Source organism: Callithrix jacchus, chromosome 12 (genome assembly GCF_049354715.1).
Source record: "Callithrix jacchus isolate 240 chromosome 12, calJac240_pri, whole genome shotgun sequence".
Taxonomy (NCBI): domain Eukaryota; kingdom Metazoa; phylum Chordata; class Mammalia; order Primates; family Cebidae; genus Callithrix; species Callithrix jacchus.
In genome coordinates this window covers 17,579,551-17,830,000 of record NC_133513.1, presented here as the reverse complement: position 1 = coordinate 17,830,000, position 250,450 = coordinate 17,579,551, and the positions used below count along the sequence as shown (strand labels likewise).

The 250,450-nt window shown below is 50.0% G+C and overlaps 9 protein-coding genes, 1 long non-coding RNA gene, 1 other non-coding gene and 1 pseudogene across 12 annotated transcripts in view; 4 read left to right on the top strand and 8 right to left on the bottom strand.

Annotated features, from left to right (window-relative positions):
- LOC144578591 (uncharacterized) overlaps positions 1–1,978 on the top strand; it is a 60,028-nt gene extending 58,050 nt beyond the window's left edge. The window contains exon 7 of the transcript XR_013524674.1: positions 1–1,978. This exon is cut by the window's left edge and continues 9,821 nt beyond it. The gene's annotated coding sequence lies outside the window, so the exon portion shown is untranslated.
- A 9,757-nt stretch (positions 1,979–11,735) lies between these two features.
- On the top strand, positions 11,736–87,550 carry LOC144578794 (uncharacterized). Its single transcript, XM_078346845.1, has 4 exons — positions 11,736–11,740; positions 11,870–12,300; positions 72,738–73,094; positions 87,475–87,550. The coding sequence occupies exons 1-3, from the start codon at positions 11,736–11,738 to the stop codon at positions 72,947–72,949; spliced, it is 648 nt and encodes a 215-aa protein (XP_078202971.1). The 3' UTR covers positions 72,950–73,094; positions 87,475–87,550.
- Positions 16,828–18,635, bottom strand: SOCS1 (suppressor of cytokine signaling 1). Its single transcript, XM_035267025.3, has 2 exons — positions 18,510–18,635; positions 16,828–17,957 (listed from the first exon to the last, which is right to left on the bottom strand). Exon 2 carries the CDS (start codon positions 17,905–17,907, stop codon positions 17,272–17,274), a length of 636 nt encoding a protein of 211 aa, XP_035122916.1. The 5' UTR covers positions 17,908–17,957; positions 18,510–18,635; the 3' UTR covers positions 16,828–17,271.
- Positions 27,702–29,198, bottom strand: TNP2 (transition protein 2). Its single transcript, XM_009009209.6, has 2 exons — positions 28,717–29,198; positions 27,702–27,874 (listed from the first exon to the last, which is right to left on the bottom strand). The coding sequence occupies exons 1-2, from the start codon at positions 29,135–29,137 to the stop codon at positions 27,855–27,857; spliced, it is 441 nt and encodes a 146-aa protein (XP_009007457.3). The 5' UTR covers positions 29,138–29,198; the 3' UTR covers positions 27,702–27,854.
- On the bottom strand, positions 33,136–33,556 carry PRM3 (protamine 3). The gene is given in 2 exon segments (XM_035267026.3): positions 33,136–33,280; positions 33,283–33,556. Coding segments are annotated over 2 exon segments (306 nt in total). The 5' UTR covers positions 33,530–33,556; the 3' UTR covers positions 33,136–33,221.
- Positions 34,027–34,141, bottom strand: LOC118146583 (small nucleolar RNA SNORA48; annotated as a pseudogene).
- On the bottom strand, positions 35,845–36,617 carry PRM2 (protamine 2). The gene is given in 2 exon segments (NM_001257256.2): positions 35,845–36,075; positions 36,234–36,617. Coding segments are annotated over 2 exon segments (315 nt in total). The 5' UTR covers positions 36,508–36,617; the 3' UTR covers positions 35,845–36,034.
- Positions 41,065–44,265, bottom strand: LOC103796573 (uncharacterized). 2 transcript variants are annotated; one of them, XR_013524676.1, is made up of 3 exons: positions 44,205–44,265; positions 41,366–42,473; positions 41,065–41,273 (listed from the first exon to the last, which is right to left on the bottom strand). It is a non-coding gene; the product is annotated as an uncharacterized LOC103796573 (long non-coding RNA). The 2 variants fall into 2 exon arrangements; XR_624353.5 differs by lacking the exon at positions 44,205–44,265 and having other exon boundaries at positions 41,366–41,654.
- Positions 48,760–48,860, top strand: LOC118146610 (small nucleolar RNA U13). The gene has a single exon (XR_004732457.1). It is a non-coding gene; the product is annotated as a small nucleolar RNA U13 (small nucleolar RNA).
- Positions 87,551–100,235: 12,685 nt separating the features above from the next.
- On the top strand, positions 100,236–105,830 carry RMI2 (RecQ mediated genome instability 2; the record flags this gene model as incomplete). Its single annotated transcript, XM_035266277.2, is given in 3 exon segments — positions 100,236–100,548; positions 100,551–100,586; positions 105,682–105,830. Coding segments are annotated over 3 exon segments (498 nt in total), but the record flags the coding sequence as incomplete, so codon positions are not given.
- Positions 105,831–121,617: 15,787 nt separating this feature from the next.
- On the bottom strand, positions 121,618–207,631 carry LOC100391236 (uncharacterized). Its single transcript, XM_078346844.1, is given in 40 exon segments — positions 121,618–135,741; positions 137,444–137,585; positions 137,701–137,817; positions 138,021–138,253; positions 138,295–138,683; positions 141,296–141,393; positions 141,472–141,656; positions 143,013–143,217; positions 143,372–143,464; positions 143,688–143,948; positions 145,396–145,399; positions 146,697–146,929; positions 148,588–148,749; positions 149,740–149,868; positions 149,976–150,089; positions 151,541–151,681; positions 152,290–152,411; positions 154,987–155,067; positions 155,070–155,136; positions 156,694–156,831; positions 160,764–160,845; positions 162,346–162,458; positions 163,825–163,991; positions 166,823–167,030; positions 171,420–171,497; positions 172,723–172,887; positions 172,965–173,200; positions 174,319–174,627; positions 181,690–181,883; positions 186,469–186,686; positions 190,758–190,850; positions 192,028–192,144; positions 192,239–192,376; positions 198,304–198,390; positions 198,501–198,663; positions 199,705–199,844; positions 200,711–200,899; positions 202,750–202,961; positions 203,353–203,552; positions 204,126–207,631. Coding segments are annotated over 39 exon segments (5,898 nt in total). The 5' UTR covers positions 203,387–203,552; positions 204,126–207,631; the 3' UTR covers positions 121,618–135,700.
- Positions 203,559–224,502, bottom strand: LOC100896238 (uncharacterized). Its single transcript, XM_054242630.2, has 8 exons — positions 223,885–224,502; positions 218,256–218,348; positions 216,306–216,410; positions 216,016–216,144; positions 213,978–214,039; positions 213,290–213,456; positions 211,776–211,849; positions 203,559–210,031 (listed from the first exon to the last, which is right to left on the bottom strand). Exons 1-8 carry the CDS (start codon positions 223,912–223,914, stop codon positions 209,111–209,113), a joined length of 1,581 nt encoding a protein of 526 aa, XP_054098605.1. The 5' UTR covers positions 223,915–224,502; the 3' UTR covers positions 203,559–209,110.
- Positions 224,503–250,450: the final 25,948 nt, after the last annotated feature.

Here is a 250,450-nt window from a genome sequence, read left to right as displayed (position 1 = left end):
TGTGATCCCAGCACTTTGGGAGGCTGAGGCGGGTGGATCATGAGGTCAGGAGTTTGAGACCATCCTGGTCAACATGGTGAAACCCCATCTCTACTAAAAATACAAAAATGAGCCAGGCGTGGTGGCACGTGCCTGTAATCCCGGCTATTCAGGAGGCTGAGGCAGGAGAACTGCTTGAACCCAGGAGGCGGAGATTGCAGCAAGCCGAGATCTCGCCACTATGGTCCAGCCTGGTGACAGAGAAAGACTCCATCTCAAAGCAAACAAAACAGCTCACTGAAGGCTAATTTTAGCTGTGTGACCCTGACCAAGTTGTTCCACCTCTCTGGGCCGCAGTTTTCTCATCTGAGAAATGGAGATTGTAACAGTCTCACCCATCTGGGGTGGTAGACAGGAAAACTGAGACGGTATGCATGGGGCCCCCAGCAGTGCCTGGCATCCCATCGCTGTTTGAGTCAGAGCCATGGAGTGTCTCTGCACCAGATGGATCCTGTAAAGATGAACAGCAGCACGTCCCCAGGGGCAGCTGTTTGGCAGAGGTAGGAGGGAGGCAGGACTGGCCCTCAGGGACTGGAGTGCTGTGCCTCCATGCAGGCTCCCCAGGAGGCCAGCCTCCCTCCTCTCGGGACAGTCTCAAAGCCTTTAGTGTGTTTAGTTTCGTAGGAACTGACCAGCATTCCCTTCCCACTTGGCCCAGGGCTTTGGGGCTCCCAACCAGAGTGACTTCCCCAATCTGAGCCTCAGTTTTCCCATCCATGAAAAGGGAACAAAACCTCAGTGCGTGGTTAAGAGCACTTGAGGAAGTAAAGCATGTCCCAAGTCAACACTGGCTCCCCTCCCCATTCCGGCTGGGCCTGGGCTTCCTTACTGCCCAGTAGGATGACAGTTCCTCCCTAGCCAGTGAGTGACCTAGTAGGATGTTCATACAATAATGCTAAGTGGGAAAAAAGGGTGTTTCAATATGGGACATAGGAATGGTGTCTTTTCTTTTTCTTTTTCTTTTTTTTTTTTTTTTTGAGTCAGAGTTTCGCTCTCGTCACCCAGGCTGGAGTGCAATGGCGCGATCTCAGCTCACCGCAATCTCCGCCTCCTGGGTTCAGGCAATTCTCCTGCCTCAGCCTCCCGAGTAGCTGGGATTACAGGCACGCACCACCATGCCCAGCTAATTTTTTGTATCTTTAGTAGAGACGGGGTTTCACCATGTTGACCAGGATGGTCTCGATCTCTTGACCTCTTGTGATCCACCCGCCTCAGCCTTTCAGAGTGCTGGGATTACAGGCTTGAGCCACCGCGCCTGGCCGGGAATGGTGTCTTTTCTAAAGAGCAAATAAGCTGGGAGCAGTGGCTCACTCCTGTAATCTCCACACTTCGGGAGGCCATAGCAGGAAGATCACTTGAGGCCAGGAGTTTGAGACCAGCCTGGGGAACATAGTGAGTACTCTGTATCCTAAAAATTGTAAACAATTAGCCAGATGCAGTGGCTCATGCCTGTAGTCACAGCTACTCTGAGACTGAGGCGGGAGGATTGCTTGAACCCAAGGAATTTGAGACTGCAATGAACTGTGATGACACCACTGCATTTCAACCTGGGTGACAGAGCAAGACCCTGTCTGAAAGAGAAAGAAAAAACTTTATGGCCGTGTGTGGTGGCTCACGCCTGTAATCCCAGCACTTTGAGAGGCCGAGGCGGGTGAATCACCTGAGGTCAGGAGTTTGAGTCCAGCCTGGTCAACATGGGGAAACCCTGTCTCTACTAAAAATACAAAATTAGCTAGTTGTGGTGGCGGGCGCCTGTAGTCCCAGCTACTCGGGATGCTGAGGCAGGAGAATGAGGTGGAGCTTGTAGTGAGCCAAAATCGCACCACTGTACTACAGCCTGGGCAACAGAGACTCCATCTCAAAAAAAAAAAAAAAAAGAAAAAGAAAAAACTATATATATGTGTGTATCTGCAGAAATCAGGTTAGAAATATATATATACATATATACATGTGTATGTATAATTTAATACTAATGTTATGGGTAGATTCTTTAAACATTTTTTTGAAACAAATGTGGAAATTAAAAGTCGTGAGCTGGTGGGGGGTGTTGATGGGGGGAGGCCATGCATGTGGAGGCTGGGGGAACATGGGGACACTGTGGACTTTCCACTCCATTTTGATGTAACCCTAAAACTGCTCTAATAAATACTGAGTTATTAAAAGCAACCAATAGGCCAGGCACAGTGGCTGACTCCTGTAATCCCAGAACTTTGGGAGGTCATGGTGGGCACATCACTTGAAGTCCAAGTGAAGAGTTCAAGGCAAGCCTGGCCAACATGGTGAAACCCCGTCTCCACAAAAAAAATACAAAAATTAGCTGGATGTGGTGGTGCATGCCTGTAATCCCAGCTCCTTGGGAGGCTGAGGCCGGAAAATCGCTTGAACTTGGGAGGTGCAGGTTGCAGTGAGCCAAGATGGTGGTGCCACAGGACTCCAGCCTGTGCGACAGAGTAAGACTCCGTTTCAAAAAATAAATAAAGCGGCCAGGCACAGTGGGTCACGCCTATAATTCCAGCACTTTGGGAGGCCGAGGCAGGTGGATCACGAGGTCAAGAGATCGAGACCATCCTGGTCAAAAAGGTGAAACCCCGTCTCGACTAAAAATACAAAAATTAGCTGGGCATGGTGGTGCGCGCCTGTAGTCCCAGCTACTCGGGAGGCTGAGGCAGGAGAATTGCTTGAACCCAGAAGGCGGAGGTTGCGATGAGCTGAGATCGTGCCATTGCACTCCAGCCTGGGTAACAACAGCGAAACTCCGTCTCAAAAATAAATAAATAAATAAAGCAACCACGAATCAGGGGGTGTGAAAACTGGAAGCCCTGTGTTCCACTTGCTCTCCCTAAAGCTTTCCTTGACCACAGGCATCAGCAGGTGACGGGGGCCACTCTTGGCCCCAGCTCCTGGCAAAACTGGTCTTGGTTCTTTCACACTGGAAGATCATTTTGTCTCTTCTTAAGACACGTAGCCCCATTTCACTTCATTCCAGCCAAACCTCACCCCTGACCCCTGCTGTTATCCGGACTCCAATTACCCAGGACTCTGGGTTGTAAGTGACAGAAACATAGGCAGCATAAATGAAAAAGGAAATGTGGTGCATGGAACAAGGACATCAAGGTGGACTTCAGGCATGGCCGGATGCAAGTGCTCACACAGTGCATCAGGGCTCTGTCCCATGTCTTTCTCATTAACTCTCTTGATACAGTGGGCACATTGGCTAAATTAGGGCCTGTGGGCCCTGATTTAGAGGACTTTCTGTTAGTTTCCACTGAAAAGCAAAGTGTCTGATTGGTACAGCTTAGGTCATATGCATACCCTGAACCGGGGCATGAGGAACTCTGATTGGCCAAGCCTGGTCCACACCCATCTCTGGCTGGGGTGCTGTGATTGACAGCTCCTTCACGACCATACAGTATGGGGGCCTGACAGTTCCCTTAGAGCAAAGCTCTGGCTCACAATACACCACACGTGGTTTCTGCTTTCCAGCCCTCCACCTCCTTAGAATGTGGGACAGAGGCCATTGGCTCAGGTCTGTGTTCTTAGGGCTGGGACGCCTCATATGGTGGAAAGAGGAGGAGGGACTTTGTGCTCCAACAGACCTGGGTGTGAATTCAAGCTCTGTAGGTCACTTTGCCACCCTGAGCCTTGTTTTTGCTCCCGAACATGTCTCCCAACAGGATGGTGCCAGGGATTTAAATTAGTCTCTAAGGGTTCAGTGGGAACCTGGGCCCTGGTCTGGATTCGACAGCCATGATGGGGGTCAGGGCACTGCCTGAGTCTTGTGTTAGAGAGGTTTGGATCTCCACTCAGCTGTGCACACTTGGGCAAATAACACTTCTCCAGACCTCAGTTTCCTCCCTTGCAACAAATAGAGACACATACTGTCTTAGTCCATTTTCTTCCCTCCCTCCCTCCCTCCGTCCCTTCTTCCTTCCTTCCTTGCCTTCTTGCTTTCGAGATGGAGTCTCACTCTGTTGCCCAGGCTGGTGTGCAGTGGCTGACTGCAACCTCCACCTCTGGAGTTTAAGCAATTCTCCCGCCTCTGCCCGCTGAGTAGCTGGGATTACAGCGTCCGCCACCATGCCCGGCCAATTTTTGTATTTTTTTAGAGACGGGGTTTCACTGTGTTGACCAGCCTGGTCTCCAAATCCTGACCTCAGCTGATCTGCCCACCTTGGCCTCCCAAAGTGCTGGGATACAGGTGTGAGCCACCTCGCCTGGCCCTTAGTTCATTTTCTGTTGCATATCACAGATTACCTAAAACTGGATAATGTATACAGAAAGTTTATGGTGGCTGAGAAGCCCAAGTTCAAGGACTGCATTTGGTGAGGGCACTCTTGCTGGTGGGGACTCAGCACTGAGTCCTGAGGTGGCACAGGGCATCCCATGGGGATGAGGCTGAGTGTGTTTGCTCATGTCTCTCTCCCTCTTCTCTTAAAGCCACCAGGGCCACACCCATGACAACCCATTCATCTATTACTCATCCATTCATTAATCCATGGGTTTCTCCTCACCCAGTCACCTCTTAAAGGCTCCACCTCTCAACACTGGTACACTGGGGATTCAGTTTCAACATGAGTTTTGGAGGGCACAGACGTTCAGACCATAGCACATGCTGACCACAGGGGCAGTTATTCAGATCATGGGAGATGACACAGGCCTATTTCTAGAGGTCACGCCCCCAGGCCTTTGCTGCTGCCGTCCCCTCTGCCTGACAGGCCTTGCCCTCGGAGGCTTCTGGGGTAAACTCCTTCCCACCTGTGCTTGAAGACTCAGACAGCAACTCCTCCAGGGCGCCTCCCCTGACTTCCTATCTCCTATCATCCTCCCCACAATTCCTAGGTCTGATTAGCCATGCCCTGCTGACAACTGGATCGGGTGGTTTTGAAGTCTAAGTCCTTTTTCTTTTTGAGACAACATCTTTGCTCTGTCACCAGGCTGGAGTGCAGTGGCGCAATCTCGCCTTACTGCGACCTCTGCCTCAGGTTCAAGTGATTATCCTGCCTCAGCCTCCCGTATAGCTGGGAATACAGGCGTCCGCCACCACTCCTGGCTAATTTTTGTATTTTTAGTAGAGACAGGGTTTCACTATGTTGGTCAGTCTGGTCTCGACCTCCTGAGCTTAAGTGATTCACCCGCCTCGGCCTCCCAAAGAGTTGGGATTACAGGGGTGAGCCAGCACCTATGTCCTCTTTATCCTAACCATGAATGGCTGGGATTCCTCTGCCCGCTCTTTGCCTGGCATGCAGGAGGGATTGAGTCAATGTTTGCAGGATGAGCCTTTCTGGTGGTCACCCATCTCCAGCACAGGCCTGTGTCCTTGGCTCTGCTGGCAGCGTGACACCTTCCTGGAGGAGGGGGCCTTTGGGTGGAGAGGAAGTCCAGGCTGCCCCTGGAAGCACAGGCGGCTGATTTCTAAGAAACCAGATGACGGACAGGAAGGCTGGGGCAAAGGGTGATAGGGACGGCTTTTACTTTCAGTTTTCTGTGGGGCTGGAGCAAAGCAGGTGCCCCAGGTTCTCGGTGGGGAGGGGAGGATGGTGCAGTCACAGCCTCCCAGAGTGAAGTAATAGCCACCACTTCAGGACATAGACCAATCCTGGAGCCCAGAGAGGCCCCGCTTGGCCTCAGTGACACAGGCGTGAGGGGGGGTACAATGGGCGGCCGGTCACTGGGGGCTCCCAGGTGGGACACAGTGTCTGAAAGCCTGCCTCCTGGCCCCTGGCTCGTCCACTTATTCTTTATTTATGTATTTGTTTATTTACTGAGACAGGGTCTTGCTATGTCACCCGGGCTGGAGTGGAGTGGCACAATCACAGCTCACTGCAGCCTCGACCCCCAGGCTCAAACAATCTTCCTGCCTCAGCCTCCCAAGTAGCTGGGGCCACAGACACGCACCACCACACCTGGTTAATTTTTGTAGAAACAGGGACTCGCTGTGTTGCCCAGGCCGATCTTGAACTCAAGCCATCCTCCTGCCTTGGCCTCCCAAAGTGCTGGGATTATAGGTATGAGCCACCGCAACTGGCCTCACCCTTTATTTTACACATGCCTTAGATTATTCATTCCTTCACTCACTCATTCATCCATTTGCTCATGCATGCCTCCTTTCTGTTGTGCTTCAGTTCTCTCCCTGTTTTCTCTTTCCGTCCTTCTTTTTCTTCTCATTTCTCCCTGCCTGTCCCTCCATCTGTGTCTGTTGCTCCCTCTCTCTCCATCCTCTCTGGGTGGCTCCATCCCTTTCTCCCTCTGTCTCCCCAACTCTCTTTTCGTTTCTCTCCCCTTCTGTCCATCTCTGCCTCCTTTCCCCCGTTCGGCCTCTCTCTCTTCTTTGACTGCCTCCGTCACTTAAGACAATGTTTTTATTGTTGCATTTTGAGACAGGATCTCACTCGGTCACCCCAGGCTAGAGTGTGATCACAGCTCACTGCAGCCTTGACCTCCCAGGCTCAAGTGATCCTCCCCACTCAGCCTCCTGTGTAGCTGGGACTACAGGTGTGTACCACCAGGCCCAGCTAATTTTTGTATTTCTTGTAGAGATGGGATTTTGCCATGTTGCCCAAGCTGGTCTTGAACTTCTGGGCTCAAGTGATCCACCCGTCTTGGCCTCCTAAAGTGCTAGGATTACAGGTGTCAGCCACTGCACCTGAAAACAATGTTTTTACCATATCATTTTAACCAAATGTTCCCCCAAACGTTAAAGAAATCTAAATATCTACTTGTGTGTTGTCTCAGGAAATAATAACCATAACATCTAAGGTTTTATGAGATGCACTTTTCCCTAATGGACACTGAAATAAACAGAACCATTAAGAGGATGTTTGCAGCCAGGCTTGGTGGCTCACCCCTGTAATCCTGGCACTTTGGAGTCTGAGGCAGGTGGATTGCTTGAGCCAACAATCCAAATTGAGTTTGAGACCAGCCTAGGCAACATAGGGAGATCCTGTCTTAGAAAGAAAAGAAAGAGAGAAAGAGAGAGAAGGAAAGAAGGAAAGAAAAGAGAAAGAGAGAAAAAGAGAAAGAAAGAAAAAGGGGAAAGGAAAGGAAGGAAGGAGAAAGGGAGGGAAGGCAGGCAGGCATGCAGGCAGGAAAGACAGGAAGGCAGGAAGAAAGGAAAGAAGGAAGGAAGGAAGGCAGGAAGAAGATGTTCACCAGTTTTATACCTGACACATGATAGGCAGGGCACCATACCTGCACCTGGGGAGGGGCTGGGTTAGTGTCTCCACCCCCATAGCCTGGTTCCTCCTTCCCTCCATTGCATCCTTCTTCTATTTTTTTTTTTTTTTTTTTTTGAGATGGAGTCTCGCTCTGTAGCCCAGCCTGGAGTGCAGTGGTGTGATCTCTGTTCACTGCAACCTCCATCTCCCAGGTCCCAGGAGAAGACTGGGACTCCATCTCAAAAAAATAGGAAGGTGCACCCAGCTCCCCTCCCACCCCCCTTTTTTTGAGATGGAGTCTTGCTCTGACACCAGGCTGGAGTGCAGTGGCACAATCTGAACTCACTGCAACCTCCGCCTCCCAGATTCAAGCCATTCTCCTGCCTCAGCCTCCTGAGTAGCTGGGATTATAGGCACATGCCAACACGCCTGACTAATTTTTGTATTTTTTAGTAGAGATGGGGTTTCACCATGTTGGCTAGGCTGGTCTCAAACTACAGACCTAAAGTGATCCACCTGCCTCTGCTTCCCAAAGTGCTGGGATTAAGACGTGAGCCACCTTGCCCCACCCCATTGTACCCTTCTCTCCATTGCTCCCTCGTTACTTAGCCCATTATCTGCACTAGATGTGGGACTGGTATTCCATTTCTAGAGAAGCTTTTTTCCTAGAGAACTTTTTTTGTAACGGGCATGCTTCCAGGCAATTTACGGATGTTAATCAATTTACACCCCCTTAACAGTTCTGGGAGATAGTGACAATCCATACTTAAATGGGGAAACTGAGGCACAACGTGGTTTCATCAGTGATTAAGTAAACTTGCTTATGTTACAGAGGTTAAACTCTCTCACAGAGAGGTCCCTGTCCTCTTGGCACTCACAGTTTATAAGACAGAGCAAACCTCTTGGCAGTCCCTTATGTGGACTTTAACAGAGGCAGCGGGACTCAGCAGAAAGAGTCAAGGAGAGCTTCCTAGGGGAGGTGTTTGCTGAGTTGGGTTTTGAAGGCTGAATAGGAGTTTGCTAAGTGAAAAGGAAGCAAAGGAAACAGCAAAGACTTTCGCTGGGGAGCTGGGAAGGCCTAGGGAACCATGAGAAATTGGGGCAAACGGGAGCAGATGAGGAGTGTGACAGGAACAAGGTGTGGTTAGAAATGTACATTGGGGCCAGATGGTGGGGGTGCGGCCTCAAATTCCATGGGGAAGGGGTCATATTTGAATATCTAGCAGTTGGAAGCTGCTGGAATGCTGTGGAGTCACCTTGCTTGGTTCAAATACTGCTTTACTTTGACTAGCTGTGAAATCATGGACAAGAAACATAACCGCTCCTGGCCTCAGTTTCCCTGTCTGTAAAATTAGACAATAACAATACCTACCTAGAATGTGCTAGATAAGGGTGAGCTGACAGGAATCTTATTTGCAGTGAGAGCTTAGTGTATAACTGGGGGTGTAAGGTGATGGCATGTGCTGTTTGGGTAATCATACTGCAAATTCCCTCCTAATGCCTGCCTAGGGGGCCAGGGCCTACATCTCCGGTCCTCAGTTTCCCCAGTGGAAATCCAGTGAAGGGGAGCCTGCTTTAAGGCTTCAGTGTGCCTTCCTCCCCTGCCCCCATGCCCCTGCCCACCTGGCTGGGGGAACCCAGAGGCCCCTCCAGGCTGAACCTGTAGTTTTACTTTGACCCAATTTTTGGCAACTGTAGCTTTTCCTGTCAACAGGCTGGCTAGGAGAGGACTTGGCAAAGGTGAGACAAACAGCAGAATGGTGCCAGGGCTGGGCATGCCGGGGGTTCCATTTTCAACAGTCCAAGCTGGGGACAGAGGAAGGGTCCCCTTTGCTGGGAACAATATCATCCCTTTAGTTGACCATGTACACTGGGCTCCAGTTTATTGTCCTTTCTTTTTTTTTTTTTTTTTTTGAGACAGGGTCCCACTCTGCCACCCAGGCTTGAGTGCAGTGGTGTGATCTTGGCTCACCGCAACCTCCACCTTCCACATTCAAGTGATTTTCATGCCTCAGCCTCTGGAATAGCTGACACTACAGGTGAATGCCACCATCACCTGGCTAGTTTTCTGTTCTTTGGGGTTTTTTTTTGGTAGAGAGGGTTTCAACCATGTTGCCGCAGCTGGTCTCGAACTCCTGCACTCAAGCAGTCTGCCTGCCTACCAAAGTGCTGGGATTACAGGCATGAGCCACCTTGACGAGCTTATTATCACTTTCTTTTAATTCTTCACACCCTGGGGGCTCTGGGTGCGTATCCCATTTCACAGGTGAGGAAACTGAAATGAGTGAAGGGGCTGCTTGTCAATAACACACAGCTGGCAGTATTTCTCCGGGGGTGGGGCGAACGCCCTGGAGGGTCTCTAGGTGGTGATTTTAGGTAAAACATGGGGACATTTTTATAAAACACTGAGGCCCCTTCCTCCTCTGTGAAACCGCGATTTCATATTTTCATCCTCCTGTAGACTTTCTGCTTAAGTCAAAAAGTAAGTCTCATATTGGTGCTACTGTGTCATAAACACCTCTCTAATGCTTGCTAATACTCCACCTTCTCCCCATTTTTTTTTTTTTTTTTTTTTGAGACTGAGTTTGCTCTGTTGCCCAGACTGGAGTGCAATCTTGGCTCAATGCAACTCCACCTCCCGAGTTCAAACAATTCTCCTGCCTCAGCCTCCAGAATAGCTGGGATTACAGGTAGCTGCCATCATGCCCGGCTAATTTTGGTATTTTTGTAGAAATGCAGTTTCACCATGTTGGCCAGGCTGGTCTTGAACTCCTGACCTCAGGTGATCCACATGCCTCAGCCTCCCAAAGTGCTGGGATTGCAGAAGTGAACCACCACACCTGGACTGACACACTCTCTCTCTTTCTCTCTCTCTTTGAGACAGAGTCTCACTCTCTCACTCATGCTGGAGTACAGGGATGTGATCTCGGCTCACTGCAACCTCTGCCTCCGAGCTTCAAGTGATTCTCCTGTCTCAGCCTCCCTCGTAGTTGGAATTACAGGAGTAAGCCACCATGCCCAGCTGATTTTTGTATTTTTAGTAGAGGGTTTCACCATGTTGGCCAGGCTGGTCTCAATCTCCTGACCTCAGGTGATCTGCCTGCCTCGGCCTCCCAAAGGGCTGGGATTACAGGCATGAGCCACTGCACACAGCCTCCTTCTCTCTTTTTCTGTCTCTCAACCAAACATGGAGCCAACCTTTTGCTCAGCACACAGCAGTCTCTAGCTAGAATTTACACTGTTTGGATTTCCTTGCATTGCTTAAGGGTTGCCTCTTTGTTGTGGGAAATTCTACCTTCCATGTATGGTAATGAACCATTTCCCTTGAAATAAAAATTAAGGAAATCGTGTAACTTAATTTGTAGAAAATATTAATTGAATAGCAGAACAGCTGGGGACTTGGACATATCTGGCAAAAAAAAAACAAGCAAAGCTTCAGTGACTGATGGGTAAGAGCCTCGGTGTAGACAGGAGAACAAAGCCATGGCTATGAAATTAGGCTGCTCGGGGATAGAATCCACCCCGCACCAGGGCTCTGCTACCTACCTTCAGTGTGACCGAGCCCGTTATTTAACCCTGTGCCCCAGTTTCATCATCTGCACAATGAGGGTAATAATAGTTCTACCTGATTCATACAGTTCTTGTGAGGATTAATTGGGATACTATGCATGAATTACTTAGAACAATGCCTCGCGTCTAGGGAGCATTTGACATGGGTGAGCTGGCAGCCACCACTGTGCTGTTATTAGCAAGAAGCGGGCTGAGAATGGGACCAGGTGGGTCCAACTTCATGGCTATGCTGATTCAAATTCTCTGCACAGCTGGTGCGATGCAAAATAACAATTATAGTTCTGGCTGGGTGCGGTGGCTCATGTCTGTAATCTCAGCTCTTTGGAAGGACAAGCTGGGAGAACCACTGAGGCCAGGAGTTCAAGACCAGGCTGGGCAACATAGCAGTACCACAGTCTCAAGTAAAAAAAAAAAAATAGCCAGGTGTGGTGTCGCACACCTGTAGTCCCAGCTACTTGGGTGGCTGAGGCAGTAGGATCCCTTGAGCCCAGGATTTTGAGGCTGCAGTGAGCTGTGCTTGTACCATTGCACTCAGCCTGGATGACAGACTTGTGTTTTTCGAGACGGAGTCTTGCTCTGTTGCCCAGGCTGGAGTGCAGTGGTGTAATCTAGACTCACTGCAACCTGTGCCTCCCAGGTTCAAGTGATTCTCCTGCCTCAGCCTCCCTAATCGCTGGGACTACAGGTGCATGCCACCATACCCAGCTAATTTTTATATTTTTATTGGAGACGGGGTTTCACCATGTTGGCCAGGATGGTGTCCAACTCCTGGCCTCAAATGATCCGCCCACCTCGATCTCCCAGAGTGCTGGTGTTATAGGCGTGAGCCACCGTGCCGGGTCTATGAGACTGTGTTTCAAACAACAACAGCAAAACCAGCAGCAATGAACGAATCAAGCAGAGAAGGCTGATTCCAGTGACTGGCATACGTCACGTGCTAAGTGCTAGGCATCCTCTGATTGAACTTCACCCATGAGGTGGGTAGTTCTTAACCTTATTTCCAGGCAGGAGGAGAGTTTCAAGATCTAAGGGGTGGGGAGGGGTCGGCGTGGGCCGGAATGGGGTAGAAGCAGAGCACGTTTGTCTCTCAGGACTTGAGGGGGTAGGAGAGGGCCCGCTATTGTGGCCTTCACCTGGCCTGCCCTTGGTTCATGCCCTCCCCAGGCCTGGGGTCTTCCAAGAGCCCTGAGGTCCCGGCGGACAAGATGCACCACGAGGAATGGGAACCACGTGAAAGCTGTAAAGGCTGCGGAGCCAGCAGTGCTTCGGCGGAGCCGAGAGGAAGCCGAGGGGAGCCGAGTGTGGCCAAGCCATGCCGAGTGGGTTGGGGGCAGCGGCTGGTGGGGAGAACGGCGCAATGACGTCACTGGCGTGGCACGTGATGGCCGAGAGTGTGGGCGCCATGGGGCCTCAGCTCGACTACAGCTGGTTGGGCCTCATTTGTCTGCCTCCACCCAGACGCCGGCTGGCAGACAGCACTGCCGAAGGGAGACCAGGGAGCAGCACAGGCAAAGGCCCCGAGGCCGGAGGGAGCGCGGTGAGTGCCTTGCCCAGACCCCTGGGCCGTTTTCTTGGGACGTTGGCCTTCTGAGCGCCGCTGCGGGGACCCATGTAGGGCTGCCGCATGGGATGCCGGACCCGTCCTGGGTGTCGGGGTGAGGGGTGGAGGAGGGTATACTGGGCCCATAGAGCTTTGAACCTGTTTCCCCTGAGGGCCATCCGTCGGGTTCCAGAGCCAGGACCACAGTCGGGAGGAGCAATTTGAGGGCCCACCTGGGCACCGCTGTCTCTGGGTGAATTTGCTTTGGTGAAAACTGCGCCTCCCTCTGAGGGTCACTAGATGCCCCCTGCCCCCAAAGCAGGCCAAGCCTACTGTGTTATTCCTAGTAAGCTCCCAGCCCCAGGGAGGCTCTGGGTGATGGCAGTGGGAGGCCAGGTGAGAAGTACAAACTGGCATCCAGGTGGAACTGGCCACACACACCTCAGCCCAGCATCCCCCAGGCAGGTCCTGTGGCCTCCTCTTGTCGTTGGTCTGATTGGCTAAAGCCAAGGGACCTGGCCAAGAATGAACGCTCCCTTGTGACTCTGCAGGAGGCAGGGAGTCCAAGCCCGTCTCTCCAGGCCCCCTGCTCAGACCATCTGCACCCAGCAGCCAGGTCAGAGCAGGTCACCTCCACGTTCCTCATCATTCTGGAAATCCACACTTTCCACCAAAGTCTACAGGGCACCACGAGCCCTGACCCCCACCCATCCCTCCCACCTTTTCACTTTGCTGGCCTTCTTGAATGGTTTGGTAAACTCCTTCCTACTGAGCTCCTTTGCACTTGCCCTTCCCTCTGCCTTGAAGGCTCATCTCATCTCCTGGCTCTACCTGGCTGGCGCCTTCCTGTCATTCCAGGCACAATAATAATTTCAGCGTCACCTCAGAGAAGTCTCCTGACCTTTCTCTCTAAAAGAGCCCCATCCACTGCCCAATTATCCTGCGGAGTTTTCATCTGACCACTGTTGCTATGTACTCGGAATGCTCCTTTTCCTTTATTTCACGTTTATGTACTGTCCAAGGCCCCGAATGTAAACCCCGTGAGCAGGGACCAGACCCCCCTGTTTTATTCAATTCCTGTATCCTTTGGGCTTAGAATAATGCCTGGCTGGGCACAGTGGCTCCCACCTATAATCCCAGCATCTTGGGAGGCTAAGGTGGAAGGATTGCTTGAGCCCAGGAGCATGAGACTGGCCTAGGCAACACAGGCAGATCCCATCTTGGTAAGAATAAATTGGCCAGGCCTGGTGGTGCACACCTGTAGTCCTAGCTACTCAGGAAGCTGAGATGGGAGGATCGATTGAGCCCATGAAGTCAAGGCTGCAGTGAGCTGTGGTCACACCACTGCACTCCAGCCTGTGTAACAGAGACCTCGTCTCTCAAAAAAAAGGAGGAGGAGGAGAAATAGATAATGGCTGGAACACAGGAGGTGCTCAGTGTTTGCTGTATGAACCTCAGCTATCATTATTGGCAACTCATCATTCAGAGATGTATTTGGCACCTGCCATGTGCTTATGTAAGCACTTTCTTCCTATCATGTCATAGAATAGGCTCAGCTGGCCACTTCCTGGCATAATGACCGTACCTGCTCTTGATCCTGGGAGGATCAAGCAGGTGGAAGCGAGGCCTAGGAATGTGAATTTTCACCAGATTCCTCCCTTATCCCATCCCCTCTCTCACTACTTAAGAAACCCATCCTGGGCTGAGCAGTGATTCACACCTGTAATCCCAACACTCTGGGAGGCTGAGACAGGAGGATCACTTGAGCCCAGGAGTTCGAGACCAGCCTGGGCAGCATAGTGAGACCCTGTACCAAAACCAAGGAAACTAGATGGGTGTGGTGGCCCACCCCTGTAGTCCCAGCTACTCAGTCCCTGGGCTGAGGCGGGAGAGTCGCTTAAACCCAGGAGTTTGATTCTGCAGTGACCTGTGATCTTGCCACTGCTCCAGCCTAGGCAACAGAGCCAGACTCTCTCTCAAAAAAAAAAAGAAGAAACTTGTCTTGTTTACAGTGGGATGGACTTGGTCCAAGTCCTGGCCATCACTTTTGAGCTGTATGACCTTGAGTAGGTGGCTGCACTTGTCTGAGCCTCCATTTCCTCCTCTGGAACACGGGGGCCAGAGTGTGCAGGGGTGGCTTAGAGGCTGGTCACAGGCTATCCCTGCACCCACACACAGTCCTTGTCATTCCAGAGAGCACTTCTTTTCTCATGCTGCCTGCCTCATGCTGCCCTGGCTCATCCGCTCACCTTCACTGCACCTGGGCCCCAAAGTCAGTCCTTTGCACACACAAACCCTCCTCTCACTCTTCATTCTTGTAAATTGACGTCAGCACTGCTGAATCATGAAGCTGAGGCTTGAGAAAGGGAGAGAATCTGCATCACCTGGGAAGCCACATGGTGCTTGCGCACGCGTGGGCACAAACACACACACACACACAGCCTTTTCCCCCTGCAGTGGCGCCTGCACACACTTTTAGTCACACGGGACCTGGGATGCAGCTTCCAGGGTGTTGAGGTCACTGTACCTATGTTAGTATAGATTTATTTTAAATGACTCATAAAGGGAGGAAGGGGCCAGCTCTGGGAAGTGTGATCAGAGGGGCCTTTATTCTTAGCTGTTCTGCTTCAAGTTTTCTAAGGGGAATGGGTTTGGATACCCAGCACTGTGTAAGGAATATGTGATTTTTATACTTTTTAAAAAGGAGGGGAAAAAAACCCGTAACATATTGCAAGCTACCTGCTAGATGACCCCTCTTTAGAGGAGAACCTGTTTCTCATCTGTAAAATGGGGATGATTCACAGTACCTAAATCGGAAGGCTGGGTGTGAGTTGAATGCTTCACACAGGTGATGCGGGACCCAGGAGCAGTCTGTGCATAGTGAGTGCTATATAGAAATATGAGCAGCTGGTGCTATTATTGCAGTGGTTAGGTCCTCAGGTTACCTAGTGGTACCCAGCCTCTAAAAAATTCCTGAGTGGGTTTGCAGAATCTGGCTCCACGCCTTGTTGTGGCCCTGTTTTGCGTCTCTGAGCCTGTTCCCCAGCTGTAAAATGGGGCCAGCATAGCCAGTACGCGGTCACTGAGTGTCTGTGGGTATCACTAGTATTGCAACCCAATCCCCAAGCATTGCCGCCTTGGATTTCTGTTTCTCCAGACACTGCCCTGAGTAGGTAACAGACGGGAAAGAACAAGGACAGGACTTAATTAATCCAGGCAGAGAAGGAAGGGCAGGGGCGTGGCTAAAAAAAGAAACGAAAAGAAAAAGAGATTCTTTGGCAGCAGAGACAAGAGCCACCTCCCTCCCTCCCACTTCACCTTACTGAGGGGTGAAATTGCCAAAGCTCTCTGAAATCCTAAATCTCTTCTGGCCATCCTTAAAGGCCTGAAGCCTATTTAATCCCCAAGACAGGCCTGTGCTGCTCTGGCTCTCTGACCATCAAGTGAATTTTATGCTTTGCTTTCGAGTCTGAAAGGTATTATTAAGCGTTAGGGCACTATTACAAGTGTGTCCAAGGCTGCAGAGGGCCATTCTGGCTTCTAAAGATGGAGTGTGACATGGCCACCAGGCTGCTGAACCCTAAACCTGAAAATGACTCAATTCACCAAGCATTGAGTATTCCCTGCAAGTTGCAAACATGGTCCACATGTCAGGCTGGCCAAAGACACAGAAGGTGCCGGACACCCAGGTCCCAGGCACTTTCTGATGCTGTGGGTCAGCCCCACAAACGTCCTGGAGCCACCCTTCCCTTCCCTGGCTCCTGAAAACATCAGCCTCCTCCATGATGTGTGCAAAGTTGCCTTTAGAAAGGTGGGAGGCCCAGGGAGGCAAGGGGAATTGCCCTAACCGTGGCGGCACCTTCCCACCACCACAGACCACAGAGCCTCCTTCTGGCTCCAAGTGGTGTGTTCACCAAAAAGTACACAAGACACAACAGGGTGAGAAGGAAGCCAGAGCCAGCCCTGTATCCCCCATCCCATCCCAAATATGTCTCCCTTGATGCTGGTTCAGAATGTGCCACTCCTCCTTCCAGAAACTAAGCCCCCACCCCCGCCCTCTTCCTGGAAGCTGTTGTGGTCATAGAACCAAAAAAGTTTCCTCTCTGTTATCCATTTCAAGCAGCTGCTTAGTGAGCAGCCAAAAAAAAAAAAAAAGCCCAAGTGTTGTCGTCTTTGACACAGAAATGGCCATAGCAGATTTACTCAGGTTTCCCTTCTGTAGAATGGGGATCAGACCCCCTGCCTCACAGGGTGGTGCCTCTCTCTCGATAGGATTAAGTAAATATAAGCATGCAAAGCACAGAATTAGGGCTGGCACACACAAAGTGCTCAAATTCGAGCTGCTGCTTTACCAGACACATGCCAAAACTAGACCAACCGTTTCTCTCCCTGGAGAGCTGTGGGTGTAACTGTGAGGGATGCCCAGCCACAGAGCAGGCCCGTACCCCACCTATAGCCCAGCAGGTCAGCCTTAGGGCCCTCTGGTCCCTGGACCTGTTCAGAACCTAGTTAAACTTTTGGCCAAAGCACACGCTTTAGAAACTTTTTTTTAAAAAAAAACTTTCATAATAAAGTTTATTACATAAACTGGCTGTAAAAAATATAAAATAGGATTCTGCACAGCAGAAAAATAAAGCCAGAGACCCTCCCCCAACCCCTGGTTTGTGCAAAGATACTGGGTATATGTAAACATGAAGAGGTAGGAGGTGTGAGTTCAGGTCCTGGCCCCAGATACAGTTAAGTTAAGCTGCTACAACAACCAGGGGGACCCAGAGGGAGCACCAGGAGGGGGAGCACCCCCTCAAGAGGTGAGGAGGGGGGGTCTACGGCCTCACCTCCAGCCGAGAGCGGGAGGCGCCTCACCCCTACCCCCTCTCTCTTCAACCCAGGCGGGGGAGGGCACCCACGTGGTCCCAGGCAAATAATAACAGGGCACCCCAGTTAATGCTCCGTGCACGGCGCGGCAGGTCAAATCTGAAAGGGGAAGGAGCTCAGGTAGTCGCGAAGAACCGGGTTGAGGGGGATGCGCGCCAGGTTCTCGCGGCCCACGGTGGCCACGATACGCTGGCGGCACAGCTCCTGCAGCGGCCGTACGCGGCGCTGGCGCAGCGGGGCACCCAGCATGCGGCGCGGCGCCGCCACGTAGTGCTCCAGCAGTTCGAAGAGGCAGTCGAAGCTCTCCCGGCTGCCGTCCAGGTGGAAGCGGCCGGCCTGGAAGTGCACGCGGATACTCGTGGGACCCGAAGCCATCTTCACGCTGAGGGCGAAAAAGCAGTTCCGCTGGCGGCTGTCGCGCACCAAGAAGGTGCCCACGGGCTCCGCGCGCAGCCGCTCGTGCGCCCCGTGCACGCTCAGGGGACCCCAGTAGAAGCCGCAGGCGTCGAGGAGCGCGCTAGCGCGCGTGATGCGCCGGTAATCAGCGTGCGAACGGAACGTGCGGAAATGCGTGTCGCCGGGGACCGGGGCCGGGGCCGCGGGGCACGGCCGCTGGCGCGCGGGGGCCGCGGAAGAGGAGGAGGAAGAGGAGGAAGGCTCTGGCCGCCGTCGAGGCTCTGCTGCTGTGGAGACTGCATTGTCGGCTGCCACCTGGTTGTGTGCTACCATCCTACAGGAGGAGCCAGCCGGAGGGGTGGGCCATAGCGTCCGGGGGTGCGCTGCGGGGGAAGAGAAGGCGGTGAGCCGGGGCGCTGCGGAGCCGGGCAGGTGAGTGCCCGCGCGGCAACTCCGGAGGGCGGCCCTCCCGGCGGACCCGGCCCTAGGGGGCAAGCATGGAGCACCAAGTCCGCGCGGCTCCGTTCAACCTCAGTGGGCACAGCTAGAAAACGGGTTCTGCATTCCGCGGAGCTCTTCCCGGCGGGAGGGGGTTCGGTGGAGGCGGAGTCGGGCCTCCGGGCAGAACCGAGAGGGGGGCGTGGAGAGCAGCCGGCTCCGGCTACAGCCGTCAGGGCCACCGCTCGCCGCCCCGCGCTCGCCGCCTGCTGGCCAGGCCGGGATCGGCGCCCGGTCCGGGCGATTTCGGCTAGCGCCGAAGAAAGGCTGTGTTGCTGGAGACTCGCGGGCGGGGGGCGGCCTGGGTGGGGCCGCTGGGGGCCTGGGGCGTGGCGGCCGCGACCCCATCCTGCAGCCCCTGAGGCCCGCCGGACTCCCCGCTGCCCTGGACTCCCCTCCCTCCTCCCTCACGCCTCCACGCCCAGGGACCGGCTCACCTGGGGGCGGTGCGCGGGGCGCCGCGGGCGGGGCGGCGGGGGGCTCCGGGGGGCTCCGGGCCTGCTCTCGCGCATGCTCCGGGGTCTGGAGCCGTGCAGCTGCCACGGCCGCAGCTCGCTCTGCTCGGCGCCCGCCCCTGCGCTTGCCTTTTAAACCCGCGCGGAGGCGGGACCAGCGAAGGCGGGAGGCCCCGCCCCCTACCGGCCCCGCCCCCAGCTCCACTTTCGGTTTCTCTTCCGCGGTGGCGTCGGCGGGACCGCTCCGGCGCCTCTTCCACCTCTCTTCGGGATACTCCCGCAGGGCTCTCTGCCTGCCTGTTTGCACCTGTCCCAGCACCCGTCCCTCGAGGGGCTCTGGCTCCGCCCTGCACCTTCCGACCACTTCTCGGACGCGACTTGGCGACCCGGCTTTTGCCCGGCTACCTTGGGTTCCACTTTCTGCCTCCAGGTCCTCTTGGGACGCGCCCTGACACACCCTCCTCTGCCCCAGGTGTCTCCACACCCGCCGGGACAGAGCCCTGTACTCTCCTCCCCTGCAGCCAGATCCGCCCGGGGTTCCCCGGAAGGTGTCCCCAACCCTGAGCCTGACCTTACCCCTAGACCCCTTTTTAGCTCCAGCTCCACCTGCCGTCGACCCCCACAGTCGCCCGCTCTCCTGTTCCGAAGCCCCAGCTGGCCGCGGTCTCTGGTCTTGGCTCGTGCTTCCCGGGAAGCAGCGGTCTGACCACAGACTTCAGAGGAACCCCTGACGGCGCGGGCGCCTCCACCCCGGCCCAGTTCCTCGGAAACTGGGCGGGGCCGGGCAAGGTCCCTGGTGGCTTGACTACCCTCCCTGCGTTCCCACTACTCGACAGCGGAAGAAACTGAGGCTGGGGAGGGGCTGGTATTTGCAATGGCTTGCAGACTGGGAGCTCTGGACCTGGATTCTGTCCTCCCCGTCTTTATTTTGGGGAAAGGAGCAGCTGGGAGAGATCAAATTGGAGCCCAGTGGAAAAATGGTGCATCCTCAGAGTGATGATTCCCAAATCCTGCTTTCCTAGCCCTCCTCTCCCCAACCCCTACCTCGTAGATTTCCCCCTGCTGCTGCGTCAAGCATCTGCCCTTCAATGACTGCCTTCCCACTACACACACACATGCCCGGGGCTTGGGATGGTGAGCAGTGGGTGGTCAAGGCTGTAATTTGCACCCGTGTTTGTGATTTAGTGATTCCGGCTGCCATGCAAGGCCATGGATTATGTGCCTGGCTGCTCCGTGTATTTTTGAATGAAGGTATATGGGGAGCCACATAAAAGCTTGGCTAGGCTGAGGGCCTGGTGACTGGCCAAACGCTGGCACACACTGCCCTCTACAGACAGCTCTCAGGTGGCAGCCCAGACGGCTTCTCCCCTGGAAACCCTGGTGCCTGGTCCTTCTTCCCGCCTCCCTGGCCCTATGTTACCTCCTTCCCCGGACAGAGCCTAGGTCCTTATGCTTCCTCCTGAGCACAGGGGGTGGCTCAGAACCAGGCCGACTGAGCACCCCATCAGCGTCCTGAATCTGCGTGTGGCCAGGGCTGGTGGTGGTCGTTGTAGGTTGTGTGTGTGCAGGGGGTAGAGAGAAGATGCAGAGCCTTGCCTGCACGAGGGGTCAGGTGTGTGGTCATTTGAGAGATGTCCACTGGACATCTGCCAGGGGCAACACTCTGCAGTGGGTGATGGATAAAATACAAGGAGACCCAGTTTCAACTCTACACCTTTCTCTTCTTGTGACCTTGAGCATGTAATTAACCTTTCTGCCATGGTTTCTTCATCTGTGAAATGGGGGAGGATAATAATAGTACCTCTAGCAGGGTGCAGTAGTTCATGTCTATAATCTCAGTACTTGGGAGACCCAGACGGAAGGATCGCTTGAGCCCAGAAGTCTGAGACCAGCTTGGGAAACAAAGTAAGATCCAGTCTCTACAAAAAAAAAAAGTACAAAAATCATCCAGGCGTAGTGGCTTGCACCTGTAGTCCCAGGTGGCAGGAGGATGGCTTGAACCCAGGAGGTCAATCACTGCACTCCAGCCTGGGCAGCAGAGTAAGACCCTGTCTCACTCTCTCTCTCTTTCCCCCCCTCCCCCACACTGTATAGAAAAGTCTTCTGCCAGAGACCCTGTCTCAAAAAGAAAAAAAACCAACTGTACCTGCCTCCCAGGGTTGTGTGGGAATCAGATGATTATGGATCGGTGCGTAAAACAGCCATTAGGGTACACTAAGCACTCAGCAGGTGTGAGCTGTTGTTCATTCAAGGGTCCCTGTGGGTATGGCAGTGTGTTGGAGCCCACAAACACACAACTTCAACCCCTGTGTCCATTTTTTAATAGAGATGGAGTCTTGCTCTGTTGCTCAGGCTAGAGTGCAGTCATAGGACCATAGCTAACTATAGACTCAACCTCCTGGGCTCAAGAGATTCTCCCATCTCAGCCTCCAGAGTAGCTGAAACATCAGGCACGTGCCAACACACTAATTTTTTAAAATTTTTTGTAGAGATGGGGGTCTCACTATGCTGCCCAGGCAGGTCTCAAACTCCTGACCTCAAGCGACCCTCCTCCTCCCCACCCCTGGCCTCCCAAAGCCTTGCCTTGTATCCGTGTTAGAAGCCCTAGCTTGGGGACCACAGGCCAGGGAAAGCTGCAAGGGAGCAGGAAAGCGTCTCAGGGTACACTCAGCACACGTGGGTTCTCCTCACTGCCACCAATGACAGACAGCTTTGGTTTCATTTTCTGAAGTCCTGTGTTCAAAATGAAACCAAATCCAGATGCCAAAGGAGAAAAAGAAATCTCCTGATTGACAAGCATCCGCCTTGTGGGCTGTTCTCCCTGGATGGCTGGGTGCCAGGCTCACTGGAAGCCAGGCATTGAGAAACCCTGAGGGGCTCAGACTGCTTGGCAGGGTCGGACCAGGCTCTGACTCCAGACTTGCTGCATGACCTTGGGCAAGTGACCTGCCCTCTTGGGACCTCACTTGCCCCAATGGCAAAGCCAGCTCTGGACCTCTTGTACTTCACAAAGCAGCCAGACATACAGAGCCAAGGGCCAAATGCTAGGCATGGAGTCGGTGCTTGGCACAGTGACCTCTTGCCACAGGGCAGATGGACCAGCTGTCTGTCCACAGTTTGCTAAACCACAGCCAGATGTGTGGGAATGTTCTCCTCCCTACTTTGGCAGGTCCTCGTACCCGAGATGTGGGGTGCCCAGCCAGCATCTGGGGGAAGTCAAGATCCTAGTGACTTATGGCCCTCAGCTTTTCAGTTTCTCTTTCCAGCTTTGGTGGCACCTTGCTGGGAAAAGCAGCTCCTGACCGGTATGTGTAATCATGAAACTGCCCTCTGCTCTGAAATTCCTCAGCCCTCCTTTTCCTCTAACCCACGTGTCAGTGAGGTTCCCATGGGAGCCTGTGCCCCTGGGAGTCCCGAGCAGTAGGGCTCACAGTGTGGATTCCGCTGACTGCTGGTCTGAATTTAAATCAGTCATTTCATAAGCATGTGACCTGGGGCCAACTTCTTAGCCTCTCTGTGCCTCAGTTTTCACATTTGCAAGATGGGGTAATAACATATCTATTTCACTTCTTCGGTATTAATTGAGCAGGTGTTTATTTACTGAGTTCTTACTGTGTGCCAGGCACAGGAGACTCAGAGGTCTTCAAGCAGCGCCAGGGAGGCAGTGAATTCACACCATCATTGCAGATCATACATGTTGCTATGTGGGAAAGAAACAGAGAGAAAGGGGTGACTGGTTATTTGTTGAGTGAGATAAGTAGGTTAGGAAAGGCCTCTTGGACATGGTGACATTAGCACGGGGGTCTTTCTATAAGTGGGATGAAGACCCCAGCGGGAGAGAGCAGCCAGTGCAGAGGGCCTGTGGTGGGGGAGCTTGAAGATGGGAAAGGAGGGTTGGTGTAGTGAGCCAGGGGATGGTGTAGGAGTGAGGCATAGGTGTTGGCGGGGTCTGATCCAGCTGGCAGGGCGTTTTGCCCTGAGTGCCTGGGACAGCGTGAAGGCCCAGGAGGCACCATAGGACTGGGTGTGGAAAGAGCCCTCTAGCTCTTTAGCCATGCTGAGCTGTAGTAGTGGTGGCCTTGGGACAGTTTCCCATGGTCCTGTGATTTGGAAATTGTGTGTTTCGCTTGATGAGATGAGGAGAGCCCAACTCGGGGAGCTGGTGGAACTTGGCGAAGGTGTTTCAGGGAGCCCTCGGGCTTAACGGAACCTGGCCTGAAGTCCTCTGTCGGGAGAGGTTGCTTTGATGTATGTGGTAGATCCCTTCTGCTCCCACCACAGGAACGCTGTGTATCTCAGTGGCAGATAGAGGGGTGTGAGCTCGGGGCACCCAAGTCCAAGGAGAAAGTGTGAGAGGCCAGGGAGCTATGGCCTGAGCCAGTGGCTGGACTCCAAAGTGGCACCAGTCCTGGAGACTTGGTGGGACTCTTCCAGAAGGCGCAGGTGAAAGGGAGATGAAGTCAGCCGCTACTTGAAGTTGTCAGTAGTAACTGGCTTTCAGAAAGCAGTCACGATTTTTATGTTAACAGCTGTAAAATAGGAGGGGCAGGAAAGTAGAATTCTGGGAATGCTGGTGGAGGAGTCCAGACACACCTGCTTCAGTCCCAGCTCCCCTCCCCATCAGCTGTGTGGCTTCAGGCAAGTTGATTTAATCCAGTGGCCCAGAGAACTGTCACAAAGCCCAAGCCGGGAAGCGCAGTGCCCACTCCACAGTAAATCCCTTGGGCTCTTCTTCGCAGTCTGTTGACTTCCAGTTTTGCACAGTATTCTAACAAGCCTCACCAGTTTCCACCCAGCCTACCCCATCCATAAGTGACAAATTAGGTCTCAACAGCTGATGCAAGGACCAGTCGCAGTGACGTAGTGGGGAAAGAACTTGCAGAAGCTATGAAACTGCACACAAGAGCTAGCGCACAGCAGGCTGGGGACATTAGAGTCTGGCAGGAGGGTTCCTCATGTCCATAGCCCCTCACTGCAGTGATGCTGCATGGAAGTGGGCCCAGTTCTCTCTGAGGAGGCGTCTGGTCTCAGGGCACACAGATCAGTAGCAGTCTCCACACATGCCACAATGTGGGAAGCCCAGTGTCTGCTGCCCACTTGGCAGCGCCCTAAGCAGGCTTAGGGAGAAGTGATCCTCAGCTGAGTTGTAAAGCTCAGGAGTTCAAGACCAGCCTGGGCAGCCTGGCAAAACCCCATCTCTACAAAAATACAAAAAAAGTTATCTGGGCATGGTGGGCCCTGCTATTTGGGAGGCTGAAGTGGGAGGATCACATGAGCCTGGGAGGCAGAGATGGCAGTAAGCTGAGATCGCACCACTGCCCTCCCGCCTGGGCTACAGAAGGAGACCCTGTGTCCAAAAAAAAAAGGAGTGAGATCTCACCAAGGGAAGGGTGGGAAAACATATTCCGGAATGTTTCCCCATGCCTCTGCCATTTTCATGGTTTTTCCATTTGCCTGTTTGATGATTTGATAAGTGGTGGCTTCTCATTGTTGCTTTAGTGCCTGCTCCTTCCCTTTATTCAACAGCTATTTACTGCACTCCTAATATGTGCCAGGCACTGTGCTAAGTCTTGGAGATGCAGCAGTGACTAGCTGCAGTCTTCTTTACAAAGTGTGAGATGCACCTGAGACTCAAGAGAGTTTAAGGAATGGGCCTGGGGCACCCAGCAAGGGAATGGGGGAGCTGGGATTTGAAGCCGGATCTGTGTGGCTTTGAAATATTTTTCCTCTTAAATCATAGCTCACATCGGCATCTCCACCCAGGGTCTGCCCTCCCCTCTGACCGCTTCGTTCCCCTTGGTAATCCCTCAGGCCTGCAGGAGTGACAGCCCCCCAGGTAAACCCAGGCAGGCCAGGCCTCATTTTCCAAACCTCACCTCACCCCGAGTAGCCCACTGAGATGCAATCTCTGAGTATCAAGATAGATCATCTTCAGAACCCACATGCTCTCTTCCTGGCTGAATTTATTGCCTGTCTCTTTCCATTTCCTGAATTTGGGTCTCCAGCAGGCCTCCCCCGACCTACTGCCACCCACCCTAAGTGAAAGGATGACTCTATGGTTGGATTTTTTGCCTGCCATCGTACATCTGACTGTGTGAGGGTGGCATGCGCTGTGAGTGCTTGCTTGCATGTGTGTTTCCTGTGGGAAGGGTTGGGGGGGTAACCGAGAGCCTGCATGCATGTGTGGGGGGGGTGTGTGTGTATTTGGGGTCCATGTGTGAATGTGGGTCTCAGTGTCTGGGTTTGCACAGCTGTTTTTTTGTATATGTGGCCAGGAGTTTGAGGCTGTGATAAGCTGTGATCATATATGTGACTATCTGAATTTGTGCCACTTTCGTCTCAGTGCTGCTTTCAGGGAAATGTGGAGTTAAGGATAGCACCATAAGCCACACGCGTGACCCAGTCCATTGGCTTATAATAAAAGATCTGCCTTCAGTAATCATATCATAAAAGGAAACAGGTTAGGAAGTCAGGAGGTCCTTTGGTGAGTGGGGCTCAAAGTCCTCGACCTTACGTCTAACCTGCCTCCACTTCCTCTTTCAAAATGTGTTCCTAAACTTTTCTGCACTGATGTGTCAGTTACTATCATGGCTTAATGTGGCCTTAAATATTCAGTTGGGAACCCGGAAGTTTGGGCAAGACATGAATCTCTTATCTCAGACCTGCCTACCAGGAGTCCTTGACCAAGTTGTTTCACCTGTGAGTCCCATCTGTACAGTGGGAGCAATAATATTTCTTGTTGAAGAGTGTGGATTCTTTGGAAACGTTTATGTTAAAATATCTGACAGCTAATCGGTAATCAATAAACGTGATTGCCAAGCCTGCTTAAGTCCTTCCCCACACCCTCTCCCAATAGAAACAACCTGAACATTTTCATGCCGTGAGGGGAGGATAAAGGGGCCCAAGGAAAGGAGATTGACAGTGGCATAGAGCGGCATTGATGGGATGGGCCAGGCCTTCTGTTTGATGCTTGCAGGTGCATTGTCTCAGTGAACCCCCGCAGGGACAGGAGGCACCGTTAGCCTCCCATTTTACAGAAGAGACCAGGATGCAGAGGGGGACCTGAGTTGCTCAAGGCTACACGGCTGAGATCTGAAAGAGGAACTTCCATGGCACGCCACTGCCTAGGCTCAGCAAAGCTCAGTCCTGCAAGGCCTTCCCCAAGATATCTTGGTTCATTTCCCTCCACTGCAGACACCCCACCACCACTCATTTCTACTACTGCCCCACCTCCCTGCAGCCCAAATGCCAAATGCAACACAAAAGGAAACAAAGTGACCCTGTGTCTGGCGCTGTGCTGGGCAGGTTCCCACACAGCAGGCTGCTGGGTGCCCTGCCTCCCGCCATGTCGGCCTTTGACAGAGGAGGTGAGTGAGGCTCAGAGTGGTCTAGTCCTAGTGCCCCCAGCTAGGAGAGCAAGAATCAGGGCAAACTGGAGTCTGACCCTAAAACCAAGGCTAGTGGGTGTGCAGGTCAGAAGCCACTTTACACAGGATGCTGACCATTCACCAGTCATTTGGTCTGGCAGCCAGCATTCCTTCATGAAAATCTGCTTGGTTCAGGAGGCTGAGGCAGGAGAATTGCCTGAACCCAGGAGGCGGAGGTTGGAGTGAGCGGAGATCGTGCCATTGCACTGCATTCTGGGTAACGAGCGAAACTCCATCTCAAAAAAAAAAAAAAAAAAGAAAATCTGCCTGGTACTTTTTATGCTATATTAATAACAGAGGCTCACTGAGTGCCAGACACTGTGTCATGACATGTGGCACATTGACCTCTCCCAGAGCCACAGCAAGGGTGCCCATTTTGCAGATGAGGGCAGGACTCCATGTCTATTTGGAAGCCCCACATAAGTGGGTGCTCAGTAAATGTTTATGGAAGAGGAATGAGGATGGGAAATCTCTCTGCTAGACCAGGCTGCCATTCTGCCAATTGCTGTACCTGTCCCATCCCCTGCAGTCCAGTCTCCACACAGCAGCCAGTGCCATTTTGAAAACACACCAGGCTTGGAGCAGTGGTTTACGCCTGTAATCCTAACACTTTGGGAGGCTAAGGTGGGTGGATCACCTGAGGTCAGGCGTTTGAGACCAGCCTGATCAACATAGTGAAACCTCGCCTATACAAAATTAGGGGATTGGGGCAAAGAGGAGGGACAGCATTTGGACAAATGCCTAATGTATGCAGGGCATGTGCCATGGTGGCACATGTATACCTATGTAACCTGCATAGGTTACATAGTAACCTAGAACTTAAATATCTTAGAACTTAAAATGTAATAAAAAGCAGTGACAGAATGCCTGCACAATGCAAAAATTAGCTAGTTCACCCATTAATTTACCCATTCTATTCATTTATTCAACATTGTACCACAACCCCAGCCTTGGTGACAGAGTGAACACACCAGACTCTATCAACTCACACTTGAGAGCCTCCCCTGACTTCTCACACCAAGAATAATGTCCAAGCTACTTCTTGCTGAACTTGGTCCAACCCCAGCATGGTCTGGCCCATGAGCTGGGGGCACCTCGTGTCCTGGCACCTGCAGATTCTGTGTTCTTCTGGAACACAATTTCTAACCCAGGTTCATTCCCTCACTGGGATGACATCTGCATTCATAACAAGACTTGTCAGAAATGAGCTGTATCAAGGAAGGAAGCAGATGTCAAGTCTTGTGTGTTTGGACGGTACGCTCCATGAGGCCTTGTGTGTTCTCTAGTTCTGTTCCCAGAGCCCAGCACAGCCCCTGCATGGACTTTGGTCCTTTAGTAAAAGTTTAATGGCAGTGTTTTTGAAAATGTGCTATTGAAGTGGCAGCTTTGAGGACTGTTGAGGTTGGTACAACAAGTGAGGCTCAGATATGGATCACAGTCCAGCAAGTATGAAAGGTGAGCCAGGCTTCAAACTCAGGATGCTCTGGATGGCAGAATGCACATTCTGAACCCCTCTTCCTGTCTCCTGTCATGTTCTGTGGATCACATGAATAGATGTGGACATCTTGTATGTCCACATATGTACGCACCCTGTACGCACCCGTGTTTGAGCATATAGGGCAAAAGATGAGATATTCAGGCAGGTTGCCCATCCACTCTGCAGGCTTCTTGGCATCCCATCCCTGTTTATTTCTGTCCCAAGACATGTAACGCCTTTATTAGTGAGATCAAAATGACTACTCAGGGATAATCTTGCAGGGTACAAGCTTTAATTAGTGTTGCATAGAAATCACCATAGGAGCATGTTCCTGCAAGAAGATGGACTTCATCCTAGCATTCTGTGCCTGATGGCGTTTCTCATTTGGGTGAAACACGCAGGAACAAGCCAAGGAGTGCAGTCTCATGCGTTGGATTTCTGTCCTAAGAGATTAACAGTGAGAAAGGAAGCTTTAATAGCTGAGCGCTTCATGAAATCACCGACCTTTACGTCTTACGCTAATTTGTGATTGAATATGGGGTGGAGACAGAGTTTAGACCTATGTGAATCCATCCATCCATCCATTTATCCCTTCCATTTGTCATCCATCCATTCATTAGTTCACCCATTCTATTCATTTATTCAACATTTCTTTTCCATTCTATCCCATTAGTCTAGACATCTATTCTTCCATCTATCATTCAATTACTTCATTCAAATAAATGTATCAATTCATCATCCCTCCCTCTATCTAGAAATCTGAGCTACCATCCACCTACTTAGCCAACCATTATTTAACCAATCAAACCAACCCATCAAAACTAACTCTGTATTCAACCATTTCATCTACCAACCATATTCTTCCAATTAATCATCTACCTAACAAACCAATGGCTAGCCAGCCAGTGCATTAATCCATTTATTTATCCATCCATTCAATCACATCCAACCTTGCTGCCATTTAACCAATGCATTCTTCCAACTATATATTCTTTATTTATCCACCCACCCATCCACTCAACCTCTCAACCCCATTCATGCTTCCATCTAGCCAATCTGCTGACTGACCAACCTTCCATCCTTCCAATCAGCCCATCCCATTTATTCAAAGTCTGTCAGTGTTGATACATTCAACTGGCCAACTGCCATTGTTTCTCTTCTCCCTCTTCATCCTTGCCTATGGTTCCTCTGTGACCTGGCTACAGATCTCCCCTTACTGCCCCCCAGGGTCTGCCCCCTGTCATCCGTGGGCTCTGGGACCCTTCCCCACGTCCTTAAAGGGTACCTGAGCTCCGCTTCTTGGTTTTGTACACCTGCCGGATCCTCTTGGCCATTTTTCTCTTGTTCATCTTGCCTTCCAAGTTCTTTCTTCTCTTGGGGCAGCTGCTGTAAAGGATGGTGGGCCGCGTGGGAGAGTGGTGGGAGTTCATGGTCTTTTTGTGGTTCTTTGGTGGTGGATTGGGTCTGGGACTCTGGCTCTGGCGGCCAGAAGAGCTGTGGGTGCCGGGTGGGCTGTGGTGGGTGGTTGGGCTCCAGCTGGAGCTCCCACTCCGGCTGCAGTGCTGGCTGCAGTGCTGGCTGCAGTGCTGGCTGCAAGTCTGGCAGTGGCGGCTGCAGGTGCACGGGCTGCAGGCGGTGCTTTGGGGCCGAGAGTTTCTATGGTGTGGGGTGTGGGTGATGGGAAGGCTGTGAGTCTTGGTGTCCATAGGAGGCCACGATTGGAGGGGCAGGGCCTCCTCTTCCTCCTCTCCCAGCAGGCCTAGATTTACAGAGGCCCTGGCAGCCCCTGGTTATATAGTTGGGGCTGATTATGATGGCACAGGCCACAGGGATGTGACAGATGTAGCCCAGCCAAGACAAAGCCCCCTACCCCTTACCCTCACCTCCAGGGCGGGGCAGCACTTAGGGGTACCCTGGGGTAGTCCCAGTTGCTGGTTCAGGGAAGGAGCCCTTGGGTCAGATTGAGCTTTGTCTGCATCCCAGATCTGCTTTTTCCGCATGTCATCCCTGGGGATTGGCCTGAACAAGTCTCAGTTTCCTCATGTCTGCAGAATAGAGACAATAATTAGAAGAATTATTATAAAGGAGAGAATTTCTGTCAAGCAGTTAGCCCAGGCCCAGCCCGCAATAAGAGCTCAGTAAACATCACTGACCAGCATCATCAGGTCTTTTGCTTAACACCCTCAGCAGCTTGGGCGCCAGGGGTGCAGCCCTGACCCTAGTGATGGCAACTGAATGGTGGGCAGTTGGTAAGATAGATGATTAGTGCCCGGTTGATGGGGAGGTGATGAATTGATCAGATGACTTGGTGGATGGGTGAAAGATGAGTAACCACATGGACCAAGGGGTGGTTCTGGGGCCCTCCCGGCAAGCTCACCTCCCCAGCCAGATGGAAAGTCGGGAGATTCTGAGCCAGGTTCAAATCCCAGTTTACACTGATGTTCAACCTTGGGTAGGCCATTGTGGTTTCTGAGGCTTAGTTGCCTTATGTGACGAAGAGGTGTCTTTCCTTCTTTTATTGTATTCTTGTGAGCCTGAGATGCTTGTCAGGCTATAGGAGGCCCCTGGAAACCCGTCTTTCTCTTTCAGTTCCTGCCTCTTGATTCTCCTCCCCTCCCTGCTAACGAAGTCTGAATGATGCCTTCCCTGCTCAGACACCCCAGCAACTGGAGGAGAAAGCCCAGACTTACGTTTGAACACCAGGCCATTTGATCTCCTGCTCTTTGGGTGTTCATTCAGAGCCCTCCACCCCTCCCCACCTTGGCCGATGCCTTTGCGCTTGGCCCTTGGCCTGTGCTTCCCTACTGGTCCCTGCAGAGAACACCCTCTGTCTCTGTCTCCCCTCCCTCAGCAGGCCCCAGCCTAAGGCAACTTCTCCCTTCGCCCATGTGCAGCTTTGCCTCTTGCTATGAGGATTTGCGATCATCTGCTTTTATGGAAGTTTTTTTTCTTTTTGTTTTTTTCAAAACAGGGTCTAGCTGTGTTGCCCAGGCTAGAGTGCAGTGGCATGATTACAGCTGACTACAGCCTCCTAGATTCAAACGATCCTCCCACCTCAGCCTCCTGAGTAGCTATGACCATAGGTGCATGCCACCACACTTGTCGAATTTTTTTTTGTAGAGACAGGGTCTCACTTTGTTGCCCAGGTGTGTCTTGAACTCATGAGCTCAAGATATCCTCCTGCTTTGGCCTCCCAGAGTGATGGGACTACAGGCATGAGCCACCATGCCCAGCCTTTGCAGTTTATTTCTTAATAAAAGTGAAATTTCTCACAGTGAGAACTGCTTTCATTTACTGAATGCTTTCTACGTGGCTGGGCTCTGGGCCTCACCCTATCCAGGCAGCTTTGCCCTCAAGCCATAAAGTCACTCTTTGTAGTGGACTGAATGGTGGCCCCAAAAATCTAGGAGTCCACGTTGTGACTCCTAGAACCTCTCAATGTGATATTATTTGGAAAAGGGGGTCTTGCAGATGTATTTAATCTGAGAATCTGGAGATAAGCATGTTGGCTTAGCCAGTGGGCCCTAAATCCAAATCCAGATGTTCTTACGAGGGACAGAAGAGTTGTCACTCAGGGAGAAGAGGAAACTGTGTGAAGATGGAGACAAGCTTGGAGTTCTCTTTTTTTTGAGACAAAGTCTCACTCTGTTGCCTAGGCTGGAGTACAGTGGCACAATCTCGGCTCACTGCAACCTGTGCCTCCCGGGTTCAAGCGATTCTCCTGCCTCAGCTTCCTGAGTATCTGGGTTTACAGGTGCATGCCACCATGTCCAGCTAATTTTTGTTAGTAAAGATGGGGTATCACCGTGTTGGTCAGGCTGGTCTTGAACTCCTGACCTTGTGAGTTGCCCACCTCGGTCTCCCAAAGTGCTGAACTTAGAGGCGTGAGCCTCCTCACCTGGCTGACGAGCTTGGAGTTCTATAAACTAGAGAAGACAAGGAAGGATTCTCTGCTAAGGCCTCTGGAGGGAGGTCAGCCCAGCTGGTGCCTGGACTTCAGACTTCTGGCCTTCAGAACTGCAGAGAACACATTCCTATTGTTTTTAGCCACCAAGGTTGTGGCAGTTTGGTATGGCAGCCCCAGGAAACTAACATACCCTGTGAGGCAGCTACAATGATTACATTTAGCAAAGAGGGAACAGGCTCAGAGAGGTGGAGGAGCCAGCCCAGAGTACCCCAGCCGCTCAGGGGCAGAGCCAGTCATATTCAGGTCTGGCTGCCTCTGGAGGTCACTAAGGGATTCTTAGAGATTAGAGAGGCACCTTTGGCGGGGTTCCCAGGGCCTTGCTGTGGGTGGGCTCAGCAGGTCCAGTAGTGGGCTGTTTGGGTCTCTGGACCCCTCTTCCCATGACCTCCTGCTCCTCCACTGCCGACGCCCCGCTTCCCCTCCTTCGAGCAGAATGTGGAGATCTCAGCCTATCATCAACTGGCCTCTCCTCCACACACCTTTCCAGTCCTCCCAGGGAGGGCCAACCTCTTCCAGCAGCAGGTGTGCGGCACGTCACATACCTGCCCCCGCCCCCATGACTGTGAACTCTCTTCCAGGATGGTAGGGACTGTGTTTCATTAGTACCAGCATCCCTGGTGACTAGCACCATGCAGGGCATAAGACGGGCTCAGCTCATGTTTCCTAGGTGAATGAATGGGCTGGTGGACCTTGGGCCTTGGACAAAAGAACAAAGCTGGCCAAACGAGTCATTTGTGGGGCTGGGAGTGGTGGAGTATCGAGGCCTCCCCTTTCCTCCAGCCTACCCTTGGCCATTGCAAGGCTGAGCAGTGGCCTCACCTCGGGGTAGCCCAAGGCCCCTTCCTACCCTCACACACAGCCCCCAGCGAAACCAAGTCTTCCCTGAAAATTTCCCACCCCCCAGCCCCACTGCCACGGCACCAACTAGGATCCCCTTGGGGGCAGGTGGCTGGTGCCTGGAGGACTGTGAGGGAATGGGGTAGTGATCACATTTGTCACTTCTTTTGGATGGAAGGGGTGAGGGAGGAGCCAGGGCCGGGGTGGGCAGAAGACATGCTCCACTGAGCCCAGAGCCAGAGAACGGGGCCTGGGTTCTGTGTCTGCACCCAGTCACCTCCCTGGACCTCCTTTGCCTGCTGCTCTCATGGGGCACTGTCTCTGTCCGAAGGCTAGACCCCTTGAAGAAGGCAGGAGTGAGCTTCCAGGTGGGGGTGCAGATGGTCGCCAGCAGCATAGACTGGCAGCGGAAGAGTCCGAGGCTCACTATGACCCCAGCAATAATCCCTGTTCTAGCTCAGCACTGGTGGTGCCAGGTCTGGTCCCACCCAGTACTTGAGCTAATTCTCCTGATCAGCTGACCCATGAGTAGCTATTAGCTTCCCCCAAATGCTGGGAGGGGCAGGCTGAGGTCCAAAGACATGCAGTGACTTGCTCAAGGGCACACGGCTGGCAGAAAAGAAGTTTGAACCCAGGTCCGCCGAACTCCCAAGCCAATGTTCTTAAAAATCTGTCCGTGGTTGGGGAGCACAGTCCCCCCAACCTGTCCTAGAGATGGGAAGATTTGGCTGAGTTGATTCCCCTCCCAAAGACCCTGAACCTCTGGCTGGGGCTTGGGAACAAGGTCACCGAGCCTTGCTCTTCAGCCTTCCTCCATGTGCACCCACAGGCTCACACATTCACACACATGTGCACATGCGATACCAGGAGGGAGGGGGTGAGGGGACACCAGAGACAAGGAGGATTCCTCAGACTTTTTACTGACTCTTCTCTGAATACTTCGGTGGGAGCAGCAGTGGGTGTCCCTTCCCGGCTGTCATCATGGGTCAGGAGTGCATCTGCTTGGGCTCGGGGTTCTGCTTGTCCTTGGCACTGTCCTCATCCCTTCCTGCTGCTCCGGCTCCATCAGTAGCAGCTTGCCCTGGACCGGCAGCTCCTCTTCCTCCTTATCTTCTCCTTCCTCTTTCTCCTCCTCATCTTCTTCGCCCTCTGATGACAGACAGAAGTTATCCTGACTCATGCAGGTCACGAGCTTCTTCATGGTAGATTTGTGGCCACGGCCATAGCTCTTGCTGTGGCCGGTGCTATGGCCCAGGCTGTGGCCTGTGCTGAGCTTGGCACAGTGGGAACCCATGGTCCACGTTGCCTGTCTCTCTGGACTGGGAGGTGAGGTAGTTGGTGGAGGGGCTGTGAGTGGGGCAGGATGCTGACATCACAAAGGGGCTCCTGGAGCCCACGCCCACTTGGGAACCTGGTCTGAGCCAACAGGATTGAGACCTCAGCCACCAGCAGCTGCCAGCCCCTACAGGGCAGGTCTGCAAGGCAGAGTGTTGGGGACAGCACCGACACCACAGTCCTCATTTGCCCTGGAGAAAGTTTCCCTTGTAGCTGGGATGGCAGTTAGGGATTTAATTTCTAGAAGCGTGGGGGTGGGGAGCACACACAGACTCCTCCTCACATTCCAGAAAGAGTCAGCCAGAGAGAGCTATCTGTGTTGTTTCTTGACTGCTGACCATTTGGAATAAATCACCAAGCTGTGTGCTTCATAAAACTCAGGAACCCTTAGAACTCTTCCTTCTGGGGCCTGAAAGTGTGAAATCTTCTTGAAAAGCAACGGCTTCTAAGCTTTTTTTGTTTGTCTAAGGCGTTGGGCACAGGCCAGAAGCCAAGCTGGGATGAACAAGGGGCTGCTCTGTCCTTGATACGAGATGGACACCAGCAACCGGATGCCTCTCTGCCCAGGTCAGGGTGGAGTGACATCCTCTTAAGTTGTTTAGGGCCACAGGTCTCTTTGAAGACATCATGGAACTGCCCTGTAGCAAGGTTCCCCTGTCTGGGCAGCACCATTTCAGCATGCGCGGGGGTGGGGGGGTGGGGGTGGGGGTGGGGTGAGCACTTTTTTTTTTTTTTTTTGAGACAGAATCTCGCTTTGTTGCCAGGCCGGAGTGCAGTGGTGAGAGCTTGGCTCACTGCAACCTCTGCCTCCCGGGTTCAGGCGATTCTTCTGCCTCAGCCTCCCAAGTAGCTGGTACTACAGGCACTTGCCACCACACCCAACTAATTTTTATATTTTTAATAGAGACGGGGTTTTATCATGTGGGCCAGGATGGTCTCAATTTGTTGACCTCGTGATCTGCCCACCTCAGCCTCCCATAGTGCTGGGATTACAGGCATGAGCCTGTAATTACAACCACTCCCAACCTGTCATTTTTTTTTTTTTGAGTCAGAGTCTTACTCTATCACCAGGCTGGAGTGCAGTGGCGCGATCTTGGCTCACTGTAACCTCCACCTCCTGGGTTTAGGCGATTCTCCTGCCTCAGCCTCCCAGGTAGCTGGGATTACAGGCACATACCACCATGCCCAGCTAATTTTTGTATTTTTATTAGAGACAGGGTTTCACCATGTTGTCCAGGATGGTCTCGATCTCTTGACCTCGTCATCCACCCACCTCAGCGTCCCAAAGTGCTGGGATTACAGACGTAAGCCACCGTGCCCGGCTTACTTTTTTTTTTTTTAATACATTGAAATGGCAGTGGTATTTTTTAAATTTAAATTTTTTCAGGCTGGGCATGGTGGCTCATGCCTGTAATTCTAGCACTTTGGGAGGCGAGGCAGGCGGATCATCTGAGGTCAGGAGTTGGAGACCAGCCTGGCCAACATTGTGAAACGCTTTCTTTACTAAAAATACCAAAAATATATATATTTTTTAGCTCCTCCAGCTACTCAGGAGGTTAGGCAGGAGAATCACTTGAACCCAGGAAGTGGAGGTTGCAGTGAGCCGAGATGCACCACTGCACTCCAGCCTGGGTAACAAGAGCAAAATTCCATCTCAAAAAAAAAAAAAATTTTTGGAAAGTCATTAGATTGGTCATTTCTGAGCACCAGGAATCCAACACAGAGGTTGGATCTTGCCAATTTTCTTCCCCCAGTCCTGATCCTAGAATCTGTCATGTGAGATGGGTATTGAGATAGGTTTGTCCATCAGACAGGGATGCACCTGCAAACCAAGGAGAGCAGGCAGCAAGGATCAGATGAGCCTCCTGAGGCCTCACATAGCCAGCCCATTACTGGAGCATGCCAGACCTGCTTCCCACCTTGAAGCCATTGCCTGCACTGCTCCTCTGCCCCCACCGTTTACACTTCTACCACCCAACATGTGTTTTTAAACTATGGTCTTTTAAATATGACTGCAAGATGCCTTTAAGTCACAAAGATGTCACTTTTGATTGTGACTTGTTTCTTCACTGGAGGGGGATCAAGACAGAATAATGGAAAGATGCACATGGACAGGACAGCATCACCCCAGGCACAGTAACCCTCTCCTAGGCACCCTAAGAGCGTCAGAGCTCCCGCCCTACCCGCCCTCGAAGAAGGGCTGCAGAGAAGCCTCTATCCACCCTGGGTGAGAGGGAAGCCAGGTTTATGCAATTTGTGCGAAGGAGACCCCAATAGGCCAGCGAGTATCTTGTCTTTATTGGGCAGGTGACTTTGGCACATTTCACTCAGATCTTGTGAGCTTCTCAGCAGCAATTCAGGGCTTGAGCATTTGATGTAGGGGTGTTGCTATGGCCTCACTTGCTGGTTCTTGGGCAGGTGACTTTTTCTTAACTTCCAGCAGAGGGTGAGGGGCCCGGGAAGCTTAGTACCTTCTGCATCTTCTCCTCCTCCTGGATCTGCAGCCTTTTGGGAAAGAAAGATCTGGTTGAGGGGGGCACCTAGGGACTCTGGGTGGGGACAGGGGTCAGGGAGCTGAAGCCTCTGCCAGGTGGGGTGGGTCCCAGCCTCCCTCCTGTGCCTGGGGTGGTGAGGGGCATGCAGGGTGGGGGGCACGGGCAGACCTCTGCGAGGCCTTCTCCGGTATCGGCAGCTGCGTCTTCTGCGCCTTCTGCAGGAGCGACTCCGTCTTCTGTGAATCCGGTACCGCCTCCTGCGAGAGCAGCGCCTGCGCCTATAGCTAGAGTAGCCTTGGTGGGTCCTCCCGTAGACCTCGCCACCTTCTGCGCTTAGCCCCTGCTCTTCTTGGCCATTACGTCCTTGCTCCTGCCAGTTCACCAGCTGCCTGTACTCCTCGTGTGGGCGTTCGCTCGGGCTCCTCACGCGGTATCGGACCATGGTGTTGGGAGATCTGGTGGCTCCTGTGTTGAGGTTGCACTGAGCCCTGGGGTGGTGGAGGAGGGCTGAGGCCTGCCCACCTGCCCTTGGTGTTAGTGTTGGTCTGGTCTGTGAGGCTCCCTGGGAGCTTGTATTTAAAGGGGGCCCCCACTATGACTCCGCGGCCCCACCCTGTCCCCGCCCTTCCCAGCCTCCTCTGTGAGGGCAGCACAGGCTGGAGGTCACAGCTAGCAGGGCTCTGGCACCCAAGCTGCAGGGCTAGAAGGGCGAGAGACCCCTTGCCTTGCCTGTAAAGTATGTCACCTGTCTCTTGTAGAGGGTGCGACCATTCAGATGGCAGGTGTTTTATTGTCTAATCCAAGCCCTCATCGCCCCAAGCTGGTGGGAATGCACATTGTCACTTGGAAGTGTCCTCGCCTCTTCAGTGTTGTGGCGTGTTCCACCATGTGGAAGGGACTTCCGTGCTTGGTTCTGCACACAACTTACTGTTGAGATGGCGACAGCAGCAAACAGTTCCCTAGTAGCTCCTATGTGCCAAGCATTGATTCATTTATTTCCCATACATTCACTCATTTTGTCTCTCTCTCTTTTTTTTTTTTTTGAGACAGTATCTGTCACCCAGGCTGGAGTGCAGTGGCACAATCATGGCTCACTGCAGCCTCTACCCCCTGTGCTCAGATAATCCTCCCACCTCAGCCTCCTGGTAGCTGGGACTACCTGCACACAGGGAGATAGAGATAGGGTCTCACCATGTTGCCCTGGCTGGTCTCAAACTCCTGGCCTCAAGTGAGCCTCCCATGTTGGCCTCCCAGAGTGCTGGGATTAGAGGTGTGAGCCACCACCCCTGGGCATTCCTCACTAGAACAGTCCCCATTTTCTGTGGGGCAAACAGGCATGAAGAGGTTGAGTTGCTCGAGGCCACTCTGCTGAGAAGCACAGGCTGGGCTAGCCTGGCTTTAGTCATACCCTTGGCTCTCTGCCTATGCCCAGCGGAGGGGATGCTCCCTTCTCCTCCTCTCAAATATGCATCTTCTCTCCTCCCGCTCAGCCTTGCCAGGGCTTCTCATTGAATTAAGTCCAGGATCAGAATCACAGAACCACAAAACCAGCTTCCCTTTCATGGAGGGCAGGGAGAATGTGGGAATGTGGCAGACTGGCCAAATTAAGGATGTGAAGATGCAGATCACCCGGGTGATTTTGGTTGGCCCAGTGCATTCACAGGGGCCCTTAGAAGAGAGAAGAGGGAGGTGGGAGGCTCACGGGAAGAGAAATTGGAAGAAGCCATGCTGCTGTCTTTGAAGATGGAGGCAGAGGCTGTGAGCTATAGGGTCCAGCCCTATAGGGTTCTGTGAGCCCCTCCCTGTTGGTGCCGAGACAAGAAACTGTAGAGATAAAAGACACAGACACAGAGATAGAGAAAAGAGAGTGTGGGCTCAGGGGTCCACTGGCAACCAAAGCGTGGGGACCTGCAGTGGCCCCAAGTGCCAGGACACTCTGCCTTTTATTGAGTACAAAGCAGGGGGCAGGGAAGGTAGATTGAGGTAATGGTGGTCGGTGAGAGGGTGTCTTGAAGGTAGGGGGCCCAAGACTTTCAAGTGGCCGAGGGGAGGAGAAAAGCCAATGAGTCAGCGCTCTTCGCATATTTGCCAGAAATATCAAGGACACTAAGATTAGTAACTATTATTAACTCTTATCTTTTAAGAAAAAGAGAAACCAGATGCAGGAGCAGGGTGGGATAGTAGACATGGAGCATGACCACCGAAGCACAGCATCACATAGAGACAGTTAAGGCCCCGGGCGTCTGCGGGGCTACCTGACAGCCGTCAGGCCTTGCCACAAGAGCTTGGAAGAGTGGAGTTTTCTCCTAACTCCCCCAGGAAGAAGACGTCTCGGCCATTTTGGACTTCTCCTTCCCTAGCTGGCTAAATAGCAGGCGCTTTCCCAGCGCTGCCCTACGCAGATGTCACAGAGAGCTTAGAACAACGTGCCTTAGGATCACTTTGTTCACAATGTCACCTCAGTTTCATGCTTCATAACCTGATAGTCATTAGTAAAATTAAAGGTTATATTGAGTATATATCTTTATGATTATAAGTGAGTAACTATAATCAAGCTGGAGCTTGAATAAAGGAATAACTTTATACAAAGTGCCTAAATTTCTAATTATTTTAGAATTAGAAATCCTAATTCTAAATTAGGCACAAAAGTGCCTAAATTTCTAATTCTTTTCTAAATCAATATTTATATGGGAACAGGCTGAGGCTTCAGACCCTTGCCACAGCGCTTGCAGGGTTTCCTCCCTACAATGAGCTAAGGCAGGCAGCCTCTCGGGGATGGACAGGGAAATGGGTTATCCTCCCCTTGTGCATCCAGGAGGGACACAGCCCTGCTGATTCCTTGATTTTAGCCTCATGAGACCTGTTTCAGAATTCTGACTGCAGACCTGTAAGATAATATATTTGTGTTGTTTAAAGCTACAAAACCTGTGGCAATCTGTCACAACCTGTGGCAATCTGTCGTGGTGGCATTAGGAAACAAAGTCAGAGGGCTTAATCTTCAGATTCTTACAGGAGGTGACCGGTGATATTGCCATGCCTGCGGTGTTTCTGTGCTGCCTCTCTTTGGGGATAAGAAGGTCCGTTAGAGTGGCCCTCAAGCTCCCTGAGGGTGTGTGTTAAAAATATGAATGCTAGGACCTTACCCTACATCCTGCTAAGTCAAATCTCCACGGCCAGAGCTTGCTGATAAAAATAGGAAGAAGCTGGTGTGATGGCTCACACCTGTAATCCCAGCACTTTGAGAGGCTGAGGTGGGAGGATCACTTGAGCCCAGGAGTTTGAGACCAGCCTGGGCAACATAGTGAGGCCCCCATCTACAAAGAATAAAAAAATTAGCCTGGGTGTGGTGGCATGTCGGGGAGGATCGCTTGAGCCCAGGAGGTCGAGGCTGCAGTGAGCCACATTCACACCACTGCACTCCAGGGTCTGCCTGTCCAGCCAAACTGCTGTCATGACCTGACTGTGTTACAGAGGGCCACTGCTGAAGTGATCAGGGTCATGGTAGTGGCAGGGCTAGCACTGAACTCTGATGTGCTCACTTGGAAGCACAAGGTTGTTGATACCTGCCCCAGGCAGCCGCCTTGTGCCAAGGCAGGAGAATCACTTGAGCTCAGAAGTTTCAGACCAGCCCGGGAAACATAGTGACACCTCATATCTACAAAAAATTAGCCAGGCATGGTGGTGCGTGTCTGCGGTCCCAGCTACTCAAGAGGCCAGGAGGCTGAAGTAAGGGAATCACTTGAGCCCAGGAGATTGAGGCTGCAGTGAACTGGGTTGCATCACTGCACTCTAGCCTGGGTGACAGAGAGAGACCCTGTCTCAAAAAAAAAAAAAAAAAAAAAAAAATGTATGCAGAATGCTAGGCACAGCACACAGTTGGTGCCCCATAAGCAAAAGTCATACTGTGACATTTCTGAGGTGCTTAGTGCACCCTGTCACTTCAGGGAACTGGGTCTCAGAGCCTGTGATCCCTGCTGAAGTGCTCTGGGCATTGCTCTACCATCATGAAATGACTGTGAGCCAGGGTCTGTGTTAAGGAATCAGAGAGGGTGGGCTAGGCTGTGAGTGAGCCAAGTAGCCCACTGCCTGCTAGGATTTCTTGTGTCTGGGTGGCTGCCTCACTTCTCATCCTTCCCCACATCTCAGTGGGGTCTTAAACTCTCTTGCCTTGGAAGTTTTAGTATGGGTAGTGTATCATACACAGCTTGAGTGGGGACTAAGGTTCGATCAGACGGACACGTTAACCTTTGTTTCCTCAAGTGGACATAACGTTGTGAAACCTGCCCCAAACCAGTGGTTAACAAAATGTTTGGGTTTGCAGGATGGTAGATAAGAAATTTCCTTAATGGCACTTGATTAAAAAGTTCAGCTACCGTTCAGCTACCTGTATGTGTTATCACTGTAGCCACTGGGTATGAAAACTTCTGGCCGGGAATGAGGAAACACTTCTGTGTGACTGGCTTAATCTATTTAACTTGTAAACTAAGAGTTCATTTGTTGAAGAATGGAAATTTCCACTTTGGGCTAAAATAAACCCTGGGTGGGCAACTAGGGGAGAGGTCAGATAAGGGGAGCTGAGATCCAGCTAGATGTTTAACTGGAACCCCTGAAACCCCAGGGATGGAGGGAACCCAGATTTGTAGCATTTGCTAATTTCTGGAAATTTCCATGGTCCCTTTCAAGCTGCCAGGATGAAGTCACTGAGCAGAGTGGGGAAATGTACATAGTGAGTCCTCAAACTTGACTCGGTTGCCGCAACTCCACTGGGTAGGGATCTGTGAAGAGGGGGTTAAGTTTTGATTGTGACTTGGGCAGGTTTTGGTTGTGACTTGTTGGTACTACTAAGAGTTTGGAACAAAACCCAGTGTGACTACGGTTACTCTCTCATGCCCCCCCTACCCACATCCTTCTCTGTCGCATGCCCTCTCTCCCTCTGCTCATCCTGAGCCCTCCTCCCCACTGAGCCTCCCCTCTCAAGGACAAGGAGACAAGAGTGGGATGACTTTTCAACATTTATTGATTGACAGGCGGCATTGTTCCTTAGCAGGCTCCTGTTTTTCATTGCATGGTGGCATTTTCAAGATGTGGCAAGAGGGTCTTGAAGTCTGGTAAAATTCTCAGGCAGGAGTTTGGTGGACTTGCTATTTTGTGCAATTATGTGCAATTAGTATCTTCTACATGGCAGCTTGTACCTGCGGCGGCAGCACCCTGGTGAGACCATGAAAGGTGGTGAGAGGAAGCTTGGGCACCCGAGAGCCCCCAGCCCCAGCCCCAGCCCACCCTCAGCTGGGCTCACTTACTGCTGGCCCTCCGTCTCCGGCAGCTCCGCCTCCTTCGTCTGCGACCTCTTCGTCTTTGGCGGTAGCATCTGCTCCGGCTCTGGCTGCGGCAGCATCTGTACCTGGCCATGGTGCAGGATGGCTTGGCCTGGTCGCTCAGAGCAGGGCACTACCTTGGCTGAGCCAGCCAACCTGTGAGCAGGTGGAACTCCGTGGGCTGTGAGCCAGGGGTTGGCCCTGCGGCCTCTTATAGACGCCGGGGGGCCCTTGGGCATTGTGAGGGCAAAGGGGCTGCGACCTCACAGACCATGGCCAGGTGGCTGGCATCATGTCCATATATGGGCATGTGAGGGGTGGGCGGGGCCCTGGGTGAGGAGCCTGCCTATGTCACAGCCAGGGAGACACAAGATGACTCCTAAATGGGAGCAATCATCTATTCAATTAACAAAATATTACTGTCCATATTTTGGCCTATTGCATGCCAGATTTTGGTCTAGGCCCTCCAGCCTCAGCCCCCCAAATAGCTGGGACTATAGGTGCACACCACCACACCCAGCTAATTGTTTTTTAGTAGAGATGGGGTTTCACCCTGTTGGACAGGCTTGGTCTTGAACTGCTGACCTCAAATGATCTGCCCACCTCGGCCTCCCAGAGTGCTGGGATTACAGGCATGAGCCACTGTGCCTGGCTACTATTATTATTATTTTTTTGTAGGGATGGGATCTCTCTATGTTGCCCAGGCTGGTCGCAAACTCCTGGCCTCAAGCAAACCTCTTGGCTCTGACTCCCAAAGCACTAGATTACAGGTGTGAGCCACCACACCCTTCCCCTAATAGACTTTATCATCTAACTATAGAAGGCACGAATGAAATCGCCCCGAAGAATAATTGCAATAGTGGTAAATGCTGAGAAAGGGACACCTCAGGTTCCTGAGGACATGTGCTGGAGAGCCTGACCTCAGGGGGGGCCCTAAGGAGAGCCCCAAAGAGGTGCTGGTGAAGTGAGCCCTAAAGGGTGCCAGAGTAAGAGGAGGACGGAGCACCTGGGAAGAAGGAGCTGCTCCTCCAAATGTCCTGAGGCAGCACAGGGTGTGCGGTTCTGTTTCTGTGGAGGGCCTGGCATTGGGAGTCTGTGGAGACAGAAACTGATCAGGGTGACCAGGATGGGTAGAACAGGGAGCAGCTATGCCATGGGTGCAGGGCTTCCTTCTGGGCTGATGCTTTGGAACTTGGCAGAAGCAGTGGTTACACAACATTGTAACTGTACTAAATGCCACTGCATTACACACTTTATTTATGAGTGAATGAATTAATGACAGGGTCTCGCTGTGTTGCCCAGGCTAGAGTGCAGTGGTACAACCTTGGCTCACTGCAATGTCTGCCTTCTGCTTCAAGTGATTCTCATGCCTCAGCCTCCCGAGTAGCTGGGATTACAGGCATGTGCCACCATGCCCCGCTCATTTTTGTATTTTTAGTAGAGACGGGGTTTCACCATGTTGGTCAGGCTGGTCTCGAACTCTTGACCTCAAGAGGTCCTCAAGACTCGGCCTCCCAAAGTGCTGGGATTAAAGGCATGAGCCACCATGCCTGGCCTTGAATTACACACTTTAAATGATGAGCTTTATTTTATGTGACTTTCAGCTCAATTTCAGCTTTTTGCAAAAGCACACTGCCCGTTGGGGTAAAGCAGAGCTCGTAGAAAGGAGAAGGGGCTGGTGGATACCAGGTATGCTGTTAGTTCTCTCTGTCCCAAAGCAGGTGGAGCCCACCTCCTCCCCCAATAAGGTGGGGAAACCATGAATTTGAAGCTAAAGTCTACTCTATTACTAAGATGAATACACTAGCACATAGTAGGTTAGCAGTAATTTTTCAGTGATTGGCTTGGGTCTAGACTGATGTAAAATTGTTACTCCCAATCCTCTAATACTTGATACTTTTTATTTTAGTTGGAGTTTCACTCTTGTTGCCCAGGCTGGAGTGCAATGGCACCATCTTGGCTCATTGCAACCTCTGTCTCCCAGGTTCAAGTGATTCTTCTGCCTCAGCCTCCTGAGTAGCTGAAATTACAGGCATGTGCCACCTTACCTGGCTAATTTTCTATTTTTAGTAGAGACAATTTCATCATGTTGTCCAGGCTGATCTCCAGCTCCTGACCTCAAGCCATCTGTCCACCTCAGCCTCCCAAAGTGTTGGGATTAGACTTGAGCCGCCATACCCAGCCCAGGGTGGATGTCAATCTTTGACATCTCAGGTTTTTCCAAGACCTTGTGCGTTACCCTCTCGCTACGAAAGAGACAAAATTAGCTGGAATGGTGGCACTCTCCTATAATCCCAGCTGCTCAGGAGGCTGAGGCGGGAGACTTACTTGCTGGGATTATAGGTGTGAGCCACCTTGTCCAGCCACAGAGATTAGTTCTAAGTTCTAGGAAGAGGATGTCCTGCTAGGCGGTAGGGACATTTGGCCTCATCTGAGGTCTTGACGCCTTCGGTGGCCATCTGAAACTTTGGGTTTGTTTGTCACTGCAGCTGGCTGTCACTCTAATACAGTATTTATGATTTGTCTCCCCAAGTGGGATGAAAGTTTACTGAGAACAGGGACTTTCTTTTGTTCACTGTGACAATCCTAATATTGAGAATAGCCTGAACTAAAAGGAACTGAAATATTTGTTGAATGAATATGTGAATGGCAATGGATGCTTTGTATGATAAGATTCTTTTCTTGGCTTTTTCCAAATCTAAAATTGTATTATAATGATTTTTAAAATGACATTTAGCCTCTCCCTGCCAGCTTCCCTGCTTCTATTGAGTATGGTCCCTGGCACTGGTGATTAGAAATGATACCAGTCAACCAAGACTCTTACAGCTAAATACATGCTGAGTCTCAGAAGGGGATGTCCAGTGCTGTTCCCTGAGGTCCCAATTGGGCAGCCACATGGCTTGTCTCTCTCCCAACCTCCACATCTGTGATGTCACAGAGGCCTGCCACCACCCTGTTGAAGGAGAGACTCACCTAAGGAGGAAGGCAGGGGTGGGGATATGTGCCCCCTTCTGCCTCTGGGAGGGGTGAATGCAGGCAGTTCATTCCGAGAATAATGAGGATAATTTGGCAGTAAGATGACAGTGTTTCAAATGTGCCAGCGTGCCCACAATTCCGTAATCAGTGATTTATCCCAAGGAAAGTCTCCTGTGTGCTCATAGATGTGTGGGATGGAGGCTGTTCATTAAAGCATTGTTTGTAGGGGAACATTAGAAATAGCTTAAAGTTCATCTTCAGGAAATGGTAAATCAGTTATTTCATCCCTGTTGTGGAATAGCTTACAGGCATTCAGAACCCTGGAGAGTGATGTGGACTTTTATGGAAGGAAATCTATGCTGTATCGAAAGTGAGTGAGTTACTAAAATATAGGGTGTCATCCTATGTTTGCAAAAAGTTTAGAAATAAACGCTCACACAGAGGAAAATGTCTAGAATGTGATACATTGACCTGACAGTGGGAGGTAGAATAATGGAAGGCTTCACTTTCTACTTTATTTATTTCTGTATTTTGTGGGGGATTTTTCACTGGAAGGGTGAAGGCATGTCATTAAATGTTGAGTGAGTTATTTCCATGAACAGAAAGAAAAAAAAAATGCTTGTAATCCTAGCACTTTAGGAGACTGAGGTGGATGGATCGCTTGAGCCAAGGAGTTCAAGACTAGCTTGGGCAACATAGTGAAATCCCATCTCTGTAAACTTAGCTGGGTGTGGTGCTATGCACCTTTTAGTTCCAGCTATGCTGGTGGGAGGATCACCTGAGCCCAAGGATGTTGAGGCTGGAGTGAGTCAGCATCCCGCCACTGCATTCCAGCCTGGACAACAGAGTAAGACCCTGTCTCAAAAAAAAAGAAAGAAAAGAATAATGATACCCATTACCATTTCTAAGCACTTACTGTATGCCATGATTCTGTTTAATTCTGAGGCTATTTTTTTTTTCTTTAATAAGCTTTTTCTGGCCGGGTGCAGTGGCTTACACCTGTAATTCCAGCACTTTGGGAGGCTGAGGCGGGTGGATCACTTGAGGTCAGGAGTTCAAGACCAGCCCGGGATTATAGGCATGTGCCACCATGCCCAGCTAATTTTTGTATTTTTAGTAGAGATGGGAGTTTCACCATGCTGGCCAGGCTGGTCTTGAACTCCTGACTGAGGCAAGAGGATTGGTTGAATATGGGAGGCTGACACTGCAGTGAGCCATGATTGTGCAGCTGCACTCCAGGCTGGGTGACAGATCTAGACCCTGTCCCCACCACCAAAACAAACAAGCAAACAATAAACAAACAAACTTACCCAGATACCCTTCCAGTGATTCATTTATTTATTGAATGTCCTCTATGCTGGGCACTATTTTAAACACCATGAACAAAACAAAGATCCCTGCCCTTGTGGAGTTACATTCTAGTGCAGGAGATGAGCAAACAATAAGAATGATAGATGGGTAAATGATACTGTAGATTGAAAGGAAAACAGAAACACTAGGGCACAGTGAGAAGCATTGGGCATTGTGGAGGTGACTGGGATGAGTGGCAGTTTGGGGTGCTCAGGGCAGGCCTTGTTGAGAAGGTGACATTTAAGCAGATCCTGAAGGCAGTGAGGGAGTTACTCATGAGGACATCAGGGAAGAGTGCTCCAGACAAGGGGTACATCACCTGCAAAGGCCCTGGGGTGGGGATGTGTCCTTCTGCTGTGCCCAGGGAACAGTAAGGCCAGAGTGGCTGGAGCAGAGCAAGGTGGGGTTGGTAGGAGATAAAGTCACAGAGGTGGGGGAGGGGCATCACATTATAGGTGGCTTCATCAGCCTCCCTGAGGATTCTCCCTGAGGATTTGGAGAAATGCAGTGGGGACCACAAGAGTGACATTCTTTGTCTTAAGGACCCCGCTGCTCCTGTGCTGGGAAGAATGTAGGGGCAGCGGTAGAGGCACAGAGGCTGTGGAGGCTTACACCAGGGGGGTAGAGGAGGCTGGTGAGGAGTGGTCAGAATCTGGCTGTGTGTTAAAGATGGGGCCAGCAGGACTAGCAGCCTGGATGAGGGGAGTGATAAGGAATTAAGAGTGAAGGTTCCGTCCCAGATTTTGGCTCAAGCACCTAGAAGGATGGCATTGCCACCAACTCCATTGGGTGCAGAAGGCTTGGGAGGAGGGTCCAGAATTCAGACGTCTCAGTAGAGGTGTCCAATAAGTAGGCAGCTGAATATCGAAGTGTGACACTTAGCCTGGAAGTGATATATTTGGGCATTGTCACTGTTACAATCAGGAGACTGGCCAGTCTTTTAGTTTTTTGCTGCTGCCGTAACAAAGTACCCTGAACTTCATAACTTAAAGCAACAGGAGTTCATTAAGTATTTTCCCCCCTCAGTGGCACAATCACAGCTCATTGCAGCCTTTACTTCCTAGGTTCAAGTGATCCTCCCGCCTCAGCCTCATTGAATAGCTAGGATGGAAGCCTGGCTCCATGCCAGCTACATTTTTCTTATTTTTTTTGTAGAGATGGGTCTCCCAGTGTTGCCCAGGTTGGTCTCCAATTCCTAGGCTCACGTGATCCTCCCACCTCCCAAAGTGCTGGGATTACCAGCATGAGCTGCCACCCCGTTCTATTATCTTATAGTTCTGCAGTTCAGAATTCTAAAATGGTCTTAAGGGGCTAAAATCAAGGTACCAGCAGGACAGCATTCCTTTCCAGAGTCTCTGGGGGAGATTCTGTTCTGCACCTTTTGTTTTTTCCCTGTGTTTCTAGAGGCCTCCTGCATTCCCTGGCTCATAGCCCTTTCCCCATCTTCAAAGTCAGCATCTTCCAGCCTCTCTCTGACTCTGGCTCTCCTGCTTCTGTCTTTCCCTTATGAGGCCCCTTGTGATGATACTGGACCTACCCCGTTAATTCAGGATGATCTCCCCATCCTGAATGAATGAATGAGGGTCCTTCATTTAATCATTTCTGGATGGTCCCTTTTGCTATGTAAGCCAGATTATTGACAGGTTCTAGGGATTTGCACGTGAGCATCTTTGGGGTCATTATTCTACTACCACAAGCACCAAGGGGGTGATGGAGAGGAAGAGAGTGCCTAGGACCAAGCATTAAGAAGTCAGGAGCTGGCCAGGCGTGGTGGCTCATGTCTGTAATCCCAGCACTTTGGGAAGCTGATGTGGGTGGATCACTTAAGGTCAGGAGTTCAAGACCAGCCTGGCCTATGTGGTGAAACCCCGCCTCTACTAAAAATACAGAAATTAGCTGGGTGTGGTGGTATATAAATATAAATATATAATATAAAAATTAGCCGGGCGTGGTAGTGGGCACCTGTAGTCCCAGCTACTCTGGAGGCTGAGGCAGGAGAATTGCTTGAACCCCAGAGGCAGAAGTAGAAGTGAGCTGAAATCATGCCACTGCACTCCAGCCTGGATGACAGTTAGACTCCAAGAGTTGGAGTCTAGAGCTCAAGAGTTGGAGACCAGCCTGGCTAACACCACAAGACCCCACCTCTACAGAAAATACAAAAAAATTAGCCAGGTGTTACAACTGTAGTCCCAGGTACTCAGGAGGCTGAGTGAGCTGAGGTCGTGCCACTGTACTCCGTCCTGGGTGACAGAGCAAGACCCTGTATCCAAGGGAAAAAAAATGTCAGGAACTAAGGAGGAGCAGCTAGGGAGGTAGGAGGAACCAGGAGACCTGGGTCCAGGAAGACCAGTGGATAGAGGGCACACAGGAGAGGGTAAGCAGCAGCTGTGTCAGTCACGTCAGAGGTGGACTCAGATGTCACCTGTGGACGTGACAATGTGGCAGTAACTGGCGACCTTCAGAAGAACGGTTTGTACGTAGCAGTGGGGGCCAGGCAAGCCTTGTGAGAGTGGGATTTATTTATTTTATTTTTATTTATTGAGACGAAGTCTGGCTCTTTCACCCAGGCTGGAGTGCAGTGGTGTGATCTTGGCTCACTGCAACCTCTGCCTCCTGGGTTCAAGTGGTTTTCCTGCCTCAGCCTCCTGAGTAGCTGGGACTACAGGTGCCCACTACCACGCCTGGCTAATTTTTATATTTTTAGTAGAGAGAGGGTTTTATTATTAGTAGAGGCAGGTTGATCTCCATCTTCTGACCTCAGTGATCTGCCTGCCTTGGCCTCTCAAAGTGCTGGGATTACAGGCTCGAGCCACCACACCCAGCCTGGGGGTGGGATTCAGAAGGAACACAAGGAGACAAGTTGGAGAGAGCCAGAACTTGCTGCTCTTTCAAGGACTTTCACTGCCAAATAGAACAGAAAACAGGAATGTGGCTGGCCGCATAAGTGGGCTGGGAGAAGGTTTGGTTTAGTTGGGGTTTGGTTTCCAGGGGGACAGCAGAGCGGGCTTGTTCGCTGGTGGGAATGTGCAACAGCGAAGAATGACAGATGAGGCACTATTTTGGCTCCCAAGCACAACAGTGGGTGTTGGTGAGTGTGTGTGAGATGTGCCTGCCTCAAACCTTCTTACAAGGTTAGCATGTTACTCACCTGATGTGAAAAGAAGCAGAGAAACACATGAGACTGAGGAGGGAGTTGATTGATAGATAACCGGCTTACCCCACACTTCTGCATCTTACTTTTGTTCACTTAACCACATATCTCAGCAACATCTCCATGGCCAGTATTGCACCAAGCAGTTTCTGCTTGCATAAATCTACCCTCTCGATCTGGGCCATCCAGTGGAAAGATAATGCAAGCCAGTCCGGTGAGGTGGGTCATTCCTGCAATCCCAGTGCTGTGGGAGGCCAGGGCAGGAGGATTGCTTGAGGCCAGGAGTTTGAGACCAGCCTGAGCAACATAGTGAGGCCCCATCTTTACCCTCCTCCCCCACAAAAAAAGCCAGCTGTGGTGTCATGTTCCTGCAGCCCCAGCTACTTGGGAGGCTGAGGTGGGAGGATCACTCAAGCCTGAGAGGTCGAGGCTGCAGTGAGTTATAATTGCACCAGTACTCTCCAGCCTGTGCAATAGTGAGACTCTATCTCAAGAAATAGAGTAGAGAAAGAAAGAAATAAAATGCAAGTCACAAATTTGGGCTCTATGTCATTTCAGTTTTTCTGGTAACCACCTTTTAAAAAGGTTAAAAAAGAAAGGTACAGTGTTTGAATGTTTTATTTAACTCAGCCTATCCGAAGTATCAGCACTTCAAGTTGTCAATATAGAATGATTGAGATACTTTACATTCTTCTGTTCATTGCATTTATCCTTACAGTACATCCCAATTCAAATAGGCCACTTTTCAAGTCAGTTGCCACGTGTGGCTCAGGGCTCTGTGGTGGGCAGCACAGCCCAAAGGAACTCACATAGATGAGCAGACGCTACATGCGGGTCAGATGGTCACAGCGCTGCTGATATAACCACAAAGCTAGAGCCAGCCTCGCTCTCCCATGGCGTGGGGCTGACCTGTACATCATGGCTTTTTGTTTAAAAAAAAAAATTAAAGGAAACATTCATTTTAGTTAATTTATTTATTTAAATGAAAAAAAAATTTTTTTTTGTCTCCCTCTGTCGCCCAGCCTATAGTGCAATGGTGTGATCTCAGCTCACTGCAACCTCTGCCTCTCGGGCTCAAGCAGTCCTCTCACTGGGACTACAGGCATTCGACACCACACCCAGCTAATTTCGTTTATTTTTTTTGTAGCAATGGGGTTTTATCATGTTGCCCAGGCTGGTCTCGAACTCCTGGGCTCCAACGATCCACCCTCCTTGGCCTCCCAAAGTGTTAGGAGGACAAATATGAGCCCCTGTGCCCTGTCTGAATCATTTTTAAAGAGCATGTGTTGATTAAAAATTATTTTAATGAAGCTGCTCAGGTCTTTAAAGTATCTCACCTCCAATCCCTGGCTTAAAATAGAAAACAATTGCAGTGTATTGGAAGCCCTCATTTACCCCTTCCTCCCGTCATTCCCATCCTTCCCTCTCTCCCTGGACACTGGCGTTTACCGTTTCTAAGTTCATCTTTATGTGCGTAAGTGTCCCCAGACAATCACAGTACTGTTTTGAGGTGTTGAAAGCTTTGTGCCCCCAAATAGAACAGTTTTGGGGGGGTTGAAATCGTTGTCTGGCATCACACTGTTTGTCTTGCTGGCTGGGCACAGTGGCTCATGCCTATAATCCCGGCACTTTGGGAGGCCAAGGCAGGCAGATCATCTGAGGTCGGGAGTTCGAAACCAGGCTGGCCATCATGGAGAAACCCCATCTCTACTAAAAATACAAAATAAGCTGGGCATGGTGGTTCATGCCTATAATCCCAGCTGCTCAGGAATCTGAGGCAGGAGAATAACTTGAACCTGGTAGGCGGAGGTTGTGGTGAGCCGCTATCATGCCACTGCACTCCAGCCAGGGCAACAATAGTGAAATTCTGTCTCTAAATAAATAATCTGCTTTGTTGCTAAGGGGTACCTGGGTGAGATTTATCCTGTAGACACGTGGATGAAGAGAGAGGGCTTGAGCTTCTATTCACCTTGTTACATAGTAGTAAGTATGTAACATAGTAATCTTTATGCGCCTACGTTGTACCTCTCTTAATTGCTTCTTGTTTTTTGTGGGTTTTTTTTTTTTGGGGGGGGGGCAGAGTCTGACTGTCACCCAGGCTAGGGTGCGGCGGCATAATCTCGGCTCACTGCAGCCTCCACTTCTCAGGCTCAAGCGATTTTCCTGCCTCAGCCTCCCGAGTTGCACGTGGCCAATTTTTGTATTTTTAGTAGAGACAAGGTTTCACTGTGTAGGCCAGGCCGGTCTCAAATTCCTGCCGTCAAGTGATCCACCCACATCAGCTTCTCAAAGTGCTGGGATTATACGTGTGAGCCACTGTGCTTGGGCTTCATTCCGTTTTGATTGTCACTTGAGCTGTTTCCAATTTTCTGCCATTATAAATAGTGTTGCTGTGGCTAGAATTTCTCTGGAACATATTTAGTGGACTAGCAGTTCTCAAATTTTAGCATATACCAGAATCACTTAGAGGGCTGGTGAAGACAGAAGGTTCAATCTAGAATCCTACATTGCGTTTATGCTATTCCTTTTTTTTTCTCTTTTTCTATTAAAAATTAAAAAAAGAAAGAAACAGGTTCTCACCATGTTTCCCAGGCTGGTCTCAAACTCCTGTGCCCAAGTGATCCTCCTACCTCAGCCCCCCAGACTGCTGGGATTATAGGCGTGGGCCACCATGACCAGCCCTATTCCTTTTAAAATTATTAATAATGAGCAAACCTGGAAAAGACCCCACACATCCAGATGTGTTCAGGTGAGGAGCAGGGGAGAGGGCCATGAGAGAGGGTCAGCATTTTGACCCAGCCTTCCTTGGGCCCTATGAGGACCTGTGGGACCTCTGGGCCCCTCTCACTCCCAGCCAGGCTGGCTCCTCCCCATGCTCAGCTGGATGCAGTAGGTGACCTGTCTGTACTGCTGCCCCTGTGGGCGCTATAATTAAAGAGATAACTGGAGTTCGGCATCTCCATGACCTGGTAGAGTTCCTAGAAAGAGTCTCAGGCTTCCCCCCTGTGGAGGAGTCTGGGGCGGAGGTGAGAGGCCCCGAGGGGCTGCACTCAGAACTTGGGTCTTTCATTCATTTGGCAAATCTTTTTTGGAGACAGAGCTTTACTCTTGTTGCCCAGGCTGGAGTGCAGTGGCATAGTCTCTGCTCTCCACAACCTCCACCTCCTGTGTTCAAGTGGTGATTCTCCTGCCTCAGCCTCCTGAGTAGCTGGGATTACAGGCATGTGCCACCACACGCAGCTAATTTTGTATTTTTAGTAGAGGTAGGGTTTCTCCGTATAGGTCAGGCTGGTATCGAACTCTTGACCTCAGGTGATCTGCCTGGCTTGGCCTCCCAAAGTGCTGGGATTACAGGTGTGAGCCACCATACCCAGCCTGGCAAATCTTAAATGTCCCAAGTATCCACCAGCCCTTGTGCTGGTGCTGGGGGTACAGTAGAGAGCCTGACACTCCTACGGGGCTCCTCATCAAAGGGGAGGCCTACAGTAAACAAAGAATTACACAAATAAATATAGAAAATGAACTACCATTTGCGGAGTTGTGGGCCTTGGAGTAGGGTTTTGAGGAGTGAGTAGGAATTCACAAAGCTGCAGAGGAAGGGGGAGGACTACGTTATTCATAAAAATCTCATTGGAAATAAAAAACCCTTTGGGGGTTCCACTGTCTCTTGTCAGACTGCCAGGAAACTCCAGCAGGCCCACACAGCAAAGCAGTCTCTCAAGGCCAAATAACTTCAAAAAGTAAAATTAGAAAAGCCTCTCTGAAAAGTGTTTTTATGCCTCAAGTCTACATTTAATGTGGCCCGTGGGTGTGTTTTGTAGGTTCCCTCTGATGTGGAGTGGGGCCCCCCAGGCAGTTGTACCAGTCACACCTCTGAGCTCCTAAAACAGCTCTGGCAGCCAGGCAGGAAAACCATGGTCAGTTTCTTATAAAGTTAAACATTCACCTACGCTGAGACCCAGCAGTCCCACTCTCAGATATTTACCCAAAAGCAATGAAAGCATGTGCCCATCAAGATCTGTGCACGGATATTCATAGGAGCTCTGCTCCTAATAATCCCAAACTGGGAAGCGTCTCAAATATCCATCAACAATGAGAATGGATAAACAAATTGAGGTGCCTCCATACAATGGGACGCTGCTCCCATTAAACATTGCAAACCATTGCACATGCCACGTCATGCGTTGTGTTGTGTGAAACAAACCAGACGAGAAGGGACGCGTCCCAAGTGACTGATGGCTTTGTGTGCAGTTTAAGAATGGCAGATCTCACTGCTCTAGATGGCACAGCAGAGGTTACCACTGCTGGCGGGGTCAGGGGGCAGGGGCGGGGAGGGCACCTGTGGACTGGGAAGGGACCCTAGGGAATCTTCTGGAGGCTGAAGGTGCCCTTGATCCTCATTTGAGTGGTGACTATATAGGTATAAAATGTGATCAAGCTGGACACTTAAAGTCAACATCATTTATGTACCTTCACATATAAATATTATTCCTCCAGAAAATAAAAACAGCCCCAGTGGCTCCCCGCTTCCCCGAAGACTCCCCTGCACCCCACCCCCCCCACCTCTTTGCCTCGCACCAGTACTGTAAGGCACTTGCTTGACGGGAAAGAGAAACTCGGCCGCCAGCTGGGGTTCATTTGCACTTTCCTTGCCTGGTCTGCGGTCTGGTTGTGCAGCTGGCCGCTCCGACGGGGAGGCGGGGCCCAAAACCACAGGCTGGCTGCCTGGGCAGGGCAGAGGCACAGCCAGCTTCTTGCATGTGCCTTCCTGGGGAATGGCTGCAGAGCCTGAGACTGCCACGATGTGGACACAGCCCTGGCAATAAATGGCCGCCCAGACTCACTTCAGGCTGGGGCCTTGGTTTTCCCATCTGGAAAAGAGGGTGAAAAGCACCATCCTTCCAGTGTAGCAGTCGAGGCATTTCCAGCATGTGTTTGTGCTCAGTGTATTGACATAGAAGGCTCTCAAAAAGGATGCAGAAAATATGAATGGTTGTAAGCCCTGTTTTTCTAAAATTACAATAAAAAAATAAAAGCTAGACAAGGTCTGGGCGAGGTGGCTCATGCCTGTAATCCCAGCAGTTTGGGAGGCTGAGGTGGGCAGATCATGAGATCTGGAGTTTGAGACCAGCCTGACCAACACTGTGGAACCCAACCTCTACTAAAAATACAAAAATGAGCCAGGTGTGGTGGTGGGCACCTGTAATCCCAGCTACTCGGGAGGCTGAGGCAGGAGAATCGCTTGAAACTGGGAGGCAGAGGTTGCTGTGAGCCAAGATCACACCACTGCACTCTAGCCTGGGTGACAGTGAGACTCTGTCTCAAAAAAAAAAAAAAAAAAAAAGCCAGCTGAGGTGTTATGTGCCTGTAATCCAAGCTACTACTACTCATGAGGCTGAGGTAGGAGGATGGCTTGAGCCCAGTTCAAGTCCAGCCTGGACAGCATGATGAAACCCAACCTCTACACAAAATACAAAACGTAGCTGAGCGTACTTCCTAGCTACTGGGGAGGCTGAGGTAGGAGGATTGCTTGAGCCCAGGAATCTGAGGCTGCAGTAAGCCATGATCACACCACTGCACTCTAGCCTGGGTTACAAAAACTAAAATAGGCCAGGCACAGTGGTTCACACCTATAATCCCAGCACTTTGGGGGGCTGAGGTGGGAGGATCACTTGAGCTCAGGAGTTTGAGACTAGCCTGGGCAACACAGTGAGACCCCATCTCTACAAAAAATTAAAAAACAAATGAGCCAGATATGGTACCGTGTCCCTGTTGTCCCAGATACTCAGGAGCTTGAGGTGGAAGGATCACCAGAGCCCAGGAGTTCAAGGCTGCAGTGAGCTATGACTGCACCACTGTGCTCCAGCCTGAGTGACAGAAAGACCCTGTCTTAAAAAAAAAAAAAAAAAGAAAAAGAAAAATATTAAGTTTAAAAATAAATAAAACTAGAAGAGGAAACACAAACTATTTCCACATGTGTTCGTCTGAGAAGAGGGCAATGTGAAACACACACCAATTGTTTTACCATTGGTTTTCCCTGAAGGTTGGGTTACAGGAAGGGAGGGAATTAGCGTTTGAACACACCTCCCTTTGTCCTGGGTGTCCTGCTTCAGTGTGTGTGGATGGTAGCTTTGTGGTTAAAAAAAAAAAGAAATGAAAGCAAAAAGTACTTTGAGAACTCTATGTAGCTATCACATCCCCAGACCCTGTGGTGAGAACCTCCAGGGACACCTGTGAACATGCTGGTTCCCAGGCCCAGCCTCAGGGGTCTGCATGTTTAAGAAATGGATAAACTTGTCTAATGATTACGGCAACGGTGCCAGACACTGCCTGAATGTCTGCTCTCCAGGACAAGCCCTGGAGACGAGCATCATTATCCCCAGTTCAAAGATGAGGAAACTGATGGGCTGCAGTGCCTCATCTGTAATCCCAACACTTTGAGAGGCTGAGGTGGGCAGATCATCTGAGGTTAGGAGTTCAAGACCAGACTGGCCAGCATGGTGAAACCCTGTTTATACTAAAAATAAAAAGATTAGCAGTGTGTGGTGGTGTGCACCTGTAATCCCAGCTACTCAGGAGGCTGAGGCAGGAGAACTGCTTGAACTTGGGAGGTGGAGGTTGCAGTGAGCTGAGATCGCGCCACTTTACTCCAGCCTGGGCGATAGAGCTAGACTCTGTCTCAAATAAATAAATAACAAAAAAAACAATAAAGATGAGGAAACTGAGGCCAGCATGGCTTTGAGACTGGCATGAGGGCTCACAGGAAGTATCTGATTTAGTGCTCCTATCCTGGAAGACCCCATTTTACAGGTGGACCAATTGAGGCTGAGAAAGATAAGCGGACCTATCCAAGGTGAGGGCCAGTGAGGGGCACTCAGATCCGAGTTCCTTCATTTTTTCCAGGGGAACCTGGTGAAAGGAAGCTTTGGATTCATCCCCAGACCCTTCTCTTGTGCCCCAAAACCTGATTTCCCTGAGACCCACACCCTAGGAAGGCTGGGCCAGGGTGAGCCTAGACAGCTGTCCCCAGCCCCTGCCCACCCCAGGCCAGCAGGAAGTCATTTCTTGTTTTCTGCCCCTGCTGGGTGCTCTGCTCTGACGAGGAGGGCCCCAGGTAAACACTAAGGCTGCCTGGACATGCACTGCTGGCTCGTCCCTCCCCAGGACTCCCAGCCACAAATCCTGGCCCCTCCCTGCAACCCTTAAGCACAAACTCTAGTTTTGCATCAAACGAGTCTGCAGAGTGGGGGAAGGAAGCCGCCTGTGGAGTTGGGTGGAACCTGGGGAGGTGTGTATGTGTCTCTGAGCCTCAGTTTCCTCATCTGGACACAGGGCTGGTAAGATCAGCCTTGTAGATCTTGTGTAAGGATCAGAAACACCACCAGAGTAGGGCCTGGCACACATGCTAAGAGGCCAGAGGGTGGTGGTTCCAGCAGGGGGTCCGGAGCCCAGTGCTTGGTTCAAGTCCCAGCACAGGTCTTAACTTCCTTCTATTCATGCTGGTCACACTCAGAGGATATCTGCTGAGCACCTGTGGTGTACCAGGCACTGTGCCGGTGCTCTCTTGGCCTCAATTTCCCCGTCTGCCCAATGGCAACTCTCACGGCCCTTGACTAATAGGGCTTTGGGAGGATTAAATACCTTAGCAGTGCCTGTCACAGCAAGCAACTGAGTTTGCTGCTTCCGGGGCAGTGCCTCTCACGGGATGATGGTGGCTTGATGACAAGTAGGGCAGAGAGTGCAGGCTAGCCCAGGACTGCTTTCCAAATCAGGCCTTACTGCTCCGTTGGTGGCCTGGAGTTTGAAAGGCCTTACTCAGGCCGGCCAAGTGTTCTCAGTCCTCAGCATCTGTCCCTCTCCTGGTGGCCTGTCCAGCGATGCATGCTGGTTTCTGCAGACACCTTCTTCCATAAAAAAGAGAAAATGAAATTACATTTACGACCATGTTGGTCTAACGACAAATGTAATCCAGGATGGATTTGTTATCATCGTCATCATGATCCCATTTGTTCCCCTTTTGTCTTTTAAAATAACTTGAAATGAGAACATTTCTGTGGGCCCTTGAAGTGTCATAGTTCCAGGAGCTCCTGCTGGACCCAGAAGGGGTCCACCCTATTTGGGCTTTTTCAGATGGTAAATCCCCACCTTACCTCTTCTCAGAAGGCTGCCCTCAGCTGGGCATGGTGGCTCATGCCTGTAATCCTAGTGCTTTAAGAGGCTGAGATGGGCGGATCACTTGAGCCCAGGAGTTCAAGACCAGCCTGGGCAACATAGTGAGATCCTGTCTCTAATTTTAAAAACAGAAAAGCAAGCTAAGGTGATGTGTGGGTGTGTTTAAAAGATAACAAAAAAACAAGCAAAAGAAAACAAAAAGCCACCCTTGTTGTATTAGAAAGTTGGAAGTTTCCAGGGAGCAGTGTTGCTCATCTAGACCTCACTGCCCTGAAACCTACTCCTCCTAACCCCTTTCCTTCCTACTTTCCCATGTCAAGTAGGGGGCAGAGAACCCTGCCTGCTAAAGCTCTTTGACTGACTATGTGACTGTAGCTATGACCATGGAAATCATAGCCTCTAGCAGTGTGGAGTATTTCACATATTTCATATAAACCAGCCGGGCGCGGTGGCTCACACCTGTAATCCCAGCACTTTGGGAGGCCCAGGCGGGCGGATCACGAGGTCAAGAGATCGAGACCATCCTGGCCAACATGGTGAAAGCCTGTCACTACTAAAAATACAAAAAATTAGCTGGGTGTGGTGGCATGTGCCTGTAGTCCCAGCTACTCAGGAAGCTCAGGCAGGTGAATCGCTTGAACCCAGGTGACAGAGGTTGCAGTGAGCCGAGATTGTGCCATTGCACTCCAGCCTGGCAACAGAGCGAGCCTCCATCTCAAAAAAAAAACAACCCAAAAACCAAAAAACAAACAAACAAACATTTCACATAAACCATTGGTCTCCCTAGTAGACAGAAGCCCCGGGGAAGTCACAGAACATGTCCAATGTTAGGCAGCAGCTTTGATAGAATCAAGATCAGCCAGGGAGCCCTAAAAGTGGCTGTTCTTCTTCCCCACAATATCTTATAAAGTATCAGCAAGGCCCTTGGTGGTGGATGCGAACTCATTAATAAATTATATAAATTGTGTTCATTTCCTAAGGTTGTGCTAACAAATTCCCACAGACTGGGTGGCTTAAAACAATAGAAGTGTATTCTCTCATGGTTCTGGAGGCCGGAAGTTCAAAGTCAAGGTGTTGGCAGGCAGGGCTGGTTTCTCCCGGAGGCTCTAGGGGAGAATCTGTTCCATGCCTCTCCCTAGCTTCTGGGAGCTGCCAGCGACCCCTAGTGCTCCTGGGCATGGAGATGCATTAGTCGCTCCAGTCTCTGGCTTCCTCTTCACAAGGCCTCCTCTCTGTTGTCTCCTACCCTTCTAAGGGACACTTGTCATTGGATTTAGGGCCCACCCTAATCCAGAATGACCTCATCTCTAGATCCTTCACTTAATCATGTTTGCAGAGGTCCTATTTCCAAAGTCACCTTCATAAGCTTTGGGGGTTAAGACGTGGACTTATCTTTTTGGGGCCACTACACATGGGACACAGATTAGTGCTGAAAGGAATCTCAGGAAGCTGTCAAAAGCGACAATAAGGATATGAACACCGTAATATTTTAGGCGGGGCATGGTGGCTCACACCTGTAACCCCAGTGCTTTAGGAGGTCAAAGCAGGAGGATCACTGAGACCAACATGGGCAACATAGTGAGACCACATCTCTACAAAATTTTAAAAATTAGCCAGAGGTGGTGACACAAGCCTGTAATCCCAGCTACTTGGGAGGCTGAGTCAAGAGGATCATTTGAGGCCAGGAGTTTGAGACCAGGCTGGGCGACATAGCAAGACTTCATCTCTACAAAAAATAAATCCTAAAAATTAAATAGTAACATCTTGGCATGTGGCCCAGCACCTGGCATATGATTAGTACATATATAGAGGTATATATAGAGAGATTTATAGAAAATTATGTATGTATGTATGTATTTCCTATTATATATGTATGTGTATATATATCTATATATAAGTTTCTTATATGTATAAAGTTTGCAGTCTCAGAGAAGACGTTTGGACGTACTGGCCTTGCCCAGGTTCAGTGTCTCCCCAGACACTAGCGAGTCTCCCCCACCTCTCATGAGTTTGCTGAAACAACTTTAGTCTTGTTTTCTGTTTGGCACATGGCCGGTGTTCCTGCCGCTGCTTCAGGTCTGTGCAAGCCCCACTTGTGACACTTGATCTGCAAAAGGGGCCCTTGATTTTTCCAGCCTCGGGCCTTTCCTCCTGCCTCCCTTGGCCCAGGGTGCCCCCACCCTCCCTTTTCACCTGTGGAGATGCATTTTGTGAAATGAGCTTGCCTTCTGTCTGCCTTTGTTACAGGAGGCGGTCAGACATAAGCAGGGCAGGAGAGGGTGCTCCCGCCTACCGGGAGTGTCAGACCTCATCAGGTGATGATCAGATGATTATTAACTGTCTCTCCAAAATAATAATGGGTTGCAGCCAGCACCAGGGAAAGGCAGGCTCCCAATAGACAGAAAACACCAGAAATGTGATCAGCAGCTTCACCGTAAGATCTCAGGAGCTGGGCGAGTGGGCTCAAGCATGCATTCTAAGAGGCAAAATGGTGGAGTTTAACTGATCTGTGACATGCTTCTAGGAAGGCTGGAGTGCTAAGGGAAAATGCTTCAGTGAGCACGCGCACAACTTCAGTGAACACACTGCGCAGGCTCCTCTCCCAGATGCTGGCAGACCGCTGCGAGGGGGACAGCCCACTCCAAGGGAAGAATCAGGAGAAGTAATGCAACGCTGGAAACGTGCAAGCATAGACGACCCCAGTCACATGGCAAACTGTGCACCTGACTCTTTCAAGTCACCGGCTTGGCCCTCTTCCAAGTGTACTTTACTTCCTGTCATTCCTGCCCGAAAACTTTTTAACAAACATTCACTCCTGCTCTAGAACTTGCCTCCCTTTGCCTTATGCCCCCTTGGTGGAATTATTTCTTCAGAGGAGGCAGGAACTGAGGTTGCTGCAGACTCTATGGACTCACTGCTGCTAACACACTCTGGCACCCTGTGACTGGGATACGTTTCCTAGTGCTGCCAACACCCCAGCTCCAAAAGAACTGGGCCAAGTCTGTCCTCTTCACTTTGCTGGGTCCTTGTGCTGGAAAAGAAGCCCTCACCCACCCCCTCCACAAAACCATTTCCAATAGCCTTGAGACTTCTCACCCTGCCCCAACCCACCTTTCTGACTCCATCTGCCCCACCCCTCCTCATCCCTTACGTTTCAGTTCCCAGAATTGAAATCACGTTGCCGTTGCCTCTGTTGTTCTGCATCAGGGCATGGCTGACACTTTTGTAGCTTCCAGATCACAGCCAAGTGTCCTGGGCCTGCTATGCCTGGAAGGGACACATTTTGGGTGCCTCCTTACCCATACCATTGGATGATCCGGCAGCCGGGTGCTCTGTGTCGCCTCTCTGTGTGCTAGCTGCTTCTCTCCAGCAGATCACGGTATCCTTAAGAATAAGGACATTGCTTTGCTCACAGCTGCAGTCCTGACACCTAGCAAGTCATAAGTGACTAGAAAATACTGTGTTCAGACTGGGCACAGTGACTGATGCCTGTAGTCCCAACACTTTGGGAGGCCAAGGCAGGTGGATCACTTGAGGTCAGGAGTTTGAGGCCAGCCTGGCCAACATAGTGAAACCCCGTATCTATGAAAAATACACAGATTAGCTGGGTGTGGTGACATATGCCTGTAATCCCAGCTACTTGGGAAGCTAAGGCACGAGAATCTCTTGAACCCAGGAGGCAGACATTGCAGTGAGCCAAGATTGCACCACTGTACTCCAGTCTGGGCAACAGAGCCAGACCTTATCTCAAAATAATAATAATAATATTCTAGGTATGAATTATATCATTCTCTCTCTCTGAAACAAGAGCTTCCACTTATGGGTCATGAGTAGATTTCAATGATAGAGAATACCCTAAAGTTGTAGGCAAAATAGGGTTTCTGTGGAAGCATATTTCTGGGCAGAGTACACTGTGTCCATTTTAGGGGTCAGCATTCCCCAAAGACAGAACCGTCACTTTACTTAAGTGATGCCGCCTACCCCTACAGCCATCCTCATTTCATTCTACTTGTTATTAAACATACATCGGGCCTCCCGTGCCAGTTAAGGACACCAAACCATATGAGGGAAAGTCTCTGTTTTGGTCATTTGGGTCTCACAGTGCCAGGCATACAGTCAGTGCCTCATTTGTGCTGCCAGATGGAGGAAGAAGTTCAGATTCCACTTCAGCTATGGGACCCTGGGCTGAAATGGTGCCTGTAATATCTGGAATCCCAAGCAGAGAAAGCACTTGGAATCCCAAGTGAGTCTCAGCCCCAGCAGCCGATGGAACCTGGAGGCGTCCACAAACTGTGGTGCCCCACTTCAGGCTACTCGGATCAGTGTGTCTCGGCTGGGGCCCCAGCATCAGTATGTTTTAAAAGCTCCCAAGGTATGCGATGGAGTATTATTCAACAAAAAGAAAGAATGAGGTTCTGAGAATTGGTTTTAAATCATGGCACTGCATTCAAACTACAGGACGAGTGAACTTGAAGATCATGCTGTGTTGAAGAAGCCAGGCACAAAAGACCTCATATTATATGGTTCCATCTACAGGAACTGTCCAGAATAGGCAAATTCCTGGAGACAAAATTAGATTAAGCCTAGGCGGCAGAGCAAGACCCCATCTCTATAACAAATAAAAATATTTGGCCAGGCACAGTAGCTCACACCTGTTATATCTGGCAGTTTGGGAGGCTGAGGCAAGGAGATCACTATCACTTGAGGTCAGGAGTTTGAGACCAACCTGGTCAACATGGCGAAATGCTGTCTTTACTACAAATACAAAAATTAGCCAGGCATGGTGTCACATGCCTGTAATCCCAGCTATCCAGGAGGCTGAGGCAGGAGAATCGCTTGAACCCAGGAGGTGGACGCTGCAATGAGCTGAGATTGTGTGCCACTGCACTCCAGCCTGTGCGACAGAGTGAGACTGTCTCAAAAAATAAATTTTTTTTAAAGGAAAGAAAAAAAAAACCCTTTTATACACCCATGTTCATAGCAGCACTATTCACAATAGCCAAACATGGAAGCAACACAAATGCCCATCAACAGGTGAATGGGTGAACATGATGTGGTTTATCTTAGGTTGGTGCAAAAGTGATTGTGATCTTTACCATTAAAAGTAATGACAAAAACCACAATTACTCTTGTACCAATGTAATCCGAATGCTATGGTCTGAATGCTTGTGCCCTCCTGCAATGCGTATGGTGAGGTGTGAAGGTGTGTTAGGAGGTGGGGTAATTAGGTCATGAGGGCTGGGATTAGCACCCTCATAAAACAGTCCCCGGAGAATGTGTTCACGCCTTCCGCCATTAAAGATCCGACAAGAATCCTCCTTTATGGTCTGTGAACCAAAAAACAGGCCCCCAGCAGACACTAGATCTGCCAGCACCTTCATCTTGGGTGTCTCAGGCTCCAGAACTATAAGAAATAAATTTTTGGCTGGATGAAGGGGCTCACGCCTGTAATCCCAGCACTTTGGGAGGCGGAGATGGGCAGATCACCTGAAGGAAGGAGTTCAAGACCAGCCTGGCCAACATGATGAAACTCTGTCTCTACTAAAAATACGAACTGGCCAGTCATGGTGGTGGACGCCTGTAATCCCAGCTACTCAGGAAGCTGAGACAGGATCATCACTTGAACCCAGAGGCGGAGGTTGCAGTGAGCTGAGACTGCACCACTATACTCCAGCCTGGGTAACAGGATGAGACTCTGTCTTTAAAAAAACAACACTTTGAGAGGCCAAGGCAGGCAGATCACAAGGTCAGGAGTTCAGGACCAGCCTGGTCAACACAGTGAAACCCTGTCTCTACTAAAAATATAAAAATTAGCTGGGCATAGTGGCAGGTACCTGTAATCCCACCTACTTGGGAGGCTGAGGCAGGAGAATTGCTTGAACCTGGGAGGTGGAGGTTGCAGTGAACCAAGATCACGCTAATGCACTCTAGCCTGGGCAACAGAGCCAGACTCTGTGGCTCATGCCTATAATACCAGAAATTTGGGAGGCTGAGGCAGGTAGATCAGAAGGTCAGGAGATCAAGGCCATCCTGGCCAACATGGTGAAACCCCATCTCTACTAAAATACAGCTACTGTATTCCCAGCTACTCAAGAGGCTGAGGCAGGAGAATGACTTGAACCTGGAGGCGGTTGCAGTGAGCCGAGATCGTGCCACTGCCCTCCAGCCTAGCAACAGAGCAGGACTGTGTCTCAAAAAAAAAAAGAAAGAAAGAAAAGAAAGAAAAAGAAAAAAATTTTTCTGTTGTAGATAAGTTCCCTAGTTTATGCTAGTTTGTTATAGCAGCCTGGATGGACTAAGGTAACATACAGTGGAAGATAATTCAGCCCTAAAACGAAAGCGAACTTTGACATGTGACAGTATGGATATGCCTTAAGGACATTATGCACAGTGAAATAAGCCAGTCACAAAAGGACACAGACTGTTTGATTCCACTCATAGGAGGTACCCAGAGAAGTCAGACTCAGAGAAACAGAAAGTGGAATAGTGGTTGCTGGGGCAGGAGGGAAGGGAAATGGGAGTTGCTTAATAGATGGAGAGGTTCAGTTTTGTAAGATCAAAAGAGCTCTCGAGCTTCATGGCAGTTATGATTGCACAACAATGTGAAAATGTACTTAAAATCCCGAACTGTGCCCTTCAAACGGTTCAGATGGCAAGTCATATGTGTATTTTATTACAATTAAAACTTTTGTTAGGCTGAGTGTGGTGGCTCACACCTGTAATCTGGTCACATGATCCTTTGGCTGTTGCTTTGATGGCTGGAAAACTCTGTGGCGGGTGGCATCTTTTGCCTGAGCTTTGCTTGGGCCCATTGGGCTCATTCTGCCCACTCAGGCTGGCAGGCTGTGCTCAGCTCACACTACCAGCCTAGATCCCACAGGGCAAGGCAGGCATGACGCAGTGCGGGGTGTGAGTGAGTCAGGCATGCCAGCTGCTACACAGGGCAGGGCTCCAGGTGCCGGCTTAGGTGTCAGCTCTCTGTGAGGCTGTGACTAGACCAGGTGCACCACAGGCAGCGTCCACAGCTGCCACCGGAGATTGCAGTGGTGCCTGGAAGTTTGGAGACTCCAGGAACCACAGGGCCCCCAAGGGGGAGTTCCAGCCCTGACTTCGGCTCCCAGGTCTGGGTTCCCTGAAGGGCCACAGCTCTTCTCTCCTTCTCTTCACCCACAACATGGTGAGCAAGGGGTGTGTTTCAGCCCTGTTTGTGTTACAGTTCTTTCAGCCCTGCCATTCGTCAGGTCCCAAGTTCTTGTCCCACCCAAGAAGAATGAGGTACACAGACAAGTATGGTGTGAGCAAGGTGAACAGGAACTTTATTGAGTGACAGAATAACTGAGAGGAGGCTCTGGAGTGGGTAGCTCCTCTCTGCAGCTGGTTGACCTGACATCTGCTCGGCTTTGGCTAAGCCCAGTTCCTTTATGAGCCTCAGAGAGGAGGAAGTGCATGCCAAATGGTTCATCAGTGGCCAAGAGTGGGCCCAGAAAAGGCACCACAAGTTCCCACTCTGGTCTGTGGGACTGGCAGCCTGGCTCATAGCCTTCAGGCCCTCCCTGGCCTGAAAGTGGTTCGTCACTGGGGACCCACTCCCTTTCACCAAAGAAACTGTCTGCCTTCTACTATCATTCATGGTGTCCAGGCTGTAGGTGCCAAGGGGTGCCTGCAGGTCAGTTCCAAGCTGCCCTCAGCTCCCCCTCGGTTTCCCATCTATGCTTGTTGGCTGAGGCAGCAGCGGACTGGCGTGTTAGCACTGCCCTGGGTGTTCACATCTGGCCAGGCTGTGACCAGGTGCCAAGGGGTGCCTGCAGGTCAGTGCCAAGCTGCCCTCAGCTCCCCCTCAATTTCCCATCTATGCTTGTTGGTGCCCAAAGTCCAGAGGGGGCTGAGGCAGCAGGGGACTGGCGTGTTAGCACTGCCCTGGGTGTTCACATCTGGCCAGGCTCAGCCCCAACTTTGCTCCAAGATCAGGGTGGGCACTGACAGCAGGGAGAAGCCAGGCAGTGATAGCAGGTACTTCTAAGCCTATGAAGGCAGGGGAGCTTTCCTGGGCCCCCAAGAATGCAGGGATGCCTGGGTCAGCAGCTGCAATTTGGGTGACTACAGCCATGCTGGGGACAGGGAGTGCAGGGCTTCTGCCTGTTTTATGGGGTGGGGGGGCTGAGTCTGTAGCTGTGATTTGGGCGGCAGCAGCTGCACCTGGGAGGAAACAAGGCTCCTACCTGCTCCATGAAGGTCTGCAGGCATGACTTGGGCAGTTGTGGCTGTGCCTGGGAAGCTCCTACCCCACCAACTCAAAAGGGGTAGGGCTCCCATTTGTCCCTAGCTCCTGCCACCTCCAGAGAATGTGCAGCCCCAGCCATGCCTCCTTGCTGCAGCTGGCATGATAGCAGAGGCCACTCCAGATGGGCTACCTCTGCCATCAATCCCAGCACTTTGGGAGGCTGAGACAGGAGAATTGCTTGGGCCCAAGAGTTCAAGACCAGCCTGGGCAACATAGCAAGACCCCATCTCTACAAAAAATAAAAAATTAGGCATGGTGGCACACATCTGCTTGGGAGGCTGAGGTGGGAGGATCCCTTGAGCCCAGGAGTTTGAGGCTACAGTGAGCCACTGTACTCCAGCCTGGGCACCAGAGCCACACCCTGTCTCTAAAAAAATACAAAAAGTTTTTAAAATTATTGGCCAGACATGGTGGCTCACACCTCTAATCCGGCACTTTGGGAGGCTGAGACAGGCAGATCACTTGAGGTCAGGCGTTTGAGACCAGCCTGGCCGATATGGTGAAACCCTGTCTCTACTGAAAATACAAAAATTAGCCAGGCATGGTGGCAGGCACCTGTAATCCCAGCTACTTGGGAGGCTGAGGCAGGAGAATCACTGGAACCCAGGATGTAGAGGTTGCAGTGAGCCAAGTTCACACCACTGCACTCCAGCCTGGGTGACAGTGTGAGACCCTGTCTCAAAAAAAAATTTTTTTTTATAGTATGCAGTAAAGTGCACAAATCTTCAATGGAATTGTACATGAGTACACACTCACGTGGTGACCACCCAGACTGAGACAGAGAACAGTGCCATCTTCCTGCCATTCAGTCCCTCTCCTCCCTCCCCCCAGCTCCCCGGGGATCAGACTCTATCACCAGAGTCTGTTTCTGTGACCAGATGTTCTATAAACAGAATCATGTGATGTGTGCTCCTCTGTGCCTGGCTTCCTTCTCTGAACATGATGTCCATGTGCTTTGCTGTGTTGATGTGTGCAATTGTTTATTTGTTTTGTGAGACTGGGTTTTACTCTCTTGCCCAGGCTGGAGTACAGTGGTGTGATCAGAGCTCACTGTAGCCTTGACCTCCTGGGCTCAAGTGATCCTTGCACCTCTGCTGGGACTATAGGCACAGGCCACCACACATGGCTGATTTTTGTATCTTTTTGTTGAGATTGGGTTTCGCCAAGTTGCCCAGGTTGATCTTGAACTCCGGGGCTCAATTGATCCACCTGCCTTGGCCTAGGATTATAAGTTTGAGCCACTGAGCTCAGCCTGATGTGTGCAGTTGTATCCATTCCTTTTTACTGCTGTGTAATATTCCACCATCTGAATGGATCATAGGTTTATCTGACCTGATTTCAACAAACTCTGTTCTTCCCAGCTTGGAGCTGTCATGAATAGCACTGATATGTGTGTTCTTGAACTTGTCTTTTGGAGAACGTGCGACCACATTTCTCTGGGGCATATCCTTGGAAGTGGGATCGTGGGGTCATAGGCTGTGTATGTGCCCAGCCTCAGGAAATCTATGCTAAGCAGACTTCTAAAAGATTGCACCAACCCAAGTTCATGGCGGCAGTGAGTGGGGGTTCTGGTTGCTCCCCATCTTCACTCTTGGTTTTGTCATTTTCACCTTGCACCTTCTGGTGCATGTGTTGTGTGTGGGCGGCCCCTTGTTTCAAAGTGACCAAGGTTAGGGGTCACTGGTGAACCCAGGCCACAGGCGGTGGGATGCGTGTGGCATGGTCGTCCATGAAGAATCCCTGGTTGGAGGGCTTTGAAGACCAGCTCTTGTCCAGTAAAGGCTCCTATCGACTCTATAGAATACCTGGCGCTTGTTAGGAATGCAGACTCTTGGCTGGGCATGATTACAGGCCCATGCCTGTAATCTCAACACTTTGGGACGCTAAGGTGGGAGGATCGCTTGAGCCCAGAAGTTTGAGACCAGCCTGGGCAACATGGCAAAACTGAAACTGACTCAGTAGTAGTTCCATAAATAGGTTTTTGGGTAAACAAAGAAATTGACCCTTCCAGCTGTAAAGCTTGAAGCTTTTATTTGTTTACCTGAGTTCTTTATCAGGAAAGGACCTTCAAGCCTCTCAAAAAAAAGTATCAAAGAACTGAAAGTAACCAGATCAGGACGTCCAGACAATGAGATGTGGGGGCGGGGGGCCCTCATTCATCACGATTGTTTCCTTGCCCCCGCCCGTTCCTGTTTTCTTGGACGTCAGTGCCTTTCTTCCCTGCTATATAAACCCCTAGTTTTAGTTGGTCGGGGACATGGATTTGAGCCTGAGGTCCCATCTCGGCTGCAGCACCGTATTAAAGCCTTCGTCCTTGGCAATGCTCGGCATCTCAGTCATTGGCTTTCTGTGTGGCAAGCAGCAGGACCTAGACTGAACCCCTGGGGTCTTGGTAGAAAAACACATCTATACAAAAAAAATTATATATATATATATATATATATATATAACTAGCTGGGTGTGTGGTGGCGTGTGCCTGTAGTCCCAACTACTCTGGAGGCTGAGGTGGGAGGATGGATTGAGCCCAGGAGTTCGAGGCTGCACCACTGCACTCCAGCCTGGGCAATAGAGTGAGACCCTGGGTCCAAACAAACAAAATCCAGACTCTCCGGCCCACCTCCCACCCACAAATCAGCAGCTCAAGAGGGGCCCAGCATGGGGTACTTTCACAGACCCGCCTATGAGAGGACAGAGCTGTGCTGAGGACAAGGACTCTGCCTGTCCATAGCTCCCCTACCTTGGACTCCATGCTCATCCTGTCTGACCTCAGTTTTCTCGTTTGTAAAATGAGCATAATAATAGTACCCACTTCAGTAGGGTGTTTTGGGGATGAAAGGGACTCATGTTTATACTATGCTCGAAGCAGTCCTTGGCACATAGCTACCACTCAATAAATGCCTATAAAATTTAAAGTTAAGGCCCTGGCCGGTCACAATGGCTGACACCTGTAATCCAGCACTTTGGGAAGCTGCGGTGGGTGAATCACCTGAGGTCAGGAGTTCAAGACCAGCTTGACCAACACGGTGAAACGTGTCTCTACTAAAAATACAAAAATTAGCCAGGTGTGGTGGCACATGCCTGTAATCCCAGTTACTTGGGAGGTAAGGCAGGAGACTCGCTTGAACTCAGGAGGCAGAGGTTGCAGTGAGCTGAGATTCCACCATTGCACTCCAGCCTGGGCAACAGGAGCAACTCTCCATCTCAAAAAATAAATAAACTTAAGGCCCTGTATGGCCCAAGGGAGGTTGGCACTAGCGTGGCCTGATACAATGGTGCCATATAACTGTTAATTTCAGTTGGGACATGGGGAAACTTCTGCCACCTGCCAGGCTCTGGCCCAATGTAAAGCTCAAGTCTAGAGGGCTGGGGGTTGTGGGAGACAGGACTGTCACCCCAGGACTATCAGAGAGAGGGGGGAGCTCCTGGCTCTTACTTCTGCAGAAGCAGCTACACAGACAGGTCCCTCACTCCAAGGAGCCTCCTGCACTTGCCCAAAACTTTCTCTGGTTTTACTTCCAGTTTCTTAGAAAGGGCTGGCCTTCCCGACTCTGGGCCCCTCCCCTCCCCACCCAGGATCTGGGCACTGGTGGTGCCAGACATCTGTCCAAGGCTGGCAGATAAGAAATGTCCCTTGTCTCTGTCAAGGTCAAAATCATCCACACCCAGGTGGGGCGATCCTGCCTCTGGGAGGCGTCTTGCAGAAGCGCTGCCAGGAGTGTGAGGTGGCTCCACAAGCTGTGTGCGCAGCAGCGGGAGTGGCCAGGGTGCAGCGGGAGTGGCCAGGGTGCTGCAGGGCATCCCACACCATAACCCACGAGGCTGCCTCCGTGGGCTGATGGGGGATCAGTGCAGGGCGGTAAGGGCCAGGGCCAGGTCTGAGAGGAGAATGGGCTAACGTTCACGTGAGTGGGAAAGGCAGTGTATGTGTCCAGGTGTGTCAGGTTGTGTAGAGCGTATCTTGAAAAGGCACACAAGGGATGAATCAAAGAGGTTGCCTCGGGCAAGGGAAACCAGTTTTTTGTTGTGAAGTCTTTGGCTGCTTTGAATTTTTGTTTAAATCCTGTGCATGCAGGATTGTTTGTCCTCCCACCCCGACCTCCACCCCAATACAGAAGAAAAGAAAGACACTTCCTTTCTTAAACTAGTTTTCCGGAGGGCTGGACATCCGATGTTGCTCATTTTCCTGGAGATTTAGGTTACAATTAATTAGGGCTTTGGAGTTAGACTGTCTGGGTTCAAACCCTGGCTGCCCCGTTTTGTAGCTTCTTGGGCAAGTTGCTTAACTTTTGTGAGCTCTTACTTTCTCTCCTGTAAAATGGCACAGTATTACTGACATTATTATGGGTCTTTTTTTCTTTGGAGGCAGGATCTCCATCTCTTACCCCAGTTGGAGTGCAGTGGCATGGTGCGATCAAAGCTCGCTGAAGCCTCAACCTCCTGGGCTCAAGTGATCCTCCCACCTCAGCCTCCTGAATAGCTGAGACTACAGGCATGAACTATCATGCACAGCTAATTTCTTTCTTTCTTTTTTTTTTTTTTTTTTGAGACAGAGTCTTGCTATGTTGCCAGGTTGGAGTGCAGTGGTGTGATCTTGGCTTACTGCAACCTCTACCTCCTGGGTTCAAGCAATTTTCCTGCCTCAGCCTCTCAAGTAGCTGGGACTATACCCTGGCCAATTTTTGTATTTTTAGTAGAGACTGAGTTTCACCATGTTGGCCAGGATGGTCTCGATCTCTTGACCTTGTGATCTGCCAGCCTCGGACTCCCAAAGTGCTGGGATTACAGGTGTGAGCCACCGCGCCTGGCCAATTTTTTGTTGAGACAGGAGTCTTGCTTTGTTGGCCAGGCTGGTCTCCAACTCCTGGGCTCAAGTAGTCTTCCTAGCTGGGCCCCCTAAAATGCTGGGATTACTGGCATGAGCCACCCCCCTGCCACCCGCCTGATGTTAATATGTTGATATTAATGTGATACTAACAGTTCTTGCCTTCCAGGCTTTTGCGTGGCTTCAATGAGACAGTGCAGGGAGATGCCTGAGAAAGTGCCAGGCACCCCCACCACATGAGGGCAAGACTCAGTGTCTGCAGTACACTCCCACTGCTACAGGGGGCGGATTGGATGGAGAGCTCTGTGCCTATTTGCAGATGGGTAGGTTGAGGTACACAGTAGCAAAGTCCTGGGGTAAGAGGCCTGGTTGGGGCCACTGGTGCCCTGGATCTATTAGTGACCTGCTTTGGGAACTTGGGATGGTCCCTTCCCCTCATCCATGAATTGATGGGTTTGGAAAGGCTCTCCTGGGAATCGTGAAATGCGGGGTCTCCAAATGCTGGTGACAAGTGAGGTGGCAGTACCTCAGAGCCTTTTCTAGGCCCTGGGAACAGGCATTAGCCCTCAGGCTTAGGGGCTTCCATCTGTGTCCTCGGCCAGCACACCTGTTTTACCAAGCACGTAACTTCCATGAGGTCTTGTTCAGTAGAATCCAGATTCTGACCCAGAAGGTGCTCCCTGGAGAGGCCAGTGCTGTTGGGTTGAGGGCCACACTTTGAGTAGCCAAGGTCTGAATTTGATGTGGGTCATGGTATACACCTGTGTAAAAGCTATCAAGGCCAGACGCAGTGGCTCACGCCTGTAATCCCAGCACTTTGGGAAGCCAAGGTGGGAGAATCACCTGAGGTCAGAAGTTCGAGACCAGCCTGGCCAACATGGTGAAACCCCATCTCTACTAAAAATACAAAAACTAGGCTAGCATGGTGGCACATAGTCTGTAGTCCCAGCTCTTTGGGAGGCTGAGATGGGAGGACTGCTTAAGCCCAAGAGGTGGAGGCTGAAGTGAGTCGTGATCGTGCCACTGCACTCCAGCCTGGGTGACAGTAAGACCCTGGCTCTTAAAGAAAAAAACCTGCAAGCTGTGTATTTAGATGAGTGCACTTGGCTGGTGGAAGTTTGTAAGTTATCTCAGCCAGTGTCCTCACAGGCAGTTACAGATCCGGCGCCCCCGCCCCTCCCCTTTCTCACTACTGCACTTGACACAGCCTAAAAACCAAAAAGGGCCAGGTGCGGTGGCTCATGCCTGTAATCTCAGCACTTTGGGAGGCCGAGGTGAGTGGATCATTTGAGGTCAGGAGTTCAAGACCAGCCTGGCCAATACGGTGAAACCCCATCTCTACTAAAAAATTTTTAAAAATTAGCTGGGCATGGTGGCATGTGCCTGTAATCTCAGCTACTGGGGAGACTGAGGGGGGAAAATCGATTGAACCTGGGTGGGGGAGGCTGACTGAGCTGAGACCATGCCACTGCATTCCAGCCTGGGAGACAGAGCAAGACTCCACCTCAAAAATATAAAAAATAAAAACCCAAAAAGATGAGTGCACTCTTACTGTATACGTTATTAAAAATATTTCAAACACACACACACACACACACACACGCACACAATTCTGGGTTCTATGTTGACAGAAAGTTGCACATAAAATAACATAAACAAAAATCCAGCCCATGAAGGGTTGCAGATGAACTCAGAATGGTTAATGAACCATGAGCCAAGTGGGGGCTACTGGCCACCCATGGTGCCCCTCAGCCCTCCCCTCCCCTACCCCATCTCCTGTACACTCACCCCCCAACATCCCCTCCTATCCAGGTGCTAGGGTGGGATGCAGGCGCCTCACACAGCAGCAGCCCTGCCTTTCTCAGGAAACGCGTGTGGTCTCCAACTCTGGTCACCAGGAGACAAAGCCACCCGCTTTGTTCCTTGGCCCCCAGCAGGAGGAGGAAAGGGAGAATTTCCTTAGGAGAGATTCCAGCAAGAGGGATTACTGCTTCAAAGGGAACATACCATTTCAGTCGGCTGAGTACTGCGGCACCACCGTCCAGAAGGGGCCTGACACCCCTCTTGTTCCCAGCATGTGGACCCAGGCTGGGTCTGCGGTAAAGACCACTCTCTTCCTGTCTTCCATTCCCTCCCTTGCAGTTAGTGACCCCTGAGGTCTCCTCTGAGTGGCCTCTCTCCTTGGTCACCCACCCGCCCTGTCCCCTGTCCTGGTCCCCTTGGTGGGGATGGATAGCCCCTTCCTTTCCCCCCACCCACCCCACTGCCTCACTCTCATCATCTAGGTCCTCATTTAGGTCCTCTTCCCTGAAGGGCGGTGGAGCTGAGCGACCCAGCGTGTCTCCCTGGGTCCCAGGCTTGTGGCTGGAATCTTCACACTGCCCTGCTGTGATGTGGGCCACTGTGTCACCTCTCTGTGCCTTGGTTTCCTTGCCTCTGAAGACAGACCTCGTGGGGTTGTTTGTAAGAATGAATGCAAAAATGCAAGCTGAGTCCTTAGAATTCTCGGCAAGTAGCAAGTGCTCAATAAACTGCCTGGCTGTTTACTGGGGACACAGTCCTTTGCTCTCTGGATGTCTGAGTGTGCTCTGTCCCTTCTTCACAGGGCCATTGCTCAGCCGACGAGCCCGCCTTGCACGGGGCGCTACCCCTCCTGCTGGGTCCCAGATCCATTTGTCCGGGAGTGTGTGCACCATCCCTGTGACTCCCTCCACCTCACCGCCTGGGGACAAAGGAAGAGACCAGGACAGCAGCAGAAAGGAGTGCTGCTTATATGGCTCTTCCCAGAAGCGGGAACCTCCCAGGCCAGGAATGTGAAACCATTTTGCAGACGAAGAAGATGAAGCCAGAGAGGTTATGAAACAGACCCAAGTGGGCTCGCTCTTCAGTCTTGCCGTCCGGAGTCTGGAACGTGGGCCTGTGTCTGGAACTGCTGTGCCCAGGCAGCTTGCCTGGAAATCAGGTAGCATGGGTGAACCCCCAAATCCCCCTGTGGCAGACCATGAATTTGCTGTGGCTGCACACCTCTGTTTTGCTTCCAAGAAATGACACTTTGGCGGCTGGAGAGGGATGGAGTGGGGCGGGTGGGGTACAGCAAGACCAGCAAACAGAACTGTCATCTGATGTCTGCAGAAGGTGACAGAGCCAGCAAGTGGGATGAAGCACCCGTGTGCTTCGTGGCCATTACCGTGTCTAAATCTCTCTCTAACTGCCACACAGTGAGGAAGGGTTTCTGTTTCCATTTTACAGATAAGCAAACTGAGGCTCAGAGAAGTAAAGTCACTTGCCCAGGAGACTCACAGCTGGAAGGAGGCGGGGCTGGAATTCATAATTTTTTTTTTTTGAATGTTCAAAAGATACTTCTTATTTGCCCATTTTCAAAAAAATGTTCTCCCTTACTTTAGACAATTAGTAAAAGTTACAGGAGCCAACAGAAGGTGAAGGAGAGAGCTGTCATTCAAGGCCTTTCCGAAAGGGGCATCAATGTGAAGAATGGTAGAGACACATTATGGCATTCAAAACTTTAAAGAACTTCTTGCATTAAGAATAAGTCAGTATTTGTAATAAAATCTTGTTTTTGGCCAGGCACGGTGGCTCATGCCTGTAATCCCAGCACTTCGTGAGGCCAAGATGGGGAGATCACTTCAGGTCAGGAGTTCAAGACCAACATGGCTAACATGGCGAAACCCCGTTTCTACCAAAAATACAAAAATTAGCTGTGCATGGTGGAATGTGGCTGTAATCCCAGCTACTCAGGAGGCTGAGGCGGGAGAATCACTTGAACCTGGGAGGCAGAGGTTTCAGTGAGCCAAGATTGCATCACTATACTCCATCCTGGGTGACAGAGCAAGACTCCATCTAAAAAAAAACATTGTTTTAATCAATCATTTAGTTTTGTATTACTGTATTTTAGAGATGTATTTCTAGAGATACATGTTACAGATGTATCTCTAGAAAGATTCTTATAACGTCTTTATAATTATAACCAACTGAATTACAGAAAAATTCTTTTTATTAACCTTATTGTGATATAGACCATTCACAATGCAATTTTTTTTTTCAAACGAGGTCTCTGTCACTCAGGCTGGAGTGCAGTGGCATGATCATAACTCACTATAGCCTCAGCCTCCCTGATTCAAGCAATCCTCCCACCTCAGCTGCCTCCGTAGCTGAGACTACAGGCACCCACCACCACACCTGGATAATTTTTTACTTTTTGTAGAGTCGGGACTCACTGTGTTTCCCAGGCTGGTCTCAAACTCCTGGACTCAAGTGATCCCCTCACCTCAGCCTCTCAAAGTGCTGGGATTACAGGTGTGAGCCACTGTGCCTGGCCCCGGGCTAGAATTCAGACCCAAGCCCTCACCTCAAAGGCTGCAGAACTGAGCTCATGTTCCACTGTAGGGGGAGACAAGTGATGAACAAGTAAGATTAATATAGGCAGAATGATGTTTTGGAGGAAATTAAATGAGATGATATGACAGAGGATGATGGCAAAGGGGTGGAATCTAGACCAGCCAGATGGTGGGGGTGGGAGGGCTCTTGGCAAAAGCCATGTTTGAACTCAGATGGGGAGGAAGAAGAGGAGGAACCAGGCATGTGAATGTCAGAGGGAACAGTGTCCTGGGCACAGCGACAGCACATGCAGAGGTCCCGCAGTGAGACTGAGCCTGGTGTGCTAGAGGAACAGAAAGGCCTGCATGGCCAGAGCTTGTGACTGACGAGCAGGAAGGCGCAGGGACTGGAGAAGTAGGCAGGGGCTGGCAGGTCATGTGGGGGAGTTTGGGTTTATTCCGAGGGCAGCCGGAAACCACCAGGAAGGATTGAAGCAGGAGGTTAACCAGATTTCCAGGAGTCATAGCCTTACCCCTCCTCAGCCCTGGTCAGGTCACAGGGGTGCCTTGGATAATGGTTATGGGAGTGCCCTGAGGCCCCGAAGCCTGGAACTGTCCCGGGCCTTGAGGCTCCGCACACCTGGGATTGGATCCCAGCTCTGCCACTTAATGGCTTTGCCATCTCGGACCCACAGTGTCAGTTCTCTGAGCCTTAGTTTCCTCAGCTGCAAAAATGGGGCTGTCAGCCAGGCGAGGTGGCTCACACCTATAATCACAGTGCCTTGAGTAGCCAAGACGGGCAGATCACAAGGTCAGGAGATTGAGACCATCATGGCAAACATGGTAAAACCCTGTCTCTAGTAAAAATACAAAACATTAGCCAGGCATGGGGGCGCCCGCCTGTCATCCCAGCTACTTGGGAGGCTGAGTGAGGCAGGAGAATCTCTTGAGACTGGGAGGCAGAGGTTGCAGTGAGCTATCGCATCACTGCACTCCAGCCTGGGCAACAGAGTGAGACTGCATCTCCAAAGGAAAAAAAAAGGGAGGGGATGTCAGCCAGGGGCATTGGCTCCTGCCTGTCATTCCAGCGCTTTAGGAGACTGAGGCAGGAGGAATGCTTGAGCCCAGGAATTCAAGACCAGCCTGGGGAACATAGCCCCAACTCTACTCACTCTGTCTTCCCTCTCTCTCTCTTCGTGTGTGTGTGTGTGTGTGTGTGTGTGTGTATGTATATATATATATATATATATAATTTAGGTAGGAGTGGTGGCACATGCCTGTAGTCCCATCTACTCTGGAGGTTGAGGTGGGAGGATCGTCTGAGCCTGCAAGGTCGAGGCTGCATTGAGCTGTGGTAGCACCATCCTCCCTTTGCAGAGCAGGCCTGAATACCAAGCCCTTGGTACCGAGCTGATGACCATGAATGCTGCCCGGTATTTCTGCAATTGTCGCAGTTAGCATCCCTGCAGCACCTTCTCAGACCCAAGGCCGATCATGTCCTGGCTCCTTGGGAGTCCCCACTGCCCAGGGTGCATAGAGTTCACTATGTTTCTGGTCTCTAACTCCTGGACCCAGGGTGATCCTCCCGCCTCGGCCTCTCAAAGTGCTGGGATTACAGGCGTGAGCCACCGTGCCTCGCCCAGGGCTAGAATTCAGACCCAAGGGGAGGAGCCTGGGGATGGCCCGGCTCCCAGAGCTCCCCATTCCTGTTTCCCTGCCGGGGCCAGCTCAGCAAAATTTCCATGGACATCAAGCGTTCTTTCCTGTGGGGGCAGCACAAGGAGGGTCCAAAGAGCAAGCTCCTGTGCCTCCAGGGATGGGCGTGGGTCAGGGAGCCTCAGTTTATCAACTTGTGAAAGGGTCACAGTAAACTCAGACCTCTTCAGCACTGGTTCCCTGATTTGAGAATTTCAAAGATCAGCAGACTTAAAAATATAAATATGGAGGCAGGGGTTCCCAAACCCTGGGCCACAGACTGGTACTGGTTTGTGGCCTGTTAGGAACTGGGCTATACAGGCCACAAAGCAGGAGGTGAACAGCAGGTGAGTGAATGAAGGTTCATCTGTGTTACAGCCACTCCCCATCACTTACATTCCTGCCTGAGGTCTGCCTGCTGTCAGATTGGCATTAGAGTCTCATATGAATGCAAATCCCTATTGTGAGCTGCACGTGGGAGGCTTCTAAACTGCATGCTCCTTATGAGAATCTAATGCCTGATGATCTGTCACCTGAAGTCAGGAGTTCAAGACCAGCCTGGCCAACATGGCATAACTCCATCTCTTCTAAAAATTGAAAGGATTATTTGGGCATGGTGGTGGGTGCCTAGAATCCCAGCCACTTTGGAGGCTGAGGCAGGAGAATCACTTGAACCTGGGAGGCTGAGGCTGAGGCTGCAGTGAGCTAAGGGTCACAACACTACACTCCAGCCTGGGCAACAAGAATGAAACTCCATCTCAAAAAAAAGGAAAAGAAGAAGAAAATCATGTCAGGATGCCCTGCTGGACCCTCAGTAAGTGCTAACACTGCCTGAGGGCACTGGCCATCCCTGTCACTGTCTTCCATTACCCCAGATGGGACCATTTCATTGCAGGAAAACAAGCTCAGGGATCCCAGTGATTCTACATTATGGTAAGTTATAGAATTATTTCATTATAGATTACAACGTAATAATAACAGAAATAAAGTACACAATAAGTGTAATGTACTTGAATCATCCTGAAACCATCCCCTACCCACCAGCTCATGGAAAAATTGTCTTCCATGAAACTGGTCCCTGGGACGGGCATGGTAGCTCTTACTGGTAATCCTAGCACTTTGGGAGGCCAAGGCAGGTGGATCACCTGAGGGTAGGAGTTTGAGACCAGCCTGACCAACATGGTGAAACCCTGTCTCTACTAAAAATATAAAAAATTAGCTAGTCGTGGTGGTGGGCACCTGTAACCCCTGCTACTCAGCAGGCTGAGGCAGAGAATCACTTGAATCTGGGAGGTGGAGGTTGCAGTGAGCCAAGATCACACCACTGTACTCCAGCCTGGGCAACAGAGCGAGACTGCATCTCAAAAAAAAAAGGAAAGAAACTGGTCCCTGGTGCCTAAAAGGTTGGGGGCTGCTGTATGAAGGAATTCGTAGAATTAATTACCAATTTTAAAAATTTGCCAAGAACGGAGTTGTGAATAAACCAAATATTATCTGTGGTTTTCATCCCTTCCTGAAAGGAAAGATAATTCGCTGGTGCCGGTGTGTCAGCTCCTATCGTGAGATGGAAGCTGGTACCTGAAATGCCAGGTGCTGCTCTGGATGCTTAAGAACTCACTGCGGGATGCATGCCCAGGGACAGGAAGTGGCCACACAACTGTGAGGTGGCAGATCTGGGATTCAAGTCCCCAGGGGCCGCCTCCCCCATCTGTACTTTGTACCTCTAAAGCCAGTGGTCCTTAAGCATCAGCAGACACCAATGTCACCTGCAGCACCCACCTGGAGCTCCAGTAGCCAGGGTGTGCCTGAGAATGGGCATTCCTCACCGGTTCCCAGGTGGTGCCAGTGCCACTGGCCCCAGGCCACCCTTCAAGTACCGCTCCTCATGTGAGCTAAGCAGGGTGTGTCTGCCTGAATTCTAGCACCTTGGGAGGCTGAATTCTAGCACCTTGGGAGGCTGGGGGATCCCTTGAGGCTAGGAGTTGAAGACCAGCCTGGACAACACAGTGAGCCCCCATCTCTTTTAAAAAACCATACACACATGCAAACATATATGTATGCCTACACAAATACACACTTACATGCATATATGCATGCTTGCATATACACATACATGCATTCCACCACTCTCTGCTCTCCTGTGCCCCAGATGAGCTTCTGCTTTTTGAAAAACCTACTCGTTTTGGCTTCTCGTTTTGCTTCGAAGACATCGGGGATCAAACCCATTCTGGGACCCATCATATGGGACCCTCAACTGGGGCCAGGATACCAGGTCTGGGGCTGCCCCACTTCCAGGGCTGTGTTCCCATCTGACAAGTAGAACAATAGTGACCTCCACTGTCTCTCTGCAGGAGACCAAAGGTATGAGGAGGGGAACTCAGAGAGATGCTTGGTGAGGAATCTTCTAGAAGATGGACACTGCCCTCAGGCAGTGTTAGCACTTACTAAGGGTCCAGGGTGTCCAGATACTATTTCCTTCCTTTCTTTCTTTTCTTTCTTGTTTGGTTCTTGTTGCCCAGGCTGGAGTGCAGTGGTGCAACCTGCTACCACACACAGATAACCTTTTTTTTTTTTTTTTTTTTTTTTGAGACAGAATTTCACTCTTGCTGCCCAGGCTGGAGTGTAGTGGATTCAAGCAATTATTCTGCCTCAGCCTCCCAAGTAGCTAGGATTATGGGCATGCGCCACCATGCCCCCCTAATTTTGTATTTTTAGTAGAGACAGGGTTTCTCCACGTTGGTTAGGCTGGTCTTGAACTCCTGACCTCAGGTGATCTGCCCACCTATGCCTCCCAAAGTGCTGAGATTTACAGGCATGAAACATCACACCAACCCAGACACCATTTTCTGTACTGATCTATCAAATTTTTGCTGTGAGCTGTTTGGGCTCCAGGCAGCCACTATTATAATGTTTTACATCAACTCACTTAATTTCCCTTATGAGGTAAGGACTGTCATCCCATTTTACAGGTGAAGAGACAGGCACAGGGAGGCTGAGTTCCTTGCCTGAGGTCCCACAGCAAGGCCAGGATTCCAGGCCAGGTCAGGAGGCTCCCGGCTCTCTGTTGGCCCAGCCCTGGTCTTCTTAATGAGATCCCAGAATAAGGCTGGGATGAGGGGAGAGCTGTGCCTGGCACTACTGCTAGCTTTCCAGGTGTAATAGGTTAAAAGTGTCCCCCAAAACATAAATCCGCATTCTAACCCCCAGAACCTGTGACTGTGATCTTATTTAGAAAAACAGCTTTGAAGCTGTCATTAAGGATCTGAGGATCTGGAAACGAGAGCATTGGTGGACCCCACATCCAAGGTCAGGTGTCCCTGGAAGAGAGAGGCAGAGGGAGATTTGGGACACAGACACAGAGGGGAGGAGGCCTTGTGCAGATGGAGGCGGAGGCTGGAATCACACAATTCCAAGCCAAGGAATGCCTGGAGCCAGCAGAAGCTGGAAGAGACAAGGAAGGGGCCTCCCTTCAATCCTCTGGAGGAAGCAGAGCCCTGCTGAAGCCTTGGCTTCAGACTTCTGGCCTCCAGAACTGTAAGAAAATCAAGTTCTCTTGTTTTAAGCTACTGAGTTCTTAACTTGTTACTTGCGGCCTCAGGAAACTGACACCCTTGGTAAAATCTCTCTCCTCTCTGGGCCTCTGTGTCTTCACTTCTGTGCCCACCATGCAGCTCCTGGCTCCCCTGCTCACTAAGCCCTGACACCAGCTAGCCAGGGACCCCTCCAGTACGTGTGGGGAGTATAGTGGGCCAGGGGCCTCCCAGAACTGCACTGGGCAGGCCCAGCAGGCTTATGCCTGTAGCTGCCTCCTTCGACAGATGCACTGGGCTGGGATCAAGAGGGGTGGGCTCTGCTGCAGACCCCAGTGGCCTTGGACAAGGTACTGTTGCTCCCTGGGCCTGTTTCATCTGGGAGATGGGAGCCCTCTCACCTGCTGGGTTTGCTGGGAGACTATACAGGGTTCTTTAAATATGACAGGGCCTCAGTCTGTCGTGGACATGATTGTCATTGGCTTATTATCTATCTATCTATCTATCTATCTATCTATCTATCTATCTATCTATCTATCTCCCTCCCTCCCTCCCTCCCTCCCTCCCTATCTATCTACCTACCTGTATATCTGTTGAGATGGGGTCTTGCTGTGTTGCCCAGGCTGAAACACAGTGGTGCAATCATGGTTCACTGCAGTGTTGACTGCCCAGGCTCAAGCAGTTCTCCCACCCAGCCTCCCAAGTAGCTGGGACCACATGCCATCATGCCCAGCTAACTTTATTATTATTATTATTTGTATAGATAGGGTATTGGTATGTTTTGCAAGCTGGGCTCAACTCCTGGGCTCAAGCAGTATCCCCACTTCAGCTTCCCAGAATGCTACGATTACAGACGTGACATGCTGAGCCCAGTCTTTTTTAAATTTCAGATTATTTTATTATGATTTTTTGAGCCAGAGCCTCACTCTGTCACCCAGGCTGGAGTGCAATGGCACAATCTCGGCTCATTGCCACCTCTGCCTTGTGGGTTTGAGCAGTTCTCATGCCTCAGCTCCCCAAGTGACTGGGATTACAGGCACCCACCGCCATGCCCAGCTAATTTTTGTGTTTTTGATAGAGACAGGGTTTTCACCATGTTGGCCAGGCTGGTCTTAGACCCGTGACCTCAAGTCTTAGACCTGTGACCACTTTTGGCCCCCTAAAGTGCTAGGATTACAAGTGTAAGCCACCGTGCCTGGCCTATTTTAGCTTATTTTACTTTATTTTATTTAGAGAGTCAGAGTCTCACTATGTCGCCCAGGCTGATCTCCTGGGCTCAGGCAGTCCTTACTCCTTGGTCTCCCAAGATGCTGGGATTACAAGTGTGAGCCACCACGTGAGGCCCATTGTCATTCTTATAATGAGTTTTTCCTGAGCCCCTCCTCCATGCCTGGCTGGATGTGAAACCCCTCTCAAGGAAATAGGGTGAGTCTGATGCTGATAATGACCTTCATTTTAGTAATGAGGACACTGAGGTCCAGAGAGGTGAAGACTTATGGAGGCGCACAAGCTGGCCCAGGTCCCCTGACACTGTAGTGCCCTGTGACTGCTGGGAGCTTTCTGGTAAATGGGCAGGGGACAGCTGGTGATGTGGCATGTTGGGACAGAGGAAGAGCAGGCAGAAGGGTGTTCTGGGCCAAGGGTACACTTGCATGAAGTCCAGGAGTGTGGAGCTTGATGCCGGGTTAGGCTGGGGCAGCGAGGGGCCCGGAAAGGCCCACTGACTGCAGTCAGAGTGGGCTGAGCACGGTGTTCTCTGTGTTTCTGAGGCTGACCTCTGTGAACTCTGAGAGAGAGAGAGAAGGGATGCTTGTGTGTGCTCGCGTGATGTGCGCCCAACCGTGAGGCCTGGCAGCCTTGTGAGACGGGCCCGTGTACAAGCAGCTCCGTTGTGTGTGCAGGGCGGCCTGGAGACCATAGGCCTGGGATCTTGAGTGTGTGTGAGTGTGTGTTTCCACTGGTGGAAAATGGGTGCATCTCTTAGCAGGAGCTGGGAATGTGAGTGGGCCTGAGGTCCAGGGAGAGCAAGCCTATGGCTGCAAGTGGGCAGACCACATGAGAAGGGTCTAGGAGCCTTTGCGTCCATGTGCATGCATGTGTGTGCCCGCACCTCGTGGTGTATGCCCCAGTGGATGAGTGTATCCAAGCCTGTGTATGCAGTCATGCACACACATGCATGTGTGTGTACATGCATGTATCTGTGCCTATGTGTATGTGAGTGCATGTGCCTCTGTGTGTCTGCTTGTGTCTGTGTACAAGCCTGAGTGTGCGTGCATGTGAGTTTTGCTTTCACATTCAATGCTGGTCACAGACTCCAGTTCCTGTAAACCTCATGGTCTCATTTTCCAGCAGACATCACAGAGCAGTGGCGTTGGGCACAACAGCCTAGGCTAGGTCTGGCCTATGGCTTCCCCTTTTCAAGCCTCTGGCTGCAGAGTGTAGAGAGGATGTAGGTGAGGGCAGGACACCTGACCCCCAGCTGGCTGTAAGCCCCATCATTCCTGGCATGTATGACATGAAGCCGCCCATGGGAGTCTGATGGAAGTCACATTGCTGGGACTGGGTAGGGCAGAGCTGTCGTGGGAAACGTGGGTACACTTTCATTGTATTAAAAATGAAAATCAGACCACGCCTCTCCTCTGTCTCTCTTAAAACCCTCCAAGAGTCCCTGTTGCATTTAAAACAAAACACCAGTCTCTATCCCGCATCTCAGGTATCACCAGGGCCCCACTGGCTAGAAAGACTTGGGAAGGAACCGCTCATGGCATATCCACTGTGTGACTCTGGGCTCTGGGTCCCTTACTGTAAAAGCAGAGTAGGAAGTCCTTGGAGGGGGCAGGGATGATCGCGTGCTTGTGGCTGTTCCTTTGGCCACTGGGTAGATGCTGGGAGGCTCTGGAGACTTGGCCATGAAGGAGACAGTCCTCCCAGTGGGCCAGAACCTTTTCACTTTCCATACAGCCATATGAGATAGCAAAGAGTGCTTTTTGAAAATTTTGATTTTATAGTATTTTATTTTTTGAGACAGGGTCTTGCTCTGTTGCACAGGTGGGGTGCAGAGGCGCGGTCACCACGTACTGCAGCTTCTACCTCTCAGGCTCAAATGATCCTTCCCCCTCAGCCTCCACAGTAGCTGGGAACACAGGTGTGCACCATCACACCTGGCTAATTTTTAAATTTTGTCTACAAACAGGCTTTCCCTGTCTTGCCCAGGCTTGTCTCAAACTCCTGAACTCAAGTAATCCTCCCGTCTCAGCTTCCCAATCCTGGGATTACAGGCATGGGCTCCCGTGCCCAGCCCCCATGCCATTTCTGTGCCACTAGGAAATAACACTGGCTAGCCATGGGATGGCATTCTGTTGTTCCAGAGTGAAATGAATGAGTGCTACTTCTTTAACCCTGAAACTACCCCCACATGGTTGGTACTAAAATCTTCACTCTTACTTGGCAGATGAAGAGACTGAGTCCTGTTAAAGACCGTGCTTAGGGTCACGTGCTAGGAGGTGGTCGGCCGGAACCGACCAGGCAGGTGCTAGCTTGAGAGCCACTGTTCTATCAAGCCCTTCTCAGGCTTCCACTCAGGCCAAGGGAGGAGGAACGACCCTCGGGCAGGAGCAGTGTGAGCAAAGGTGTGGAGCTGGGACCGAGGAGGGCATGTCAGGAGAGAAGGAAGAGCTCTGTGCCGGGGGGAAGGGTGAGGTCAAAATGGAGAGGCAAAAGGAGAGAGGGGTGGGGAGGTCCTTGAATGCTGGCATGAACACTCCGGGCCTTCCGGGGGGTGGGCAGAACAGGGGAGGGGGGTCTAGCCAGCTCCTGGCTGATTGCTCTGGCTCAAACTATCTTTATATCAGGCAAGGGCACCTGCATGGATTCAGTTGCTCAAGCCCCAAACCCTGGCTCCATCCTTGACTTCTGTCTTTGTCTCCCCTCGTCGGGCCATAGGGAGTAGACTGAAACTGCAGCTGCAGCCTCCTGGCAGGTCTCTCCGCTCCTCTCCCCCACAGCCAGTCTCCACCCGGCAGCCAGGGGCGTCTACTGAAAATGAAAATCAGATCATGTCTCTCTCTCTCATATGGAATATCCCTCTGTTGCCAAGGCTGGAGTGCAGTGGCGCAATTTTGGCTAACTGCACCCTCCACTTCCCAGGTTTAAGTAATTCTCCTGCCCCAGCCTCCCAAGTAGATGGGATTACAGGCTGCCCACCACCACACCCGGCTAATTTTTATATTTTTAGTGGAGACGAGGTTTTGCTATGTTGGCCAGGCTACTCTCAAATTCCTGACCTCAAGTGATCCTCCCACTTTGGCCTCCTCAAGTGCTGGGATTACAGATGTGAGCCATGGCACCCAGCCTCTCTCTCTCTTTCTCTCTCTCCCTGCTCCAGAGAATGCCTGCTCCTGATGCATTTAGAACAAAATCCAAATTCCTTTAAGTGGCCTGTGAGTCTCTAGCTGATCTTGCCTCACCTACCTCTTGACCGCGTCACTGACTGTTCCCCAACCACTGGGGCCTTTCTGTTCCTCATACACACCAGGTCACTTCTGCTGCAAGGCCTTCATGTTCGCCATTCCCTCTGGTAGGAGTGCCCTTCCCCAGGACACCAGCCCCTTCATTCAGGTCTCAGCAGAGGGAGCCTGCCAAGATAAGCCCCTCTCCCCCTCCCTCCTAGTTTATTTCCTTCATCTGCATTTGCTCAGCACCCAAAACTGTCTCTTGCTCCCTCCCCGCCTTCACCAGATTATAAACTCCATAAAAGCAGGGTCTTTGTTGGTTTTGTTCACTGCCGCACCCCAGGCATTCAGTGAGCACTCCTTGAGTGCAGAAATTAGACTGTCTTCCCCTCTGTAAAATAGGATCACATCACACCTCCCGGCAGGGCGGTGGTGTGGCTTGTACACAGTTGGACTTCTTCCCTACTGGCCCAAGGAGTTACCTGGCCACCCCTCCTGGAGCCTAGCCTCCTCCAGCTCCCCCAAGCCCTCTGCCCTGGCAGCAGACACCTTAGCAGAGGGGCTGTCCTCCAGACCCTTTGCAGCCAGGCCTTGCTGCCCACAGATCCCTGAGGACATCTGAGGGGGTTGTCGCCCAGAACCCAGCCCCAGGCTCATGCAAATTCTGTCTTCCAGTCTAGCAGCTGTGGCCTCCTTCATTCGACCTTTTAAAAGAAATTCTTGGGCTGACTCACACTTCCTTTGTCCCCAGCTGGGTTCAATCAAGTGTCATTGTTTTGCAAGGCTGAGGTTCGAGTCCCTCAGAAGCAATCTCTAGTGCAGGGACGCTATATGCTTCAGTGAACCTCGAATGGGGGTTAGGCCCCCTAGAAAACCTCATCCCAGGACCACTGGGAAACTCCCCCTCACTGGTGGTCAGGGCATTCTGGGTTAGAGAAACTGCTTTGGGGCTTTGGCAGGTGTTCATTTTGTCCATCCCCTGCCTCCACACCTAACCCTGTCCCAAAGTCACTCAGAAAAGTGCCCCTGCTGCCCCGGGGGGTGCATTTCAATGTCTCGTGTCCCCTGCTTTCCTTCCTTCCCCATAAAATCGGGTATTCGGAGTCGGCACACTTCTCGGAAGGTTTGTTTATTTCTGTGCAAACACGTGGAGTGATGCGTGGTCTCGATTTTCTAGCACAGTTCCACTTTCACAGAATTGCGGTTATTTTGAAAAAAGGGGTACAACGATATACTGGCTTGAGTTCTTTGTTTATTCCCTGGAAGAGTTTTTGTGTAAATAAAGTCACACTGCTCAGAGGGAAAGAAATCCCTGAGGAATTCCCTGGAGAGAAAGGGATGGGTGATATTTAACCCATTTTCTCCCCTGTCTCCAGTAGAAAGAATTGGAGTTTTGGAGGTCAGTTTGATTTCTGGATACTTTTTTTGTGGGGGCTGGGAGGCGGGGAGGTTCGAAGTTTTTTTATTGACTTATTCTTTTAGAGACAGGGTGTTTTTTTTTTTTTTTGAGACGGAGTTTCGCTCTTGTTACCCAGGCTGGAGTGCAAGGGCGCGATCTCGGCTCACTGCAACCTCCGCCTCCTGGGTTCAGGCAATTCTCCTGCCTCAGCCTCCTAGGTAGCTGGGACTACAGGCGCGCCACCACCATGCCCAGCTAATTTTTTGTGTTTTTAGTAGAGATGGGGTTTCACCATGTTGATCAGGATGGTCTCAATCTCTTGACCTCGTGATCCACCCGCCTCGGCCTCCCAAAGTGCTGGGATTACAGGCTTGAGCCACCGCGCCCGGTCGAGACAGAGTCTTGTTTTGACATCCAAGCTGCGGTGCAATGGCTTGATCACGGCTCACTGCAGCCTCAACTTCCCAGGCTCAAGTGCTCCACCTCAGCCTCCTGAGTAGCTGGGACTACAGGCACACACTGCCATGCTTAGCTAATTTTTTAAATTTTTTGTAGAGATGGGGATTTCCCTGTGTTACCCAGGCTGGTTTTGAACTCCTGGGCTCAAGCATCCTCCTGTCTTGGCCTCCCAAAATGTTGGGATCATAGGTGTGAGCCACTGCACGGGATCTGGAACCATTTTTAGTAAATGGAAGTGAAATTCACGTAACAAAATAAACTAATTTGAAATGAACAATTCGGTGATGTTTAGTAAATTTACAGTGTTCTGCAACTGCCACCCCTCTTTAGTTGTAAAACATTTTCATCATCCCCCAAGGAAAGGAAACTCTGTATCTATTAAGCAGTCACTCTCCACTTCCTCTTCTCCGAGATAGTTAACTTAGGTACCCACGAGGCTTTCTTGGCTAAAGTCCCGGAAGAGGAAAAAAGTGTTTTCCAGCTGGGCCACCACTTGTGACAAGTTGTCATTTGCTTGGAGCTGGGATTCTGTTCTGGGTATGTATATGCCATTCTGTAACTTTTTTTTTTTTTTTTTGAGACAGGGTCTTGCTCTGTTGACCAGGCTGGAGTGCAGTGGCGCAGTCTCAGCTCATTGCAACCTCTGCCTCCGGGTTTAAGTGATTCTCCCACCTTAGCCTCCCAGCTGGGACTACATGCGCCTACCACCACGCCTGGCTAATTTTTGTATTTTTTGGTAGAGACAGGGTTTTGCCATGTTGGTCAGGCTGATCTCGAACTCCTGACCTCAGTGATCCACCTACCTCAGGCTCTCAAACTGCTGGGTTAACAGGCATGAGCCACCATGCCTGGCCCCATTCTATACATTTTAGCACAGCTGAGAGTATCTAACCACCACCAAAAGCAGTATACAAAATAATTTTATCCCCCAAAAAATTCCCTCTTCCTACCCTTTTATGGTTGTCCGTTCCCTGCTCCTGGCCCCTGCCAACTACTGGTCTGTTTTCTGTCCCTAGAGTTTTAGCTCTGCCCAAGTGTCAGATGAATGGATTCCTGTAGATGTGAACTTTTGAATCTGGCTTTTTTTGCCCAACACAAAGTATTTGGGATTCATTCAAGTTGCTGGTTGTATCAGTAGTCCACCCCTTTGCTTTGCTGAGTGGTAGTTTATGGTGTGGATGTACCATAGCTTATTAAATTCCTCTGTTAAATTGGGTTGTCTTCAATTTGGGGGATGGTAAATAGACTGCTCTAAACATTTATGTAGAGGTTTCTGTGTGAATGTAAGTCTTCTTTTCTTTTTGACACAGGGCTCATTATGTTGCCCAGGCTGGAGCGCAGTAGTGTGATCATAGCTCACTGCAGCCTGGACATTAGGGGTTAAGTGATCCTCCCACCTAGACCTCCCAAAGTGTTAGGACTACAGGTGTGAGATGCCATACCCAGCCTTGAATCTAAGTTTTTATTTCCCTAGGTTAGACCCCCCAGGAGTGGGAACGCTGGGTTGTATGTGAGCAGATGCGATTCTGCACTGTTGGACCTGGGTAAGTTAAACCTCTGTGGATCCCAATCTCCCACTTCTGTAAAATGGGTATAAGAAAAGTGCCAACTCCATTGGGTTATTGTGAGGACGAAATGAGATGCATAAGGCACAGAGTATGTGCTCAATAAATGTTGCCTTTTGCTTTTGGGTTGGATTTTGTTTCACCCGTATCTGTGGCCATGTTTTCACCTGCAGCAGGGGAGCTGTCAGCCAGTGCTGTGGCAGGAGGTGGGGTGTGAGGATTTCCTTGAACCCCCTTTCTGGGGCCAGAGTTTGGACTCTTGGGGAATTCATGATCAAGTCTGGTAGTAGACAGAGGTCCTCTCTGTAGAAAAAGGCATGAGTTAGGATGCTCCAGTCCCTTTATTCCACAGAAGGGGAAAGTGAGGCTCAGAAAGGGACAGAGCCTTGCCCAAGGCCACTGAGCCAGACAGTGGCAGAGAAACAGTTGGTCCCAGAGCTACTGACTTGCCAGCCCCATGTACCTCCACCTTGATTCCTGTGGCCAGTGTTTCTTGAATGACTGAATGAATGAGTGAGAATACATTCCTAACACATTAGGAACACAAGCTCTGCAGCCAGCCTGCCAGAGTTTCACATCAGGTTCTTCCTTGCACAAGCTGTGTGATTTTGAGCACATTCTTTGACCTCTCTGAATCTCAGTTTCTTCATCTGTAAAATGGGAACAATCATTATGTCTATTGTACAGGGTGATCAGGAGACTTAAATGAGGTAATGTATGCAAAGACTTACAACAGTACCAGGCACATAGTAAGTGCTGAATTAAAGCTAACTTTGGCCAGGGGCAGTAACTCAAATCTGTAACCCCAGTGCTTTGGGAGAACAATGAGGGAGGATCGCTTGAGCCCCAGAGTTTGCCCAGCCTGGGCAGCATAGTGATGACCCCATGTTTACAAATAATTTTAAAATGAGCCAGGTGTGGTGGTGTGTACCTGTAGTCCCTACTACTCAGGAGGCTGAGGCAGGAGGATTGCCTGAGCCCAGGAGGTTGAGGCTACAGTGAGCTATGGTCATGCAACTATACTCCAGCTTGGGCAACAGAGTGAGACTGTCTTAAAACAAGGCAACTTTTTAAATGAAATTCATGACAAGGACATGGTGGGGGGCCGCAAACAGGTGTATTTGCAGGGAGTCATGGTCCTGCCAGTGATGGAGCAGGTCTCCTTCTTGGTTTATTAAAAAGTTGAGGAAAATGTGGACAATTCATGTCCAGGGACCTGTGGCCAACAGAAAATAGCTCCTACCTTTACCTACTCAGAGCTGTACTAATACAGAAGCCATGGCCACATGGGCCGACTGTGCACTTGAATGGTGGCTTAATATGAGTTCAGATGAGCTGTCAGTGTCAGTTATGGATTTCAAAGATGTGGTACGAGCAAAGGTCCTGAGGCAGGAGGGTATCTGCATGTCTGGGGACCACAGAGCGGTGTGTGGGAGATGAAGGCAGCGATGTGATCTTGTAGCATCTGTTTCTGTGTCTGTCTCTCCACTTGACTGTTGCTTCCTTTGGGCAGGGGCTGCATCTGTCTTGTACGTCTCCATAGCCCCAAGGGCTGGCACAGCATCTGGCATATAGTAGGTGCCTGTTACATGTTTGTTGAATGAATGAATGCACGTTGGTGGTAACTAAATCCAGCTAAGTTCAACTGAGCACAAGGAGAGAGAGGACCAAAGGCCTGCTGTAGTGGACACTGGTGTGTGCTGGGGTCCCCCTTCTAGACAGAGGCACTCACGCCCCAGCTACTGGGAGAGCTGGTGGCTGATGGTTGGTGCCCAGCAGAGTCTCTCTGGGCATGGTCCCCTAGACCCCCCACCCCACGGGACAGCACACCTCCAATGACTGGTGAATGTGGAGTACAAAAGCCTGGCCCCTTTTCCCAGGCAGGACAGCTCTGCAGCACTAGTCCAGCTCCAGAACTTCCCCACAGATGAGTGACGGCTATGTTGCGACTGTGTCACAGCTCAGATCCTCTGCCTGTCCTGACCTCTCTCCCATGCAGGTGCTGCCTCCAAGAGTACTCCCAGTAAACCTCCTGCTCACTCATCCGTGGGCTTTCCTGGGAACCTGACCTGTTACTCCTCTCAAGCCATAACCCTATCATTCATTCATTCATTCAGTCAGTCAGTCAGTAAATAGGTATTGAACAGCTACGCCCCAGGCATCGTTTTGGGATCCAGCAGCAACCCCAAACAGACCAGGACTGTTTGTGTAGGGATATTGGCCATCGAGTTTCTAGATTCCACCAAGACTGAATCTCATCATCCACAGCCCCACCTTGACCATGCCACCTCTGGGAGGGCTGGCTGCCTCAGCTCCCTAGAGTGGCCCCTAGAAGGTGTGGACAGGTGTGGTGAGAGGAAGGGAGCTGACCCAGGAGCCCAGGTCTGTGGAGTGAGGCCCAGGCTTGAACTCAGCTTAGTGCTTTTTTGCACTTCCCTAGTGACTAATGATGTTGAGTATCTTTTCATGTGCTCATTGGCCATTTGTATACAGTGTTAGTTCATTTTCATTGCTCTAAAGGAATATTTGAGGCTGGGTAATTCATAAAGAAAAGAGGGACAGGGTGTGGTGGCTCACATCTATAATCTCAGCACTTTGGGAGGCTGAGGTGGGTGGATCACCTGAGGTCAGGAGTTCAAGACCAGCCTGACCAACATGGTGAAAACTCGTCTCTACTAAAAATACAAAAATCAGCCAGGTGTGGTAGTGTGTGCCTGTAATCCCCGCTACTGAGGAGCCTGAGGCAGTCGAGCCACTGCACTCCAGCCTGGGTTACAGAATGAGAATCCCTCTCAAAAAAATAAAAAAGAAAAATAAAAGAAAAGAGGGCTGGGTGCAGTAACTCATGCCTGTAATCCCAGCACTTTGGGAAACTGAGATGGGAATATTACTTGAGCTCAGGAGTTCGAGACCAGCCTGAGCAACATAGCAAGACCTTGTGTCTATTATAAATAAAAATAAAAAGTTAACTACCAAAAATTAGGTGGTGTGTAGTCCTAGCTACTTGGGCGGCTGAGGTAGGAGGATCGCTTGAGCCTGGGAGACTGAAGCTGCAGAGAGCTATGATCATGCCATTGCACTCTAGCCTGGCTTACAGAGTGAGATACTGTCTCAAAAAAATAAAATAAAAAAGAAAAGAGGTTTATTTGGCTCATAGTTCTGCAGGCTGTACAAGCATGGCACCAACATTTGTTTGGATTCTGGTGAGGCCTCAGGAAGCTTTTACTCTTGGTGGAAGGCAGAGGGGGAGCAGGCATGTCATGTGGTAAGAGAGAGAGGGAGGAGGTGCCAGGCTCTTTTAAACAACTAGACCTGAAAGGAACTCATAGAGTGAGAACTCACTGCTGGGAGGACAGCACCAATCCATTCATGAGAGATCCACCCCCGTAACCCAAACACCTCCCACTAGGCCCAACCTGTAATATTGGAATGATGCCACATTTCAACATTGGAAGAGAGATTTGGAAGGAACAAAACATCCAAACCATACCATATACCTTCTTTGGAGAAATGCCTGTTTAAGTCCTTTCTCAGTTTTAAATTTTGTTGTGTGGTGGTGAGTTTCAAGTCTTCTTTATCTACTCTGGATACTAGACCTTTATCGGATATATGACTTGCAAATATTTTTTCCCATTCTGTAAACTGTCTTTTCACCTTTTGGATAATGTCCTTTGATTCACAAAGTTTTTACTTTTTGTAAAGTCCAGTTTGTTTTTTCTTTTATTGCTTGTGCTTTTGCTGTCCTCTCTAAAGATCTGTTGCCAAACCCAAGGTTGTGAAAATGTACCCTTCTGTTTTAAGAGTTTTACTGTTTCAGCTCTTACATTTTGGCCTTTGATCCATTCTATATGGTAAGAGAGGGGAGGGGTCAGACTTTCTTTTCTTCCTTTTTTTTTTTTTTTTTTTTTGAGATGGAGTCCTGTTCTGTCACCCAGGCTGGAGTGCAGTGGCAGGATCTCGGCTCACTGCAACCTCCACCTCCCAGGTTTAAGCAATTCTCTGCCTCAGCCTCCCAAGTAGCTGGGATTACAGGTACCTGCAACCATGCCCAGCTAACTTTTTGTATTTTTTGTAGAGATGGGGTTTCACCATCTTGGCCAGGCTGGTCTTCAACTCCTGACCTCATGAGCTACCGTGCCTGGCCTCAAACTTTCTTCTTTTTCTTATAGTTCTGGCATTATTTATTAAATGATTCTTCTCCCATGGAATGATCTTACTGGCCCTTGTTGAAGAGCCACTGGGGGCCAGGTACAGTGGCCCATGCCTGTAATCCCACACTTTGGGAGGCCAAGGCAGGCAGATCAACCAGGGTCAGGTGTTCAAGACCCGACTGGCTAACATGGTGAAATCCTGTCTCTACTAAAAATGCAAAAATTAGCTGAGCGTGGTGGTACATGCCTATAGTCCCAGCTACTCAGGAGGCTGAACCTGGGAGACGGAGGTTGCAGTGAGCCGAGATCATACCACTGCACTCCATCCTGGGTCACAGAGTGAGACTTCATTAAAAAAAAAAAGAAGGAAGGAAGGGCCATTGGAAATAGATGTATGGGTTTATTTCTGGACACTCATTCTACCCTCTGGATCTCTATATGTCTGCTCTTATTCAGTACCACACAGGTTTGATTATTGTAGACTTAGTGCCTTTTTGAGCCTCAGGTCGTTTTTCTCCTATAAAGGGAGGGCAGAAGTAGATCTCTGGCAGGGGTTTGTGGAAATGGGCTGGACTAAGTCATAGCAGTTACTGTTATTATATTTAAGATGGAGGTTGTGCTTAAAGACTCCTCCAGAGAGCTGGACATGTTTGTTACTCAGATTAGGCTGTTAAAATACTGTAGACTAGGTAACTTACAAACAACAGAAATGTATTGCTCATAAGTTTTTTTTTTTGAGATGGGGTCTTGCTCTGTCGCCTACACTGGAGTGCAATGGTGCAGTCATGGCTCACGGCAGCCTCTGCCTCCTGGGTTGATGTGATCCTCCCACCTCAGCCTCCCAAAGTGCTGGGGTTACAGGTGTGAGCCACTGTGCCCAGGCTGTTCATAGTTCTGGAGGTGGGGAAGTCCAAGGTTGAGCCACTAGGAGATTCAGTGTCTGGTGAGGACTCAAATTCTGGCTCATTGTGCCCTCACAAGGTGGAAGGGGCAGAAGAGCTCTCTGGGAACCCTTTTATAGGGACACTAATCCCTTTCTTAAGGGAGGACTCCACCCTTGCTCATGAGACCTAACCACCTCCCAAAAGACCCACCTCCTAACACCTTCACATTGGGAATTTTCTTTTTGTTTCCTTTTTAAGTTTTTCTTTTTCCATTTTTTTCCATTTTATTTTTAGTTGACATGTAATAATTGTACATATGTAGGAGATACAGAGTGATATTTCAATACGTGCATACAACATGTAATGATCAAATCAGGATAATTAGCATATCCATTTCAAACATTTATCAATTCTTTGTGTTATAATCATTGAAAATCATCTCTTATAAAGTATTTTGTTTTTGTTTTTTTGTTTGTTTGTTTTTGAGACGGAGTTTCGCTCTTGTTACCCAGGCTGGAGTGCAGGGGTGTTATCTTGGCTCACCGCAACCTCCACCTCCTGGATTCAGGCAATTCTCCTGCCTCAGCCTCCTGAGTAGCTGGGATTACAGGCACGCGCCACTGTGCCCAGCTAATTTTTTTTGTATTTTTAGTAGAGATGGGGTTTCACCATGCTGACCAGGATGGTCTCGATCTCTTGACCTTGTGATCCACCCACCTCGGCCTCCCAAAGTGCTGGGATTACAGGCGTGAGCCACTGTGCCCGGCCTGTTTTTGTTTTCTTTGAGATGGGGTCTCACTCTCGTCACCCAGGCTGGGTGCAGTGGCACAATCTTGGCTCACTGAAACCTTCACCTCCTGAGCTCAAGCGATCCTCCCACCTCAGCCTCCGAAGTAGCTGGGACTGTAGGCATACACCACCATACCTAATATATATATACATTTTTTTTGTAGAGACAGGATTTCTCCATGGTGCCTAGGTTGATCTCAAACTCCTGAGGTTAGCCACCTGCCCACCTCAGCCTCCCAAGGTGCTGGATGACAGGCGTGAGCCACCACACCTGGCCTCTTCTAGTTTTTTGAGAATATACAATAAATTATAGTTAACCATATACAGTGGAATATATGAATTTGTGGGGAGAGGGCACAAACATTCTATTCACACCGTGGCAGTGTGCCGTGGGCTGCAGACATCACCATCGGTGCACAGGTCCCGGGAGTGTCAGTCATCAGGCAGTGAGGTGTGACTTCACCCTGTTCTACCCACGCTCCCCTGAGGCCAGCCTTGGGCCTGCATGAAGTGGAGAACAAAGGGCACCAGAGACCAAGAAGTATCAGCTTTCACAGTGACCTGGTGATATCCTGTGAGTGAGGGAAGAGGAAGTTTGCTTGTCACTGAGTGGAAGGGATCTGGGTCCCAGAATCATTCTAGGGTGCTACCCCCAGACATTCCAGTGCAGGAAGGCTGTGCTGTGGCCCTGGAACCTACAGCTGTCCCCAGATGATGCGTTACTGAAACAACTGTGTAGTGAACACCATGCACCCCCCATGCGGATTCCACAATCAACAGTTGACTCTAGTCACCTCTCAGCTCTAGCCACGTGTCCTTCCCTCTGTCCACCCATCCATCCACCTTATTTATTTTATTTCTTGTTGCATTTCAAAGTACGTTGCAGAAATTCCATCCACTGCCCCTTTGCATACTTTGGCAGGCATTTCATTAACCACAGTTCAAAATGTGTATCTGAGGCCAGGCACAGTGGCTCACACTTGTAATCCCAGCACTTTGGGAGGCTGAGGTGGGCGGATCATGAGGTCAGAAGTTCAAGACCAGCCTGGCCCACGAAGAGAAACCTCAACTCTATTAAAAATACAAAAATTAGCCAGGTGTGGTGGTGCATGCCTGTAATCCCAGCTACTTGGGAGGCTGAGGCAGGAGAATCGCTTGAACCCGGGAGGCAGAGATTGCAGTGAACCAAGATAACACCCCTGCACTCCAGCCTTGGCAACAGAGTGAGACTTCATCTGAAAAAACAACAACAACAAAACTAAAATGTGTGTCTGTGTATTTTCATAAAACCTGTATTACACACACACACACACACACACACACACACACACACACACACAGATTCCCCAGGGAAATTCCCTGGTGCCAATCCTGGATATGGAGTAAGACCTTATGTTAAAAACTACCGTCCTGATTACTGAGAGACACCTGAGAGGAAGACTTCGTAAGGGTTCCCAGGGTGGGGATTGGTCCCTGGCTCTACCTAGCTGTGTGGTCTGGGGCAGGTCACATCATCTGTCCAAGCCTCAATGTCCTCATCTCTAAACTGGGCTTAAGAAAAGTATCTACTTCTTAGGGTTGTCATGAGGAATAGCTGAGTCTCTGCACGTGACATGCCTGGCATGGTGCTTGGCACATAGTAAGGGCTCAGCTAATAACAGCCTTTGCTGTTATGAAGATGCCACTCTATGGATACCTTCCAGAACAACCGCTTTTCTTTTTCTTCTTTTTCTTTTTTTTGAGTTGGAGTCTCACACTGTCACCCGAGCTGGAGTGCAGTGGTTCAATCTCAGCTCACTGCAACCTCCACTTCCTGGGTTCAAGCAATTCTCTTGCCTCAGCCTCCCAAGTGGCTGGAATTACAGGGGTAAGCCACTATGCCTAGCTAATCTTGGTATTTTTAGTAGAGACAGGGTTTCACCATGTTAGCCAGGCTGGTCTCGAATTCCTGACCTCAGATGATCCGCCCACCTAAGCCTCCCAAAGTGCTGGGATAACAGGCGTGAGCCACTGTGCCCGGCCCAGAACAACCCATTTTTGTAGGGCAGTAGGGTTCATTGTTTCTGGAAGCTAGAAGCATTTTGGCCTGATCGGCCTGGGAACTGGTGAACAGGCAGGTTGAGAGTGAAGCCAGGGCCTACAATTCCTCTCATATTACCTGTGTCCTCACTGGTGCAGGTGGCAGGAAACCCCCTTCCAAGGATCTTTGATCTCACTGGGAAGCTGGGGTTCAGGGAGGTTGGCACACGGGATTGCTTCAGACCTTCGCATGAGGGTGATGGATTGTAGTGTGGGCGATGGGGGATGATCCTCCCTGGAAGGGAGGCTCACCCAACATGTGTCAACAGACCCCAATTGTCTGCTCATGACTGTAATTTAAGATGCCAATTTTGCAACTCCTGGAGCTGGTGAAACACTATAGCCCCTTGGGTATTTTGTAGGAGATTTAAGGAGCTGCAAATTAGTGAACACGCAGGCTGCCTTGGTGCCTGGAGCAGAGCTCACATTCTAGAGAGAGTTTGCAGATTGGCAGACCACAGGCCAGAGTCATTCCACAGATGACTTTCAGGGACACATGGTTTGTTTTTGTTCCTTTATGTTCGAATTGAATTCCTTGCCAGCATTTTTTTTTTAAACATGGAAATTATACATGGAAATGTTTTGAGCCAGGCACGGTGGCTCATACCTGTAATCCCAGCACTTTGGGAGGCCAAGGAGGGTGGATCATCTGAAGTCAGGAGTTCGAGACCAGCCTGGCCAACATGGTGGAAACCTCATTCCTACTAAAAATACGAAAAATTCTCTGGGCATGGTGGTGGGCGCCTGTAGTCCCAGCTACTTGGAAGCCTGAGGCAGGAGAATCATTTAAACCTGGGAGATGGAAGTTGCCCTGAGCCGAGATCATACCATGGCACTCCAGCCTGGGCGACAGAGTGAGACTCCATCTAAAACAAAAACAAACACAAAAAGAAAATGTCTTGAAAAATCAAATCTAGCAACAGTGGGCCCACAGTCCTGCATGACAATCATTTGCTGAGTGTGATGGACCCTTTTGCCAGAACGTCAGAAGGCCAGTTTGTCCCTGCTACACCAGGGTTACCTGTCTGTCTGCTGCTGACAACTTAGTTTGAGACCCCAGGCTTTACTGGTAAGACAGACACAGACTCAACTATTTATCAGTGAGTATTGCAGCTTAGGACAGTGGTTCTCCATAGAGGTGACTGAGCACCGTAGGGGACAGTGGCAGTGTCTGAAGACATATTTTGGTTGTTGCAACTTGAGGAGGGTGCCATGGCATCTAGTGGGTGGAGAGCAGGGATACTGCCCAACATCCTACAGTGCACACGACAGCCCCAACAAAGATTATCCAGCCCTAAATATCAGTAGAACTGAGGTTGGGAAACTGTGGATTAGGGGCACCAGCAAACTGGTCTGGAAGGAAGAGGTTAATTCCAGTGGCGGGGCTCAAGAAAGGCTCCCTGAATAGAAGAGGTCTCGCTGGTGAGCAGGCACTTGATGATGTTCCTGTTCCCTTCTCAGCCCAAGCGCCTGGTTACTTTATAGGTCAGGGTTGAGGTGTTGTATTAGTCTGTTCTCATGCTGTTATAAAGAACTTCCCAGGACTGGGTAATTTATAAAGGAAAGATGTTTAATTGACTCACAGTTTTGCAGGGCCAGGGAGGCCTCAGGAAACTTACAATCATGGCAGAAGGGGAAGCAAACATGTCCTTCTTTACTTGATGACTGTGCCAGGTTTCAACTGAGAGCAATTGAGGGGAAGGCACGTGAGTCAGAGAACAGCACAAGCAAAGGTCTGGAGGTACCTTCGATGGGTCGAGGTGGGCAAGAGCGTGAACAGTGAGATGGAGCCTGTGGTTTGAGATACATGAAGTTTGGGGTAAGATGGATTTGGGTTTAAGTTCTGACCCTACAACTCAGTAGCCATATGCCTTCAGGCTTATTATTGGCCTGAACCTCAGTTTCATCACCTGTAAAATGGGGATAAGAAATGAGGGCCAGACACATCTATCTCCAGAGTTCCATTCTACTCTGCGTCCCAGCCATTCTTAACTACTGGCAGTTTGCTACATGCTTCTTGCTTCCTCTCCCCTGTCTGGGCTCTGCATGTGCAGTTCCCTCTGCCAGGAATGCTCACATTTCAGATGTGTGGATTACACCATCAAGGTGTTATAAACGCAGTGCTGATATGCTCAGACTTGTGTTTTGAAAAGATCACTCTGCCAGCAACGTGGTGTTGGGCTTGTGGGGGGCAGGGAATCTGGAGGCCAAGGGAATGATAGGGAATTCTCAGGCCCACACAAGAAGCCTGAGAGCTTCTGCCTTCACCCTCTCTCCCTTCCCCATCACTTCTCTGGCCTTAAGGTGCCTTGGGGGAAGGTCAGTGAGGACCCAACAGACATGAACAGGTTGGATTCTCTCTTGATTAATGTTCCTGCTCCCTTCTCAGCCCAGGCGCCTGGTTACTTTATAGGTCAGGATTGAGGTGTTGTATTAGTCTGTTCTGACGCTGTTATAAAGAACTTCCCAAGACTGGGTAATTTATAAAGGAAAGAGGTTTAATTGACTCACAGTTCTGCAGGGCTGGGGAGGCCTCAGGAAACTTAGAATCATGGCAGAAGGGGAAGCAAACATGTCCTTTACATGGCAGCAGGAAGGAGAAGTGCTGAGCAAAGGGGCAAAAGCCCCCTATAAAACCATCAAATCTTGTGAAAACTCACTATCACAAGAACAGCATGGGGGTATCAGCCCCCATGATTCAATTACCTCCCACAGGGTCCTTCCCACGATATGTGGGGATTATGGGTAGTACAATTCAAGATGAGATTTGGGTGGGGACACAGCCAAACCATATTAGATGTAGAGGCAAAACCTCATAGAGGCTACTGAGAGTCTGTGGTCAATCGACGTAGCTTCCTTAGCCTCAGTTTCCTCACCTTTGTAGAACAGAGTTTTTTCATGGTCTGTGGGGTATATGGGATACTTCCTACAAAGTTCTTACAACAGGACCTGGCTCAATTTTATAAAAAATCAAACTCTTGACTGGGTGCAGTGGCTCACACTTATAATCTCAGCACTTTGGAGGCCAAGGTGGGTGGATCATGAGGTCAGGAGTTCGAGACCAGCCTGGCCAATATGGCTACTAAAAAGTACAAAAATTAGCTGGGTGTGGTGGCGTGTGCCTATAGGCCCAGCTACTCAGGAGGCTGAGGCAGGAGAATCGCTTGAACCCGGGAGGCAGAGGTTGCAGTGAGCTGAGATTGTGCCACTGCACTCCAGCTTTCCAGCCTGGGCAACAGAGTGAGACTCCGTCTCAAAAAAAAAAAAAATCAAGTTCTTGCTGAACACTCGCTGAATGCCTGGTACTGCAGAAGGCCCTAGGAATCCAAAGTCTCTCTCTCTTTTTTTTTTTTTTTTTTTTTTTTTTAAGTAGGGACAGGTTTTCTCCATGTTGGTCAGGCTGGTCTTGAGCTCCCAACCTCAGGTGATCCTCCCACCTCGGCCTCCCAAAGTGCTAGGATTACAGGCATGAGCCATCGTGCCCTGCCCCCAAAGTCTCTCTTAAGAACTGACCTTGACTTTTTTGATTGCCTGATATAGGATTTGTGGACTCTGCTGACTGGGGACATCCAATTTTTAGGGAGAAATTTCTGGGAATTTTGTTTGAAAGATGTGCACAAAGATTTAGCTTTTAAGTAGGACCACAGTGGTTATATTTACAGAGTAAAAGATTGGAAATAGCCTTAATGTCCAACTATAGGATATTGGTTTAATATGTGATGAGACAAATCCTGTATTATGCAGTCATTCAAGAGGAAGCAGGTGGATATTTGCTGTTATGGAAAGATGCTCATTATTAAGTGAAAACTATATACAAAACAATCTTTGTATATCAGTAATAGGCCAGGTGTGGTGGCTCACACCTGTAATCCCAGCACTTTGGGAAGTCAAGAAGGGAGGATTGCTTGAGCCCAGGAGTTCAACATGGGCAACATGGCAAAACCTTGTCTCTACAAAAATACAAAAATTAGCTGGGTGTGGTGTTGCACACCTGTAGTTCCAGATACTCAGGAGGCTGAGGTGGGAGAATCACCTAAGCCCAGGAGGTGGACACTGTAGTGAGCCATTACTGTGCCACTGCACTCTATCCTGGGCAACAGAAAGAGACCCTGTCTCAAAAAAATACACATGCGCGCGCGCACACACACACACACACACACACACACTTACTTTAAAACCTGAAGGCTAATAACACCCCCAAATTAACAGTGGCTATCTATAAGCGGTTTTGACAATTATTTTCTTGCACATTTTTTCCTTTTCTAATTTTTTTTTACAATAAACATGTATTTCTTTCGTGAAAAATAGCAATATATTTTGTTAACCTTAAAAGTATTTGATGCTATTAAAATATAAATGAAATAACAAAGAAAGGGTAAGTTTTCCAGCTGTTCCCTTCTCCCTCTCCAGCCTTATCTCCTGACTGGATTCCTGACCAGTCCCAATAAACACAGGCTCTCATTCTTTAAAGTATTCACTAACCTCAAAACAAGGCAGTATAAAGATGAATAAACACACTTTGCAGGTGATCTGTATGCACGCCAAATTTTGAGATGCGTTGAAAGAGGACGTTCTTTACCTCTCTGTCTTCCCTTATTTATTCTCATTTAATCCTTTCCTTCATTCATTCCTAACTTGCAGTCGTTTCTTTAGTGTCATCTACAACTTGAGGGCGTTTATTTACTTTTTTCTACGCATGCGAACTGGCTGAGAGAGAGGTCCGCTCCGCCAGGCAGTCCAGCCTTCTGACGTCTACCATTGGCCGGGTCTGCCAGCGCGCCCCTGATTGGTGGCTGCGGGCCGGGGCTCCGCTACTTCTCAAAGTTGGCGGGAAAGCGGCGTCGCGGCGGAATAGCGGCGGCTGCGGACTCCTTCTTGGGCGGTCCCATGGCAGTGCGGCTGCCGAGGTCGCCGCCACTCAACGTGCTGGCAGAGCAGTTGCGGCACGACGCGGAGGGCATCCTGGGAGCGTGGCGGCTCTTGCGGGCGGCGGTGGCGGGCCGCGAGCCGCTGGAGCTGGCGGCCGTGGGGATGCAGGCCACGGTGGTGATGGCGGACCGCGGCAAGGCGCTGCTGCGGGACCCGAGGTGCCGCGCGGGCGGCCCTCTCTCGTCCCAGGTAATGCCCGGGCCTCACTGGGGGCCCTCTTCCCTGCTGTCCGCCAAGGAGTTGCCGAGGCGAGATTCTTCAAACCCGGTCTTGACACTAGAAAGGGGGCGGGGCGCGGCGGCGCTGGCCTACCTCCGGGCCTCTGCCCCTGCGGTTCCCACCTGGGAACCCTTGCTCTGGTCCCTCCTCCGTCAGGTTGATCTGATGATAAGTATCACCTGCAGTCCCTTTAACAAATCCGGATTCCTGGGACTCTTCCACCTGGTAGTGGGAATCTTATGGGGAGGGACCCGGGCACCTGCGTTTGTCACAAGCCCCCTCCCCCAATTGATTTCCTTTTTCGTCATCAAGTTTTGGGAAATACTATCCTTAACGTCTCAAATGTACCTTTCTCAGGGAAGTCCTCCCTAACCCCTAGGAACGGCAGACCTTCCTGTACTGCTCCTTCGTTGAACTGTCCTGGGCAGTAGCTCACTTACGTTTGCCTCCTCTTTTTTGATTTTTATTTTGGAGGGAGTCTCACTTTGTCGCCCAGGCTGGGGTGCAGCGGCACAACCTCGGCTCAGTGTAGCCTCCACCACCCGGATTCAAGCGATTCTCGTGCCTCAACCTTCCGAGTAGCTGGCATTACAAGCTTGTGTCACCACACCCAGCTAATTTTTTTTTTTTTAATCAGAGGCTGGGTTTTGCCATGTTTGTCAGGCTAGTCTGACATGTTTGTCAGGCTAGTCTCCTGGCCTCAAGTGATCTGCCCGCCTTGGCCTCCCAAAATTCTGGGATAACAGGCGTGAGCCACCGCACCCTGCCTGCTTCCTCTATTAAGCCACTGATGCCAAACTTGAGCCTGTATGTCTCTGCTGGAGGGCTTGCTAACGCTGGGATGGCTGGGGCTCCACCCTCAGGGTTCCTGAGTCACGAGGTCCAGGTGAGGCTGGAAATTGCGTTTCTAACCAGCTCGCAGGTGAGGCTGATGCTGCTGGCCTACGTTGGACTTTTTAAAATGTTTTATTTATTTGAGATAGGTGTGTTGCCCAGGCTGGCCTTGAGCTCAAGCAATCCTACTGCTCAGCCTCCTTGGGTAGCTGGGACTACAGGCCTGCACCACCATGCCTGGTGTTTGGGGGCCATACTTTGAGAACCACTGGGCCAGACCAAGCTTCTGGAAGGCCACAGCTGTGTGGTCCTGACAACTATATCCTCAGCATCTGGCCCAGTGCCTGACACATAAGTGCTCAAAGAACCAACTGTCTTGAATGTCAGGCAGTGGACATCCATCTCACTTGTTCACTGAGATATCAGTGGAGCAGGTGTTACACGTCAGCCCCCCATGTGCAGCGCTGGGCTGCAGCCAAGACCCACATAAAGCCTGCCGGGAGATAGGCAGTGAACATGTGTCCCAGAGGATCACTGATCCCAGGGGAGCCATGAGGATGTACAAGGTGCTGAGTGGCCCTCGGAGGCTTCTAGAGGATGTGAGGTCTAAGCTGAGGAGGTCTGAGGATATGTGGGCCTTCCCTCCCCTCGGCTCCCTACCCTGGGAGATCAGGCCAAGATCACTTCATTATTAAGGGCCCCTCCTGCTCAGTCTTGGAGTCTTAATTAGAGGCAGATAGGTCTGTGGTCTGGCCCGAGCTGCTTTAGATTCAGAGACAGGCTTAGGTGAATTCCTGGTTCCACCCCTTCCCAGCTGAGCTGCCTGGAGCACTTTTGTTAACTTTTCTGGATTTGTACTCTTTTGTAAAAAGGAGCTAATCATTCCTGTCTGTTGTGTAGATTCAGTAAGTAAACAACTGCCTTAACAGGAGGCTTGGCTCATAGAGAGGGTGCAAAAACACTTCTGCCCCCTCTCCCCACCTTGCCCTTCAGCCTTCCCTCTGTCTGCTTGCCCTCAGCCCTAGCGCTGGTCTAGGACGGGGTCAGCAAACTACAGGCCTCTTCTTTTCACATGTCCTGCAAACTAAAAATGCTTTTTAATCTTTTATTTATTCTTATTATTTTTATTTTTGAGACAGAGCCTCGCTCTGTGTCTCAGGCTGGAGTGCAGTGGCACAATTACAGCTCACTGCAACCTTCACCTTCCAGGTTCAGGTGATTCTTGTGCCTCAGCCTCCTGAGTAGCTGGGATTACAGGCGTGCACCACCACACTTGGCTAATTTTTGTAGTTCTAGTGGACATGGGGTTTCATCATGTTGGCCAGACTGGTTGGTGTCAAGTTCCTGGCCTCAACTGATCCACCCACCTTGGCCTCCCAAAGTGCTGGGATTACAGGCATGAGCCACTGTGCCTGGTGAGTTTTTACATTTTTAAATGGTTGAAAAAAAAAATGACATGTGAAAAGTATATGTAATTTGAGTGTCAGTGTCCATAGTAAAGTTTTTTTTTTTTGGAGACAGCTTTGCTCTTGTTGTCCAGGCTGGAATGCAATGGTGCTTGGCTCACCGCAACCTCCACCTCCTGGGTTCAAGCGATTCTCCTGCTTCAGCCTCCCAAGTAGCTGGGATTGCAGGCATGCACCACCACACCCGGCTGGTTTTTTGTATTTTTAGTAGAGACGGGGTTTCTCCATGTTTATCAGGCTGGTGTTGAACTCCTGCCTCAGGTGATCTGCCTACCTCGGCCTCCCAAAGTACTGAGATTACAGGTGTGAGACACCGCACCCCACCATAAGTAAAGTTTTATTGGAATACATTGGTAATTTACAGAATGCCTCAGCCAGTGTCCCACTACAGTTAGAGTTGAGTATCTGGGAAAAAGACCCTATGGTGGGAAAAAAGCTTGAAATATTTACTCTCTGGCCCTTTACAGAAAATGTTTGCCAACCCTTTCCCTTAGCCTTTGCCCAGCACGTAACCCATGCTGCTCGGTGTGTTGGCTTGCAGGCAGGCTGGGGCAGTCTCCTGTCTGGTCTCAGTCCTGGCATAAGCCCGGCATCTAGTAAACATTTCATTGTTTGAACCAGTGGGCATTGGTGAACTTGTCTGACATACTCACTGACCTGAATACCAGCTGGCAGGGCTATATCATTTTCCTCTTGTTAATTAATACCAAGTCCAGCTTGACAAAATTGAGTCACTGCCTTCAGGCAAGGAGGCAGGGAGGTAAGCAGGCCACTAAAACACAAAGTAACGTTGCAGGGAAGAGCCAGGTGGCGCAAACCTGGACAGCTGATCCAGGTTTGAGGGCTCAGGGAAGGCTTCCTGGAAGAGGCAGCCCTGAAAGTTGCACTGGAGTTGCCTGTAAGGACCAACCCTCCGGGGTTGCCTGGGACTGATTGGGTCCTGGGTCGTGGGACTTTCAGTGTTAAAACGAGGACAATTGGGCACCCTCTGTCTGGGTGCAGTGGCAGGAGACTATGCAGCTGCATGGAACAGCCTGTGCAAAGGCTTGGAGGGGATAGAGCCTCATGCATTTGGGGAGCCTGGCTGGGGCAGCGGTGGAAGGAAGGAGGGCTCTATCCTGATGAGCCTCAGTGGCTGTCTGGAAGGACCTGCCGGCTTCAGCGTGGCCTTGAGCTCTGCTCACTGCACTGCTGCTCTCGTGCTGTTCCTCCACTGCCTCTTCCTCTGGAACATCCAGGAGTTTGTTTCCATAAACCGAAGGTGCTGAAAATGCTGAGCTGATTGAGAAGCTCTCCCTGTCCTCAAGCTGCTCTTTGGAGGAGAAGCAGAGAAACCACACTTACCTAGATCGTGCTGTGATGAACTGAGTTCTGGAGGCAGGAGGTGGATTTGAGAATGTTGACTGCAGCTGTGAGGTGGGGGTGGTTTTGAAGTGGAGGAAGCTGGCAGAACATGGGCTGGGAACCATTGGAGTGGTCATGGCAACTGGGCGTGGGGATGCGGAAAGGAGAGGGAGGGACAGATTGGAGAGCTGCTTTGGAGTGGGAGAGGGCGTGGGTAGAACCCACAGGGCCAGTTTGTCTCATCGCGTGCCTTTGAGCTCATCCGGCTGGCGCTGTGTGCCTTCCTAGTAGAGTTCCTGTTCCCCTCTCCTGGTCGGAATGTCCTTGGGCTTGTTCTTCTCTTCCTGGGCCTTCAGTTCTACTTCTATGGGTTCCAGCACTAACAGCACTTTAAGCCCATTTAGAAGGGACAGTAAGTGCATTTTCAGAATTAGCCTCTCACTGAGAGACCCAAGTGGATTGTGGGGAGGAGCTCTGAGAAACCTGATCACATCCTGCCTGAGGTTGAATGGGGGGATCAGGGGTCAGCTTGCCTGGCTTCCTGCTCAAAGCCCCAGGCCCCACATGCAGTGCAATGGAAGTAGCCTCATAGGGGCAGTCAGTGGGGCTGGCACCAGGCCTGTCCTTCCTGCAGTGTTTGGAGTTTTCTTTTACACAGTTGGGTTTTGTGTGGTTTAGATTGGCCAAGTTTTGCTTTGAAGGAGAGTCACTTCCCCAAGGGAATGGGAAGTGAGTATCACAGTTAATATGTCATTAGTTCATCCGGGTGGCAGCCTGCCCTTGTGTGGATTTGCTTGTATGTGCTGGAGGTGGCAGGGATAGGTCCCAGCAGTTGCAACAGTAGGGTAGGGGCTGCCTGCCCAGCCTTTCTGGCAACACGGAGGGAAAATTGGATTTGCTTGGTAACTCTCAGAGGGTGTCTGCAGAAAGGGGATGTGTCCTGTGCACAGAGACTAGTCACATACTCCATAGCTTTGAACAAGGAACGGGATTAGAGGAAAGCTGAGGTTTTCTGCCCCTAATTATAACTCATACTCTGATGGGAGTGTCTCCTCCATTCCTTGGGCATGATTACAGTTTATGTGACAGTTTTGTTTGGCCTAGTAAAATCAGAAACCAAAGAAGATGGCCAGGGACAGTGACTCAAACCTGTAATCCCAGCACTCTGGGAGATCGAGGTGGGTGGGTTGCCTGAGGACAGGAGTTCCAGACCAGCCTGGCCAACATGGTGAAACCTTGTCTCAACTAAGAATACAAAAATTAGCCAGGCATGGTTGCAGACACCTGTAATCTCAGCTACTCAGGCGGCTGTTGCAAGGAGCCGGGATCACACCACTGCACTCCAGCCTAGGCGACAGAGTGAGACTGTCTCAAAAGAAAAAAAAAAAAGAACATTACTGTGGGTTTCCTTCTTTTTCTAGGAAAGTACGTGATGGTGATGGGAGTGGTGCAGCCCTGCAGCCCCCAGCCACGCCTGCAGGCTGTGAAGATGACACACCTTTCTGATAATCCCATCTGTGAAAGTATGTGGGAACTGGAAGTGGAAGATTTACACAGGTATGTTCCTTAGATGATATTGGAACTGTCATTAAAAACAACCAAAATCCTGAAACGATTTAAAGCTTATAGTGATGTGGATTTCGTGGATATTTTTCCAAAGTTTCTCAGAGAGCCTTGCTTTGGTTGACTGAGGAGTCCGGATGTAGGAATGTTTAAATCCTGGGATACTTCAGTGACAGCCTCTGCTGCCCCTTGCTTTGCCTGTGTTTGCTGATGAAAAGCAGATGATTTTTTCTTCCTGGTATGTGTGTGTGAATTCTCTCTCTGTGTCTTACGTTGCATTTTCCAAATTTTATGCATGGTGATACTTTTTCCATTACTGCTGCATTCCTGTTTTACAATGCAAAATGTATCTCAGGCATTGCCCTTGGTGATTGAAGTGTGGTTATGGGCAGGAAGACAGACTGTGTAAAAAAGGAATGACATCATGGCTCCTCATCTTCTTCATCAGCAACTACCATAACCAGTTTGAAAGTCAAATGGCATTTCCTAACAGCAGGCTCAGTGGCCCCCGAAAGGCAACAACAGCTCCCTTTCTATTTCAGACACCACTCAAACGTTGAGACACCGCTCTATTCATTTCCCTTGGCTAGAGAAGGTGATACCTTCTTCCATCACTCAGACTTTGAGATGTTTTCAGAATTAATTGTTGAAATGAAAAACATCAAGATTAAGGATGCCTTTTAGGCCTTAGCTAAACTTCCGCTTCATAACTTTGGACGAGACACAGCGAGCCTCCTGGTTTAGAGTTCTTTTGTCTTTTTGTATGGAATGACTTGGCTGTGATTTGAATGTTGGGTTTCTTTCGTCTGCTTAGTACCCGTGCCTGATTTTTTGAGATCGTACATATCAAGGGAGTTAGATTATGTTCTGACATGGTTATAGACTTTTGCCTGGATTATTGATATTCTACCTCTAATAAATTGTTTAATATGCTGTATAGGTTTTTCTTTTTTAAATAGACTTAAGAAAACAGTTCTAAGTTTTCAGAAAAATGGAGCAGAAACTATAGCGTTACCACATACTCCACACTCACACACCACTCTCCCAGTTTTTCCACCTGTGAATGACCGTCTTTTATTAGGATAATACATTTAATAAACCAACATTACATTTTTTAAAGTCTAATTTACATTAGGCTTCATTCTTCCTCTTATACATTCAGTGGATTTTGCCAAAGGCATAATAACATGTATCCACCATTACAGTATCATCCAGAGGAGTTTCACTCCCCTAAAAATCCTCTGGGTTCCCCTTGTTAACCCCTCCCCCCTACCCTGATAATCACTAATCTTTCTTTTTCAGTTTTGTGTTTTCCAGAATATATAGCTGGATCATACAGTGTGTAATTTTTTTGGACTGGTTTCTTTAATTTGCTGTGCATGTAAGAGTCCTCCATGTCGTTTTTTTTTTTTTTTTTTTTTTTTTTTTTTTTGAGACAATCTTAATCTTACCCAGGCTGGAGTGCAAGGGCACAATCACAGCTCACTGCAGCCTCCACCTCTCAGGCTTAGGTGATCCTTCCATCCCAGCCTCCCGTATAGCTAAGACTACAGGTGTGCATCACCATGCCTGGTGAATTTTTTGTAGAGACAGGATTTTGCCATGTTGCCCAGGCTGGTCTCAAAGTCCTGAGCTCAAGAAGTTCTCCCACCTCAGCCTCCCAAAGTGCTGGGATTACAGGTGTGAGCCACTGTCTCTGAACTCCTCCAGGTCTTTTTGCAGCTTATTAGCTCTTTCTTTTACTTTTTCTCTTTTTTTAAATAAATGCCCATGTTTATTATAAGATAGAAACCTTAGAATTCCTTAGGGACTTTATTTCTTTTTTTGAGACAGACCCTGTCACCCAGGCTGGAGTACAATGGTGCAATAACTGCTCACTGCAACCTTCGCCTCCCGGGTTCAAGTGATTCTCCTGTCTCACCCTCCTGAGTAGCTTGGATTATAGCTGTGTGCCACCATGCCCGGCTAATTTATGTATGTATGTATGTATGTATTTGAGGTGTTTTGTTTTTGTTTTTGTTTTAAGATGGGGCCTTGCCCGGTCACCAAAGTCACCCAGGCTGGAGTACAGTGGCACAATCCTGGCTCACTGCAGCCACCTCCCAAGCTCAAGCAGTCCTCCCACCTCAGCCTCCCGAGGAGCTGGGACTACAGGCAGGAACTCCCAGGCTTGAATTTCTGGGCTCAAGTGGTCTTCCTGCCTTGGCCTCCCAAAGTGCTGGGATTACAAGCATGAGTCACCACACCCGGCCAGCTCATTTCTTTTTATCACTGAATAATGTTGCATTGTATGGATGTACCATCGTTTTATCTAATCCACCTATTGAAGGACATCTTACTTGATTCCACTCTGGTAACTATGAATGAGCTGGTAACATTCATGGCCAGGTTTTGTGTGGGCGTTAAGTTTCCAGCTCATTGGAGTAAATGCCTAGGAGTGCAATTGCTGGGCCATATGGTAAACCTATGGTTAGCTTTGCAGAAACTGCCAGACTGCTTTTACATTCTCACCAACAATGAAGGGGAGTTCCTGTTCCACATCCTCGTCAGCATTGAGTGTTGCCAGTGTCTTCTTGGCTGTGCTGTGGTTTTTGTTTGTTTGTTTTTGAGACGGAGTCTTGCTGCCTTGCCAGGCTGGAGTGCAGTGGTGGTGATCTTGGCTCAATGCAACTTCTACCTCTTGGGATCAAGCGATTCTCTTGCCTCAACCTCCCGAGTAGCTGGGACTACAGGCACATGCCACCATGCCCAGCGAATTTTTTTTTTTTTTTTTGAGACTGAGTCTTGCTCTGTCACCAGGCTGTGCAGTGGCGCAATCTCGGCTCACTGCAACCTACGCATTCTAGGTTCAAGCGATTCTTCCGCCTCAGCCTCCCAGGTAGCTAGGACACCACAGGCGTGTGCCACCATGCCCGGCTAATTTTTTTTTTGTATTTTTAGTAGAGACGGGGTTTTACCATGTTGGCCAGGATGGTCTCAATCTCTTGACCTCATGATCCAACTGCGTCAACCTCCCAGAGTGCTGGAATTATAGGTGTGAGTCACTGTGCCTGGCCTATGCTGTGCTTTTAAACTCTTTTCTTTTTAAAGCAGAGCAGATTGAAGTGTGCCTTGTTTTCATTGCCCACATGAAGCTTGTTTTGAACTGTTTTATGTTCACAGTTTGGGATTTTTGAGGCAATATTGCTGAGCTGTCCTGTCAATTTGAGCCCTTTGTCTGCCACTAACCTTGCCATGTGACTATGAGCAAGGTACCTAGCCTTTCTGTTCTTCAGTGTCTTTATCTGTAAAATGCAGATTATGCCCAGCTCATAGCACTAGTGTGAGGAATAAATGAAGATATGTGTAGATCACTTTTACATGGTATGTGACACTTGGAAGGCACCAAATCATTATTGCTGGGAGAGTCAGTATATTCTTGCTTGCCTACACACATACACACACCCACACACACAGAGAGAGAGAGAGAAATTGCAGAGATAGTACCAAGAGTTCCCATGTACCTGTACACAGCTTCCCCTATTATTAACATCTTACATTAGTACGGTGCATTTGTTAAAATTAATGAACAAATAACAAATACTGAGATGCTCTTATTAACCCAAGTCTGTACTTCATTCAGATTTGTTGGGGTTATTCCTAATGTCCTTTCCTATTCCAGTGTCCCATGTGGGACACCGAATTCCACTTCATCATCATGTCTCCTTCTAAGCACTCTCCCTGGCTGGGTCACTCGATGTTGGGAGGTCAAGGAGGACTGATCACTGGAGGCCAGGAGTTGGGGACCAGCCTGGGCAAAATAGTGAGACCCCCGTTTCTACTAAAAATAGAAAAAAATTTGCCAGGCATGGTGGCACGCACCTGTAATCCCAGCTACTCTGGAGGCTGAGGCATGAGAATTTCTTGAACCCAGGAGGTGGAGATTTCAGTGAGCTGAGATTGCACCACTGTACCCCAGCCTGGATGATGAAGGCAGATTCTGTCTCAATTTAAAAAAAAATGCAAACCTTATTCACAAAATTATTATAGTGCACCTGGTAGTAGCCCCTGAGCTAGATGTGTAATAGACTCCCAAGATCTTAACCTGAAGTCTAACCTGCTGTGGCGAAACCTGCTTGTATGCCAGAAAGTAGACCCAAGCTGCCGAAAACCGCCTGTACCGTATCCTGCCCTGTTTATCCTCCCCCAACTTCTGGTAAATAATGTCCATTAAAAAATGCTGGTTGGGCTGACATGGTGGCCTGAGCGATAACACATCTCAGGAATGTGGGGGGGTGGGTGTGGGGTAGGAAAAGGAGGCCACTGTGTTTTTTCTGACAGTCCCCTCGAAACTGCTGGTGGCTCAGTGCTGGAAGGGTGTCGCCCCAGCATGTTAGCTGAGCTGTGTGGTTTCTCTGAATGTTAATAACTTTCACTGCTTCGGCTTGTGTTTCCTCCTTGACATCACCAAATGAAAACATGTCAGAGGTTTTGGGTTTCTGGTGCCAAATCCAAGCTGGTTTATCAGCAAACGCCCCCCGCCAGACAATGGAGTCTGTGTGCTGAGGCAGAGCCTCTTTCCCTTTGACACTGGCTCTTTTCTAAGAACTGAAAATAAGCTGCAGAGGCTGTGACTTCACTTTTCTTGGAACTGCTTTACATTACCCCAAAAAATGCAGAAAACCCTCATTTAGCAGTTTTTGGATTGCTGAGTTCTCTACTTCTTTCTGTTGCGTATTCTTGTAATGCTCACGTTTGACTGAAAAATTCTTCTGCATCAGGCGAAGCGGGAGGGGGAAGGAATGACCGCGTGAAGGAACTGTGTGCTTTGTCACTTGGCCTGTTTGTGGTTTAATGGTTGATGAGAAAAAGCACCTGGAAGAGACACTGTGTGTAGAATGCCTTCAAATTCCAAGGGTCACAACCCTGCGATCTGTTGACCAGCAGTTGGCTAGGGCTGGTGTAGCTGAACATCAGGCTATAGCCCAAACTTACAGAGCAGCTGCAAGGACAAGAGGAAAAATGCGTTTTCAGCCACAATGACCGACATTTACTAGATACTTTGGAGCTTGTGCAAAAGGACATCTTCAAGGGTTAAGGGAGATAGTGATGTCAGCCAAACCTGGGGTCTGGTCCTGGTCCTGCCGGTTCCTGTCTGATTTTGGCCTTGAAAGTCAGTCTGTGAAGTGGAGACCATTCTTCCTTCGAAGGGTGGTACCGGTGGGTTCTTATGAACTGAATTAGGTTTCCCTTCCTGAGAGTGGGTGTCTGTAGACAGGCACATACACTGTTCTGAAATCATCTGTTGCTATCTCTGTCTCTGTTGGAGGTACTTCCAGTGATGTGTGACTATGTCTTAATTATCTCAGTATCTCTGCCCAGCATGGGATCTTACGTAACATACATGGGCAGTCAGTCAATGTTAGGACTGGCTGGGTTTTAGGCTGGAAGACTGGAAATATACAAGCAAAGGCACAGTGTCTTGAATTTACACTTGGCCTGCAGCAGTTTTGAAATGAAAGGAGCCCCCTGCTTAGGAGGGCCTTTTGAATTGGGCCCTCTGTATAGTTTATAGTGGGTTTGAGGGTGATGGCTAGACTGTTGGGGAGTGCTCTTTAAGTACAGAGGGAAGACTTGGTAAAGACATAAAAGCATGGAGGAAAAGGAGGGAGACAGCCAAGTCCAAAAAATGATTCATGTGATTGGGCAGAATCTGAAAAGAGAGGCCTTCGAGATTGACTAAATGTCTCTTGATAAAGAATGCAAATTCAGCTGGGTTCAGTGGCTCATGCCTGTAACCCCAGCACTTTGGGAGGCTGAGGTGGTCAGATCACCTGGGGTCAGTTCAAGACCAGCCTGGCTAACATGGTGAAACCCTGTCTCTACTAAAAATGCAAAAATTAGCCAGATGTGGGTTTAGGGCACCTGTAATCTCAGTTACTTGGGAAGCTGATGCAGGAGAATCGCTTGAACCCAGAAGACAGAGGTTGCAATGAGCTGAGACTGTGCCACTGCACTTCAGCCTGTGTCACTTCACTCCAGCCTGTGTGACAGAGCAAGGCTCTGCCTCAAAAAAACAAAACAAACAAAAAGAAAGGAAGTTCAACTAAGAATTAAGTGCCAGGGACTATGCTAGAAGCTGTCTCATGAGTTGTTTCATTTTACTGTCCCAGTACCCCTGGGAGGTCCGTTTCCCCGTCCCCTTTCACAGCTGTGAAAACTGCAGCCAAGGAGATGAAGTCCTTTGTCCAGGGGCTGTGTTCAGCCACAGAGCCAGGTTATGAACCAGTAGGTGCCCCTCATCATTAAGGAAACTGTTGTTGCGGGTGGTCAGGAGCAGGCCCTTCCCTATGGCAGTTCATCCCCACGGCAGCTGTGGGAGCTGATGGTCTCTGCACGGGCACTGGCACCCCCTGCTGGTCTGTGCTTGGGAAATGGGATGACAACCAGTTACCAGAAAACAAAGGCACAGAATGAAGCAAAGGAACGAAATGGGGCTATGAGAAGGTGAAGATCCCTGTCTACCCAGGAGTTCTGCCCATTATGGCCAGGCCGCGGTGGGGGTGGGGTTATGCTTGATTTGGCAACCAGATGGGTTCTGAGGGGCTTGCAGTGGGCTCAGCCCCACTGTTCATTCGTTGGATGACCTTGGGTGGGTTATTTCACTGCCCTTACTTCTGGCATCCATAGAAATGGGATGACATGGGGTCAGAGAGGTTAAATAATTCACCCACATGGCTGTTAGCTGGAATCCAGTGCTTAAAAGTTGACTTTAGTGGCTCACGCCTGTAATCCCAGCACTTTGGGAGGCTGAGGTGGGCAGATCAGCTGAGGTCAGGAGTTTGAGACCAGCTGGCTAACATGGTGAAACCCTGTTTCTACTAAAAATGCAAAAAAATTATCCAGGCATGGTGGCACTTGGTACTTGAGAGGCCAAAACAGGAGAATCGCCTGAACCCGGGAGGCAGAGGTTGCCGTGAGCCAAGACTGCACCATTGCACTACAGCTTGGGCAACAAGAGCAAAACTCCATCTCAAAAACAAAAAGAAACCACAAAAGTTCACTTTATTGGCCTTTCTGTGGCCAAACACCTGCTGGGTTCCAGGCTCTGGGGATACACGAGGTGAATGAGACTCATGGTTGCTCCCTGTGCAGCCTGGTGACTTCTTGGACCTCCCGTTCCTCCCTATCGTTCCTGTTTAAGCCCGAGAAAGTCCTGTGCTTTTAAGAACGTCTGTGGTTAGATCAGGCTCACCTGGGTATCCAGGCCAATCTCCCCGTCTCAAACCCCTTACTAATCCCACCTCAAAGTCCCTTTTGCTACATAAGGTGACATATTCAGAGGTTCTCGGGATTAGGGCATGGACATCATTGTGTGGGAGGGACAGTCTGCCTACCTAGTCAGCCCTCTAGACCCCGAAGATGTGTGTTCATCCCAAATACAAAATACATCCACCCTGTCCCAAGGCCTCATCCCATCATAACATCAACTCAGGAGTCCAAAATCTGCTCTAAATCTCGTCACCTAAAACATCTCAATCTGGCATGGGGGAGGCTCTGGGGATGACCTATCCTGAGCAGTTCCTCTCCCTCTGGGAACCTGGAACTCACTAAACCAGTTACCTGGCCCTAAAGTGTAGTGAGCGGCCACCCGGAGGGGTACCATCTAGTTCTGTCCCTGATCCAAGGGACCTGATATGTGATATGGGCAAGAAAAATAAGGAAGAAACAATGAGGCTGTACACTCAGAAATACCAGACCACAAAGCCTCCTTTCCTCCTGGTCACACAGGACATGGAAAGGAGTTTCTCCAAAGGGTCTGTTGGCACCTAATTCCATGTACTGTGAGCTTGGGAGAAGGCCGAGACAGACACTTTCCTTCCGTGGGTACTGCTCATTTTAGAAAGTGAGTCAGGCCAGGCGTGGTGGCTCACACCTGTCATCCCAGCACTTTGGATGGTCAAGGCAGGCAGATCTCCTGAAGCCAGGAGTTCATGACCAGCTTGCCCAACATGGCAAAACCCTGTCTCTACTAAAAATACAAAAATTAGCCAGGCATGGTGGTCCCAGCTACTCAGGAGGCTGAAGCAGGAGAATCGCTTGAACCCAGGAAGCCTAGGTTGTAGTGAGCTGAGATCGTGACCCTGCACTCCAGCTTGGGCCACAGAGTGAGACTCTGTCTCATGAAAAAAGAAAGAGTCGGAGTCAGGGCCTGCCCTGGGGTCTTCCATCGGACAGCCGTGCATTAGTCGCAGGTGAAAATGTTCCCAGAGCACAGCTAAGCCTGGTTGTCCTACATGTAGGACTCTGGCACGTAGCTAATTATTAGCTCCACCTGGGCTGTTGTTATTTGGTCCCTATGCATATCTTCAATTAGGATCCGTGTGCTGGGGGCTCAAGAAAGTCTAAGCTTTTAGAAAGCTCTCAGGTGAGTCTTGTCATCAACCAGGTTTGGCAGGCACGGAGCTACAGCTTTCTGGCCCAGAGACACCTGGGGCACAGGAGGGGTCAGAGCTGTCCCTGACGCTGGTTGTGAACTGGCGAAGGCTCCCTCGAGTGGGGACCGTGCAGCCCAGGGGACCAGGACCAGGGGTCCCTGAATGCCCTAGGCTTCTGAGGAAGAGAAGAAAGGAAGGCTGGAAAAAGCCCATGTGGAGGAATAGAGTTGCTCTATGGACGTCCAGGGCCATACTTAATACTGGGCCATTGCAAGGTAGTGCTATCAAGTTCCCTTTTTAAAAAGCCCTGTGACTGGGTGCAGTGGCTCACACCTGTAATCTCAGCACTTTGGGAGGACAAAGTGGGTGGATCACCTGAGGTCCGGTGTTCAAGACCAGCCTGGCCAACATGGCAAAACCCCATCTCTACTAAAAATACAAAAATTAGCCAGATGTGGTGGTGTGAGCCTATTATCCCAGCTACTCAGGAGGTTGAGGCAGGAGAGTCGCTTGAACCCAGGAGGCAGAGGTTGCAATGAGCTGAGATCACTCCATTGCACTCCAGCCTGGGTGTCAGAGTGAGATTCCATCTCAAAAAAAAAAAAAAAAGTGAGCCCTTTTACAGAAAACTATTAAGTAAACAGTAGTACAGTGGTACCTGAGTGACTGAGGTGTGGGTACTTGCTTTTCCTTGATGTTTTAGAGTAGAGCTGCGCTGTTAATGTGATTGTCAGCAGCCTCATGGATCTATGGAGTACTTGGAATGTGCTGGTGTGACAGGCAGGGTTGTCAAACTCAGTAAATAAAAGTTGAGGATGCCTCCTCCATCAGTGTGGGCTGTGCACAGTGACTGCCTTCCAGAATGGAAGGGGGATAAAAGAGTAATTTTACAGTGGCAAAACTTGACAGACTGCCCCAGCCAGCCAGCCAAGGTTAACGTCAAGTGATACAGCATGTTAATAGCACACCTGGGTAAGACACCTGAGGCCCTATGGGGCCAGGACTTAGAAGCTTCAAATTCCACAGACACTCCTCACTGCCCTCACGTGGCTCCTGCAGAGAGTAGTGACAGTGCCCTAAGGGGCCTTTAGGAGCCTGATGGGACCACAGGAGGTCTCTTGGAGCCCTCTTGGAGGGCTTGGCATTTTCCATAGGTGTGACAGCCGGGGTTTGTGCTTGAGACCTCTGGTCAGAGCTGGTAATGTTACACAATGAATTGCCACAAACTTAGGAGCTTAAAAAACAAATGTATTGACTGGGCGCAGTGGCTCATGCCTATAATCCTAGCACTTTGGAAGACCAAGGCAGGCGCATCACCTGAGGTCAGGAATTCGAGACCAGCCTGACCAACGTGGAGAAATCCCATCTCTACTAAAAATACAAAAAATTAGCCAGGTGTGGTGTTGCATGCCTGTAATCCCAGCTACCTGGGAGGCTGAGGAAGGAGAATTGCTTGAACCTAGGAGGCAGAGGTTGCAGTGAGCCGATATCACACCACTGCCCTTCAGCCTGGGTGACAAAGTAAGACTCCATCACAGAAAAAGAACAGCCTTGTTAAATTCCTTCTGTGTGTGGATGCATTTGCTGTTAATATTTATTCCTGCTATTATGAGTCACCTGCTCCCAGGGCTGCCCTGCCCATTGCGAGACCTCTTCTGTCTTCCTAAGTGTGAGATAGTGTTTTCCCTGTCTTTACCACATTCTCCACCTCTCTGGCTGGTGTCGTGGCCCTTTAAGGAGAGTGAGCACATTGGCTCTGGGATGTTGGTCTCCCCAGTTTGGCAGCAGGCCCCCATTTGGCATGAGAAATAAATGTCGGTGGGAAAAAAAAATTTTTTTTTTATATAGAGTCTCGCTCTGTTGCCAGGCTGGAGTGCAATGACACAATCCCAGCTCACTGCAACCTCCGCCTTCCAGGTTCAAGCTATTCTTCTGCCTCAGCTTCCCGAGTAGCTGGGACTACAGGCATGTGCCACCACACCCAGCTAATTTTTGCATTTTTTTAGTAGAGATGGGGGTTTCACCATGTTAGCCAGGATGGTATTGATCTCTCGACCTTGTGATCTGCCAGGCTCAGCCTCCCAAAGTGTTGGCATTACAGGCGTGAGCCACTGCACCCGGCCAGGTAAAGTCTGTTTAAAGATGCACATATGTAGTAAAATGCATATCCCAACACAAACGTCATTGCACCTGTTGATGTGTCTTAAGCCTGAGGTAGGGAAGTTTGGTAGGTGGAAGTTACTTTCCATCTCCTTTCTCAGCATGGCACATGGAAGAGAAGATTTTGGCTTCAGCATTTCATTGTGAGCATCCTGCTTATTCCATGGTCATGGGCCTTTAGTACCAAATTTACGTGACAACCTTGTGAAATTATTTATGCAGAAAGAAAGAATGAGGAATCTTGGGTAATGGGAAAGCAACTGACCAGTTTTGCAAAAACTCCAACATGGGTGGTTTATAGCTAATTGGAAAAACATGTCTTATCTCAGTTGACTTAATCCTTTTTGCAGTGCTGGGATCTTAAGTGTTCCCAGAAGGTTTAAAGAACATAATCAGCTCCCAAGGTGGTCAGCACAGTGACAAAAAAGGACAAAGGATTCTGCTTGCATCTGAGGGTCCTTCAGTCATGGCCAGCTCTCTCTAGGGGAGCAAAGACCCTGTCTGTCCTTGGCCTGCCTGGCTATGGCAGGGGCATGGGTTGTTCTGGCTGGAAACTTAGTCTTGGAAACAAGGTTTCAGAGGCAGAGTTGGAGACCCAAACAGGAGAAGGAGATGGGCAATGTTGATGCTCTCAGAGCAGAGGGTCCCGAACTGTTTGATTATAAGTGCAGTGTTGGGTCCTTACATACTTTTATAAAGTTATTTTCAGAGACACGGAAGTCAGTGAACCCACTTTCTCTTCCTCGTTGGAGTTCCCTGGAAAAGAGTGTTCCCAGGGACAGATGATCTGATGGGGCCATGGCTCCACCAGTGTCCTTAAGAGGGAAAGCTCTGTCAGCAGAGAGAACCTCAACCCCAGCTGATCACATAGGCTACACTAGGCCGGGATCTGCGGACACCAACAGCCTTCCCTAAGGCTCCCAAGTCAGAGAGGCCTGGTTGGTTCCAGTCCTGGCTTTGCTATCCAGTCTCAGTCCCTGGTTTCGTCTCTTGGGGGGCTGATACAATATTATTTGTGAAATGGAGCAAATGGCATTGCTCCTACCCCCACCAGGGTGGCATCAGGATGAAATTCAACATGGGAAGTGCCCTCCCCTCACCCCCATGGACCAAGAGGTGATGCTATTAGTTATATGGGTTTGTGGTTTCCCCCTACTGTTTCCACTTCCTTCCTGAAACCCTGCAAGAGGCTTCGCGGGAAAGGAAGGGTCTTTCAGATGCCTGAGTGCAGCTGAGAATGGCTGTTCCCAGTTAGCCAGGCTGGTTGGAGTCCAGGGTGAGTTGGCTGGATTGTGGGTTTGAACCGCAAGAGCCACTGAGGCACAGCTGGCCCACTGCCAAGTGCTGCCAACCATCCTGCAAATGCCACCATTGCTCATGCCAGGGAGACGTTCCAGCATTGACCAAAAGGGTTTCTGGGTCTTGTCCTGTGCAGGACAGGCCACTGTAGAGTGATCTATTGTCATACTATAAGGACAGATCTGGTTCCTTTGCCTCCCAGGGACCCCGAATACAGAATGCCCATGACAGGACCCCAGCCCATGGACACAGCTCCTCTTTTTAGTATTAATTATTCACTTAAGTGAAATGCACCTGCTCATGAAGAGGGGGACAGCCAGTGATTAAAACAGTTGAGGGCAGGTCACCAGGCTGTTTCAGGCTCCATTAGGAAATGGCTCTGAGAGGGTTACTTTAGAGCAAGGGAAATGTCTCGCTGTTGGAGGGGCTCTGTGCCTGGCCAGCCGCTTACTTTAAACCCTGGCCTGCTCCAGCCACCCAGGAATCTTCATTAAGTGGCTCTGAAGTAGGAACTGCTACTGAATTTGCAGGGATCAGCACAAAATGAAAATCAATAATTTTCAGTAATTAAGATTCAAGTGCACCGGGCGCAGTGGCTCATGCCGATAATCCCAGCACTTTGGGAAGCCAAGGCAGGTGGATCACGAGGTCAGGAGTTTGAGACCAGCCTGGTCAACATGGTGAAACCCAGTATCTACTAAAAATACAAAACTTAGCTGGGCATGGTGGTGGGCGCCTGTAATCTCAGCTACTCAAGAGGCAGAGGCAGGAAAATCGCTGGAACCCGGGAGGTGGAAGTTACAGTGAGCCAAGATCCAACCATTGCACTCCAGTCTGGGCAACAGTGTGAGACTGTGTCCCCCCCGCCCAAAAAAAAAAAAAAAAAGAAGATTCAAGCAGCAGAGCATTCAAGCAAGTGTTAGGGACCCTTCTGAGTACAGGGCCCTGCCTTTGTAGTTTGTACACTGGCCCAGGTTTAGAGACAGTGCAAGGCAGGCAGCTGGCCTGTACCATGTGGGTGAACTGAGTCACCCTGCCCTTGCGGGGGCTGATGGGGACCTTTTCTAGACTGTTGGCCTGGGCAGGGCTGATGACATGAGCAGGGCTTGCCCTGGTCTGGGCCAAATATGGTACACTGGGACAAGTTGAAGGGAGGGGGATTGGAGCGGGGTGCTCCAGCGAGCATCATCTCTGTACAACAGGAAGTCCCTGAGCTTGGACATATGACTTAATCATCTGTCACAAGGTTCAGAGCAAAACCCAGAAGGCCAGGCAATGATACATTGAAACTTACTACCCAAGTTAGCATTTTCCAGTATCTTTAAAAAATGTTTTATAGATATGAGGTCTCGCTGTGTGGGCCAGGATGGTCTCAAACTCTTGATCTCAAGTGATCCTCCTGCCTTGGTCTCCCAAGGTGTTGGGATTACACTTATGAGCCACTGCACCCGACCTCCAACACTGGTTTAAAATTTTTAATGTATCTGTGATTTTTGGATTATACCTGTTTTGTTACTTCCATTAGAGAAAATTAACCTGGCCAGGCGAGGTGGCTCACGCCTGTAATCCCAGCACTTTGGGAGGTTGAGGTGGGCAGATCACATGGTGTTTCTCCTGTGAGAGTTTGAGACCAGTTTGGACAACATGGTGAAACCCTGCCTGTACTAAAAACACAAAAATTAGCCAGGCATGGTGATGGGTGCCTATAATCCCAGCTACTCAGGAGGCTGAGGCAGAAGAATCTCTTGAACCTATGAGATGGAGATTGCAGTGAGCTGAGATCGCGCCGCTGCACCACTCCTGTCTGGGCCGCAGAACAAGACTCTGTCTCCCAAAAAAAAATAACCACAAAACTTCAAAAGCAGATTTTTGTCACTGCCAGGTGACCTTACTAATCACTAACCATGGACGTACAAGGACAAATGAAATCAGATCTAAAGAATTTGTGGCTTGTTTTCTTTGCCTTTGACCTTCAGCCCCATGCATTCCTGCAAATGCTTTGCCCATGGCAAACCTTTGAAGACCTTAACTTTTCTGTTTTAAGTGAGATTTCCAAGTGAATTTATGTTGTCTGGAAAGACGATCCCTTTACTGGAGAGCAATTGGTATTTGAAGAGAATGAGATCAGGTTACTAAGGACACCCTTGTTTGCAATCTTTCGTTTATATAAATTATTGGTGAATAAGAGAAATAAGTTTATTCTTTTTTCCAGATGGTAAACCGGAAGGGAAGCGTGTTATGGGGTAAAGTGAGTCATGGGGTGTGGGAGGCTCAGATGGAACAGGGCTCTGGGACGCCTCTCTTTGTTGGCTTAGGACCTCTAATTTACCTACCAGGCCTCAAATTAAAAGACAGACAAAGGCTTCTAATCTGGTTGGGTGGGAACAGATAAAAGTTCCTCTGGGTGGATGGATAGGGCAGGGAAGAAGGAAGTTTGCAGAAACTGAAAGAGGACTTTTTTGGGGGAGAGAGGAAGAAATCTCTTGTTTAATTACAAACCCAAAATATCATTTGCAGTGCCTTCCTTCTCCTATCAATCGTTTAAGAAGTTGACATGTAATTCACATACCACAAAATGCAGCAATTTAAAGTGTACCGTTCTCTGGTATTTGTTTGTTTGTTTTTGAGACTATGTCTCACTCTGTCACCCAGACTGGAGTATATGGGGATATGGTGTAATCTCGGTTCACTGCAACCTGTGCCTCCCATGTTGAAGCCATTCTCCCACCTCCAGTGCTCAAATAGCTGGGGTTAAAGGCACCCGCCATCGTGCCTGGCTAATTTTTGTATTTTTAGTAGAGACAGAGTTTCACCATGTTGGCCAGGCTGGTCTTGAACTCCTGACCTCAGGTGATCTCGGTCTCCCAAAGTGCTGGGATTGCAGGCCTGAGCCACTGCACCAAGCTCATATTCTCAGTTTTTAATTGTTCCATCAAAGTAGGAAGCCCACATACTACTTATCTGTTTATCTAATGTTAATGAGCTTTCTTATAACTAATGTTTACATAGATATCTTTTTTCATCCTGTTTTCATCTTAGTGAGTTTTTGTAATTAAAGGGTGCGTCTACTACACATTAGATAGGTGGGTCATGTTTTTGTTTGTTTCTTAAAATTCAATCTCACTATCTCACTTTTACTTGGATTGTTTAGTTTACTTAGGGTTCAATGGAATTTCTAATGTATGCCATTTGTGTTCTTCTTTTTTTCCTTTTTCAGACAGTCTTGCTCTGTCACCCAGGCTGGAGTGCAGCGGCGTGATCTCAGCTCACTGCAATCTCCACCTCCCAGATTCAGGCGATTCTCCTGCCCTGGCCTCTGGGGCAGCTGAGATTACAGGTGTGTGCCTGGCTAATTTTTTTTTGTATTTTTAGTAGTGAGCCAGTGTGCCTGGCCTATTCTCTTTTTTGTCCCTCCTTTCCTGCCTTCTTTCAGATGAATGGAGTGATTCTTCACGTATCCTTTCATCTCTAGTGGCTTTTTGGCTGTATCTTTTTGCTCTATGTTTTTAGCTATATGTGCTTTGTTTAGCAATTGTTCTAGGGATTACAACACACACCCTGACTTTTCACAGTCCACCTGCAGAGCTTATGACACCACTTGGGCAATAGGCAGTGAAAAGGAATGAAGCAGACATGGGCCACGTGTGGGTGAGCCTGACACTTTATGCCAAGTCCAAGCAGCCAGTCACCAAGGGCCACATACCGTATCATCCCATTTATATGAAATGTCCAGATGGGAAAATCCAGAGAGACGGGGAGCAGATTACTGGTTACCTAGTGCTGGGGGTGGAAGGAAGAATTTCGAGGGGTGATGACTAAGGATACCAGGATTCCTTGTTGGGGAAATGAAGATGTCCTAAAATCAATTGTGGTGATGGATGCACCGTTCTTTGATTATACAAAGAGTCACTGATGTTGACACTTTATTTATTTATTTGTTTGGAGACAGTCTCATTCAGTTGCCCAAGCTGGAGTGCAGTGGCATTATCTTGACTCACTGCAACCTACACCTCCCGGGCTCAAGTAATTCTTCTGCCTCAGCCACCTGTGTAGCTGGGATCACAGGCATGTACCACCGCACCTAATTTTTTTTTTGTTTTTTGAGACAGAGTCGGGCTCTGTCACTGAGGCTTGAGTGCAGTGGTGTGATCTCAGCTCACTGCAACCTCTGCCTTCCAGTTTCAAACGATTCTCCCGCCTCAGCCTCCCGTGTAGCTGGGATTACAGGTGCCCGATACCACATTGGGCTACTTTTTTGTGTTTTTAGAAGAGACGGGGTTTCACCATGTTGGCCAAGTTTGGTCTCGAACTCCTGACTTCAGGTGATCTACCCGCCTTGGCCTCCCAAAATGCTGGGATTACAGGCCTGAGCCACTGCGTCCAACTCCATAAAGTACATTTATATTTGAATTTTAAGAAATTGCCAAACTGCCTTGGAGTGACCGTGCTGTCTTATGTTCCCCCAGCGTGTGTGAAGGCTCCACTTCCACACACCCCCCACTTGATATTGGTAGTGACATCTTTTTGTTTGTTTTTTGAGATGGAGTCTCACTCTGTCACTTAGGCTGGGGCGCAGTGGCGCAATCTCGGCTTACTGCAATCTCTGCCTGCTGCATTAAGCAATTCTCCTGCCTCAGCCTCTTGAGTAGCTAGTACAGTACTCCAGATGCAGATCACCATGCCCGGCTAATTTTTTTGTATAGTAGAGACAAGGTTTCACTATGCTGCTCAGGTTGGTCTTGAACTCCTGACCTTGTGATCCACCCACCTTTGACTTCCAAAGTGCTGGGATTACAGGTATGGCCCACCACATCTGGCCGTGACATCTTTTTAATGTTGAACCTTTCTCGATAACACGCGCAGCGTGGCTTTCTTTGCATTCAAAGTATTTCATTGAACGATTTCTTCATATGGATTGTGTGTGTATATTTTCACGTTTATCTCTGAGAGTTTTGTTTTTCTGGGGTGTGCTGTTGCAAATGGGATGTTTTCTTCTTTTTTCTGCTTGTTTGTACATAGGAAAACTGTCTGAGGCCAGGCTTGGTGGCTCAGGCCTGTAATCCTAGCACTTTGGGAGACTGAGGCAGAAGGATTGTTTGAGCCCAGGAATTTGACACCAGCCTGGGCAGCATACTAAGCCCCTATTTCTTTTTTTTTTTTTTTTTTTTTTTGGAGACAGGATCTTGCTCTGTTGCCCAGGCTGGTGTGCAGTAGTGCAGTTCCGGCTCACTTCAACCTCCACCCCCCAGGTTCAAGCAATTCTCATGCTTCAGCCTCCTGAGTACCTGGTATGACAGGTGTATTTCACAACACCTGGCTAATTTTGTATTATTAGTAAATTCAGTGTTTTGCCATGTTGGCCAGGTTGGTATGGAACTCCTGGCCTCAAGCAATCTGCCTGCCTTGGTCTCCCAAAGTGCTGGGATTACAGGCATGAGCTGTGCTTGGCCCCATCTCTGTAGTTTAAAAATTAAGAGAAAGGAAGACTGTTTAGTAAGTTCCTTTTGTACTTAACTCCCGAGCAGAATCTGTCTGCCTCATGTTTTGGAGTAAATAGAACTATTTCACCTTCTGCCTTTTTCTTTAATGTCTCACTTTGCTTCTTGCCTAGTTGCATCAGCTAGGGCCTCCAAAATAATAGTGGCAACAGAGGGCATTCTTTTGTTCCAAAGGTTGATGGAAGCTTCTATTGCTTCCATCCCTTACAAATGATGCTGGGCTTTGGCTTGATGGGTGTGTGTCTGGGTATAATTTCCTTTCTTGTGTGTAATTTAAGGAAGTATCCCTCTTTCTAATTTGATAAAGTTCCTTTTATAAATTTTGTAGTAAATTTTGTCAAATGCCTTTTGAACATCTATGGTGATTATGATTTTCAACATTAATATAAATGAAATGAAAAGATGTTTTAATTTCGAGCCATCCTTTTCACACTGTACAAGTCTCACTTGATTTAGGTAAGTTTTTTTTAAGCCCCAGTGGGGTTTACTTGCTAATATTTTATTTTGGATTTTCATACATTGATTTTTATGTAAATGTCTTATCTTGTTTTGTTTTAGAGATAGGGCCTTGCTCTGATGCCCAGGCTGGAGTGCAGTGATGTGATCACAGTTTATTGTAATTTTAAACTCCTGGGCTCAAGTGATCCTCCCGCCTCAGCCTCCTGGGTAGCTGACACTACAGGCATGTGCCACCATGCCCGGCTAATTTTTAAATTTTTTGTAGAGACAGAGCTTTGCTCTGTTGTCTAGGCCGCAATTCAGTGTACATTGTAGATGTGAACATTTATTGGTCTTTCTGCTGGAATCATTCCCTTTCCCATCTGTTTGTCTTTAAATTCTGGGCATGCACACACACTCTACCCACACCTCCTAACTGCAAAATATTAATGTTGTCCAGCCTGCCTTGCGAAGGGAGAATTGTTTTTCCCTCTTTGTATCTCTGCTGGTGTCCAGTCCACTGCTGTGTTTTTGGTAAATACCTGACCCACAGAGTGTGGGAGGCAGGAAGGGAAGGCTTCTGCATTTCCTTTGTGGACCCGACATCATGGATCCATTAAGCATATTAGGAAACCAGCAGGTCAGGTGGCTGTACACTCTAGTTGCAGCTGACTCTGAATTGCTCGGGGCCCCCTGTATGCCAGTGATTTTCTTTTCTTTGTGATTTGTCTCTTCACTCATATGCCTAGGCTGAGTTCCCCAAAACAGTGGCTAGCACAGCACCTATAACGGTTGTGGGTGCATTCCTGATCTTGTGTGACCTGATTTACAGGGTATTTTGAACAGGAGCTACCTGTTATGGCTTGGGATATGGCTAAAGTTTACTTGACATTCTTGCATCAAGTAACTGGTAGAATATGTGGCATAAGGCTATTATTGCAAAAGCAGATGTGGTGGGGGGTGATTGAGCTTGGGCAGCCTTGGGAGGCAGACAGGCCCGCATCAGCACCGTCCTGGGCATTTGTAGGTTATATGACCTTGGGGGAATCCCCTCAACTCTCTTAGTCTTTGTTTCTTCCCTCATTAAGGAAGTCATCCATTTCTCATTGGACTATTGTAAGGCTTAAGATCAAACATCTTTCAAGGCACTTGGAGCAGTGCCTGGGCTCCAGGGTCTTTAGGCTGTAACTATAGCAAACATTCAGATCCCAGCCACCCTCCCTTCTCTTCCCTCCAGTGTGGGAATGTGGAGGACCAACCTTCTCGTTCCCATTTACCCTGGAGTTCTTCTAAACTTCATCTAGCACCTGCTGTGCACTAGGGATTCATGGGTGGGAGGCCAGGGACAGCCAAGTCTGGCATCTGGCCTTCAGCTTGCCTCAGTCCCTGTGGCTGACACCTGGCCCTTTGCTCTGGAATCTGGACCCTACAATCTCCTACCAAAGGCTCAGCCCAAAGAGGGCTCAAGGGCACCCCCTATCGTTGAGAAGATTCCATAGCTGCCCTTGTCTCCCCATCTCCTGGGTGGGTGATCAGCCCCAGCAATCCAGAGTCACACTCTTGGATTCTGCTAGCTTTATTCTTCAGTTGAAAACTCAAAGGAAAAGGTTATGTTCCAAGGGAAAGTAAAAAAAAAAACTTTGAATGCTCTAGCCTGGGGGCCCGAGTTCACAGATGTCCCTACCAAAACAGAGGCCCTCCAAAGCATTCAGTCCCCGTGTGTCTACCCCAAAGACAGCAGCTCTCTATCGGGCTTCTGAAGAGCTATCAGTTCACCTCAAAGAACCTCCTGCCTCAGGAGACCCCTAGATCAGGCAGGGAAAGCCAGGACCAGGCAACTGAGAACCTGACTTTGTGTCCCTTCTGCACAGTCAGTGTTCTGAAGCAGTGGCTTCCCACATGGCTGTTGAATAAGTGAATAAATACCTTCGGCATGAACAGGAGCCGGGTGGAGCTCTGTCTGCAGGGCTGGGACTCTCTGGCCTTGCTGTCTCTTGGTTTACAGTGGAGGTGTGAAGGAAGGGGGAGAATTACCCAGACCAGTGGGAGAGTTTCATGTCCTCAGAAATATTTTGAGCACAATGGAAAACAGCTCTTCTTCCGTGCATTTGAAGCACATGTGGTTCTGAGTTTCCCGGCATTCCATGCTGGTTATTCTGTCCCAGCCAGGAATCTTGCCCTGGTCAAGGAGCTGGAATTAGAGTAGAAGGTGAAGGAGTTTGAAGTCTTTGGCAGCCTAGTGCTGGCTTAGATGACATCTTAAACTGTAAAGAAGAGAAGCGAAGTAAGGCCAGGCTATGGGCCCCAGAGGAGAGGGGCCCCTGCTGTTTCCTGAGATAAATTATGTTGGGGCCCCTATTACAGCTCCTGGCCCTCCTTATCAAAAGGACAACTCTCCATCCACTCCCACCCATCTTCCTATCCTCTTTCTGTAAGAGCAGCAGGCACGGGTCGATGAGTCACCTGCCAGGCCTTTGCAGGCAGTGGTATTAGGCCCAGCCTGCTGAGTTCCTAGGAAATGGAACAAGCGTCTATGGAGTGCTCACTCCATGTCATGCTCTGCCACCAGCACCCTGGAGGCAGAAGACCACGACATACTTCCCAGCTAAGGGGAGGGTGGAACCTTAGCACATGATGCATTGAGAGCTCGGGATGCACCCAACCCACAGTACAGGCTAAAGGGAACTCTCACTGTGTGGGTGGGATCTTCAGTACAGCTTGCAGTGGAGGCTGCTCTACTGTTTCCCCATCAAATGTGGTGGTCAAGGGCACAGAATGGACACTCAGAGATCCCAGGGTAAGGAAGCGCTCTTCTATCCCTCATCTGCTAGGAGAACTGTTTAAAAGATGGACTTTAATTTTTTTGAGATGGAGTCTTGCTCTGTCACCCAGGCTGGAGTGCAGTGGGTCTCTGCAACCTCTGGCTCCTGGGATCAAGCAATTCTGCCTCAGCCTCCTGAGCAGCTGAGATTAGATGCCTGCCACCACACCCAGCTAATTTTTGTATTTTTAATAGAGACAGGGTATGGTCAGGCTGGTCTCCAACTCTTAACCTCAAGTGATCCACTCACCTCAGCCTCCCAAAGTGCTGGGATTACAGGTGTGAGCCACCGCACCCTGCTTTTTATTTTTTTGAGATGGAGTCTTGCTCTGTTGCCCAGGCTGGAGTGCAGTGGCACAGTATCAGCTCACCGCAACCTCTGCCTGCTGGGTTCAAGTGATTCCCCTGCCTCAGCCTCCTGAGTAGCTGGGACTCTAGGCATGAGCCACCATGCCTGGCCAGGGAGTGCCCTTCTATCCCTCATCTGCTAAGAGCACTGTCTAAAAACTGGGCTTTAGTTGGCCTTTTCTGCCATCTCTTTCTACTACATTCTGGTTCTTTTTCAGTATGTCATTTTCATTAATTAGCAAATTAGCTGATTGGCTAAATTAATTACTAAAGTACAAATTTAGTAATTAGTAATTTTAATAATTTCTGGTTCCCTGCTGAAATCTGTAATATCTGCCTAATAAGCCTGCTATCTGAGTCCTGTGTGTCTGTGTCTATTATTGTCTGTCTGTGCTAGTTTTTACACTTAAAATTTTACCTCCCTAAGAGTGTTCTCTATAACTACTGTGTTCATAATCATATCATCATGCCCAGCATGGAGGTGCTCAATAAGTATACATTTCCAACGTCAAAAATTTTAAATGTGGTAAAACACAAAAATGTACCATAACCATTTTAAAGTACACACTTCAGTGTAAGTACATTCATATTTTTGTGCAGCCAAACTCTGGAACTCACTGAATCCTGCCAAACTGAAACTGTCCCCATTAAATAAGCCATGGCTGCTCTCTGCCAGCTCCTGGCCACCACCGCTCTACTTTCCGTCTGTGTGAATCTGATTACTCTAGGTCCTTCACATAAGTGGAATCATACAGTATTTCTTTTTTTGTGACTGGCTTATTTCACTTTGCATCATGTCCTCAAGGTTCATCCGTGTGCTAGCATGTGTCAGAATTTCCTTCCTTTTTAAGGCTGAATAATGTTTGACTATATGGAGAGAGCACATTTGTTTACTGTCAGTGGGCACTTGGGTTGCTGCTATCTTTCGGCCGATAGAAATAATGCTGTGCCGAGACCAGCTCAGCCGTGCAGACCCCAACTCACGCGGCGCTGAAGGAATTAAACACACACAGAGATAGAGAGCAAAAGGTGGGTTCAGAGTGGAGCACCAGGGGTCTCAGCATTTTCAGCTGAGAGTCCAGAGCAGACTCTGACCTATGTATTTATTCTTGACTTTCCAGTGCAAGTTTGACAAGTGGATGCTCTGTGTTCTTTCATTGGTTAAAGGTAAACTAACCAGGCAGCTAGTGTGTGTTTACTATAGGTTAAAGTCAAACTAGAAAGCGCTCTTTACGAGGGACCAAAGGAAAGGGTCAGGTATCCTGTGTTCAAAGAACTAATTCATCTGGCGTGAGGCATATTTACATTGGTGACTGTTGTATAATGTTTGGAGCAGTTTTCTGCTTTGGGGGCAGTTTTCCGCTTGGAGGGGCTATGTTTCCCTTGCCGCCGCTCTCAATAGGATTTCTCAGCAAACAATATGATTTCTCACACATGTCAAAATTTGCTCTCAACAACGCTGGTATGAACATCAGTGTATACATGCTTGAGGCCCTTTGAATCGTAGCGGGTACTACAATCCAGAAGTGGAAATGCTGGATTATATGGTAATTCTTTGTTTTGAGACACAGTCTTGCTCTGTCACCCAGGCTGGAATGCAGTGGTGCAATCTTGGCTCACTGCAACCTCTGCCTCCTGGGTTCAAGCAATTCTTATCCCTCAGCCTCCGGAGTAGCTGGGATTACAGAACTGCACTGCTACACCTGGCTCGTTTTTGTGTTTTTAGTAGAGATGGAGTTTTAGCATGTTGGCCAGGCTGGTATCGAACTCCTGGCCTCAAGTGATTCACCTGCCCCGGCCTCACAGAGTGCTGGGATTATAAGTGTCAGCCACTGCGCCTGGCCTATTTTTAACTTTTTGAATTGCTATACTGTTTTCCATAGCTGCAGCTCCATCTTAAACTCCCGGTAAGAGCACACAAGGGTTCCAACTGCTCAGCGTCCTCACTAACACTTGTTATTTTCTGTATTGATTACAGCCATCCTAATGAGTCTGAGGTGGCCTCTCCATATAGGTCTTCTTTTTTCTTTTTTTGAGGAGGAGTCTCGCTCTGTCACCCAGGCTAGAGTTCAGTGGTGTAATCTTGGCTCACTGAAACCTACGCTTCCCAGGTTCAAGTAATTCTTCTGTCTTAGCCTCCCGAGCATCTGGGACTTCAGGCACATGCCACCACACACAGCTAATTTTTCTATTTTTAGTAGAGATGCAATGTTACCATGTCGGCCAGGCTGGTCTCAAACTCCTGACCTCAAGTGATCTGCCCACCTTGGCCTTTCAGAGTGCTGGGATTACAGGCATGAGCCGCCATGCCCAGCCTCTCCCATGGTTTTGGTTTGTTTCCCTAATAATTAGTGATGGTGAGCATCTATTTATGTGCCAATTGGCCATTTGCATCTCTTATTTGGTGGACTTTCTATTCACGTCCTTTGCACATTTTTGAACTGCGTTAGTTGTGTTTTGTTGTTGGATTGTGAGATTGCTTTAATCTATTCTAGATGGGAACTCTTGCACATGTAATTTGCACATCTGTCCTGTCATTCTGTAGGTTGCCTTTTCACTCTGTTAATAGTATCCTTCGATGCAATCCAATTTGTCTACTTTTCCTTTTGTTGTTTGGGCCTTTGGTGACATATCTAAGAAATCATTGGCAAAGGAAGCTCTCCTTCTATGTTTTAAGAGTTGTCAGCTGGGAACCGTGGCTCACGCCTATAATCCCAGCACGTTGGGAGGCCGAAGCAGGTGAATCATGAGGTCAGGAGTTCAAGACCAGCCTGACCAAGATGCCCTGTCTCTACTAAAAATACGAAAATTAGCTAGGTGTGGTGGTGAGCGCCTCTAATCCCAGCTACTTGGCAGGCTGAGCCAGAGGTTGCAGTGAGCCAAGATCACGCCACTGCACTCCAGCCTGGACAGCAGAGCAAGACTCCATCTCAAAAAAACAAGAATTGTGTAGTTTTAGATCTTACACTTGGGTCTTTCATTCATTATTGAGGTTTTCTTTTCTTTTTTTTTTTAACATGATATAAGGCAAGGCTTTAGCTTCATTCTTTTGCCTGTGGATAGGTAATTTTCCCACACCATTTGTTGAAAGACTGTCCCTTCCCTGACTGAATAGTCTTGGCATCCTTATGAACTCAGTTGATGGTATGTGTAAGAGTTTCCTTCTGCACCCTGTTTCCATTCTACTGGTATCTGTATTCTTTACTGCCGTACCACACTTTTGACCACTGTAGTTTTTTTTTTTTTTTTTGAGACAGAGTCTTGCTCTGTCACCAGACTGGAGTGCAGTGGTGCAATCTCGGCTCACTGCCACCTCTGTCTCCTGGATTCAAGCAATTCTTCCGCCTCAGCCTCCCAAGCCTCCTGAATAGCTGGGACCACAGGCATGTGCCACCACACCTGGCTAATTTTGGTATTTTTAGTAGAGATGAGGTTTCATCATGTTGACCAGGATGGTCTCAATCTCTTGACCTCGTGATCTGCCCACCTCAGCTTCCCAAAGTGCTGGGATTACAGGCGTGAGCCACCATGCCCAGCCCACTGTAGCTTTTAATAATACATTTTGAAATTGAGAAGTAAGACTTCCAACTTCGTTATTTTTTTCAGGATTGCTTTGACCATTTGGGATCTCTTGAAATTGTATATAAACTTTATACAATTTATAAGGATGGATTTTTCTATAATTGAAGAAAAAATGTCACTGAGATTTTGAGAGCAATTAAACTAAACCTGTAGATCACTTTCAGTTGTATTGACATTTTAACGAAACTAAGCTGTATAATCCATAACTATGAGATGCCTTTAGATTTGTTACAGAACGGGTCTCTGGAACTCAAAATCCTGCCAGAGTCTTTGCCTCCTGGTTGAGTTTATTCCTGTTTTATTCTTTTGATGCTATTGTAAACTTTTTTTTTTTTTTTTTTTTTTTTTAAGGATAGTGTCTCACTATGTCACCCACGCTGGGGTACAGTGGCTATTCACAGGCATAATTATTATAAAAACTGACAGCACTGACCTCCCAGGCTCAAGCAATTCTCCTGCCTCAGCCTCCCAAGTAGCTGGGACTGTAGGCATCCACAACCAAGCCAGCAGGAACGGTTTTCTTCATTTCCTTCTTGGATTGTTGACTGTTAGTCTGTAGAAATGCAACTGACATCTGTATGTTGATTTCGTAATCCTGAAACTTGGACAAATTATTAGTTCTAACAGTTTATTTTGTGCAGTCTTCAGGATTTTCTACAAAGACGACCACATCGTTTGTTAACAGAAAATTTTACTTCTTCCTTTCCAATTTGGATGCATTTTCTTTTTCCATTCTTTCTTATTAGCTCTGGTTAGGATTTCCAGTATTAATGAAAGCAGGCATCACTATTTTATTCCTCATCTTGGAAAACTTTGTCTCTCATCATTGAGAATGATACTAGCTAGAGGTTGTTCATATGACCTTTAGTACATTGAGGTTGTTTCGATTTTTAGTCAGTATGTTTTTAATCATGAAAGGATATTAAACTTCATTAAATGCTTTTTCTGTACTAGTTGAAACAAATTGTCATGTGTTTTTTTCCTTCATTCTGTTAATGTGTTATCTTATATTGATGTTTATATAGTAACCACCTTTGCATTCCAGGGATAAATCTTACTTGATCATGTTGTATAATTCATCTGTGACACTGTGGAATTCTCATTCGTATTTTCTTGAGCACTTTTGCATCTGTATTGTGGGATAGTGGTGTGTTTTCTTCTGCTGCTTTGTCTGCCTTTGGTATGTCTCACAGAATGAGTTTGGAGGCATTCTTCCCTCAGGATTTTGGAAGACGATGGGCAGGATTGGGATTGGCTCTGTAGATGTTTGGTACAAGTCACCCATGAGGCCGTCTGTTCTTGTACTTTCTTGTCACGTTTTTGGTCACCAATTCATCTTCTATTTATTTCTGTTTTAACCTTTAGTATTTCCTTCCTTCTCCTAGCTTTGGGTTTAGGCTGTTGTTCTTTTTCGGATAATTTAAGGTACAAAGTTAGGATTGTGGTTTGAGAGCTTTTCCTTTTTCTTTTATTTGACAGAGGGTCTTGCCACTTGCTGAGTTAGTCTCAAACTCCTGGGTTCAAGCAATCTCCTGGCCTCAGCCTTCCAAGCAGCTGGGATTATAGAACAGTGTCACTATGCCTGGCTGCTGCTTTTTGTGTGTGTGTGTGTGTGTGTGAATGGGGGGAAATGGAGTCTAGCTGTGTCACCCAGGCTGGAGTGTAGTGGTACAATCTTAGCTCACTGCAACCTCCTCCTCATGGGTTCAAATGATTCTCCTGCCTCAGCCTCCCAAGTAGCTAAGATTACAGGTGCTTGCCACCATGCCTGGCTAATTTTTTAGTAGAGATAGGGTTTCCCCCATGTTAGCCGGGCTGGTCTTAAACTCCTGACATCAGGTTATCTGCCTGTCTCAGCCTCCCAGAGTGCTGGGATTACAGATGTGAATCACCTCCAGCCAGCATTTTTTTAATGTAAGGGTGTACAGCTATAAATTTCCCTCATAGTACTGCTTTTGCTGCATCCCATAAGATTTGATACATTGTTGTGTCTCAAAATACTTTCTAATTTTCCTTTTTTCTGTGATTGGTAGTTTTGTAGTATGTTGTTTAGTTCCCGTATTTGTGGATATTCTGGTTTTCCTTCTGCTATGATTTCAGTCATTTAAAATGTATTAAATCTTGCTTTGAGGCCTAATATGATTTTTCCCAGAGAACATTCCACATGTACTTTGAAGAATGTATATTCTGCTGCTGGGTGAACTCATCTGTGTATGTCTGGTAGGTCCAATTTGTCTATAGTATCGTTCAAGCCCTCTGTTTGCTTCTTGATCTTCTGTCTGGGTGTTATATCCATTATTGAAAGTGAGTTATTGGGCTGGGCGAGGTGACTCATGCCTGTAATGCCAGCACTTTGGGAGGCCAAGGCGTTGGATCACTTGAGGTCAGGAGTTTGAGATCGGCCTGGCCAACGTGGTGAATCCCTGTCTCTACTAAAAATAGCTGGGCATGGTGGCATATACCTGTAATCCCAGCTACTCTGAGACTGAGGCATGGGAATCACTTGAATTCAGGAGGTTGCGGCTGCACTCCAGCCTGGGAAACAGAGAGTCTGTCTCCAAAAAAAAAACAAAAACAAAAACTGAGGTGTTGAAATTTCCTACGGTTTTCATAGAACTGTTTCTCCTTTCGTCTGTCAGTGTTTGCTTCACACATTTAGGAGCTCTGAGGTGCGTTGCATGTACATTTCTAAGTGTTGCATCTTTTTGGTGAATTGACTATTATTATCTCTTATAACAGCTTTTGACCTTAAGTGTATTTAGTCTGATTAGTCTAGCTCCTCCTCCTCTTTTCAGTTACCATTTGCATGGAGTATCTTTTTTCATTCTTTCACTTTCAACCTCCTATGTGTCTCTTAGTCTTTTGATTGTATAAATAATTTGCATTTTTAAAGATTATCATCTGATGAAACTCACTAGCATGGTGGGTGACTGTGCCATGAGACCCACAGCCAAGGCCTAAGGTGAGCAGTTGCTCTGGGAGGACCCCAGCACATGATTTACAGGGCTTCCCCATGACACTCTGGATTGTTTTCTGCATGGCTTATGGTTTTCTCTCATTTCCTTCCTTCTGCCTGCCTTTGTGTTTGATTTTTTTGTGTGACACACTTAGAATCCCTTCTCGTTTCCTTTTGTGTACATTCTGTAGATATTTTCTTTGTAATTACCATAAGGATTATATAAAACATTCTGAAGTTATAGCAATTGATTTTAAACTAGTAAGTTCAATCACATACAAATACTCTACTCCTTGACAGTTCTGCCCTGTCCTATGTTGTTGATGTTACAAAGTATATCTTGCAGAGAGGGTCTCACTCTGTCACCCAGGCTGGAGTGCAGTGTGACTGTCATTGCTCATTGTAACCTGAAGCCCCTGGACTGAAGCGATGCTCAATAGCTGAAACTACAGGTACACGTCACCATGCCTAATTTTTTAAAAAATAAATTACTATTTAACATAGGCTTACAGTTACAAATCTCTTTTAACTCTAATAAAATAGTTAAAATTAGAGATATGGATCAAAATTCCTATAATACAGGTCTTTATATGTGTCTTCAAATGTCTATCTAGCATCGTTTTATTTTGACTTGAAAGACTCCCCTTAGCATTTCTGCAGGGCAGGTCCCAATGTAATGAACTATCTCAGCTTTTGTTTGTTTATCTTTGAATGTCTTAATTTCTTTGGTCAGGTGCTAGGTGGAAGGATCACATGAGGTCAGGAGTTAGAGACCAGCCTGGCCAACATGATGAAACCCCCCCACCCCGTATCTACTGAAAATGCAAAAGCATGCTGGCAGATGCCTATAATCCCAACTACTTGGGAGGCTGCATTACTGTGCTCCACCTTGGAGGACAGAGCAAGACCTTATCTCAAAACCAATAAAAAGTGCCTTAATATTCTTTTTTTCCTATGAGAGTTCATAAGATGCCTTTGTTTTGTAACTTACAACCACCTTTAAATTTGTCCTTCAAAAGTTAACTGTAATTGGTGACTGCTTTTCTTAAATACTTCACTGGTGTCCAAGAGAGGGGAAGAATTTAGCCCTTGACTTAAAATAAATAAACCCGGCCAGACACGGTGGCTCACACCTGTAATCCCACCACTTTGGGAGGCCAAGGCAGGCAGATCACGAGGTCCGACTTTTGAGACCATCCTGGCCAACATGGTGCAACCCCCGTCTCCACGAAAAACACAAAAAAATTAGCTGGACATGGTGGCACGTGCCTGTAATCCCAGCTCCTTAGGAGGGTGTGGCAGGAGAATTGATAGAACCGAGGAGGAGAAGGTTGCAGTGAGCTGAGATTGCTCCACTGCACTTCAGCCTGGGCAACAGAGCAAGACTCCATCTCAAAAAAATAAACCCCTGGTGGTACGTGCCTGTAATCCCAGCTACTCAGGAGGCTGAGGTTGCAGTGAGCCGAGATTGCGCCATTGCACTCCAGCCTGGGTGACGAGCGAAACTCCGTCTCAAAAATAAATAAATAAATAAATAAACCCCAAGAGGAAGGGAGAGGACCTTAACTGCAGATAATAGTCCATTGTTACCCTGTGGCTGTAAATCTTCTGAGTTTCCTGTCCTCCCATATGTTCTGTTAATCGCTGTAGTAGCTGACAGTTTTGTATTTACATGGTTAGAACAACAAGTGATTGACTTTGAATCCCAGATTCTCCAAGCTTCCTGTGGAGCCACACCACCTCCTGTCTTGGCACTTCATGAGTCCAGTGATGCTTCCCGAGAGGAGCTGGTTGGTAGACCATGACCTTGATTCCTGCCTCTAACCTCGCTTTTTTCTCAGCAGCCACCACCTTTTTGGTACTAGAACAGTGCTTTTTCTAGTACACTCAGCAGTGGATGCTGAGATCACAACCTGGCCATTTGGATGTTCAACTAATGCTTTATGCTGCGAAGTCCCTAGAACTCACCAACCCATGCCGGAACTCACTGCAGCTCAGGTGTGTAGCATTACCTTGTTTCTCTATGGCTGGGAAGGAAAACATTGTTCATGCATTTATTTCCCATTTTGTACTTTGGAGGTTTTGTTTTGTGAGACAAGGTCTCAGTCTGTAATGCAGCCAGGAGTGTAATCATGATTCACTGTAGCCTTGACTTCCCGGGTTCAAGCCATCTTGCCTCAGCCTCCCAAAGTGCTAGGAATACAAGCGTGAGCCACGGCACCTGGCCTGCTTTTGAGCTTTGAGTTCTTTGTGTATTATAGAGATGAGTCTCTGGAGATGAGTCCTTGGTCTGATAGGTGGTTTGTAAAGGTTTTTCCCAATCTGTAGCTTATCTTTCCATCTTCCAAATTGAGTCTTTCAGAGAGCAAAATGTGGTCTCCCTTGCAGATACTCTGCCGCTATAGCAGGAAAGCAGACACAGACAGTATGTAAATGAGCATGTGGATGTGTCCCTTGAATAAGTGTCCATTTGTGGTAGAGATCTCTAGACAGATCAGTGCTGAGAGGTTATTTCATTAAGTAATAGTTGAGCTGGGTATAAACTCTAACCTCATTCTTACTTTCTCTTACTCCACTGTCTTCTGTTGCTGCTGGTGGGAAAGCAATTGTCAACATGTTCCTCCTCCTTTCCACCCTCCTCAGTAGCTTTTAGTACCTGTTCTTTGTTTTGATGGGTCTCGGTATGGATGGATTTATTGTATTGGGGATCGTGCCTCCTGAATCTAAAGGGTCCTGTCTCTATTTTCATTTTGGAATTTTTCTTGAGATGGACTTATATTCTGTCACCAGGCTAGAGTACAGTGGCAAGATCTTGGTTCACTGCAACCTCCACTTCCTGGGTTCAAGCATTTCTCCTGCCTCAGCCTCCCGAGTAGTTGGGATTACAGGCGCATAAATCCATGCCTGGTTAATTTCTGTATTTTTAGTAGAGATGGGTTTTTACCATGTTGGCCAGGCTGGTCTCAAACTCCTGACCTTAGGTGATCCACTCCTCTTGGCCTCCCAAGTGCTGGGATTACAGGGATGAACCACCACCCCTGGCCTGGAATTTCTTTAAGACATGTTGAATCCTCTCATGTCATCTGCCCTTTGCCATATTTTCCAGTTGATGAATTTTCTCTTCTGCCGTTGAATTCGTTAAGTTTTAAATGTCTATGAATGGCAGTCACTAATTCTGGCATGTGTAGCTCTTAGAAGTCCAGTCCTCTTGTTGATACTGACTTCTGTGCCCATTCAGTGGGGCTTTGGCTGTGGCAATCATAAGCAGCACTGGCTGAAGAATCTCAGGTAGCTAGTGTTAGAACTGAATTAGAGGTCCGCCCTGGTAGTGGGGACAACCCCCACACATTTGCTCACAGAAGTCATCTTCTGTGTTGATGATTTTTGCGGTATGAGAGCAGAGGGAAAACAGGGGCTGGGCATTTTCCCTAAACAGTGGACGACATTCAAATCCCTAGTGAGGCTGGGCAGGGTAGCTCACGCCTGTCCCAGCACTTTGAGGAGGCCAAGGCAGGCGGATCACCAGAGGTCAGGAATTCATGACCAGCTTGGCCTACTCGGCAAAATACCATGTCTACAAAAAATACGTGCCTATATTTTTGGGAGACTGAGGCAGGACTATTGCTTGAACCTGGGAGGTGGAAGTTGCAGTGAGGTGAGATTGTACCACTACACTCCAGCCTAGGCAGATCATAAGAGATGTACTTGATTCACAGTTCTACAGGCTGTACAAGCACAGCTCCAGCATCTGCTTGGCTTCTGGTGAGGCCTTAGGAAGCTTAAGATCATGGCAGAAACAGGAGTGGGTGCAAAGAGAGAGGAGGGGCCAGGCTCTTTATAAACAAACTGCTCTCATGTGAGCTAATAGAGCAAGCTTATGCTTCAGCACACAGAGGGTGCTAAGCCATCCATGAGGGATGTACCCCCTCTAACAAGTGTGAGGTTTAGAGGGTATACACATCCAAGCTGTGTCAGGCTGTAAATGTTTTGTTTTGACTCTTAGCTCCTTGAATGACAATTATTTGTCCTCCCTGGCAAGAGAGAGAGATGGGCTTTCCCTTCGGCTGGAAGGCAGAGTGCCAGCTGGCTAGGGCAGCTTACCACACTGTGGAGGAGGGGCCAGGGGCACAAAGCTGTGGGCACACAGGTGGATGTAGGCGGCCACCAGAGTGCAGGCAGGCTGGAGCTCCCAGGTGCCACAGGGGTCCTGCACACACAGGCTGAGGAATGGTGCAGGGTCCACCTGAAATCAGGACCATCCAGTCACTGTCTTTAGCCTAGCCCCCTCCTCCATGCCACTCCCCAGGGTAGAGTGGGGAAAGGGCTTTCTGTGCCCCAGGGGCCAGGCTCACACTCACCACCCGGAAGCAGTTCCCCAAGCTGGATTGGGGGTCCTGGAAGAAGGCCAAGCAGGTGGGACTCTGTCCTGGGCAGGCCTGCTGAGTCTTCTCAGTGGCCCTGCAGTCACCATCCACCTGGTAGGACAGACATAAGACTCAGGCCTCCTGCTGGACCATGTGGCTCCCCCACATAAATTGGCCTTAGCAGACTTCCCCCAACCCTGGGCCTGCAAAGACCTCTGCAGAGCCAGCAGGGCGCCTTCCTCTCCTGGGACTCTGCAGCGAGCAGCCCTCAAGAGCCTCAGCCGGAGGCAGAAAGGGCAGGTACACCTGCTCACCTGCCAGGCCAGGCTGAGTTCCTCCAGGCTGTGGGCCACAGAGCCATCCAGCAACATCAGCTCATTGCCTGCTTCATTGTCGTTGGTGCCCAGAAGGCCAGCAGATATGCCTGTGGGGAGGAGGGAAGCTGAGGAGGTCCTGAGAACCCGTGATCCTCCCCCAGGGGAGCTGTATGCGAGACGAGCCTGAGTCACATGGAGGATTGGTAGAATCCAGCCACTTCCACCCTGGACTCAGGAGCCCAGGGTTTGGCTCCAAACCCTCATCAGGAGAGGAAGAGAAAGCACAGGGACTGAGGACAGTGTGTGTCCCTCCATCCCCTCCCCATGTCCTCAGCTTGAGTGGTGGAATCCAGGCCCGCCCCTCTGCAGGCTTCCCTGTGCCCCCACAGTACCTGCCCCTGCATGGCCCTACTGCTGTGCCCATGGGGCAGGGGGCTCCCAGGGAGGAGGGCAGCACAGCCCGGGCAGGACTCACACTCCCAGGGACCTGGCAGCAGGTGGCGTCTGAGCCAGAAGAACTCGGCCAGCATGTTGGCCCTTGACAGCTCTCGGAGCGGCCGCAGCAGCTTCTCCTCCACCAGGTAGCTGGTCACCCGGGCCATGTCCAGGGACTCATCCCCCCAAGGCAGCAGTGGCAACGTCACCACCACTGAGTAGTTCCTAGAGGAAACACACAGGACAAGTGGCTATGTCTGGCTGAGCCTTGCTTACTTTGGCTGCAGAGGGGGAGCTCTGCCATGGAGAGCATGGGGGTGCCTATCAGGGAGGGGCTGTCCTTGTTCTAGGAAATCCCATAATGATGTGGAGGACAGAGGCCTGCATGACAGTGGAGGTGAGGGGGTGAGGCTGGGACAAAAATAAGCTGCCCTGTTTTGAGGACACAGATGTCTGATGTCATGCCTGATCTGCCCCCTGGGTCTTGAGCAGCATGGGGCCTGTGTGTGGGGATGCCGAGAACAGGAGTAGGAAATTGTTTTGTTTTTTGAGAGAATCTCATTCTGTTTCCCAAGCTCGTATATAGGGGTACGATCTCGACTCACTGTGACCTCTGCCTCTGGGTTTAAGTGATTCTCCTGTTTCAGCCTCCAGAGTAGCTAGAACTACAGGCACTTGCTGCATGCCCCGCTAATTTTTGTATTTTTAGTAGAGTCAGGGTTTCACCATGTTGGCCAGGCTGGTCTCGAACTCCCGACCTCAGATGATCTGCCCAAAGTGCTGGGATTACAGGCATAAGCCACTGTGCCCATCAGGTCTAAGAAATTTCTACAGCTGAGGGGAGGACTGAAACTTTCTCAATATGTAGAGTAGGGTCAAGCCTGTGAGATCTGAGAGATCAGGGAGATCTCAGCTCACATGGGGGTGGAGTAGGAAGAGGAACATTGCACCTGCTGTTGTTGATGAGCCAGTGGAGGGGGTGCAGGGGCCCAGAGGCCCTACAGCTGGGGCAGGAAGCAGCCTCAATGCCCTCCCTGCCAGTTGAATCCATTTTTTGGCACCCCCACCAGATCCCACTCACCAGGTAGGCAAATAACCAGGCAGGTGATTCTTCCAAGCCAAAGCCCCGCCTTGGGAGCGCTTCCCTTCCTCAGCCTACATTCTGACCGCAAGGCGGCAGGAACAGGAACTTGTATTATATAGAGCCTTTTCCCCATGATGCAAGTCTAGTCCCTATTCTACAGCTGGGGAAATTGAGGCACACAGAACCGATGCAGACGAATTCCAGTTAGAGGCAGAGCCGCAGTCCAGACACTTTGCAAGGCCACCAGCATGGAAAAAGGGGCCTGCCCAGCTGCCTGGAACCCGGTTCCTGGTGGGCCTCATGCCTATGAGGGAAAAGGATACTGGGGCCCCAGGCCCCTGCTCTAGACTGGGTTCCCCACTTCTATCCACCACCCCCGTGTTCTCAACACGGGGACCAAAGGGGCCTTTTGAAATGCAAGGGTGATCACATCCTTCCTAGATCAGAGCAGAAGCCAGAGTCCTCCCCCTCACCCCCAGCCTTGGGACCTCCCAGTCCCTCCAGTTGCATCAACCCTGCCACCTTGCTATTCAAACAGGCCAGACATGGTGGCTCATGCCCGTAATCCCAGCACTGAGTCTCTGGAGCCCAGGATTCTGAGACCAGCCTGGCTAATACAGTGAAACCCCGTCTCTATTAAAAATACAAAAATTAGCCGGGTATGGTGGTGCATGCCTGTAATCCCAGGTACTTGAGAGTCTGAGGCAGCAGAATCACTTGAATTTGACAGGCAGAGGTTGCAGTGAGCTGAGCTCACACCACAGCACTCCAGCCTGGGTGACAGAGAACCAGGCTCCATCTCAAAAACAAACGGGCCAGGCACATCCCTCTCCCAGGCTTTTGTGCAGTGCTACCCCTACCTGGAGCTCTCTTCCAACACTGGCCCCGGGGCTCTTGCTCGAACTGTACCTTCTCCTCAAAGCTGGCCCTGGCCACACCATAGGATCCTCAGCCCACCATCTCACCAAGGTTCCTTCTCTAGCATTTGCCACCTAATGTATGGCTCAGTGGTGGTAAATGATGGGCAGTGGGCCACACCCAGCCTGTGGCCAGCTTCTGCATGGTCCGCAAGAAGGAAGGGCTTTTATGTGTTTAACAGTACAAAACAGGCCAGGAGTGGTGACTCATGCCTGTAATCCCAACACTTTGGAAAGCCAAGGGTGGTGCATTACCTAAGGTCAGGAGTTTGAGATGAGCCTCGAGTGGCAAAACCCTGTATCTACTAAAAGTGCAAAAAATTAGGTGCTGTTGTGTACACACCTGTAGTCCCAGCTCCTCGGAAAGCTGAGCCAGGAGAGTCACTTGAAATCAGGAGGCAGAGGTTGCAATGAGCTGAGATCACATCACTGCACTCCAGCCTCGGAGACAGAGCAAGACTCCATCCCAAAAGAAAGATGATTACAAAACAAAAGGAAAGAAGCAGGCCATGCTGCTCTGTCACAAGAGGGTGACTCTCAGGCTCTTTGCAGGGAGCGGTGCACACCCTGCTGTAGAGGGTGCTGAAGCTTCCTGAAGGCAGGGGTCTGCCTCGCCTACTGCGCTCCTCTGCAGCAGCTCCTAAACTCCTTCCTGCACTGGGACCATGCTCAGGAGGGCTCTATGGAGTGAGGAAGAAACCCCAGCTTCCTCTCCTGTGAAATGGTGAGTGAAGAAACCTCTGGGCAGGGTGGTCAGTAAGTCAGACCATGTCGAAGCATTCAGCATTCGACATGTGGCAGAAACGCCGGATGTGCCACTCCCAACCCTGTGTTACCTGGCTGCGAGGTCATACAGGTCCAGCAGGGGTTTGCAGAGCCTCTTCAGTGCCCGTGAGAATGTGGCCTCAGCCCAGGACAGCATCTGGTGGGCCACCTGGAGAGGGAGGGGACAGTGAGAGCTGTCTCGGTCATCCTCAACTGCCAACCACAACCTATCCTTGCTCTCACTCACCAGCTCCAGGGCGCCTTTCACGGCCCCCATGGCCAGCCTGATGAGCCTGGGACCCCCGTTGCCTGGCATTCCAGGTACCCAGGTCTGCAGCCACCACATGGCCTCCTCAGCCGGCTCCTGCCACACCTCCTCCAGGGGCTGCAGCATCACCTCCAGGTAGGCGTCCTTCAGTGTAGCCAGGGGCCCTGTAATGGGCAGCCACCACCCACCATGAGGCCTTTGGGCAGCTCAGAGGCCCAGCCCAGGCCTGGAGGAGATGGGGCCTGTTCCTGGAATTAAGATGGTGGGAGGAATGGGGGAAAAGAAATAGAGCAGCAGGCACCGGAGAGTGCAGACAATGTCACAGCAGGCCCGAGCCGCCTCTGCATGGCCTGCTCATATTTTGTCTGGGAACTTGGACTGGGGAGGGTTCCTACCACTCCTAGAAGTGATACAAGGCTCCCTGCACCTGAACTATTTGTACAAAGTGGTTTCTGCTGGACCCCTCCTTGCCTCCTAGGAGTCTGACAGTGTGCTCTGAGCCAAGCAGCACCTGCCAATGTGGCAGCCCCCACTAAACACCCTGAGTGACATAGTGCTGGGACAGCCAAGTGCATTCCATGTGAAGGCGCAGGGACTGGGAGAGGACACTGGGTGCTGGCCCTGGTTTCCCCTGGACTCCGCCCTGGGCCCCCTTCCCTGTGCCGACACTCCTGCCTCCTCTCACTGTAGTCAGTGACAGCCGTGAACAGCACAGTGTGCCGAGTCCTGGAGCACTCTTCCAAATTCACTGCCCTGTGGGTGGCCATGGGACTCTGACACAGCAGAGAGGATATGGAGGTGACATTCAACAGACAGTCAGAGGGATGCCCACTCTGGTGCTGGGCCGGCATTAGCCCCGGATAGTGGAGAGGCCAGAAGTTCCTAGTCCTGCCAGGAGGGCAGTCACTGTGAGTGTTTAAAGACAGCATGGCCACAGACACTCAAAAGCAGGCGGAAGACTGAAGAAACCGAGGCAGCAGGCATAAGGGATATTAGCTTGGAGACCTTGTAAGAATGAGACAGCAGCCCCCCCCCCCCAAAAAAAAAGGAGGTTGGCCAAAAAAGGAGGTTGGCTCACACCTGTAATCCCAGGTTTTTAGGAGACGGAGGCAGGCGGATCACGAGGTCAAGAGATCGAGACCATCCTGGCCAATATGGTGAAACCCCATCTCTACTAAAAATAGAAACATTAGCTGGGCATGGTGGCGTGCACCTGTAGTCCCAGCTACTTGGGAGGCTGAGACAGGAATCACTTCACCCTGGGAGGCAGAGGTTGCCGTGAGCCAAATTCGTGCCGCAACACTCCAGCTTGGGCAACAGACATTGTTTTAAAAAACAAAAAACCCAAGGCTGTAGGTCTGTAAGAAGTAAGGCGGGGGTCTCAACAGAGCTGGGCTGCAGGCCGGCAGGAAGGAAGGCCACTGTTCTGATTGACAGTACCATAGATCAATGTGAGAGCTTAGGGCCCCTGACTGGGTGTGGATTTCAGTGCAGGGTTGAGCCCTCCCTCCCACACTCACATTCCAGTTTGTTCTACAGCTGCTTCAGCCCCACCTGCAGCCGGTCCAGGTAAAGAGGCAGGTACTGTGTCAGTGCCTGCCTGGCCTGGCTGTGGCCCCACAAGGTGGTGACCACCCAACCACTCATCTGCACAGCCTCCAGCCCTGCCTGGGACAGCTGTAGGAGGAAGCCTCCCAGGCCATTCAGGGTGCCTCCCAGCTGTACCTGTGCAGGGAAGCCAAGGCAGAATTGGGGTGAGGTCCAGGGCAGAGAGAGCCCCAGACCCTCCTGCCCAGGGCAGAATGCCTTGCAAGTGGGGGCTACAAGCCAGGCCAGAGGGGGAGCTCTCCACCCAACCCTTCTCCTCTGTGCTACCCACCAGGTGCTGCAACCTTCTCAGAGAGGCACCAAAGCCTCGAACCTTCTCTTCCAGCTGGGCTTGCACCTGGGAGCCAACTGCTGCAATCCTGGACTGTGAGGACAGAGAATAGGCTGGGACTCCCTCGGGGCCACATAGGAATGAGATGGACAAACGGTCTCCATGCCAGCGACAGGTGCGGGCCTCACCCTGGGACTGTGTGCTCTGGTTTCTGGGCACAGATGGACCCCAAGGGCTCGGGTTTCCTGGCACTGTGGTCTCTGCCCAGAGAGAGAACGGTAACCGGTTCCCTGTGGCCCAGCCCAGGCCCCCTCACCTCCACATGGCCCAGCAGGTGCCCCTGGCAGCCGTGCGCAGCCAGCAGGAGGCTGTAGTTGGCAGCCTGCACGGTTAAGCAGCCCAGGGGCTGGAAGGGCTGCCTGCCATCCCGGAACAGGACCTCCACTTCCGCTGTCTGCCGGTCGGCACACGCCCGCAGCACCACATTCTCTTCTCTGTCCCCTGGAGCCAGAAGAGGACCTGCTGGGGCACCCTGATGTTTCCAGCTGCTTACTTCTCCACCACTTTCCATAGCTCCCTACTGCCACACACCAAGTCCCAAAGCTCTACAACGTAAGAACCTGGAGCTGCACCACCTCAACCTGCTGAGCCACCTGAAGCCCTCTTCTGTGCCCTTCCCAGCAACCTGACATGGCTGTCAGTGAGGGATGCCATGCAGTCCTGACAGTGCCCTGGTGTTTCTGCCAAGAGCCCAGGCTTTCCGAGTTTGCATGGGAACCACTGCAAAGGCCTAAGCAAGTTCACAGAGGCGTGGGTAACACGTGGCATAACACCCCACGCACTGAGCAGTTCACCTCAATCCCTGCAGGCGCCTAGCCTTGGGGGCATGGCAGGGACCAGGACCAGGACTGGGACCGGGACCAGGACCAGGACAGGTGAGTCTAGAATGGGGTGGGGGAGGGGCTCAGAGGCCCCAACAGAACACAAGCTTGGAGGAGGCCCTGCAGGGGAAGGAGCCTCAGCTACCCTGTATTCTGCTCCAGACACTGCAGCTACCAAGCTGTGTACCCTTCAGTAAGGGTGGCAGCCTCTGTGGGCCTCAGCTCCAAGGTCTGTAAAACATACAGAACAATGGTTCCCAAAACTCAGAAGGACTTAAAAGTCTGTGTCTGCACATGTGTCTGTTATGGGTTGAATTTTGTTCCTCACCTATGTTGAAGTCCTAACCCCCCATTCCCATGAACACGGTATCATTTGGAAATAGTTTTTTTGCAAATATCAAGATGGGGCCATAGTGGATGAAGGTAGGCCACACACCCAATGAATGCTGTCCCTAGGAGAAGGCCATGTGAAGACACCACTCAAGGCAAAAGGCCACCAGCTGGGACAGACGCAGAGACCGGCGTGATGCCACCACAAGCTAGAGGTGCTATGGAAGGATCTTCCCTAGGGCTTTCAGAGGGAAGGTGGCCCTGCTGAGAACTTGATTTTGCACTTCTGGCCTCTAGAACTGAGAACAGAGAATGTCTGTTGCATTAAGCCTTCCGGTTGGTGGCAATTTAATACAGTCGCCCTTGGAACTTAATGCAGGGTGCTTACTACACATGCAGAAGCACAATTGAACTCTGAGAAGATCCACGTTAGGAAGAAGATTCAGCCCAAGACTCCTGTGGAATTTCGCAGAGTACAGTGTGATCCTGCCAGCCAGGTGGGGGCAGGGGACAATCTGCAGACCACACAGAATTGGCCTCAGTCGCACCTGCCTCTGTGCAGCCTTAAAGAGTGCCTGACCTCCCTGAATCTGTCCCTTGTCTGTCCTGGGGCCACTGGGTTGTGGGGAGGATCAAAGAAGGCTGGGAAAGCCTCTGACCACTCCACCGACCCCAGAATGGAGCCAGTGAGAAGGCGCCAGAACAGCTGTCCCAAGTAAATTCAGGACAGGGAAGCAAGAGGACCAGTCACTTGATGAGGGTCCACCACAGGCTACTTCCCAGGCATCTGGTTCCATCAGGCATGGGGCTTACAGAGCTGGGAGCAGCAAAACGGGAAGTGGCCATCAGTCCCAGAGAAAAAGAACCTTGGAAGGAGAATCTCCTTTTTTTTTTTGGGAGACAGTGTTTCGCTCTTGTTACCCAGGCTGGGGTGCAATGGCGCGATCTCGGCTCACCACAGAGATCACGTTCAGTGCAATCTCGGCTGAACCTCCTGGGTTCAGGCAATTTTCCTGCCTCAGCCTCCTGAGTAGCTGGGATTACAGGCATGTGCCACCATGCCCAGCTAATTTTTTGTATTTTTAGTAGAGACAGGGTTTCACCATTGACCAGGATGGTCTCGATTTCTTGACCTCGTGATCCACCCGCCTCGGCCTCCCAAAGTGCTGGGATTACAGGCGTGAGCCACCGCGCCCGGCCTGGAGAATCTCCTTTGAAATGGCCACAGCTGCTGAACTATCAACCCACACACGCCATCTTCATCCAGCTCTAGATGCCAGGAAGGGAGGGAATTCCCTTCTCACAGGTACCTACTATGTGCAGATGTTATACAAATGTCTGTTTTCCTCCTAAGGATTCTGCAAGGGAGATGTTAGATGTTCCCATTTGACAGGGGGGAAAACAGGCTCGGCAAAGGAAAGTCACGAGGTCAAGTTCACCCAGCCAGGGAGACAGAGGAGGCAGATGGAAACACCAAGAGAGCACCTGCTGTGTCACGTCCCTTGGCTATGCAGGCAGTGGGAACTGCTATCCAGACCCCAAAAACTAACCCATGAATCAACTGATCCAAGATGAGGAAACAGATGTTCAGAAAGGTTCCTTGCTGGGATCGCCTGGCAAGGTCAAGGTAAAGTAGGCATTGGAGGCCCTCTCTGCCCCCTCCTACTTCCCAGGGCTGCTGGGAGGCAGAAAGGAGAGATGGGGCCAATAGTGGCTGATGACAGCAAATACATACATAGTGGCTGTTTTTTTATCAGGCACTGTTCTAAGTGATCTATGCCTATGAACATATGTAATCTTTGCAATATTAACTCCATGGGAGATAGGGCCAGTGCAATTATTATACCTATTTTACAAGGGAGGAAACTCAGGTGCCAGGAGGCAGCTGGGCTGAGATTCAAACTTGGGCAGCCCAGGTGCCTCCTCTCCATTATAGGAAGGGCTGGGTATTGAGCAGGTGGAGGAGCTGCTTTGTCTTGGTGCCAGGGCCTCGCCTGGGGTTCAGCAGGTGTTCCCCTGCACCCAGAGGGCTAGTCCCATCCAAGGTGCTAGTCTGCAGTTCCTCAAGTGGCCACTAGATGGCAGGGCCGCCCAGGCAATGAGGACCTGCTGGCTAGGGAGGAGCGGGAGGGAAGTCAGCGCATCTTCCCCAGGGACTGTCAGCCGGGTCCTGGCCACCTACCTCCAGCTCCCCGGAGAAATCAGGCGAATGAGGCCTGCTGTGGTTTCGGAGGGTCAGGCTGAGGTGCAAGCCGTGGTCTGGGGCTGGGATGCGGCCCACCTGGCAGCAGGAATGCAGCAGGAGCTCACCCCGGCCCAGGATGTGCTACCCGGAGACCAAGAGGGTCTGGGATGAAAGAGTCTGGGTGTCAGGCAGGCACGGGATTGGGAGGGGCGATAAGAGCTGCTTCTCCTCCCCATCCCCTCTACCGGGAATACAGCAGCAGCTGTCACTTCCCAGCCTCCACACCTGCCCCTGTGCCAGCTAACCTCTAAGAAACACAAGTCAAGGCCGGTCACAATGGCTCACACCTGTAATCCCAGCACTTTGGGAGGCTGAGGTGGGTGGATCACGAGGTCAGGAGTTCAAGACCAGCCTAACCAAGATGGTGAAACCCCGTCTCTACTAAAAATACAAAAATTAACCAGGCATAGTGGCACTTGCCTATAATCCCAGCTACTGGGAAGGAGACTGAGGCAGGAGAATCGCTTGAACCTAGGAGGCGGAGGTTGCAGTGAGCTGTGATCGTGCCACTGCACTCCAGCCTGGGTGACAGAGCAAGAACCTTTGTCTCAGGAAGAATTAAAAAAAAAAACTCTAATCAAACATTGTACCCTGCACTTAAAAGAAGCCAGGCTCTGGCACGGCCTGTGGACTGCTTCCTCTTCCCAACCTCACCTCCCTCGCTCCCTCCGTAAGGGCTGTCCTCCGCAAGGGTGGTCCTCAAGGCAAAGCCCTGCCTCAGGCCCCTTCCCTCTGCAGGGCTCACCAGCGAGGCCCCTTTTCCAACACCCTGCCCCCTCCCTACACAGCATTTACCACGCCTTGACCAGAGACCTAGCAGCTCTAGTTTGGTCTGTTTCCCTGGCCCCACTGCGATGCCCCACCCAGGAGCCTGTCGCCCAGGCTGTCTCTCACTACCCAGTCCCTGCACCTAGAGCACAGCCTGGCATAGGTGAAACACACATGTTTTCTGAATGAACAGAGGAATAGATAAGGGGTGGGAAACGATGGTTCAGGCCGGAATCTGGCTCACTGCCAACTCTTGTAAATACTTTTACTGGAATACAGCCATATGCATTCACTTACATATCTATAGCTGCTTTCACAAGACAGTGGTGGAGTTGGTAGTTGAAATAGACACTGGATGGTTCATAAAGCCTAAAATATTTACTATCTGTCCCTTTACAGAAGACTGTGGGTCCCTGGGGTGGATGGATGATGATAGATGGTAGATGATGATGGTGGGTGGATGGATAGATGGATGGTAGATGGATGATTATGGATGGATGGTGCAGGGATGCAAGGGAGTGAGGGTGGGAGGGCAGAAACAGGGCAATGGATGGAAGATGGGAAGGAGGAAGGAAGGATGGGTGAATGGATGGGTGGGTGGATAAAAGACCCAGTCAACCAGCTACCAACCCCGGGAGGGGAAAGGGGTTGAGGAAAAGGTCCCAACAGCTCTTCTGAGGCAGTCATGACAACAGCAACTCTAACTTCTGTGCCAGGCACCAAGGCTGAGCATTCCTGCATCACATTTCTCTCAAATCTCACCATCACCCTACATCCCAGAACCTGCTGCTGCCATTCCTCAGATGAAACACTGGAAGCTCAGAGAGGAGATGTGCCCTGCCTAGTCACCCAGCAGGCAAATGGCAGAGCCACCATGCTGGCGTCTGGCTGCCTTGCTCACACCCCTGCCTTCTGCAGGTACCACCCTCTGTACTGCCCCATCACCATGGGCCCCTGGTCTCCGGCTGCCCCTTTCCCTAGGGCACACTCACCCTGGGCAGGTCGCAGAGCCCCAGGTGGAGGGAGTGCCGCAGCCAGTGTGCATAGTCAGTCTGTACTTCTCCCTGGAAGCTCTGCCGGACACAAGAGGCCCCAGGGACATGCTCCAGCATGGCCTCCATGATGATCTTGTCCGGCTGAGATGGCCAATGCCTCTGGAATGAGAGGGCCCATGAGTCAAGGGCGCAAAATGTAAGAATTCCTATGGCCAGCTGCAGGTGGAGACCCTCACCTAGCAAGAACACGTGCCAGGAATCCACCATTAGAGCCCTCAACAGCCACAGCACCCCCTTACATGGGGTGGCAGGATTTTTTCTTTTTTTTTTTTTTTTTTTTTTTTTGAGACAGAGTCTTGATCTGTAGCCCAAGCTGGAGTGCAGTGGCACGATCTTGGCTCACTGCAACCTCCACCTCCCAGGTGCAAGTGATTCTACCTCAGCCTCCCCTATAGCTGGGACTACAGGTGTACATCACCATGCCCAGCTAATTTTTTTGTATTCTTAGTAGAGACACCGTTTCACCATGTTGGCCAGGCTGCTCTCAACCTCCTGACCAGGTGATTGCCCCACCTCAACCTCCCAAAGTGTTGGGATTACAGGCGTGGGCCACTGCACCCTGCCCATGGCAGGATTTCTACTGGGAGCACATAGGGGGCTGGGCCTAAGAGCCCCAGGAACCCAGGTGGGAGGCCCAGAGGAGGAAGGGGGCTTCCAGGGCCAGTTCTCCATGGGTGCGTTCCTCCCCCAGGCTCTGCAGAACAGTGCTTGGCCCCATGAGGAGCCCATCAGGCAGTGATGCTGGAGGAGACCTGGTCCCTGATGCCTCCGGGAACCTGAGCTCCTGCTCTCCCTCTGCCCGCTCCTGAAAAGCCCACTAGCACCCCACCTCCTTCCCCATCTGTTTCCATCATCTCATGCTGGAAACACATGCTTTTCTTGTCTTCCAGAGCCCTCACCACATTCCCAGGTAGGGAGTATTGTGCCCATTTCACAGGTGAGAAAACCAAGGCGCACAGCAGAGAAGTGAGTCTCCCAGGATCCCACAAGCACTGAACTCAAGACCACAGAGTCCCAGAGCGGGACACTCCTGCAGTAGGTGGAACCGCCTAGGGGTTCCCAGCCCGGACGCTGCTACCCAGGCCTCACCTTGTATGTCAAGTTCTGCCGCATGCGCTGCTGGACCCAGGACAGGTCAAGCTGTTCGATGAACATGTCTTGGGTCTGTGTTATGACGCCACAGGCCCGGATGGGGTCCAGGCCCAAGGTTTCCTGGAGCTGATAAGGGAAGAGAACAGGGTACGTGACCTGGGGAGGAGGGGCAGCCGAGAAGCCTGGAGCAAAGGGGAGCCCCACACTGCGCACAGTGGCCGGACCCCGCATACCTGCCCTGGGGAGGAAGCCAAGCAGCCGTCCCAGGTGGTGCTGTGTGCTGAGAACCTGTTGGCTCAGGCAAGCTGCAGGGTCACAGGCTGTCCTCCGTTCCAGGTGAGTTGCACCTGCATTGAGGTCGGAGGGCAGTGATGGGGTAAGGGGGAGACTCGGGAGAAGAGAGGCTAACGGCACCCCCACACCCCATCTCTGTTGGGAAATGAGAGGCTAGGGAGGATGGAGAAGCTGGTACCTAACCCGTCTCCCTGCCGCCCCACCCCCCCTCCCTGCCCATATCCCTGTAGAGGAATTAGGATGGAGGGTGGAGAGATTGCCCTCCCCCTCATCTCTGGAAGAGCCCGGAGCCATTCCCAGGCTGCAGACCGAAAGCATCTGGAGTAAAAAAAAAAAAAAAAAAAACCGCCTCATCCCCAACATTTAGACTCAGCAGTTCCAAAAGCAGGAAGCAATCGCGCTCCTCAGTGCGGCCTCCAGGGCCAGCAGGATCTGTCCCGGCCCATCTGACCTCATCGCCAGGTCACCCGCCCTGCCAAGCATTCTGCCCCTGTCTTATTCCCCTTCCAGCTCTCCCCGAAGCACCTGGCTCCTTCCCACCACAGGGGCCTCCTGCGTGCTGCTTCCCCACCTTCTTGCAAGCCTGGTCCTTCCCATTTCAGGGCTGCCTCCCCCACAAGGCCCTCACTGACCACCCACCTACAGTAGCGCCCCACCCGCCTACCCAGTTACTCTCAATCTTATATACTCTTTACTACTTTTTTTTTTTTTTTAATCTGAGATGGAGTCTTGCTCTGTCGTCCAGGCTGGAGTGCAGTGGCATGATCTTGGCTCACTGCAACCTCTGCCTCCCGGGCTCAAGCGATTTTCCTGCCTCAGCCTCCCGCGTAGCTGTGACTGCAGGTGTGTACCACCATGCCCAGCTAATTCTTTGTATTTTTAGTAGACAGGGTTTTCCCATGTTGGCCAGGCTGGTCTCAAACTCCTGACCTCAAGTGATCTGCCTGCCTCCACCTCCCACAGTGCTGGGGTTACAGGCATGAGCCCGGCCCATCTTTACTGCTTTATGGTGCTTATTGCACCTTCTGATTTTTAAATTCGTTCCTCGGCTTAAATTCTGGACAGCGTCTCTTGTGTGCACACGGCTGGCCTATTGTCCTCCTTTTCACAGATGGAAAAGCTGAAGACTCAGAGGCAATGGGAGATGCCAGAGGCCACCCAGCCAGACGGGGCACCCAGCTGCTCACTCAGTCCCCAAAGCTACCACTGAACAGGCAACTATAAATGACTAATTGGAGATGCCTGGACCTGCTTCCCACATTAAAATGTGAGCTGTCCACAAACACTGCCTGGTATACAGTAGGTGCTTAATGAGGTATTGGTAAAGGAACAACTGAATGAAGGACTGAGGACATCCCAGCCTTCAGGGAGCTGTGATTCTGGAGAAGTCCTTGTCACTGATGAACATGGTCTCCTCCTACCCGACGGGCCCAACCCCCCAGGCTCAGCCACGTGCCTCCCAGCTCCCGCCCCCGCCAAGGATGCCTGGGACATTTCCACTCACCTGCTGGCTCTGCCTGCCATCCCTGCTCTCAGCAAGGCCACTGGCCTCGGCTTGCTGCCAGGAGACATTGAACAGGTGAGCCAGGGCCAGGCGGGCAGCCAGCTCATTCTTCCCCAGCCATAGGGAGGAGGAGACCAGCACCTGGGGAGGGGGACAGACTTAGCCAGGGGCCTTACCCACACAGGCCGCACCTCCCTCCCACCTGCACAGACCACCTTCTCCATCAGGGTCAAGGCTGCAAGGGCAGGTGGCATTGAGCACAAACTCGGCCCTGTGCAAGGCCCCGAGAGATCAGCCCATTTCTCAGAGGAGGACACCGAGGCTTGGAGAGGAGTGGATGGAGCGAGTACAAGACAGAGATGAAACGAGGTCGCCCTCCTCTCCCACTGTCTTCCCCTAGCTCTGTGGCTCTGGGCAGGTCATGGCGCCTCTAAGTCCTTCAATTTCGTCATCTGAACACGGGGCTATTAAGCACTGAGCAGATGGGAGGCAGAGGTGTGGGTTGACACACAGCACCTGTCACGGGATAAGCATTCAGGGCCTGTCAGCCACTGGCACTGCCGTGCCTGTCAAGGTGTCGTGGGGACCCAGGTCTCCTGCCGCCCTTCCAATGAGACTGTGGGACATGGTGTAGCCTTGTCAGCCCCAGGTAAGGCTCATCAGGCAGAAAAGGGCCCCAAGGACCCCACTCAGCCTGCAGGGTGGAGTTGAGCTCTGCCCCAGGGTCACCTTCCAGCCCTGACACCTACCTGGTCCCTGCCATCCCAGCTGACAACCAGGCCGTCCCGGTGGCTGCCTCCCGAATGCTCTGAGGACAGGCGGAGGCTGCAGTGTCGAGGCAGGGGGAGGGGCATCGGGTGGGTGAGCTCCACTGGGCAGGGGAGGACACACACAAAGGGTAGGCCATGTGAGCTGAGGTCAGCAGCTCCAGCCCCAGGGGGGTTCAGGGGACTCTAAGCGGCAGCCACTGCCAGCTCAAACCGGTGGCCATTCGGGGCCACACACCCAGATAATTTTCACAAAATTCGGAAGCTATGCATTCACTTTGTCACCATTAGCACTTGACACCCTGCAGTGTCCCTGTGGGAGTCCCCATTACAAGGAGACTTCAAGGCTCCTCCAGGAGGTGACATCTACCTCCCCAACCCTCGGACCTGGGCTGGCCTCGTGATGTGCTAATAGAATTTGGTGAAGTGACCGAGCGCCAGTTATAAGCCCAGGCCTTAAGAGGCCTCACCACGCTTCCTCCCTTGAACCCCTTCCCAGCCACGTGTGAACAAACCCTGCTTGCCTGTGGGCTGGTGCCACCTGGGGTTGGAGGGAGCTTGGTTTCAGCTCAGGATATCTGAGCGCAGCTGACAGCCAGCCTCTGAGCAGGTCAGAGAGCCCAGGCAAGGCCAGCAGAGCTGCCTGCTCACCCTACAGACCTTGAACATGTGGAAGACCAGAAAAGCTGCCAGGTAACCACAGCCTTGTGAGCAAGGACCAATGCTTGCTTTATGCCGCTGAGTTTCGGAGCAGTTTGTTACCACCTTGAATCAAGAGCTAATGGGTGCAGTCCCAACCCCCAGCAACCTGCATTGCTCTCGGGGGCCGCACATGCATGGGTGACCTGCGCCCCCTCAGAATCCACATGCCCCCATGCCGCCCAGTCCTATGCTCTCCTTCCATCTCGGGGTATGACAGGTGGCACCCGATAGCTGAGTCCTCGCAACAGTCTCCACACCTTTGTGGGTCTTCTTCCTTTGTCCCCCAAGTGAGTCAAGCTGCCCTGACCTCCTGCTTCACTTGACCTCACCTCCTGAGGCCCCTGCACAGTCCTGCTTTCCCAAACCCCTACAGCAGGAGGCTGCCTGGGGGCCCTTTGCTGTGGTGAGCTCAGCTCTGTACAAAGGGCACCCACCTGTTCAGATGGGCCGCAGGGAGCTGTGCTCAGAGACACTGGCACCGGCTGGTTCTCAGGGCATCACCCAGTCCCTGGTTCTGGGGAGGCTGACCACAGGCAGGGATGGAAGCCTTTCCCCTGCCGCCCACTGACCCACCACCTGCAACACTGCGACCACAGTGTGGGGCTGCAGGCTGTGAGGCTCACCAAGGGTGGCACAAATACACACGCATGCATGTACGTGCATATATACACGCATGCTCACATAAGGCATGCACACACATATATGTGCACGTGCACATACAGGCATGTGCACACAGGTGCACATACAGGCATGCACACACATAAATGCACACTGCCTTGGCCTGTTAAGGACCTGCTCATTTCCTCTGCCTTCCAGTGCACACAACTGGCAAACCTGATGCTGGGAGGATTCCATCAGGCCACCTGGTAAGCCATGCCCCGGGCTGGTGTCTGCACTCTGTCTCACACCTGGTGGGTCCGGGGTCAGGCTCTTATCTGTGCCCAGGGGGTTTCTCACACAGAAACTGACAGTCTGCATGGCTGCACCGGCCAAAAATGACAGCCCCTTTCAGGGATGCCTGTTCCTGGAGGACCTCGGGGCTCACCACTGCTGTCAGGGCTACATTGGCATGCACCTCCCCTGCCACCAGAACTGCCCAGGGATGCCACCCCTCCCACACTGCGGCCCCTTCTCCCTGCCTAGTAGCACTCAGGAAAAGCCCTAGCTCCTCTCTGTGGGCGGAGACCCTGTGTGCCCTGGGTCCCCTAGCCCTCCTGCCTAACCTCCTCCCTTCTCCCCACTCCAGCCACCCTGGCCTCCCTGATGCTGCTCCACACGCAATGCTCATTTCCACCCGGGGCTTCCGCCTGAAGTGCCTCTGCTCAGATCTGCACCTCAGCCAGCTGCTTCTTACCCCTCAGATCTCAGCTCGGAAGTCACCTCCTCCAAGAGGCCTTACTGGACCACCCCACCTCAAGGAGCTCCACACTCCACAGGCCTGCTTGCTCTCAGTCTTTCCCACATGTGGAAATTGACATGTTAGATGTTATTTTGCTTATGTGTGTCTTGTTGCTCAATGTCTGTCTCCCCGAAGGGCGACACCTGGGCCATCTTGCTTCCCGATGGATCCCTAGAGCCTAGAATCATGCCTGGGATCAGCAGGTGCTCAGTGATGGCTTTTTTTTTTTTTTTTTTTTGAGACCAAGTCTCACTCTGTTGCCCAGGTTGAAGTGGAATGGTGCGATCTCGGCTCACTGCAACCTCTGTCTCCCTGGTTCAATCAATTCTCCTGCCTCAGCCTCCCAAGTAGCTGGGATTACAGGTGCCCACCACCACACCCAGCTAACTTTTTGTATTTTTAGTAGAGATGGGGTTTCACCATGTTGACCAGGGTGGTCTCGAACTCCTGACCTCAGATGATCCACCCACCTTGGACTCCCAAATTGCTGGGATTACAGGCATGAGCCATGGTGCCCAGCCAGGGATGATTTCTTGAGTGACTGGGTCACTGCTGCCCACATCCCCTCACACACTCACCCTGCAGGCTGAGGTTCCTGAAAGGCCTGGAGAGGCTCACAGTGAGGGCCAACTTCTGACCATCCCACAGTACCACGTGGGCAGGACACGGGTCCCATGAGCTCACTTGTATGTGGTCTGCAGGACCAGCTCCCTGGGAAGGGCACTGAGCTGGAAGAGAATGATGGCGTCACAGGGGAACCTGACCCACTCTTCTTCCTGGGATGGGAAAGGAGAGAAGCTTGCAGAGGAGGAGAAAGGGAGTGTTTGTGGATCATTTATAGTTTTCTGCATGGTGACATACGTCAGGGAAATCAAAAAGCCAAATGCTTCCTAAGGATGAGCTGATAACAAAGGAGGGAAGTGGGTGAAGGAAGGGACTCTGGCCAACTGGAGACAGCACAGAACAGCCACCTCTTACCTCCGTGGCCAAGCTGTGTGGCTCTGGGCAAGTTTTCAACCTCTCTGAGCCTCACTTTCCTAGACAATGAAGGCAAGAAAATGTCAAGCTCTGCAAGATAATACAAACGGTGCACTCAGCCCAGGGCTAGATTGTGGAGAGGAGCTTGTAGGAGCCACGCCGTTGGCACTGGGATTTCTCAATCATGCAGTGAGTGGGGTTTATGCTCCCAAGCCAGTGCTGAGCGCCTGTGTACAAAGATAGCCAAGATCCTAGTCCTGGCCCTTACGGGGCTTCCAGGCTGACAGGGAGATAGTCACAGGACAGGAAATGATGGGACAAGAATCATCACAAGAGGCATTCAAGGGAGAAAGGAATGCAGAGAAGCAAGCTTGGGGAGGAGGCAGAGAAGAGCATTCCAGGCAGATGGAACAGCCTTTGCAAAGGCTCAGAGAGGGTCGCTTTCTCTGCTGTAGGTACAACAGTCCGAGGGTCACTTGAGGGCACTGCTGGGAGACTGCTGGAGTGGGGTAGGAAGTTTGATCTTTCTTTTTTTTTTTTGAGATGGAGTCTTGCTGTCATGCCCAGGCTGAAGTGCAATAGTGCAATCTTGGCTCACAACAACCTCCGCCTCCCGGGTTCAAGCGAATCTTCTGCCTCAGCCTCCTGAATAGCTGGGACTACAGGCATGTGCCACCACACCTGGCTAATTTTTGTATTTTTAATAGAGACAGGGTTTCACCATAAGATGGTCTCGATCTCTTGATCTTGTGATCCTCCTGCTTCAGCCTCCGAAAGTGCTGGGATTACAAGCATGAGCCACCACACCTGGCCTTCCCCTAGATTTTCAAATGGCTGCACTTATCATCCAAGGCTAGCTCAAGTGCCACCTCCTCAGTGGAGCCTTCCGTGGCCACCTAATCTAAATACACTCCCTGTTCACTCAGTCACGTCAGTACATGTTCTCCAGCTCTTACTACTATCTGGCATATTTGTGTGATTTGGGGTAATCTCTCCCACTACAGTAGACACTTGATGAGAGGAAGGATTGATCAGTTCTGTTTTAGGTCACACCCCACCTTCTGAAATAGTGCCTGGCACCTAGCAGATGCTCAATAAATCATGCAAAAGGAGGAAGGGGTGGATAAAGACATCAGCTGATTATCTACTCCAGCAAATTCTGGTCATTTCACAGCCTTGTCTGCCCTTCCTCCCAGGAACCAGGACATTAGGACAATTTCTCTTTTCTGCAAGGGCTGCCCCAGGAGCGACCCCCCCCACATACACACACCCCAGCATGCCCTGGACCTGGGCCATCCTCCACACACCTGCAGGAAGGAATGTTCCAGCTTCATGAAGTTGGCAAGACTCACTTTAGCAGCTACCAGCTGGGTGCTGATGTGAAAATGATGCTCCTCCACGCCCAAGGCAAACGTGCTCTGAACCTCACCTCTGGAGTAGTGTAGCTGGGTCAGGGAAGAAAACCACACACACAATAGATCTCATCAGGGCTCTGATGGAACATTTAAGCAGATGCTGGCTTTAAGCCGTGAGCTCTGCCTCCGAAAGGCCCAGGCCCAGGAGACCCACAGCTTCCGTGGCTGGAGGAACTTTGGTGAAGCAAGGGTTTGGAACCTCCGTTTAGGCCATCAAATGTGGCCATAGCAACTATCTTCTCAGGCCCTCTCTGCTGTAACACTGACTTGAAAATATCTACCAGCCTGGCACCAGCAGGCAAGAACTCTAGTTGCAGTTCTGTTGCAGACAGCAGGGGGCAGTCTAGCAGAAAGGACAATGCTTGGGCTTGTGCCAGCATCAAACACACAGAACTCCAAGTGTGGATCCACCACGGAGAGGCGAATAATCTCCAGTTAGTTCCTTAACCACCGGAGCCTCAGCCTTCTAATCCAAAACACAGGGATAAGGACACCGATTTCATTACGGGTTGCGGCATGTTTGTGTGATTCTGGGTAATCTCCCCCACTACAGTACACACTTGATGAGAAGGATTGATCAGTTCCGTTTTAGGTCACACCCCACCTTCAAAATAGCGCCTGTGAAAATTGTATGAAATAATGTGCTAACTACCAGGTTGGCTGAACAGCAGAATCGCTGGGGGAAACTTACTAAAAATATAGATTCTGGGCTTCCACTTAAAACCTACAAAAACAGAGTCTCTGAGAAGAGGTTCAAGGGCTGGTACCTTTTTTTTTTGAGATGGAGTCTCTCTCTCTGTCACCCAGGCTAGAGTGCAGTGGTGTGATCTTGGCTCAATGCAACTTCTGCCTCCCGGGTTCAAGTGATTCTCCTGCCTCAGCTTCTTGAGTGGCTAAAATTACAGATGTGTGCCACCATGCCCGGCTAATTTTTGTATTTTTAGTAGAGACGGGGGTTTTGCCATGTTGGCCAGGCTGGTCTCGAACTCCTGACCTCAGGTGCTCTGCCCACCCCAGCCTCCCAAAGTACTGGGATTATAGGCTCCAGCCACATCTGGCCAAGAGCTGGTACTTTTAATGAGCTCACCAGAGATGGGTAATTACATTAGTGATACCCCTGTCAAAAATCTTCAACCTGAATCTGGTCTTCAGCAAACAATCTGACAAAGCCACATTAGGAGAATGTTTTCCAAAATAACTTCCTGAACACTTCAAAATTGTCAATGCAGGATTTTTTTTTTTTTTTTTTTTTTTTTTGAGACAGTGACAGGGTCTGCTCTGTCATCCAGGCTGGAGTGTGCAGTGGTGTGAACACAGCTCACTGCAGCCCCAACCTCCTGGGCTCAAGCAATTCTCGCATACCTCAGCCTCCTGGGTAGCTGAGACTACAGGTACACTCTGCCATGCCTGGCTAATTTTTTCATTTTTTTGTAGAGACAGGGTCTCCCTAGGTTGCCCAGGCTGGTCTTGAACTCCTGAAGTCAAACAGTTCTTCCATCTCGGCCTCCCAGAGTGCTGGGATTACAAGTGTGAGCCGCTGCATTCAGTTGGATTTATTTTTAAGGTGGTTAATGATAATAAAATGTTTAGGGGAAATTATATTGATATCTGCAACTTACTTTGAAGCATATCCAAAAATAGGATGGATGGAGGAGAGCTATGTGATTACACAAAATAAAATGTGAACAGGAAAATCTAGGCATGTGGGTGTTCACTGTGAAATTACTTCCCTTTCTTAGTGTCTGAAAAATTCTATAATAAAACGTTGGGGGAGGGAGCTGGGCGCAGTGGCTCACACCTGTAATCCCAGCACTTTGGGAGCCCAAGGTGGGCAGATCACTTGAGGTCAAGAGTTTGAGACCAAGCCTGGCCACCATGGTGAAACCCCATCCCTACTAAAAATGCAAAAATTAGCCAGGTGTGGTCGTGCACGCCTGTAATCCCAGCTACTCGAGGCTGAGGCAGGACAATTGCTTGAACCCAGTGGGCAGAGGTTGCAGTGAGTTGAGATTGCATCACTGCACTCCCACCTGAGTAACAGAGAGAAACGCTGTCTCAAAAAAAGCTAAAAAATAAAAATACAAAATAAAACATTGGGTAAGGAAAGGTAGGGTATGTAAGGAGAATGTTCTAGATCAGGAGCTGGCTTTTGGGTCAAATGTGGCCCACAACCTGATTTCGTAAATAAAGTTTTATTGTAACACAGCCATGCCTATTCACTTACATATCGTCTATAGCTGCTTTTGTGTTACAATGACAATTCTAAGTAGCTGTTACAGCGATCTAAGGCCTGCAACCCCCACATTTCACTTTACAGTAAAAGCTTATAGACCTCTGTTCTAGATTAAGAAAATTAAAAAGACATGGCAACTACACAGGCTGTGCGATTTTGGCCTGCATCCCGGATTTAAAACAAAACAAAACAGTTTTTTGAAAGAATGTTATTGGGAAAGCTATTACTTCAGTGTCCTGAATGCGGTAATTATTGTGTTAAATCAGAAAATACCCTTGTTACAGGAAAGAGTTAAAGTATTTCAGAGTAAAAAGGTGACGTCTTCAGAAACATTTCTATATTAATTCTTCATGATACAGAAAAAATGTGTGTATAACGATATAAAGTTATGTAACATAGATGAGAAATATCGAAAGATATTAACAATTGGTCAATGTTCACTGTCCCACAGTAACTTTCATATAGGTTCAAATGACTCAAAATAAAACTTGGGGAAAAACTAAGCAGCTCCCTGAACGGAGCCAGGTGTGATGGCACCACCTGTATTCCCAGCTACCCCGGAGGCTGAAGCGGGAGGATCACTTGCACCCTGGAACTTGAGGCTGCAGTGACCTATGATCACGTCCCTCCACTCCAGCCTGGATGACGGAGCAAGACTGTCTCAAAAAGAAATTTTAAAAATAAAAAGTAAGGCCAGGCATGGTGGCTTGTATCTATAATCCCAACACTTTGGGAGGCAGAGGTGGTGGATCATTTGAGGTCAGGAGTTCGCAACCAGCTGGATAAGATGGTGAAACCCCATCTCTACAAAAAAAAAAAAACAAAAAATAGCCAGGCACAGTGGTGCGTGCCTGTAATCCCAGCTACTCAGGAGGCTGGGGTGGGAGAATCGTTTGAACCTGGGAGGCGGAGGTTGCAGTGAGCCGAGATCATGCCACTACACTCCAGCCTGGGTGACAAAGCGAGACTCTGTCTCAAACAGACAAAGAATAAAGAAGTTCCCTGAATGATTGCACAGTTGTAGCGAAATGTAGGGAACTCCAAAATCATGTGTAATGTGGCAGAGGACCCCAGCACGTAGCACGTGCTCTGTAAAGAAAGTCGGCCTGGGCCAGGGTTAGGAGGGTGCCTAGCAAAACACAGTGGCTGGCCGGAAAATGACGTGACCAGTTGGCAGATGTGCCCATTCATGCATGCACTCACCCATTCGCACCCTGTTTTTTTACTGAGCCCCTACTATGTGCTGGGCCCTGTGCCAGGCACTAGGCATGCCCTCCAGGAGCTCCAGATTTGGACATGGACAATGACAGCTCAGAGGGACAGAGGAACCTGGCCTAAGTCTAATGGGCCCTTCTGTCCACACCCAGGATCCCCCAGTCCTTCCTGCAGAGCAGCAACAGGGGTGATACTGGCTCAGCTCAAATGGCTACATCATCAGCTCCAGCCTGTACAAGTGTGCCAGGCTGGATGAGGCAACGCCAGGTGCCAGGCACTGGGTGAGGAGGCCTCCTCTGTCTCCCAAAGGGCTTGTGGGCCGGCCCAGGAATGTAAGCCTGGGTATGTTTGGGAAAGCTGGAGCCAGAGGTTTCCGAGGGTGGCCCACGGGACCTGCTGCAGGCTGGCGGACAGATGCCCACGCGTTAACATGCCCCAGAGGGGCCTGGCCCCCTCCCACCTCAGGCCGAGCATCTGGAACCAGTTAGGAGCCAAGTGGCTGGGGCACAGTTACCTTAGCTGAGACTGAGGCTGAGCTGGGGCAGCGGCCCAGGAGGGAGGGGAGGCGATGCCAGCCTGAGAGCAGCAGCTCTTTGCTAGAAGGAAGGAAAGAGAGGGCTTGAAGCTTGCAAGACACTGCCTTGTCCAGTGCCCCCAGGGCCAGGTTGGGACCCAGTCAACTTACCCAAGAGAGGGTCAGAGAGCCAGGATCACATCAGTGGCCCAGTGCACACACCCTGAAGCCCAAGGGCCATACGGTATCCTGGTTAGGGCTGGCCTGTGGAGCCAGGTGACCTGGGTTTGAATCCCAGCTTGGCCTCAGCCTAGCTCTGGCACCATGGGCAAGCATCCCGGTTGCCCCTCTCTGAGCCTCAGTATTTCCATTGGTATCAAAGGTTAAGCATGGCTGTGGGCTGCAAGTCTGCCATGAGCCCATCCATGAGCTTTCTTGGGTTGGTCCCATGGGAGCCCCAGCAGGGTCTGGACAGTAGGACTGTGACCACCTGGCTGCCTCCCAGGGCTCCTCCTCACATAGCTCCCCTTCCCTCACTCCTTCAGGCCAGGGTGGGAATTGTTTCCATGTTTCCTTTTTTCTTTTTCATTTTCATTTTCCTAGAGACAGGGTCTTTCTCTGTCACCCAGGCTGCAGTGCAGTGCAGTGGTATGATCTCTGCTCACCATAGCCTCTACCTCCCAGGCTCAAGTGATCCTCCTGCCTCAGCCTCCCAAGCAGCTGGGACTATAACATGCATCACCACACCTGGCTAATTTTTAAGACTCTTTGAAGGGATGGGGGTCTCACTATGTTGCCCAGGCTGGCCTCACTATGCTGCTGGAGCTCCTGGACTTAAGCAATCCTCCCACCTCGACCTCCCAAAGCACTAGGATTCCAGGTGTGAGCCACTGTGCCAGGCCTGTGTAACCCCAGGGCGCTGCACCCTCCTGTTGTGTTCCTCTCTACCCCCGGGTCTCAGCCTTGGCACAGCAGAAGTCTTGGCTCATGGCTTAACGGTAGTGGGTGTGTCCCGCCCACTGTAAGATGCTTAACAGCTTCTGTGGCCTCTGTACACTGACCCTCATAGCGTCCTCCTCCCCAGTGTAGCAACCAGAAACTCCCCAGACATGCGGGAAGTCCCTGGGGGTGGGGGGAGGGGGGAGTCGCCTCTAAGTGAGAACCACTTGTTTACCCCTTCAACAAGTGGCTTACTCACCTCCCCCTCCCTAGCTGCTGAGATCTGAGCACTGGAAACTGGCTGGTGGCCCCTGACGTAGTGAACGTGTGAGAACACCAAGCACCTCACCAGGCCCCAGCCCTAAGGGCAGTAATAATCACTAGTAAGTGTCTAGAGCCTGGGATGCACTTAATATCTGAGACCAAGAACTCATCAGGGCTCTGCCTGGAGAGGGTGAGGGATTTTTATAGCTGGGTGACCTTGGAAAAGTCACTTGCCCTCTCTGAGCCTCCCTGCCCACATCGGTACAGCCGGGCTGAGTGGAGGATTGAGAGGTGCTGTGTCCAGCATCGGTGCACAGTAGGTGCCCAGCCAATGGTTCCTCCCCCCGCCTCCTCTCCTCCTGGTAGGTGGGGGCCTCACCTGACTGCCTGGTTCTGGCCATGGACATCAAGGACCAAGGTGGCCTGAGAATTGCAGGTCAGACGCAGAGAGGAGCTCATCTCTTCTGCTGCCCAGAGTCCTAGGAATACGAGCTGAGGAGGGAGCAGACTGCCAGGTGTGCGGGTGTACACAGCCTGAGGACCCTCACAGGCCAGGTGGGGACCCCAGCCAAGCTCTACAGCCCAGCACGTCCCTGTCCCCAAGCCCTGCAGGCCTGGCTCACCAACACTTTCATGCCTGCTGAGGATGCAAGGGGTCGGCCCCTGTTGCAGCTCAGGATGGCAATGCCCACCCAAAGGACAGCTGCAGCCCAGACATCGGCTGAGAACGTGCTCCCCAGGGGCTCCCTGTCACCTGGCCTCGAGTCCAGGATAGAGTTTAGATGAAGTCAGGGGCATGGAGTATCCAGTCCACTGAGTTGTAGGGTACAGAGCTGAAAGCCTTTGCAGGAGGGGTGACATCCGGGCCCCCTGAGCCCCTGGGAGCTGTCCCTTCCTCCCACCACAGAGTGGACTGGGGCAGGGGTTCCTGGGTAAGCTGAAACAGGAGTGTGTATGTGAAAGAAGCATTGGTGCCTACTCTGGAACACGCTCTGTGGCTCTCGGAGAAGGAGGGCCAGTCAGGTAGGGCGAGTTCATGCCAAGTGACAGTGGCCACGGCATGGCCCCACGTGGGTTCCTCCATTAAGGCTCGAGGGCCCCATGAGGAAGGACCTGCGTGCCAAGTGTGAGGCCCTGTTTTGCTGTTTGCTTGCTGGGTGACACTGGGCGAGTCACCCACACTCTCACCTGTGACCCAGAGAGGATGGTGATGGTGATGATACAAGTCACTGTCACACCATCAGCATCATCTTTTTCATCTTCGTCACAGCAAGTCCTTCTTAAGCATCTACTCAGGCATTTGTGAGATGAACTCACTCAGTCTTCACAACCTCCATGTTATAGGTAATATCATCATCCCCATTTTGCAGATGAGGAGATGAGGGCACAGAGAGGCGAAGGAATCTGCCCAAGGCCACACAGCCGGCAAGCAGCAGAGGTGGGATCCGAACACTGGGGAAAGCTTGGTAAGGACGGGGCCATCCTGCCTCTCTCTGGGGCATTGGGAGGATGAAACTAACAAATGCCCGTCAACCCTTCAAAGAGGGCTGGCATGGGGTAGGCACTGGACAAACAGGAGCTTTGATTTTGACCCAAGCGCAGGACAGAAAGATGGGTCAGAAGCCAGATGCTAATCCAAGGTGCCCGTCCACACCAGCCCTGTAACTGGGAACGCAGAGACTGCGCAGCAGACCTAGTTATAGCAATTACAAATAAAGCCTTTGTAAACTGTAAAGTGCTGGGGAAACCCAAGGCCTGGCCCTCCCCATCCGCCCTGCACACAGCGGGAACTCTGCACCCCAGGAATTGGACAGAGGAGACAGAATTTGGAGGGAGGTCCTCCCCATCCACTCCTTACCTGGCTGGAGAAGGGCAGGCCCAGCCTCTGCAGAGCAGGCACTGTGTGGCTGGCATTGGCCACCATCTGCAGCGGGCCGAGCGGTGGCCAAGCCACTAGAGCTGCCAGGTCCATACTGACACCACCGTCCCTGCCACGGAGGGCCACGTTGGCCTGGCTCTGGGACTCTAGGGGCAGAAAATGGCACGGGCTACTGAAGACAGGTTCAACCTCCCTTCCCAGCCAGGAACACACCAGACTTGGGACGGGCTGGGCCCTGTGGCCCTCAAACACACCAGCGGGAAAGGGCAAGGCTCCCATGGGGCCTGGGTGAGGTCAACCCTTTTGAGCCTCCTTCACATCATCTGTCATCATTTGTCCCTGAGGATCTAGGCCTGGGTGGCTTCTCCTTTCATTGAAGTTGCTGAAATGACACCTCCTCTAAGAAGCCTCCCCTGACTGCCCATGTAAAGTCCCTCCCAATCTTTTGCTGCCAGGCATCCTCCATCCCATCTCCCTGGATTGGGGTTCCCAGCACAACCCAAAATGACCTCGCTCACTTACTTACTAGGTTCCTGCTCTCCTATGGCCACCCCACCAGAATGCCATCCCCCGGGGGCAGGGTTTCTCTTAGGACAGCTCCTGACACACAACAGGGGGTCAGTGAGTACTTTCCAAATGACTGGGGGAGGCTGCTTCTCTGTAGGGATTCCTGGGGATTCTCCGAGCAGCCTGCAGAGGAATCAGCATGAGGTCTGCTCTTGGTAAATGGCCACTGCAGCCTGATACCCACCTGCAGGACCTGGCTCTGGCTGGAGGGTCCTATGCCTCCCATCACCCCCCACAGAACAGGAGAGTCTGGCTCACAACAGGAGTTTCTTCTTTCATTTAAATTCCCTCTTGTACACATAGAAACCCATCGGGTCCAGGAGCCATAGAGCAAACAGATGGTGCCTACTCTATGTCAGATGTCAGATATCAGATGCCAGGTTCCCGTGGGGTGCAGCTCACGGCTCAGGCCCAAGTGACACTCAGCCAGGCTCCAGCACCTCCCATCCGGCCAGCAGGGTGGATGAGCCCCGCAGCTCTGAGCCTCGACTTCCTTATCTATAAGGTGGGCATAGCCCACCCGCCTCAAGGGACAGCGTCCAGAGTAAATGGAGTAACACATGAGAAAGGACAGCCTGGGATTATCGGCATGAGCCATTGCACCAAGCCCCCAGAATAAAAAAGTTTGAGGTCAACAGAAGATGCCCTAGGGGACTAGGGAGACCAGGGGTCCCGAACGGTCAAGAGCCAGGTCTCCGTAATCTATCTGGGGGTCAGAGGGTGGCTCTGGGTTCAATCCTTGCTCCATCATCACCAGCTGTGTGGCCTGGGTCAGGTGACTCAACCTCTCTGAGCCTCCATTCCTCATCTGCAGAATGGGGATGGCGTTCCTAATCCTACCTCATCGGCTCATTCAACACCTACTATGTGCCCTGCGGCAAAGCAGACAAAAATCATCCCTGCCCTCACGGAGCACAGATTCTGGTGATTCTAGTAGACAGAATGAGAAACAAGGTATTTGTGTGCTACACGGTGTGTTCAAATGAGAGAACAGGGAAGAGGGTGGGAGGGGATGGGGGGATGGGGGGATGGGAGGAGATGGGGAGGTGGAAAAGAGGCCTCCCTGAGATGTCATTGGAAAAACACCTAAGGGAGGCGACGGAGACAGGCAGGTGTGTGGGAGAGAGGCATTCCAAATGGCAGGATCAGCCCGTGCCAAGGTCCTGGGGCAGCAGCAAGACTGGTGTGTTAAAGAATAGAAAGGAGTGGAACAGGTGGGGCTGGGGGCCGGGAAATGAGGTCAGATGCGGGAAGGGTATGGGTTCTGCCGGTTGGCAGGCCACTCTAAGAGCTGTGGTGTTCCCCCGTGTGATGGGGACAGCTGTACTGCACTGAGCTCTGGTGTGTACACAGCTTGCCTGGCGTGTATACATTAAGTGCCCAGCCAATGCTGGCTCCTCTTATTGCTTTTATCTTCCCCACTTAATGGGTTGAACCATGACCCTCCCCTCACCCTCTGTCCTGTGAAGATGACCTTATTTAAAAATAGGGTCTTGGCTGGGCGCAGTGGCCCACAACTCTAACCCCAGCACTTTGGAAGGCCGAGGTAGGTGGATCATGAGGTCAGGAGTTGAGGCCAGTTTGACCAACATGATGAACCCGTCTCTCCTAAAAATACAAAAATTAGCCAGGCACGATGGTGCGCACCTGTAATCCCAGCTACTCAGGAGGCTGAGGGAGGAGAACATGGGAGGCAGAGGTTGCAGCGAGCCAAGATCACACCACTGCACTCCAGCCTGGGGGACAGAGCAAGACTGTCTTAAATTAATTAAGTAAGTAAGTAAATAAATGGTCTTTACAGATGGAATTAAGTAAAAATAATATCACATTCAAGCCAGATGGGCGTTCAATCCACTGTGGATTGTTTCATTTTGAGACAGGGTCTCATCTGTCACCCAGGCCGGAGCACAGTGTTGCAATCATAGCTCACTACAGCCTCGACCTTCTGGCTCAAGCAATTTTCCTCCCTCAGCCTCCCAAGTAGCTGGGACCACACATACGTGCCATATCCAGCTAAGATTCCTGTGTATACCAGCCAAGATTTCTGTGTTTTAAGCCATTTGGTGTGTGGGACTTGGCTGCAGAAGTCCTGGGAAACTAATCTGCCTGCCTTGGGAGTGAGGCTATTCATGGGCAAGGCTGTCCTGGTTGTCCCAGAGCCCAGGGCCACACTGAGCTTCACGGGGTGCCACGTGGGTCCAGGCCTGAGCTTCACGGGGTGCCACGTGGGTCCAGGCCTGAGCTTCACGGGGTGCCACGTGGGTCCAGGCCTGAGCTTCATGGGGTGCCACGTGGGTCCAGGCCTGAGCTTCACGGGGTGCCACGTGGGTCCCGGCCTGAGGCTGCTGGCTGGCCCAGGCATGGAAGAAGCCAGCTCCCCAGTCCCGGGGCTGTGCGCTGGGTGCCTTACCATGTATCTGCAGCTCTGCGTGCAGGGAGGCCTCGCCTGGGAATCCTGCCCACAACAAGGCCTCACTGTTGTGCCAGCTCTGGCCGGAGAGCTCCAGGTGCCCGTCATGGTAACAGTAGCTCACAGAGTAGTTGAGAGATGTGGGTCCCATCAGGATGCGTCCAGAATGCTCAAAGCCAAAGCTGCCGTTGTGAATGTCCGTGAAGACCTGGAATGCCACCAAGCAGATGCTGGGCCACCCCGTGCAGAGAGCGCCAGCCAGGGCAAGCTGGCACTGGCTCCCACATGCCCTGGGGTTATCAGTGCGATCTGTGTCCCTGTGGTGGGAGGAACTCAGACCCTCTTGAAGGAGCAGGTTTGATGACCAGCACAGTTACTCCAGCTAATTACACGTGCACCAAGGAACCCACAGACAAAATACAGAGAACCAGCCAGGAGGTGAGGCAGGCAGGGGAGAGGGGCCCTGGGGAGGATGGCTAGAGCAAAACTTTGGGAAGAGGAAGATGTCCTGGATGACGCAAACTACAGCCTACACCTTTTGTTGTAAATAAAGTTTTATTGGAACACAACCCTGCCTGTTTGTCACAAGTGTGTGAACCAGAGCAACTCCATCTTGAAGAGGGGCTGGGTAAAACGAGGCTGAGACCTACTGGGCTGCATTCCCAGACGGTTAGGCATTCTAAGTCACAGGATGAGATAGGAGGTCATACAAGATACAGGTCACAGCCAGGCATGGTGGCTCACACCTGTAATCCCAACACGTTGGGAGGCTGAGGTGGGCAGATCACTTGAGGTCAGGAGTTCGAGACCAGCCTAGCCAACATGGTGAAACTGTCTCTACTAAAGATACAAAACTTAGCTGCATGTGGTGGCTCATGTCTGTAATCCCAGCTACTCGGGAGGCTGAAGCAGGAGAATCACTTGAACCCAGGAGGCGGTGGTTGCAGTGAGCTGAGATCGCACCACTACACTCCAGCCTGGGTAACAGAGCGAGACTCCGTTGCCAAAAAAAAAAAAAAAGAGCAACAGATACAGGTCATGAAGACCTTGCTGATAAAACAGATTGCAGTTAAGAAGCCGACCAAGACCTACCGAGATGGCTCTGAGAGTGACCTCTGGTCATCCTCACTGCCACGCTTCCACCAGCACTATGACAGTTTACAGATATCGCGGCAACATCAGGAAGTTACCCTATATGGTCTAAAAGGGGAGGCACAAATAATCCACCCCTTGTTTAGCATGTCATCAAGAAATAACCATTAAAATGAACACCAGCAGCCCTGAATTCTTTTTTGCAAAAGATCCAAGAACCCTCTCTTGGGTCTGGATCGAGATCCCTTCCCTGCAACACATTCATGTCCTATTCCTGTGGCTGCTTCCACGACACCATGGCAGCAGACTGGAGTAGCTGCGGCAGAGACTGTGGAGCCACAGAGCCTAAGACGTTTACTATCTGGCCCTTGACGGAAAACATTTCTCAAACTCTGCTGTGAGATGTAATTCCCTCCCATGCCACCCCACAACCATCTCAGTAAAACCTTCAGTGAGGCCAGGTACAGTGGCTCATGCCTGTGATCCCAGCAGTTTGGGAGGCTGAGGCAGGCAGCTCTCTTGAGGTCAGGAGTTTGGGACCAGCCTGGCCAGCATAGCAAAACCCCGTCTCTACTAAAAATAAAAAAATTAACCAGGCATGGTGGTAGCAGGCACCTATAATCCCAGCTACTCAGGAGGCTGAGGCAGGAGACTTGAACCCAGCGGGTGCAGGGGGGTGGGGGGTGGGGAGGCTGTAGTGAGCCGAGATCATGCTACCGCACTTTGGGCAAAAGCACAAAACTCCACAGGCCGGGCGCGGTGGCTAATGCCTGTAATCCCAGCACTTTGGGAGGCCGAGACGGGTGGATCACGAGGTCAAGAGATCGAGAGCATCTTGGTCAACAAGGTGAAACCCCATCTCTACTAAAAATACAAAAAATTAGCTGGGCACGGTGGCATGTGCCTGTAATCCCAGCTACTCAGGAGGCTGAGGCAGGAGAATTGCCTGAACCCAGGAGGCGGAAGTTGCGGTGAGCCGAGATCGCGCCATTGCACTCCAGCCTGGGTAACAGCAGCGAAACTCCATCTCAAAAACAAAAAAAACAAAAAAACAAAAACAAATCCTTCAGTAAAATCTCCACCACCTCTTCCAGTATATTGAAGGAACTACCCAGGCAGGAAGGAACAGGGATGAGAGGCCGGGAAAGGGCATCTCGCGTCCCTGCGACCCAGAGAATGAGCCGTGGCCCATCCATGACTGCATCTCCTGGGCTCTGAGAAACGCAGGGTCTCAGCCCCGTCAACCAGACCAGAATCAAACCTGAATTTTAACACCATCCCCGATGGATGCCTGTGCAGAAGGCGGCCACCTATACTGTGGGACACCACAGGAGGTCCAGGTCTGCTGGGTTCTCTGACCACGGGCCACCCACCCTCTGGGATGACAGCACAGGGCCTGAAGCTGGACTTGTCCTGAGTCTCAGGGGCTCTGTACTGCTGGCCAGCTCTGCCAAACTGTCCCCATCCACACTGGGCCACACCCAGGCCTGCCTGCTTGGCCTCTGCTGGTGTCACCACTGACCCTGATGATGCCAAGGTCATACGGGCCCCAGGCACACAGGCTCAGGGCAGATCTGGAGACTCACCGTGACAGCAGAGAAGCCAGGGCTGCGCTCTCTGTTAGTATCTGCCAGGTACTTCCCTGAAACCCAGCCACAGTGGGCAGAGCTGGGGAAACTGAGGCCTGAGCCCTCGTCACCACATTGCTGGCTCCCTAGACTTTCCCCCAGGACTGGGAGTTCCCAGGATCCAGTCAGCCTTAGACCAGGGCTTGCAAACTAGTGGCCCTTGAGCTGGTAGGTTTTGTGTCATCACTCTGATATTTTTTGCTTTGTGTTTGACAGATTCTTGCTCTGTTGCTCAGGCTGGAGTGCAGTGGCACAATCTTAGCTCACTGCAGACTCTGCCTCCTGAATTCAAGCGATTCTCCTGCCTCAGCCTTCAGAGTAGCTGAGACTAAAGGCAACCGCCACCACGCCCAGCTCATTTTTTGTATTTTTAGTAGAGACAGGGTTTTGCCATGTTGGCCAGGCTGGTCTCAAACTCCTGACCTCAAGTGAGCTGCCTGCCTCAACCTCCTGAAGTGCTGGGATATACGACACCTTATATAAATCTGTTTATATAAAATTTCCAGAATGGACAAATGCATCGGGACAGAAGGCAGATTCGTGGTAGTTGGGGACCAGGGAAGAGAGGATGGGAGGGATTGCTGATGGGTATGAGGTTTCCACTGGGGTGAGGAAAGTTCTGGAAATTGTGAGCGCCGATGATTGTAGGATAGCATGAACACACATAGCATCACTGAGTTGTATACTTTAAAATGATTTTACATTACCATATGCATTTTACTACAAGAAACGTGAAAAGATCCATACGATGCGGAGGCTTTAAGACTTGGCCCACACTCTGCAGTTCCCACGCAGCCCAGGGACACATTTCAATTCTCCACCTGGCCCCAAAAGCTTCGAGTTTGCAACTCCTGCACCCCACACATGCAGGCTGATCACTGAAACAGCGGAAGCAGCCCAGGCGTGGTGGCTCATGCCTGTAATCCCAGCACTTTGGGAGGCTGAGGTGGACAGATCACTTAAGGTCAGTTCGAGACCAGCCTGTCTAAGATAGCGAAACCCTGTCTCTACTAAAAATACAAAAAGTAGCCAGGAGTGGTGGCGGGCACCTTAATCCCAGCCACCTGGAAGGCTGAGGCAGGGGAACTGCTTGAACTTGGGAGGTGGAGGTTACAGTGAACCGAGGTCACACCACTGCACTCCAGCCTAGGCAACTAAGGAAGACTCTGTCTCAATGAATGAATGAATGAATGGAAAGAAACAGGGGCAAGAGCAGCAGCAGCTACAATCATTGCCTGAATGCGCAGCAGGCAGCGAGGCCCCTCACAGTTTTATGTCACCTGTTTTATGAGGCAGGGACTGCTGCTCCATGAGTCAACAATGTGGACTGAGCACCTATGACATGTCACGCTCCGTCTTAAACCTGGGGATACTACCATGCATGAAATAGAAATGGCCGAGCCCCTGCCACTTAGATGGCAGTGCTGGGAGACAGACAGGACAAGGAGAAAGGCATTGCACTTCCTGCCAGCACCCTCAGGAGAGTGAGCGTGAAGCCACCTGAGCTGAGCCACGCCCCAGCCCTGAGCTCCACCATCCGCTGGTCTCATGAGGCCAGGACACGCCCGCCACCAGCCCGGCCACCCAGGAAAGAGGTGGGCTTGCAACCCCGGTTCTTGGTTGATGTCTACCTGTGCTTGCAGACGGGACCACTCAATGACTGCCAGGTTGAGCGGACGCCCCTGGGAGCTGGGAGTCCAGGTGCATGTCACCAGGGATATGGGGGTCTTGAAGGAAGGGGACCATGTGAGTTTCTCCTGGCAGTGACCTCAGCCCCATGCCACACCACAGGCAGTGGTGTGATCAGGCTGTGCCAGCCTCCCTGGAGGGGCCCACTGTGTACCACAGCCATCTTGCCCAGGACAGAGACCCCGTACCTCGAGAGGCTGCCCAGCGATGTCCCCTCGGCAGGGTCCTAACAGCTGGATGGATGAGGCGTCTCCGCTGCAGTTGACCTGTGAAGACCGGTGGGTGGGAAGGGGCTGGCTTCTTCCCCCGACCCCAGAGTGAACTGGCATGGCTGCCAAGATCCCACCTGACCCCACCCCTTTGGGGAAGCCACTGTGGGCAGATAACCCCAAAGAGAGGCTTGCACAGAGACACGAGGGCAAAGCCACAGCATCAGCATCATCAAATTAAGGCAATCAGAGCTCCCACCATGCAGGGCCTCTGGGCCAGGCACGGTGCCAACTGGTTCATCATCTGAACCTCAGAGGAACCACAGGAGGTGGTGGCAGATGAGGAAACTGAGTCACACAAGTCAGGGAAAAGAAAGCATCTTGCCTGTGGTCACACAGTCAGCAATGGTGTGGCCTGGCTTCAGGCCAGGAGCCCTGGTCACTCATGTTCCCTCCCCCACCGTGGACGGTTTAGCCACCCTTCGGGACAGGCACCACGGTGGCTTCCTGCTTTTCATTTCTGAGAATACTGAGGAAGACAGCTGTGGGTGTGAGGTTTCTCCAGGGGAGGCAGCCCCAAGGAGAAACTGAGGGGCCAGGGGCTCCACCGTCTTCATTCTACCAGGTAGGGCCAGAGAACCCTGAGAGGTGACTGCCCCAGCTCTGCTGTCCAGTGTGCAGATAGGAAGGACAAATGCAGAGCACAAGTGGGGGGAGAGAGAGAAAGGGAGGAGGAGGAGAGGGTGAGGGAGAGTGTGAGGGGATAGGGAGGGAGGGATGAGGGAGAGAGTAAGAGGAGGGGAGGGGAGGGAGACAGATGAGGAAGGGGAGGAGAGGGAGACAGGGGAGGAGGAGATTGGGAGGGCTGGGAAGGCAGAGTAGGGGGAGGAGGGAGGGAGGATGGGAGGAAATAAAGCCGTGGGTAGATAGGAGGCCAGGTGGCAGGAGAGCAGATGAAGATGATAGGGGGAAGATGGAAGGGAGGATGAGTGGGAAAATGGAAGGGAGGATGGGAGGGAGGCAGGTGCCAGGGAGGCAGGTAGGGGAGAGGAAGGTGGGGGAGAGGCAGGTGGGGGAGAGGCAGGTTGGGGGAGGCAGGTTGCGGGAGGCAGGTTGGGGGAGGCAGGTGGGGAGAATAGTGGAGGGGTGGGGAAGGTAGATGTTGGGGAAGGCAGGTAGGGGGTTACTAAGAAAAGAAGTAGAGATAGGAAGAGGGCCCCGGTAGACCCCGCTTGGGCCCCCTGAGCCCAGCAGTGCAGGCTGCATGTGGGCACTGAGCCACTCACCTCTAGCTGGAGGGCAGTGTGCCCTGTAGCCCCGAGAGGCCGTGGTGCAGCCCCAGCACCAGCCCCTGGCAGCTGCCCTCTGCCTTCCTCTCCAGGGCTGCGTGGAGCTGCTCGCCATCCAAGTTCACTGTCAGCCCGGCTGCCAGATTGCGTCCCACACTCTGGGCAGAAGCAAAGCTATTGGGTGTCCCTGGGACCCACTGTCCCCCGTGTGGCCCAGGCACAGCCCCCTCCTCACCTGGAAGTGCCTGTAGCCGTCTATGGAGAAGGGGAGGCCCCAGTGCTTGAGGCTGGGCACATTGTGGATATGATGGAAGCTAGCATGGAGCTGGCAGCTCGGGGACTCCGGGGTCAGGCCCTCTAGGCCAAGGGCAGCGTCTAGCTGACCCCTCGCATTCCACAGTGCCAGGCGTGCTGAGCAGTTGGAAGACACGTGGGTGAGAAAAAGGAGCGCCTCTGCCTTAGAGGGGAGTCCTGGGGAAAGAGGCCAGTGGGCAGGGATGGGCAGAGCCCCAGAGACCACTCACCCCACTCCACCCCATTGAGTCTGGTGGGAACATGACGGGAGCCTGGCCAGCCCACCTGCTCTCTGGAGGGTCCCCTGAGCTCCCCAACTCCAGGTCTCACTGCCCGTAATACACCAAGTTAAACCATATGAAACTGTCCACATTTCACAGAAGTGGAGATTTCATCTAGTCCAACCTCACAGCACAGTCACCACACATAGTAGTGGAACCCATGTCCCCTTAAAATTTCCAGCTCCCAAGGACAGGGCCCAAATCTCAGAGAGAAACAGGGGTCTGATGGTGTGTCCTCCCCTCACTGCTGCACCGGGCCCCTCCAGGCCTGGAGGGAACATCTCTGAGAAGCCCACGCAGGGCTGTTGGGACTATTTCATAGCTACTGTCCCAGAAGGCATCATTGGGGTCCTAGACCAGGCATCTACCTGCATGAGAAGTCCCAGGGAACGGGTTGGGGTGAAGAGGCCAGACTGGGGGAAGCAGGCAGGGGGAAGCCAGGCAGAGGGAGGCAGGTGGGAGGAGGCAGTCTAGAAGAGGCAGGTGGAGGGGGAGGCAGATGGAGAGGGAGGGAGGGAGTGGGACAGGGTGGGGAGAGGGAGGGAGGAGAGGCAGGGAGAAGGGGAGAGGAAGGGAGAAAAGAGAGAGGAGCAGGGGAGAAGGGGGAAGAGAGGGAGGGAAGGAGGGGGGAAGAGGGGGGAAGGGGAGGGAAAGAGGAAGGAGGAAGGAGAGGGGAGATGAGGGGGGAGAGGGAGGAGGAGGAGGAGGAGGAGAGGGAGGGAGAGAGAAAGGAGAGGAGAAGGAGGGAGAGAGGAGGGGCTTGGTGGCACCTGCCATCACCATCTCATCTGAAGCATGCCAATACTGTAACATCGAGTGTCCTGAACCTGCGTGTTCTGGCTGAATCACAGCCCGGGGAAGAAGTGACAGATGTGCAGGGAAAGCCAGTAGGGGAAAGAAACGAAGCTAGAATGTGAGTTTGGGTGCTAGAGTCTCATTTATCCCCCCTCCGTTGGCCCCAGGACTTGGGAGTCTTGGAGGAAGAAGCTGTTCTGCCTGGACCACTCATCCTACCTGCATCACGCAGCGTACTGATATTGTGCGTCAGGCCACCTCCAAGCTGGCTGTGCCCGGGGCCCCAGGTACAAGCTCCACCTAGAGCCAGGCTGGCCGCGTGGGTCCGGATGCTGGCCTGGGCCCTCAGGTTTTTCCTCTGGGCCTGCAGCTGGCCCTTCAACTGGAGCTCTGCAGGCAAGGCCTGGCTGCTGTTCTGGGTGAGGACACAGGTCACGCTGCGCACGCTGGTGCCATTCCCTGCCTTCTCATGCTTGTCCCGCAGGAGGAAACCCAGCACAGCTGAGTCAGCAGTGACTCTGAGGGTGCCTGCAGAGGATGGGAGAGAAGAACAGAGCAGGGGGCAGCTCAGGGAACCGAGCTGCTTTGGAGAGGAGGGAAAAGAATTTCAGGGTAGGAAGATGCTAGATTCATGATGTCACACTTGTAACTCATGTCAGAAATGTCACATTTGTAGGCTGGGCGTGGTGGCTCATGCCTGTAATCCCAACACTTCGGGGGGCCAAGGTGGGTGGATCATGAGGTAAAGAAAACGAGACCAGCCTGGCCAACATGGTGAAACTCCGTCTCTACTAAAATACAAAAATTAGCTGGGCGTGGTGGCACGCACTTGTAGTCCCAGCTACTTGGGAGGCTGAGGCAGGAGAATCGCTTGAACCCAGGAGGTGAACGTTGCGGTGAGCTGAGATCGCACTACTGCGCTGCAGACTGGGTGAGAGAGCGATACTTCTTCTCAAAAAAAAAAAAAAAAAAAAAAAAAAAAAGGGAAAGAAATGGCACATTTGTGAAATCCATCAAATTATGGCAGCTCTCGCATAGTACTCTGAAAATCAACCAAGCTAATCTGCAAAGTAATAGAGAAAACCCGAATAGCTCTGGATTTATATGTTCTCCAAGAGAATCCCACAGAGAACCTCCAGAGGTCTTCACCGGTAGAGTCCATCAGACATGTAGGGAACATCACCACCAATCTCATACAGACGCTTTCAGAAAAGAAAAAGAACAGAATCATCAACTTGGTTTATGAAATCAGCATAAACCTCATACCAAACCTGACAAGAGCTTTGCAAAAAAGGAAAATTACAACGCAATAGTGCTGTGAACACAGATACCAATTTTTTTTTTTCTTTTCTGAGACGGAGTCCCGCTCTGCTGCCAGGATGGAGTGCAGTGGCGCGATCTCAGCTCACTGCAACCTCCGCCTCCCAGGTTCAAGCGATTCTCTTGCCTCAGCCTCTGGAGTAGCTGGGACTATAGGCACCCACCACCACGCCCAGCTAATTTTCATATTTCTACTAGAGATGAAGTTTCACCATGTTGGCCAGGACAGTCTCAATCTCCTGACCTCAAGATCCGCCTGCCTCGGACCCCCCAAGTGCTAGGATTACAGGCGTGAGCCGCAGTGCCCAGCCCACGGATACCAACTTTCTTAACAAAGTATTAGGAAACCAAATTCAATTACATATAGAAAGAAAAATGCTTATGAAACAATGGAGGGAATCCCGCTAAAGCAAGGTTGGTTTCACACTGAAGACCAATTTAACTCACTCTACTAACAAAATGAAAGTGGAAAACCATGTGAATATGGACTAGATTCAGAAAAGGCATCTGACTACATTCCACACCCATGCTTAAGAATAATAAAAACTGGCCAGGCATGGTGGCTCATGCCTATAATCCCAGCACTTTGAAGGGCTGAGGCAGGCAGATCACTTGAAGCCAGGAGTTTGAGACCAGCCTGGCCAACATGGTGAAATTCTGTCTCTAGTAAGACTACAAAAATTAGCCAGGTGTGGTGGCGGGTGCCTGTAATTGCAGCTACTTGGGAGGCTAAAGCAGGAGAATCACTTGAACCCAGAAGGGGGAGGTTGCAGGTTACAGTGAGCTGAGATTGCACCATCCAGCCTGGGAGACAGAGCAGGACTGTCTCTAAAAAACAAACAAAACTCTGCAATCTGATAAAGAACATCTATGCAAAACCAATAGAAAACATGAAAATTATTTGCGGAAATTTTGAACATTTTCCTTGTAAGACTAAGAACAAGGTGAGAATTTTTATTTTTATTCAATATTATACTGTAGTTCTTACCCACTGTAGTAAGAAAAAAAAAAAACTTTAGTGGCATAAAAATATCAGACCAGGCATGGTGGCTCATGCCTATAATCCCAGCACTTTGGGAGGTGGAGGTAAGAGGATTGTTTAAACTCAGGCATTCCAGACCAGCCTGGGCAACAAATGGAGACCATGCCTCTAAAAAACAATTATCTGGGTATGCTGGCATGCACCTGTAGTCCCAGCTACCTGGGAGGCTAAGGCAGGCGGATTGCTTGAGCCCAGGAGTTTGAGGCTACAGTGAGCCATGATCGTGCCACCACACCTCAGTCTGGGTGACAAAACGAGGCCCCATCTCAAAAAAAAAAAAAAAAAGGCATAAAAATCCAAATGGAAGAAAACATTCTATTCCAGAATACATAAAGAGTATTTACAGCTCAATAAAAGACAACTTTTAAAATGGGGAAAAAGTTGATCTGACCTGTCTCAAAGGAAGCTACGTGAACAAATAACATACACGAAAATATGATCAACATCATTCATCAACAAAAAAATGCAAATTAAAGCCACAGAGAGAGACCACTAGACATTTAAATGGTTATTTCTTTGAGACAGGGTTTCACTCTGTGGCCGGGCTGGAATGCAGTGACGCAATCATGGCTTGCTGCAACCTCCACCTTCCAGGCTCAAGCGATCCTCCCACCCCAGTCGCCACGTAGCTGGGACTACAGGCATGCGCCACCACATCCCGCTAATTTCCAAAATTTTTGTGGTATCAAAGAGTCTGCTTATGTTGCCCAGGTTGGTCTCAAACTCCTAGCCTCAAGCAATCCACCCTTCTCGGCCTCCCAAAGTGCTGGGATTACAGGTTTGAGCCACTGCTCCCAGCTGAGATTGGCACGTTTCATTGCATAAATTTACACGACCAGAGGAAGGAAGTAAGGGAGGGAGATTAAGAGACGGGGAGACTGTAAGCAAATACCGAGCTTTAGTTCGTGATGTGCGCGCTAATCCATTTAGGGGTAAGGTGTTCTGATGTCTACAACTTACTCTGGAAAGCATCAGTAAGAACATAGATGGATGTTTTACAGGACAGGGGTCTGGATGCAGACCCCAAAACAGGCTTCCTGGATCTCGTGCAAGAAAGAATTCAGGGCGAGTCCACGGTGCAAAGCAAAAGCAAATTTATTAAGAAAGGAATAATAACTACTCAAGACAGAGCAGCCCTCAGGACTGCAGCCTGCCTGTTTTTACAGTTATTTGATTATATACACTAAACAAGGTGGGTTATTCATGCCCACCGCTTTGTATTTTTTATTTATTTTATTTGAGATTGTTTCGCTCTTGTTGTTATGCGTAAGTTTTTGGTGCCACAAAAGTAGCACTCGAATATTAATTTCCTCAGTAAACAGGTGTCCACAACCATGCCCAGGTAATTTTTGTATTTTTAGTAGAAGACGGGGTTTCACCAAGTTGGCCAAGATGGTCTCAAATTCCTGACCTCGTGATCTGCCCACCTCGGCTTCCCAAAGTGCTGTAATTACAGGCGTGAGCTACCACGCCCAGTCAATGGCAAGCACAGCTGGACAAGGGAGAGGAAGGCGTTCTTATTCCTGACACAGGTAGTCCCTACTGCTGTGTCATTCCTATTGGCCAGGGTTAGACTGCTCAGTCTAAGCTAATTCTGATCGGCTATTTTAAAGAGAGCAGGGGTATGAGCCGGAGTGGTGGGGTGGGTAGTTTGGCAGGAAGGACGCTTCTGGAACAGTTCAGAGCAGGTGACCAGACAGGAGATGAGAATAGGTGGCCTGGATGATCTCAGGATGGAGCAGGGGGCGGGGAACAGACATGAACTACTGATTAGAACTGGTGGAAAAGGTTGTTTACTGAAACTACAAGGAAGTTAAATTTTAAAGTAGAGAATTAAAGAATAAGAGGCCTGAACATAGTGACACACTGATTCTTTGAAGAGAAACTTGGAGTTCACTGTATCTAACACTGCCCAGGCTGGAGCGCAGTGGCGTGATCTCAGCTCACTGCAACCTCCACCTCCCAGGTTTAAGCAATTCTCCTCCCTCAGCCTTCCGAGTATTTGGGACTACAGTCACGCACCACACCACGGCCACCTAATTTTTTTTGTATTAGTAGAGATGGGGTTTCTCCATATTGGCCAGGCTGGTCTTGAACTCCTGACTTCAGGTGATACACCCACCTCAGCCTCCCAAAGTGCTGAGATTACAGGCATGAGCCACCACCCCTGGCCCATACCTCTCCTTTTTTAGACCACATAGGGTAACTTCCTGATGCTGCCATGGCAACTGTAAACTGTCATGGTGCTGACGGGAGTGTAGTAACGAGGACGACCAGAGGACACTCTCGTCACCATCTTGGTTTTTGGTGGGATTTAGCCGGCTTCTTTACTGCAACCTGTTTTAGCAGCAAGGTCATTATGAAATGTATCTTGTGCCGACCTCCTATCTCATCCTGGGATTTAGAATGCCTTAACTTCTGGGAATGCATGTTAGACATAGTGAACTCCAGGCTTCTCCTCAAACAATCAGTGTGTCAGTATGTTCAGCTCCAGTGTAAAGTTTAACATCCTGGTCCTCTTTGCCCCCTTGCCTCCAGTTTCAGCAAACAACTTTCCTGCCCGTTCTAATCAGTAGTTCACATCTGTTCCTCTGGTCACCTGCTCTGACCTGAGTCACCCCTGGTCACCTGCTCTAACCGGTCCGGTAACCGTCCTTCCTACCAAACTACCCACTCCACCACTCCAGCTGCTACCCCTGTTCTCTTTAAAATAGCCAATTGGAATTAGCTTAGACTGTGCTGTCTAACCCTAGCCAATAGGAGAATGATACAGCAGTAGGGGCGACCTCCGTCAGGAATAAGAATCCCTTGACCACGTGTGTGTGCTCACTATTGCTTTATCTGTGAGCCAAATCTTCCATGGAAGTAAATTGCCTTGCTGAGAAAATTTATATTCGAGTGCTAATTCTTTTATGGCACTGAAAATTTTTACATAACATGCAGCCCAGTGGTTCTCAGCCTCTTTTTACACAGCTCCCATTCAAGATGGAGTTGCTCTGGTTTACACACCTCTGACAGGTGGATAGTGCAGAGGGGATAAAGAAAATAACGCAAATGCAAACAATTATAATAGTTAGGTGGGGGGCACATGGGTGTTTGCCGTACGATTGGACTTTTCTCTATGCTGAGGGGGAGTGGGAGGGAGAGGAGCCATCTTTCAGGGACTCCCATGGGGTAAATCTAGGAAAACTGGGCACTGAAATAAATCATGATCATTATGGATTACAGAATAAAACAGGAATCCATGAGTTTGTACTGAGGTTAAGGAAAGAAGGAAAGGGGGACGGTGATATAGTTTGGACCTGTGTCCCCAACAACCCCATGTTGAATTGTAATCCCCAGGGTCGGAGGCGGGGCCTGGTAGGAGGCAGCTGGATCAGTGGGAGCAGATTTCTCAGAAACAGTTTAGCAGCATCCCCTTGGGACTGTCCTTGTGACAGTGAGATCTGGTTGTTTAAACGTGTGTAGTGGCACACCCCTCTTTCTCTTAATCCTGCTCTGGCCTGTGACGTGCTGGCAGCCCACCCCCCAGCTCCCCACCTCAAGAAGCAAATGCACCATGCTTCCAGTACAGCCTGAAGAACTATGAGCCAATGTCTTTATAAATGACCCAGACTCGGGTATGTTATAGCATTTCGAGGACAGATTAGGACAGAAGGGAAGGGAAAGGCAGAGGGAGTGAGCAGGGAAAGCATTCTACCCTGAGCAATACAGAGACTCACTCTATCTCCCAGGCTGGAGGGCAGTAGCACAATCCTGGCCCACTCCAACCTCCGCCTCCTATGTTCAAGTGATTCTCATGCCTCAGCCTCCTGAGCAGCTGAGACTACAGGCATACAACACCGCGCCTGGCAAATTTTTATATTTTCAGTAGCAACAGGGTTTCACCATGTTGGCCAGGCTGGTCTTTAACTCCTAGCCTCAGGCGATCCTCCTGCCTCAGCCTCCTCAAGTGCTGGGATTACAGTCATGAGCCACCACACCTGGCCTCTAAGCAATACATTTTTTTTTAATTAGAAAAATCCCCATTTGGCAATCATCATAGCAGTAACAGACTCAGACCAGCATCATCAGTGGACGCTAAACCTAGGAGGTTCACAATTCGATGAGACCACAGAATACAAGTATCTCACTACAATTACTGATTAATTACAAAGGAAACAACTGAGAGCTTTACAGCCAAGAAACCTAGCAGACCCCACCTTAATCAAGAGATCCAAGCTAATGTCACCAACGCTGTACAAATGGACAGCAGGTGCCACCTGACAGGAGGCTGCCTCACTTCTGCGGTGTCCTACCAACAGGCTTCCTGGAATGCAGGCATCAGGAAGCATCTCTCAAACCCAGACGGAGGCTGTTTCACAACATGACTGCCTCGCACCCTGCAAAATGTCAGTATTGGCCAGGCGTGGTGGCTCACACCTGTAATCCCAGCACCTTGGGAGCTGAGGCAGAACTTCAGCTCAGGAGTTTGAGACCAGCCTGGCCAACATGGTGAAACCCCATTCTCTACTAAAAATACAAAAAATTAGCCAGATGCGATGCTGTGCTCCTGTAATCACAGCTGCTTGGGAGGCTGAGGCAGCAGAATTCCTTGAACCTGAGAGGCAGAGGTTGCTGTGAGCTGAGATCGCTCCTCTGCACTCCAGCCTGGTGGGTAAGAGCAAAACTCTCTCATAAAATAAAAAAAAGAAAGAACTATCATGTCTGCACCCTAAGAAAACACAAGTCAGGAATGAAATCATAAACAGAGTAGACATACATGTACATATAGAGAGAATATGAATATGAGAATGATCTACGAGATGTAATATGTTAGCAATTGATTAATCTGGGCAAAGGACCTGTGGGATTCTTTGTACTATTCTTGCAACTTTCCTACAAGTCTAGTGTTACATCAAAATAAAAAGTTTTCTAAAAAAAATATGCCTGGAAACCCTGCACCCAACTCTTTCTCCTGGAGATACACAATGTCCGTTAGCATTTTAAAGGCTCTGACAAGTCCTGCATAAGGAACCCTATTTGGTTTTTAGTTAGCAGATTTTCTTTGTCAGAATGCATATTCATTTCTCACAAAGGGGAATCCTCTAGGCCCCTTTATCTAAAACTGTGTATACGCCAGTGAGATGCTGGAATTGGAACATCAGTGGGCTTGGGTGGACTGAATCTACTTCGCAGTTCCATAGAAAGTGCTTGCCCCTGCCCCATGGCGTTCCCCAGGCCCTCACCCTCTCAAAGTGTCTCCTTCTGCTTCAGCCTTCCTGCGAGTGTCAGGAGGTGGGGCATCGCTGCCCAGCCAGCCACCGTGTGCCGGGTTTGGCTCTGTAAGGTCAGGACCTGGCCTCCCCTCCTTTCCTCAGATGCCTTGAGGAGCAGCTGTGCCATGTTCTGGTCCAGTAGTGCCTTGGAAAACAGCCAAATCCTAGACAGTGAAGTAAGGGGGTTAAGATCAGGCTTTGTAGTCAGGCAAAGCTGGGTTCCAAATAGCAGGATAACCTGGGACAAGGACATAAGCTCTCTGAGCATCCGCTGCTTCTTATGTGAAGTGGGGAATAAAGTGGACATACTGATATTGAGCATTTTTTGGAGGGCAGGGAAGACTCACCCAGGCTGGAGCGCAGTGGCACGATCTCGGCTCACTGCAACTTCCACCTCTGAGGCTCAAATGATTCTCCTGTCTCAGTCTTCCAAGTAGCTGGGATTACAGGCCCCCACCACCACACCTGGACAATCTTTGTATTTTTAGTACAGACGGGGTTTCAGCATATTGTCCAGGCTGGTCTTGAACTCCTGACCTCAGTTGATCCACCTGCCTCAGTCTCCCAAAATGCTGGGACTATAGGCATGAGCCACTGTGCCTGGCCCTGAACTGAAATTGATATTGATTCTGACAGGTACTCACCCAGGTGTGACAGAGGGTGTTTCCATCTATGGCCACCCCTTCCCACACACTCTCCTACAACGTGACTTTGCCACTCCTGCATTAAGATGTGAGATCTATTTCCTCTCCCTTTGAATCAGGGCTAGCCTTGTGACCTGTGTTTTGGTCTATAGAATGTGGCATAAGTGACATTTCAACGTAGAACCCTAAGATCTGCAACTTTCGCCTTCCACAGGAACACTTCCTCTTGGAACCCAGACACCTGGTAGGAAGTCTAACCAACCTGAGACTGCCATGATGTGAGGAAGCCCAAGCAGCCACTTGAAAAGAGAGAGGGGGGTTGCATGTGGAAGAGCACCAAGGTGCCACACATGGGAAGAAAGCCACCACTCCGTCCTCAGCCCATGCACACAGCTGGCTGGTAACTGACTCGTCTGAAGGCTGATGTCAGCAAAGTCTCAGAGAATGACCCCTGCTGATGCCACATAGAGCAGAACTGCCTAAGCCTTGTGGAAACTTCTGACCCACAGAATTGTGAGCACACAAAATGGTTGTTCTTTAATCTCTAAGCTTTGGGTAGCTCACTATGCAGCAATATCTAACCAACACACTCTCTGCCACGCATCGTGCACTTTAGACGCACTGACTCCTTACAAAAGCCCTGTGAGTTTTGAGAATATTATGATCCACAATATACAGATGAGGAAACAGGTAGACAGAGAGTCACATATCCAAAGCTCAAGCAGCTAACAGTGCCCAACACACAGGGCTGTTTACAATTAAATCAACTTTGGAATACAAGATGCCTGCTCCTGGGTCATAATGAGTGATTGAGAGATGTGAGAAAAGGAACAGACTTGTGAAGCTTGATGTTAAACTGGCTGGAAAACTGTGGCAGGAAACGCAGTTCCTATCATCACACAGTAAACTCCTTATGTGACACCATGAGAGAGATTTCCCTTGAGCTTCACCACTAGGAACAAGATGAGCCGTGCATTTCATGGTGCACAGCTGTGGAGTGTGTGTGTGCACTTTCTGAGGGCCACTGCAAATACTACTACTTTTTGGTTTCTCTCTTTGCATTGGCTGCTAGGAAACTCAGAGCCAAATCTTCAGTTGAGCTCTAAAAAACACAGAGGAACACATGGCATCCATTTTGTTTGCTGATATTACTTTGAGCATCTTCCTATTTTTCTTTTCCCTTTCCCCAGCTTCCTCGTGTATCTTTTTAAAATCTAGAACAAGGGCTGGCAAACTACAGCTTGTGGGCCCCAACTGGCCCACCACTTGTTTTTATAAATAAAGTTTTATTGGATCACAGTCACACACATTATTTATGAATGGTCTGTGACACTCTTGTGCCTCAATGGCAGGGTTGCGTAGTTGCAACAGCGACCACATGGTCCGCAAAGCAGAAAATATTTACCATCTGGCCTTTTACTGAAAGTCTGCCAACTCCTGACCTAGAACAAGGTACATTTTAATAATGTGCCTCAAATCCTTTTCAGACTGGAGATAAGGACGGACAGGTGGACATGTGGGTGGACAGACAGCTGTGGTGGCAATTCTGAGGACAAGGTTATCTGGGACCACATTCATGGCCGAGGGTCTCCTTAAATCCATGCCAAAGCTGGAACAAACCTGGGATTGTAAAGGACATTTTTTTTTTTTTTTTGAGACAGAGTTTTGCCCTTTTTGCTCAGGCTTAAATGCAATGGCACGATCTCGGCTCACTATAACCTCTGCCTCCCGGATTCAAGCAATTCCCCTGCCTCAGCCTCCTGAGCAGCAGGGATTACAGGCACACACCATCACACTTGACTAATTTTGTATTTTTAGTAAAGACTGGGCCTCTCCATGTTGATCAGGCTGGTCTCAAACTCCTGACCTCAGGTGATCAGCCCGCCTCAGCCTCTCGAAGTGCTGGGATTACAGGCCTGAGCCACCACGCCCGGATCACAGAGGAAATATTTAACGGAGACCTAGTTTGTACCAGAATATGCAGTACTCAAAATAGCAGAATATAGTGATGTAATAGGAAATACATCCTTAGTCTCTGCCCCTAATCCTTGACACAGAGCTCCTAATCCCTTGGAAGTAGGACATGCCTTTTGTTGATAGGAGCACCTTTGGTTCTAATGAGGTGACTCTTGGCGGCTTCCTGGATTGGAGTGGTCAGCAGAAAGACCAAGCCATGATTAGAGCTTGGAACTTGAATCCTCTGAGAAGGGGAGAATGGCAGGAGACTGAGTTATTCGGCAGTCACGCCTACATGATGAAACCACCATAGAAATCCCTGAACCATGGGGCTCACAGAGAGCTTCTGGGCTGAACACACAGAGGATGCTGAGCCCAGAGAGGGCAGGGAAGCCCAGAACCCCTTCCCCCATACCTTGCCCTATGCGTCTCTTCCATCCGGCCATTCTCCAATCATAGCCTCTATAAGCAATGAGTAAATATAAATAAAAGGTTTCCCTGAATTCTGTGGGCCATTTTCGCAAATGATCAGACACAAGATGGGAGGAGGTCATAGGGACCTATGAGTTATAACCAGTTGGTCAGGAGGCAGGGGAGAGCCCAGAAGCAGAGGGTAGACAGAAAGGGTCCACAGGAACCTGAGTGTGGGGAAGGACCCCTTCCTCCAGGAAGCCCTCCGGATCCCCTCCAGCTCTCGAGCACTCACCAAGCACAGTGGGAGCTGAACCTAGGTTCTTCCATTGTGATGGGAGCAGTCATGGTAGATAACATGAAGAATCATAATAATCTACAAGTAATAATGTGTAATGATGTATAAAACGTGGCTCATGCCTGTAGTCCCGGCACATTGGGAGGCTAAGGCAGAAAAACTGCTTCAGGCCAGGAGTTCAAGACCAGCCTGGGCAATATAGTAAGATCCTGTTCCTACAAAAATAGTACAAAAATGTAGCCAGGTGTGGTGGCGAGCCTGTAGATCCGGCTACTAGCAAGGCTGAGGGGAATGGTGCCTAAGCTTGTGGGCAGTCTGCACACTTTACCTGAGGGGGCTGATGCCACCTCCAGGGTCAGAACTCAGTTAATTTGTAGGACAACCAGTTAGTGTCCACCAGAGAATTGCTTGCTAGGAAAAAAGACCCCCCGCCCCTGGTCACACAGGCGTCATGTCTGAGCACCCAGAGGACAGTAGCAGGGAAGTCTGGCATTTCATTTGACACCTGCAGAAAGAGGGTACCCACTGAGCATGCCCACTGGTCCTGGCATGGAACTCACATGCAGCGCTCAGTTCATCCACCCTAAGAAGCAGGGGGAGAAACTGAGGCACAGAAGGGAGAGTGGTCCCAGAGGCAGCAGTGGCAGAGCCAGGACCTGAACCCAAGTGGCCAACCCTGGACCCCACCATACTGGACACATCCGTATGTAAATATATACTCAGATGTGAGACCAGAGGGAGACACACGTTCTTTGGGTCACTAGTGATTTTGTTTCATTCATTTTTACATTATTACTATTATTGCTATTTTAGCAGCAGGCTCATTTCACTCTGCCGCCCAGGCTGGACTGCAATGGTGCAACCATAGCTCACTGCAGCCTCCAACTCCGAAGCTCAAGCAATCCTCTCACCTCAGCCTCCCAAGTAGCTGGGATTACAGGTGCATGCCACCACATCTGGCTTTTTAAAAAAAATTTGTACAGATGGGGTCTCACGATGTTGTCCAGGCTGCTCTTGAACTCCTGAGCTCAAACAACCTTCCCACCTCAGCCTCATGAGGAGCTGGAACTACAGGTGCACCCCACATCTGGCTAATATATTTTTTAATTTTTTGTGGAGATGGGGTCTCGTGGTGTTGCATAAGCTGCCCTGGAACTCCTGAACTCAAGCAATCCTCCCATGGTGCCCTTACATATCATCCTTTAAGCCATCTACAATCAACGCTCTCATAACAATACAAAAAAGAAAGAAAGGGTCAAAGTGGAAAACTGAATGCCACCTGCTTTTGACGCCCTCAGTGGCACCGATGGGGCTGACTTGGGTATGGTTTCAGAGGGACAGAGAGGGGTCTCTGAGTGAGGATTTCCCATGTCCCAGGACAGGTGCCTTTTGTCCTCTATGGTCTCCCCGCCTCGTCGCAGGCCACCTAGAGACCGTTACCTTGCTGGGGTGATCTTTCCAAACAGCTGCAGCCGAACAGCCCTGGGGGCGCTGAAGACAGCCTGGTGGAGAAGGACACTCCCGCCCCAGCCCCGGCCGCTCCTTCGAGTGTCCTGGCTGGCGTCGACCTCCAGCAGAACCAGCTCCCAGCCAGACATTCGCACAGATAGAAACCTATTGAGGCTGCGCATTCTGTAGTGCCCGGCAGCTGCCTGCACCTGCAGGGAGGCAGGGGAAGGACAGGGCGGGTCTGTGGGATCCTGGGTGTGGGGGAGGGCTGCCTCCTCCTCCAGGAAGCCCTTCTGGGCCACTCCAGCTTTGAGCACTCACCAACCATGGTAGACAGCACACAAACAGGAAGAGAGACAGAGGGAGGAAGGGGGAGCTAGCCCACCCCAGCCCCAGCTCCCGGACCAGGAGTACAGTCTCATCTTGACTTTTCCACCACACGTGAAATGGGAGTTCTTACTGTGAAATGGAGAAACTGAGGCTCTGAGAGGGTCACATAGGCGACCTGAGTCTGCCTAGCTCTAAAACTTGTGCCGGTGCCTGAAGACGCTGGTGGGGGAAGCAGAGGACATCTTTTCAACTCCTCCACAGAAAAGGAGGCCCTATAGAGTGCCTGCAAGGAACCAGAGGACCCAGAATTTCTGGGGTTCAAAGGGGATGGCATCTGAGTACCCGTGTGGTCAGGCTGGGGTGAACACGTGGCTGGGCCCAACAAGGGTATTGAGGGGAGCAGTGTGGGGTATGAGCAGAGAGGCCCAAGGCTCTACCAGCTCCTTGGGACCTGAATCCCTCCCTTTCCTGATCTGGGCCTCAGTCTCCCCATCTGCAAAGTGGGTTTAGCCCTGTGGTTCTCAATCCAGCCTGTGCATTACAATTTTTTTTTTTTTAATTTTCTGAGATGGAGTCTCACTGTGTCACCCAGACTGGAGTATAGTGGTGCAATCTTGGCTCACTGCAACCTCCACCTCCTAAATTCAAGTGATTCTCCTGTCTCAGCCACCTGAGTAGCTGGGATTACAGACACCTGCCACAATGCCCAGCTAATGTTTTTTGTATTTTTAGTAGAGTTGGGTTTACTTTATTGCCCAGGCTGGTCTCAAACTCCTGACCTCAGGTGATCTGCCCGCCTTGGCCTCCCAAAGTGCTGGGATTACAGGGGTGAGCCACCATGCCCAGCCTGGAAAGCTTTTAAAAGAATGCCTGGTGCCTCCATAGATGAACTGATAAATAAAATATGATACATCCACACAATGGAATATTATCCAGTGCTAATATGAAATGAGCGATTAAGCTGAAAGTGACATAGAGGAGGCCAAGCATGGTGACTCACACCTGTAATCCCAGCACTTTGGGAGGCCAAGGGGGAAGGATCACCTGGAGTTCGAGACCAGCCTGACCAATATGGAGAAACCCCGCCTCTACCGAAAATACAAAAATTAGTCAGGCATGGTGGCGCATGCCTGTAATCCCAGCTACTCAGGAGGCTGAGGCAGGAGAATCTCTTGAACCCAGGAGGCAGAGGCTGTATGAGCCAAGATCATGCCATTGCACTCCAGCCTGGGCAAAAAGAGCAAAGCTCTGTCTTAAAAAAAACATCGAGGAAACTTAAATGTATATTACCAAGTGAAAGAAGCCCACCTGAAAAGGCTGCACACCGTATTCCAGCTCTGTGACATTCTGGAAAAGGCAGAACCACAGAGAGTAAAAAGAGCAGTGGTTGCCGGGGGGTGGAGTGTAGGAAGCATGAAAAGGTAGAGACCAGAGGATTTATTTAGGGCAGAGAAACTTCTCTGAATGACGCTGTAATGGCAGATCCATGACACTATATGCATCTGTCAAACCCATAGACTGGCAGGGAACGATGACTCACACCTGCAGTCCCAGCTACTCAGAAGGCTGTGGTGAAAGGATGGCTGGAGTCTGGGAGGTGGACGCTGCAGTGAGCCATGATCATGCCACTGCACTCCAGCCTGGGTGACAGAGCAAGACCCTGTCTTAAAAATTAACATTAAAATGGCCAGGCACGTTAGCACATGCCTATAATCCCAGCACTTTAGGAGGCTGAGGCAGGCGGATCACCTGAGGTCAGGAGTTTGAGACCAGCTTGGCCAACACAGCAAACCCTGTCTCTACTAAAATTACAAAAATTAGCTGGGCGTGGTGGCAGACGCCTGTAATTCCAGCTACTCCTGAGGCTGAGGCAGGAGAATCTCTTGAACTTGGCAGGCAGAGGTTGCAGTGAGCCAAGATCGTGCCACCACAGTCCAGCCTGGGCGACAGAGCCAGACTCCATCTAAAAAACAAAACAACACAAAAACAACTAAAATTAATCTTCGAGCCAGGTGCAGTGGCTCACGCCTCTAATCCCAGCACTTTGGGAGGCCGAGGTGGGTGGATCACCTGAGGTCAACAGGAGCTCAACATCAGCCTGGCCAATGTGGTGAAATCCCATCTCTACCAAAAATGCAAAAAATTAGCCAGGCATGGTAGCACATGCTTGTAATCCCAGCTACTTGGGAGACTGAGCCACAAGAATCGCTTCAACCTGGGAGACCGAGGTTGCAGTGAGCCAAGATTGGGCCACCGTACTCCAGCCTGTGCGACAGAGTGAGACTCCGTCTCAAAAAAGAAAAAAAAAAAGTTTGAACCCATTAGATGACAGCCAAGCTTCCAGGGGAACCCACCCCCACTCCCCAGTGAGTTCAGGGAATTGCATGAGCTCTGAAGCCAGATGCCTGGGTTCCCACCCAAAATCTTCCTCTCGTTGAGCTCCATCATCTTGGGCAAGTCACACCACACCCCCACTCAGAGCTACACCCCCAATATGGTACCACAGTGCTCCACACCCCACACAACAGCATCAAGAGGTGTTCACAAGATAATCCACAAGGAGGGATTAGAACAGGGCCTGCCATGCAATCACTCCACAGACGTCAGCTCCTAGATGAATGGTTCATATGATGGCGTTTCCTCTGATCTAAGATGCCAGCAGTGCTCAGATGGGCCCTGATCTTAGGGAATGCCACAAAAGCAAAAGGTTGCTAGTGAAACGGTGACCTGTGTCCTTGTATAGATACATCCTGACTTCGGGGACATCAACCTGTGAAAGCTCGTGCCTCTCAGAATAAGCAGATTCCTCCATTCAGAGACATTCTTCAGCTCCATTCAATTTCCTAAAACCCAACACACAGGGAATGCACAGCAGCTGTTTGAAAAATGCGGTCAGGGCTGAATGCAGTGGCTCATGCCTGTAATCCCAGTACCTTGGGAGACTGAGGGAGGAGGATCACATGAAGCCAGGAGTTCAAGACCAGCCTGGGCAACACAGTGAGACCCTGTCTCTGCCAAAAAAAAGAAAAAATACAAAAACTAGCCAGGTGCCGTGGCACATGCCTGTGGTCCCAGCTACTCAGGAAACTGAGGTGGAAGGATCGCTTGACCCCATGTGGTCAAGGCGGAAGTGAGCCGTGATTACGCCACTGCACTCCAGCCCGGGAAACGGTGAGATCCTGGCTCAAAAGAAATTTATCTTGAAATTTCTCAGGCTAGGTAAAGTGGCTCATGCCTGTGATCTCAGCACTTTGGAAGGCTGAAGTAGGAAAACAGCTTGAGGCCAAGAGTTTAAAACCAGCCTGGGCAACATAGTCAGACTCCACCTGTAATTAATTTTATTGATATCAAATTAGTGGTCTGCCCCACACCTCCTGAGGGCCTCATCCCTGTCAGGATTTCCTATGTGCACCTCCACGTCCCTGAATTAGCCACCACCTAATTCCTGTGCAAACACCACGCACACCCTGCTCAATGAAGCCGCAAACTTCGTTGGGGACAGGACTCTCTAGGGCCCCAGCCCTGGGGGCTTCCACCTGGATATCTTTCTCCACCTCTTTATTTCCACACTGGGCAAAATACCCTGGGTCAATAAACCCTCCTGAAACATTACACGGCTTCTCCCAAGCCCAGTAGAGGACACAGTTAGGAGGAAAATTCTGTTTCTGTCCATTTTCAAGAGTGAAATATGATCCTTCATCCCCACCCCCTGGAGGCTAAAACCCTTCTTGCCTGGACAATCACTTCCAAATGATGGATTTGGAAACCTCCCTGCCATCTGTTCTTGGTTCTGCAGAGGCTGTTTGGCTAAGAACGACGCTGCAAGTGCGGCCTCCCTCCCTCGGGCCCCCAACCTGCCTTCCTTCCATCCACCGCCCAGCAGGCCGGCTGCTCACACACAACCCTTGGCAGGCAAGTCAAGGTCATCCCCTAGGGAGCAACATCCATACCTGGAAGTTTGGAGGAAATGATGGTCTGTGGGGATGTCTGAGTTGGAAGAAAAACGCAAAGTTGGAGTCAGATCTGTTCAGCTGGACCGAGACCTGTTTCGGGGAGAGTTGGAAAAGGGTCACAAGGAACAGAGAGGGAGATGCAGAATCCCGGGCAATGGCTGCTGGGCAAATGCATCCCAGAATATGCCCAGAGCTCAAGCCAGAAACGTCTGTCCTCCCTCAATGTTCCTCAGCCCTAAATCTTACTCAGGCTACACTCCTGAGAAAGGATGCTTAGGAAGTGAAGCCCTGGATGGGGGCGCTGGGAAAACCACTCTGGGACCCCCTATTCCCTGCCATGGTGCCTGTTCACACCCCCCACAGCCACGCCACCTTCTCCTTGACCCTGACCATGACACAGGCACTGTGCTACCAGGTTCACAATGACCATCTCATTTAATCCCCAACCCTGCTTTGCTGGGTTGGTGTTACCATCCCATTTCCCAGATAGCAAAACTGAGGCCCAGTGGTGTCCAGTATCTCAAGGTTACATAGCTCATTAACAGTGAAACTGGGAGATGAACTTGAACTTATCTAACACTAAAAGCCCACTAGACTTAAAGCTCCTCAGAGACGGGAACAGAGATGGGGACAGAGTCACCCTTGTACCCCCCAATGCACATCACAGAACCTGACAAACAGCAGAGACACAACTCATCCATGCTGAATGAATGGACATGAAGACATACATGGATGAACAAATGAACAGCCATGAATGAGTAAATATACCTGCAATGGCTGCTATATCTTTACCAAACTGTTTCCTTTTCTTCCTGGACATACAGCTAAAACTACATTTCCCAGCCTCCCTTGCAGCTAGGTGGGGTCATGTGATGAGAACCCAGGCAGGAATGACCAACCTTTCGACTTACAGGTCTGGCCCATAAAAACCTCCTGCCTAATTCTCCACTGTCTCTCTCTCTCCATCTGTCATCTAGGACAGAGCCACAAGGTGGGGAGGCCTGGATCCTGAGAGACTGCATGGAGCAGAGCCTCGCTGAGCTGAGACATGAATACTGGCCTTTCACAAGGAGGCAAACATTAGTTTATAATAGTCAATGCCTCCTGACTAATCACACACACACTGCCAAAATAAGGGCTGTGCTGTTGGCTTCCCAGGTTCATGTCTTCTCCTGCCACCTCCTGAGACATTCCATACAGGGCACCTTCACTAAAGGTTATTAAAAACTGCCTCCCTACACAAGGGAGCAGAACTCAGCCTCCTCACCTGGGATGTGACGTGGTTGATGGCAGCTCGAGTATCCACGCCAAAACTGAACGTTCCTGGAGGACTCTGTCTAAAGATGATGCCCCCATCCAAGCTCAGGGCCTGGGGGAAGCTCAGCTGGGAAGAAACAGATAACACCCTTTACTTCCCTAACAGCCAAGCTCTGTGTGGAGGTCACAAACCAGTGTCTGCCCAAGCTGGGGACCTGTACCTGGTAGGAATGGGCCAAGTCCAGGGCTAGGCTGTGCCGGCTTTCCCCGCGCTGAGATCTGTCGTGATGCAAACCCTTTAAGTGCAGTACAACTTTCCACTTGACTTTCAAAGTGGCCTCAACCTCCCTTGTCTTAGCCTAGGTGAGTGAGAACCAGAGGCACTGAGAGAGGTCCTGTCCCATCTCTACGTGCCTGCAGAAGTCACCCCGGGAACCCAGCGGTCAGAAGAAAGTGGTCCAAAGATTGATGGGATACGGAGCAGTCTATGGTGTTCCATCTATAGGGCAGGAAGTGGGTACGGGTACATGGGAATGGTGAATTCCAATGCCCACAGGTAAGACTGGCAGGGTGGGCATGATGGAACAAATGTGAATACCTGTGTCGTCTTCAAAGAGAGTGCCCTGGGAGTAGTCTGTTTTGTTCACTGCCCTATTCCTAACACTTAGCACAGGTCCTGGCGTGTAGTAGGTGCTCAATAAATATTTGGGCAAATGCAGAATCCCTAGTTACAGCCTGAAACCTCAAGGTCAAAGCTGTGCTAGAGTGAAAGAATGCATAATTCTTTGTGGAGCTGGCAGAAGAACACTCATTCCACGATGACATCTATGTCCTCATCACTGAAACCTATAAATATGGGACCTTTCATGGCAAAAGAGACTTTGCGGTGTCATTGGACTGAGAATCTAGAGATGGGGAGATTATCCAGGTGGCCCTAAATTAATCACAAGGGTCCTATGAGAGGGAGGCAGGAGGGTCAGAGTCACACACCATGCTGTTGGCTTTGAAGGTGGAAGGGGCCATGAGCCAAGGCGTGCAAGCAGCTTGTAGAAGCTGGAAAAGGAAAGAAAATGGCCTCTCCCCTGGAGCTTCCAAAAAGAACACAGCCCTACTAACACCTTGATTTTAGCCACGTGAGATCCAATCTGGACTTCTGAGCTCCAAAACTGTAAAATAAATCTGTGATGCTTTAAGCCACTAAGATTGCAGCAGTTTGTTACGGCAAACATAGCAAACTAATACACAACTGCTGAATTTATTCACTCAACAACCATTCAGATTCTGCCACAGGCCAAGTACACAGTAGCACGTTGCCATCTTTCCTACCTGTGTTGACTGAGAAGTTAAAACTGCCTGCTAAGAAGCCTTATCGTTGCTGTGCACCTTTAAAGGGATGCTCAGCTTCACGTTAGAACCAAGATGGAGGAATAGAAATAAGGGTCCAAGAGGACCGAGAGAAATGCGAAATGAGAAAAATGTTTGTCATTAAACACACACAGAGGCTTTGTTTTGTTTTGTTTTTTGAGACAGTCTCACTCTGTCGCCCAGGCTGGAGTGCAGTGGCATGACCTTGGCTCACTGCAACCTCCACCTCCCAAGTTCAAGTGATTCTCCTGCCTCAGACTCCTGAGTAGCTGGGATAACAGGTGCATACTACCACACCCAGCTTTTTTTCTTTTTTTTGGTTTAGTTCAGATGGGTTTTCACCATGTTGGTCAAGTTGCTCTCGAACTCCTGACCTCAAATAATCTCCCTGCCTCAGCTTCACAGAGTGCTGATATTACAGGTGTGAGCCACCATGCCCAGCGTAGACATGGTTTTAAAAAGAGCAGAGAGGCCTGGTGTGGTGGCTCACACCTGTAATCCCAGCACTTTGGGAGGCTGAGGCAGGCGGGTCACAAGGTCAAGAGATTGAGACCATCATGACCAATGTGTGAAACACCATCTCTACTAAAAAACACAAAAATTAACTGGACGTGGTGATGTGCGCCTGTAGTCTCAGTTACTCAGAAAAATGAGGCAGAAGAATCACTTGAACCAGGAGGCAGAGGTGGCAGTGAGCCAAGATTGTGCCACTGCACTTCAGCCTGGTGTCAGAGCTAGACTGCGTCTCAAAAAATAATAATAGTAAAAAAAAAGAGCAGAGAGCCAAATTATACGAAACGAAAGGATTGCCATTTACTCTGTCTGTTGTTGTCAGCTGGGATTTGAGGCCCGGTATGGTCACATCTTCTGACTTTTTTTTTCCTTAAAAACAGCAGAAATCTGGATTTCACTCAAAATCTTCTGATTTTCAAATGTAGCAATTAATTTCCTTAAAAAATGTAAATGCTAAGCAGACCAAACAAAACCCATCTGCAGGTCGAATTTGGCCCACGGTGCCGGCTCTGCAATCTCCGGCATAAGAAACAGCAAACACCATCGGGAGGCACTTTGCAGGTGTCTGAGGCTGTCATCCTGCCATTTGCTTTCCCCTAAAAGCTCCAAGAAGTGTACTATGTCATCCCTGGGGACACGGACACACACACACACACACACACACACACACACACAGCCTCATCTGACTAATGGTGAAGGGAGCCCCAGAAGGGTGGGTCTCAATGTGCAACACGTGCTTGGTTCACCCTCCTTCCCAGGGGCTGGGGTGCATCTTGCAAGAGACAAACAGCCAGGTGAGGCGGCTCACGCCTGTCATCCCAGCACTGTGGGAGGCTGAGGAGGGTGGATCACCTGAGGTCAGGAGCTTGCGATCATCCGCACGAAAATGGAAAAACCCCATCTCTACTAAAAGTACAAAAATCAGCTGGGTGTGGCGGTGGGTGCCTGTAATCCCAGCTACTCGGAAGGCTGAGACAGGAGAATCACTTAAACCCAGGAGGCAGAGGTTACAGTGAGCCGAGATCCCGAAGCTGCACTCCAGCCTGGGCAACAGAGGGAGACTTGGTTTAAAAAAAAAAAGGGATAGGAGGCGTCTGCACAGGAACCTGGGAGGTGGAGGGTTGCAGTGAGCTGAGATTTAATCACTGCACTCCAGACTCCAGCCGGGCAACAGAGGGAGACTCTGTCTCAAACAAACAAACAAACAGAGAGAGAGAGAGAGAGACAAACAATGACTGTCTTCCTTGGGGGCTTAGCACACAGCACATGCTCCATAAATGCTTGCTGAAAAATGCGGTGATCGCCCAGAGTATCGACGCCTCCTAGAGGTGTCAGGAAGAAGCCTTGGACAGGGGTGTAGTTGGCATTGTACGATACTCCATTGTAATCTTCACAGCCCCTGCATAAGAGATGAGCACTACTGCCCCCATTCTACCGACAAGGAAACTGAGGTCCAGAGACATGAAATAATTTGCCAAGGACACACAGGCAAAAACAAGTTTCACCCCTGAAGAGCCAAAATGTCAAGACCCTCATCCAGGCCCAGTGACTCTTATCTGTAACCACAGCACTTTTTTTATTTTTTGAGACCAAGTCTCTCTCTGTCCCCCAGACCGTAGTGAAGTGGTGTGATCTCCGCTCACTGCAACCTCCGCCTCCTAGGTTCAAGTGATTCTCATGCTTCCGCCTCCCAAATAGCTGGGATTATAGGCACCTGCCACCATGCCCAGCCAATTTTTGTAGTTTTTTAGTAGAGATGGGTTTCACCATTTTGGCCAGGCTGGTCTTGAACTCCTGACCTCAAGTGATCCACCCTCATTGGCTTCCAAAATTGCTGGGATTACAGGCGTGAGCCACCATGCCTGGCCTAATCCCAGCACTTTGAAAGGTAAGGTAGGAGGATCCCTTGAATCTGAGAATTCAAGACCAGCTTGGGAAACAGAGAGAGATCTCCATCTCTACAAAACATTTTTAAAACGAGCTGGGTGTGGTGGTGCACACCTGTGGTCTCAGCTACTCAGGAGGCTGAGGTGGGAGGATCACGTGAGGCCAGGAGGTCAAAGCTGCAGTGAGTGAGCCATGATCGAGCCCCTGAACTCCAGCCTGGGTGACAGAGCAATACCCTGTCTCAGAAAAGACCCTCTAACTCAGGGGTCAGCAACTAAGGCCCCTGGTCCAAATGTGGTGTGTTTTAGTAAGTGAAGTCCTGTTAGGACACAGCCATGCCCATCCATTACGTATTCATTACGTACCGTCCACGCTTCTCTCGAACTGCAATGGCAGAGTTGAGTCAACAAGGCCTGAACCGTGTGCCCGTGAAGCCTGAACTAGTTACTACTGGGTTCTTTCTAGAAAAGTCTGGTGACCTCTACTCTGGGTCCTGGCATGCAGTGGGTGTTAAATAGCACCACGGCAGCAACTCTTCATTGAGCACCTACTGTGTACCAAGTCCTGTAGCTACAGTGGTAAATAAAGTGCTGGTGGAGATCACGAGTTTTCCAGAGTAACAAAGGAACCAGTGACTGATGAATCACACAAAAACAGAACTGGGGCCAGGTACGGTGGCTCACACCTGTAATCCCAGCACTTTCGAGGCCAAGATGGGAGGATCACTTAGAGTCCAAGAGTTCAAGACCAGCCTGGGCAACATAGCAAGACTCTCTCTACTAAAAATAAAACATTAAAAAAGGCAGGTGTGGTGGTGGCAGTGGCATGTGCCTGTGGTCCCAGCTACTCGGGAGGCTGAGGTGGGAGGATTGCTTGAGCCTAGGATGTCAAGGCTACAGTGAGCAAGATTGTGCCACTGCACTCCAGCCTGGGTGACAGAGTAAGACTTTGTCAAAAAAAGAAAGAAAGAAACTGGAATGTATGATTGGTGCTAGAAGCAAAAGATATAGGGCAAGCTGGGCACAGCGGTAATCCCAGCACTTTGGCTGGGAGGCCGAGGCGGGGAGATCACTTGACGTCACAAGTTCAAGACAACCTGGCCAACAGGGCGTAAGGCTGTCTCTACGAAAAATACAAAATCTAGCCGGGCATGGGAATGCACATCTGTAATCCCAGCCACTCGGGAGGCTGAGGCAGGTGTGTGTGAGGTGGTCTGGGGGTCATGTGAGAGGATGCTGGAGCTCATGAGTAGAAGGGAGGTGAAGGAGAGGGTGACAGCTTCAGGCACAGGACACGCAGAGGCCCTGAGGCAGGAAAGAGCCAGGCGAGGGAATGCGAAGAGGCTGGATGAGGGGAATGCAGGCCACGAAGTGGGGCTGAGGGCACAGGACTGGGGCTTTATCCCAAGAGAGGCTGTCACGGTTTGAGAGCAAGGGAGTGGCAGAGTTATACTGGCCTTTAGAAGATATCCTTCTGGACTGGGTGGGGTGGTTCACGCCTATAATCCCAGCACTTTGGGAGGCCGAGGGGGTGGATCACGAGGTCAAGAGATCGAGGCCATCGTGGCCAACATGGTGAAATCCCCGTCTCTACTAAAATTACAAAAATTAGCTGGGTGTAGTGGCACATGCCTGTAGTCCCAGCTACTCGGGAGGCTGAGGCAGGAGAATCACCTGGACCTGGGAATTGGAGGTTGCAGTGAGCTGAGAGCCATTGCACTCCAGCCTGGTGACAGTGAGACTCCATATGAAAAAAAAAAAGGAAAGAAAATATCCCTCTGACGGTCACATAGACCGTACTAGGGAGGACCAAATGAAACAGAGAACCCAGGCAGGAGAACCTTTTTTTTTTTTTTTTTTGGAGGCAGTCTGGCCTGGAGAGCAGTAGTGCAATCTCGGTTCACTGCCACCTCTACCTCCTGGATTCAAGTGATTTTCCTGCCTCAGCTTCCCGAGTAGCTGGGACTACAGGTGCCCACCACCATGCCCGGCTAGTTTTTGGATTTTTAGTAGAGACAGGCTTTCACCATGTTGGCCAGGCTGGTCTCAAACTCCTGACCTCAGGGGATCTGCCTGCCTTGGCCTCCCAAAGTGCTGGATTAGAGGCGTGAGCCACCATGCCCAGCATGGATAACTCTTCTAGGGGAAGGTGGGTATCTGAGTCTTGCTCTGTGAGCCAGGCTGGAATGCAGTGGTATGATTACAGTTTACTAAAGCCTCAACCTCCTGGGCTTAATTGATCCTCCTGCCTCAACCTCCGGAGTAGCTGGGACTACAAGTGCACACCACCATGGCTAATTAAAAAACATTTTTTTTTTTTTTGGAGAAATGGGGTTTCCATATGTTGCCCAGATGGCTCTAACTCCTGGCCTTTCGAGATCCTCCCGCCTCAGCCTCCAGAGTGGCTGAGATTACAGGTATGAGCCACCGCACTCAGCCCAGAGAACATGTTTCTAATCCTATTGAGAGATGACAGCAACTTGAGCCAGGGCTGGCTGGTGTGCAAAGGTCTCTCCACTCACCTTGTGCTGATTCCAAGTAACCAGGCACCCCTCTGTGTTCCTGGGGATGGCTGTGCCATCATATGGATGTGTCAGACCTGCACAGACCTGGGAGGGACAATGACATACATGTACACACGCATGCAGGGAGGTCACGAGACAGCTGGGGCCTCCTTCCTGCTCTCAGGTACCTTCCTGGCTGTGCCGGACCCACTCACATAGGGGTGTCTGGCCTGGTAGCCCAGGACAACAGTCTGCAGGGTTTCCTCTCGGCCGTTCAAGACAACCCTTGTCTCCAGGGAATAGCACTCGCGTTGCCTGTCAGCCGTGAAGGTCCCCTGCAGGACGAGGCTCTGCGGGATGGGCAGCTGCAAGGGGTGCCTGGTGTGCAGAGGGGAAAACAGGCCAAAGCCACTAAAGCAGCTGGCAGTGTCGGGGACAACGGAGCCCCACGGTCTCAGCCTGGGCCTGTCATGAGCTGGGCCTGTCAAAACTGGCCTGGCATGCCAAGTTTGGAGTCTCTCTCAGAGAAGAGAAGACCAGGACATAGGGAAGCCCTGTGCTTTCACAATTTGTCACTCAGAACCCTTCACCATCTCACTGTGCCATCCAAGTGGGCATGGTTGGGGTCCCTGTCGCCATTTGACAGCAAAGACCCAAGGGGATAGATGGCACACATCATCTGGTGTCACACAGACTGGGGCTGAAATCCAGGCATGGTCTTTCACTAGCTGGGTGACCTTGTGCAAACGACTTGACCTCTGTGCCTCAGTTTCCCCATATGTAAAATGCAGCTAAAATAACACTCATTGGACACAGTGATCGGGATGAGAGGTAGCATACATGAAATGAATGTAAGCTCCCCAAGAGCAAGGGTTTCTGCCCTTCTAGTTCTCTGTCATTTTCCACGTGCCCAGAAGAGTACTTGGTACATAACAGGTGCTCAATGAATGTAAATGGGGCAAAAACACAAATGAAATCTGCAAATGTTGCTGCTATTCCTTGTCATTACTGCTGCTGTTTAGACCGGTGACTTATCTAACACCACACAGCTGCTCAATGCATAGCCTGGCGTCCAAGATGGCTCCGCTCATTCCAATCTCATGCTGTTCCCAGCACACAGGGAACTGCCTTTTTAATGAGCTCTGTCTCTAGGAAATGAGAAGACTCTCCAAGCAGCCCCAGGCTAGGATGATAAGACTCTGACTTCTGCTCCTGCCTCCGCAACTAATGGAGGGGATAGGGATGTGGCAGCTTTCAGGGGAAGGGGCTCTTCTCTGGGATCTGGGTTTCATTCGGGCCCCAGCAGGTCAGCACAATTTCTCCAGGTAGCTCTACCCATCCTGTCTCCCCTGGGGACCCTCCATGCTGGAAAAGGGGACACTTGCAGGGATGTCAGCCTAGGAGAAGGGGCACACACACCTAAAGAGCAAGGTCCCCCGTTTCTGGTACAAAGTCCTGTCTCGCCTCAGCTCCTCCAGCTCGCCTTCCAACTGCAGGCCCCAAGGCTGGCCATGGGCACCGGTCCTCAGAGCCATCAGTGACACCTGGGTCTTCCGTGGCTGCAACAAGACCCAGGCTAAAGGGAGGGATGGGCCAACAGGACCAAGCCGCAGACCCGCCTTGCAGGGAGGAAAGGTGTAGCCCCCTACAGCCTGCTGATCTCCCCCAGAAATGACTATCACAGCTGCTCAACTGGACTGCAGCCTCCAGCCTGCTCAGACCACAGGATCCCACCAGCTCCCACCACAGCTGGACCTCCCTAGGTGCCCAGGGGGAAAGAACAACTTGGACTTCTCAGCCAAAGGAAGCCCAGCTTTGCTCTTGAATCTGTGCTAATGTGACCAGGGTCTACTTCGCAGACCAAGAAACTAAGGCTTGTCTGAGCACAGTGGCTCACCCCTGTAATCCCAAAACTTTGGGAGGCTGAGATGGGAGGATCACTTGATCCCAGGGCTTTAAGACCCGCCTGGGCAACATAGCAATACCTCATGTGTGCTTGAAAGAGAGTCAGAGATGTCCTCCCCCTGGGATATCCTTTCATCTCCTTCCTACTTGGTGGACTCCTATTCATCCCTCAAAACCCCTTCAATGCCATAGTGGCATGGGTGGTATGTGCCTATAGTTCTGACAATTTGGGAGGTTGAGGTGGGAGGATCCTTTGAGCCCAGAAGTTGGAGGCTACAGTGAGCTATGACTTTATCGCTGCAATCCAGCCAGGGCAACAGAACCAGACTGTCAAGAAAAATATCTAAAAGGAAAAGAAGGAAAAGGAAAGAGAGAGAGAAAGAGAGGCTCAGGGAAGCCCAAGGTCACAGGCCAAGCCAGTGGCACAAAGCCCTTTTCTATCCCAAGCAGGGAGAGAGGCAGGAGAGCCAGGTGAGGGACTGGTTGGTCTCTTGACTACACGGGCCTCCCAGGTTCTCACCTGCTCCAGACGCCTCTAGGCCGCTGTAAGGTTGAGCTCCCACTGGGGGCCTTTCAACCAGCAGTGCAGGATCTTACGGCCCCAGCTGTTCTCAGCATGGATCTCACCCTCCACTGCTGTGTTCCAGGCTGACTCGAGTTTGCTCCAGCTGTGGAAGAGGCTCTGTGCCAAGACCATCACCATGGAAACCTGCAATGAGGGGGAGGAGGACCAAGGCCTTTGAACACCGTATTTCCTTCCCCTGGGATACTCTTCCATCTCTTTCCTACTTGGTGAACTCCTACTCATGCCTCAAAACCCCTTCATGCCATTTCTGTGAGGCCTAACCTGACTTGTACATGGAGGCTAGTTTTCTCTACAGGGTCTTAAGAAAAAAAAGCCAAAACTCCTCTCTGTTGCCCCAACCCTGAGCAGACATACCTTCCTTCTCTCCTCTTCAGATTGGGAATCTGATCTCGCTGGGCTGCTATTACTAGTATCCAGCATGTCTGTACCCTGAAGGGCACACACTGACGGGCGGCCTTCTCTCCCAGCACCATCACTGTGGCCTTCGGGAGTCCTAGGAAGAGCCGGGTGTGACCTGACTCGTTTCGGGGCTGGGGAGGTAGGCCACTTGCAGTCACCACTTGGCACAAGCCCTGCACGGTAGTTGGTGCCCTCCTGGCTGCCATCCCTCATTCATACAACTCAGGGGACTCACAGGGAGAAGTGGCAGGGACAAGACAGGGTTTGGGCATGGCTGAGCCTCCAACTCAGTACCAGAACTTCGCACCACCTTGTCTCATGTCACTGACCCTTGGTTCCCCACGGCCAACTTCCCCATTTCCTTCAATGGCGCTTCCATCCCACCAGATGCCAAAACCTCCGAGCTATTTATTATCCTTCCGTTACTCTCTCCCCACTGCCAATCCATCAGCAAATCTGACATTTCCAGGATTTGATCACTTGCTGGTACCTCCACTGCCACCACCGTGGGCTGGGCCGCCATGCCCTCCAGTTGGGTGAAGGATGGGAGTTGGTTGGTTGCCTGCACCTTGAGCTCCTGTCTCTAGTACACAGAGGCCACCTCATGGTCCTTAAGATTACCACCACCCTTGACGCCACCCTGATGCCACCCAGCCCGGCCTCAGAGGGCACTCTGCTGCACTCGGATGAGCCCCCTCAGGCCTGGACCTTCCCCACCTCCATGCATCACCCAGTACAGGGGGACTGTCCATGAACCAGGCTCCCTCAGCCCTGCGGATGACACTCAAGGGTTTCCTCCCAAACCTATTCTTTCTTCTGTACCAAAGGCCTGCAGTGAAGCAACTTTCTGATAGTCAGTAGTCAGCATAAAACCGACTTATGTCCTAGAATTTTCCACTCTGGTTTTTTGGCAAAAGCCGAATGTCTGTCTACCTGTTTCCAAAGTACGGTTCGACTTTCTTTCCTATTTCATTTCTCTCCCCGTCAGCTGCTCAGCAGCGATATGGGAAATCTGATTTTCTTTTTTCAGTCTACTTTCCTACATCACCTAAGAACTAACTCTGAGGCCGGACGTGGTGGCTCACACCTATAATCCCGGCACTTTGGGAAGCCAAGGCGGGAGGATCACCTGAGGTCAGGAGTTTGAGAGCAGCCTGACAAACATGGAGAAACTCCATCTCTACTAAAAATACAAAATTAGCCAGGCGTGGTGCTGCAAGCCTGTAATCCCAGCTACTCAGGAGACTGAGGCAGGAGAATCTCTTGAACCTGGGAGGTGGAGGTTGTGGTGAGCCGGGATCACACAAATGCACTCTAGCCTGGGCAACAAGAGCAAAACTCCATCACAGAAAAAAGAAAAGAAAGAGAAGAGAAGAGGAAAAGAAAAGAAAAAGAGAAAGAAAGAGAGAGAGAGATAAAACTAACTCTCATAGCTGTAGAGACTGGGAGGGACAAACTTCACACATCTGTGAGCTGCTATAGGCCCACAGGCCTCAGCTTTTATCTGCCTCTGCACCAGAAAAAGATCTCAGTGGTCAGGGACCAGGCAGTGCTGGGGTCTGAACACTGCTCACCTGGAGGTAGGTGGTAGCTGGAGTGTAGATCTCAATCTTGCCTTCCCTGGTGGGGCCCTGACTGCTGCAGGCCACACTGACCACCAGGTCCTTTAGGGTCCAGGCCTTGCCCAGCGTCAGTTCCAGGACAGCTTGGAACACAGCTCTGTGTGGCCAGTACAACCTGTGAGCTACAGAGACCATCAGCCACGGACTGTCCAGGTTCAAGGCTCCTGCAAGAGACAGAAAAAGGAGAGTCTGGTATGCGGGCAGAGAGGAAGCTTCTAGCAGGCAGCAAGAGGTCCCCAGAGTCTCATCACAGCGGCAACGGGAAAAATCTCAAAACTGGAAATGACTAGGCATGAGGAAACTTTCTAGGACATTGCAGTGCTGTGACTTATGACAGCGGTATGGATCACACAGGTGAATCCATCTGTCAAAACTCATCCAATCATACTGTGGAAATACATGCATTTCACTCTGCTTAATAAAACACATGCTGAAACATTTAAAGTGAAATGTATCAATGACTACAACTTACTTTGAACTGCATGGAAAATAATAGGGCTGGATAGGTGGAGAGAGGGGCGATGAGTCAAGTGGGGTAAACTGTTAATAGCAAACCTAGTATGAGAGGATGCTGGTGATCACTGTCCATCCATCCAGCTCTTCCGAAGGTTTGCAATTTTTTCCGAATAAAACATTGGAAGGCTGGGAGCAGTGGCTTGTGCCTGCAATCCCAGCACTTTGGGAGGCCAAGGCGGGAGGATCACTTGAGTCTGGGAGTTTGAGACCAGCCTGGACAACAAAATGAGACCCTATATCTATAAAAAAAAAAAAAAAAAATACAACAATTAGCCAGGGATGGTGGTGCTGGCCTATATTCCCAGCTACCTGGGAGGCTGAGATGGAGGCTGCAGTGGCCGTGAGGGTGGCACTGCATTCCAGCTTGGGCAAGAGAAGGAGACCCTGTCTCTAAATAAAAAAAGAAAGAAAGGAAACACAGGTAGAAATGCTGAGGCCTGTAAAGAAAAATAATAAAGAAGGAATTTGATAAAAATGGCGGAGGTCAGCAAACACTTCTAAGAGGAAGTGACAATTTACCTGATACCTAAATGAAAGACAAGAGGAAGCTGATCAAAGGGGCAGGCCACCCACCCCTGTTCAGATGCAGGGACAATGACACGGTGAGGGGAGGCAAGTGGCGCTGAGTTGAGAAAAGGGAGACGCTCAAGAGTGGGCACCCTGGTCCCTGCCCAGCTGCCCCCGTCCCACAGGAAATGGGAAGACGGCTCCACAGAAGAACAGAGGCAGGCATGGATCCCTGGAGAGCCAGGTCCCCACCCAATTCCTTGACTGACAGGGAAGCCCACCAGGCAGAACATGCCCCCACTTACACGTAGCGCCTCTTTCCAAACACGTTTAGAGTCTCCAGTTAGTTTTCTATTTCATTCATGTTTCCTGCATGGTGATGACGATCTCATTTGACTTCACAGATCACAGTTGATACCTGGCAAACTCAGGCCCTCCAGAACATCTACTGGTTGCTCCGTTTTTCGTTTTGTTTTTGCTTCTGAGGTCATGGTCATTCATTTATGTCTCATTACACTGGGCTGGGCCAAGAGTCACCCACTAGTGTATAGATTATGTTATTCTGTTGCTTTCAGACAGAATTGGGATCCAGGTTGTAACTGTCTCCCAAGTTCAACATCTGGATCAGAATCAGAAGAGAATGGCCACTGCTGTGGGAGGCTGGGGGGCTTTGAGTTTTCTGCCAGAGTCAACCTGATTCTGAACACCAAGGTGCAGCTCCACTAAACCAGACACATTCTCACTGTTAGTCTCCCGGCACCATAAACAGTAGGGGAGATAGGGCCCCTGACAGAACCAAGTGAAATTTCCCAGAGCTCTATGCATTCATTCACCCTGATCCAGAGACTTCACACACCCAGGGAAAGAATCATCATTCCTAGAGATAATGGACTAAGGGCAGTAGAGCACTGAGGAAGTACTGGGGGCATAATTCCCTGTGCACACCAGGCCATCTGAGCTCTCCCGCGGCAGCTCTATGGGGCCCTCATGCAGCCTCCATGCTCCTGCTCACACTGCTTGCCCAGCCAGGAGCCTTCCAGCTCCACCTGAGTTACACAGACCCCCAAGGGAAAACCAACCAGCTCCAGTCTTCTCTTTCACAGCCTCCTGCTTGTTCCCAGGAGATTCGGTCTCTTTCTTTTGCACACTGGGTCCATTCACTTGTGCTTCCACTGTGGGTGGGTGGTCACAAGCTCTGTGCCCTTTAGTGTGGATCTCTCTGCTGGAAAAGACAGGATGCCCTGCAAGTCAGGGACGGGTCTCATCCCTCACAGAGTCGGCCATGTGGCCCAGGTTTGATGCACACCTACACAACTGCTATTTCTGGCTTCTATACACAATCTCTGGCTGGGCTGGTGGCTCAAGCCTGTAATCTCAGCACTTTGAAAGGCCTAAGTTGGCAGATGGCATGAGTCCAGAAGTTTGAGACCAGCCTGGGCAACACGGTGAAACAGTCTCTACACAAAGTTTTAAAAAAAGAGAGAGACAGAGAGAGAAGGCACGGTGGCTCACACCTGTAATCCCAGCACTTTGTGAGGCCGATGTGGGAGGATCACCTGAGGTCAGGAATTCAACACCAGCCTGGCCAATATGGTGAGACCCTGTCTCTACTAAAAATACAAAAATTAGCCAGGTGTGATGGTATGCACCTGTAGTCTCAGCTACTCAGGAGGCTGAGGCAGAAGAATCACTTGAACCCGGGAGGCAGAGACTGCAGTGAGCTGAGATCTGAGATCGCACCACTGTACTCCACCCTGGTGGCAAAGCGAGACTCCATCTCCATAAAAAAAAAAAAAAAAAAAAGAAAGGCTGGGCACTGTGGCTCATGTGTGTAATCCCAGCACTTTCAAAGGGCAAGACGAGCACATCAAGAGATCAGTAAATCAAGACTGTCCTGGCCAACATGGTGAAACGCTGTCACTGCTACAAATACAAAAAATTAGTTGGGCATGGGGACATGCACCTGTGGCCCCAGCTACTTGGGAGGCAGAGGCAGGAGAACTGCTTGAACCTAAGAGGCAGAGGTTGCAGTCAGCCAAGATGGTGCCACTGCACTGCAGCCTGGCAACAGAGTGAGACTCCATCTCAAAATTTAAAAAATAAAAAGAAGCCAAATGTGGTGGTGTGTGTGACTGTAGTCCCAGCTGCTGCTCTGAAGGCTATGGTGGGAGGATCACCTGAACCCTGGAGACGGAGGTTACACTGAGCCAGGATTGCACCACTGCACTCCAGCCTGGGTGACACAGTGAGACTGTCCCCACAAAAAACACAAAATGTGTCTTTATCTACAAGAGATACCTGCTGCCAAACTCATGATGAGGAAATACTGCAACCGACTGTACTCTCAGAAACCTGAGAAAAGTGACCAGGATCTCAGCCAGTGTCACCTTGTACTGCAAAGTCCTGCAGGACCATCTGTGCCATTTCTTTCTATTCACTCAAAAAAGAAGAGATGAATTTTTTTACAAATTACTTTATACCGTTCAAATCAACACATCAAGTGGTGCATTTAGAGGTGTTGGTCGAGGTCTCAGAGGCCGCATGACTAGAGGAGGGGATGAAGTCCGAGAGGACAGTCAGGTGAAGGTTGAGTGTCGGTTGAGACAGCAGGTCAGCCAAGTGAAGGAGGTGGTCGAAGTACGAGAGAAAACCTAGGAAGGAGGTGGCTGAGGGCTGAGAGGTCATGAGGAGATTCTTTAGGTCCTAGAGGAGACGCACGTGATAGCTTAGATAGCTAAGGAAGGCCACCAAGGTAGAGAAGGTGGCCGAGGTGCCAGTAGCCACTAAATGGAAGAGTAGGCTGAGGTCCCAGAGGCCACACTGCTGGAGGAAGAAGATGAAGTCCCCCAGGAAAGAAAGCTGGATGAGGTGGATAGGGCCCCCCAGGACAGAGAGATGGGTGAGGTGGATGGGGTCCCCCAGGACAGACAGATGGATGAGGTGGATGGGGCTCTCCAGGACAGACATCTGGATGAGGTGGATGGGGTCCTCCAGGACAGACAGGTGGATGAGGTGGATGGGGTCCCACAGGACAGATAGATTGATGAGGTGGATGGGGTCCTCCAGGACAGACACCTGGATGAGGTAGATGGGGTCCTCCAGGACAGAGAGATGGATGAGGTGGATGGGGCTCTCCAGGACAGACAGGTAAATGAGGTGGATGGGGTCCCCCAGGACAGACATCTGGATGAGGTGGATGGGGTCCTCCAGGATACACAGGTGGATGAGGTGGATGGGGTCCTCCAGGATACACAGGTGGATGAGGTGGATGGGGTCCCACATGACAGACAGATGGATGAGGTGGTTGAGGTACCTCAGGACAGACACCTGGATGAGGTAGATAAGGTCCCATAGGAGGTGCAGCTGGAGGAGGTGCTAGAGGTCCCACAAAACAAATAGTTGGAAGACATAAAGGAAGTCTCAGAGGACACTCAATTGCTGGAGGTGTCTGTGGTTTCAGAAGATCACCAGCTGGAGAAGATGGTGGAGATACCAGAGAGCACTTGACTGAAGAAGGTGACTGTGGTCTCAGAGAATCTTCACTTGGAGAAGATGGTTGAGGTGGCACAGGACATTTGAGTGAAGTAGGTGGTTGAAGTCCCAGAGGACACGTGACTGAAATAGGAAGTTGAGGTTCCAGAAAATGCTAAAGTGGTGGAGCTGCCTGTGGTCTGCCAGAAAGTCATTAGCTGTAGAAGATGGTAAAGGTAACAGATTCCACTCGGGTGGAGGAGTGTGTGGGCTCAGAAAGTCTTCAGCTTGAGATGGTGGCAGAGGTATCAGAGAACACTCAAGTGGTGGTGTGCGAGGCCTCAGAACATCTTCAGCTGGAGAGTGGTAGAGATACCAGAGGACACTCACGTTGAGGTGTGCGGGTGAAGATTTTTTTAGGAAATCTTCAGCTGAAGATGGTGGGAGAGGAATTAGAGTACACTCAGGTGGAGGTGTCTGTGGTCTCAGAAGATCATCAAGAAGGTGAAGAGATACCAGAAGACACTCTATTGAAATAGGTAGCTGAGGTCCAAGGGGACATTCAAATGGTGGAGCTATTTGTAATCTCAAAAATTTTCAGTTGGAGAAAGTGGTTGAGGTCCCAGAGGACAATGGATGGAAGCTGTGTGTCGTCTCAGAAAATAATCAGCTGGAGACGACGGTAGAGGTATCAGAAGATACTCAAGTGGTGGTGTCTGTGGTTTCCAAAGATGATCATCTGGAGAAGGTGGTAGAGATGCCAGAAGACACTTGAGTCGTGGTGTCTGTGGTCTCCAAAGATTATCATCTGGAGCAGGTGGTAGAGATGCCAGAAGACACTTGAGTGGTGGCGTCTGTGGTTTCCAAAGATTATCATCTGGAGAAGGTGGTCGAGATGCCAGAAGACACTTGAGTGGTGGCGTCTGTGGTTTTCAAAGATGATCATCTAGAGAAGGTGGTCGAGATGCCAGAAGACACTTGAGTCGTGGTGTCTGTGGTCTCCAAAGATTATCATCTGGAGAAGGTGGTAGAGATGCCAGAAGACACTTGAGTGGTGGCGTCTGTGGTTTCCAAAGATGATCATCTGGAGAAGGTGGTAGAGATGCCAGAAGACACTTGAGTGGTGGCGTCTGTGGTTTCCAAAGATGATCATCTGGAGAAGGTGGTAGAGATGCCAGAAGACACTTGAGTGGTGGTGTCTGTGGTTTGCAAAGATGATCATCCGGAGAAGGTGGTAGAGATGCCAGAAGACACTTGAGTGGTGGTGTCTGTGGTCTCCAAAGATCATCATCTGGAGAAGGTGGTACAGGTGGCAGAAGACACGAGTGGTGGTGTCTGTGGTCTCCAAAGATTATCATCTGGAGAAGGTGGTACAGGTGGCAGAAGACGAGTGGTGGTGTCTGTGGTCTCCAAAGATTATCATCTGGAGAAGGTGGTACAGGTGGCAGAAGACACGAGTGGTGGTGTCTGTGGTCTCCAAAGATTATCATCTGGAGAAGGTGGTACAGGTGGCAGAAGACACTTGAGTGGTGGTGTCTGTGGTCTCCAAAGATCATCATCTGGAGAAGGTGGTACAGGTGGCAGAAGACACGAGTGGTGGTGTCTGTGGTCTCCAAAGATTATCATCTGGAGAAGGTGGTACAGGTGGCAGAAGACACTTGAGTGGTGGTGTCTGTGGTTTTCAAAGATTATCATCCGGAGAAGGTGGTATAGATGCCGGAAGGCACTCAAGTGGTGGTGTCTGTGTTCTTGAAGTATCATCATCTGGAGAAGGTGCAACAGGTGCCAGAAGACACTTGAGTGGTGCTGTCCGTGGTTTTCAAAGATCATCATCTGTAGACAGTGGTAGAGGTGTCTGTAGACATTTGAGTGGAGTTGCGTACAGACTCTGAAGATCATTGGCTGGAGAAGGTGGTAAAGCAGCCAGAAGACATTCAGGTGTAGGTGTCTGTGGTCTCGAAAACTCATCATCTGACGAAGCTGGCAGAGGCGTGCATAGACACTCAGGTGGAATTGTGTATAAGCCGAGAAAATCATTGGCTGAAGAAGGTGGTAAAGAAGCTAGAAGACACTTAGGAGTAGGTGTCTGTGGTCTCGAAAACTCATCATCTGACGAAGCTGGCAGAGGCGTGCATAGACACTCAGGTGGAATTGTGTATGGGCTCAGAAAATCATTGGCTGAAGAAGGTGGAAAAGCTGCCAGAAGACATTCAGGTGTAGGTGTCTGTGGTCTCGAAAACTCATCATCTGACGAAGCTGGCAGTGGTGTGCATAGACACTCAGGTGGAATTGTGTATGGGCTCAGAAAATCATTGGCTGAAGAAGGTGGAAAAGCTGCCAGAAGACATTTGGGTGTAGGTGTCTGTGGTCTCGACAACTCATCATCTGACAAAGCTGGCAGAGGCGTGCATAGACACTCAGGTGGAATTGTGTATAAGCTCAGAAAATCATTGGCTGAAGAAGGTGGTAAAGCAGCCAGAAGACATGCGGGTGTAGGTGTCTGTGGTCTCGAAAACTCATCATCTGACGAAGCTCGCAGAGGTCCTAGTGGACACTGGAGTCGAGGAGTTGTCAGAGGTCCCAGAACACCTTTAGCTGATGAAAATGGTGGAGCTCCCAGGCGACACCCAGACGGAGGAGGTGGCGGGCAAGCCATCAGTGGTCCTGAAGGGTCAGCCATGAGGTAGGGTGAGCAGGGCAATGCTGAGCAGTGATGACGCTGTGCTGCAGCCATGTTAACCTGCAGGCAGAAGGAGGAAGTGTTTTGACATGTATTAATTTGACAGACAGAACCACCAACAACAACACAGGCTGCAACTTATGTTGCTGCTGATAGTTTTCTGCACCTTTCCATCCTCCAGGTTTCAAAACAGCAGCATCAGTGTCATGAAGTCACCCTTCCACTAAGTACCACTGACAGCTGGGGAGTGAAGAAGAGTCATTGGGACAAACTGTTTTCTCCGCATGCCACTGCATCTCTCTGCAAATGTAGGCAGGCTGGGGGCCTGCCCCCGGGAAGACAGAGTCATAGCGCAGTAAGGAAGAAGCATGTTTCAGACACAGGAGTGTCTCTGTCCATCCTCATTCCTCCCTCACCGCCATCACCAGAGCATGTTCTTTGCATCAGATAAATAGCGAGTAAGAGAGGCATGAAGAGCCCATTGTCCACACATGTGTTACAGCTTCTTTTAGGAGAATGTTCTCCAGGCCTTTTATGTTCTGTCTCTGATTCTCAGAACTCTGCAAGTCAGCGTGACTACCCTGCTCCAAATCTAAGTAAACAGAGGCTCCCCGAGGAAGAAGAACACGTGCCCAGGGTCACAGAGCTTGCAGGAGGCAGAGTGGAAGTCTATTCCAGCTCTCCCTGCAGGACCCTCTCATTTTCCCTCTGATTCTCTTCTTGACAAAGGGTCTTCTTCACTCTGGGGGTCCCCCCCATGAGCACAGATGGCTCTGGGGAAATGTGGATTCTTGAAGAGAGGCAGGGAAACTGGGAGAGGGTTTTCTGTCAGAGCAATCCGACATACACAATACACAAGTCAGTTAGGCATGGCCAGAATATTTCTTAACTCCCAGGTAATACAAATTTTATGTGCATTATGACAGAAATAATACTTTTGTCCAGGGAAAAAGGAGGTGGAAATTCTGAAAAAAGCAAGTTTTAGAAACGTGTTTAATTTCTAGTGTACAGTTCCCATCACGTGTAATCTCAGGACTCGGCAGCTGTTGAAGGTACAGAAGCCACACGAGAACCAGCAGAGCTGCGCATCATGGAAGGCCTTGGTTGGGAATTGTCGCTGTAATAGGTTACATTCACTTTCACTAACTCACAATCGAGGCATATTTTTTACTACAAATACAGAAACTCTGACACTTAGATGTTAGATCGGGGCACCACCAAATGGGGGTGAAGGCGATTTTGTACAACACAGTTACCAACAGGAATGGGACTGTGATGAACTACAGAATTGACCTTGACGAAGAGCATTCAGAATTGTACAAAGCACATATTAATGCTGGATTAATGAGTTTTCACTTTCATCACTTCTGAGAATACAGCAGATATTTCAAATGTTACTCACCTACCTTATAGATAAAAACAAACAAAATAAGAGAAAACCCCACTTCAATCAGAAATAGACCCACAACACCTTGAGTAACAGAGATCAGTCAGCATTCACTGGGCCATGACACCTACGAGAGTGGAGGTCAGTGGCATTCCTCATGCTATTTCAGAAAACAGAACAGTAAAAGCCCTTCAGCCCTCAGTCCCTAAGCATTTATGGCTTCTGGAGGTGCCACCCAAGATGACTAGCTGGGACTGAAGAAGCCAGGAAGCTTATGGGAAAGATTTTGCTCTAAAAATTCCAGATAGAAAACGTATCACAGAACCTACAGAGCAGAGGCCAGGCGAGGAGAGGACGATGGAGGAAAAGACTACAGTGTCCTGATACAGGCAGAGTGAAAATGACCCCAGCATTTACCTTTGTCTTCTCTGTGATTTCACTTGGGACGCAGCTGCTGTTCCTCATGGGAACCGAATGAGGTCCTGAATCTGCTAAGGGCAAGAGAAGGAAATGGAGCTAAATCTGGCTTGCATGTTCTGTGCAGAATAAGAAACCCTCCACACCTTTTGCTGCCATCTCACTCTCTTTGCCACACTCAGGTCCCTTACCAGAGGCACAGGGTTAACTGACCAGATGCATCAGAGGACCCTGGTGCCCTCTGGGCCTGAGCCTTGAGGAAGATACTGCAGAGTCCTGGTCCAGGGGTTTGCTTAACTCTCAACAGGCTGTGGACAAGTCGGGCTCTAACCAGCTGGAAATGAGCTTTAAATCAGGGGTTCCCAGTACACATCAGAGGAAATCACCCATCATGTGAGCACTGACTCCATATTCAAATAGAAACAGCCGTGGATGGGAAGAACAGCTACAGGCCCAGGACAGTTGCAGCACTGCTCCTTTTCTTCAGCTGTCGGGGCATTTAAAATCCCGTGGATTCATAGTGAATCTAACCTCCACATCTCACCAGGCATTGCCAATATTTATGAACAGAAATGAACATAACGAGACTAACAGTCATGAGAAAAGGTAAGCGCTGTAGGAATTAAATGGGGGTCGGGTGAGGTGGCTCACACTTCTAATCCCGGAACTTTGGAAGGCTGAGGTGGGCAGATCACTTGAGGTCAAGAGTTACAGACAAGCCTGACCAACATGGTGAAACTCTGTCTCTACTAAAAACACAAAAAGAAACATTTGTCAGGCATGGTGGCAGGCACATGTAATCCCAGCCACTTGGGACGCCGAAGCAGAAGAATTGCTTGAACTTAGGAGGCGGAGGTTGCAGTGAGCAAAAACTGCACCACTGCACTTCAGCCTGGGTGACAGAGTGAGGTTTTCAAAAAGAAAAGGAAAGAAAAGAAAGAAAGAAATCAACCGGAAAGTTTGAGGGTCACACTTCAAATGTTAGAGGAGTAAGATTACATAGAAATTTAGCTTACTAAAGGAGTTATCTAGTTCACAATAAACAATTTAAATGAGCAAAAAGAATGAAGGAAGTTCCAAAAAGTGCAAATAAAGGCTTCTTTTCTTAAAGCAGATCTCAGGTACTGCTTTATTGAGCCATGAAGACATTGCACGAAAATCTCTGGTCTCCTCAGCACTTACAGCTCCCATTCTAAAATGCTATTGTTGTTACTTTTCTCTAAGGAAAGAAAAACAAAGCCTTCACACTGACTCAGGGTGGGAGGGGGAGCTGGCCCATTTGCCTTGTAGGCTCATCTTCACAGTTAAAAGCAACCAAGAAGTCAGTGGGGGGCAAAGTCCACAGTCAGTGGAGGGGCCTGAGCTCCACCATTCACACGGGTCCAGCCAAGAGCCATTCAGCTAGGGTACCTGAGAAAAATGGGGTCGTGCCCCCCAGCGGGACAACTGTTCTCTTCACAAGTGCTTGGAAGTGTCTCCAGGAAACATGACAATGACCCCACCTGAGCCCTCACCCCCAAAAGGAGAAGCAGGGCGTGTGGGTCCTGCAGCGGAAACTGAGCGGCTGCCTTCACGGGAGCTCCCACCTCGCCAGAAAGCGTTCTTCAGGCACAGGCGTTTCTGGGCTGGCTCCTCACTCATGTGTCTCCCTGGCACTCTTTTCTTTTTCCTGATTCTCCATCTAGAAGACAGAGAAAGAACTGACTTAAGAAGAATTAAAACACCACGTTCTTTACTAGACATTCAAAGCTTCATCTTTTTTTGTTGTTGTTGAGACGTGGTTTCACCATGTTGGCCAGGCTGGTCTTGAACTGCTGACCTCAGGTAATCCACCCACCTCAGTCAAAGCTTCGTCTTGAAAAAAAAAAAAAAAAAAATCCTTAAAAATGACCATAACAACTGAGTGTGGTGGCTCATGCCTGCAATCCCAGCACTTTGGGAGGCTGAGGTGGGCAGATCACCTGAGGTCGGGAGTTTGAGACCAGCCTGACCAACATGGAGAAACTGTCTCTACTAAAAATACAAAAAAGTCAGGCGGAGTGGCACGTGCTTTTAATTCCATCTACTCGGGAGCCTAACGCAGAGAACTGCTTGAACCCGGGAGGTAGAGGTTGCAGTGAGCTGAGATTTTGCCACTGCACTCCAGCCTGAGCAAGAGAGACTCAGTCTCAAAAAGAAAAAAAATCCATCACAATGACCTACCTGTGCCGCTTGTAGGCAGCCTTGCTCTCTGCCGTCTCCCTCTCCAAGGCTTGAGCACAGCGCTGTGGGGAGAAAAATACATCCACGTCCTCATCTGGCAGACTATGCCCCAAAGCACGGGAAACAAACAAACAAAACGTACCCGGTTGTCAAGAGCATTTCTTGCAGAAGAGGTGACCTGAAAAAGCCACCACGCCCAGCCTGAAAGAACATCTTTCAAGTTCTTTGTAGAAGTTGATTTTTCTGATTTTAACTCACAGGTAATTTAGTTAAAATTAGAAGTGCTACATTGAAAAATACCCCCTCCCCAGGCGTGGTGGCTCACGCTTGTAATCCCAGCACTTTGAGAGGCTGAGGTCGGTGGATCACTTGAGATTGGGAGTTTGAGACCAGCCTGGCAAACATGGTAAAACCCCATTCCTACTAACAAGACAAAAATTAGCTGCATGTGGTGGTGACCACCAGTCATTCCAGCCACTCGTTGGGGGCTGAGGCAGGAGAATCACTTAAACCCATGAGGTAGAGGTTGCAGTGAGCCAAGATCACACCATTATACTCCAGGCTGGGTGACAGAGCCAGATTGTCAAAAAAAAAAAAAAAAAAGAGAAAACTTCCCCCAACTTACATTGACAATTCTCTGTTCAGGACTAAGTGGGGTAGAGACTGTTAGATGCAGCAGGGCGTGGTCACTCGCAACTGTAATCCCAGCACTTTGGGAGGCTGAGGCTGGTGGATCACCTGAGTTTAGAGCTCAAGACCAGCCTGGCAAAAATGGGGAAATCCTGTCTCTACGAAAAATACAAAAATTAGCCAGGCATGGTGGTACATCCTGTAGTTCCAGCTACTTGGGAGGCTGGGGCAGGAGACTCACTGGAACCTAGGAAGCAGAGGCTACAGTGAGCTGAGATTGTGCCACTGCACTCGAATCTGGGCCAGAGAGTGAGACTCCATTTCAAAAAAAAAAGGAAAAAGGCAGTCCCGAATGGCAGGTAATTATCTAGGTTGTAAAAATAAAACATACTTCCTCCTCCCTCGAATATAAAAAGCATTGTGGGATTAGTGCTTTTTTCTTGGATCATTGTTCAGGAGGAGGGTCAGCCCCCAGACAACCACGTTTTTACTGTCATGAAAGGCCAGAGAAAATAAAGCGCTCACTCTACCCAATGGACAAAAAGGCTCAAACGATGACACAACTTAGCAGCCAAATTCCTACCAAGTACAGACTTTGGACATACTGATCCCTCTCCACCTGCAACTGGGAACATGCACTTTGATGATGTCATTTGAAATGACACTGCCCAGACACACTCTTCATTGATTCTCTGAAGGGCAGTTCCAACAGACTCTCTGAGGCTTTCTCTGCATCATGAGAGGCAGCTCTGCCCTTCGCCGTCCTACCGTTTGTCGCCTCTTCTCCATGATCTCAGAGGAACTTTGTCTCAGGCCAACTTTGTTCTTTGGGCTCTTTCATTTCCCCTAAAAATCACTTACTCCCCCTCTAAACTGCCCCCATCTCCATCTCCCCTGAAAAGAGGGTGCCCTTTAAGCACCAACCATCTGACCCTTCCTGCAGTCTCATTTCTCGGCTGGCTCCCATGTTTCTGCCTGTTGTATAAACAGCTTCTCCTGTTAAGCTGTCTGCTGTCAGTTTCTGCAGTGAATCTTTAGAGAGGAGAGTGAAAGCTTTCCTTCCAGCCATATGATAGAATTATGAAGCGAAAAGTTTAGACAGAATTTCCTATTTAAAGTGCCAAAACTTCATACTCCATTTCTGATAAAGATCACAAAGGTTAAAAAAAGGAAAACTTAGTTTTGACCCAAAGCTCTGTTGACATTCCATTCAACAAACATCAATCTATTTAATTTTCATGATGTAAATGGCAGATATTTTTATAATTCTTATGCTAATAAATCATTTCCCTGATGTTTTTGGTAAAACCCAATATTCATAATGAAGTCCAGAACCATGAATTGTTTTAAATAATTTCTTCTTATGTGTGATTACAAGTATATCTCTACAGGAAGTTAGTATACTCACACAGAAGGTAATTTTTCGGAGGAAAAGGCCAACGGTAGAAACTCCCAGAAACACAATAGTTAAAAGCATCCACAGAACGCCAAGAAAGCCATGCCAAGGATACAGATAATCAGGTGGAAAACTCATGGCCTGCAATAATAACAGTTGAAATCATGAAAAGGTCAGTGACATGCACAATATTTCAGCAAAAAACAATAATCTTTAGAAACCATCAACCTCCTCCAAGAGGTAACCACACCCCTCAGATAACACCAGGGGATTCCACTGCTTCAAAAAACATTGAAAGTTACCTGTCTCATGTTATTTGCATGGCTGGTAGTGTGTTTAGGCATTCTAAAGATACAGTGTCTTTGTTTTTCTTGACGTAAAGCTGGGATATCCAAATTTTTTGCTTCCTGGGCATATGAAAAGGAGGAAACTTGTCTTAGGCCACACATAAAATACACTAACCCTAACAATAGCTGATGGTCTTAAAAAATATCACAAAAAGGCGAGGCGCAGTGGCTCATGCCTGTAATCCCAGCACTCTCAGAGAGTGAGGCGAGGGGATCACCTGAGGTCAGGAGTTCCAGACCAGCATGGCCAAAATGGTGAAACCTCATCTCTACCAAACATACAAAAATTAGTCAGGTATGGTGGTGGGTGCCTGGAATCCCAGCTACTCAGGAGGCTGAGGCAGAAGAATCGCTGGAACCAGGGAGGCAGAGGTTGCAGTGAGCCAATATTGCACTATTGCACTCCAGCCTGGGAGACAAGAGGGAGACTTTGTCTCCAAAAAAAAAAAAAAACAAAACAAAAAATTCCAAAAAAAAAAAAAAAATTGTTTTTTTTTTTAGACAGTGTCCCACTCAGTCGCCCAGGCTAGAGTGCAGTGGTGCAATCTTGGCTCACTGCAACCTCCGTCACCTGGGTTCAAACCATTCTCCTGCCTCAGCCTCCTGAGTAGCTGGTATTATAGGCACCTGCCACCACACCTGACTGATTCTTATATTTTTAGTAGAGACAGCATTTCACCATGTCAGTCAGGCTGGTCTGAAACTCCTGACCTCAACTGATCCGCCAGCCTCGGACTCCCAGTTACAGGTGTGACCCACCACACCAGGCCTGTCATTTCTTTGTATTTAAATAACATAAGGACTTTAAGAGCCTTTCTCCTTTGGGTCAATCAATGATCTGCACCAAACACATTGCACAAAACCAAGGACAGTCCTCACTCACATCCTGGTCACATCACTCCCAGTGACTCCCGCATTGCAAACCTCCCAGCAGGTGCAGCCCTTTCCTCTCCATCTGATGGGCTTCTCAGCTCCCATCACACTGACTGGACACAGACTCCCTAGAGGCAGCCCCCAAGAGCAGAAGACACGGATGACACAGAAGTTCCTAAAAGTCATCAAACCAGATGACACGAAACTCAAGTGACATTTCACTTTGTTTTGGTTTTGTTTGAGACCAGAGTGCAGTAGGCATCCAACTAGTCAGTTTTGGAATCTTTTGTAGAGAAAGGGTTTGGCTATGATGCCCAGGCTTGAACTCCTGGACTCAGGTGATCTGCCCACCTTAACCCCTCAAAGCGCTAAGTTACAGGCCTGCACTGTGTAATATGCCATGTGACACAGCCCAATAACAAGGAAGAAACCCCGAGGGCCCAGCGTCTACTCACAGGGGTGGATTGGTGGCTGGGAAACCCCAGCAGGAGGAGCCAAAAGAGCAGCCACGGCACCCGCATGTCCTGGTCCTCTCAGGGCGCCCTGAGGCGGCCAGGACAGAGGTGGGGGTGGCTTAGGGCTGAGGGAGGGAAGGGGATGGGGATGGGGCAGGATCTGACTTGGGGAGGGGGATGGGAAGAAAGGGGAGGGAGGGGAATGGGGGATGTTGGGCACCTGGAGGAGGGGGAGGAGAAAGGAGTCTAGGAAAGGATCGGGTTGAAACTAAGTCTTCAAGTGCGAGTGGGAGGTTCAACTACAAGTCAGGGAGAAAGTCTATCAGGTAAGAAAGCCGGAGGCTCAGGAGCAATTAGACGGAGACCAGGGCTCTGGTTTCCACCAAAACTTCTCCTGTTTGGGCGCTGCCTAAGCAACCCTCATGCTTTATACTCCCTCTCCACCAATCCCTGGCCCCGGAATGTGCTACCTCACAGTGGACATTCCGCGGAGCACCTGTGTCCTCCAATGCCCCTCCCCCATCTCAGCCCCAAACATGACTCCCAAGGACAGGTCCTCTCTGGAACCTTCACAGACCTGATTTCTGGCCTTCCCCGCCAGCTCCCTGTCCCTGCTCCTGGGTGGCTCCTTCCTTCCTGAGCTTCCAGGGTTTCTCATGGTCAGTCTTGGCTGCAAAATATAAGAAACAAATGATAGCAGGATGGCAGGAAGAACCTCACACACAAGCAGATTGGGAGGCTCTATAGCCCCCTCTCAGCCATTCATATTCTAAGCAACAAAACATCAGAAGGATTCGGAAGGACCCAATGGTAAAGCACCTCCATCACATCCATGCAGCCATCGTCCATCATCCTGTATCTCAGGAAGATGTTGGAGCTACACTAGTTTTAAGCATGTGATGTACATTTACAAAAATTAACCCGACTTATTTTGTTTATCAAGCAAATCTCAATATATTTCAGACAAATCCAATCACACAGCAGGTTTCTGGTCACAGAATTGTGTTAGAAGTCAATGATTAAAAGCTAACCAAAAATTATTATATGCTTGGAAATTCAAAGTCCCCTTATAAGATATCAACAGAAGAATCCAAAATGAAACGAGACTGCCTTTACACTCATTAAGATCATAACGTGGCAATCAAATGCCTCCCCCGGCCCAGGAATTCCACTTTGTGGCACAAGGTTGTGTGGTCTCAAATCACCCCTAACACACCTAGACATGGTAACATCTGAAACAGGGTGATGGTGTCACTTATCTATATATCTTACTGCCTGTGAAGGTGGACTTTTCACCTCGTTCGGCCCGATCGCTTCAGCAGCCAGGAGGGAAAAGACGAAAAGCCCACAAGGAAGAATAGAAACCCTGAGTTTCCAATGGGCTAAATATAAGCTGCCATCAAACGCAAATAAATCCAAAGGGCAGTGACCACACAGTGGCTTCAAGAAAAGCCCACGGGTGTGACAAGTCCCACTAATGTGTAAGAGTGGTGGTGCAGCTGGAGAACTGTCTCCCAAATAACTGGATCTTATTTATCTTAGCAATGTTGTGAACTTTAAGTGTCTAGGTCTTATACATACTGTGTTAAATTTAGCCTGAAGTAGTTCCTGTTTTTTGATGCTGTTATATATGGCATTTTTTCCCATTTTCCAATTGTTTATGAGTATGTACAAATAAAACTGATTTTTGTATATTGTCCATGTAGCCTATAACCTAGCTAAACCCACTTATTAATTCTGATAGCTTTTCAATATAGATTCCTTAAGATTTTCTGCAATCAATGTTGTCTGTAACATCTGTATCTCTTCCTTTCCAATCTGCATGTCTGGTATATCCTTTCCCTGGTATATCCTTTCCCTTACACTTGCTAGGATCGCCAGTAAAATGTGGACTAAAAGTGGTGACAGCAGACATCCTTGCCCTGTTCCTCATCTTAGCTGTTAGCTATGGGTTTTTCATAGATTTTCTTCACCAGGTTGAAAAAGTTTACTTCTTTCCCAATTTGATGAGGTTTTTAAAAAAATCATTAATTCTATCATATACTTTTTCTGCAACTAGTGAAAGAATCATATGGCTTTTCTTTTTTAGTCTGTAAATTAGATTAGTTTTTGATTATTACATTTTGCATTCCTGATACAAACCCCACTTGATTATGACATCTTACAATTTGCATGTATTGCTAAATTAAAATTTTAAAAATTAAATTTTAAAAAAGATGCCACAGATATATATGTATCTTTTTTTGAGACAGAGCCTTGCTCCGTCACCTAGGTTGAAGTGCAGTGGCATGCTCTTGGCTCACTGCAACCTCTGCCTGCCAGGTTTAAGCAATTCTCCCGCCTCAGCCTCCTGAGTAGCTGGGACTGCAGGCACATGCTACCACACCTGGCTAATTCTTTGTACTTTTAGTAGAGCAGGGTTTCACCATGTTAGACAGGATGCTCTCGATCTCCTGAGCTCATGGTCTGCCTGCTTCACCCTCCCAAAATGCTGGGATTACAGGCGTGAGCTCGCCTGGCTGCTAAATTACATTTTATAACGCTAGCCTAATGAAATGAATTGGAGTGTGTTCTTATTTTTCAGCAAAAGTTTGTACAGAATGGTTTCTATTTGTTCCCTAAATATTTGCCAAAATTCACCAGTAAAGACATCTAGATATAACGCTTCTTTGAGGGAAGGTTTTTAAACTATAAATTCACTCTCTTTAACAGATGTAGGGCTATTCAAATTACCTTTCTTCCTGAGTAACCTGAGAGATTTGATAGTTTGTGTCTTTGAAGGAATTTGTCTATGTCCTCTAAGCTGCCAAATGTATTAGCATAAAGTTACATGTAATGCCATTTTAATGTCTGCAGGATCTGTAGAAATGTCCTCTTTATTCCTCATAGTGGCAAATTCTCTTCTCTCCTTTTATTCTTGACTAACTAGAGATTGATCAATTTCAAAGAACCATTTTTGCACCAGGCATGGTGGCTCACACCTGTAATCTCAGCACTTTGAGAGGTCACGATGGCTCTCGTGTGGCCACCGATTTGAGACCAGTCTGGACAACAAATTGAGAACCCCCACCTCAACAAAAGAAAGCTAAAAATTAGCCGGGCATGGTAGGGCCTGCTTATAGTCCTAGCTCACACTCCCTTGAGCCCAGGACTTGGAAGCTGCAGTGAGCTACGACCACACCACAGTGGCATTAACATGGCTCACTGAAGCTTCGAATTCCCAGGCTCAAGCAATTCTCCTGCCTCAGCCCCCAAAGTCGGTGGGACTACAGGCATGCACCACAATGCCAGGCTTTTGTTTTGTAGAAATAAGGTTTCACTAGCGAAACCCTGTCTCTACTAAAAAAAATACAAAAATTAGCCAGGCATGGTGGCACCGGCCTGTAATCCCAGCTACTCAGGAGGCTGAGGCAGGAGAATAGCTTGAACCCAGGAGACAGAGGTTGCAGTGAGCCAAGATCGCACCACTGCACTCCAGCCTGGGTGACAGAGCAAGACTCCATCTCAAAAAAATAAAGAAAAAGAAATAAGGTTTCGCCATGTTGCCTAGGCTGGTCTCAAACTTCTGAGCTCAAGCGATCTGCCAGCTTGGCCTAAGGTATGCACCACTGTGCCTGGCCCCTTTTTTATTTAATTGACTATTATCTTTACCTCTTTCATTCCGTTTGATTTATTCTTTTTTGAGATGGAGTTTTGCTGTTGTTACCCAGACTGGAGTGCAATGGCATGATCTCGGCTCACTGCAACCTCCGCCTTCTGGGTTCAAGCAATTCTCCTGCCTCAGCCTCCCAAGTAGCTGGGACTACAGGCGCGCCACACCATGCCCGGCTAATTTTTGTATTTTTAGTAGAGATGGGGTTTCACCTTGTTGACCAGGATGGTCTCGATCTCTTGACCTATTGATCCACCCGCCTCAGCCTTCCAAAGTGATGGGATTATAGGCGTGAGCCACCGCACCCAGCCTGATTTATTCTTCTTTTTTAGAATCTTATGATGGAAGCACAGATCAGGGTTTGCCAAACTACTAAATCATGCCCATGATCTTTATGTATTGCTTCCCACCTAAGAATGGCTTTTTACTTTTGTTTTATGAGATAAATCCTCACTCTGTCACCCAGGCTGGAGTGCAGTGGGGCAATCTTGGCTCACTGCAACCTCTGCCTTTCAGATTCAAGCAACTCTCCTGTCTCAGCCTCCCAAGTAGCTGGGATTAGAGACACACGCCACCACGCTGGCTACTTTTGCGTTTTTAGTAGAGATGGGGTTTCACTATGTTGGTCAGGCTGGTCTCAAACTCGTGATCTCAAGTAATCCATCCACCTTAACCTCCCAAAGTGCTGGAATTACAGATATGAGCCACTGCACCCAGTCTGGTTTTTATATTTTTAAATGGTTGGGGTTGGGGGGAATATGTGACAGACTTATATGACTTTCAAAGCCTCAAATATTTGCTACCTGGACCTTTACAGAAAAAGTCTATCAACTCATGGTTTAGATGATTCATTGATTTTAAAACTGTCTTCTTTCTTACAGTAAGCCTTTAATATGAAGATTTTTCCCCATAGCTGCTTTAGATGTATTCCATGAATTTCAGTGTTTTTGTTATCATTCACTTCAAATGTTTTCTAAGATTGCTTGTGATTTAATCTTTGACACATGGATAATAAAGAAGTGTGCTATTTAATTCCCAAGCACTTGGAGATTTTCTAGTTATCTTATTATTATTGATTACTAATTTAATTACAGCATTGTCAGAGAACAGAATACTCCATAACATTTCCATCAGCTGGTATTAAGAGACTTCTTTTTTTTTCTTTGAGACAGAATCTTTCACTGTCACCCAGGCTATAGTGCAGTGGCAAATCTCCGCCTCCTGGGTTCAAGCAATTGTCCTGCCTCAGCCTCCTGAGTAGCTGGGACTACAGGCATGTACCACCATGCCCAGCAATTTCTTTTTGTATTTTTGGTAGAGACGGGGTTTCATCATGTTGGCCAGGATGGTCTCAGTCTCCTGACCTTGTGATCTGCCTGCCTCAGCCTCCCAAAGTGCTGGGATTACAGGTGTGAGCCACCGTGCTCGGCCAAGAGACTTATTTTTTGGACTCAGTACAAGGTCTCTCTTGGCAAATACTCCTTGTGCAGTCAAAAAAAACTTTGTTTTTTTCAGATGGAGTCTCGCTCTGTTGCCCAGCTGGTGCAATCTCGGCTCACTGCAACCTCCACCTCCCTCTGCCTCAGCCTCCCCAGCAGATGGGATTACAAGTACACGCCACCATGCCTGCTTAATTTGTTTGTATCTTTAGTAGAGACGGGGTTTCACCACACTGGCCAGACTGGTCTCCAGCTCCTGAGCAATCCATCCGCCTCCGCCTCCCAAGGCGCTGGGATCACAGGTGTGAGCCACCGTGCCTGGCCAAGAGCATTTTTAATAGTCACTGAAGGCAGTATTCTATTTATGTCAGTTAGCAAAAGCTGGTTGACAGTGTTTAGATTTTTGATATCCTTAATACATGTTTAGGGTGTTAGAATCCCCAAATATAATGGTGAATCTGTCTATGTCTCCTTTCCTGCACATTTTTGCTTCATATATTTTGAAGTTCTGTTATCAGAAAAACACATTTTTATCTGTCCCGTTAAAGGAGACTGGGAATTACAGGAGTGGGAATGTCCCTTTTAACCTGGAGCAAAGTCCAGACTTCTAACAAGAAAAGGTCTGGGCCAGGTTCAGTGGCTCACGCCTATAATATATAATCCCCACACTCTGGGAGGCCGAGGCAAGAGAACCTGTCGACTCCAGGAGTTGGAGACCAGCCTGGGCACATGGTAAGATCCTCATCTCTACAAAAAATAATTTTTAAAAATGAGCCGGGTGTGGTGGGGCATGCCTAAAGTCCTAGCTACTGAGGGGGCAGAGACAGGTCCAAGGTGGAATCCCTCAGGTCTGAAGCTGCAGCGAGCTGTAATAGCGCCACGGCACTCCAGCCTGGGCGACTGAGTGAGATCCTGTCTTTGGGGGGTAAAAAATTTAATTTAATTTAATTTAAAAAAAATTTTTTTTCTCTACCTCCGCCTCTCAAATTTGTTTTTTAAAAAAGGTCCGATTGGTTTGGGCAGAGTCTATGTAATAGAGACTATTCCAGAGCCACGACAGCTCATAAACCACAGGGCAGAATACAGATGACTGTCTTATGAGTGCACATCCTTACCTGTGTCTTTTTTTTGAGACGGAGTCTCATTCTGTCGCCGAGGCTGAAGTTTAGTGGTGCGACCTCGGCTCACTGCAACCTTCACTTCCCGGGTTCAAGCGATTCTCCGGCCTCAGCCTTCTGAGTAGCTGGGACCACCGGTGTGTGCCACCACGCCTGGCTGGTTTTTGCATTTTTAGTAGAGGCGGGTTTCACCGCGTTAGCCAGGCTGGTCTCAATCTCCTGACCTCGCGGTCCGCCCGGCTCCGAGTTTGCAGACTCACAGTGAGGGGGAAAGTGTCCCTCCCTGCAGACCCGAGAGCCTTGGAGCTTTTCGGGGAGCAACTTGGCAGGGAGGGTCCCAGCAGCTGCTCGCAGGCAGGAACCAAGGGGTGCAGCCCAAAGCGACCCTCGGGCCGGCGAGAACCTTCCGCTTCCTGGCGTCTTTCTCCTCAGTCCCGCCGGTTGCTGTGGGAGCCGCGGCCTCCCGGTGCCTGGAGGTCGCTCCATCTCCTCTTCCCGCAGCTGCAAGGCAGAGGCGGCGGCAGCTGGAGCGGGGTGGGCGGCCTGAGGCGAGAGCGCAGCCGGCCCCGCGGGGAATACGGCGACCTGGGCAGCAGCAGCCTCGGGGGCGGCACCGCTGACTTCCGGGAGGAGCGAAGGCAAATCAAGATGAAGCCGCGTGGAACCCTGGCCCCGCCACCCCGGTAGGGGGCAGCAGCGACGCAGCCGGGAAGACCCAGTCTGGGCACTGGGCATTAACAACCGCCACAGTAACCTCCAGGGGGCGCCACAGCAACCTCCAGGCGGCGCCCACACCAGCCTCCATGGGGTGCCGCGGGCACTGCACCTGCTGCTGCTGCCACCCCGGGGCGGGAAATGCACTGTCGGCGCCACGACACTGACCCAGCTGGCCCAGGCCCGCAGCAGCTGGAGGAGGAGCCCACGGGCACTGCCCTGAGGTGACGAGGAGGAACAGGACAGTGCCCCGGAAAAGGTCTGGAACTCAGAGCTCGGGCCCCTGGGCCAGGAAAGGCCAGGAGCCGCAGATGGAGAGATGGAGCTGGAGGAGCAGCAGGGGGGAAGGAGTGCGCTCCACGGGCAGGGTCAGCATCTGCTGGCGGGGTTAGAGCATGAAGAGGATGAAGCAGCAGAAAGAGCAGAAACGAGAAGGTGCAATGACACAGCGGAGCACAATGCAGAATCTAGCCCTCACCGCCATCACCAGCGCATGTGTGGTGGCTCATGCCTGTAATCCCAGCACTTTGGGAGGCCGAGGTGGACAGATGGCTGGAGCTCAGGAGTTCGAGACCAGCCTGGCCAGCATGGCAAAACCCCCTCTCTACAAAAAAAAAAAAAAAAAAAAAAAAATTTGCCAGACATGGTGACGCACATCCTGGTCCCAGCTACTCAGGAGACTGAGGTGGGAGAATTGCTTTAGCCGAGCGGCAGAGGTTGCAGTGAGCCAAGATCACATCACTGTACTCCAGCCTGGGCAGCAGAGTGAGACCGTGTCTGAAAAAGGGGGAAAAAAAGAAAAAGAAAAACAAATCATTTCCCCAAAATGGGGAGGGGTGGGAGCTGCGGTGCATTATATACTATTTTGTTTAGAACTTATGAAACAACAGAACGTGGTAGGATATTTGGCAGGGTTTTTCCCCCCAAATATTCTGACACATCTAACAAATCCCTCTTTACATTCAAGTAGAGTATCAACAGATAAAATCACTTTTCAAAGACATTCAACCCAATCAACTTCCCTTCCAACTTTCCTCCAACTCTTTGATCACTCAGACACTGGGCAAGTTAAACCTATGTGTGCATAATCATGACATTCTCCGTTGTGCACAAGCCCAGCATTCTGCTTGTTTGCTCAACAGACAATCCCTGCATCTGCTTTCCTGCTCTGCTAGGCTAAAAAGCAGCCTGGCCCGCCAGCCTCCATCCACCATCACCTGCAGAAGTGAGCTGAGTTTCGAGAGCCTTGTGCTTGAATTAACCCTGTACCCCACCCATTTCCTGAGCACTTAAAAAAAACACATGTAAAATATTTTTAAAATTTCAGAAAAATGGAATGCAATGATAGATTCATAATAGATTAACCAAGGATGGGACAACATTGCACACTGGCGATAATAAATTCTTCAGTCAGATCTGACTAACTTCTTGAAAGAGACCTGGAATGGACTGAAATCAGTGTCATCTCGAGCCAGCAAATGCAATCAAGTCCCATTTCAGCTTTCTCAGCTGTCAGTTCTGATCCGTGTGCATTCTTTTATGAAGCCAACACAATTTACTGAGCACCTATGGTATGCCAGGCAGTGCTATATGCTGAAATAAAAGCCCAACTATCACAACAATCATTTACAACTAATCCAAGGCCCCACAATCTGGCCTGTGCTGTCCAGCCTGGGGCTACTAAACATCTGAAACGTTACTAGTTAGAGAAACTTTTCATTTAATTTTATTTAAATGAAAAACCAATACTCAATTCAATTATTAATAGACTTTTAGCCATGTGCAGTGGTTCATACCAGTAATCCCAGCTCTTTGGGAGGATTGCTTAAGCCCAAGAATTTGAGACCAGCTGGGGCAACATGGTGAATCCCGTCTCTATAAAGAATATTTTTTAAAAAAGAAAACTTTCAAACATGGTTGAAACAACTTAGCACAGTACCTAAACATACTTTCTCAACTCTGTATTTTAAGACATCTAAAGAGATCAATTTGAATGAAAATTTAGCATTCAAATTGAAATATACCATAAGTATAAAATACCCACGGAATGTTGAAGAATGGGAAATATATATATCATTAATACTTCCTATTGATGTTTTCTAATTATATATAGGATATATTAGGTTACATAAAATATGTTACTAATTTCACCTGCCTTTTTTTAAAAAAAAAAAAAAAAAAAAAAAAAAAAACATTTTTAAGTGTGGGTACTAGGAAAATTAAGATAAGTCGCTTGTTTGTTGAGACAAGATCTCACTCTGTCGCCCAGGCTGGAGTACAGTGGCCTGATCTTGGCTCACTGCAGCCTCAACACCCCCCGGGCTCAAGCTCAGTGAGCCTGGAAGGCAGCATTTTCTCACTCCAGGCTTCAGATCTGGTCTCCGCAGCTTCCCAATCCCCCTTCCCTGTCTGAGTTTCCAGGGGATGATGGTCGAGGAAGTGAGTGAGAGATGAGGATTCACCTGTCATCTCTCGCCGTCCTGCCCCATGAAAAGCAAAATAGAAAGTGGCAGTGGAAAGGCAAGTCAGCAGGCATCCGGCTACAAAAGCACCACCCCAGGCGCATCTGGGCTGCCCTTCGCGTCACTCTAGGTAGAACCAGGAACACGCATCAGTTTTACTTACTCTCTGCAGTCACTGCCACCAGCAGCCAGAGCAGGACCAGACCGAGGAGCCCCATGGGGGCTGGCATCACCCCTCAGCCAGCCCTGGGGCCACCAGCCTCAGGCTCCAGAGCAGCTCAGCTAGTCCTGGAATCTTTTCCCCAAAGAGGAGGGCTCCGCTTCAACCCACTCTCCCAGCCCAGGAGTGGAGAAGGGGAGTGGCGGGGCGGCGGGGGGGGGGGGGGGCATTCAGAACAGGGATCCAGCCAATCAGAAGCCTCCAATAAAGTTATTAGCACCCCACCCAACAGAGAGGAGGGGAGGGGGGCTCCTGACCAATGAGGGGAAAATAAGCCTAGGGGAAGAAAAGGAGCGTGACTACTCTTCCAGCCTTGTAAACAGAAATCGCAGGGCAGAAGGCAACATAGTGTGGTGGTTGTTTCTTATATTTTTTGTACTTTTAGTAGAGACTGGTTTCCACCATGTTGGCCAGGCTGGTCTTGAACTCCTGATCTCAGGTGATCCACCTGCCTCAGCTTCCCAAAGTGCTGGGCTTACAGGTGTGAGCCACTGCGCCCAGCCGAGTTTTGTACTTTAAATAAGGATTGAGCCAGTATTTTATATATATTAACAATACAAAGTTGACCATTTTCACCATTTATTTTAAAAGATAGGGTCACTGCCAAGCATGGTGGCTCTTGCTTATAATCCCAGCACTTTGGGAGATCTTGGGGCAGATCACAAGGTCAAGAGTTCAAGATCAGCCCGAGCAGCACAGTGAAACCCAGTGTCTACTAAACACAAAAATTATCTGGGCATGGTGGCAGGAGCCTATGATCCCGGCTACTCCGGATGCTGAAGCAGGACAATCACCTGAACCCGGGAGGTGGAGTTTTCGGTGAGCCGAGATCGTGCCACTGCACTCCATCCTGGGCAACAGAGCTAGACTCCATCTCAAAAAAATAAGTAAGATGGGCTCACTATGTCACCAAGGCTGGAGTACAGTGGTATTATCATGGCTCACTGCAGCCTCCACCTCCCGGGCTCAAGCAATCCTCTTGCCTCAGCCTCTCAAGTAACTGGGACTACAGGGTCTGTGCCACCACACCCACCTAATTTTTTTTTTTTTTTTTTTTTTTTTTTTTGGGTAGAGACGGGGTTTCACTATGTTGCCCAGGCTGGTCTGGAACTCCTGGGCTCAAGTGATCCAGTCACCTCAGCCTCCCAAAGTGCTGGGATTATAGGCGTGAGCCACCACACCTGGCCCATTTTAACCACTCTGAAGTATTGAGCTTAGTGGCATCATGTCCACTCATTACATTGTGCCACTATCGCCACTACCTAGTTGTAGTCTGATGTTGGGTTTGTCTTTCCCAGTGCTCAGGTTAGGAAGAGCCAATGGGAGGTCTGGCTCAGCAAGGCCTTTAGAAATGGCTCATATCACAGCAGCAGCGGGTTTTGCAAAGCTCCAGGTTCATGGCCTCTGAGAGGACAAGGAAGTAATTCGGGAGCCAAGGTTCTGCTCACACCTGCTCAGTGCTCATTCTAGGTCCCATACCTCCACTTCTCTCACCTCCACCCACAACTTTTGGTTTTCACAGTGTTGTTTGTTTTGTTTTTGAGATGGTGGGTCTCACTCTGTTGCCCAAGCTGGACTGCAGTGGTGTGATCACCGTTCACTGCAGCCTCAACCTCCTAGGCTCAAGCGATCCTCCCACCTCAGCCTTGCAGCTAGCTGGGGCTACAGGCACATGCCACCATACTTGGCTCAATCCTCTCATTTAAAGGTGTACAACTCGGCTGGGCACAGTGGCTCACACCTGTAAGCCCAGCACTTTGGGAAGCTGAGGCAGGTGGATCACCTGAGATCAGGAGTTCAAGACCAGCCCGGCCAACATGGTGAAAACCAGTTTCTACTAAAAGTACAAAAAAATTAGCCAGGCATGGTGGTGGTGGCAGTAGGTGCCTGTAATCCCAGCTACTCGGGAGGCTGAGGCAGGAGAATCACTTGAACCCGGGAGGTAGAGGTTGTAGTGAGCCGAAATAGCGCCACTGTACTCGAGCCTGGAGACAGTGAGACTATCTCAAAATAAAAATGAAGGATACAACTCAATGGTTTTAAGGTGGGGAGCTTTGCAATTATTACCACAACCAATTTTATAATATCTTCACTGCTTACTATGTATGGGATTTCTTTTTGCAATCACTCCTGGCACCTCTGACCCTTGTCCTTGGCCACCATTGATTGGGCAAATCTGTAAGGACAGAAAGCCTTTCTGCACATTCCACATAAATGGAAGGGGTCAGTAGGTGGCCTTTTTGTCTGGCTTCTTTTACTCAGCATGACGGTTTTGGGGTTCAGCCATTTTGTCTGGCTTCTTTTACTCAGCATGACGGTTTTGGGGTTCAGCCACGTAATATGAAATAGCACGTCATTCCTTTTTGCAGCTGAATAACAATGCACCGAATGGATAGACCACTTTGTGCATCCATTTATCTCTTGATGGACAGTTAAATGTACTTTTAATACAATTTTCTTAGAGTCAAATTAAGATACAGTTGATTGGTTGACACCATGTTTTGTGAAAACTTATTAATGCTTTTAGACTTGGCCAATTTTCTTTTCATATTTTGAAATCAATGATTCCACCTCCCCTTTCCCAAGCTCAAGCATCTTCTTCTTTTTTTTTTTTTTTTTTTTTAAAGATGGGTTTTGCTCTTTTTGCCCAGACTGGAGTGCAATGGCTCAACCTCGGCTCACTGCAACCACTACCTCCCCCAAGTTCAAAGCCATTCTGCTGCCTCAGCCTCCTGAGTAGCTGGGACTACAAACATGTGCCACCACACCCAGCTAATTTTTTGTATTTTTTCACCATGTTGGCCAGGGTGGTCTCCAACTCCTGACTTCAGGTGATCCACCCACCTTGGCCTCCCAAGTGCTGCGATTACAGGCTGGCTTGAGCCACTGCACCTGGCCCCCAGCTCAAGCATATTCTCTGCCAGGGTTCAAGAGCCCCTAATCCACAGGAATGAAAACCTAAAAGACCCCTTAGCTCACAGCTGCTTGGGGACTATGATGAGTTCTGGTGTGGCTGCTAAATGCCGTGAGGAAAAGCCAAAAACCACATCCCAAGGGGTGCTGGCTTGGAAGAGCCAGTGGGGAAATGAGATACACAGGCAGGAGACTTTCAGCACACCATGGACAGACCTCATGCAGAGAAAGGAACAGTTATTGTGCCAGGAAATCGTGGAAGAGTTTACAAAGAGATTTCCTTGGAAAACAAAGAATAGACAGCATTGTTGTTAAGAAACTATCAGGCACTAGGCAAAGCATTCCTTGTATATTAACTCATTCAGTCAACTCCTCCGGCAAAATCCCTGCAAGGTCAACTAGATCATCCCATGATACAGATGAGGAAACAGACCCACAGAGAGGTTAAGACACTTGCCCTAAGTCACACAGCTCAGGAGGATTTTCACCCCATCTGGCCCCCCAGGAGACTCAAGTCTCTGACCATAGGCCTGGATTCCTCCCCCATTCCAAGCCAGGAGCCTGAGCAGAAATCTTGCAATCCTCTATGCCATAGTTTCTCATCAATGCAGCAGCATCAATCACAGGAGGTACTGGCTACAAATGCAGATTCCCAGGCCCCTTCCAGGCCAGGACAATCAGACTTCCTAGGGTGGGGCCCCCCTTGCAGGCCATTCTGATGACCAGCCAGGTTTGCATCACCGCAGCCTACATGAGGCGGCCTGGGAAGTGTCCCGTACCTCCGGCCTCACTTTGTATCTGCATCGTCACTGGCCCAAAACCCTGTAAGCCGGTTTGATAGAGTGTGGGGACACAGGACTCGATTTGCAAAGACTCACATCCTCCTACATGAGTCATCCCACCATAGAACCAGCTTCCTGCCTCCCCATTCCCCCCTCCCCCCACCCCCCTACCTTCCCTGGTCTTCCCGTCCTCCCACCAAAAAGAAAGTCCTTCTTCTACCTGGAGGAAACTTACGGGGTTGGGTTTGCCAATTGACTGGGGATTGAGCTTCCAGTCAGTGTGAGTGCAGCCGGAGTATGGATTGAAACCCATCAGGCTCAGGTCAGCATCACCAGCATTCAGAAGCCTTTTTGGTGGGTGCAGTGACTCATGCCTTTACTCCCAGCACTTTGGAAGGCTGAGGCGGGAGGACTGTTTGAGCCCAGGAGTTCAAGATGAGCCTGGGGAATACAGAGGGATCCCAGCTCTACAAAAATAAATAAAAGCCGGTTGTGACAGTACACGCCTGTAGTCCCAGCTACTCAGGAGGCTGAGGCAGGAGCATTTCTTGAGCCCAGGAGGTTGAAGCTGCAGTGAGCTGTGAGCACTGCCGCCTGGGTGACAGAGCAAAACTCTTCTTAAAAAAAAAAAAAAAGAAAGAAAGAAAAAGGCAGCCTTTTCATTTGTGTATTAGCCTCTTCTCACGCTGCTGTAAAGAAATACCTGAAGCTAAGTGCGGTGGCTCACACCTGTAATCACAGCAGTTTGGGAGGTTGAAGTGGGCAGATCACCTGAGGTTAGGAGTTCGAGACCAGCCTGACCAACATGGAGAAACCCTGTCTCTACTAAAAATACAAAATGTACCTGGGCTTCCTGGTGGATTCCTGTAATCCCAGTTACTCAGGAGGCTGAGGCAGGAGAATCACTTGACCCCTGGAGGCAGAGGTTGCAGTGAGCCGAGATTGCGCCATTGCACTCCAGCCTAGGCAACAGAAGGTCTCAAAAAAAAAAAAAAGAAGAAGAAAAAGCAATCCCATTACTGGGTATATATCCAAAGGATTATAAGTCGTTCTATTATAAGGACACATGCACACAAATGTTCATTGCAGCACTGTTTACAATAGCAAAGACTTGGAACCAACCCAAATGCCCATCAATGATAGACTGGACAGGGAAAACGTGGCACATATACACCATGGAATACTACTCAGTCATAAAAAAGGATGAGTTCGTGTCCTTTGGAGGGACATGGATGAACATGGAAACCATCATTCTCAGCAAACTGACACAAGAACAGGAAATCAAACACCACATGTTCTCACTCATAGGTGGGTGTTGAACAATGAGAACACATGGACACAGGGAGGGGTGCATCATACTCTGGAGTCTGTGGTGGGGGTGGGAAGGAGGGGAGGGACAGTGCAGAGTGTGGAGTTGGGGAGGGATAAAATGGGGAGAAATGTCAGATATAAGTGATGGGGAGGAAGGCAGCAAAGCACATTGCCATGTGTGTACCTATGCAACAATCTTGCATGTTCTTCACATGTACCCCAAAACCTAAAACGCAATAAAATATATATTTCATATATTTTAATTAAAAAAAAAGAAAAGAGATACCTGAGACTGGGTAATTTATAGAGAAAAGAAGGTTAATTGGCTCACAGTTCCACAGGCTGTACAGGAAGCATGGCAGCATCTGCTTCTGCGGAGGCCTCAGGGAGCTTCCAGTCACGGCAGAAGGCAAAGCGGGAACAGGCACATCACAAGGCAGGCTCAGACCAAGAGAGAGGCATGGTGGAGGCACTGCCCTCTTTTAAACAACCAGATCTCCTTCGAACTCACTCACTTTACAGCATTATGGGAGGATGGTGCTAAACCACTCAAGAGAATGCCCTCTGGCCTGAAGCAATCACCTCCAGCCAGGCCTACTCTCCAACACAGGAAATGACCATTTGACAGTAGATACTGCAGGGTACACAGCCAAACCACATCAATTTGGTTTTGGGGTTTTTTTTTTTTTTTTTTTGGAGACAGAGTCTTGCTCTGTCACCCAGACTTGAGTGCAACCGCACAATCTCGGCTCACTGCAACCTCCATCACCCGAGTTCAAGCGATTCTCCTGCCTCAGCCTCCTGAGTTGCTGGGATTACAGGCGTGCACCACCACGCCTTGCTAATTTTTGTATTTTTAGTAGAGATGGGCTTTCACCATGTTGGGTCAGGCTGGTCTCAAACTCCTGACCCCATGACCTGCCCACCTCAGCCTCCCAAAGTACTGGGATTATGGACGTGAGCCACAACACCTGGTCTGAAGAGGTTTTTTTTTTTTTCTTCTTCTTAGTCTGTTTTCATAGAAGCATTCTTTTTAAACCCCCAAAAGATATTTTGCAGAGCTAGAGTAAGCAGGTTAGAGAACCATAGCTACCCCGTGCTAGAGAAGAATCAACCAGCAGGGGGCAGTGAGCTCCTTTTGCCTGGCCTTCATGAAGCACTCACTACTGCCACCCTATCTTCGACATAAAAGATGAATGGAGAGGCCGGGCTTGGTGCCTCACGCCTGTAATCCCAGCATTTTGGGAGACTGAGGCAAGCGGATCACTCGAGGTCAAGAGTTTGAGAACATCCCGGCCAACATGGTGAAACCCTGTCTCTACTAAAAAATACAAAAATTAGCAAGGCGTGGTGACCTACACCTGTATAGTCCCAGCTACTTGGGAGGCTAAGGCAAGAGAACTGCTTGAACCTGGGAGAAGGAGGTTGCAATGAACTGAGATTGCACCACTGCACTCCAACCTGGGCGACAGAGTGCGACCCCATAGCCGAAAGGAAAAAAAAAAAAAAAGATTTACAGAGAAATTAGTTCCCTGGCTACCTGTCGATTACTAGTAAGGTTGGAAAAGTCAGATGGATGGGAGAAGGCGGGGCGTGGATGGGAGAAGGCGGGGCGTGGATGGGAGAAGGCGGGGCGTGGATGGGAGAAGGCGGGGCGTGGATGGGAGAAGGCGGGGCGTGGATGGGAGAAGGCGGGGCGTGGATGGGAGAAGGCGGGGCGTGGATGGGAGAAGGCGGGGCGTGGATGGGAGAAGGCGGGGCGTGGATGGTTCACCTCTTTGCTTGTTTGTTCAATTAGCGGTGTGACCTTAGAAAAGTTACTTAACCCCCCGGACTCCTTTACGCATTGGCAAAATGAAAGGGCTGGAAATTCCTGGCAAAGTGCCTTCCGGCACGATGTTGTGTTCAAGTGAAGAACAGGTCAGAAAGAAACCAAGTACATGCCGGAGTTAGCAATGATAAAAACGGCATTGCATCTAGTTGGGAAGAAGAACAGATTCAAAGATGGACAAAGTATACGAAAACCCCGTTCACAGAAAAAGACACAAATAGAGTGTCAGCAAAGAGGCTCAACCTGAGACATAAAAGAAATGCAAATTAGGCCTGGCATAGTGGCTCACACCTATAATCTCAGCACTTTGGGCAGCTGAGGCGGGCGAAACACCTGCGGTCAGGAGTTCAAGACCAGCCTGGCCAACGTAGTGAAACCCCATCAGAGCTACAAATACAAAAATTAGCCAGGTGTAGTGGCACAAACCTGTAATACCATCTACTTGGACGGTTGAGGAAAGGGAATCACTTGAATGCGGGAGGTGGAAGCTGCAATAAACCAAGATCACTGAAAAGGAAAGGCAAATTAAAGTTACAAAACTCAGGCCCAGTGCAGAGGCTCACGCCTGTAATCCCAGCACTTCTGGAGGCTGTGTCGGGTGGATCAGTACTTGGGAGGCTGAGGCAGGGGAAATGCTTGAACCCAGGAGGTGACAGTTGCAGTGAGCTGAGGTCATGCCACAGCACCCCAGCGAGACTTCGTCTCAAGAACAAAAAATTAATTAAAAAATTAAGTGAAAAGGCCATAAACCTAGATGAATTAATTGGCAACTAGTGGAGAAAAAGGACATGGGCTCTCAGGGAAAACAGGAAACAGCACGTTGAGGTTTTGCGCGTTAAAGATGAATGACAGATCACTTCACATTTGGAGTATGTGAAACTCTTGACAACAGGTAGTTTGATATTTCCAAGGGCAAAGACCATCCTCCCTTTCGTATCACTCAAAACACCTTCACATTGTGGCCACAAAAGTGTGGGTTGGGTGGGGGAAGGGGAAGCACATCTTCTCTCTCCTAGCAATTCCCCTTCTAGAAATTAACCCAAGCCAGATGCGGTGGCTCCTGCCTGTAGTCCCAGAACTTTGGAGGGCAGAGGGAGAGGTGGGCGGATCACCTGAGGTCTCGAGTTTGAGATCAGCCTGACCAGCATGGTGAAACCCTGTCTCTACTAAAAATACAGAAATAAGCCCAGCATCATGGCATGCGCCTATAATCCCAGCTACTCAGGAGGCTGAGGCAGGAGAATAGCATGAACCCAGGAGGCGGAGGTTGCAATGAACGAAGATTGCACCACTGCACTCCAGCCCAGGCAACAGAGGGAGACTGTCTCAAAAAAAAAAAAAAAAAAAAAAAAAAATTAACCTTGCCTCACTCTTAGAAGGAACCTCCAGGCCCTTGGAATATGCTGCCTGATAGTAATGTCAGCGACCTCCTTTACCTGGGGGCCTGGGACCATGCCAGCCAGTCTATGCTAATATGATTTATGGTGGGGGGTTGAGCCATGTGATATCAATGTGACCTCTGGAGGGGCTGGAGACTGAGGTCAGCTATGAGCCTGGCCATAAAAACACTGCACACAAGGCGCTGGGGAGCTTCCTTGGCAATGCCCAGTACATGTTGCCACACACTGTGGCCATGAGAAGTAAGTACCATCCGCAAGTCCAGAGAGACAGGACCTCTGGGAGCTGGTGCCTGGCCTCCCTGCCCTATGCACCTTTTCCCTTTGCTGATTTAACGCTGCATCTTTCCCTGCAGTAAACAGCAGCCATCAGTGCAGTGGCTCTTCTGAGCTGAGTCCTCCTAGAAAACCACAGGGGCTGAAAGTGATCTCGGGCCCCTCCCGAAATGCAGACACCTACTGTGTGCCATTCACTGTTCACTGGGGATACAGCAGTCAGTAGCAAGAGAGACAAAAGCCCCTGCCCTCAAGGAGCTGACTTTTTTTTTTTTTTTTTTTTTGAGATGGAGTATCACTCTGTTGCCCGGGCTGGAGTGCAATGGTGCTAACTCAGCTCACTGCAACCTCTGCCTCCCAGGTTCAAGTGATTCTCCTGCCTCAGCCTCCTGAGTAGCTGGGATTACCAGTGCGCACCACCACAGCTGGCTAATTTTTTGTATTTTTAGTAGAGACGGGGTTTCACCATGTTGGTCAGGCTGGTCTCAGACTTTTAACCTCGTGACCTGCCCATCTCAGCCTCCCAAAGTGCTAGGGTTACAGGCATGAGCCACTGTGCTGGGTGAAGGAGCTGACTTTCTAGTGCAGGGACACAGATCAGAAACAAGACAAATAGGCGGGGTGTGGTAGCTCAGCAATTTGGGAGGCCGAGGTGAGAGGATGAGGAGTTTGAGAACAGCCTGGGCAACATGTGAGAACCCGTCTCTACGAATAAGGAAAACAAGACCACAGACAAGCTTGTGTTTCAGGAGCAGACTTACGGGAGGGCAGGAAACCCCCTCGGGGCACAGGCTTGACACCTAGAAGCCAGTGTCCACTAGGACCAGGTCCTGTTCAGCTTTGATAAGCAGGGACAGAACAAACCAAACAAGACAGTCAATTATGCAAGCAGCAGTCACCTGTGTCCCCATCGCATCATGGGCTGCCAGGTGTGGGCATCAGCATCAGCACACCTGGCTCAGGTGAGGATGGAGCAGGTGGCCCTGGCCACCTCTGTGTCATTTGAAAGCCTCCACATTTCTTTCACAGGAGGGCCATGGGGGCTGCCTCCCACCCAGGAAATAAAACATGTAGTTTATCACTGAAAGCAAGAAAAAAGTTCAAGCACAAAAACAATACAAAATGCTTCTGGGAGGAGTGACATGTTAGCTGAGGAATCCCAGCTTGGAACCTGGGACCAGTAACCACCTCTCAGAATTTCAGTCTCTTTGTAAAATGCAGAGCAGATGCTTGCCTTACAGAATCGTGGTGAAATTCAATGAGGGAACATGCCCTGCCCATGGCAGCTTCAACACGATACTCACTGCTGCCCCCAGATGGGGTCATCTAAAATCACTGGTTATTATCCTCCCGGCATCCACAAGGCTTCTCACTCATTTACCTTTACTGTTTACAGGTTGACATCGTTTCACAATCAAAGATTGAGTCCCGATTCCTGGGGCTGCCGGGAGTTCAGCTGAGCTGGAAGAGGGTGGGCTGAGGTATCAGGTGTCAAACCAACACATCAGAAATGACAGCTTTAAGCCCGAGATCACTCATCGCGATGGTACAAGGAGAAACTGGAGAAAGTGCCAACTGCCCTTCTCCCATTTTCCACAACGGGGCATCAACTGAGGGTCTGGTGTATCATCCAGATGTAGGGGAATCCAGCAAAAGGCTCCTGGCAGTTTTATGGACCTGGGTCAGGGTCGAGAGGGGGCTAGGAGTGGCAAAGTACTTAGTACTAAGCCAAAGTGGGGGAAAGGGTCTTCTTTGTCCTCATCCTGCCCTATCAGAGGCCCCTGAAGAAGACCCCTGCCCAAGACCTCATATAAGGAGGTCCAGGAAGGCAGACACCAGGGCTAAAAACGCAGACATGCATCACAGTAGAGCCTCAGGGCCTCAGCCCTTAATGCAAACCAGGACCACAGGGCACTGGCTGCACCCCAAGTCTGGTGTGGGGAGTGTAGCTCCCCTTAAGGCCTGCCAAGTAAAGCTTTCAGAATTGCCTATTGTCAGGCCTTAAAAAAAAAAAAAAAAAGTCTCGTGGGTTTTTTTGGTTTAGTTTTTAGTTTTTTTTTTTTTTTTTTTTTTTTTGAGACCAGGTTTTAGCATGTTGGTCAGGCTGGTCTCAAACTCCCAACCTCAGGTGATCTGCCCGTCCCAGCTTCCCAAAGTGCTGGGATTATAGGCATAAGCCACCACACCCCACTTTTTTTTTTTTTTTTTTTTTTGAGATGGAGTCTTGGTCTGTCTCCCAGGCTGGAGTGCAGTGGTTCAATCTTGGTTCAATGCAGCCTAGAACCCCCTTCCGGATTCAAGCGATTCTTCTGCCTCAGTCTCCTGAGTAGCTGGGATTACAAGCAGGCTAATTTTGTATTTTTAGTAGAGACAGATTTCTTCATGTGGGTCAGGCTGGCCTCAAACTCCCAACCTCAGGTGATCCACCCACCTCGGCCTCCCAAAGTGCTGGGATTACAGGCATGAGCTACTATATCCTGCCTGTAATCATGTCTGCCATGTCTCTACTAAAAACACAAACAAATTTGCCAGGCTTGGTGGCATACACCTGTAATCCCAGTTACTCAGTAGGCTGAGGCAGGAGACTTGCTTGAACCTGGGAGGTGGGGGTTGCGGTGAGCCAAGGTGGCACCACTGCACTCCAGCCTCAGTGACAAAGCAAGACTCCACTGTGGGGGTGGGTAGGGGGAAGCCAGGCACGAAAGATCACATATGCTACATCGATTTACAGGAAATGAACAAAATGGGTAAATAGAGCTGGAAACTAGATCAGTTGATTGCCAAGGGCTGGGAGTGGCAGGGAAGGGAAATTGAGGGTCAACAACTAAAGGGTAGGTTTTTTTTTTTTTTTTTTTTTGAGACGGAGTCTCCCTGTTGCCGATCTGGATTGCAGTGGTGTTATCTCAGCTCACTGCAACCTCTGCCTCCCAAGTTCAGGAGAGTCTCCTGCCTCAGTTTCCCAAGTAACTGGGATTACAGCACCCAACATCATGCCCACCTAATTTTTGTATTTTTGTAGAGACAGGGTTTCACCATGCTGGCCAGGATGGTCTGGAACTTGACTTCAGGTGGTCCACCCACCTCAGCCTCCCAAACTGCTGTAATTAGACGTGAACCACCACGCCCAGCCCAGGGTTTCTTTTTGAGGTGATGAAAATGCTAAAGTTGATTGTGGTAATGGTTGTAGAACTTGTGACTATACTAAAAACCATTAAACTGTATGCTTTAAAACTTTTAGAGACAGGGTCTTGCTTCTGTTACCCAGGCTAAGGTGCAGTGGTGCAATCACAGCTCTCTGCCGCTTTCACCTCCCCTAGGCTCAAGCGATCCTCCTGTCTCAGCTTCCCGAGTAGCTGGGACTACAGGCGTGCACCACCACGCCCAACTATTGGTTTTTTTCTTTTTTTTTTAAAGAACCCACTATGTTGCCCAAGTTGGTCTTGAACTTTTTGGTCTCACTGTGTTGCCCAAGTTGGTCTTGAACTTCTGGCCTCCGCCAGCCCTCCCACCTTAGCCTCCCAAAGTGCTGGGTTACAGGTGTGAGCCACCACATCTGGGTGAATTGTGTGATACATAAATAGCATCGCAATAAAACTACTACCAAAAAAGCCAAAAAGTTCTTACCTCGAGGCTCTCTGTGAGAGGCTGTTGATAGAGCAGCGTCTACGGTGAGATCCGAAAACCTCCCTGCGTTAACGGGCCTGCCTCTCCCGGCTCTTTCCTATTTCTTGGCTACTCAGAAATGCATCAGCCACTTCACCTGGGGCTCTGCTCTATAACTGACACCTGCTTCCAATCCCCACATCCTCCAAACAGAAATATACCTGCCCAGGATCACATGTCCCCAGCTGCTAGGGCCTCCATGGTAATGAACCCTCATGTGAAGACTACAGCCCCATACCCAGTCCCTTCCCATCCTTGCTTCCCAGGAATAAGCCATGTTCACCACGCCCTGAGCAGGACATACACAGCCCTAAATCTGTAGACCCAAGACTCACTCCGATGATGGCATTCTCAGCTCAGGGAGGGAGGGAGGGAAGGAAGCAGCCCCCAGGGCCCACCAGTGGAAGGAATGATGGGGGCTTTCGAATGACATGACCTGCCACGGTGACTCCTGGCCCCATCCTTGCCTGAGCCAGATGAGTGAATGCAGATGCCTACGCTGGCAGCAGACGGTGGGAAGCGGACACAGGAGCTGATCCTTGCAAAGTTGAGTGTCACTGCTTGGCTTGTTCCGCTCCTGCTTGTCAAAGCTGACCCCAGCCTGGTGCTCATTGAGACTGGTGTCTCCAGGGTTTCCTAGCTTACCCACGAGCTTGCCCCTCTGGGCTGTAGGGCAAATGCACCTGCAGGAAATCCTTAGGATGACCTGGAGGGTAGACGCACCTGAATGTGTGTTCCAGCTACGGAATCCAGGAGTGGCCAACCTGGAGATTTGTTTCCCATCTATGAGAAACATCTGAGCCCCTCACCCGTCCCGTGAAACACAGGCCCTCCAAGGAATGGAGGCTCTGAGTTTTAGGGTCATTGAAGGTTGCCAGGTGGAGGTCGTTAAGGGATGGGTGCTAAGTGAAAATGCTGAATAAACTCTCCGTTGTTTGCAAGCAGCTGCAGTTCACCTCTCCAGCACACCACTACCTGCACTCTCCCCTCTGTATCTAAGCCCCTAATCATGCCTTCTTTGCCGGCTCTGCATTTTCTTCTTCAGTCTCTTCATTTTGTTTCCTCCCTAGTGAAACTAATATGGTTTCAGCACAATGTAGGCCAAGACAGCATATTCCGGTATGTTCTGGAATGTTCCAGCAGGTACTGTAGTCTCCCCCAGACCTGTCCATTTCCCAACATAGACGTTTAGCGTTGGAAGAATCAGCCTACCTCTTCCTCGAAAGGAGAGGAACTCGGCCTGGGAAGCTCAAATGACTTGTCCCAGCCACGCAGCAGGTTGCAAGTGGTTCAGTCATGGTTCTTGATGAATCGATTGCTTTCATTTTACTTTCTTCCCAAATTAACAGACATGTATTGTACATTTTAACCCAGCATTGTACTGGTTCCAAAGATGCAGATACTGAGGTCCAGTCTTCAGATTTTACCGTTTGCTTTTTTTTTTTTTTGAGACGGAGTCTCACTCTGTCACCCAGGCTGGAGTACAGTGGTGACATCTCAGCTCACTGCAACCTCCATCTCCCAGGTTTAAGCAATTCTCTTGCCTCAGCCTCCTGAGTAGCTGGGATTACAGGCGCATGCTTCAGCGCCAATTTTTGTATTTTAGGGTTTTGACATCTTGGCCAGGCTGGTCTTGAACTCCTGACCTCATGATCCACCTGCCTTGGCCTCCCAAAGTGCTGGGATTACAGGCATGAGTCACCTCACCCGGCCCCGTTTGCTTTTTATTTTTTTTGAGATGGAGTCTCACTCTGTCACCCACGCTGGAGTGCAGTGGCACAATCTTGGCTCATGGCAACCCCTGCCTCCCAGGTTCAAGTGAGTTTCCTGCCTCAGCTTCCCAAGTAGCTGGGACTCCAGGTGCCCACCACCATGCCCAGCTAATATTTGTATGTTTAGTAGAGGCAAGGTTTTAGCATATTAGCCAGGCTGGTCTCGAACTTCTGACCTTATGATCCGCCTGCCTCAGCCTCCAAAAGTGCTTGGATTACAGGCCTGAGCCACCACACCTGGCCTTTACCATTTCCTTTCTAAGTGTTATTTAATTACATATTACAGTCTAAACACACTTGTCAATGTTACTACCTCATTGAACCCTCTGTTCTGCTTTACGCTGCAGTCACAATTCACTACATCCTCTTTTACCAATTGTCACATGAAACTATACAAAGTGGCATATTTTCGTTGATTGAGGTGGCATTCACCCACTAGAATTAAACAATTTTACAGTGACCAATTCAGTGGCATCACCAGCTACATCGCTGTGCAACCACCACCACTATCTCATTGCAAAACATTTTCTCTTCCTTCCTTCCTCACTTCCTCCCTTCCCCCTTCCTTCTTCCCTCCTTCCCCTTCCCTCCTTCCCCCTTCCTTCCATCTCGCTCGCTCTCTCTCTCTCTCTCTTACTCTCTTTCTTTCTTTCTTTCTGACAGGGTCTCACTCTGTCGTCCAGGCTGGAATGTAGTGGCACAATGTTGGCTCACTAAAGTCTGACTTCCTGGGCTCAAGTAATCCTCCCACCTCAACCTCCCTAGTAGCTGGGACTACAGGCACCTGCCACTACACCCATCTAATTTTTTTTTTTTATGTTTTTGTAGAGATGGGGTTTCACCATGTTGCCTAAGCTGATCTCAAACTCCTGGGCTTAAGCGATCCTTCTGCCTTGACCTTTCAAAGTGTTGGGATTACAGGCATGAGCCACCAGGCCTGGCCTGCAAAACATTTTCATCACTCCTGAAGGAGATCCGAGAGCCATGAAGCAGTCACTTCCCATTCTTCCCTCCTCCCAGCCCCTGACAATCACCAGTTTGTCATCTGTGTGTATGGATCACCTATTCTGCATATTTCATATAAATGGAATCATTCAACAGATGACCTCTTCTATCTGGCTTCTTCCACTTGGCATAACGTTTTTGAAGCTCATTCACATTGTAGTATGTGTCAATGCTGCATTACTTTTTATGGAAATTGGTGCATTTTAACCATGTTTGGGCTAGTGAGAGATACCCAATTCCCAAACATGGGAAATGTTTCCTTCAACTCATGCACTTTGCCCAGGTATTCTCAATGGGGTGATTTGATTTTGTTCCCCCCAGAGACATTCAGTGATGTCTGGAGTATTTTTTTTTTTTTGAGACCAAGTTTTGCCCCTTCCTCCCCTTCCCCCGCTTCCCCCAGGCTAGAGTACAATGGCGTGATCTCAGCTCACTACAAGATCTGCCCCCCGGGTTCAAACTGTTCTCCTTGCCTCAGCCTCTTGAGTAGCTGGGATTACAGGTGCCCGCCACTATGCCCAACTATTTTTTGTATTTTTACTGGAGATGGGGTTTCGCCATGTTGGCCAGGCTGGTTTTGAACTCCTGACCTCTGGTGTTGGCCTGCTTTGGCCTCCCAAAGTGCTGGGATTACAGAAACAAGCCACCACACCCAGCCTGGAGTATTAATATTTCTGATGGTCACAACTGGGGACTGCCACTAGCATCTATCTCTGGGTAGAGGTGCTAAACATCCTCCAATGCACAGGATGGACTCAGAACAAGGAACAATCTGGTCCAAGGTGCCAATAAGCCAAGGTCAAGAACCCCGATTCCAGTTCCTTTTCTCTGGCTGACCTGATCCCAGACCACATGGAACAGCATTGCTCAACCTTGCCTGCCCTTAGGAAACATCCAGGCACTCCTTCTTTCTCTTTCCTGCTCGTTCTTTTTCTTTTTCTTTCTTTTTTTTTTAGACGGAGTTTCGCTCTTGTTACCCAGGCTGGAGTGCAATGGTGCTATCTCGGCCCACTGCAACCTCCGCCTCCTGGGTTCAGGCAATTCTCCTGCCTCAGCCTCCTGAGTAGCTGGGATTACAGGCACACGCCACTGTGCCCAGCTAATTTTTTGTATTTTTAGTAGAGACAGGGTTTCACCATATTGACCAGGATCGTCTCGATCTCTTGACCTGGTGATCCACCTGCCTCAGCCTCCCAAAGTGCTGGGATTACAGGTGTAAGCCACTGCGCCCGGCCTTCTTTTTCTTTCTTTCTTTTTTTTTTTTTTTAATTTTTTATTGGATTATAGGTTTTGGGGTACATGAGCAGAGCATGCAAGACAGTTGCGTAGGTACACACATGGCAGTGTGCTTTCTTTTCTTCTCCCCTTCACCCACATTTGGCTCTTTTTCTTTCTTATTCTCTTTCTTTTCTCTCTTTCACTTTCTGAAGAAATAAAGTCTCCCTATGTTGCCCAGGCAAGAGTGCACAGTCATAGCTCACTGCAGCCTCTAACTCCTAGGTTCAAGCAATCCCCCCAACTCAACCTCTCAATTAGCTGGGACTATAGACAGGAGCCACCACCCTTGTCTTTTCTTAAAAAACACAGATTCCTGGGCCCCCTCCCAAGCCTTCCAAATCTGAATCTCCAGGCATGTAGCTTGGGAATCTATATTTTTAACAAGCCCAAGGTGAATTTTAGGACCAGAAGAAGTTACTCTGCCATGAATTGCTTGGCAGCCCTGTGTAAATCACACTTATTCCATGCCGCCATTCTTTTTAAGACAGAGTCTCACTCTGTCACCCAGGCTGGAGTGCAATGGCGTGATCTCGGCTCACTGCAACCTCCGCCTCCCAGGCTCAAGCGATTCTCCTACCTCAGCCTCCTAAGTAGCTGGACTTACAGGCATGTGCCACCACACTTGGCTATTTTTTGTATTTTTGGTAGAGATGCAGTTTCACCATGTTGATCAGGCTGGTCTTGAACTCCTGACCTCGTGATACTCCCACCTTGGCCTCCCAAAGTGCTGTGATTATAGGCATGAGCCACCGTGCCCAGCCGCTTCCAATCTTTTACTTGTAAAATGATAATGTTTTTCCTTCTTTTCTGGAAGAGTTCTTGGCAGGATAGGTGGAGACAATATTCGAGGAGGCATTTATACGTAAGATTGCATTATCATAATAGGAAAAGCAACCCTAAGGAGATGACATTCTAGCTGAGATTCCCCGGGAGCAAGGAGCCTGTCTCTCCTATTTGCTGCTGTATCCTGGTAACATATTTGCACCCCTAATAAGCACTTACTGAGAGAACAGAGGCACTGGGGACCATACCATCAGTGATGGAGCCTCACATACTCACACCCGCCCCCAGACCAGGCCGGCCACCTGGGGCCACATTGCAGCCACCAGCTGATCAGGGCAACATTAGCACTTCAGTGAGCCGCTTCCTCCATAAAAATATATTTAAACATGTATTTTACGACTGTGGGAAGTAGAAAAGTTCCTTTTTAAAGTTTCCTTTCTTGTTAAAGAATAAGTGTGCTAATACCTTTGTTAAGCCCTATCCTATGTAGCTGTTAGATGTGCCATGCTTACAGGCACGTAGTACATTCTATGCCCTTGAACTTTAATGAATGTATCTGTGCTGAACGTGCTCACAGGCATGTCCCAGCCCTCCATTGCTTTTGCCTGTTTAGAAATTTTTTCTTTCTTTTTTTTTTTTTGAGACGGAGTTTCGCTCTTGTTACCCAGGCTGGAGTGCAATGGCACGATCTCGGCTCACTGCAACCTCCGCCTCCTGGGTTCAGGCAACTCTCCTGCCTCAGCCTCCTGAGTAGCTGGGATTACAGGCACGTGCCACTGTGCCCAGCTAATTTTTTGTATTTTTAGTAGAGACGAGGTTTCACCATGTTGACCAGGGTGGTCTCGATCTCTTGACCTCGTGATCCACCCGCCTTGGCCTCCCAAAGTGCTGGGATTACAGGCGTGAGCCACAGCACCCAGTTTAGAAATTTTTAAGCTGTTGGCCAATCCGATTTTAGTTTAGATTGCGAGGTCTGTCCCCACCCAATGGAGATCAGACACAGCAGTAAGGACGACCCCAAATGAGTAAGGGATAAATGTGTGTGTTTTCCTTTGTTCATTGTACTCTCGTGGCAAGATGGCTAGAGGGAGTACCCTTCCTGCAGCCCAGGAAGTAAAAACCGCATTGCTGAAAGACCCTTTGCCTCAGTGCTGATTTTTCTTTGCGTCACTGAACATCTATTTCCAACATGACTGTGTTGGTATAAAGAGAAATATAATCCAGGTTGGATTTATTATTATATGCAGGCATTTTTCCTTCTTATTAAAAAAAATGATAAAATTAAAGACTTTCTGTGCCCCCAGCATGGCTGTGCTCAGGGACAGGTGGGCACTGAAAGAGTTTCTGGTGGCACCTTGAGAGTTTCTAATCCAATTGATCTGGGGCATGGCCTGGGCATGGAGCCTTTTAAATGTTCCCCCAGGGGATTGTTTCTTCATTCTTTTTGTTTGTTTGTTTTTTGTTTAAAGAGGGCCTGACTCTGTTGCTCAGGCCAGAGTGCAGTGGTGAGATCATGGCTCGTTGCAGCCTTGAACCCCTGGGCTCAAGCCAGCCTCCTGCCTCAACCTCCCAAGCAGTTGGTTCCACAGGCACACACCACCATGCTCAGCTAATTTATTTTATTTTTTGGGACAGAGTTTTGCTCTTGTTGTCCAAGCTGGAGTGCAATGGTGTGATCTCAGCTCACTGCAACCTCTGCTTCCGGAGTTCAAGTGATTCTCCTGCCTCAGCCTCCCGAGTGGCTAGGATTGCAGGCATGTGCCACCATACCCAGCTAATTTTGTATTTTTAGTAGAGACAGGGTTTCTCCATCTTGGTCAGGCTGGTCTCAAACTCCTGACCTCAGGTGATCTGCCCACCTCGGCCTCCCAAAGTGCTGGGATTACAGGCATGAGCCACTGCACCTGGCCTTAATTTTTTATTTTTGTAGAGATGAGGTCTCACTATATTACCCAAGCTGGTCTTTAATTCCTGGGCTCCAGTAATACTCCCGCCTTAGTCTCTTCAGAGTGTTGGGATTACAGGCATGAGCCACCACGCCCGGCCTCAACCAGGGGATTCTAATGTGGAGCCGTGGAGTCTGAGGACAGTGCCCTGGTCTTGTTGTACAGGATTCTATAAGAATCTTTCTCATATGGAATCATCCAGCAGCAGCCGGACACAGCCGTGACTGACAAGGCCAGGAAGCCTGGCATGGTCCCCTCCATGCTGTATAACAATGGGAGGAACAATCATTCCTGCCCTTTAGTCCCTGAGATTAGCGAGGCAACAGTCATTTATCTTCCCCCTGGGGGCTGGAAAGTCCTTGCAGGGCTCCGGGAGGACTGACGGCTTCTAGACCAGTGCAGCTCCTGGAGGACTGACGGCTTCTAGACCAGTGCAGCTCCGGACAGCTTGGCCCCTTTCCCTTACCCTCCGTGCACCTAGAAACACATCCAGAGACACAGATACGTGTGCATGTACACACACACACACACACACACACACACACACACACACGGACAGATACTCATAGACAGCTACGGAGACACCCAGAGCCCAGCTCACACACATGGCAGACACTAGACCCCCCAACAAACACCTCCACACATACAGAGACACACTCCTTCATATCCCCCCCATACACAGCCCCCAAGACACACAGCTTTGGAGACACCCAGACCACCATCTCTCACATGCGGACACTATCTGGTCACTGATAAAGGCCTGAACAGATTCAAGACTCTAAGACAGAAGGCAGGTGGAAAATAAAATGAGAAGTCCGTTTAGACAAACAGCAAATGCGGGAAAGGCAGACCGATGCAAGCACAAAGAAAGACCTTGGGCGAGAAAGGAAAGGCCCAGCACGGTGGCTCATGCCCGTAATCCCAGCACTTTGGGAGGCCAAGGCAGGAGGATCACTTAAGCCCAGGATTTTGAGACCAGCCTGGGCAACATAGAAGACCCCAACTCTACAAAAAATTTAAAAATGTGCCAAGTGTAGTGGCACATGCCTGTAATCCCAGCTACTCAGGAGGCTGAGGCAAGCAGATCACTTGAACCCAGGACTTCTGAGATCAGCCCGGGCAGCACAGTGAGACACTGCCTCTACAAAAAATAAGCCAGGCGTGGTGACATGCACCTGTAGTCCCAGCTACTCAGGAGGCTGAGGCAAGGATCGCTTGAACTTGGGAGGTAGAGGTTGCCGTGAGCCAAGATCGTATCACTGTGCTCCAGCCTGGGTGACAGAGTGAGACTAGGTCTCAAAAAATAAATAAATGAACCATACAGGTAGGATTACCCTATAACCCAGCAATTGCATTCCTCAGCAAACACCCAAGGGAACTGAAAACCTATGTCCACACAGAAGCCTGAAAACAAATGTTCTCAGCAGCACTGTTTACAATAGCCAAAAGCTAGAAATAACAGACACTCATCATGGGATGAGTGGATTAACCAATTGTGGTCTATCCACACAGTGGAGTATGATTCACCCACGAAAAGGAGTGACGCACTGGTCCATGCTACCATGTGGATGAACCTTGAAAACATGATGCTTAGCAAAAGATGCCAGACGCAAGGATAACGTATTCTGACTCCTTGATATGGTATACCCACTATAGGTAAATCCACAGACAGAATGCAGACCGATGGGTGCCAGGGGTTGCAGGGAGGAGGGCATGGGGAGTGACTGCTGATGGGTATGGGGTATTACTTTGGGCTGATGAAAATGTTTTGGAACTAGGTAGAAGTGATGGTTACGTGACATTGCGAATGTACTACAAGCCACCTAATTATGTACTTTTACACTAGGCGAATTTTAGATGGAAAGACGGAAGGAGGGAAGAGGAAGGGGGAAGAAATGTTGGCAGGGAAGCACTAAGCCCACTGTTCACTCTCCTAGACAGGGTCGTGCTTTCTACCCCAATTGCACAATGCCTGTGACACAGCAGGAGTTAACCGATGATAAACAATGTGAAATTCACAGACACCAGCCAGAGGCTACCAGATGTTACCCTTCACACTGACCTTACACTGTGACCTCCCCCACCCAACACACACATCTATATACCCGAAAGTTTTACAGATAATACTCAGATCTATTATGAGTGATGCACTGGGTGATGCACTGTGACTTCTGACAAACCCATTAAATTGATTTTGCCCATTTGAGAAACCAGCCAGGATCACTTAAGGGACACTGAAGCACTAACAGCTTTAATACTTAGATGTTGAGGCCAGGCACAGTGGCTCATGCCTGTTATCCCAGCACTTTGTGAGGCCAAGGCAAGCAGATAACTTGAGGCCAGGAGTTTGAGATCTGCCTGGCCAGCATGGTGAAACCCTCTCTACTAAATATACAAAAATTAGCCAGGCGTGAAGATGTGCCCCTGTGGTCCAAGCTACTCAGGAGGCTGAGGCAGGAGAATCACTTGAGCCCCGGAGGCGGAGGTTGCAGTGAGCCAATTGTGCCACTGCACTCCAGCCTGGGCACAGAGTGAGACTCCATCACAAAAGAAAAGGGAAGGGGAGGGGAGGGGAGGGGAGGGGAGGGGGGACATTGGGAAGCCATCTTTTTAAAACTTTGGAGAGCAGTTGCACAAACTGGTTACATGCACTAGACTCTATTCTTGGTGGTGAGCTATTTATTTATTTCATTTTAATCTAAGCTCCAGAATCTTATTTAAAATTCTTAGATTTAAAAAATAAAAAAAGCCAGGTGTGATGGTTCCTGCCTGTAGTAATCCCAGCACTTTGGGAGGCCGAGATGGGCAGATCAGCTGAGGTCAGGAGTTCAAGACCAGCCTGGTTAACATGGCAAAACCCTCTCTACTAAATATACAAAAATTAGCTGGGCACAGTGACAGGTGCCTCTAATCCCAGCTACTTAGGAGACTGAGGCAGGAGTATCATTTGAACCCAGGAGGAGGAGGTTGCAGTGAGCTGAGATCATGCCATTGCACTGTTGTCTGGGCGACACAGCAAGACTCTCTCTCAAAAAAAAAAAAAAATCAAAACTACTCTTGATGTCCCTTTCATGGCCCTTGCTAGATCTACTTCCAATTCAATCACGTGCCTGCAAAAAACAGGCAACTCATTGTAAATGTCTGAGTCATACAGGGAGGGGAGGACCGAGGGACCAAAAGGCAAATCCGAATTCTGCAAGCAAAATTCCAACGTCTAGATTTACTCCTACCAGGAATCTTCAGTCCAGAAGGTCAAAGAAAGATTTTAGCATCCCAAATACAACAGGCTCTCACTAGGGAGAAAACTGAGGCCAAATGGTGTGAGCACATGAAGCCATGTTTATACATATTTCAGTATCCAACAGAGGTGGTCTCGTTAGCAACTGGGAGGCTAGTTGTCCCAGAGAAAACATTTTCATGGGTAACGCTGCGGTCAGCAAGGATCAGTCATGTGCTTACGTCTGGCTTCAATAGATGCGGTAGCTGAATAGTTTTGTTAGGACACAAACCAACACTTCTTAGAATGCCCCCTTGCCTAGACAGACACAGTGGAATATAAGATATGCAGCCACTTTTGGTATCAGATTGGTAAAATTCCTCTCTGCGGTCCAATAAAGCCCTTTCATTCACTAAACGTGAACCAGTGTTTGTGACACCCTCAGGTCCCCATCAGAAAGTGGCAAAACAAAAAAGCCTTTTAATTTGCAAAAATACGTAAATCCATACTTTAAACAATAAAATGCAATGTCCAGCGCTTCGTACTCCAGGCATCTGACGTGGAAGTTCCGTGTAATACATGTTTTTACGATCCTGAAATAGGGCTCTCGTTTTGAAGACTCTGCATGTGTAATTAATAACAGCTTGAGATCATGTATACGCCACCATCTGAGCCAAACTGCTAAATATGCATGGCCTCGAAAGCACACAATCAAGATCTGGAAAGCCGCAATTTTTCAAGACTGGAATTTAGGGTTTAAATGATAATGTGAGCCCCACCAAGATGACAGTATTTCCCTGCACCTACCGAAATGAAGCCGTCTCATCAGGTAGCAAAGGAGGGGGAAGGCGGCATCCATATTCCTGACACATTACAATACCCTCTTTTTAGCATCTCACAAAGCATGTTTTGTTCAGAGAATGAATGAGGACAGCTCTCTTCTGTGCATTTTATTAAAACTTGAAAGCTATGGCTTGCCGCCATCAATGACGC

What these genes read in the sequence shown, in the direction of transcription:
- LOC144578794 (XM_078346845.1), top strand. An exon ending in CCGAGGCCGGAGGGAGCGCG is followed by an intron (nt 12,301 to 72,737) that starts GTGAGTGCCTTG and finishes CCTTCTTCACAG; the next exon opens with GGCCATTGCTCAGCCGACGA.
- SOCS1 (XM_035267025.3), bottom strand. Translation starts at nt 17,907, where the DNA reads ATGGTAGCACACAACCAGGTGGCAGCCGACAATGCAGTCTCCACAGCA.
- TNP2 (XM_009009209.6), bottom strand. Translation starts at nt 29,137, where the DNA reads ATGGACACCAAGACTCACAGCCTTCCCATCACCCACACCCCACACCAT. An exon ending in AACCAAGAAGCGGAGCTCAG is followed by an intron (nt 27,875 to 28,716) that starts GTACCCTTTAAG and finishes TTAATCTCTTAG; the next exon opens with GACAGAAATCCAACGCATGA.
- LOC100896238 (XM_054242630.2), bottom strand. Translation starts at nt 223,914, where the DNA reads ATGAGACTCCGTCTCAAAAAAAAGACACAG. An exon ending in ATGCAAATAACATGAGACAG is followed by an intron (nt 216,145 to 216,305) that starts GTAACTTTCAAT and finishes TTATTATTGCAG; the next exon opens with GCCATGAGTTTTCCACCTGA. An exon ending in CCCTGCTTCTCCTTTTGGGG is followed by an intron (nt 211,850 to 213,289) that starts GTGAGGGCTCAG and finishes TCTTGCCCTTAG; the next exon opens with CAGATTCAGGACCTCATTCG.